The sequence below is a fragment of the Schistocerca gregaria genome, chromosome 3 (assembly GCF_023897955.1).
Source record: "Schistocerca gregaria isolate iqSchGreg1 chromosome 3, iqSchGreg1.2, whole genome shotgun sequence".
Classification (NCBI taxonomy): domain Eukaryota; kingdom Metazoa; phylum Arthropoda; class Insecta; order Orthoptera; family Acrididae; genus Schistocerca; species Schistocerca gregaria.
Window position 1 is genome coordinate 643,194,377 of NC_064922.1, and position 288,358 is coordinate 643,482,734.

General features: G+C 40.0%; 1 protein-coding gene across 2 annotated transcripts; it reads left to right on the plus strand.

Moving 5' to 3' along the window:
- The first annotated feature begins 8,863 nt into the window (after window positions 1-8,863).
- LOC126355071 (uncharacterized) lies at window positions 8,864-199,461 on the plus strand. 2 transcript variants are annotated; one of them, XM_050005242.1, is made up of 2 exons: window positions 8,864-9,152; window positions 196,325-199,461. In XM_050005242.1, the coding sequence occupies exon 2, from the start codon at window positions 196,824-196,826 to the stop codon at window positions 198,936-198,938; it is 2,115 nt and encodes a 704-aa protein (XP_049861199.1). In that variant the 5' UTR covers window positions 8,864-9,152; window positions 196,325-196,823; the 3' UTR covers window positions 198,939-199,461. The 2 variants fall into 2 exon arrangements, with proteins under 2 accessions (XP_049861199.1, XP_049861200.1); XM_050005243.1 differs by having other exon boundaries at window positions 8,965-9,194; window positions 196,325-199,074.
- Window positions 199,462-288,358: the final 88,897 nt, after the last annotated feature.

Below are 288,358 nucleotides of genomic sequence, written 5' to 3' on the forward strand. Positions count from 1 at the left end.
TACTGTGCGGCTGGTACCCACGTCTAGCCTCAGATACACGCTCCACAAACGTTTACAAAACGTTCTCACACTTGCACATGAGAGTTACTCTAGATGCAGACAGATCAGGTACACGGAGTCCGTCGTGTGAGGGGGATGGGGAGCGTATGGGACTGATGATCATAAGCTCACCGGACAAACAATTGAAAAATCATTACAAGCATCATTTAGTACCGTGTAATTCTACCTCTGGATTCGATAACAACCTGTATTTAGTTAGGTACATCCGAGCCATGTTAAGCAACTCGCTAAAGATCTGATCGCACTGTTTCACCAAATTGCGGCGTTGCTGACGTCGGTGTTTTACTCGCTGTTCTGATATCCCCACGAATTTACTGAGGGGTTCAAGACAGGTGATGTTGCAGGCTAGCCGAGATGTACAAGTAATAGGGTGGGGAAATGTTCAGACAAGCAGTTACATACTATTTGATTCACAAGCAGTGAAACGCGTCTCCGGCCCCGTCAGTCAGGAGTCTTTTTCTGAGTACAATTCTGACGTCGTGTTACGTTGCCACGTGTGTTACACCACCGCCTGTAGACACGGTGAACAGTCCGCGCCAACCAAATACAAATGCAGCAACTTACACAACGTCTGACCATAACCACGGCCAAACACGATTGCCCGTTTTTGCCGAACTGTCAGGTCCTTACATTTACCCGTGTTATCGCCGAATATTCGCTTGAAACATAAATGTCTGAATTATCGCTACTGTCTTAGGCTAAGCGAAACTGAGACACGTACACACAGTTCGCACGCGCCGGTTGGAGAAGCTCGGGCTGACAGAAACGTAGCGAGCGCACACTCTAATCTTTCTCAAACGATTGTACAGAGACTTCTCCGTAAAGATATTTCATTTTTACCTTTCTTGAAGCGTTATATGACAGCATAGTGATAAATGCCCATCATCTCGCGAATGGTCATACTTATTGTGGTACACATGTTTTAGAAAGACGCTACTCATAATTCGAAAAGTTTGCAGTGAAAAATAGTGGTCGCTATGATATTGAGCTTGGTGCGTATTACACCCTCTGTTGCTGCGTAGAAGATTTTGTTAACTTGTTGAATTTTTCTTTAGCCTAGGAAGGAGGTCTCTGTCTGCCTCCAATCTCGAGAAAATACACTCCTGGAAATGGAAAAAAGAACACATTGACACCGGTGTGTCAGACCCACCATACTTGCTCCGGACACTGCGAGAGGGCTGTACAAGCAATGATCACACGCACGGCACAGCGGACACACCAGGAACCGCGGTGTTGGCCGTCCAATGGCGCTAGCTGCGCAGCATTTGTGCACCGCCGCCGTCAGTGTCAGCCAGTTTGCCGTGGCATACGGAGCTCCATCGCAGTCTTTAACACTGGTAGCATGCCGCGACAGCGTGGACGTGAACCGTATGTGCAGTTGACGGACTTTGAGCGAGGGCGTATAGTGGGCATGCGGGAGGCCGGGTGGACGTACCACCAAATTGCTCAACACGTGGGGCGTGAGGTCTCCACAGTACATCGATGTTGTCGCCAGTGGTCGGCGGAAGGTGCACGTGCCCGTCGACCTGGGACCGGACTGCAGTGACACACGGATGCACGCCAAGACCGTAGGATCCTACGCAGTGCCGTAGGGGACCGCACCGCCACTTCCCAGCAAATTAGGGACACTGTTGCTCCTGGGGTATCGGCGAGGACCATTCGCAACCGTCTCCATCAAGCTGGGCTACGGTCCCGCACACCGTTAGGCCGTCTTCCGCTCACGCCCCAACATCGCGCAGTGGTGTCGCGACAGGCGTGAATGGAGGGACGAATGGAGACGCATCGTCTTCAGCGATGAGAGTCGCTTCTGCCTTGGTGCCAGTGATGGTCGTATGCGTGTTTGGCGCCGTGCAGGTGAGCGCCACAATCAGGACTGCATACGACCGAGGCACACAGGGCCAACACCCGGCATCATGGTGTGGGGAGCGATCTCCTCACTGGCCGTACACCTCTGGTGATCGTCGAGGGGACACTGAATAGTGCACGGTACATCCAAATCGTCATCGAACCCATCGTTCTACCATTCCTAGACCGGCAAGGGAACTTGCTGTTCCAACAGGACAATGCACGTCCGCATGTATCCCGTGCCACCCAACGTGCTCTAGAAGGTGTAAGTCAACTACCCTGGCCAGCAAGATCTCCGGATCTGTCCCCCGTTGAGCATGTTTGGGACTGGATGAAGCGTCGTCTCACGCGGTCTGCACGTCCAGCACGAACGCTGGTCCTTCTGAGGCGCCAGGTGGAAATGGCATGGCAAGCCGTTCCACAGGACTACATCCAGCATCTCTACGATCGTCTCCATGGGAGAATAGCAGCCTGCATTGCTGCGAAAGGTGGATATACACTGTACTAGTGCCGACATTGTGCATGCTCTGTTGCCTGTGTCTATGTGCCTGTGGTTCTGTCAGTGTGATCATGTGATGTATCTGACCCCAGGAATGTGTCAATAAAGTTTCCCTTTCCTGGGACAATGAATTCACGGTGTTCTTATTTCAATTTCCAGGAGTGTAGATCCTATGTGGCGCGTTCATTCCCCATCTCTCTCCCGCGGGAATGAAATATTCACAACATCCCTCATATCTCCTAACCCCCGCTCGAGATATTGAAACGTGATTTTGGCGAATGGTAGCACACAAGGTGGAGAGTATTTTTCCAGTTCGTAATAGGCGATATAGCAGTAGTTATACTCCTTTTTTTTTAATTTTTCACTCCAGTGACTAAGTTTTTAAGAGTTATTGACAGCTAGTGAAACAAGAGTCTCCTGGTATGAAAATAAATATGAAATTTCTTCACTTATGTTACTGCAAACCGACACTATGTTTTTTTTAAGCTATAGAGCTATCTGATTGCCAGTTACCTGTTTAATGAGTCACCCTGTGTCAGAATTCTGTCGCAATGGCTGCTCTGAGATGAGTTTGTGCAAATTACACTATGTTTTGGCAAATTAATTATAGTTAAACATGTCAACAAGAGGAACGTGGCCGTTACTCATAAAAGGTTATGCTTCTTCGAATGAGGAAAGGTTAATAAGTCACCCAAAAATAAATTTAAAGTTCTGTTGGAATTTTGGTTGACTCCCCATAACCCATCGTATTTTTAACATGGAACGAGTGGAATGGAAACTTACCAAAGGATTTTATCCCTTCTCTTGATCTGAGCAGTATTAAAATAATGACCAGCGTTCCCTTCAGGTGGAATGATAGGCACAAGCCAGATGCTGGTTACTCAGCTACGGCTTGCCAAACTGACAATGTGTGATTCGCGAATAAAATAATTGTTATTGAGGAAAAAAAACAATTGATCTGTCGCACAACACAATGGTCAGTGTAATGTCAGCAGCTGAGAACAATGCGCGACAGGAGTGCGAAAGCTAGCCATGTGTGCCTTGTCAGCGGGAGTTCACGGCGTTTGAAAAACACTGTCATGAAAGGAAATCTGTCTTTGTGAGCAATACATTTCAACAAATTAATTATATCTTTCAGGATACTCATACTTTCGTAAAAACACCGACCTTTTTTTTCATTTATGTAGCCTGTTGTATAATTCGTTTATTAATGCGCAACCATTACTACCATTACTACATCGCTCAGGCATCGCCATCGTTCTCCACGACCGGCCTTGGTAATTCCATAACTCTACTGCTCTTCTCGAGCCACAAAACACCACTACTGGACAGCATTGTCCGAACTCCAGGACACAAGTGCTCTCTGCGAGCCATACAGCTCGACAACGGCTCTCTACGAGTGATCTGACCCAACCGCCCGACTGCGAGCTACTATTACTGCTGCTGCTGCCGACACTGCTCTCTGGTCTGCGATTCTATTGTAGCTTACATATCGCAGGCAGCGCGTGAGCAGTCCATCGAAGCTGCATCTGCTCGAGTGCCCTGGCAATAAATTCCTTAGTCATGGACCTATTACAACCTATCACAGGGCCGCTAGGCCGAACCGCATAATCTTCGCGACGCCACAGGATAGCTGTGTAACTGTGAAGCGGCTTGAGGCGAGTTTCCACATCATTAGGCCACTAAGCTGTTTTGTACGTGCCAGGAAACAACGTATCGGTACAACAAATATGCCATCAATCACTGTAAATGCCGTGTGAGTGTAGTACAGTTACGCGCAGCCAGGCAGCACTCTCCGCGATGCCAGGCCACGCAGGTCTCCACCACATTATGGGCCAGCGAGCAGCCGACGCCGGTCTGGGCAGCCATCTCCACCAGACCAACTCGCAATGTTAAGCCTGCGCCCGCGGACTTGGAGCAGTACAACGAATGAGCCGTCTCTAGTTTCTACAGCAGCAGCCAAATTTCTGTCTTGGAGTGCAGCTTTTGGTAGCCAGAGCGATACCACCAGCATCCAAGGGGGAACTTCTCTTACGGTAGCAGTGGACCTGTATAAGAATTTGGGCGACGATAGCGTCGCTGGCGCCTCGTGCTTCCTGCCACGCAGTGCTAACAGGGACAGACGTTGATGAGGGAAGCAAACAGTGCCAGATAAGCAGGACGCGGACGTCACACGTCCAGCACACCACCACGGCCCCAGAGGTACTCCACGGCCTTCCTCAGCTGGTGGTGCAGTCGGCAGACCATGCTGCTGCAGGGGGCCGTGCCCATGGCGTCCTAGTATTTCTGCCATTTTAGCGTAAGATATTTTACCTTGTAGTCGAGTTCTAGCCACCACTGGCCAGCACCACCGCGTCAATTCCCCGCCACTCAATCACCTTTGACCGTATCGGCCGCACTCACCCCGCGGTTGATACACATTAAATGCCACAATAAAGTAATGTTACGAGCTACTTTTCATTTTTCATTGTTGCGTGGTCATCTCCTGCTTTTCATCAATTCAGATAACGAGCACCCTAGTCCTAAACCGGTAGAAATCGACAGAAATCTGAAGACTTCTACCGGAAGATTTTTTGTCAGTAGACAACATTTAACTAGCTGATAGTACTGTGTGCGGTAGTCATTGTTGTTTGCTTTGTTAGTTTGTTGTACTTTGTTTCATACTGTTTCCTTTCCTTGTGATGACTGAATATAATTTTTGCCGTTATGCTGTTGGCTAAACGTGTTAATATATAATACGATACCAGTTTCGATTCCAAACAACATTTCAGCGATATTTACCTCTGTGCGTGACTTCTGCTGTCACAGGCGCGTTAAGCACATCTCCCCACCCTTGGTGGTCAATGTAAGGAGGGGGAGAGGGGTTGACCTGCTTCCTCCGCTCCCAGCAACCCGGTCAGGCTATCGGCCAAATTCAGTTAACACACCGTGTGTACAAAATTTTAAAGCATTTTGCTTTATAAACATTGTTTCATCATACACTGAAGCACCAAAGGAACTGATAGAGGCATGCGTATTCAAATACAGATATATGTAAACAGGTAGAATACGGCGCCGAGTTCGGTAACGCCTATATAAGACAATAAGAGTCTGGCACAGTTGTTAGATCGGTTACTGCTGCTACAATGACAGGTTACGAAGATCTGAGTTTGAACGTGGTGTTATAGCCTGCGCACGAGCGATGGAACACAGCATCCCCGAGGAAGTGATTAAGTGAGAATTTTCCCGTACGAACTTTTCACGAGTGTACCGTGAGTATCAGGAATCCAGTCTCCGACATCGGTGCGCCCGGAAAAAGATCCTGGCAGAAAGGGACCAACGACGACTGAAGAGAATTATTCAACGTGACGGAAGCGCAACCCCTCCGCAAATTGCTTCAGATTTAAATGTTGACCCATCAACAAGTGTCAGGGTGCAAAGCGTTCAACGAAATATCATCGACATGGGCTTCCGGAGCCGAAGACCCATTTCTGTACCCAAGATGACTGCACGAGACTTAGCTTTACTCCTCACCTGGGCCCATCAACATCGACATTGGACTGTTAATGACTGGAAACATGTTGCTTGGTCGGACGAGTCTCGTTTCAAATTGTATCGACTGGATGGACGTGCGCGGGAATGGAGACAACCTCACGGAACCATGGAACGTGCATGTTAACAGGGGACTGTTCAAGTTGGTGGAGGCTCTGTAATGGTGTAGGAGTGTGCAGTTGGAGTGAAATGGGACCCTTGATATGTCTATATACGACTCTGACTGGTGCTGTCTGGTTACCTGCATCCATTCATGTCCATTGTGCATTCCGACGGACTTGGGCAATTCCAGCAGTACAATGCGATACCCCACACGTCCAGAATTGCCACAGAGTGGCTCCAGGAACACTCTGCTGAGTTTAAACACTTCCGCTGGCCACAAAATTCTCCAGACATGAACACACTATTGGGCATATTTGGGATGCCTTGCAACTTGCTGTTCAGAAGACATCTCCACTGTCTCGTACTCTTACAGGTTTATGGACAGCCCTGCATGATTCAAGGTGTTAGTTCCCTCCAGCACTACTTCCAGAGATTAGTCAACTCCATGCCACGTCGTGTTGCAGCACTTTTGCGTGTTCTCGAGGCCCCACACGATATTAGACAGGTGTACCAGTTTCTTTGGCTCTTCAGTGTAATAGCTAGCGTACAAGGAAGTATTGTCACCCATGGTCGTACTGTGCAGAAGATACTAGCAGATATATACTATAAAATGATGAAGACAGGATAGTTCATCTTTCCCGTTCATTGCCTTGAAACGCGGGTTACGACTTGTAACATGCAACAAGAAATTTCGATGTGGTCACGTGACAGAGCCAGTACGGACAATAGTGGTCAAAGCCGCTGTTTGGAGGCTTTGAGTTGCTTAGGAACAGCTCTGTTTTACGGTTCGTCTCGCTTGTAAAGACGGGAGATAACCCATAACTTCCATGAATCAAAAGGAGTCGACAACATATCCTAGAACTGAGAACACCTAAGAGTACAGCAGTGAGCTTATTTCTTTAGTAACGCATTCGCATTCCAGCATCCCTTTAGTTTTTGCGAAACAAGTGGTTTCTCAGAGCAAAAATTCTCAAGCGATCTCTTTGTTTCTAGAAATTTTCTAACTGTCCTTCAGAGATTTGTGTAAGTGAACTTAGATATAAATAGTCTACCGCTATACCTTTTATCAGTCGGTCCATTGACTGAGAATCTGACACTAATATTGGTAATTTTCGGTGCGCGTGAGCCTCTTCCTGGTGCCACCTATACACATTAAGTGTTCCAGGACAGTTTGTCCTCATTTATTTTCCTCCATATATAAAGTATTATATCCAACAAGTCTGAATGATATTGTTCCAGGCCTTCAAGAGATACGAAAAAGTATACGCACAGACATTCCATTCAATCAGCTCGTTGCGAAATAGCGCACCACGTATTATGCGTAATTTCCATGAGAACTTGTGTTAGTGTATGAGCAGCACATCGGCTGAAATCTGACCTTGGTTGACAATATCATTCTAGTCCTTATAGATGACGTGCTCAGCATCGGACCATTTTCAAAATACAGTCACGCAAGACTCGAGTCCGTCAAATTAGTCACTGACCACACGGACACCATTTAGGCAATGAATGACAGATATATTACGTGTTTTTAATACATCTTTCAATATGGCGATGTACTTAGTATTACAAGGTACCGTGCCGGTAAACAGGTCATTGACGTTGCTCGAATTTCTTCAGTAACGGGCAGCAAGCACAAGATGGAAACGAATACAAACGCCACAATCGAGAGCTCTATTCTTGTTTTGGTTGATGGAAACGAATACACTTTCGAAATGTGAAAAGCGAGAGCAAAGAAGCAAGAACTGAGCGCCTAAGCCCGAGACCTGGGAACTGAAAATATAGGACCGGAACACCGAAAACTCGACGTTACCTTAACTTTGAGGCTGTCGGATTTCTTGTCACTAGTCAGACACGTAACATAAAGGTTTGACTTGAGAACGTTTAAGACTCTAGGGTTCGCGGTTACAGAATCGTTGCGGTGCAAACATTAGACCTAGTGATTGTCGAGTACGTTCCCTACGTGATGACTTATAAAGGCTTTCAGTGGTGATAGAAAAGAGCGGGTCTATCAGATTGAGATACGGAAGGCCATAAGGCGAAACGTACTATAGGATAAGTCTACCAGCAGAACAGAAAAACCAACAAATCGTTTCTTATTCGATGTTTCTGTGATAAATTTATCATGTATATAGGCCAAGTTACTAAAATTGCGACTTCGACATAGCCTGCCAACATGTAGGCTTGCTTACATCACGATTCATGAGAGAGAACGTAAAACTTACACAATTCACTGCACTTTTGTCAGAGATTTACTGCAACGTGGTTAAGAAACGGAGGTCTGGGTTCGTGGCCAGCTTGTCCCTCTGATCTTATCCAACTTGACTTCCACCTGTGGGATCATTTGAAAAGTTTTGTATACGAGATAAACGTCGAGAATAAAGATTTCCTGCTAATAATTCTCGCGCTCTGTGATGTTGCTCCAACAGCATACGGGTTGTTTTAAGTATGTGATACGGTTGACTTTATGCGACGATGGCATACCATCGTACAAGTTGTGGGTCGCGGCTTAGAACATACCGCATGTTGTGAATGTAGCAAACTTTGCAAGATATACGCACGAAAAACATAGTGAAGTGTATTCGAATTTTTGTAATCATCAGCATATCAACAACAGTGGTATAGGGTACCGTTAAAACTTTTTAATTTTTAGTACAACTTCGAATCAGCCGTTTCCGGGCCTGGGTTCTTAAACTCAAATTGATACCGTTTCTTTTCTCAATCTTCGCTGAAAAGTTGTGCCATTGCTATGAAATCGCGCTGTACGAGAGAAAAAACCTTTGTTGTACAGATACACTGAACGTCTCTTTTAGCATATGTTCATTGTAGGCACCAACAATACCAACTGCGATCACTGATAGCAAAAGAAAAGCGAAGATACCCAAAGAATTTACACAAGCTATAAAGAAATATCAACACATGAAGTGTTCATTGGCTCGTTTCCGTTGACAGTGAGCTGTCTCGAAAAATTTCAAGTAGATGACTGGCTGCATCAAATAAGTTAGTCGACAAACAGTGCACAACTGGAAAATAAACTATATATGTAAGCAAAGAACTGAATGCTGGTCAACTTCGAAACGATGCGAAAATCTTGCAAATTTATCTCTTCTTAGAGGTAAGTGTCAAACGTAGTTATTGAAAACATTTGCGAGTTCCGGTACCGGTACTGAGCTGGTGTCGGGTACCATTAAAACTTTTTAGTTTTTACAGCTTTAGAAACAGCCGGTTGACACAAAAGTGATTTTGGAAGTTAACTTAGAGCTGGAATCTAAGAAATTGGCTAGTGTGTTAACGCATAATGGATTTGGAAAGTTATAGACACAGAACTGCAAGATAAATCTGACTGGTGTGTGTTAACGGATCTCCCCCGTCTCCCCCCTCTCTAGTCATTGCATTGAAATCATTGTGTTGACAGACGGACTTGGCCTGTATTGCACAGCTGTCCAAAGTCTACCTTCGTGCAATGTTAACTCACTTGGCCAGATTTAACGCACCTTTCATTATGAAAAATTAAAACTACAAAGTAATTTCAGAAAACCGAAATAAGGACAAATATTGTATTTTGATGCGTATTATGTACATAGACCATCTGCAGCCTACGTAAACTATCATAAGGGGAAAAAAAGAACAAACACCGTATGTGTTTACACTAAACTTGTAGGAGTGCTTCAGCTGGATACAGAACAAGTCACATACGGTGCCAATCATGCACCTGTTAGTAACCATTTTCATACATTTGTGAAATTTCTTCTATCTCTAGCAGAAAATTATGACTTTTTGGATTATTTTGAATTCTGAAAAACCAGCTTACATCGACCAAATCTGAAATGTTGTAAATTAGGGGTAATCAGAACGGAAACGGTAGATATAAAATTTTGCTCGTGAGACATTTGGCGCAACATCATTAAAGGTTCTTAGGTCAACAAACAAATTGTGAATGACATCCACACGATTTCCTCAAATATAAGTAGGAAATTTTAGTGTAGAATATAGTCAGTAGCTGCACATCAATAAGCTTCAGGGGCCCTCAATCTGTATGACCTGACAGAAAAACAATAATTAAGTCTCTATAAACAATTATTCAAGGATCAAGAATCTTCTTTAGCCACCGATCATACAAAAAATGATCTGACAGACAGGGTGGGCAGCAACTTGCTGTTGTTTGCAAATGATGCTGTGGTGTTTGGGAAGGTGTCAAAGTTCAGTGATTGTAGGAAGATACAAGATGAGTTAGACAAATTTTCTAGCCAGCATGACAAATGACAGCTAGCTGTAAAGGTAGAAAAATGTAATTTCATGTGGACGAGTAGGAAAAACAAACCTTTACTGTTCAGATACAGCATTAGTAGCGTTCTGCTTGAGACAGTCAGGTCATTCAAATACCTGGAAGTACTTTGCAAAGCAATATGAAATGGAACGAGCATGTGTGGATTGTGGTAGGAAAGGTGAAATGTCGTCTTGGTTTGTTGGTTTTGTTGTTGTTGGCTTCAGTCCAAAGGTTGGTTTGATGCCACTCTCCACCATACTCTATCCCATGCAAGCCATTTCATCTCTGAGTAACTACTGCAACATACATCTTCTGATTCTGGTTACTGTATTCATCTTTTGGCCTCCTGCTGTGATTTTTACCCCCTCTGCTTCCCTCCAGTACTACATTTTTCCTCCCTTGATGCCTCTGAATTTGTCCTACCGACTGATCACTTCCTCTTGTCAGGTTGTGCCACAAATTTCTCTTCTCCCCAATTAGTTATGTGATGTACCTATCTAATCTTGATCATTCTTCTGTAGCACCATGTTTCAAAGGCTTCTGTTCTCTTCTTGTCTAAACTGTTTCTGTCCATGTTTCACTTCAATAAATGGTTTCACCCCGTACAAATACTTTCAAAAAAGACTTCCTGACACTTAAATCTATACTCCATGTCAAATTTCTCTTCTTCAGAAACGCTTTTCTTGCGATTGCCACTTTAAATTTTATATCCTCCCTACTTCAACCATCATAAATTATTTTGCTTCCCAAATAGCAGAACTCTTCTGCTAATTTAAGTGTCTCATTTCCTACTCTAATGCTCTCGACATTACCTGATTTAATTCAACTACATTCAATTATCCTCGTTCTACTTTTTTTATGTTCTTCTTATGTCCTCTTTTCAAGACACTGCCCATTCCGTTCAACTGCTCTTCCATGTCATTTTCTGCCTCTGACAGAATTACAATGTCATCAGCAAACCTCAAAGTTTTTATTTCTTCTCGCTGGACCTTAATTCCTACTCCAAATTTTTCCTGTATTTCCTTTACTTCTAGCTCAACATACAGACTGAATAATATCAGGGATAGCCTACGACCCTGTCTCACTCCTTTCTCAACCACTGCTTGCCTTTCGTGCCCCTCAACTCTCATAATTACCATCTGGTTTGCGTAGAAATTGTAAATAGCCATTTGCTCCCTGTATTTTACCACTGCCACCTTCAGAATTTGGAAGAGATCATTCCAATCAACATTGTCAAAAGCTTTCTCTAAGTCTACAAATTCCATCAATTTTAGGTTGCCTTTCCTTAACCTACGTTCAATAAAAATTTGTAGGGTCAGTATGGCCTCACTTATTTCTACATTTCTCTGGGATCCAAACTGACCTTCCCTGAGGTCAGCTTCTTCCAGTTTTTCCATTCTTCTGTAAAGGATTTGTGTTAGTATTTTGCAACTGTGAGTTATTGAACTGATAGTTCAGAACCTTTCACATGTATCAGCACCATCTTTCTTTGGAACTGAAATTATTATATTCTTCTTGAAGTCTGTGGGAGGGTATTTTGCCTGTGTCATACTTCTTGCTCACCAGATGGATAAGTTTTGTCATGGATGGCCAACCCAAGGCTATCAATGGCTCTAACGGAATGTTGTCTACTCCTGGGGCCTTGTTTTGACTCAAGTCTTTGAGTGCTTTGTCAAATTCTTCACGCAGTATCATATCTCCCTTCTCATCTTCATCTGCGTCTACTTCCATTTCAATAATACTGCCCTCAAGCACATCTTCTTTGTATAGGCCCGCTGTATACTCCTTCCACTTTCCGCTTCCTCTTCATTGCCTAGGACTGGTTTTCCATCTCAGCTCTTGATATTTGTACATGTTGTCGCTCTTTTCTCCAAAGGTCTCTTGAATTTTCCTGTAGGCTTTGTCTTTCTTACCCCTAATGATATATACTTCTACATCCTTACATTTGTCCTCTAGCCATTTCCTGCTTAGCCATTTTGCACTTCCTGCCGATCTCATTTTTTAGACATTTGTATTTCCTTTTGCCTGCCTCATTTTTTGCATTTTTATATTTTCTTGTTTCATTGATTACATTCAATATCTCTTGTTTTACCCAAAGAATTCTACTAGCCCTCCTCTTTTTACCTACTTGATCCTTTGCTGCCATTACATTTCTCAAAACTACTCATTCTTCTCCTACGATATTCTTTTCTCCTGTTCTTGTCAATTGTTTCTAATGCTGCCTCTAAAACACACTAAAATCTCCGGTTCTTTCAGTTTATTACAGTCCATAAAATCCTGCCTTTCTGCAGTTTCTTCAGTTTCAATCTGCAGGTCACAAACATTAAATTATGGTCAGAGTCCGCATCTACCCCTGTAAATGCCTTACAATTTAAAACTTGGTTCCGAAATCTCTTGTCTTATCATTATATAATCAATCTGAAACCTTCCGGTGCCTCCAGGTCTCCTCCACATATACAACCTTCTTTTATATTTCTTAAACCAAGTGTTAGCTATGGCTCTGAGCACTATGGGACTTAACATCCTTGGTCATCATGCCCTAGAACTTAGAACTACTTAAACCTAACTAACCTAAGGACATCACACAACACCCAGTCAACACGAGGCAGAGAAAATCCCTGACCCCGCCGGGTATCGAACCTGGGAACCCAGGCGTGGGAAGCGAGAACGCTACCGCACGACCATGAGCTGCGGACTGTTAGCTATGATTAAATTGTGCTCTGTGGATAATTCTGCATGTTGGCTTCCCCTTTCATTCCTTTCCCCTAGTTCATATTCACCTACTAGTTTTCTTTCTCTTCCTTTTCCTACTATTGAATACCAGTCCCCCCTGACTATTAAATTTTTATCTCCCTTAACTATCTGAATAATTTCTTTTATCTCATCATACATTTCCTCAATCTCCTCCTCATCTTCGGAGCTAGTTGGCATGTAAACTTGTACTACTGTGAAGGGTGTGGACTTCGTATCTACCTTAGCTACAATAATGCTATTCATAATAGCTTATCCATGTTCCCATTTTGTAAATTCATTATTAAACCTACTCCTGTATTACCTCTGTTTGATTTTGTATATATAACCCTGTATTCACCTGACCAGAAGTCCTGTTCTCCTGCCACTGAACTTCACCAATTCTCACTATTTCTAACTTCAACCTATCCATTTCACTTTTCAGATTTTCTAACCCACCTGCCTTATTAAGGGAGCTGACTTTCCATGTTCCAATCCATAGAACACCAGTTTTGTTACTCCTGATAATGAAGTCCACTTGGGTAGTCCACACCCAGAAATTCAAATGGGGGACTATTTTACCTCCAGAATATTTTACCCAAGAGGGTGCCATCATCATTAAACCATACAGTAGAGCTGCTGACCCCTCAGGATAAATCAGAGCTGTAGTTTCCCCTTGCTTTCAGCCATTCAGCACAGCAAGGCTCTTTTGGTCGATGTTACGAGGCCAGATCAATCAATCATCCAGACTGTTGCCCCTGCAACTACTGAAAAAGCTGCTGTCCCTCTTCAGGAACCACAACTTTGTCTGACTTCTCAACATATGCCTCTCCGTTGTGATTGCTATCTGTATCACTGTGGTGTGCAAGGCACCCACCAACTGCAAGGTCCATGATTCATAAAGGCCGGACTTCAGTTTATAGAGAGAATGTTAGGAAAGTGTGGCTCATCTGCAAAGGAGATTGCATACGGATGCTAGTGTGACCTGTTCTTGAGTATTGCTCATGTGTTTGGTATCTGCACCAGGTCAGATAAAAGGAAGGCATTGAAGCAATTCAGAGGTGGGCTGCTAGTTTTGTCACTAGTAGGTTCAAACAATGTGCAGGTGTTTTGGAGATGCTTCAAATGGGAATCCCTGGAGGGAAGGCGAATATCTTTTTAGGGAACACACCAGCTGACTGCAGATCTGTTCTACTGCCACCAACACACATTTTGTGTAAGGACCACATAGATAAGATAAGGGAAATTATTGCTCATATGGAGGCATATAGACAGTCATTTTTCCCTCCCTCCATTTGCGAGTGTAATACAAATGACTAGTAGTCATACAGGGTACCCTTGACCACCAAATGGTGGCTTTCAGAGTATGTATGAAGAGGTAGATGAACAGAAGTAGTTTTACAGTCAATAAATATGGTACATGTGCAGTCTATTAGTAAACACAATATATGTCAAAATTTAAAGTCTGTAAATAGCCATTGTTTTAAATATTGTTAATAAATAAATATAGACTTGTATATGAGGATAACTCCATTTTTTCTACATGTTTGAAAGTTTTAAAGTGTGTAGATACCTTATGCCATCTTGGAACCAGCGGCCGTACACCTGCACGGTAAAATTCTGTACCAACCTGTTGGAGCCACTGTTCGGCAGTGTGCACAAGGGAGTCATCATCTTCAAACCTTGTTCCATGAAGAGAGTCTTTCAGTTTTCCAAAGACATGGTAGTCACATGGAGCCAGGTCAGGATTGCAAGGCGGGTGTTTCAGTGTTGTCCATCTGAGTTTTGTGATCGCTTCCATACATGGGTCTGTACATTGTCATGCAACAGCAAAACATCCTGCTTTTACCGATGTGGTTGAACATAACTCAGTCGAGCTTGTAGTTTCTTCAATGTTGTCACATATGCATCAGAATTTATGGTGGTTCCACTTGGCATGGTGTCCACAAGCAAGAGTCCTTCGGAATCGAAAAACACCATAGCCATAACTTTTCCAGCAGAAGTTGTGGTTTTGAATTTTTTTCCTTGGGTGAATTTGCCTGATGCCACTCCATTGATTGCCTCTTCGTCTCTGGTGAAAAATGATGGAGCCATGTTTCATCACCTGTCACAATTCTTCCAAGAAATTCATCTCCACCATTCTTGTACTGTTCCAAAAGTTCGCTGCATACCATTTTTCTTGTTGCTTTGTGAGCCACTGTCAATATACTGAAAACCTACCTGGCAAAAACCTTTTTTAATGCCAACACTTTCAGTATTCTGCAAACACTTCCTTCCCCTATCCCAACGTCGCATGACAATTCATTCACTGTGATGCGTCTGTCAGCAGTCACCAATTTGTTAACTCTCCGCTCATTATCTGTGTGCAGTACGAGGCCTTCCGCTGCAAAGACAATCCTCAATATTGCTGTGCCTGCTTTCATCACATAACCAGGTTGCCCACCAACTAACTGTAATGTGACCGATAGCACCATCTCCGTACACCTTTTTCAACGTCTTGTGGATGTTTCCAACTGTCTCATTTTCACAACACAGGAATTCTATGACAGCTCGTTGCTTCTGACAAACGTCAAGTGTAGCAGCCATCTTGAAGACATGCTGTGATGGTGCCACTCATGGGAACAGGTTGAACTAAGTTTGAAAATAAGTGGGAAGGATGTATCTACACACTGTAAAACTTTCACTCAAGCAGAATGAAAACTGTATTTTTACAAAAATAGTGTGCATTTCTTTTGGAGTGACCCTCATAGAAGAACAACTAGTAAGACAGTGAATACAGATATAATCTTACAAACTAGTAGCCATGATACCTATGTGTGAAGATTGAGGAAGACTTTGACTATAACTATTGTATTCCAAAATGATATTAGATTTTTTCAGGATGAACTTGATATCAAATTGGTCAGTTCATAGAGTTCTTTTATGTTATGTAATATGTCATCTACTGACGTGACCAGTTATGCTGACTTACTTTACAAACATTTAATGATATGGCTCAATCAGGTAGTAGCAATCATGGTATTTGAGATAATCATTTTGTGCAGTTGTGGCTTCCAGGTGTTCTACTTAGTTGTTTCCATTTTATGCAAAATATTGTTACAACTTACCTAGCTGTCTGATTCAGATGGTGTGTTTTGCTGTTATGTGCAGTTGGTGACTAGACTCTGACCAGACTGTGAACTGTTGTCTGTTGCACAACTATTTATAGATGAGTTCAACTCCTTACACCCATTACACCCTATGGTGGCTTTTTTTTCGGAGCCTGCACTCATATTCCATGAAATACACATTCTTTAAGTGTTTACCATCTCTGATGACTGTGGTGGTCACTGATATCTTAATAAATTGAATTCTGGGCCGCAGGCCCTGTTTAAATTAAAACCTCCATCCCTGCTTATTAGGCTTTCACACATCTTTGTTTCGATAGACTCCTTAATTGTGCTGTCCCAGAAACTTGGCATTTCCACCGCAATACTGGCCTCCTGGTATTTCATTTCATGACTGCATTTGAGGCAGTGCTCAGTGACAGATGATTTGCTTGGTTGTTTTAGTAGTATGTGACACTGATATTCCTTCCATCTCTGCTTGATTCTTCTAATAGTCATCCCCATATAAGACACATCAAATGTGCATGGAATGCAATACACATCCAGTTCATGAAGACCTAGTCACCTTTACCATTCCCATAAGACATTTTATTTTAGTTGAAGGAGTAAAATGAAATGTGTCATTGTCTCTGTGGGAGTCTACCAATATTTCCAGACATTAAGCCAGCATCAGGTAGATAAGTGACTCTTGGCTTTTCTTCTGTTGCCTCACTCTCAATCTGTTTCTTAGGTGTTTTTGAGTTTCACAGCAATGCCTCTGTAATTTGATGATCTGAGTGGGACCTGCCCATTTCTTTGGAATGTTGTTCATAAGCTAGTCTCTTTTAATCTGAAAATGTTCAAGCTCAGTGGTGCAGTGTTTAGCACCAAATTGGTGGCACAGAGGGTAATGGCTTGAGGCATAGAGATACAGGTCATTGTCTGTAGGTATTCTGTATACACTATGACCCAGGGATCCATGTATTTTTTTCCTTAAGGAAAGGTAGCTGAAGTTTCCTCATGTATTTTGTGTTATCATAGATAAAGTGTAAATGTTCCAGGAGACAGTCAAGTTTTTCTGCTTCATGTGGCCACACTACAAATGTGTCATCCTCATAGCAATAGAAGGACATTGGTTTCAGCTTGTAGAATTCTAGTGCCTTTTCTGCAAAGTGTCTCATGTATAGTTTCACCACAACAGAGCATAACAGCCTACCCATCACCACACTATATTCTTCACTGAAGAGAAAATAAGCTAATGTCAGAATGTGCCTCAAAAGCTGTGTAAAATAATTATGGAACTTTTCAACAATAAGTTCCAAGAATTCAGAAAGTAAGACTTTTTGTAAGGAGGGGGGGGGGGGGGGGGGTACATCAGAACTGACCATGGTATCCATAGGCTGGAGCTGCAGTTGACTGAGCAATGTACAAATTCAGTGGAGTTGCAAATGTGTTGCTCACACTTCCTCACACATTCACAGAGAAAATGTTTCAGATATTTTGCTGGCTAGTATGAAGTGCACCAATATTACTATGTTAGAGGAATTCCTTCCTTGTGCACCTTAAAAACACTATGTAATTGTCACAGCACTCCTGTTCACATTGTGAGATGCTTTATGTACCGAGTCTGACTCACTGAGAAGACTAACCATCTTCATCCCAGTTTTATTTGTACGATTGACATTTATATGCTTGAAGGCAACATCTTTCAAAAGATTGAAAATGGTCTTATTGTAGTTCACATATGGCATTAGGACCACAGCATTGCCATTGTTTGCTGTCAGGACTATAAGTATCCTTGTTCTCCCACAGAGTTCTCAATGTTACTTTTTTCTTCTTTGGAGATGTTGGATCTCACTATTGTTGCCTTGGTAAGTGATCTGCAGGTTTCACAGCTAAGCTGCTGCTTCTGATGAGCAGAGGACTCTGCAACATGCTCCACAGAGGTGAGGTAATTGCCATAGGAAGCATTTTTGGATGAAAAATTTAGCCCGTTATCAAGAATCTTTACTGTGTCCTAATTCATATGTTTGCCAGTGAGATTAATTACAGTATGATCCCCTGCATCTTGTCTTGGCTTTTTGTGCAAACAACCAAATTTTATTTTCTCTTGTTTATATGTTTGCAGCTGCATTGATCCCGCTTGTAACCATATCATACTATCAATCCACTTCCAGAAACTGCGGAGAATGTCACTGACAAGTAAAGATGGAGATGAAGAAGCTGTTTTGAAGTGATGTTTAGCACTCATAAGATGTCACAGATTCTCTCTTGTTCTGCTGCCAGGCTTCTGTTATTCATAGCCCTACACGCTGTGGGAGTATTTATGTTATATTTGATTTTTCTGAACATGGGTATAACTTGTTTGTCATGACGTCTTGTTATGAATATCAGACTGAGGCAGAGGAAGAGAAGCAAAGAATGATTTATCTACCTTATGCTCGACCAATATCTGGAAGCATGACATCCAGTGTATTTTGCTCCCTGCAACTAAGATGAAATTTCTTCATTTTAACAGGACAGATGATCTAGGTCTCCATAATCTGGGTGCTTACCAAGTTCCATGTGGCATGTCATACCTTGGGCAAGACTGTCACAGCAGCTGGAGAGAGATACAGGGAACATCAGCGACACACCCGATTAAAACAACCACATAAATCAGCTGTCAAGAGCACAGTCTCAAATATAGTCACAAAATGAAATGTGAGGAGATTACTATCAGGGTAAAAATGCCAAGTTTTTGGGACAGCATGATTAAGAAATGTATTGAAGCAGAGTTCTCAGAAAACCAAATAAATGAGGCTGAAGCTTTCTATCTAAATAAGGTTGTAGGTTCAGCACTGAATTTATTAAGATCTTGTTAAGCATCAAATTCATCAGAGCAAGGAAATGCTGAGAGAGAATGTGTATTTCATGGAATATCAGTGTGGTCTCTGGAAAACAAAAGAACATTAAAGGGGGGTAGTGGGCATCATTAAGTTGAACGTGACTACAAATAGTGGTGCTAGACAAACAATAGTTTACAGTCTGGTTGGAGGGCAGTGAGTGGATGTACATAGCAGCCAAACTCATAGCACCTGAAAAAGACAGAATGGTTGGTTGTTGAAATATTGTGCATAAAATAAAAACAACATTTTAGCAGAAACCCACAATCACTCCAAGATAACCTGAGAAGATCACACTCCGTGCAAGTTCCTAGAGTTTGTGAACCTGTATTTGGAAATATCCTAACTAATCTTTATTCTGGTGTTGTAACCACTTTGTTCTTCCCAGCCCAGTAAGCTTCATGCCACAGCAGTCAGTGATTTTAGCATTTTGTGGTATATTGTTTTTAAAATATCAGTAATATGGGGAATGTGTCCACAAATCGAAAGGCTACATGAGATATGTGATTGGAACAATCCAAAATATATTAGGTTACTCTACGACCGTCACTACTGTTCACAGCTGTAAGCTACCACAGAAGATAGAAGACTTGGGAAATATTTGCTTTAGACATGGCTGATGGATGCTAAAATTAGCTTTATACTTTTTCAGAATTCCACAGTGGTTTGTTTCATTAAAGTCAGTGGAGTGCATATTCACTTCATTCCCACATAACTTTATCCAGACCTGATATTTTTTGCTCTGATAAAAGAAAAGTTGTGTCATCTGTATAGTATATGAGAGTCTGATCTAAGTAATGAGGTACATCATCAATATCAGTAATGGAAAAGTAGGGTGGAACATGAACACTTATTTCTGTTAAGCAATGGTTTTATATTTGACTTAGACAAACTATCTTCCAACATAAAATAGGAAGTAATTTCTACTAATATACTGTTACACACATCATAAAATTCCTCCTTTGCTATTAGAAAGTCAAAGAGAATGCAGCCACATGGATTACTTCAATCACATTACTCACATGGTACACTAGTAATATTCTTGTTCCCAAAGACTGTTAATGTTTGATCAGTGATTTCCTATACAGCACAATGGCATTTCTGCCGTACCAGACTGCAGATTGAATTTTACATAGAAGATTATATGTGTCGAAGTTGTTACATAATAGTGCATTCATAAGTGACGAATACAGGGTGTCCCAAAATAATGTATACACTCTTTGAAATTGAACGTCTCTTCAAAGGAAGGAGTTAGAAATACAATTTTAGTGGTGTTAGGTGTCTCATGGTCTGACTTAAAGTGGTAAATGTTCAAACTGGTGTCCATTCATTGCAACACATAGTCGACAACAACGTACGACTGAGCGACATGCCAACTTTATTGTTTCCAATGGAATGCCGTCACAGGCTTGTTCAATTTGCTTCCTGAGATCATCCAGTGTGTGTGGTCTCGCAGTGTAAACTGTGTTCTTGAGAGTAACCTACAGAAAGAAGTCTAGAGGAGTTAAATCTGCAGATTGAGCGGGATACTCCACACTCTCTCTTCGTCCTATCCATCGGGCAGTGAATGTACGATTGAGAAATGCCCTCACATCCAGATGAAAGTGAGGGTGTGCCCCATCCTATTGAAAGTAATGATCTTCATTTCCAAACACAATGCTAAGACCAAGAGTTATCATTTTCAAGTACCAGTCGCCTGTGACATTGTAGTCAAAGAAATACGGCCCGATTAGCCCTTTAGAAGACAGACCATGCCAGACTGTTACTCCTGGTAGATTAACATGCCTTTGCTCAGTTACATGGGATTCTCCCTGCCTCGTACATGCAATTATGGCAGTTAATTGTTCCATCAAGTTTAAATGTCGCTTCATCTCACCAAAGATTTCGATCTAGGAAACATTGCTCTGCTTCACATCTGTTAATGAACCACTCACAAAATTCACTTCACCTGTCAGGATCACCCTTAAGAGCATGATGAAGTCTTGGAATGTAAGGCTTAAAGTTCTGAGGCTGCAAAATTCTATGAACACTGCTTCTGCAGATCCCAGTCTCACGAGAGCATTGCCTCACAGATTTCTTTGGGGATCTTGTGTATGTCTGGATTACTGCATCAACACTCTCATTGTCTGTTGAACTTATCTTTCATCTGCTACATCCCTTCTTCATATCTTGCACAGTTCCTTTGACTTCAAATTTATCTCTGATTCTTGTGATTGTTACTCTTGTCGGTGGTGGTGCTCCAGATTCAATTCTCCAACGTGAGCATGCCGCACTCACATTCTCTGTTTTCCAGTAACACTTTAGCACCCATTTCCATTGTTCAAATGATAACACCGTGTTTGCTGACAATTCTGAAACAAAGGAAATCGTTATTATATTTTTCACTGCCTATTAAATTATTACCCATAAAAATTGTATTTCTGTCTCCTTTAATGAAAGAGATATTCTGTTTTGAAGAGTGTATACATTATTCTGGGACACCCTGTATATTTAAAAATATTTCAAAAGCTGATACTGGATGATAGCATTGTGATCAATATTTATAATCCTTAAATATTGGAAAAATATTTTGAAATCAAACAATGTAAATTCAGGGATGTAAAAATGACAATATTATGAAAAGAAGAGATAGCTACTCATTATATAGTGGAGATGCTGAGTCACAGACAGGCACATCGAAAAGACTGCTAAACAAGTAAGATTTCTGCCAAAAGCCTTCTTCTGAATTAGGCAACAAACAAACACACACACACTCACACACACAAACACACACACACACACACACACACACACACACACACACACACACACACACACACACACACACACACACAAAATCACATTCATATCACATTCATGCAAACACAACTATCACATCCATGAATTCTGTCTCTGATGTGACATCTGAAATTCTGTCTCTTTCTGCCTGCTGAGGCCAGACCTGACTGAAACTGGGCCAATGGGAATGGGTTTTAACTTATAGCAAATAATGGTAGGTACAAAAAGTAGCAATGACTAAGAAGTACACTGTATGCCCTCAGATTTCTGTTGTTACTAATGTTTACACCTGTGATTTAAGTTGCCCCCGGGGCCATACACAGATGGCATAGTAGTTGAGGTGGCTCCTTCTGATAAGCAGGAAATATGATTTGGTTCCTGGTCTGAGACCAAGTTTCACTTGTCACTAAACATTCATTACATTACAGGTTCAGCATATCTGAACAATGTGCACTGTATCTTCCCCGATTTCACCCCTATCAATCCATTCATTGCATTTGAACATACTTTGTATATACACACAATAGGGTTTACTTGAAATGAATGTATAAAATGAGAGGGCTGATAGAGTGGGTCATAACAAGCATGTTCCACGTAGCAACCCATGTCTGCCATCCCTTAGCGCATGGCACTAGGCATTGCTGAACAGTGTTGTGTGATGCCAAGAGGATAGGTACACAACATGCCATCCAAGTTGTCATGTTAGCAGGTGTGCATGGCAACAATTTCATTATATTTGTGACAGTAAAAGAGACATTGAGTTGAAGTTTTATGACCTTTTCTTTGCAAGCATTCTAATCAACATACTTGCGAGGATTCCATGTGAGATTACATTACAGGATTCCTGCCTCCTACTAGGACGTGAACTTATTGCTTTTGCCTGTGCAAATGCCTGTTTGATTGGTGCTTCATAGAGGGTAGCACCTTTGCACACTGCAGAGCCTGGTTTGTCCTGCATCAGTTTGTTATCAAATGTGGACACTGTTGTGTTTCTTAGTGTGTGGAGCAGGCAACGTGGTGCACTGTTCTTGGGAGTAAAGGGCTGACATGCACTGTCCTTACAGGGCAGCGGATGAAAACCTCATGTTACCCAATGTTTGTATGTTTGGCAGTTTCTGAATCATCGAGTGTCAGATCCAAGCTCATTTACTGCTATCCACAGATCCCTACAAGAGACAGGTTCACTTCAGGTACCTTTTCCACTGGCACATTTTCGTAATGGCACCTGTTTAATTAGGGCTTACTCGGAAACCCAGTTTATTCATTTTGTGTTACAGGTGCGAAGGCTTGACGATGAGGTCATCAATGCATAGTGTGCACACCAGGGCTTGAAGAGGAGGCGTTAGCACTGCTGGAAAACATACCCTCATCAACATCACAATGTGTTGCACAGAGAATGGGTGTAAGACATTCCACAAGTTGGCATATGTGGCGTGAAGGTAATTAGCACCGCTAATGCCTTCAGAAAGTTCATGCCCTTAACCCAGACCATTTTCCATCTCAAATTGAATTCTGCCGGTGGTTTTTGCAAAGGTGTGCCATTCAACCATTTCTATTCTATTCTATTCCATTCTCTGAACCATGTACTTTTTACAGATGAGTCATCCGTTACGTGACATGACATGTTCAACAGCCACAATCAACATGTGTGGACATGGGAAAATCCACTTGGCACTGTTTTTCATGGTCACCAAAATAACTTGGTTGTCAATATTTGAACCTGGTTGGTAGATGATAATTTGGTTGGTCCATATGAGTTTTCCTTGCAACTGAATGCAAACTAATACTTAATCTTTTTATGAGAAACTCTTATGGAGTTTTTGAAACTTTTTCCACTCAACATGTGACAGCAAATGTGGTACCAACAGGGTGGTGCACCTGTGCACTTCCCATGTGCAGTGCCAATGTGTTTGGATGAAACATTTGACGAGAACTGAATAGGGCATGATGAGCCTGTGGCATGGTCTGCACTTTCCCCCGACTTGATACCCATTGATTTTTTTTCTTTTGGGGCCACCTCAAATGTGTTGTCTATGAAACACTCATTGAGACTGGTGAAGAGCTGAAAGTATGCATTATGATAGCCTCCGATGCAATTTCCACTTTGCCTGGTGTGTTTGAAAGAATGCAACAGTCACTCCAGTGTCAATGCACAGTATGCATTCAAGAAAGAGGGTATTATTTTGAGCACTCTTTCTCACTGTTTTGAAATAAAGGTAATAAAACTTCACCCTGACTTTTCTTTTATCTTTATCCCACAAACACAAATACAATGAAAACTTTGCCCTACAGACGTGCTACCATCACAGCTCAGATGGCACGTAGTGTGCCTAACCTCTTGGTAGCGCACGATGCCATTCAATGATGCCTAGCACCATATGCTAAGGGATGTGGACATGGGTTATTATGTGAAATATGCTTGTTATGATTATTCTACCAACGTTCTCATTTTCTACATTAATTTCAGATACACCCTGTACACAGTGTGGGACATTTAAAACCGCTTTGGGAAAAATATATGGAAAATACATATAAAATTTCAAAAAGGGTTGTAATGACAGTTGTTTGTCTTGAATAGTGATATCTAATGACACTACACTCAACCCTCATGCCCCACCTCCAGAGGGTGTGACAGTAGTCAACTTTGAAATCTTCAATAGGAGCACTCAGTTTTTATTGCACATTGGGGTTCTCCAGGAAAAATACATAACTTCTGTGTAGAACAATTTTAACATAGATTGATAGATGCCATTTTAATGAACACAAATCAAAATAGCTTACAATCTGTTAAAACATGACAGTATCTCAGGAAATTATCCAACATATTATGATTGCAGGAGGGCTGAGGAGATGCTGGTGTTTTATAGGAAACCTATGTGATTCTTCAGTTCATAACACATTACAGTGACCACATTATTCATGTAATTACCTTCATGGATGGCACTGAAGTGGAAAGCAGTTGGATCAGGTCATTTGTTTGTTTATCAGTGCAGTAATAACTAGATTTAGCATTACCCAGGAACAACTACACGGATGTAGCAGTGTTTTATTCCCTTCAGGGTTCTTTTTTAATGTGAGTCGCCTTGCTTGGTGCTTGTTTCATATAAGTCCCCTTGTGCCTCACAATAGAGATGCCTGTTTTAGGTGAATCTCCATGCCTCTCACCATTTGGGTGCAAGTGGATCCCCATGCCTCTCACCATCAGGGTGCTTGTTTTGTACGAGTCCTCTTGCCTCTCACCATCGGGCTGCCTGTCTTAAATGTGGCCCAATGCCTTTCACAAACCTTCACTTTTACTGAAGGAAATGCTGAAATGGTGCCTATTTGCTGCAATACACAGTGAAACTCTATTTCTGAAAGACAATTCTGCACCTCTTAGTGTCTCTTTCCTAATGTTTGCACATTCAGCAATAATTCACTGCCGCATATTTGGAGGAATTGTAGAGGGGATGATTTCGAAAATTTTGCTGTGTCAAATGATGCAATGATTACGAACACTTCCACGTAGAATACTGTGAACATGGAAGTCTTCAATATGCACATTTGGGAACTTCACGAGCGAAATTTATTTCATACTAGTAAATAAACATTTTAGCAACAGTCGCACATAAGTAAAGACATACCCAGGAGCAGGTGTAAACTCTGATCACAGACCACTTGTAGTAGTTTTTAAAGTTAGAATGAGGAGAAAGAAAAAGCAGATCTGCAGTTTTAGAAAAATGAGAGACCTAATAGTAACTCGACTTGGAGATTTCCACAGAAGACATTACAAGTAATTATGTTTGTTTAGAATTCATAATATTACAGATTGTTGTACAACAAATAAAAGAAAAGTACACTAAACCAGAGAGAAAGAAGATGAAGTCATGGATGATGGAGGAGATGCTGAATCAAATGGGGGAAAGGAGATTAAATAAGAGAAACCAGAAAGAAAAAAGGAACATAAATAAGGGCATCAGCAGAAAAATAAAGAAGGCAAAAGAAAATGAAAAATTGGAAATCAAGTTTTATCAAAGTAAATATGATAGTTTCACTGTACACAAGAAAGTCAAAGAAACAACAGGGAAACACATGAAGAGAATCAGCAGAAAACAAGTGGCTGAAGCAGGGAGCTTGATGCTGGAATTAGAACAAAGAAAAGTACATGGAAGAAAAAATATAAAAAGTATTTCATGACACTCGATGTGCTTTTAAGTCACGTAAAGAATAAATAAGTGGAGCAGATGTTCTAAAAGTAGAGGTTCAAACAGACATCAATCAGATGAAGGGGGGAAAGGCTGTGGGACCAAATAAACTGGAAACAGAGTTCTTAAAACAGATGGATGAAAATCATGTAAAAAGTTTAACACAAATTTTCAATCAAATTTATGTACACTATGTAATCAAAAGTATCTGTACACCCCCAAAAACATATGTTTTCCATATTAGGTGCATTGTGCTGCCACCTACTACCAGGTACTCCATATCAGTGACCTCAGTAGTCCTTATCATGAGAGAGCAGAATGGGGCACTCCAGGGTACTCATGGATTTCGAACGTGGTCAGGTGACTGGGTGTCATTTGTGTCATACATCTGTACACGAGATTTCCACAGTCCTAAACATCCCTAGGTCCACTGTTTCTGATGTGATAGTGAAGTGAAAACGTGAAGGGACACGTACAGAACAAAAATGTACAGGCCGACCTTGTCGGTTGACAGAGACTGCTGATAGTTAAAGAGCGTCGTAATGTGTAGTAGGCAGACATTTATCCAGACCATCACACAGGAATTCCAAACTTCATCAGGATCCAATGCAAGTAGTATGACAGTTAGGAGGGAGGTGAGAAAACTTGGATTTCATGGTCGAGTGGCTGCTCATGAGCCACACATCATGCCAGTAAATGCCAAACGATGCCTTGCTTAGTGTAAGGAGCGTAAACATTGGATGATTGAACAGTGGAAAAATATTGTGTGGAGTGACTAATCACAGTACACAATGCGGTGATCCAATGGCAGAATGTGAATATGACGAATGCCCAGTGAACATCATCTGCCAGCATGTGTAGAGCCAATAGTGAACTTTGGAGGCAATGGTGTCATGGTGTCATCATGTTTTTCATGGAGGGGGCTTGCACCCCTTGTTGTTTTGCATGGCGCTATCACAGCGCAGGTCTACATTGATGTTTTAAGCATCTCCTCACTTCCCACTGTTGAAGAGCAATTCGGGAATGGTGATTGCATCTTTCAACGCGATCGAGCACCTATTCATAATGCACGGTCTGTGGTGGAGTGGTTACATGAGAATAACGTCTCTGTGATGGACTAGCCTGTGCAGAGTCCTGACCTGAATCTTGTTTAACATCTTTTGGATATTTTGGAACACCGACTTCATGGCAGGGCTCATCAACTGACACTGATACCTCTCCTCAGTGCAGCACTCCCAATAAATCTTCCAGCATCTGATTGAACTTATGCCTGTGAGAGTGGAAACTGTCATCAAGCCTAAGGGTGCGCCAGCACCATATTGAATTCCAGCATTACCAATGGAGGGTGCCACGAACATGGAAGTCATTTTCAGCCACATGTCTGGATACTTTTGATCACATAGTTTATCTGGGAACATTTCATTGGAGGGCTAAAATCAGAGTTCATTACTCTGTCCAGAAAGCCACATGCAAAACATTGTGGTGATTACCATATCAGAAGCTTAATGAGCCATATCTTGAAATTGTTTTTTAGGGAGATACACAGGTGAATATATAAACTATGTGAGGAACAGATAGCCCCTAATGAGTTTTGGTTTGTTAACGCTCTGGGTTTGAGAGAAACATTAGTTTGTGGAATATTGCTTTATTTGTCTCATAAGATACATAATCTAAAGCATTTGATTCAGCTACAGGAGACAAATCAGAATTGCAGTAAAATTTCACAATATACACTGAACAACTGAGATAAGCAAACAGCATCATAATAATAATTCAGTCTTGTTATACATACATACAGTAAAACCTAACACTTAACTACCCTTTGCTCAAATTACCATTTCATACTCTATTAATTCTTCCATTGAGTAGCTGCATTTCTCCCACAGACTCTGCTGCAGCTTTGTTTTTGAAATTTCTAGCTTGATATTACATATGTTTTTGCCCATTAACTTGATATATATGGTCATCCCTGTGTACTGTGGGATCAGTGATCATCATCAATGAAAATAGAGGTTGTTGTTGTTGTTGTCTTCAGTCCTGAGACTGGTTTGATGCAGCTCTCCATGCTACTCTATCCTGTGCAAGCTGCTTCATCTCCCAGTACCTACTGCAACCTACATCCTTCTGAATCTGCTTAGTGTACTCATCTCTCGGTCTCCCTCTACGATTTTTACCCTCCACGCTGCCCTCCAATGCTAAATTGGTGATCCCTTGATGCCTCAAAACATGTCCTACCAACCGATCCCTTCTTCTAGTCAAGTTGTGCCACAAATTTCTCTTCTCCCCAATCCTATTCAATACCTCCTCATTAGTTATGTGATCTATCCACCTTATCTTCAGTATTCTTCTGTAGCACCACATTTCGAAAGCTTCTATTCTCTTCTTGTCCAAATTAGTTATCGTCCATGTTTCACTTCCATACATGGCTACACTCCAAACAAATACTTTCAGAAACGACTTCCTGATACATAAATCTATATTCGATGTTAACAAATTTCTCTTCTTCAGAAACGCTTTCCTTGCCATTGCCAGTCTACATTTTATATCCTCTCTACTTCGACCATCATCAGTTATTTTACTTCCTAAATAGCAAAACTCCTTTATTACTTTAAGTGTCTCATTTCCTAATCTAATTCCCTCAGCATCACCCGATTTAATTTGACTACATTCCATTATCCTCGTTTTGCTTTTGTTAATGTTCATCTTATATCCTCCTTTCAAGACACTGTCCATTCCGTTCAACTGCTCTTCCAATTCCTTTGCCGTCTCTGACAGAATTACAATGTCATCGGCGAACCTCAAAGTTTTTACTTCGTCTCCATGAATTTTAATACCTACTCCAAATTTTTCTTTTGTTTCCTTTACTGCTTGCTCAATATACAGATTGAATAACATCGGGGAGAGGCTACAACCCTGTCTCACTCCTTTCCCAACCACTGCTTCCCTTTCATGCCCCTCGACTCTTATGACTGCCATCTGGTTTCTGTACAAATTTATTTATAATTTTCGCTCCCTGTATTTTACCCCTGCCCCCTTTAGAATTTGAAAAAGAGTATTCCAGTCAACATTGTCAAAAGCTTTCTCTAAGTCTACAAATGCTAGAAACGTAGGTTTGCCTTTTCTTAATCTTTCTTCTAAGATAAGTCGTAAGGTCAGTATTGCCTCACATGTTCCAACATTTCGACGGAATCCAAACTGATCCTCCCCGAGGTCTGCATCTACCAGTTTTTCCATTCGTCTGTAAAGAATTCGCGTTAGTATTTTGCAGCCGTGGCTTATTAAACTGATAGTTCGGTAATTTTCACATCTGTCAGCACCTGCTTTCTTTGGGATTGGAATTATTATATTCTTCTTGAAGTCTGAGGGTATTTCGCCTGTCTCATACATCTTGCTCACCAGCTGGTAGAGTTTTCTCAGGACTGGTTGTCCCAAGGCTGTCAGTAGTTCTAATGGAATGTTGTCTACTCCGGGGGCCTTGTTTCGACTCAGGTCTTTCAGTGCTCTGTCAAACTCTTCACGCAGTATCATATCTCCCATTTCGTCTTCATCTACATCCTCTTCCATTTCCATAATATTGTCCTCAAGTACATCACCCTTGTATAAACCTTCTATATACTCCTTCCACCTTTCTGCCTTCCCTTCTTTGCTTAGAACTGGGCTGCCATCTGAGCTCTTGATATTCATACACTTGGTTCTCTTCTCTCCAAAGGTCTCTTTAATTTTCCTGTAGGCAGTATCTATCTTACCCCTAGTGAGATAAGCTTCTACATCCTTACATTTGTCCTCTAGCCATCCCTGTTTAGCCATTTTGCACTTCCTGTCGATCTCATTTTTGAGACGTTTGTATTCCTTTTTGCCTGCTTCATTTACTGCATTTTTATATTTTCTCCTTTCACCAATTAAATTCAATATTTCTTCTGTTACCCAAGGATTTCTAGCAGCCCTCGTCTTTGTACCTACTTTATCCTCTGCTGCCTTCACTACTACATCCCTCAGAGCTACCCATTCTTCTTCTACTGTATTTCTTTCCCCTATTCCTGTCAATTGTTCCCTTATGCTCTCCCTGAAACTCTGTACAACCTCTGGTTCTTTCAGTTTATCCAGGTCCCATCTCCTTAATTTCCCACATTTTTGCAGTTTCTTCAGTTTTAATCTACAGGTCATAACCAATAGATCGTGGTCAGAGTCCACATCTGCCCCTGGAAATGTCTTACAACTTAAAACCTGGTTCCTAAATCTCTGTCTTACCATTATATAATCTATCTGATACCTTTTAGTATCTCCAGGGTTCTTCCACGTATACAACCTTCTTTCATGATTCTTAAACCAAGTGTTAGCTATGATTAAGTTGTGCTCTGTGCAAAATTCTACTAGGCGGCTTCCTCTTTCATTTCTTAGCCCCAATCCATATTCACCTACTATGTTTCCTTCTCTCCCTTTTCCTACACTCGAATTCCAGTCACCCATTACTATTAAATTTTCGTCTCCCTTCACTATCTGAATAATTTCTTTTATTTCATCGTACATTTCTTCAATTTCTTCATCATCTGCAGAGCTAGTTGGCATATAAACTTGTACTACTGTAGTAGGTGTGGGCTTTGTATCTATCTTGGCCACAATAATGCGTTCACTATGCTGTTTGTAGTAGCTTACCCGCATTCCTATTTTCCTTTCATTATTAAACCTACTCCTGCATTACCCCTATTTGATTGTGTGTTTATAACCCTGTAGTCACCTGACCAGAAGTCTTGTTCCTCCTGCCACCAAACTTCACTAATTCCCACTATATCTAACTTTAACCTATCCATTTCCCTTTTTAAATTTTCTAACCTACCTGCCCGATTAAGGGATCTGACATTCCACGCTCCGATCCGTAGAACGCCAGTTTTCTTTCTCCTGATAACGACATCCTCCTGAGTAGTCCCCGCCTGGAGATCCGAATGGGGGACTATTTTACCTCCGGAATATTTTACCCAAGAGGATGCCATCATCATTTAATCATACAGTAAAGCTGCATGTCCTCGGGAAAAATTACGGCTGTAGTTTCCCCTTGCTTTCAGCCGTTCGCAGTACCAGCACAGCAAGGCTGTTTTGGTTAATGTTGCAAGGCCAGATCAGTCAATCATCCAGACTGTTGCCCCTGCAACTACTGAAAAGACTGCTGCCCCTTTTCAGGAACCACACGTTTGTCTGGCCTCTCAACAGATACCCCTCCGTTGTGGTTGCACCTACGGTACGGCCATCTGTATCGCTGAGGCACGCAAGCCTCCCCACCAACGGCAAGGTCCATGGTTCATGGGGGGGGGGGGGGGGGGAATAGAGGTATTGTCTGCAAACAGAACTGAAGGGGCATTTATATTTACTTATTTAGAATGGGAACAATCCTTGAGGCATGCCTTGTGATACTGTATTCCATTTAGAATAAGTCACTGCATCTGAGGTGATAGTTACCCTTTGTTTTCCTTTGTGTAAGTATGATATGAGGCAAAGTAGAGCATTGGCCTTAATCCTGTATTTGTCTAATATGTAGGTTGATATCCAGATTGGTTACTTATTATATCTTTTTTTTACAATAAAATTATTGATCTCGTTTGCAGCTATTTTCACTAACACTTCTGATAGGACTGGAAGAATAGAAAAAGGGCAACAATTTCTCATGTCTTTCCTCAACCCGATCTTGAACAGAGGTCTGACTTTGGCATACTTCAAAACATCAGGAAAGCATTCCTGTTCAAAAGATTGGTTGCATATCATAGTTCGGGGAGGTGCTATTATGTCACACATGGTTTTAATCATTTGAGTGGGTATCCCATCCCACCCAGCAGAGCTTTTTTTGTTTAACGGTAATATAGCATTTCACACATCCTTTGTTGTGACCTTTTTAAAATGTTTAAGATACTCAGCTTCTTGGTGGAATCCAAAGGATTTACTTTACTCTGACACACTGTGACATCAACATCTGACTTTGGCGCATTTATGAAGACTTCATTTAAACACACTGATATTTTAGTGGGGTTACAATAAAGCTATCATCTACTTTAATCCTAGACATTTCATAACTACTAACACTAACAGTTAAATCTGATTTGGCAATGGACCACACTGCTTTTGTTTTACTTTTATGGTTTACAGTGAACCAATTGTTTGCCATTTGTTTGGCTGCCTTCAAAACTTTTTTTAATATAGCTTTATAATGATGAACACCTGTTTTTATTATATTTTAGTTCACTGTGGAGTTTGGTCATCCAGGTGTTAGAATTTTTTATACCCTGAATTATCCATTTAAATTTATTAATTGTTTTGTTACATGTTGTTCTAAGTAGAAAGGTTTCGCTAAATATTTCAAGAAAGCTACTTAAAAATTGTTACAGTTACTAGTTACTATCTGCAAATCCTCTATGTCTCATACTGGAATCAAACAGCAGTGTTGCGTACTGATGGAGAACAAACACACTGAAGCCATCAAAATACTCCGGGAGTAAAACAGGGATAAATCTTGTCACTCACACTATTTAATGTATACTCAGAATTCTTATTTAGAGAATCCCTGGAAGAATTAGAAGAAGGAATTTTGTTAAATGGAGTAAGATTAAACAAAACCTGATATATTGATGAGACTATTCTCCTTGCTGTCATTATTCAGGCATTACAATTATTAATGGACAGAATTGTAAGAGTTAGCAGTCAGTATGGGCTCAAAATAAACACCACAAAGACAAAACTCATAGTCATAGGTAAGGAAAATATTACAGGAGTAAACTTGGTCATAAACCAAAGAATTATAGAAAGGGTACAACAATATACATACCTTGGGACCATAATAAACAAAATTGCAATAACTCACAAGAAATCAAGATTCACATCGGGAAAGCAAGATCGTGTTTCAAAAAATGAATCCTGTCTTAGTCATAACTTATCTTTAAGAACAAAAACCAGACTTTTGCACTGCTATGAATATTCTGTGCTCCTATATGGAATAGAGACATTGATCTTAAACAAAAATTCAGAGAAGAAACTGGAGGCTCTTGAATTGAGGTTTCACAGGCAGTCCTGAGAATACCTTGGAGTCAGTGTCAAAGGTAGAAGTTTTGACAAGAATGAACACAACACCTAAATCAATCAAGATAGTTAAGTGCCAAAAGCTACAATATCTAGGACATATCATGCGTAATGCAAATAGATAAGATTTACTACAAAAAATACATCAAGAAAAAAATTGACAGTGAAAGAGGTTCTGATAGCAGACGAGTATGTTGGTTTGACAACCTTAGTTGCTGGTTCAATATGTCTTCAACAGAACTACTCCATGTTGCTGTCACCAACATCCAAACTGGATAGGCACTGAAAGAAGAGGAAATGTTTGCAGTGGTTGTTGGTACATCCATGTAACAGTTTTCTTTTAGTATTACCCACAGGAAAAATTTGGAGGGGTCAAATCAGGTAGTGCACAGGTCATTCGTGAGGGCATCCTCATTCAGCCCATTGACCACGATAGCATTGATTCAGAACTTCAAGAGATATCCTTGAATAATGCACTGCACAGATATCATGTTGGGACCACATATCCATTCTTGTCTGAAGTGAGACATCTTCCATCAGTATTGGCAAAGTGTTATTTAAAAAGTCATCATATATTTGTCCATCCACATTACCATCTGTGAAGTATGGGCAAACTGCACTAAACTTTGACACTCCAGAGGCATTAAAAGTCAATTTACTTTAACCAGTGGGGATTTTCCACAGCTGAGCAATGGATTATTATGCTGATCCATGTGACCACTATTTTACTTGTAAATGTTGCTTCATCAGAGAAAAAGTCCGCCTCCGGTAGCTGAGTGGTCAGCGTGACAGAATGTCAATCCTAAGGGCCTGGGTTTGATTCCTGGCTGGGTCAGAGATTTTCTCCGCTCAGGGACTGGATGTTGTGTTGTCCTAATCATCATCATTTCATCCCCATTGACGTGCAAGTTACCGAAGTGGCGTCAAATCGAAAGATTTGCACCCGGCGAACTGTCTACCCAATGGGAGGCCCTAGTCACATGACATTTTATTTATCAGAGAAAAGCACCTATGAATGAAAATCATCATTGGCTGTTATTTTTGTTGTATCCATTTCCAAAAGTTCATGTGGCTTTGAAAGTTGCCTCCTTGCAGGGCTTAATGCAATGATAGGTGATACGCTGGTATTTGTGTTCATGCAGTGACGGTATGGAGCAATTACAGCTAAAACATCCAGTGTGTCATTGTCATTCTTTGCAGGTTGTGGTCAGATTCTTTATATGGATTGAACACTTCCAGTTGGAGTAAACAGTTGAACAATACTGTGAGGTGTCATTGAGGATGGAATGTTCCTCTCAGGGAGTGAGTTCATGTACCACTGTTGAACTTCTCCAACATCCTTGTTGAAGCAAAGTACAAAGCAATGATACCTACCCTCTGAAATCATCAACATCGTTGCACACATAGGAAGAGATGTTTGTAATTCAAATGTTTGCAGTAAAGTGAACTGCAACTGCTTGACACTACCATTTGCTAGTGCATCACTCATAGTAAGGCCACAGCCACGCTCGGCACAGTGGAACATCCTTGCACCTAGAGGTGTTGCATCTACAGCAATTCTTTTGGTTCAAGTTCCAGTGCACACAAGTTTTCACTTGTCATCAGATATTAAATTTCAATGAAGCTCACAACTAGACAAGGACCAGTGGTTCTGAGTTGAAAGAAAGCCACGAACCAAATACTATAAAAGTTCTGTGCCACACTAGGTACTAACTTTGTAAGTTGGTGCCATAGAAAAGAAAACTGTAAGGTCCTTTGTAGGTGCACTATACATCAGAGGTTGTTGCCCAAATAGCTGACTGCGTGGAATTAATGCTAGGGCTTTTTGGATGAAGTGACTCTCCATCCAGTCCCATAATGATAGCTATAGGAGACAATGAAGAATTAGTATAAAGTCCAAAGAAATGCCCCCCACAGACTACATCAAAAACTGCAAGTCGTATTCAACTGCTGAAGCATTTGGAATAAGATCCCATAATTGAAGGCACCCTTAAAAACAGCGGAGATCACATGATACTAAGTGCAGAAAGCTGACAAAAGACCACAATTGCCTGCAGCATGATTTTTGGGGCTTAGCTAAAAATACACTACTGGCCATTAAAATTGCTACACCAAGTTATTGGGAGCTCCAACGTTAGGCGGGTGATGGAGCCCCTTAGGGAAATAGCGGAAAGGTCAGGGAAGAAGGCCAGTGTTCACTCTGTCTGCTTGCTGGGGGGTCTCATCCGAGATGTGGAGGAGGCCCTGCCGGCGGTGATAGAGAGCACTGGGTGCACCCGACTGCAAATTGTTGCTCATGACTCCTGCCGTCTGGGTTCAGAGATCATCCTCAGTTTGTACAGGCGGTTGGCGGAATTGGTGAAGGCAGAAAGCCTCGCTCGTCGGGTGGAATCTGAGCTAACTATTTGCAGTATCGTTCCCAGAACCGATCGCAGTCCTCTGGTTTGGAGCCGAGTAGAAGGCTTAAACCAGAGGCTCAGACGATTCTGCGGAGATCTGGGATGCAAATTTCTTGACCTCCACTATCGGGTGGAGAAATGCAGGGTCCCCCTGAATAGGTCAGGCGTGCACTACACGCCGGAAGCAGTTACAAGGGTAGCGGAGTACGTGTGGAGTGCACATGTGGGTTTTTTACATCTGACAAGACGCCTCCTGAGATGCGGCAAGGTAGGAGTAGGCAAAGTGCAACAGGGAATAACAATATTAATGTGCTAATAGTAAACTGCAGAATCGTCTATAGAAAGGTCCTGGAACTGCTCTCAGTAATAAACGGTCACAACGCCCATATAGTGCTAGGGACAGAAAGTTGGCTGAAACCAGACGTAAACAGTAATGAAATCCTAAACCCAGATTGGAATGTATACCGCAGAGACAGGCTGGACAGTGAAGGGGGAGGCGTGTTTATAGTGATAAGAAGTGCAATAGTATCGAAGGAAATTGACGGAGATCTGAAATGTGAAATAATTTGGGTGAAGGTCATGGTTAAAGCAGGCTCAGACACGGTAATTGGATGTCTCTATAGGCCCCCTGGCTCAGCAGCTGCTGCGGCTGAGCACCTGAAGGATAATTTGGAAAATATTTTGAGTAGATTTCCCCACCATGTTATAGCTCTGGGTGGAGATTTTAATTTGCTGGATATAGACTGGGAGACTCAAACGTTCATAACGGGTGGCAGGGACAAAGAATCCAGTGAAATTTTTTAAAGTGCTTTATCTGAAAACTACCCTTGAGCAGTTAAACAGAGAACTGACTCATGGCGATAACATATTAGACCTTCTGGTGACAAACAGACCCGAACTATTTGAAACAGTTAACGCAGAACAGGGAATCAGCGATCATAAAGCGGTTACGGCATCAATGATTTCAGCCGTAAATAGAAACATTAAAAAAAGGTAGGAAGATTTTTCTGTTTAGCAAAAGTGAAAAAAAGCAGGTTACAGAGTACCTGATGGCTCAACACAAAAGTTTTGTCTCAAGTACAGATAGTGTTGAGGATCAGTGGACAAAGTTCAAAACCATCGTACAATATGCGTTAGATGAGTATGTGCCAAGCAAGATCGTAAGAGATGGAAAAGAGCCACCGTGGTACATCAACCGAGGTAGAAAACTGCTGCAGAAGCAAAGGGAACTTAACAGCAAACATAAACATTGCCAAAGCCTTGCAGACAAACGAAAATTACGCGAAGTGAAATGTAGTGTGATGAGGGCTATGCGAGAGGCGTTCAATGAATTCAAAAGTAAAGTTCTATGTACTGACTTGGCAAAAAATCCTAAGAAATTTTGGTCTTGTCAAAGCGATAGGTGGATCAAAACAAAATGTCCAGACACTCTGTGACCAAAATTGTACTGAAACAGAGGATGACAGACTAATGGCCGAAAAACTAAATGTCTTTTTCCAAAGCTGTTTCACAGAGGAAGACTGCACTGTAGTTCCTTCTCTAGATTGTTGTACAGATGACAAAATGGTAGATATCGAAGTAGACGACAGAGGGATAGAGAAACAATTAAAATCGCTCAAAAGAGGAAAGGCCGCTGGACCTGATGGGATACCAGTTCGATTTTACACAGAGTATGCGAAGGAACTTGCCCCCCTTCTTGCAGCGGTGTACGGTAGGTCTCTAGAAGAGCGTAGCATTCCAAAGGATTGGAAAAGGGCACAGGTCATCCCCGTTTTCAAGAAGGGACGTCGAACAGATGTGCAGTACTATAGACCTATATCTCTAACGTCGATCAGTTGTAGAATTTTGGAACACGTATTATGTTCGAGTATAATGACTTTTCTGGAGACTAGAAATCTAGTCTGTAGGAATCAGCATGGGTTTCGAAAAAGACGGTTGTGTGAAACCCAGCTCATGCTATTCGCCCACGAGACTCAGAGGGCCATAGACACACGGGTTCACAGGTAGATGCTGTGTTTCTTGACTTCCGCAAGGCGTTCAATAAAGTTCCCCACAGTCTTTTAATGAACAAAGTAAGAGCATATGGACTATCAGACCCATTGTGTGATTGGATTGAAGAGTTCCTAGATAACAGAACGCAGCATGTCATTCTCAATGGAGAGAAGTCTTCCGAAGTAGGAGTGATTTCAGGTGTGCCACAGGGGAGTGTCATCGGCCCATTGCTATTTACAATAAACATAAATGACCTTGTAGATGACATCGGAAGTTCAATGAGGCTGTTTGCAGATGATGCTGTGGTGTATCGAGAGGTTGTAACAATGGAAAATTGTACAGAAATGCAGGAGGATCTGCAGCGAATTGACGCATGGTGCAGGGAATGGCAATTGAATCTCAATGTAGACAAGTGTAATGTGCTGTGAATACATAGAAAGATAGGTTCCTATCATTTAGCTACAAAATAGCAGGTCAGCAACTGGAAGCAGTTAATTCCATAAGCTATCTGGGAGTACGCTTTAGGAGTGATTTGAAATGGAATGATCATATAAAGTTGATCGTTGGTAAAGCAGATGCCAGACTGAGATTCATTGGAAGAATCCTATGGAAATGCAATCCGAAAACAAAGGAAGTAGGTTACAGTAGGCTTGTTTGCCCACTGCTTGAATACTGCTCAGCAATGTGGGATCCGCACCAAATAGGGCTGATAGAAGAGATATAGAGAATCCAACGGAGAGCAGTGCGCTTTGTTACAGGATCATTTAGTAATCACAAAAGCGTTACGGAAATGATAGATAAACTCCAGTGGAAGACTCTGCAGGAGAGACGCTCAGTAGCTCGGTACGGGCTTTTGTTAACAATTCAAGAACATACCTTCCCTGAAGAGTCAAGCAGTATATTGCTCGCACCTACGTATATCTTGCGAAGAGACCATGAGGATAAAATCAGAGAGATTAGAGCCCACACAGAGGCATACCGACAATCCTTCTTTCCGTGAATAACACAAAACTGGAATAGAAGGGAGAACCGATAGAGGTACTCAAGGTACCCTCCATCACACACTGCCAGGTGGCTTGCAGAGTATGGATGTAGATGTAGATGTAGAAGAAGAAATGAAGATGATAAACGGGTATTCATTGGGCAAATATATTATACTAGAACTGACATGTGATTACATTTTCACGCAATTTGTGGGCATAGATCCTGAAAAATCAGTACTCAGAACAACCCCTCGGTCCGTAATAATGGCCTTGATACACCTGGGCATTGAGTCAAACAGAGCTTGGACGGCGTGTACAGGTACAGCTGCCCATGCAGCTTCAACACGATACCACAGTTCGTCAAGAGCATATTGTGATGAGCCAGTTGCTCGGCCACCATTGACCAGATGTTTTCTATTGGTGAGAGATCTGGAGAATGTGCTGGCCAGGACAGCAGTCAAACATTTTCTGTACCCAGAAAGGCCCATACAGGACCTGCAACATGCGGTCGTGCGTTATCCTGCTGAAATGTAGGGTTTTGCAGGGATAGAATGAAGGGTAGAGCCACGGGTCGTAAAACGTCTGAAATGTAACGTCCACCATTCAAAGTGCCGTCAATGTGAACAAGAGGTGACCAAGACATGTAACCAATGGCACACCATACCACCACACTGGGTGATACGCCAGTATAGCAATGACAAATACACGCTTTCAATGTGAATTCGCCACAATGTCGCCAAACACAGATGCAACCATCATGATGCTGTAAACAGAACTGGGATTCATCCAAAAAAGTGGAGTTTTGCCATTCGTGCGCCCAGGCTCAACGTTGAGTACACCATCGCTGGCGCTCCTGTCTGTGAGGCAGCGTCAAGGGTAACAGAGCCATGGTCTTCGATCTGATAGTCCATGCTGCTGCAAATGTCATTGAACTGTTCGTGCAGATGGTTGTTGACTTGCAAACGTCCCCATCTGTTGACTCAGGGATGGAGACATGCCTACACGATCCCTTAAAGCCATGCATATAAGATGCCCGTCATCTCGACTGCTAATGATACGAGGCTGCTGGGATCCAGCACGGCGGTCAGTATTACCCTCCTGAACCCACCAATTCCATATGCTGCTAACAGTCATTGGATCTGGACCAACATGAGCAACAATGTCGCATTACGATAAACCGCAATGCGATATGCTACAACCCGACCTTTATCAAGGTTGGAAATGTGATGGTACGCATTTCTCCTCCTTACATCACAACAATGTTTCACCAAGCAATGCCGGTCAACTGCTGTTTGTGTATGAGAAATCGGTTGGAAACTTTCCTCATGTCAGCACGTTGTATGTGTCGCCACCGGCGCCAACTTTGTATGAATGCTCTGAAAAGCTAATCAATTGCATATCACAGCATCTTCTACCTGTCGGTTAAATTTCACATCTGTAGAACATCATCTTTGTAGTGTAGCAATTTTAATGACCAGTAGTGTATATTTAAAGCCTAATATGATACTCAGGTGTTGAATTGATTACATTAGCCAAAAACTTAAGAAGAAACATCAAAATAGATACTTGAACCTACAAGTGATGTCATCTGGGCAAGACTTAATATCAATGATGGACTACAACTTGCAATTGGGTCATTTTACACTGACTGAAAAAAAAGTTACAACACCAAGACAGAGTTGTATGACCCAAACAAAAGTTGGAAGGCATTTTTCTACATCTGAAAGATAATTTCTATTCAAATCTTTCACCAGTTGCATAACAGTGGCACTAGTAGCACCACTACAAAGAAGCAAATAAGATTTGCTTTAAATACATGCTTTAACAGTCATGAGTGTTAGTTTCCTTAGTTTCTTTTGAGACTGGACTTGGTGACTTGACGTCGGTCAGGAATGCCTTTAAGGCAACAAAGACACATTATCAACACTTCACTGAGTTTGAACGTGGTTGTGTAATAGGGTTACAAGAAGTCGGATGTTCCTTCTGCAATACTGCAGAAATACATGAAAGTAATTTAGCCACTGTAAATTGTTGCTGTCAGCAGTGGTCACAGAAATATATGGTTGCAAGAATACTGGCCTCTGGGTGACCACGTGGCTCTACTGATATGGAAAGCCATTGTGTTAGGCGTGTAGCTTGGTGTATTGTACCACATCTGCAGCTGCAATATGAGCACCAGTTGGCACCACAGTGACACAGCGAGCTGTAACATTGTTTGTTCAAGGACAGTTCCGAGCCAGATGCTCTATGAAATGCGTTCTACTGACCTCAAACCGCTGCCATTTGTAACTTCAGTGGTATCAGACAAGAGTTCATTGGAGGGCAAGGTGGAGGTCTGTTGTGTTTCATGATGAAGTATTGGAGGGGGGGGGGGGGGGGTGAGACAGGGAATTAGAAACAGTGAAATTCCTGAGAGAGTGGAGGGGGGGGGGGGGATGGGGGGCATTACTAGAAACAGTGAAATGTAGTTTCTGCTGCTTACTAGTCAAGTGAATTTTTGAATTTTGTGTCACATGCTACATAATGCAAATAGGCAAATTAAAGCTGTTTATTCATTACTATCATGTTATAGTTGGGGGGGGGGGGGGGGATGTTTAAGGGGGACTAAACAGCTAAGGTCATCAGTCCCCATGTTATAGTGCATAACAACAAAATTAATAAAGTAAGCATGAAAAGTACCAGTTGTTATGGTACAGTAAGAAACAATTCCTTTTTTGATGAAAACATAATGACTAGTGTCCAGCCTGATCAACTCGCACATCATTAATTGATGCTGCATACACAACATGTTTGTTCTGTGGATGGTCGACCATGTTTTCTCCTGACATCTTTTCCTCTCTGAAGTAATGCACTGGCTATTTCCAGTCAAAAGGAAAGCAAAGGCTCAGTTTTTCTTTCAGCTGTTGGCATTGTTACTTATAAAGAAGCTAAGCATTGACAACACTTACGTCAGTAAGCTAAAGGGTAATTCTGAGATAATATCTTCTTTCCTTAATATTTATTCTGTACAGTTTAACAAGCATATCCAAAGGCCAACACTCCCTATGAATTTATTGTATTCTCCGACAATAGCTGAACTGCTTATGATGATTTTAGCTTTGTCTTTCACTGACCATCTTTTTACAGTATCTATTGCCGAACATTGGCGGAAGAGGACATTAGGTACAGAGTTTTGTTGTCACACCTCTTGACACAAGTTATTTTGTTCTCTTCATCTGTTTTGACATCACTCGGGCCTCACCCTATTCTCTTAAGATTTCTGTCTTAGCTCGGCATACGCTCTGCCAATCTAGTGGGGGCCTAATTGTGCAGCATGTCCATATACCCCTTTGCCTCATAGCTACTAAAATCCAATGTAAGGAAAACCAATTGTCGAAAGCAAGTTTGTGGTTTTTAGTAATCAGGTATAATCTCTGACAATCTCATGAAAATATCACCACTAATTCCCAGGCTGCTGTCACTAGTGGTGCCTCTTCCTACAAGTCAGAGCAGTCAAGGTCCTCATTTTTCCATGTTACTATAACTGATCTCTTCTTATACTGAATCCTTTTGACTGTTGGAACTTCATTGAAGTCAGCAGTGTCATTAGAAACATTTGGAGTTGCCTCATTCTGCTGTAAATCATTGGACAATATTTCACATACCCCAGCACAGCTATCATAATCAATTACATTGTGTGTCCATGTTTTCAATTCCCTCATTTGAAGATTCTTAAAATACCATGTCATCAGACAGCTAAACATTCAGAAGGTATTCTAGGGTCTCTTTCTCTGATAATTTATACATATAACACTAGATGCGATTAGTAATTTGCTTGTTATTTTTCGTACATAACCTCATTTACCACACTTGTGAACAGCTATCATCTTCTACCAATGTCAAGCAGAACAAACTAATTCACTTTCTTATTGTAACAATGTTTGTTGATATTCCTGTCTCATATGCTTCAATAACATATTTTTTTAAACATCAATTTTGGCAACTTAACACAAAATGAAGGCATATCTTATACGCCGAATAACTGTTGATCATGCATTACACAACCAACTGCAAATAAACTTGGATGGGAACCTGTTTGGTGCTGCCACCTATTGCTGCAGAAAACACACATGAATGTAGCGGTGCCATAAGAAACCAGTTAGAATTCATACAGTGAATGTGGAGTAAACTTTATGGGTCCATTTGGACCATTGGGCTGGATTGGACTAAAAATCTACACATAGGAAGTAGTTATTATTGTGTTGTCATAGTGTTAAATTCAAAGACCGGTTTGATGCAGCACTACACACTAGTCTATCCTCTGCAGATCTCTTCATCTCTGCATTATCACTGCATCCTACATCCACTGGAATCTGCTTGCTGTAGTTAAGGCTTAGTTTGACACCCCTAAAAGTTTTTTGCCCCACTCCCTTCTAAACAAAACCACACACACACACACACACACACACACACACACACACACACACACACACACACACACACAGAGAGAGAGACAGACAGACAGAGAGAGAGAGAGAGAGAGAGAGAGAGAGAGAGAGAGAGAGAATATAACAATACATTTCATTTCAAGCAGCCTCTCTCTCTCTCTCTCTCTCTCTCTCTCTCTCTCTCTCTCTCCCTCCTTTTTTTCTTTTTAGCCTATGTTTCAGATGAAGTGCAACTATGATTATCTTCATTGTGCAAAACTAACTCTTTGCATTCATTCCTTTCTGTGTCTGGTCAGCATTTCCATGAAATAGCAGGTGCAATAGCTTTGTCATTTCCAAATGACTCTTTGCATTAATGTCAAATGATAATGTGGTTTTCTCGTCACCAAATTCAGAGCTTGCCAATGTTGACTGGTTGGCCTGAAACTAATTTTTGCACGAGAAAGAAAGTAAACTCATATGAGTAAAAACTAATTTATGCCATAAGAAAAGACAAATGAAGCTTAAACTTTGTCATTACATGTTTTCTTTTTGTGTCAGCAATATAATGTTCCTTTCTTTGATAACATTTTACTTTCATGAATGATTTTAAGCGACTTTTCAACCTTTCTCCATGATTCAGTTGAATACCTCATTACCAGATATCCAATCTATAAGTTGCGTGTGAGTGTGAACATATGTGTGTGTGTTGTCTAATATAGAAGAAGACCTTTTAGTGAAAAGCGTACTTATTGAGCAATATTTTTGTTGTTCCTGTCTTGCGACTCATTTCCGCTATATGTGAATAGCAATCTCTCTTTTTCGTAATATTATCATTATTCCAACCTGTACTATCCATTGTTTGACATTGTCAGTTATTTTTCTAGCCAAATAGCTGTGTTGATCTACTTCATTCAGTCTTTCTTTTTGTAACTTAATTCCCTTATCATTGGCTGGCTGATAGTACACCATTATCCTTGTTGATGTTCATTTTACAACCTCTTTTCGAGACACTGTCCATTCTGTTCAACTGATCTTCCAAGTCCTCTGCTGTCTCTGTCATTAATATCCATCCTGCACTTTGATTCCCTTTCCAAATTTATCTGTGGTTTCCATAATTGCTTGTTCAGTGGATAGGATATATGACAAGGGGGATAGGATACAACTCTGTCACCACTTCATTCTCAACTACAGCCTCTTTTTTCATGATCTTCATTTGTTACTACTGCAGTCTGGTTTCTGTACAAATTGTAGATAACTTTTAGAACCCTGTGATTTACCTTACTAACTGAAGTATTAGAAAGATTATATTCGAGTAGATTAGATTAGATTAATACTTGTTCCATAGATCATGAATATGACACTTCGTGATGATGTGGAACATGTCAGGTTAATGAAAGGTGTCTGTAAAAGATATTACATTACACAAAATATTGCATGACACTAATGTTTAAGTTAGTTTTTTTCCCTCCCTTAATTTATATCTAAAAATTCAGCCAATGAGTAGAAGGAGTTGTCATCTAGAAATTCTTTTAATTTATTTTTAAATGTTGGTTGACTATGTGTCAGGCTTTTGATGCTGTTTGGTGGGTGACCAAAGACTTTTGTGGGAGCATAATTTACCCCTTTCTGTGCCAAAGTCAGATTTAACCCTGCATAGTGAAGATCATCCTTTCTCCTGGTGTTACAGCTATGCACACTGCTATTACTTTTGAACTGGGTTGGATTATTAACAACAAATTTCATCAGTGAATATATATACTGTGAGGTTACTGTGAGGATCCCTAGATCCTTAAATAGATGTCTGCAGGATGACCCTGGGTGGGCTCCAGCAGTTATTCTTATTACACGTTTTTGAGCAATGAATACTTTTCTACTCAACGATGAATTACCCCAGTATATGGTGCCATACGAAAGCAGTGAATGAAAGTAGGCATAGTAAGCTAATTTACTGAGATTCTTATCACCAAAATTTGCAATAACCCTAATAGCATATGTAGCTGAATTCAGACGTTTCAGCACACCATCAATGTGTTGCTTCCAGTTTAACCTCTCATCAATGGACACACCTAAAAATTTTGAAAATTCTACCTTAGTTACAGACTTCTGTTCAAAATCTATATTTATTACTGGAGTTGTGCCATTTGCTGTATGGAACTGAATATACTGTGTTTCATGAAAATTTAAAGAGTCCATTTGCTGAGAACCACTTAATAATTTTGTGAAAAACATCATTTACAATTACGTCGCTTAGTTCTTGGTTTTTGGATGTTATTACTATACTTGTATAATCAGCAAAAAGAACTAACTTTGCATCTTCATCAATATGGAATGGTAAGTCATTAATGTATATTAAGAACAGTAAAGGACCTAAGACCGAACCCTGTGGGACCCTGTACTTGATTATCCCCCCCCCCCCAGTTTGAGGAATCAGCTGTTGTTTTAACATTACATGAACCACTTATTTCAACTTTCTGCATTCTTCCAGTTAAGTATGAATTAAACCATTTGTGCACCGCCCCCCTCAAACCATAATGATCTAAAAGGAATTCCATGATTTACACAATCCAAGGCCTTTGAGAGATCACAAAAAATACCAATGGGTGATGTCCAGTTATTCAGAGCATTTAATATTTGATCAGTGAAAGCGTATATAGCATTTTCTGTTGAAAAGCCTTTCTGAAAACCAAACTGACATTTTGTTAGTACTTTATTTTTGCAAATATGGGAGGCTACTCATGAATACATTACTTTCTCAAAAATCTTTGATAGAGCTGTCAGAAGAGAGATTGGGCGGTAGTTGTTGACATCCGACATATCCCCCTTTTTATGCAATGGTTTTACAATGGCATATTTCAGTCGGTCGGGGAAAACACCCTGCTCCAAAGAACTATTACATACATGGCTGAGAATCCTACTTATCTGTGGGGAACAAGCTTTAAGTACCTTGCTGGAAATGCCATCAATTCCGTAAGAGCTTTTACTTTTCAGTGAGTTTATTATTTTACTGATTTCAGAGGGAGAGGTTGGTGGAAATGCAGTTGTTTCTAACTGCACAGGTATGGCCTCTTCTATTAGTAGCCTTGCCTATTCTAGTGAAGATCTAGATCCTATTTTCTCCACAACATTTAAAAAATGATTATTGAAAATATTTTCAATTTCTGATTGTTTGTTAGTACATTTGTCATTCAGTTTTATGGCACTAAAGTCTTCCTGTGATCTTTGTTGCCCTGTTTACCTTTCAGTAATATTCGAAATTGCTTTAATTTAATTCTCAGAGTTACTGATCTCAGACATGATACACATGCTTCTGGACTTTTTAATAACTTTTCTTAGTACCGCACAATAGTTTTTATAATATTGAACAATTTTGGGGTCAGTACTCCCTCTTGCTGTTAGATACAGTTCTCTTTTACAGTTGCAAGATATTCTTATTCCTTTAGTTAGCCAAGGTTTTTTATATGTTTTCTTGGAATTATGTTTAACTATTTTCTTGGGAAAACAACTTTCAAATACCCTTAAAAATGTATCGTGAAATAAGTTATATTTCAAGTTTGCATCGGGTTCCATATACACTTCATCCCAGTCTAGCTGCTTTAGGCTTTCCATAAAGTTTGTAGTATTTGTGTTGTTAATTGAACGCACTGCTTTGAAATTCTGATTTGGTATACTGCGTGGAGCTATGTCATGTATTGTAACTAGCTGTGCACCATGATCTGTAAAACCATTGTCAACAGGATAAGCATTTATGTCCTTAAACTTATCTTGGTCTATAAAAAAGTTATCTATCAATGTCCTGCTGCTCTTTGTTATCCGAGTAGGAAAATCAATGACGGAGCTCAAATTGAAAGAACTGAGTAATACTACAAGGTCATTCTTCCTATTACACTCTTTCAGGGAATCAACATTGAAATCCCCACAAATGATAATTTGCTTCCTCCTGTCTGACAGATAGCACAACAAAGCATCCAAGTTTTCTAGAAATAGCTGGAAATTCCCTGAGGGGGACCTATACACTGTTGCAATTATGGAAGTGCCATCATTTAGTTTTAGTTCAGTGGCACATGCTTCCATATGTTGCTCTACACAAAAAATTTTTAGTTTCTAAATTTTTGTGCGCTGTGGAAGCTTTTGACATATATGGCAACTCCTCCTCTCATCATATTATCTCTACTTACATGTGCAGCTAATTTGTACCCATTGATGCTAACCTTTTGCATATCAGTGACAATGTGATGCTCAGACAGGCGTAGTACATCTATTACATTCTCAGTTTCTATATCTTCTAAACAAAGCAGAAGATCATCAATTTTATCCTTCAATCCCCCAATATTTTGATGAAATATACTAACATTATTTTTCATTTTACTTTTGTGAGTATCTTGAACTTTTTTTATCGTCTTTAGTACTTGCCTGGCTGAGTTTCCCACTGGACACCGATCTTACACTACAAAACAGTTACCACCATGAGATGTAGTTCCTCCCTCCTTTAAATTTCCTGCTATCAGCCCAGCCAGTTTACCCTTCCCTTTCTTGTTGAGGTGTAGGCCATGTCTAGTATAGTCCCACCTACAGAGTGAATCAACAGGAACCACACCAATGTGTGACCCTGCATCAGATCCAAGTAGCTGTTCCAACTCCAAATTAACTCTCCTGACAGAAGAGCTCAAATGAGGCTGGTCGTGGCGCTCCAGAACCGACACAAACCCAACACTGGTATAACTTGATGCTGATGCAATATTTGTCAGGTCACACTCTGTGCTGTACCCTTGATCTCTGTCAATACTGTTGCCCGGCCCACCCACAATAACCACGGTATCTTCCTTAGTAAAGCCTCTACATAGTGAACCTAAATCCTCTGTAACTTGCCCCAGTCCAGCACAGTTAACATTATGAGAAGCTTTCTTTAAATATACATATTATGTAAACACAATTTTGCCTTTCTTAAGTCAATTGTCTAAGAGAAGTTACACGGTCTGTATAGTTTCTCATGTCCTTATGTTTCTCTAGAACAAAAACTGATCTTATGTGAGGTTAATGTCTACCAACCTTTCCATTCTTTTGTAAATAATATGTGTTAGTATATTGCGATGGTGACATATTAAACTGCTTGTTCTGTGCTATTTACACCTTTCAATACCTACAGTCTGTGAAATTGGGATTATTACATTTATAGAAGTATGAGTTTGTTTTGCCTTTCTCATATATCTTGAATACCAAATTGAATTATTTTGTTTAGGTGGCTTCTCCTAGGTTTTTCAGTAATTATAAGGAAATTGGTTTTAGTCCATTTGAGTTGTTTCAACTTTGATCTTTCAGTGTTATGTTTCCTATCTCTTTGTCATGTACTTCCTCTTCCTATTCTTAAAACTGTTTTCTTTGTATAGCCTTCTACATATTCCTTCTGCCTTTCAGCCAACCTTCTTTACTGAATCCTGGCATGTTACGTGAGCTCTTCATTATCCTACAATTGCTTCTCTCTTTTCTTTTCTTTTTTTTTTTAAAAAAAAAAAGGTTCCCTTAATTAAGTGGAAACAAATTACAGCTCCAGCAGCAATTTTGTTTTTCTAATGCCATGACCAGGTCTAACCTACCAAGGTCATTTTCAAGGCACACATGTTGACACCAGTGAGTGCACTGAACTTTTCCTTAAGGTAAGCAGTTTTAAAAGAACAAAATGTCATATTTAAATGTAAAATTATCATAAATGTAATGAAACTGCATCCTTCCACACATTTTTGGCAATTTTTTTGATTTCTGTAAAGTATAGTTCAGTTTCAGCCTTAAACTGTTGCAGGAGATCCTTTTCTGTTAACCCTGGCACTATCAGTAGGAAGAGTGAAAATAAGTTCACAGAGTTTAATAATTTCCCTGTATGCTGTTTAGAGTCCATTTAACTTAATAAAGTACAACAAATCACCAGCACTTTTATGGCACATTTCCCTGACATGTATATGTAACCAGTAGTTGTAATCTTAAGCAGGAAAAATAAAAAAAAAAAAAGATTCTCAGCAATCTTTTGTTAACAGAACTCCAAATTCAGGGTTAAAACTGCTTATACTGGTCAAAAATATACACATTTAAAACTTCCTAAAACAACATAGTCCAAGTTGCTGAATGTACTTTGTAAATGACTGAACACTGTGGTCAAAATTTCACACCAGATTCTTCTAAAATTAGTTTCTGAACTGACTTTTCTAATACCTGTGACACTGGAATACTTGCACCAGTGCTGTTGTTCCTAAGACTGTACATTAGACAACTTTCAAAGATCGACCAAAATAAGAAAAAATTGTCTATTATAAATAAGCTCTACAATGCACACCTAAAGAGCTTTGAGCACTTGTTCATCTTTGCTATTGCAAAACACATCTCATCCACTGAACAAGTGCCCATAGCTCTTGAAGTATGCTTTTAGTTTTATGTTTATTAAGTAGACAGTTTTTTTTTTTTTTTTTTTTTTTTTTTTTTTTTTTTTTTTTTTTTTTTTTTTTTTTTGTGTGTGTGTGTGTGTGTGTGTGTGTGTGTGTCTGTACTACCACATCTGAAACCTGTCTACTCTTCAATCATAGCCACAACTGTACAGTACATGTATTCCACTGTTAGAGTTATGAGAAACATTTTTGTATATAACTTTTGACTGGGTCATTTTTGGATCAGGATCCCTTACCTCAGTTTGGTACATTTGTAACATAATTACAGAATCATCCTATAAATTATAAATTCAGTGAAATTGAGAAACAACTCAAATGTTTAAAACTGAACAATGCCTAGTGTCCAGTGGATCTGTATAGAATTTGCAACTATGATTCCATTAATTCTTGAGAATGTTTCTCTTTGAGTACATCTGTTATTTTTTAATTATTTAAACAAGAACATAAACAGTCACAATGGCAAGGCACTTCTTCTCTTTTATGAAGTTACCAGTTTTGATCAGTTTTAGACCATCTTCAGACCTCACACCATGATGGCAGATGGTGACTGTGAATGGAGCAGGCACTACAACTCCACAAACACTAACTGTTCTTTCTCACCCAGCTACAAGTGTTGTAGTAGGAGTCACCCACATAATTACTGTTCAGTATCTTTGACATCTATCTGTTGTAAGAGCTTAGAACATATTCGAAGCTCAGACTTAATGAGGTATCTTCAACAGTATGTCAACAAGCATGGATTTTCACAATAACAGGTATGCAAAACTCAACTCTTATTTTTCTCAAGCGACAGTCTAAATGCTGAATGATCAAGGAAAAGTCTTCTCTTCTGGAAAGGTCTTTCATGTAACACCAGTGCATATTATTAAAAGTAGAACATATGGTATTGTTGTTGAATTTTTGTGGTCTGGAGTCCAAAGACTGGTTTGGCGCAGCTCTTCATGCCTTTCTACTCTATGCAAACCTCTTCCTCTCAGCATAACTGCTGTAACCTGCACACATATGAACCTGCTTAATGTATTCAATCCTTGATCTCCCTCTACAGATTTTACCTCCACACTTCCCTCCAATACCAAATCGATGATTTCTTTGTGCCTCAGAATATGTCCTGTTGATTTATTTCTTCTTTTAGCCAAGTTATTCTATAAATTTCTTTTGTCTCTAGTTTGGTTCAGTATGCTCTCATTAGTTACTCTAGCTAATCTTCAGTGAATATTCTGTAGTACTGTATATCAAAAGCTTCTGTTCTCTTCTTGCCTAAACTACTTATCATCCACATTTCATTTCCATACAATTCAAATTCAGATTCTTTATTAGACATTGACCACATGTAGTGGAGTGGGCTGTTTATTGATATACAATTTATTACCAGGTCTTCGTCATTCACCAACTGTGGCTGGACAGACTGTGTCAAAGTTACAATCAAGTGATTTACAATATAATGAATTACAGGCTAACATCTAAACTTTATACAGGTAATGTATATAGACTATGTCATGTTCACTGTGTCCATTTGCTTTCTTCACAGTCAAAGAATTCTTGGACCGGCTATAGTGGGCATTACTTTAGGCCTTCAGCAATTTGTTTCTTGAAGTTGTACAATGGCAGGGTCTGCAACAGGTAGTTTGTTAAACATTCTCATGGCGATCACTAGAAAACTGTCTCTTGTTTTGGACAGTCAGCATGTTGGTAGGTTTATGTCTTCTTTGCTGTGGGTATGGATGTTATGCCTCCTGCTGTAGGTGTCTTGGTTTTCCCTTATGTGGATGAGGAATAATAATACATTGTGGCTATAAACAGTCATTATTCCCAATGTTCTGAATAACAGTCTGGAGTGTTCCTGGCTGCTGCTCGATGTGATAATTCTTATTGCCTTCTTTTGCAGTAGCAGCATATTCTTGCAGCCTGCTGAATGACTCCATAGCTGTAATCCATACAAAATGTGGCTATGGAACAAAGCATAGTAGACAGTTATCAGAAACTGGTCTCTAATCACATTTTTTAAAATCTTTGTAGAGGTATGTTGCATGAGAGAGTTTCTTGCATATGTGCACGGAGTGTCTATTCCATGAGAATTTGTGGTCTATTGTGAAGCCTGACAGTTTCACAGATTCTGTATAGTCAGAGTATATGTTTTTTTCTAAGGCTGCATACCATACACTGTGGTTTTTCTTTGTTTACTTTCATCTTGTTGGCAATGAGCCATTTTTTAGCGTTTTTGAGCTGTACGCAGACTTTATCACTGCTTGGGCAGAATTTTTACCTTCTGGCAACAAGAGTGGTGTCATCCACAAATTGTAGTGTCTCACCAACTTCACTTAGATCATTTACAAAAATGAGGAAGAAGAGTGCGGCTATGGCCGAACCTGGAGGCACACCGTGTTCTACCTTCTGTTCCTGGGATGTTCTTCCTTGGTTTGAAACAATTTGCCTTCTGTTTTCCAAGTAAGACTGAGGTGTAGCTAGGGCTGTAACTTCCACACCATAACATTTTAGTTTTTTGAGCAAGATCTTGTGGGGGGATGCAGTCAAAAACTTCACTTAGATCGCATAGTGCGAGTGCCACAAACTCTCTTTCCTTGAATGCCTGCATTACTTTTCTTAATAAGCCTAATACTGCAGTGGTACAGGCCTTTCCCTTCTGGAACCCGTGTTGTGCATCTTTGAAGAGATTGTTTTCTGCAAAATAAGTTAGGATCTGATCTTCATGATCACTTTTGCTAGTATAGGAATGATTGATATTGACCTAAAACTTGACACATTATCTGGTTTCCTTTTTTGTAAACTGGTACTGTCCTTGCAAGTTTCAAGGAATCTGGGAAAACTCCTGCAGATAGGCAGTTGTTTATAGCTGTTCCTAACTGCTGTGCTATTTCTCCAATAATTTTCTTTAGGACAGTACAGGACATCCCGTAGATATCTTGACTCTCCGAAGCTTTGTAAAATTTTACTATTTTAACTATGTCATTTTCATGTACTTTTTTCCATGTTTCAATTTTACTGTGAGTTTTATTTGATAAGTAAACAGCAGGATCTATAACTGAGTCTGGGATTTGAGCAACAGTGTTTTCTATAACTCTGATAAAGTAATCATTGAAGTCATCAGGGCTGCAGGCATTAGAAGAGGAAGTACACTTCTTCCTATGTTCATTTACTAGAGTCCAGGGTGCTTTACATGGATTATAGGCTTCTCTTATGAATATATCATTCCACCTCCTTCTAGCTACTTCTACTTTTTTCTGTAAAATCTCTTGGCCTCTATTTAATTTCTGTGTAACAATTGCTTACTATGCAGTAGTGATCACTATATTAATTACTGTTCACATTGCATGTACAAATAATGATCCTATCGTTTGACGATGTGACGATGTCAGTGCTTGCGAAAGGTTAAAACTTCACCCCTACTCCTGCTTCACTGCCTTTAACGGATTTCATCAGTTCCATTGAGGAAGCCATTAGACGTCTCCCTGCGGATAATACAGACGAAATTCGACGTGAATCTTGCCAAACGTTGTTGAAATGTGCGCCACAACGGAGTAACATCTCGCCAGCTGAAAGAGCTGCTCTCCGCAGCCCCAGAGAAGATACTAGCACAGTCGTACTGCCTGCGGATAAGGGTAACGCCACAGTTCTTCTGACAAGAGAAGATATATTGTCAGATAAATGATTCCAGTACCGCAGAATTGAAAACGACCCAACAAGCCAAATGTCAAGGAAAACTTCTACCCTTTTGAACGACTGTTCTCTACCTGAACAAATTATCAAGAGACTGAGACCACACAATGCAGTACCACCAAGACTCTACGGTCTTCCCAAGATACACAAGGATGGTGCCCCACTACGATTAATAGTGAGTAATATTGGTGCTGCCACCTATTCTACAGCAAAATATCTGGCCTCACTACTAAAGCCGTATGTGGGTAAGTGTTGCCACCATATACGTAATTCCGAGGATTTTGTCAGTCGCTTGAAGGAAGTTAAGCTTAGGAGCTCGGATTTATTAGTCAGCTTTGATGTGGTCTCACTATTTACCAAAGTGCCTTTAATGGAATCGTTACATCTTATTGGTAACTTATTCAGTGCAGAAATGACGGCCTTGTTTGAACATATACTCTCCTCAACGTACTTTTTATTCAATGACGAATTCTTTGAACAAACAGACGGCGTCGCCATGGGGAGCCCTTTGTCCCCTGTGGTAGTTAATCTCTTTATGGAGGACTTTGAGGAGAAAGCACTTGATTCTGCTGTCTTAAAGCCTACGGTCTTCTGGCGGTACGTAGATGATACTTTTGTTGTATGGCCTCATGGCAGACAGGAACTGGAGAAATTCCTTCATCATTTAAACTCTTTACATGAGAACATCAAATTCACGATGGAGATTGAAAAAGATGGCACTTTACCATTTCTAGACGTGCTAGTATGCTGTAAAAATGATGGGTCATTAGGACATTCTGTGTACAGGAAACCGACTCACACAGATCTGTATCTCCAGGCGTCAAGCTGCCACCACCCAGCACAAACAGCCGGTGTTCTCAGTACCTTAATACATCGAGCGCATGTAATATCGGACGATGAAAACCTCCACGCAGAATTAGAACACTTGGAGAAGGTTTTTAAAGAGAATGGCTACACTTCACGCCAAATAAGAAAGGCCATGCGCAACTGCCATAACAAGAAACAGCGCACTGAGGACGCTGATGACGACTTTAAATCAACTGCGTTTCTTCCATACGCCGGGAATGTGTCGTCGAAAATAGGCCGATTACTGAAGAAGAATAAAATCAAGGTTATCTTCCGTCCACCAGCAAAGAACCGGGCCCTGGTTGGATCCGTTAAAGACGATTTACAACTGAAGAAAGCAGGTGTCTACAAAATTCCCTGTGAATGTGGCTCTGCATATATTGGCCAAACGACAAGAACTGTCCATGAACGATGTACAGAACATGAAAAATACACCCGTCTGCGGCAACTGTCAAAATCGGCAGTAGCAGAGCACTGTATTTCATTGGGACATTCAATGGAATACAATGGAACAAAAATTTTAGCTCCGGTTTCCGGATTTTGGGATTCCGTAATCAAGGAATCAGTGGAAATACGTCTTGCCGATAATCTTATAAATCGTGACAACGGCTTTCAACTGGATAAAAATTGGAATCCTGTTATTAAAATTATACATTCGCAGCGGAATAGACAGCGTCATTCGATACTCAATGACAGATGACGGCTATGCCGCGCATGTCAACACGTGCGCGAGAATCGGTATAAATACCGCGACTGCACCTGGGCTCTTCAGTAGTTGTGTACTCACCTGATGATGGCCGGACGTCTCTGGGCCGAAATATCATGGCAGAAAGTTGACGGGATCCGGCTGCATACCCGGAAATTATTAGAAGAACAAATACGCCGGGAAAATTTCAGAAGTCACTATATTTACTAGTTCTGCAGAATTGTAATCATAATCCTAAAATTCAGTTTCTATGCTATTTATATCCAAGAATTTTTTTTAACTGTTGAATGTATTGTCTATTAACTAGTTATATAACTTACTTTTAGAGTTATTGGAAGGTATATTGATTGCAGAAAGTGGCAAATATTAAAAAATTTCAGGCTGCTCGCTTTGTGAGAGCTGCCTGTTTTTGTCAGCCAATACCTAGGAATGTCAATACTCAATTTGTTTCTAGTGTTGTAACACTATATGTTCTCTCTCATGTCAAATTCTGCTACCACTATTTTTAGCATATATTGCATCAATGATGCAAAGATATACAGATTTATCACTGTCATTTTTTGATGCTAGTGAACAAAGAATGCCAGTGTTCCCTTGGACCAACCTTACACATTATTCATTGCACTATTTCTGAAACAGTAATACATCACTGACATGACATGAGTGACCATATAACAACAGCCTATAAGATATATGAGACGGAAAAAGTCCAAAGTAAGTTGTTCTAAGATCTTCATTTCTCACTATATCAGATAATTTCCATATAAGTTGGGACACCTTTAGTATTCTTCTGCAGACATGATTAATACAGGGTTGCCAGTTTACTTTGGAATCAATATGTCATCCAAGCATTTCTACTGATTTTGCTTGTATATATGTTTAAGCTAGTTGCAGCAGCACATGTTGAGTTTTCTCTGGACTGTGCAGTAGATAATTAGGTGAGAACCAGCTTAGTGTTAAGGAAAGAGTATCCTGTGATTTCTTGTATAACATATATTGACATGTGACAGTTAAAGTTGTGTCATCTGCATAGCAGGTAACTGACTGCAGCCCAGCATATTGTGGAAAATTGTTAATTGCAACAATAAAGAAGAATGGCCCAAGGACAGAGTCCTGAGACACACCAGATGTGACTTTCTTCAGGTAAGAATGTCTACTTTGAATTGACACAAATTGTCTCTTGTTATTTAGATAAGAATTGATGGTTTTTAATTATGTATTATTTATTCCATAATACTATAGTTTGGCTAGCAAGATGTCATATGGGATACAGCCAAATGCCTTTAACTGTATTGCTCATGAGAGACTGTGTTTTCCAAATGCTGCTAATGTTTGATTAACACTTTCAAGAACTGCAGAAATGGCATTTTTTCCTAATGAAAATCATGTTGTCTTCTACAAGAAAGGTTGTGTTTTTCAGAGTAGTTACTATTTATATGTGAAAAACTGCTTCAAATAAAAAAGGTTGTAACAGTAGACACTGCCAAATGGTGTGTAGTTCTTGGGAAGATGCCGTTCCCTATTTTGTATAGGCATAACTTTTGAAATTCTAAGCTGGTCAGGAACAACTCCAAATTCTAGGCGTTTATTCATAACAACAGCAAGTGGTTTGAAAATAAGGTGTTTTGTACTTTTTATTGTGTAGTTAGATATCGAGTAGCACGCAGTGCCTTTTGGGTTACAAAATTTTGAAATGGCATTTACTGTACCCATGGGTGGTAGAAGGTCCCAATGGATTTCATGTCCTGTAGGAAAATGATCAGCAAGTATATCAGTTGCTGATGTGTGTGATGTTAACTTTGTATCTTAATTCGTTTACTGTAATAGTAAAGTATGAACTGGGATCTTCTGGCTCAAACAGAAATTCTTTATTTTGGGTAAAAGTGGATTCTTGTGTTACAATATCCCAGACAGTCTTACATTTCTTCAGAGCCCCTTCTGTGTAATTTTCATATGTAACTTGTTTGGCAAGTTGAAGTTTAGTTTTATAATGGTTTTTACATTTCAGACAAGTTATATAAGAAATCGCACACTGCTCTGCAGTCCGGCTAAGGCTATGGTCCAGACAATTACCTTCTTGAAAAGCTTCCTAACACTTGGATTAATATTCCTTTTTTTTCAAAAATTCCTTTATTGCTGTTGCCACTTTACAATTTATATCTTCTTTGCTTTGACTATAATTGGTTATTTTACTGCCCCAATGGGAAAACTCACCTACTGCTTTTAACGTCTCATTTCCTAACCTAATTCCCTCAACATTGTTGGATGTAGTTAGGCTACATCCCATTACCATTCTTTCGCTGTTGTTAATGTATATCCTGTACCATCCTTTCAAGATGGTGTCTATTCTTTTCAACTACTCTTCCAAGCCATTTGCTGTCTCTGACAAAATTATAGTGTCATCAGCAAACCATAAAGTTTTTATTACTGTTTCCTGAATTCTAATTCCCATTTCAAATTTCTCCCTGATTTTCTTCACTGCTTGCTCAATTTACTGACTGAACAACACTGGTGATAGGCTATGATCCTATCTCACTCCCTTCTCCACTGTGACTTCCTTTTCATGTACTTCAGCTTGGTAGCTTGTACCAGTTGTAGATAACCTTTCGTTCCCTGTATTTCATCTTTGATATGTCCACAATTTCAAAGAGTGTAGTCCAGTCAACTTTGTCAATAGCTGTGTCTAAATCTATAAAATGCTGCAAACATATGTTTTTCTTTTCATCAACCTATCTTCTGTGATAAGTCATAGGATCAGTATTGCCTCACGTGTTCCTTCATTTCTCCTGAGCCCAACCTAATCTTCCCCAAGGTCAGCTTCCAGCAGTTTTCCCATTCATCTGTAAGTAATTTGTGCCAATATTTTGCAATCATGTCTAATGACACTGATTGTACGATAGTATTCACACATTTCAACACCTGTCTTCTTTGGAATCAGAATTATTACATTTCACAAAAAGTCTAAGGGTATTTCTCCTGTTTCATATCTCTTAAGTATCACATGGAATAATTTTCCATGGTTGACTCTCTAAAGGATATCAATAATTCGGAGAGAATAGTGTCTATTCCAGGTGCTTTATTACATATTAGGTCTATCAGTGCCTCGCCAAATTCTACTCGCAGTTTCATATCTCCCATCTCATCTTCACATCATTCCTCTTCTGTTTCTATGATACTGTCCTCAGGTTTGTTTCCCTTACACATACAGGGTACGTTCCGAAAGTAATGCAATTGAATTTCCCGCACCACTTCTAGTAGTCAGAGTGGGAGCGGGCCACATGGAGTAGGTGGGGGGGGGACGCTAAGCTTTGCCGCGAAACCGGTTTCAGTGCTCTCCGAGCTGTGGAAGCGGCAGGACGTCTGTTATTGTAAACCTCTGCGCGCCGACCGTGTCACGGAAAAAATGGAATCGACGATCGAGCAACGTTACGCGATTAAGTTTTGTGCTAAACTGAACAAATCTTTTGAGGAGACTAACAAAATGATTCGTGAGGCTTACGGGGACTCTGCTCTGTCCTACTCACAAGTTTCGAGGTGGTTAAAGGCCTTTAAGGAAGGCCAGGAAGAGGTTCACGACAAACAACGCTCTGGGCGGCCGTCAACCAGCAAAACCGACAACAATGTGGCTCGTGTGCAACAACTGTTCGACTCTGACCGTCGATTGAGTATCAGGATGGTTGCCAATGAACTGAACTTGTCGTCTACTGTTGTTTTTCGCATTGTTACTGAAGATTTAGCGATGAGGAAAGTGTGCGCCAAGCTCGTGCCCAAGGTGTTGTCAGACGACGAAAAGACCAACCGAGCGGAAATTTCAAGTGAACTTTTGCAACGTGTTGAAATTGAACCTGATTATTTGGACAACGTCATCACTGGTGATGAAACCTGGGTTTTTGAATACGACTCAGAAACAAAACGCCAAAGCTCTGAGTGGCACACTGATCAGTCCCCCAAGCCCAAAAAGGCAAGAATGAGCAAATCAAAAGTGAAAACAATGCTCATTGTCTTTTTCGACAGCAAAGGAGTGGTCCATAAGGAGTTTGTTCCTCAAGGGCAGACAGTTAACGCTGCCTACTACGTGGATGTGCTGGAAAGACTCCGCAAAAGGGTCGTCAGGACGAGAAAGGACATCTCCGCTACCTGGCAACTACATCACGACAACGCGCCTTACCACAACGCGCTACGAGTCCGCGAGTTCCTGGCCAAACACCAGGTGCCAACGCTGCCCCACCCCGCCTATAGTCCTGACCTCGCCCCAGCTGACTTCTTTTTGTTTCCTAGGATTAATCAGCCCTGAAAGGAACCCGTTTTTCGTCCATAGACGAGATCCAATCCGCCGTGACGAAGACCTTGCGAGAGGTCCCAGAAGACGCCTTCCAGGGCGCGTACCGGTCATGGCAGAGTCGCTGGAAAAAATGTGTAGAGGCCCAAGGACAGTACTTTGAAGAATTTTAAGTGTTTGTGCAAATCTGTTCAATAAATTACTTTAAAAAAAATAATTGCATTACTTTCGGAATACACCCTGTATACTCCTATCATCTTTCAGCTTTCCTTTCTTTGATTAGTACTGACTCCATCTGTGCTTTTGATATTTATGCAGCTACTTCTCTTTTCTCCAAGTCACTCTTTGAGTTTCCTGTAGGTGGTAGGTATCTTTGCTCTAATTATGCATGGTTCCACAGCTTTGCATTTGTCCTCCAGCTTAAGCATTCAGCACTTTATGGCAGTCGCATTGTTTAGATGTCTGTAGTTGCTTGTGCCTGTATTTTTGTATTTTCTGCTTTTGTCAGTTAGTCAGTATCTCTTCTATTACCTAGGAACTTTCACAATGCCTTTTCACCTACATGATCATCTGCTGGTACATTATTTCATCACTCAAAGCTACCCATTTGTCTTCTATTGTATTCCTTTGCCTTGTTTCAGCCCAACATTACCTGAAGCGGTCTCTGAAATTTTCTTCAACTCTGGTTCCTTCAGGTAATCCAAGACCCATCTGCTCAATATCCTATCTTTTTGCAGTGTCTTCAGCTCCAATCTGCAGTTCATAGCCAATAAATTGTGGCCAGAGTTCACATCTGCCCCTGGAAATGTCTTACAGCTTAAAATCTAGTTTCTAAATCTCTGTCTTACCTTTATACAGTATAATCAGTCTGAAACATTCTTGTGGCCTCAGGTTCTTTTCATGTATACTGTCTTCTTCTGTGATTCTTAAACTGTTGGCAGTGATAAATTGTCTTCAGTGCAAAATTAATTCTACCAGACAGCTTCCTCTTTCTTTTCTTTTGCCCAATCTATATTCTCTAACTATTTTTTCTTCTCTTTCTTTTCCTACTGTTGAATTCCAGTCCCACATCACAGTATAGTTTCTCTTTTCTTTAGCTACTCGAAAAATTGGTTTTATCTCATTATGTATTCTTTCAAGCTTTGTCTCATCTGTGCAGCTAGTTGACAAATGAACTTGTACTACTGTGCTAAATGTTGTCTTTGTATGTATGTTGACTATGATAGTGCTATTCATAGTAGTAACATGCATTCCTGTTTTCTTGTTCATTATCAGTACCAGAAAACTTTCACTTCACTTCTCAGTTAGATATAAGCAAATATATGTTAGATGATGAAGTATCTATTGAAGTACCACCAGAAATACATCCAACATCAGCATAAAACATTTAGAAGATGTTGCAATTTGTAAAGAACATAGATTTCAATATAAAAAATAATTTAAAAAAACTTTGTGCATATCATACAGTCTACACAAGTGAAGCAATGGTCACTAAGCTAGTAAGTTTGTAATTGCGATAGTTATTTTGAGACTACATGATCAACGCAGTCAAATTTAATAATAATGTAAAATGACATGAAACATAATTATTGTAATCAACAAACAGTATTTCTGGATGTCAGAGGTGAACTATTGTATTTCACTAAGTTTACAGGAGAGCACAAAGAAGCTACCACATCAGTTTTGGCTACCTGACAGTAAGCCAAGTACACAATTGTGAGGAGCTTTAATTTTTATATCTGTACCCATTTGTCTTCTGTATATTTTCTCTTTATGAATGCTTTTCTGCAATATTACAGAAGTGGGGATAGCACTTGTGATGATGTTTCACATTTCAGAAATATATTTGGGAACCCATCTATATTTACACTTACAAAATTGTTAAGGTGCTTATCACCAGAAGTTTTGTGTCCATTTCTTTTCCTTTTTATGTTTATGTGTGGTTCATTATACAAAATTATTGTATGATAAGTGAATGGGAATATGAGAATTATTGGTACTGGAATTAAGAAATAAAAGCAGTCAGACATTTTGTATACCAATAGATACCTTAAGAAATACAATGTTTTCATGTAAAAAATGCAGGCACATGCATTATTTGCTGAGCAAAGTGTAAGTAAATAGAACAAAAATAATAGTTTCAGCCACAGTGGCTTGCTTCTATAAATTGAAGTAAGTACAGTTACACTTTAAAATGTTAAAATGACAGACATTTCTGTCCAAGTTCAGCATCATTTGTTTTAAATTTAAAGAGAGCTCAAAGTACAGTATGTAAATATAGTTCACTTGGTGAATTATCTGATAGTATGTTCATTGTGTTCAATTCCTTCTGTGTCCTCTTCACCTTGTGTTTTTATTTTATTTCTGTAGCTGTAGGTCTATTTCGTATACCTGGAAGTTCTTTAGACTGTACTGCCTGTCTTTTTCCCCATTGACCATCAGTCTCTTGAAATGCAACATGAAATGTTGTTATATAAAATGCAGTCTATTCTCTACCCTTACTTTTTGCTGCACAACTTGACCACCCAAAAATTTTTATGATAATAAACATTTGGTTGTCTGCTTAGCTGAAGGTGGCTGAAGGTGATTGTGGTCCTTTGAAAAGACTTCCAAAGTCTTTGAACTACGCCTTTTTTTTTTTTTTTTTTTTTTTTTCGTGCACTTCAGTCAGCTCCATGAGGTGGCAATGGCTAACAGACCGTTGCCAGTCCCAGGGTATGACAAGTATGGTATTTGAGTTCAGTTTGCTTTTGCCTCACTCAGATACAGTACCTGCTTTCTCTTGCCTGTAGTGACTCTCATTTGTGGGGATCATTCTGATGTTCAGTCTATCATGCCGTCTTTCTTTGTTCAACTTACTTGATTTGAAAATTTCACCAGTAGTTTTAAGTCAAAGGTGTCCTAATGTACATTTCTGAAATACCTTGAAGTCTTTGCCCACAAACTTTAAAGAAGAAATATAGTGTCATGTTACACGTGAACTCCCTGTCTTGTACGAGGGCTAGTAGAAATCTTTGGGTAACAGAAGAAATATTGAATGTAATTGATGAAAGGAGAAAATATAAAAATGCAGTAAATGAAGCAGGCAAAAAGGAATACAAATGTCTCAAAAATGAGATCGACAGGAAGTGCAAAATGGCTAAGCAGGCATTGCTAGAGGACAAATGTAAGGATGTAGAGGCTTATCTCACTAGGGGTAAGATAGATACAGCCTACAGGAAAATTAAAGAGTCCTTTGGACAAAAGAGAGCCACTTGTTTGAATATCAAGACCTCAGATGGAAATCCAGTTCTAAGCAAAAAGGGGAAAGCAGAAAGGTGGAAGGAGGATATAGAGGGTCTATACAAGGGCAATGTTCTTGAGGACAATATTATGGAAATGGAAGAGGATGTAGATGAAGATGAATTGGAAGATATGATACTGCGTGAAGAGTTTGACAGAGCACTGAAAGACCTGAGTCAAAACAAGGCCCCCGGGAGTAGACAACATTCCATTAGAAGTGCTGATGGCCTTGGGAGAGCCAGTCCTGACAAAACTCTACCATGTGGTGAACAAGATGTATGAGACAAGCGAAATACCCGCAGACTTCAAGAAGAATAAAATAATTCTAATCCCAAAGAAAGCAGGTGTTGACAGATGTGAAAATTACCGAACTATCAGTTTAATAAGCCACAGCTACAAATTACTAGTGAGAATTATTTACAGACGAATGGAAAAACTGGTAGAAGCCGACCTCGGGGAAGATCAGTTTGGATTCCGTAGAAATGTTGGAACATGTGAGGCAATACTGACCCTACAACTTATCTTAGAAGCTAGATTAAGGAAAGGCAAACCTACGTTTCTAGTTTTGTAGACTTAGAGAAAGCTTTTGAAAATGTAGACTGGAATACTCTTTTTCAAATTCTAAAGGTGGCAGGGGTAAAATACAGGGAGCCAAAGGCTATTTACAATTTGTACAGAAACCATATAGCAGTTATAAGAGTCGAGGGGCATGAAAGGGAAGCAGTGGTTGGGAAGGGAGTGAGACAGGGTAGTAGCCTATCCCCGATGTTATTCAATCAGTATATTGAGCAAGCAGTAAAGGAAACAAAAGAACAGTTTGGAGTAGGTATTAAAATCCAGGGAGAAGAAATAAAAACTTTGAGGTTTGCCGATGTCATTGTAATTCTGTCAGAGACAGCATAGGACTTGGAAGAGCAGTTGAACGGAATGGACAGTGTCTTGAAAGGAGGATATAAGATGAACATCAACAATAGTAAAACGAGGATAATGGAATGTAGCCGAATTAAGTCGGGTGATGCTGAGGGTATTAGATTACGAAATGAGACACTTAAAGTAGTAAATGAGTTTTGCTATTTGGGGAGCAAAATAACTGATGATGGTCGAAACAGAGAGGATATAAAATGTAGACTGGCAATGGGTAGGAAAGCGTTTCTGAAGAAGGTAAATAGAGTCGAGTAAATACGGTATTGAATAGAATTGGGGAGAGGTGGAGCTTGCGGCACAACTTGACGTGAAGAAGGGATCGATGCATAGGACATGTTCTGAAACATTGAGGGTTTACCAATTTACTATTGGAGGGAAGTGTGGAGGGTAAAAATCATAGATGTAGACCAAGAGATGAATACACTAAGCAGATTCAGAAGGATATAGGCTGCAGTAGGTACTGGGAGATGAAGGAGCTTGCACATGGTAGATTAGCATGGAGAGCTGCCTCAAACCAGTCTCAGAACTGAAGACCACAACAACAACAACAACAACATCTAACCGTAGGCCATCCAGTGGCTGTTCTTCATCCAGTCCTCGCTCACAATCATTAGAGATATCCTCTGCTTGCTCTATTCTCAATTCAACAGGTCATTAATGTATCTTTGCCATCTTTCCAGTGTCTGTTTACTCTCACGTATATGTTTCCTTCTTCATCTCTAATCAAGCTGGTTATTGGAGCAAATTGTCTTCTAGCACTGTTTACTTTTATAAAGAACATTCTTGTTTCATTCTTCCTCTTGGACAGTTCCATACATTCTATTTCTGCCTTAGTCCTGTGGGCATTAAAAAAAAAAAATGTGGCCCTGAGCTAGGTACCCTCAGACTCAGAAATGAAATATTAAAAGTTTAGGCTGGTTTTGTTGTCTAGAGGCTGGGATACATAGTTGCTGCATTACAAGCCAAATACTGCTGAGTCTACTGTATAGAATATGAATATACACATGAATCGAATGGTCTAAGGCTCCTATCACTCGGTAATTGCGAATTTTGAAATTTATAAATGAAGATTGTAATTAAATAAAATCTGCAGGTCCTATTTTAACAACTTTAAATGATGAGTACGATAGCGGAAGTACCTTTAAGAATGTCATTCATTACTGTAAAACACTTATTGCTGGTCGATGGTCTAGCAGTTAAATTAAATATAAAATGATTAACAGGGAGACAATAGATCCTACATCACGTAATTAGTTATGAGCAACAACATAGCTCACAAGATAGTCACTTCTAAATTCATACTACATCTTCATTGCAGAAGCCACAGAAGTCTCACAAGTGCATAAGTCGGCACTATAAAATATTTCTATCTCGTGGGACCACATGCAAACTGCTCAATGCTCTCCAAGTATTTCCTATGACCATCTGTCATGCCTTCCTGTCCAGCACTCTCTCGTGTCCTGCGCAACCCAATGTTCCTACCACAGTCTCTCCATTGACTTTGGTAGTCACCTATTGTAGTAACAAGTGCTGTGATTGTCTAGAGCGCTCAGCGCTCCCACCATGTCTCCAAGCCAACACACACTCACAAACATATTAAAACACATTTGACATACTGGATTTACATTTAAAGAACTTGCAATTAAATAAATATTCCTACAGCTGGACCATAAACATGCCTGTAATTCATACCAATTTAGGTTTACACTAACAAATTTCTAAAAACGTGTTGATCGACAAAATTGGATGAACAGTTTAGATTTTGGAAATTCGCTGCTGGGTGTTATTTGTATAATTTTCTGTCATATACTAAACTTTAAACTAATAAAGATATTGAAAATCTGATTACACCATCAGAATTGTCGTGCAAATAATGGTAAAGTACATGTCTCTTTTTAAGTCATCATGTTTTGCCTGGCTATTATTAATTTCTACATGAACTGTGAAATGTTTGCCATTATGGTTTCACAAAGACCACCATCTTTAGCATTCCCAGCATACAAATCTCCTTCATCGACATGAAGCACAGTCCTCAACACAGCTTCAACATGGAATTCCCAGCCATGCAGTTGGCCTGGACCATTCCACACAATTGGAATGACGATTGCTGGCATATGTCCTACATAAACGTCCTACTTCCTGCATACACAGTTCACATGGGTTTCTTGCTGAGTGGTAGCTGGATAAATGGATATGTTGCACATCCTGGTCGCTCATGAACATGTTACAATTGTTTAAAGTAAACTGTGATCCATTGTCACACAACAGCCTTACTGGTTTTACAGTTTTCTTGAAGAAATCCTTCTCCAGTTTGGAAATCAGAGTTTTTGTATTTACTTTCCATATTGGATACAGTTCAATCAATTTAGAGAACGCCTCCACCACAGCAAAGATGTACTTCATGCTGTTGCACTGTGGGTAGTGGGCCAAAATTGTCCACAGCCAGTAAATCACTCACTTTAGTAGGTATAATGCTTTGCATTTCTCCCTGTTGCGCGGTCGTGCAATATTTGATCTGTTGGCGATGGTAGCACACCACCAGCTGCATGTGGACCTGTCTGGCCAGGTTATTTACATGGGTGTACTCGTCGATGATTTCAGTGCACTTTTCAGCCCTGTAATGTATGTGACTTAAATGTATGCACTATATTGACTGTTCTACATACGTATTGGAAAAACAGTCTCCATTTGTCTGCCTCTTCATATTTCCGCGAGAATAACTCTCCCTTGTGTATCTTAAAATATTTTTGTACTTTCTTGTATCCCTTGCTGTTGAAATTCACCGTAATGAGTTTCAGTTCAGGATCATTGTTTTGTGCTCGCCGTGTATCTTTGCACACCGCACAAATTTCTTTCTCCCCCACTTCCCCCTATACAGTAGCTTAAATTCATTTGGCTCCTCTCTTCCATCATCTTCCACCCCCACTGGTAATCTGGACAGAGCATCGGCAACACATTTTTCTGTACCCTTGATGTAGCACATTTCATATTCAAATTGTTGCATGAACATTGCCAATTGCATGAAGTGAAGTGGTCATTCAGTATCCTGCAGTCCTGCAGATAACTCAGCACCTTGTGGTCCAACATCACTGTCACTTTTCGGCCCACTAAATACATGAGGAATTTCTTAAATCTGCGCATGATCACAAGCACTTCCTTCTCCGATATGCTGTATCCCTGTTCATGCTTATTTAGCATGGGACTGGAGAATACCATACTACTGTGTTCAATTTTTCCATTGACTAGCTTTTCCTGAAATAGTTCACAACGTATTCCATAGTCCGAACTGTCTGACACAAAACAGAAAGAGAGATTCATATCTGGGTAGTAGACCATCTAACTATTGCACGATTTATCCTTTTGTTTAACAAGTTGCCTAAATCCAGACTATTCATTCCTCCCTCCCCCAAGAATGTTCTGTAGAAACTGCACAAGCCCAAGCACGACTTCAGTTGTTTCCTACTTTTGGGTCTATTGCATTCGGCAATGGACTTCAATTTTTTGGAACTAGGTAAAATTCCTACCCGTGGTCTGGGGGTAGCGTCTTTGATTCACAATCAAAAACGCCTTCGGTCCCGGGTTCGATCCCTGCCACTGCTTAAATTTTGATAAATAATCAGCATTGGTGGCCGAAGACTTCCGGCATACGAAGTCAGCCTCATTTTGCCAACGGCCTTTTCAAAGAGGGCGGAGGAGCGGATAGAGGTTCAGGGCACTCTCTTGTCCTAGGGGTGGGAAATTGCCCCTAAAGGCGGAAGAATCAGCAATGATCAATGACATGAGGATGCAGAAGGCAATGGAAACCACTGCATTAAAGACACGTAGCGTGTATCCACAGGACATGTGGCCTGTAGTTGAAGAAGTGTCATGATGATCTCCCTATTCCGGAATAGTCCCCCATTCAGATCTCCGGGAGGGGACTGCCAAGGGGGAGGTTACCATGAGAAAAAGACTGAATAATCAACGAAAGGATAATGTTCTATGAGTCAGGGCATGGAATGTCAGAAGCTTGAACATGGTAGGGAAACTAGAAAATCTGAAAAGGGAAATGTAAAGGCTCAATCTAGATATAGTAGGGGTCAGTGAAGTGAAGTGGAAGGAAGACAAGGATTTCTGGTCAGATGAGTGTCGGGTAATATCAACAGCAGCAGAAAATGGTATAACAGGTGTAGGATTCATTACAAATAGGAAGGTAGGGCAGAGGGTGTGTTACTGTGAACAGTTCAGTGACCGGGTTGTTCTAATCAGAATCGACAGCAGACCAACACCGACAACGATAGTACAGGTATATATGCCGACGTCGCAAGCTGAAGATGAACAGATAGAGAAAGTGTATGAGGATACTGAAAGGGTAATGCAGTATGTAAAGGGGGACAAAAATCTAATAGTCATGGGCGACTGGAATGCAGTTGTAGGGGAAGGAGTAGAAGAAAACGTTACAGGAGAATATGGGCTTGGGACAAGGAATGAAAGAGGAGAAAATACTTATTGAGTTCTGTAACAAGTTTCAGCTAGTAATAGCGAATACCCTGTTCAAGAATCACAAGAGGAGGAGGCATACTTGGAAATGGCCGGGAGATACGGGAAGATTTCAATTAGGTTACATCATGGTCAGACAGAGATTCCGAAATCAGATACTGGATTGTAAGGCGTACCCAGGAGCAGATATAGACTCAGATCACAATATAGTAGTGATGAAGAGTAGGCTGAAGTTTAAGACATTAGTCAGGAAGAATCAATATGCAAAGAAGTGGGATACGGAAGTTCTAAGGAATGACGAGATACGTTTGAAGTTCTCTAATGCTATAGATACAGCAATAAGGAATAGCGCAGTAGGCAGCACAGTTGAAGAGGAATGGACATCTCTAAAAAGGGCCATCACAGAAGTTGGGAAGGAAAACATAGGTACAAAGAAGGTAGCTGCGAAGAAACCATGGGTAACAGAAGAAATACTTCAGTTGATTGATGAAAGGAGGAAGTACAAACATGTTCCGGGAAAATCAGGAATACAAAAATACAAGTCGCTGAGGAATGAAATAAATAGGAAGTGCAGGGAAGCTAAGATGAAATGGCTGCAGGAAAAATGTGAAGACATCGAAAAAGATTTGATTGTCGGAAGGACAGACTCAGCATACAGGAAAGTCAAAACAACCTTTTGTGACATTAAAAGCAATGGTGGTAACATTAAAAGTGCAACGGGAATTCCACTGTTAAATACAGAGGAGAGAGCAGATAGGTGGAAAGAATACATTGAAAGCCTTTATGAGGGTGAAGATTTGTCTGATGTGATAGAAGAAGAAACAGGAGTCGATTTAGAAGAGATTGGGGATCCAGTTTTAGAATCGGAATTTAAAAGAGCTTTGCAGGACTTACGGTCAAATAAGGCAGAAGGGATAAATAACATTCCATCAGAATTTCTAAAATCATTAGGGGAAGTGGCAACAAAATGACTATTCACATTGGTGTGTAGAAATATGAGTCTGGCGACATACCTTCTGGCTTTCGGAAAAGCGTCATCCACATAATTCCAAGACGGCAAGAGCTGACAAGTGCGAGAATTATTGCACAATCAGCTTAACAGCTCATGCATCGAAGCTGCTTACAAGAATTATATACAGAAGAATGGAAAAGAAAATTGATAACTTGCTAGGTGACGATCAGTTTGGCTGTAGGAAAAGTAAAGGCACAAGAGAGCCAATTCTGACGTTACAACTAATAATGGAAGCAAGGCTAAAGAATAATCAAGACACGTTCATAGAATTTGTCAACCTGGAAAAAGCGTTCGACAATATAAAATGGTGCAAGCTGTTCGAGATTCTGAAAAAAGTAGGGGTAAGCTATAGCGAGAGACGGGTCATATACAATATGTAAAACAACCAAGAGGGAATAATAAGAGCGGACGACCAAGAACGAAGTGCTCGTATTAAGAAGGGTGTAAGACAAGGCTGTAGCCTTTCACCCCTACTCTTCAATCTGTACATCGAGGAAGCAATGTTGGAAATAATAGAAAGGTTCAAGAGTGGAATTAAAATACAAGGTGAAAGGATATCAATGATACGATTCGCTGATGACATTGCTATCCTGAGTGAAAGTGAAGAAGAATTAAATGATCTGCTAAACGGAATGAACAGTCTAATGAGTACACAGTATGGTTTGAGAGTAAATCGGAGAAAGACGAAGGTAATGAGAAGTAGTAGAAATGAGAACAGCGAGAAACTTAACGTCAGTACGGATGGTCACGGAGTCAATGAAGTTATGGAATTCTGCTACCTAGGCAGTAAAGTAACCAATGACAGACGGAGCAAGGAGGATATCAAAAGCAGACTCACTATGGCAAAAAAGGCATTTCTGGCCAAGAGAAATCTACTAATATCAAATACCGGACTTAATTTGAGGAAGAAATTTCTGAGGATGTACGTCTAGAGTACAGCATTGTATGGTAGTGAAAAATGGACTGTGGGAAAACCAGAACAGAAGAGAATCGAAGCATTTGAGATGTAGTGCTATAGACGAATGTTGAAAATTACGTAGACTGATAAGGTAAGGAATGAGGAGGTTCTACGCAGAATTGGAGAGGAAAGGAATATGTGGGAAACACTGATAAGGAGAAGGGACAGGATGATAGGACATCTGCTAAGACATGAGGGAATGACTTTCATGGTACTAGAGGGAGCTGTAGAGGGCAAAAACTGTAGAGGAAGACAGAGATTGGAATACGTCAAGCAAATAATTGAGGACGTAGGTTGCAAGTGCTACTCTGAGATGAAGAGGTTAGCACAGGAAAGGAATTCGTGGCGGGCCGCATCAAATGAGTCAGTAGACTGATGACCAAAAAAAAAAAAAATTCCTTCCGAAGTAAGGATATGCCCCAGGAATTGAACTTCTGCTCAATCAAACTCACATTTTGCGAGCTTCAAAGTCATTCCACCTCGTCCGAGAGCCATGAGTACCTCCTCCAAAACTCGACAATGCTCATTCCACGCTTCTGTAGTGATCCATAGATATCATCTATGTATATAACGAGTTTGGTCATTAGACTCTCCCCCAGGACATGACTCAATGCTCTTACAAAAACTGCCACGGAAATTGTACATCTGAATAGTACTACCCTAAACTTGTAGCTTCACCCTTCAAAAAGGAAACAAGTGTACCGTCTGCTTTCCTCTCCGTATGGGATCTGCCCAAATCCCGAGGTCAGATCAACACTGGGCATTAAATTGATATTATTATCACTTAGGTGCTGACACCCGTTAAAATATGGGGGTGCACGGCCTGCCCGAAAGTCCGGCGCCCGTAATTTTACGGGCGCGAGTTCTTGCTCTTCCTCTTCCTTCCTTTGTGTATTCTTACGGCTCCCGCTTGTCTGGGAGGCACTGCATGGACTTTAGTTAGAGTATTGGTCACTAGATGGTGCGAGCATGCTGTGGAAGGGTGTGTTTTCCTTTTCATTTGTTGTGTTTTGTAATTTTTTCCCGTGCGGTCTCAGTAGGTTCGACATGGCGAAGCATGGGTTGACGGACGAAGAAATTGCTCGCGAGTTACATCGTGAGTTAGAAGAAAGTGACGTTGATTTGTTAAAGGAAGATATTGTAGATGACTCTGATGATGATGTGGACTATGTTCAAGAAGAAGTATCTGGCAGTTCAGGTAATGAATTCTGACAACAAAACATGTATAATTTTTGTTCGGGTTTTCACTGAATAAACTCTCAGTACGTAATTATGATTTTATTTGCAAATACTACTCTTCTGATAGATTCAAAAGAGGAGAGCAGGTGTCCAGGCACTTCATCAGCAAGTAATCCCGTTGATATTGTGCCTGAAAAATGAGCGAGATTGTCGATGAGGGGGAAGCCGAGACCTGCGCGCGGCACCGATTCTGAGGAAGGTTGGACGACTACTGATTGTGCACCAGACATTGATCTATTCTCAGGACAATCTGGAATATGCAATGTTGTCAGTTTAGACCAGAACAGTGCACCTATAGAATTTTTCTCATATTTCCTCACAGACAGTATGATGAAACATACAAAGGAGCAAACTAATCTGTATGCTCAACAATGCATCAGGAAATTACGAAGCACAAATTCCCTTTCACCCACCTGCTCATTATCAAAGTGGAAAGGAGTTACACTTATGGAAATAAGAAAGTTTCTGGCAATTGTAGTCCATATGTGTGTAAGTGTGAGGCCACGTATACGAGAGCACTGGTCCAAGAACCCTGTTGTGTCGTGTAATTTCTGTCCGAACATCTATTTTGAGAAATTTCCACATTAGTGATAATTCCTTAGCTAAGAGGAAAGGAGAAACTGGCTATGGCCCACTGCACAAGGTGAGACCCCTCCTAGATAATGTGTGTGCTAATTTCCATCGTGCATATACACCATCTCAAAAAATTACAATAGACGAAGGCATGTGTAAATTTCGAGGTTGTGTGTATTTCAAACAGTACATGCCACAAAAACCAAATAAATATGGTATCAAATTGTACATGTTATCCGAATCTGACACAGGTTACATCTGGAATTTCTCTGTTTACACAGGTGAAAGGCCTGACACAGTGACTCTGGTGAAGACATTGCTTGCAAATCTGTCAGAAAAAGGCTACACTTTGTTTACAGGCAGATTCTACACAAGTCCAATACTTGCTTCAGTACTGGAAGCTGCAAAAGCTGCTCTTGTGGGAACAACAAGAAAATCTTGGCAGGGATTGCCTCGTGCTATAAAAGATCCGAACCTTCAGCGAGGTGAACTTATTTTCAGGCGTAAAGGAAATATGTTAGCACTGTGTTGGAAGGACAAAAGAAATGTGCATATGATAAGTACAAGGCACACTGCTGAGATGGTCACTTTCACTGATCAGAGAGGAAGAGCGAAGTCAAAGCCTGCCTGTGTAGTGGACTACAATAAAAACAAGTTTGGCGTTGACTTATCAGATCAGCGATTGTCATACGGCGCATTTGAACATCGAACAGTGAAGTGGTGGACAAAGTTAGCATTCCATGTTATACTAATGGTGATTGTAAATTCATTATATAATAAGGTTACTGGAAAACACCTCACACCATCTCACTTCATGACAGTTATCTGTGCAGATCTTGACAAAGCAAAGATCTTGAACCCGACCTGGTCCTTCTGGACCCTCAAGACTATCAACTGGAAATCATTTACTGGGAAATATTGAGACAGGAGTAGGTAAGAAACAGAAACAAAAACAGTGTGTAGTGTGTTCTCTGAGAGGAAAAAAAGTGACTGGAAAAGTGTGGCAAAAAGACACAAGCTACCAGTGTAGTGACTGAAAAGTAGCATTGTGCAAAATGCCGTGCTTTAAAATGTACCACACACAGAGCAAAATTGCATCCTAAAATAGCTACAGGAAGTTACTGTAGATAAGACATACTGTACCTATCATAATCACAATTTCTGTGTAAAATAAAAAAAAATCCTTCTAGAAAATACAGTTAATATACCTTTGACCAGTTTTTCCTATTTTCAAAAACAATGTTATAATAATAACGCTTGTCAAAAGTATGTATTAATTCAAGAGAAAGATATTATTTATGGTTTCAAACAAGAAAGTCTAGTTCTTTCAATAAAAGGAATTTTATTGCTGGAACTGAAACCTTTCATGAGTTATAGTAGTTTAAAGTATTTTAAAATCAGCCAGGCTTTGTGGTAGACACCCGCGCGCAATGGCTCAGGACCCAAAGTGTTAAAATTCTGCAGCAGTTCCTCCATATTGCCAGGCTGGCCTAATTCCCTTGCAATTACTTTATCTATTTTTCTCACATGTAATACAATTTTGACTTTTTTTTTTTTTTAGTGATAATGATAGGATTGCACTAATCGCTCCCACTTTGTTCGACTATACCCCAATCCAACATCTGTTTCAATTGAACTCTGACAGCATCCTGATCAGCTATAGGTATTACATACAGTTTGCACTTCATGGGATCATGAGATTTCACTTTTATAGAGTACTCGAAATCGGTAACTTTTTCAAGGTTGATCCGAGAATATGTCCTCGTATCGGTACAACCACCCACAAAACTCTTTCTTTTCCCCTTCTGGTATACCCTTGACTGCATCAACCACTTCCTTAATTCAGTTATGCATATAGACTTCCTGACTCCTACCCTCAGTGACTATGGTATGAGCAATTTGATTTACTTGCCCTTTTTCATTCTGAAATTCATTTTCTAGGCATTTCCCTACACAATTTAGTGAAGTATTGTATTTGCACAGGAAGTTAGTTCCTAAAATTACCTCCTTTACTAGACCACTCACTACAAAACATTCTATCTCGAATTTATTTTCTCCACATTTAAATTCTAAAAGTATTTGTCGTCTTATTGGCTTACTCATACCACCAACTGCCATTTTAATCTGAACGCTAGCGACTGGGAGATGGGACTTGGATAAACTGACTAAACCAGAGGTTGTACAGAGTTTCAAGGCGAGCATAAGGGAACACTTGACAGGAATGGGGGAAAGAAATACAGTAGAAGAAGAATGGGTAGCTCTGAGGGATGAAGTAGTGAAGGCAGCAGAGGATCAAGTAGGTAAAAAGAAGAGGGCTAGTAGAAATCCTTGGGTAACAGAGGAAATATTGAATTTAATTGATGAAAGGAGAAAATATAAAAATGCAGTAAATGAAGCAGGCAAAGGGGAATACAAACATCTCAAAAATGAGATCGACAGGAAGTGTAAAATGGCTAAGCAGGCATGGCTAGAGGACAAATGTAAGGATGTAGAGGCTTATCTCACTAGGGGTAAGATAGATACAGCCTACAGGAAAATTAAAGAGACCTTTGGATAAAAGAGAGCCACTTGTTTGAATATCAAGAGCTTAGATGGAAACCCAGTTCTAAGCAAAGAAGGGAAAGCAGAAAGGTGGAGGCAGTGTATAGAGGGTCTATACAAGGGCGATGTACTTGAGAACAATATTATGGAAATGGAAGAGGATGTAGATGATGATGAAATGGGAGATACGATACTGTGTGAAGAGTTTGACAGAGCACTGAAAGACCTGAGTTGAAACAAGGCCTCAGGAGTAGACAACATTCCATTGGAACTACTGACGGCCTTGGGAGAGCCAGTCCTGACAAAACTCTACCATCTAGTGAGCAAGATGTTTGAGACAGGGGAAATAACCTCAGACTTCAAGAAGAATAAAATAATTCTAATCCCAAAGAAAGCAGGTGTTGACAGATTTGAAAATTACTGAACTATCAGTTTAATAAGTCGCAGGTGCAAAATACTAACACGAATTCTTTACAGACGAATGGAAAAAACTGGTTGAAGCCGACCTCGGTGAAGATCAGTTTGGATTCCGCAGAATGTTGGAAGACGTGAGGCAATACTGACCCTACAACTTACCTTAGAAAATAGATTAAGGAAAGGCAAACCTACATTTCCAGCATTTGTAGACTTAGAGAAACTTTTGACAATGTTGACTGGAATACTCTTCTTCAAATTCTAAAGGTGGCAGGGGTAAAATACAAGGAGCGAAAGGCCATTTACAGTTTGTACAGAAACCAAATGGAAGTTATAAGAGTCGAGGGGCATGAAAGGGAAGCAGCGGTTGAGGAGGGAGTGAGACAGGATTGTAGCCTGTCTCAGATGTTATTCAATCTATATATTGAGCAAGCAGTAAAGGAAACAAAAGAAAAATTTGGAGTAGGTATTAAAATCCGTGGAGAAGAAATAAAAACTTTGAGGTTCACCGACGACATTTTAATTCTGTCAGAGACAGCAAAGGACTGGAAGAGCAGTTGAATGGAATGGACAGTGTCTTGAAAGGAGGATATAAGATGAACATCAACAATAGTAAAATGAGGATAATTGAATGTAGTAGAATTAAATCAGGTGATGCTGAGGGAATTAGATTAGGAAATGAGACACTTAAAGTAAAAAAGGAATTTTGCTATTTGGGCAGCAAAATAACTGATGATGGTCGAAGTAAAGACGATATAAAATGTAGACTGGGAATGGCAAGGAAAGCGTTTCTGAAGAAGAGAAATTTGTTAACATCGAATATAGATTTAAGTGTCAGGAAGTCGTTTCTTAAAGTATTTGTATGGAGTGTAGCCATGTATGGAAGTGAAACATGGACAATAAATAGTTAGGACAAGAAGAGAATAGAATCTTACGAGATGTGGTGCTACAGAAGAATGCTGAAGATTAGATGGGTAGATCACATAACTAATGAGGTTGTATTGAATAGAATTGGGGAGAAGAGGAGTTTGTGGCACAACTTGACAAGAAGAAGGGACTGGTTGGTAGGACATGTTCTGAGGCATCAAGGGATCACAAATTTAGCATTGGAGGGCAGCGTGGAGGGTAAAAATCGTAGAGGGAGACCAAGAGATGAATACACTAAGCAGATTCAGAAGGATGTAGGTTGCAGTAGGTACTGGGTGATGAAGAAGCTTGCACAGGATATAGTAGTATGGAGAGCTGCATCAAACTAGTCTCAGGACTGAAGACAACAACAACAACAGTGACTGGGAAGATACTAGATTCCCTATTAGCTTCCATGTTCATAAAACTTTCCAACACCACTGACACATAACTACCTAGATCCAGAAGTGCATCTACTGTTTCCTTGCCAACTTTAATTTCAATAACTGCCTGTATATTTACCATTTCCTTTCATTTTAAATATTTCTCCCTTAATAACTAATTTTCTACATCTCATCCCTTCTCTTCCAATCCTAGCATACACACGTCCTGTTCTATCCATCCCTCAGTCCCGTATTCATCCCAAAATAATTCATAAAATGTTTCCTTCATCCCAAATTCATTCCTTCCCCTTTGTAAAACTCTAACAATTTTAAACTTCTTTCGTTTCCACATATGTGGCAGTAACGCCCATAACGTTCTACCATACCAACGCCAATCAGTCACACTAAAATCTCACTTCTCCTTCATATACCGATTTTTATCAACTTCATCACACAAACGATCCCTATCCACACTATATACTTAAGCCCTCTTTAAATTTTCTGTTAGTTCTTCCACACATTTCACCGATTCACTACCCACGGCATGCACAACTTTACTGTTTTTCTCCTCCAAAATCTCGACACTTGCAGCTTCAACAAAATTACATATCAATTCACTGTTAAACACCTTATCTTCCTGAAATAATACATCGATGTCTAAGCCATCACCACCATAAATATTCCTCTCAGCAACCTTATCTGCTGATACACAAATTCACACCTGAAACCTTACTTTCCTTCGTTGACAAATTAACTGTACGTGAATTGTACACAACTTTACCCTCTGCCGCATAACACAAATTGCTGCTACCTTGTTGTACCATTTTGGGACTTCCAGACTTCCTAAATTCAACTGTAATTGGACAAAAATCAGCACACTCCATTATTTCTACACACTTTTCATCCAGATTAACCTTCGATCCTACTCTACACTACATACGTTCTCACATTCATACTCTGACAAACGTTTCAGATCCACACATTCATCAATAAGTTTTGCTTTGCCTTCATTCATGATTAGAAACACATAAATTCCTTCCTCCGAAGTATAAATACCAGTAGCTTTTAGATCATTACATAAATTACCGTTACTCTGTTCCTTTAAACAGAAATCACCTACCTCCACTGATACATTTGTAACTAATACTGCTGGCGACACCAATGCTAAGCCACCCTTAGTAACATTGACACTTTCTGCCAAAACACAGTCACCCTCACTTGCAGCTGGCAAGACCAAAGCTATGCCGCCTTCATTAACATCGACACTTTTTGCCGACCCACAAATACTTGCTATTACAACACCTTCATTACTGCTATTTGCTAATACTTCTTCAGAACTCTCCACACAATTTGCTTTCACAAAATTCATTTCCTCTTTAACTTCTTTTTGAACCACTGACTCTTTCCATTTATCACCATTCACACACTCATTCACTACTCATTCATAACTTAAATCATTACCCGCAAATTTATTCCCATTACTCTTACTTAAATCTCTCACAAATCTATGCTTCTGCCGTTTGCACCTGCTTTTATTGAAAGAGCCACGTATCTAGCCTTCCTCTTTAACATACTCCATATTACATATTTGTTGCCTTTCTCCAAACCTATCAACATTTTACCATTACCATTATCTCCAGTCCTTTTCATTACCTGTTCAGATCGCCATCCCTGGACCTGAGATGTGGCGAACATCAGTTTCCTGACTGGTTGTTATGTGATTGCACTTCTCACGAATTTCCCCATCAAATTTGTGTTTTTTACTTGGGTCCTGTCAATGTAAGTTATCACTCCCATTTGCATTCGTTCTTTGACCATTCTGCTCATTCCAGCTACAATCTTCCTGAGAACTCCTTTGATTTCTCTCATGATTATTATTTTGGTGATAATTGTTTGGGCTCCCGTTTCAATAACTACCACCCGGTTAACTCTGAGGTTTGAATTTCGAAGCCCCCTCTAATTTTTCTACAAATTCTAGAAATTCGTCTACGGAGTCACATTGACTGTGGACAAGATCCCCTGCAAATTTTCGAGTAATTGCCTTTTTAACGTGGTGATTTCCATTAAAACCCCCAACGGATGTTTCAAATGCAAAGGCTTGCTAAGTTCGCACTTGCAAAAATCTCTCATCGTCCCATTGCCATACCTGAAACTGGGCCTGTTTAAAACTTCATTTTGGATCCACGTCTGTTTTACCTCGCTTCAAAATTTACTCAAATAACACTTTTTGAACTCTTTGTACAATTTACATGAACTACATTTAACATTGGCTAAAAACTGTGGGTCTCCCTCCAAATGCCGTTTAACGTATTTTATTTTCACTTCATCCGACATGCCATGAACGAAAGCGTACCTACACGCAGCCAAGAAATTTACAGGGTGATATCTTGCATAATCTGTGTATCATTTCACAAGGGATATTTATAACCATCATGCCCTGTTGGCAGGCCAACAAATTTAAATCACTTTTTATCTATTGCATTTGTTTTTTAAATTCATTTTCACTTGTGATACTGGACTCTACTTTATCTTTAATTTTGCCCACTTCTTTCTCCCCCTCAAATTCACAATGGGCAATGTCACTATTTGCTAAATTTATATCACTTTTATGAGCATCTTGTGCTTTTATACAGTCACTTACCTTGCCCCCAAGTTCTGTCTGTATCTCATCCATTTTTTCCCCAAGGTCTTTTTCCACTGATTAGATTTTAGATTTTACTATTACAACTTTGTCTGTAATTTTCCCCATATCCACTCGGAAAAATTTTAATTTATCACCAACTGCTTTTTCAAGGTAATTTTTTCAACTTCCTTTTTCATAGCAGAACCTATTTCAGTTCCCATTGTACCCATATCAGTCCAACTTGTATTCATAACTGTTTGCAATGTATTCATATCTGTTCAAATTGTACTGATATTATTTTCCATTGTATTCATATTATTCCCCAATCCCTGGATCATTTGCATTAGCCAAGACATCATATTCCCCCCACATTCATTCCCCTTGCCTGTGTTCCTATTAGTTATGCTTTCACACTCTGATTTCAGACTAACTGGCTGACTTCCATTTTCAGAATTACACATACTAGGTGGCTGTTTTGTATTCACGAGATCTATAAGTGGAGCATGAACTTCAGAGATAAATGCTATCTCACTATTTGCGCAGGCACTTATCTGGGTTCCCTCTGCCATGGTAATGATGCTGTTGGTTGTAGTGGAAGTAGACACTGAACACTGCCCTGGAGTCCTCGAAGACACTGCCATCATACTGCTGTTGAACTGTGTCAGCCACTGGAGAAGTCGCCTGATGTAACTATTGCTGCTGCCAGTTACTGCGTGTTCCAACAGTCTCCGATACCGTTTGTTAAATGCGCTAACCACTACTGTTCCCCAAACTCAAATTATTTAGACTCTGAGCCTCCACACAAACTGCATTTAACGTGATAGATTAGGACCTCTATTGATAGTATGTGTTAGTTGTGAAAATTACTGCGTAATTTCGCTATTTCCAGAAACCTACGTGTGGACAAAAAAAAAAAAAAAAAAAAAAAAAAAAAAAAAAAAAAAAAAAAAAAAAAGCCTCACACTGTGTTTTGTGAGAGATTCACTCTACTAAAATCTCTACTGGTTTTGCAAATGTTTTTACACTTCACATAGTACTCTGAATAACAAAGAGCAAAGGAATTACCACTTTGCAGGACACAAATCCTGGACCAGCCCCCAATTGCGGTTATTCAAAAAAAATATGGGGCCTCAACTACATACCCTCAGATTCAGAGTTGAAATATTAAAAGTTTTTGCTGGTTTTGTTGTCTAGGGGCTGGGATATGTACTTGTAATATTACAAGCCAAGTACTGCTGAGTTACAGTATACAGTGTGAATATACACATGAATTGAATGGTCTAAGGTTCCTATCACTCAGAAATTGCGAATTTTGAATGTAATATAGAAATTTGTAAATGAAAAATTGCAATTAAATAAAATCTGCAGGTACTATTTTAATGACTTTAAATGATGCTTATGATAGCAGAAGTACCTTTAAGAATGCCATTTGTTACTGTAAAACACTTATTGGTGTCGATGGCTCAGCAATTAAATAAAATATAAGTTGAATAACAGGGAGACAATAGATCCTACTTCACGTAATTAGTTATTAGCAACAACATAGTTCATGAGATAGTCGCTTCTAAATGCATACTATGTATTCATTGCAGAAGCCATGGAAATCTCACAAGCACACAAGTCGGCACTATGAAATATTTCTATCTCCCGTGGCCATGCGTAAACTGCTCAACACTCTCCAAGTATTTCCTGCGACGTCCATTGTGCCTTCCCGTCCAGCACTCTCCTGTGTCCTGTGCAACCCGATGCTCCTGCCCCACTTTGGTACAGTCTCTCCATTGACTTTGGAAGTCGCCTACTGTATTAATGAGTGCTGTGACTGTCTAGTGCTCAGTGCTCCCACCATGTCTCCAAGCCAACACACAATCACAAACATATTGAAACACATACAAAATACTGGATTCACATTAAAATAATTTGAAATTAAATAAATATTCCTATGGCTGGACAGTTCTTGTAATTTGCAGATGTGTTTTGTAATTTTTAATGGTGTCTATACAGCTATGGTTGGTGAATGACAAAGACTTGGTAATAAATAGTAATAAAAAATTTAAGGCATTTTTGGTTGTATCATTCAGCCTTCCGAGCATAGCTTGATCATAATGTTGCTTTCTGTCTTCATATGAACCATTATCCTTTATGCTTTCTGCTAACTTCTTATATAGCCAGCCATACTGTGCCATGTGTCTCGGAAACAATTACTCTTCACAAGAAATTTCCCAGGACACAAAAGTCTGCTTCTGTCTCACCTATGTTTAGTTTGCCTTTAAGAGCTTCTGATAAGATCTGCTTTACAGATGCTATACAGATTGTATATATACTAGATGGCTTTTTTCCACTTTATCTTTTGTACTGTATTTTAATATAACTAGAAAACCATATTTAGTTTACACCATGTCAGTGTAGTTACTTCACAATATGTTGTGTGACAGCTTTTGTAATCTAAATGTACTATTTGAAGGAGAAGAGGCTAACTATACAATGTGATGTGAAATGGAAGTAGTAGTTAAAATTTTGAGGAAAATAGTCTCATTTAGAGCTTAGACGTGAAAGACTTAAGGTGGTAGCTGCTTCATAGGTTATGAATGATGTGCCACATTATGTGTATACATGTAACATTCATTACACTCTTGAGTTTTCTGTTTCACTGTCTGTGAAAAGTCCACCAGGTCTCCAGCTTTTTTTGACAATTTCACTGTAGCTTATTAGTTTCATATTCTAATAACTTTTGCTAGGCCATAGAATATCAGCACTGTTTCCTAAGCCTACTCAGCTGATCAAGTTTTCACACAGTACTTTTATATGTCCCCATTGTTTTTATTATTTGCAGTAACTGTTTGAAACAGAGGAAGCTGGAACATTCTGGCTACCATAAATCTACTTCTGTAGAATAATTATTTTTTTTCTATTTTTTGTGTATTTTTAAATATTTTTCTAACCTTGCATTCAGTTAATAATGGCGTCTAGCTTTGTACATCTTGCTGTGCTGTTACTGGCAGTTCATTTGTTAACTCCAATAAATTGTCAATTGTTCACATGTTTCTCCAATTTTTTAGGTTCCTGCGTTTCTTTTTTGTGAAAAGTTGTAGGCCTAACATCTTCTCATCGGCTTCACAACGAAAATTAATTCTCTCTTTTGGACATGTCACAGCAAAAGATTCACTGTTACTGAGGCCGACACAATAATTGTGGAAGGATTTTCCACACCACAATTCACACATCAGATCTATTTCCATGCTTTTAACTGGTTTTTTGCACTTTACTCGTGATTTACTTTGGCCACTTGCTGCCGTTGGTGGGGGTGATAAGAGATGGGATAAGAGGGAGCCTTCAAGGAGGAGGAAACCTAAGATAACATGTACATGATAAGATAATGAGGAAATCTGCAGGACAGTGCATGTAACAAATGAAACATGGCACCAGGGCCAATAACTGAAGAGAACCAGAAAGTCCAAAAAATTGAATCTCATCACTTCTTTGTAAATAATACTTTCAGTTTATATATCTTTGTACAAGAGAATAGAAAGCAAGCAAAAATCATATAATCTAAAAATGAAACTCTCAACAAAGATACCACACATATAGGAAAAAATACACAATTTTTAAAACTTGGTTCTTATTTCTTCCAACTCTGAAGTTAACTGTACTTTACTAGCACATTTGGTGTAATGTACTGGGTGTCATATCATGAACATTATACTATTAATCACAATTTCTAACACTGGGATGTACAGAAATATTCTAGGAGTGACAGGCACATTTTTCATGGTCAAGACATCACTGTTTGAATGTCTGAAATACTGCCACAATGGAAAGGACCATACAAAGATGAGAAGATGTCTCCAGAAGCCACCGTAATGGAACTGTCTGTAGCTAATGTGCCCACAAGAAGTATTTAACAAATCATTATTTGAGGAAATGGTGTAACTGTCTTCTGGTTCTGTTGTAAATGTTGGTTAATCATCCTAAGAATAAACCAAGAGACATTACTGTGTGTATGGAAGCCAGAGCCATATGAAAATGATCCTATGGGCCCAGGCAGAACTGCCACATTTACGACTCTCCCCCCCCCCCTTTCCACCACAAAACATAAACAAGTGTTCAGTATTTTTTCACATAAAATTAACAAACCCTGTGAGTACCTTTATTAAAAATGAAGCATTACTGAACAATATGAACGAACTATACTGATGAGCAATACCACACACAATAAAATCTATTACTTATTTCTTATGGTAGCTACTGTATACTATTTCTAATACAATATATAATAAAAACAAATGTTATTCTCTCATCATAAATTATTAACAAAGCATACATTATTAATTATAAAAAGAAAAAGTGTTATAATCAAGAATTGTGAAAATATTCCATTCAGAAATTTTGTTTTTGCTATAATTCAACTTCACATTTTAATGCTATGGGTGAAGCAGCCAAATTGACTATGACACTGAAGTCAAATTAGTAGCTCTATCTTATTCTCTTGGCGAGACAGCTAAATTTTATAGTCTACTTTTAGTGATACTTGACCTTAAGTTTCTTTTATTACCTTTAATTTGCTGAAACTATCTTCACAAGAGGCTGCAGTCAGTGTAATTGTCAAATGTTTCTTCAAATTTATTTCCTTGTTTGGTTATGCATCTCATAACCCATACAATGAAAAAATGTGGGAAGCTGTGTACATGTTATTCATTGACATTTTCACCTGTAACTTTAAAGTAGTCATGTCAAAACCTAGCTCCACTGCATCAGTGTAGGCTCTCTATATTTGGAACTCAAATCAGTCATACATTTTTCAAGATAAGATACAGACATTTCCTTTAGGCCATTCCCTGGCAGGAAATTAAAGTCAGATGACATGGTGTGGTGCTTGTGAGATCTATATCCCATTTAGTTTATTCTTTTACTGCATACTTCAAAGTCATCTTGCACATCTGTTTCAGCACTACTCTCTAATCTTTGAGATGTCTACTTTACTACAGCAAAATAGAAAAAAACACTCCATCCGTATGGGTCACATCAATATCAGATAGCTTCTACTTGGTCATAACTAATGTGATTCTTGCCTTACTGCTTACTGTGGTCATTTGCTGCAGCTTGTGAATCCAGGATCCACTTAGCATTAGGCTTTCCTCTGTCTTATTGAAAATTTTGTCCTGTTGGGGGATTTCTGTTCCTTCATTGTACGAGTAGCCTCACAGTGTGCATCCCACCATGGCCGATTTCTCCACCTGTCAATCACTGTGGATACAAAGTTATCAACTTCCTCTTTCTTAATGAAACTGTTGTCATGTTGATGGATATATATGTCTTCCTTAAACATTGGAAAATCTAAAGAAGGGCAGCACGTTTTGTATTATTGCGAAATAGCGACAGAATGGTAAGGCAAGTAGGAGTGTCAACCATCAAAACAAAGGTGTTTCTTCTATAACATGATGTTTTCAGGAAATTGCAGTCACCAACTTTCTCCTCTGAATGGGAAAATATTTTAAAGCAGATTTTGAACATTCTGGCATAGCCTGATTTGTGAAGTTTGAGCTTAATGGAGTTATGCATTTATGATATAAACATTTTTATAATTTGGCAAATATTATTTTTTAATATTCCCTGACTTAACCTTCACTATTTCCCATATGAATTTCAACTTATCAGACTCTTTTACTAATCTGTCACTGCTCAGAAAATTTGCCTTGACAATTAATTTTCAATAAGTCCTCTTCCAGTTCCTGACATATTCTGTTAATTGTGGACTTTTCATTTGAGAAATTAGTTTTTTTTTAAAGTTCCAATAGAAATTTTTAATGCCAGCTGTGATCCGGGAATTTGACTTTGCTTTACCATGAGACCTGATTAGACAAGATGTCCGTATCGTACAAAATATGACAGCTGACTCTAATCAATAAAAAGTGCAACTTCTCCAGCCGAGTACTAAAAGAAGTATGTTACATTTTGTTTACATGACAAATCACGCAAGTTTAAAAGTTGTTGATGCAACTAAGTACATAGAGATTACAATCATGAACAACTTAAATTGGAACCATTACATGGAAAATATTGTGGGGAAGGCAAACCAAACATTGCATTATTGGCAGGACACTTAAAAAGATGCCACAAATGCCATGGAACCGTAGTGAAGTAGTCATGGCGATTCAATGAACCCTCGCTCAGCACTCGAACATGAGTAGTACAGTAGTCATGTAGATGTATATGCAGAGATGATCATTGAAATTCTACAAGAGCACTTAAAACAAACTGATGTGTAATTCCAAGAATGAAACTAAAGCAACCTGGCAAGTTGTAAAAAGAGAAATAGGTGCACGGTCAGTTAATCACTGTTACATAGAGCCGATAGAGACCCTAGACAGATAACCAGTGCTTTCAACCATCATTTGTCAAATGTAGCACAGTGGTTAGTAAATACACATTGCAATGTGCAGCCAGACAATGAAGGGGTACAGTAATTTCAAGTAATTCATGCAAATACATTATTCATGTATCTAGCAGCATCTAAGGAACTGTCTATACTAGTAAAAAAATTACCTGATAAAGATTCTGCAGGTGCCAATGAGATACCAGTTGCTATCATTGAAGCTAGTGCAATGTTTATCATTGAGACACTAGAAGCCACAGAAAATTTGACATTTTAAAGTGGTGTATTTCCAAACAGACTGGAACAATAATGGATATTCCTGAATGGAAAAATCACAAGATAAGGGAAAGGCAACTACTTACCTATAGAGGATTGGTGTGTGGTGCACAGGAACACATTATAGAAAACAGTTAACATTAGGTTTTGAGCTCTAAAGCAAGTTTATTATTATTGATTTATTATGGAATTATTGAATGAGTATTCAATAGTCAGTCTTGCCATTATGATGAGCATGCACGTTTGAGTGTCTATGTGGTTTGTTATGTGGGAATGTGTGTACTCCTACTAGAAAAAGAGACAGAGTAGAAAAGATAGTGTTAACTGTTTTCTGTTGTGTGTTTCTGTGTGCCTTGCAAAAGGCCTCTAAAAGCAGACTAAAAACTACAGAAGTGACAACTCTGAATTAGAAGGGTACAAAACAGGAAACTGCTGCTTATGGGCCCAGTTTCAGTATTGTTAGGCTTCATCAATACCATGAAAAAATTATTTCTTAGAATATCAACAGCCTTCTTCAACTGCTGATAAACAACCCACAGCATAGTTTAAAAACTGGAAAATCATACAACTCAGCAATTTTTCCTTTTTAAATGAATGTCTAACACCAATGGGTGAGGATGACATGTATCTGGAGTATTTCTTATGACGGTCTCTTGGATATGTTAAGTAATTGTGGAATTAGAGGCTTGTTCTAAAAGATGGATCCAACCACATGTCAATGATCATCAACAGATTATGGAAAAAAAATATACAGGCAGGGACCAAATAAGATTTCTAGGTTTTTGATTTATCAAATTTGGGCATTAGAGGTAAATATTCATAATTGCAAAAATGAAGAATTCGAGGATTTCATCATATGTGGGATATTTAATTCATACCTTCCTGGGGGTCAACTACTCTATGTGTTTTTGTCACTGAAAAGAAATTCAGCAATGTGCAAGAAGAAGCCAGTGGTAAATAGTGGTAAGTGATCCTGAGCTGAATGTAGTCTTGTTTTGCTTTTCATCATATTGGCTGTTACTGCAGTTTATGTGTCGGTTATATTTCACTTCGATTCTCATAAGCATAGTTTACCACTTTCAAATTATAAACTGCTGTAGGCTTTGATATTGTATTAGTAGCAGAAATAAAAGAATCATGGAATTAGGGCTAAAGTTGGTACGTGTAAGCAAATGTATATTTCAAGTACTTCAAGAACGAATATTTTATCCTAAAATCTTATCCTTCAAACTTCAAGTCAGTATGCGTAACTCTTACAGATTGTAAGATATTATTCATTATAATGCAAAGCAACAAAGCTCTTAATGCACATTCTCTCATTTAGGAGATTAATGATCTAGAAGTTTTAATATCAGTCTGTGGTACTAACATCATCGAAACTCTTCCAGAGAATACAGTAACTACAGAAGCAGCTCTTCCTTCTGACTAAAATGAGTTGCTGGAATATGCAGAAGTGGCATAACTAGAACGTTTGGCATTACGATCAATCAAAGGTACACTTCTAATGGAGTGGGTGTTGTGACCTTACATTATGACAATGTTATTGATGGAATCAGTATGTTGCTAAAAATGAAGAGTCCCATTTGTGTTATCTTCAGTTTTCATTTCAATTGATCTCATGATATAAATTTATGTAAATGTAACTAAACAAACTTACTTTGGACCAAAATATGAATACTGATGAATAATTCTCATATTCCCATTCACTTATCATACAATAATTTTGTATAATTAACAACAGATAAACATAAAAAGGAAAAGAAATGGACACAAAACTTCTGGTGATAAGCACCTTAACAATTTTGCAAGTGTAAATATAGACGGGTTCCCAAATATATTTCTGAAATGTGAAACATCACAAGTGCTATCCCCACTTCTGTAATAATAGAGAAAAGCATTCATAAAGAGAAAATATTCAGAGAGACTAATGGGTACAGATATAAAAATTAAAGCTCCTCACAATTGTGTACTTGGCGTACTGTCAGGTAGCCAAAACTGATGTGGTAGCTTCTTTGTGCTCTCCTGTAAACTTAGTGAAATACAATAGTTCACCTCTGACATCCAGAAATACTGTTTGTTGATTACATAATTATGTTTCATGTCATTTTGCATTATTATTAAATTTGACTGCATTGATCATGTAGTCTCAAAATAACTATCGCAATTACAAACTTACTAGCTTAGTGACCACTGCTTCGCTTGTGTATAGACTGTTTGGTCTACAAAGAGTTTTTTTTCTTTTTTTTCTTTAATTGGATTTATTTGTTGTTCACAAACTACAACTTCTTCTAAATGTCTCATGCTAATGTCAAATGCATTTGTGGTGGTACTTGAACAGATACTTCATCATCTACCATATCTGAAGAATCACAGAAGAAGACTGTATACATGGAAAGAACCTGAGGCCACAGTAATGTTTCAGAATGATTATACTGTATAAAGGCAAGACAGAGATTTAGAAACTAGATTTTAAGCTGCAAGGCATTTCCAGGGGCAGATGTGGACTCAGGCCACAATTTATTGGCTATGAACTGCAGATTGGAGCTGAAGACACTGCAAAAAGATAGGATATTGAGCAGATGGGTCTTGGATTACCTGAAGGAACCAGAGTTGAAGAAAATTTCAGAGACCGCTTCAGGTAATGTTGGGCTGAAACAAGGTAAAGAAATACAATAGAACACAAATGGGTAGCTTTGAGTGATGAAATAATGTACCAGCAGATGATCATGTAGGTGAAAAGGCATTGTGAAAGTTCCTAGGTAATAGAAGAGATACTGACTAACTGACAAAAGCAGAAAATACAAAAATGCAGGCACAAGCAACTACAGACATCTAAACAATGCGACTGCCATAAAGTGCTGAATGCTTAAGCTGGAGGACAAATGCAAAGCTGTGGAACCATGCATAATTAGGGCAAAGATACCTACCACCTACAGGAAACTCAAAGAGTGACTTGGAGAAAAGAGAAGTAGCTGCATAAATATCAAAAGCGCAGATGGAAAGTCAGTACTAATCAAAGAAAGGAAAGCTGAAAGAAATATATGTGGAAAGAAACAAACCTGAGGATGGAAGAGGAAGTATGTGAAGATGAGATGGGAGATTGATACTGTGAGGAGAATTTGGTGAGTCACTGATAGACCTAATTTGTAATAAAGCACCTGGAATAGACACTATTCTCTCCGAATTATTGATATCCTTTAGAGAGTCAACCATGGAAAATTATTCCATGTGATATTTAAGAGATATGAAACAGGAGAAATACCCTTAGACTTTTTGTGAAATGTAATAATTCTGATTCGAAAGAAGACAGGTGTTGAAATGTGTGAATACTATCATACAATCAGTTTCATTAGACATGGTTGAAAAATATTGGCACAAATTACTTACAGATGAATGGGAAAACTGCTGGAAACTGACCTTGGGGAAGATTAGGTTGGGCTCAGGATAAATTTAGGAATACGTGAGGTAATAATGATCCTATGCCTTATCACAGAAGATAGGTTGACAAAAAGAAAAACATGTTTGCACCATTTTATAGATTTAGACACAGCTATTGACAGAGTTGACTGGACTACACTCTTTGAAATTGTGGGCATATCACAGATGAAATACAGGGAATGAAATATTATCTACAACTGGTACAAAAAGCAGACTACTAAGCTGAAGTACATGAAAAGGAAGCGACAGTGGAGAAGGGAGTGAGATAGGATTATAGCCTATCACCAATGTTGTTCAATCAGTAAACTGAGCAGGCAGTGAAGGAAATCAAAGAGAAATTTGAAATGGGAATTAGAGTTCAGCGAACAGCAATAAAAACTTTGTGATCTGCCGATGACACTATAATTTTGTCAGAGACAGCAAATAGCTTGGAAGAGTAGTTGAAAGGAATAGACACCATCTTGAAAGGTTGGTACAGGATACATATCAACAGTAGCAAAGTAATGGTAATGGAATGTAGCCCAATTAAATCTGGCGATGTTGAGGGAATTAGGTTAGGAAATGGGATGTTAAAAGTAGTAGATGAGTTTTTCCATTCAGGCAGTAAATTAAATGATTCTAGTCAAAGCAAAGAAGATATAAATTGTAAAGTGGCAATAGCAATAAAAGAATTTTCAAAAACTGTAATGTCAAATCAAGTGTAAGGAAGCCTTATATGAAGGTCTGGACCATAGCATTAGCTGGACTGCAGCCTTAGTTAAACATGGTGCAGAGCAGTATGCCATTTCTTATAAAGATTGCCTGAAAACTTCTACGCAAACTGAAGAAGTTCTGTTTGAGCCAGAAGAGCCCAGTTCGTACTTTACTATTAAAGTAGATGAATTGAGATATAAAATTAACCACTTGCACACATCAGCAACTGATACACTTGCTGATCATCTGGCTATAGGACATGAAATCCATTGGGAGCTTCTACCATCCATGGACACAGTAAATGCCATTTCAAAATTTTCTATCTGAAAAGGCATGGCATACTACTGGGTACGTAGCTATACAAAAAAAGTACAAAACACCTTATTTTCAAACCACTTGCTGTTGTTGTTGTGTTCTTCAGTCCCGAGACTGGTTTGATGCAACACTCCTTGCTAGTCTATGCTGTGCAAGCTTCTTCAACTCCCAGTACTTACTGCAACCTACATCCTTCTGAATCTGCTTAGTGTATTCATCTCTTGGTCTCCCTCTACGATTTTTACCATCCATACTACACTCCAATGATAAATTTGTGATCCCTTGATGCCTCAGAACATGTCCTACCAACCAATCTCTTCTTTTTGTCAAGTTGTGCCACAAACTCCTCCCCAATTCTATTCAGTACCTCCTCATTAGTTATGTGAACTACCCATCAAATCTTCAGCATTCTTCTGTAGCACCACACTTCGAAAGCTTCTATTCTCTTCTTATCCAAACTATTTATCATCCACGTTTCACATTTTATATCCTCTTTACTTCGACCATCATTGGTTATTTTGCTCCCCAAATAGCAAAACTCCTTTACTACTTTAAGTGTCTCATTTTGTAATCTAATTCCCTCAGCATCACCCGACTTAATTAGACAATATTCCATTATCCTCGTTTTTCTTTTGTTGAAGTTCATCTTATATCCTCCTTTCAAGGCACTGTCCATTCCATTCAACTGCTCTTCCAAGACCTTTGCTGTCTCTGACTTAATTACAATGTCATCAGTGAACCTCAAAGATTATATTTCTTCTCCATGGATTTTAATACCTACTCCAAATTTTTCTTTTGTTTCCTTTACTGCTTGCTCAATATACAGATTGAATAACATTGGGGAGAGGCTACAACCCTGTCTCACTCCCTTCCCAACCACTGCTTCCCTTTCATGTACCTCGACTCCTATAAGTACAATCTGGTTTCTGTACAAAGTGTAAATAGTCTTTCGGTCCTTGTATTTTACCCCTGCCACCTTGAGAATTTGAAAGAGAGTATTGCAGTCAACATTGTCAAAAGCTTTCTCTAAATCTACAAATGCTAAAAACATAGGTTTGCTTTTCCTTAATCTTTCTTCTAAAGATAAGTCGTAGGGTCAGTGCTGCCTCACGGGTTCCAACATGTCTACAGAATTCAAACTGATCTTCCCCGAGGTTGGCTTCAACCAGTTTTTCCATTCGTCTGTAAAGAATTCGTGTTAGTATTTTGCAGCTGTGACTTATTAAACTGATAGTTCAGTAATTTTTTCATCTGTCAACACCTGCTTTCTTTGGGATTGGAATTATTATATTCTTCTTGAAGTCTGAGGGTATTTCGCCTGTCTCATACATCTTGCTCACCAGATGGTAGAGTTTTGTCAGGACTGGCTCTCCCAAGGCTGTCAGTAGTTCCAATGGAATGTTGTCTACTCCCGGGGGCCTTGTTTTGACTTAGGTCTTTCAGTGCTCTGTCAAACTGTTCATGCAGTATCGTATCTTCCATTTCATCGTCATCTACATTCTCTTCCATTTCCATAATATTGTCCTCAAGAACAATGCCCTTGTATAGACCCTCTATATACTCCTTCCACCTTTCTGCTTTCCCTGCTGTGCTTAGTACTGGGTTTCTATCAAACCTCTTGATATTCATGCAAGTGGTTCTCCTTTCTCCAAAGGTCTCTTTAATTTTCCTGTAGGCTGTATCTATCTTACCCCTAGTGAGATAAGCCTCTACATCGTTACATTTGTCCTCTAGTCATGCCTGCTTAGCCATTTTACACTTCCTGTCGATCTCATTTTTTAGATGTTTGTGTTCCCCTTTGCCTGCTTCATTTACTGCATTTTTATATTTGCTCCTTTCATCAATTAAATTCAATATTTCTTCTGTTACCCAAGGATTTCTACTAGCCTTCATCTTTTTACCTACTTGATCCTCTGCTGCGTTCACTATTTCATCCCTCAAAGCTACCCATTCTTCTTCTACTGTATTTCTTTCCCCCATTCCCGTCAAGTGTTCCCTTATGCTCTCCTTGAAACTCTGTACAACCTCTGGTTTTGTCAGTTTATGGAGATCTCATCTCCTTAATTTCCCACCTTTTTGCAGCTTCTTCAGTTTTAATCAACAGTTCATAACCAATATATTATGCTCTGAGTCCACATCTGCCCCTGGAAATGTCGTACAATTTAATACCTGGTTCTAAATTTCTGTCTTACCATTATATAATCTATCTGATACCTTCAAGTACCGCCAGGATTCTTCCATGTATACAACCTTCTTTTATGATTCTTGAACCAAGTGTTAGCTATGATTTAAGTTATGCTCTGTGCAAAATTCTACCAGACGGCTTCCTCTTTCATTTCTTACCCCCAATCCATATTCACCTACTACATTTCCTTCTCTCCCTTTTCCTACTCTCGAATTCCAGTCACCTATGATTATTAAATTTTCGTCTCCCTTCACTACCTGAATAATTTCTTTTATCTCATCATATATTTTATCAATTTCATCATCATCTGCGGAACTAGTTGGCATATAAACTTGTACTACTGTAGTATGCATAGGCTTCGAGTCTATCTTGGCCACAATAATGCGTTCACTATGCTGTTTGTAGTAGCTTACCCACACTCCTATTTTTTTCTTCATTATTAAACCTACTCCTGCATTACTTCTATTTGATTTTGTATTTATAACTCTGTATTCACCTGACCAAAAGTATTGTTCCTCCTGCCACCGAACTTCACTAATTCCCACTATATCTAACTTTAACCTATCCATTTCCCTTTTTAAATTTTCTAACCTACCTGCCCGATTAAGGGATCTGACATTCCAAGCTCCGATCTGTAGGACGCAAGTTTTCTTTCTCCTGATAACGACGTCCTCTTGAGTAGTCCGTGCCCGGAGTTCTGAATGGGGGACTATTTTACCTCCGGAATATTTTACCCAAGAGGACGCCATTGTCATTTAACCATACAGTAATGCTGTATGCCCACGGGAAAAGTTACGGCTGTAGTTTCCCCTTGCTTTCAGCCATTCGCAGTACCAGCTCAGGAAGGCTGTTTTGGTTAGTGTTACAAGGCCAGATCAGTCAATCATCCAGACTGTTGTCCCTGCAACTACTGAAAAGGCTGCTGCCCCTCTTCAGGAACCACACATTTGACTGGCCTCAAAAACAGATATCCCTCCATTGTGGTTGCACCTACCGTACGGCCATCTGTATCACTGAGGCACGCAAGCTTCCCCACCAACGGCAAGGTCCATGGTTCATGGGGCCTGGTCAGGGGCAACTTCAAATTCTAGGCATCTATTCATAGTAACACTTGCTGTTATTATGAATAACTGCCTAGAATTTGGAGTTGTCCCTGACCACCTCAGAATTTCAAAAGTTATACCTATATACAAAACATGGAAAAGCATCTTCCCAAGAACTACACACCATTTGGCAGTGTCTACTGCTAAAATATTTTTTTCCAAATTATTTGAACCAGTTTTTCACATATAGATAGTAACTACTCTGAAAAACATAACCTTTCTTGTAGAAGACAACATGGTTTTCATTAGGAAAAATGCCATTTCTGCAGTTCTTGAAATTGTTAATTAAACATTAGCAACATTTGAAAAACACAGTCTCTCATGAGCACTACAGTTTAAAGGCATTTGGCTGTATCCCATATGACATCTTACTAGTCAAACTATATGATTATGGAATAAATAATACATAATTAAAAACCATTCATTCTTATATAAATAACAAGAGACAATTTGTGTCAATCCAAAGTAGACATTCTTACCTGAAGAAAGTCACATCTGGTGTGTCTCAGTTTCTGTCCTTGGGCCATTCTTCTTTATTTTTGCAATTAATAATTTTCCACATTATGTTAGGCTACAGTCAGTTAACTGCTATGCAGATGACACAACTTTAATCAGCATACATCAATATATATTACATAAGAAATCACAGGGCACTCTCTCCTTGACACTAAACTGGTTCTCACCTAATTAGCTACTGTTAAGTCCAGAGAAAACTCAACACGTGCTGCTGCTATTAGCTAAAGACATACAAGCAAAATCTGTAGAACTGCTTGGATGACATATTGATTCCAATGTAAACCAGCAAACCCCTATTAATCACGTCTGCAGAAGAATACCAAGGGTGTCCAACCTTAGATTGAAATTATCTGATCTAGTGAGAGATGAAGATATTAGAACAACTTCCTTTACACTTTTTCAGTTTCACATATCTTATAGGCTGTTGTTATAGTGTCATGCATGTCATGTCAGTGATGTATTACTGATTCAGAAAAAGTGCTATGAATAATGTGGAAAGTTGCTCCAAGGGAACACTGCCATCTTTTGTTCACTAAGATCAAAAAATGGCAGTGATAAATCTGTGTATCTATGCATCATTGATGCAAGTATGCTAAAAACAGTATAGCAGAATTTGAGTTCACAGAAAACATGTACTGTTACAACACTAGAAACAAAACAAGTATTGACATTCCTAGGCTTAGGCCTTACAAAAACAGAGAACTCTCACAATGCGAACTGCCTGAAATTTTTTTTACAGTAATTTGCCACTTTCTGCAATCAATATACCTTTCAATAATTATAAAAGTAAGTTATATAACTATTTAATAGATCATGCATTCTACAGTTTCAAAACATTCTTGGATACAAGTAGCATAGAAACTGAGTTTTAGGATTATAATTACAGTTCTGTAGAAATAGTAAATATAGGCTAAATTATTTTTACATGCCATGTGAACAGTAATAAATATAGTGATCACTACCTTATATCAATACACAGCCCATTCCACTACTTGTGGTCAATGTGTAATAAAAAATCAGAGTCTGAATTGTATGGAAGTGAAATGTGGATGGATTAATTTGAGTTGATTTGATTTATTTCATGTTCTATAGGTCCAACTGTGTTGGATACACAAGTGCCTGGAACGAGTCAGTTTTTACAAATACAATCTGATAATCTTATAGCGTATACAGAAGTTTGAGTACGTAATTATATAAAAATATATTAAAAACAAAGATTCCAAGACTTACCAAGCGGGAAAGTGCTGGTAGATAGGCACAATAAATAAAACACACACACAGAATTACGAGCTTTCGCAACCTGCGGCTGCTTTGTCAGGAAAGAGGGAAGGAAAAGGAAAGATGAAAGGATGTGGGTTTTAAGGGAGAGGGTAAGGAGTCATTCCAATCCCGGGAGCGGAAAGACTTACCTTAGGGGGGGAAAAAGGATAGGTATACACTCGCGCGCAACCCCCCCCCCCCCCCTCTCTCTCTCTCTCTCTCTCTCTCTCTCTCTCTCTCTCTCTCTCATACATACACAGACACTCTCTCATACATACACAGACACAAGCTCGAAATTCTGTGTGTGTGTGTGTGTGTGTGTGTGTGTGTGTGTGTGTGTGTGTGTGTGTGTGTGTTTTATTTATTGTGCTATCTACTGGCGCTTGGTAAATCCTAATATATTTTTCCCATTTGGAAGTTTCTTTCTATTTTATTTACATAATTATATAAAAATGTATACAGTAAATTCTTTGGGCAGCAGTACAGAAAAAGAAAATACATATTTTCTTAGAATCATTAAAACACCACAGGAAACAGATACAGAACACACGCAGATACAGAGCTCAAGTTAAATAACATTCTTAGTAGCAGTATGTCAACTTGTATTGTATAATATTAAAATATTACAATTTATTTAGTTAGAAATTCATCTAGACTGTAAAAAGGTTTTTCTAGCAGAAATACTTTTAGTGCTTTCTTAAACTTACTCTTGTTATGAATCTCAGTCTTTATTTCAAGAGGAAGAGCATTGAACAGTTTTGCTCCACTGTAGTGACACCCTTTTGCACCAAGCTCAAATTTCTGAGCTCTCTGTGTATGTCATTCTTCCGCCGTGTGCTATGTTCATGACAATTACTGTTTGATTGAAATATCTCTATATTTTTACAAACAAAACACACGAGAGAAAAAATATATTGGCATGTAGTTGTGTATATTTTAAGTTTATGAAAACTATTCCTACACGAGTCTCTTGGGTGCAATCCACATATAATTCTTAAAGCTCGCTTCTGTGCAATGAACACTTTCCTTGCTAATGTCTGGTTCCCCAAAAAATAATTCCGTACTCAATGAGAGAATGAAAACAGCCATAGTATGCCACTTTAGCAGTGTTAGGATCAACACATGTAGTGACAACCGTAAAGCATAGGTAGCAGGGCTAAGCCTCTTACAGAGATCAATAATATGTGAAGACCAGTTCATTTTCTTGTTGATGTGCACTCCAAGAAATTTTGTTGTTTCCATTCTTTCTATTGGTTGATTACCACGTGTCACACTTATCTCTCTCTCTTTTTCTGTTTTTGTACAGAATTGAATAAAGCTGGTCTTACTGGAATTTAATGAGAGACCATTCACCTTGAACCAATTTACCACATCTGAGAATATGTGATTAATGAGTTCCTCAAGATTGTTGTCTGTTCTACTGCTCATAAAAATTGTGGTATCATCAGCAAATAATGTAAATTTACACGGCAGGCTTGTACATGATGATAGATCATTTATAAAAATCAGGAATAATAGTGGCCCAAGAATTGAGCCCTGAGGCAACTCCGTTCAGAATCTGAGGAAGTGTCACATACTCCACCCGAGCTATTCAAGACAACTTTTTGTTTTCTGTCTTGGAGGTACGACTGTAGCCAATTGCCTGCAACACCACTTATTCCTACTAATTTTGCTTTTTGCAAGAGAATCTGGTGATCAACAAAGTGAAACGCTGTGGATAAATCACAGAAGACACCAAGTGGTTTCTAGGATTCATTTGCAAGTGCGTAGATTGCGTCTTCTATTGAACGGCCCTTTTGACAGCCAAATTGGCTCTTGCTGAGAACTCCATTCTTCATGAGATGATCAGTAATTTTTACATGTATTAGCTTTTCTAGAATTTTGGAGAAAGCTTTCAGCAAAGAGATAGGTCAATAGTTAGTTAGTTCAGCTTTATCGCCATTTTTTTACAGAGGCTTCACAATGGCATACTTAAGTCTACTGGGAACAACACCTGTCTGAAGGGAAGCACTGAAAATATGACAGACAATGTCCCTTATCCACACACAAGAATATTTCAATAAATTACTAGATATATTATCAACCCCTGCAGAGTTCGTACTTTTTAGAGACATGATGATTTTTGAATTTATTCTACAGTAATAGGGTTAAGGTGAATTTCTAAAATTGTGTTTGAATATAGTGCTTGACAAAGAGTTACAGCTTGATCAACATTGAGCTTGCAACCAATCTGTTGAGTTACTGATAGGTAGTGTTCATTAAAAATCTCAGCCACCATCTTGGGGTTATCTACTAGGGTTCCTTCATATCTGATTTTATTTACATCTTCTTTGCTTGTTGTATATCTTCCTGTTTCTTTTTTTACAATGCTCCAAATTGTTTTTATTTTATTATTAGAATTATCTATTTTCTTCTCATAGTAAAGGGTTTTGATTTCTGTATTACTTTCTTCAAAATTTTACAGTATAATCTATAGTGTTCCCATTTTTCTACATCTTTACAGAATCTTATTTCAGCATAAGATTCCCTTTTGGTTTTACATGACTGTTTTATACTGTTTGTAATCCAAAGCTTACTTACAGAATTGGAAGCACTGTTTCTGATCCATTTCTTGGGAAAGATTTCTTCAAAAAGAGCACAGAACTCATTTATAAAACAATTAAATTTAGTACCAACATCATCATGGCTATCTAATAAAAACCAATCCATTTGCTACAACCTTTGGTTGAAAGTTCCTTTTGCCTTTTCATTCATTACTCTTATGAATTTTCATTGTGGAAATTCTTTTTTGAAAAGATTAGCTTCATAAAGAGTGAGAATTTGTCCATCATGATCTGAAAGCCCACTTATAACCTGCCTGACAATATAATTCTGATGTCTACTTACATCTAAAAAGATGTTGTCTATCATAGTTTGGCACTCAGATGTAATTCTTGTTGGGAAGTTTATTACTGATGTCAGATTATGTAAGGTCATCACAATCTCAAAGTCAATTTTGTTCTTATTGTCTGTCATAAAGTTTATATTTAAATCACCTAAAACTACTATATCCTTTGCTTTTGAAAGTAACCCTAACAGAAGGAGTTCCATTGAACGCAGAAAAGTTTTTATGTCACCTGAAGGAGCCCTGTAGAAAGCCAACACTATTATTGGGTAGAATTTAATTATTATTTCTGTGGCCAGATGTGAACAGTAGCTTTTGATACACAGTACTATAGAATAACTCTGAAGATTAGATGGGTAGCTAGAGTAAATAATGAGGGCATAATGAACCAAACTGGAGACAAAGGAAATTTTGGCATAACTTGACTAAAAGCAGGAATCAGTTTATAGGACATATTCTGAGGCATCAAGAAATCATCAGTTTGGAATTGGAGGGAAGTGCGGAGGTAAAAATTTTAGAGGGAAATTAGGGATCGAATACAGTAAGCAGTTTCAAGTGGGTGCAGGTTGCAGTAGTTATGCAGAGAAGAAGAGGTTTGCATAGAATAGAATAGCATGAAGAGCTGCAGCAAACTGGTGTTTGGACTTGTGGTTGCACTCGTGTGACACAAAAGACCTTTCCACAAGAGAAGACTTAGTAAATCTGCCATTTCCCTTGGCCCTGCAGCTTTCAACTTGTCACATGAGAGAAATGAGAGTTGAGTTTTGCATATCTGATATTGTCAAAATCTATGCTGATTGAAATGCTGTTTAAGACACCTCATTATGTTTGAACTCCAGATATGTTCTATGCTTTTACAACATATAGATGTCAAACTACTCTACTGAACAGTAATTGTGTGGGTGACTCCTGCTACCCCTCTTGTAGGTGGGTGTGAAAGAACAGTTAGTGTTCGTGGAGCTGTAGTGCCTGCACTGTTCACAACCACCATCTACCATTGTGGTGTGAGGTCTGAAGATGATCTAAAACAGATCGAAACCAGAAACCTCATCAAAAAAGAAGTTCCTTGTGGTTGTGACTGTTTATGTTAAGTAACTAAAAAAGAACTACTGTCCTCCAAGAGAAATGATCTCAAAAATTAGAGGTGACATACTTGCAATTTCTGTACAGCTCCATTGGACCATAGGCCTTGTTCGGTTTTAGTCATTAGAGTTGTTCTTCTACATCTACATACATATTCCGCAATCCACCATATGGTGTGTGGCGGAGGGTACCTCGTACTACAACTAGCATCTTCTCACCCTGTTCAACTCCTAAACAGAACGAGGGAAAAATGACTGCCTATATGCCCCTGTACGAGCCCTAATCTCTCTTATCTTAGTGGTTTTTCTGCGAAATATAAATTGGCAGTAGTACAATTGTACTGCAGTCAGCCTCAAATGCTGGTTCTCTAAATTTCCTCAGTAACGATTCACGAAAAGAATGCCTCCTTTCCTCCAGAGACTCCCACCCAAGTTCCTGAAGCATTTCCGTAACACTTGTGAGATGATGAGACCTACCAGTAATAAATCTAGCAGCCCACCTCTGAATTGCTTGTATGTCCTCCCTCAATCCGACCTGATAGGGATCCCAAACACTCGAGCAGTACTCAAGTATAGGTCGTATTAGTGTTTTATAAGTGGTCTCCTACAGATGAACCACATCTTCCCAAAATTCTACCAATGAACCAAAGATGACTATCCACCTTCCCCACAACTGCCATTACATGCTTGTCCCACTTCATATAGCTCTGCAATGCCATGCCCAAATATTTAATCGACGCGACTGTATCAAGCGCTACACTACTAAAGGAGTATTCAAATATTACGGGATTCTTTTTCCTATTCATCAACCCTTAATTTACATTTATCTATATTTAGAGTTAGCTGCCATTCTTTACTACAATCACAAATCCTGTCCAAGTCATCTTGTATCCTCCTACAGTCACTCAATGATGACACCTTCCCCTACACCACAGCATCATCAGCAAACAGCCACACATTGCTATCCACCCTATCTGAAAGATCATTTATGTAGATAGAAAACAACAGTGGAGCTACCACAATTCCCTGGGGCACTCCAGATGAACACTCACCATAGAGGACAATGTACTGGATTCTATTACTTAAGAAGCCTTCGAGACACTCACATATTAGGGAACCAATCCCATCTGCTCGCACCTTAGTTAGGAGTCTGGAGTGGGGCACCGAGTCAAATGCTTTCTGGAAGTCAAGGAAAATGGCATCTGTCTGATACCCTTCATCCATGGCTCGCAAGATATCATGTGAAAAAAGGGTGCAGGAGTGATGCTTTCTAAAGCCGTGCTGCTGCATGGACATCAACTTCTCTGTCTCAAGGAAATTCATTATATTTGAGCTGAGAATATGTTCAAGAATCCTGCAACAAACCGATGTTAAGGATATTGGTCTGTAATTTTGAGGATCTGTCCTTCTACCCTTCTTATATACAGGTGTCACCTGCGCTTTTTTCCATTTCACTGACTTTATAATTACAGGATGATTCTGTAATTATGTCACAAGTTTTCATGGTTGATACGGAAGGGTAAATGTACCATTTTGAGGTAAGGAACACTGGTCCAGAACCGACCCAGTCAAAAGTTACAAATGAAAATATTTCTGTTACCTCTAACAGTGGAATACGTGTACTGGTACTATTGTTGCTATGATTGTAGTGTAGACAATTTTCACAGGTGGTAGTAGAGAGTCAAAACAATAAAAAAAAGGTCTAGTAAACATGGGCACGAAATGTATACTTTAAGAGCTATGGGCACTTGTTCAGTGGAAGAGATGTGTTTTGCAATAGCAGAGATGAACAAATACTCATACCAGTAGCTCTTAAGTTATGATTTTAGAGACCATTTATACTAGACAATTTTTTCTTATTTGGCCCTTCTCTGAAAGTTGCCTAATGTACAGTTTTTCCTGCTTAAGATTACTGCTAATGGTTGCATATATATTTCAGGAGAAATATCCCATAAACGTGCTGGTGTTTTGTTCTATTTTATTAAGTTAAATGGACTCCAAACAAAATACTGCAAAATTATTAAACTCAGTGAAAGTATTTTGATTATTCCAGTAGCCAGTGCCAGAGTTGAAAGAAGTTTCTCAGCACTAAAATAGATAAAGAACTATGAATGTAGCTCACAAACTGAAGAAAGGCTTACATAAATAGCACTATTGGTCAACTGAAAAGGATCTCGTGCAACAGTTTAAGGCTAAACCTAAGTTTCACTATACGAAGATCAACAAATTTGCTAAAACTGTGGGGGAAGGATGCAATTTCAATACATGTATTGTAATTTCACATTTAAAAATGACATTTTGTTCTTTTGTAACTGCTTACCTTAAGGAGAAGTTCAGTTCTCATCATTGGTGTCTGCATGTGTGCCTTGAAAATGGCCTTGGTGGCTGGAACTGGTCATGGTGTTAGAAAAATAAAATTGCTGTTGGAGCTGTAATTTGTTTCCAGTTAATTAAGGAAACCTTTGGAAAAAGAGAATCAATTGTAGGATAATCATGAGCACATATGATATGCCAGTATTCAGTAAAGAAAGGTGGTTGAAAGGCAGAAGGAATATGTAGGAAACTATACAAAGAAAACAGTTTTATGAATAGGAAGAGGAAGTACATGATACTGAGTTGAGAGACATAACATTGAAACACCCAAGTTGAAACAACTTACATGGACTAAAAATAATTTTCTCATAATTACTGAAAAACCTGGGAGAAGCCACCTCAACAAAATAATTCAATTTAGTATTCACGATATGTATGAGAAAGGCAAAACAAGCTCATACTTCTGTAAATGTAATAATCCCCACTCCACAGAATGTAGGCATTGAAAGGTGTAAATATCAGTTTCATATATCATCTTCGCAAAATACTAACACATATTATTTACAGAAGAATGGTAGGACTGGTAGATATTAACCCCACATAAGCTCAGTTTCTGTTGTAGAGAAATGTAGGGACATGAGAAACTATACTGACCCTATAACTTTTCTTAGGCGACTGAAGAAAGGCAAAATCGTGCTTACAGCATATGTAGAGTTACAGAAAGCTTTTCATGATGTTAATTGGAATATAACCTTTCAAATACTTCAGTTGGTAAGATAAAACGCAGGTTTGTAAATGTCATCTACATCTTGTACAGAAATCAGACTGTAGTGGTAACAGTTGAAAGTCATGGAAAAGAGGCAGTAGTTGAAAATGAAGTGATGACAGAGTTGTTCCTTATCCCCTTGTCATTTATCATATCTACTGAGCGAGCAATAATGGCAAATATGGATAAATTTGGAAAGGGAGTCCAAGTGCAGGATGGACATTAAAGACAGAGACAGCAGAGGGCTTGGAAGATCAGTTGAACAGAATGGATAGTGTCTCAAAAAGGCATAAAATGAACATCAACAAGGGTAATAGAGTACAGTCAACCCGCCAGTGTTATGAAAAGAAACACTGAATGTAGTAGATGAGCACCGTTATTTGTCTAGAAGAATAAGTAACAATGGAAAATCCAGGGTGGAATAATGACAATATTATGAAAAGGGTAGATTGCTACTCAACATATAATTGAAATGAGTCACAGACAGGAACAACAAAAAGACTGCTGAATGAGTAAGCTTTGGGCTAAAAGGCCTTTGTCTGAATTAGACAACATGTGCGCACAAACACAACTCATAGATAGGTTGATTGGATATCTGGTAATGAGGTACTCAACTGAATCATGGAGAAAGGTTGAAAAGTCACTTAAAAATATTCATGAAAGTAAAATTTTATCGAAGAAAGGAACATTACATTGCTGACATAAAAAGAAAATGTAATCACAAAGTATAAGCTTTGATTGTCTCTTCTTATGGCATACAATTAGTTTTTACTGATATGAGTTTCTTTCTTTCTCTTGCAAAAATTCGCTTTAGGCCAACCAGTCATCATTGGAAAGCTCTGTGTTTGCTTATGATAAACCACATTAGCATTAGTCATTAACGTAAAGAGTTGTTGTTGTTGTTGTTGTGGTCTTCAGTCCTGAGACTGGTTTGATGCAGCTCTCCGTGCTACTCTATCCTGTGCAAGCTTCTTCATCTCCCAGTACCTACTGCAGCCTACATCCTTCTGAATCTGCTTAGTGTATTCATCTGTTAGTCTACATTTATGATTTTTACCCTCCAGGCTGCCCTCCAATACTAAATTGGTAAACCCTCGATGTTTCAGAACATGTCCTACGCATCTATCCCTTCTTCTCGTCAAGTTGTGCCACAAGCTCCACCTCTCCTCAATTCTATTCAATACTGTATATACTCGAATCGAAGTCGCACTCGAATCTAAGCCGCACCTGAAAAATGAGACTTGAAATCAAGGAAAAAAAAATTTCACAAATCTAAGCAGCACCTGAAATTTGAGACTCGAAATTCAAGGGGAGAGAAAAGTTTAAGGCCGCACCTCCAAATCGAAACAATGTTGGTCCACTGTAATATGAGAAACAATTTAGGTCGAATGAATGATGATACAGCTACAGTAGTTTGGTTTGAGTCGTAAGCTTAGCAGTTAAGCTTTATCAGGTAGCCACTGCTACGTGTCAGGCGCTCTGTCCATATTTATACGGGCACCCTTCCTTTTTCACGTGCTTGTCTGCTTTGAATTGATTGCTTATTTTTCTTTGATCTGATAAGTGCCGTTATGTTTGTTATAAGTGTTTACGTCACTCTAAGCTGAAAATGCATTACTGCACTGTGTCATGCATTGTTTGTCACATTCTGATAATGAGTCTTTATGAACTGTCGCCGCTTGCCGAATGGCTTGCTTTTGTGTACGGAGAGAGAAAGAGAAAAAAAGAGAGAGAGAGAGAGAGGAATCATTTCATTCGTGAGACAATGGCAAGAGACTGCTATTTGTTGTTACTTACACTGCTGCTTTCTTTGATAATGATCAACAAGAACCAAATGGTAGACTGCGTATGATAGAAGATGTTCTGAACAAGAGTTTAGAGAAAAGTTTTCTTTGTTTGAAAATATTTGCAGATGCCTCTTTAGTACATTACATTCTGCATAGAAAAGAGTCATCTTATATTTACAAAACTAGTCAATTGCCGTGCTTCATTTCTGACCTTATCACTATTAGGCATAAGAATATACGAATCTAAACATGACATAATATGTATATTCGTCTGCGTTTGCTGTTGTCTCACTCTAGTTTTATAGTTTATTAGGCAGACAGGATTTCAATGAGATAGCAGCAAACAAAAAGGAATACATGGCATATTATTCTTATGGTGAAGAGAATACTGTATGTGATTCACAATTCATAAAAGTTCCTATTAGCAACCATCTCTTCTCACAGGTGGGAAAAATTCAGAATGTAGAGTTGGCCATATTGACAAACATCTCAGTCTTGCCAGTCGGATTTTTGTAGTACATTGAAATGCTGCTACATTTGAAGATGGAACAATACGGAATTTGTATTTAATGTATGAAAATGCAGTGGTTGAAACTTGGGGTGGAGAAAAAAACCTCGTCTTCCACCTTTTTATTTATTTACTGACGCAGAGGTTTTGGAGCTAGTATTTATCTTTGTGCCTGCAAAGCATGCCTGTGTAGCGCTACATATATTCGATGGCAGAAGTTAGTTGTGACGGCACCTATCAACATTTTCCGAACTTCCGCTTACTTTCTAAGCCACAGGCAGTTTTTTGGATTACAAAGACCATAAAAAAAGTGCGGCTTAGATTCGAGTAAATACGGGGTACCTCCTGATTAGTTATGTGATCTACCCATCTAATCTTCAGCATCCTTCTGTAGCATCACATTTTGAAAGCTTCTATTCTCTTCTTGTCTAAACTACTTATCGTCCACGTTTCACTTCCATACATGGCTACACTCCATGCCAATACTTTCAGAAACGTGTTCCTGACATTTAAATCTATACTTGATGTTAACAAATTTCTCTTCTTCAGAAATGCTTTCATTTCCATTGCCAGTCTACATTTTATATCCTCTCTAATTCGACCATCAAAAGCTATTTTGCTCTCCAAATAGCAAAACTCCTTTACTACTTTTAAGTGTCTCATTTCCTAACCCATTTCCCTCAGCATCACCCAACTTCATTCGACTACATTCAATTATCCTTGTTTTGCTATTGTTGATGTTCATCTTATACCCCCCTTTCATGACACTGTCTGTTCTGTTCTACTGCTCTTCCATGTCCTTTGCTGTCTTTGACAGAATTACAATCTCATTGGCAAACTTAAAGTTTTTATTTCTTCTCCATGGATTTTAATACCTACTCCAAACTTTTCTTTTGTTTCCTTTACTGCTTGCTCAATATACAGATTGAATAACATCGGGGAGAGGCTACAACCCTGTCTCACACCCTTCCCAACCACTGCTTCCCTTTCTTACCCCTCGACTCTTATAACTGACATCTGCTTTCTGTACAAATTGTAAATAGCCTTTCGCTCCCTGTATTTTACCCCTGCTGCCTTGAGAATTTGAAATAGGGTATTACTGTGAACATTGGCAAAAGCTTTCTCCAAGTCTACAAATGTTGGAAACATAGGTTTGCCTTTCCTTAATCTTTCTTCTAAGATAAGGCATTGGGTCAGTATTGCCTCACATGTTCCAACATGTCAACAGAATTCAAACTGATCTTCTCCAAGCTTGGCTTCTACCAGTTTTTCCATTTGTCTGTAAAGAATTTGTGTTAGTACTTTGCAACTGTGACTTATTAAACTGATAGCTCAGTAATTTTCACATCTGTGAACACCTGCTTTCTTTGGGATTGGAATTATTTTATTCTCCTTGAAGTCTGAGGGTATTTCGCCAGTCTCATACATCTTGTTCACCAGATGGTAGAGTTTTGTCAGGACTGGCTCTCCCAAGGCTGTCAGTAGTTCTAATGGTATGTTGTCCACTCTGGGGGTCGTGTTTCGACTCAGGTCTTTCAGTTCTCTGTCAAACTCTTCATGCAGTATCATATCTCCCATTTCATCTTCATCTACATCCCCTTCAATTTCCATAATATTGTCCTCAAGAACAATGCCCTTGTATAGACCCTCTATATACTCCTTCCACCTTTCTGCTTTCCCTGCTGTGCTTAGTACTGGGTTTCTATCAAACCTCTTGATATTCATGCAAGTGGTTCTCCTTTCTCCAAAGGTCTCTTTAATTTTTCTGTAGGCAGTATCTATCTTACCCCTAGTGAGATAAGCCTCTACATCCTTGCATTTGTGCTCTAGCCATCACTGCTTAGCCATTTTACACTTCCTGTCGATCTCATTTTTGAGACGTTGGTATTCCTTTTTGCCTGCTTCATTTACTGTATTTTTTATTTTCTCCTTTCATCAATTAAATTCAATATTTCTTCTGTTACCCAAGGATTTCTACTAGCCCTCGTCTTTTTATCTACTTGATCCTCTGCTGCCTTGACTACTTCGTCCTTCAAAGCTACCCATTCTTCTTCTACTGTATTTCTTTCCCCCATTCCTGTCAATTGTTCCCTTATTCTCTCCCCGAAACCCTGCACAACCTCTGGTTCTTTCAGTTTTTCCAGGTCCCATCTCCTTAAATTCCCATCTTTTTGCAGGTTCTTCAGTTTTAATCTACCAATAGAGTGTGGCCAGAGTCCACATCTGCCCCGGAAATGTCTTACAATTTAAAACCTGGTTCCTAAATCTGATACCTTTTAGTGTCTCCAGGGCTCTTGCATGTATACAACCTTCTTTCATGATTCTTGAACCAAGTGTTAGCTATGAGTAAGTTATGCTCTATGCAAAATTCTACCAGACGGCTTCCTCTTTCATTTCTTAGCCCCAATCCATATTCACATACTATGTTTCCTTCTCGCCCTATTCCTACTCTCCAATTCCAGGCACCTATGACCATTAAATTTTCATCTCTCTTCACTACCTCGATTATTTCTTTTATCTCATCATACATTTCATCAGTTTCTTCGTCATCACAAAGAATTTTGTGTAATAAAGATAATCGTCATTGGACTTCATTTTTATTATGGGCTGCAGGTTTGATTTTCAAATGTTTAAATGGGAAAACCAAATCACCAAACTGGATACTTCCAACTAATTTACAAGCCAAAAATTATGCAAAATGAACTTCATTAGTACAGGATCCCAGTTTTACACACTAGGCTACCAAAAAAAGGGGGAACAGCATTATAATTTAATTCAGAATGCAAGTTACATGTATTATCCAACTTTGTATCATCGATGGTTTAAGAAGGAGGAGAAGAAGAAGGAAGGAAGGAATATCATGTCTATCAGTTAAAAAGAAAAAGATTGATAATGCTGTGTGTGTGTGTGTGTGTGTGTGTGTGCGTGTGTGAGTGAGTGAGTGAGTGAGAGGGTGAGGTAAAAAATTTTTGGGGGTGACAAACTAAACCTGGGCTACAGCAAGCAGATCCCAGTGGATGTCAGTTGCACTAATATTGCAGAGATGAAGACACTTGTAAAGGATAGACTAGAATGTAGTGTTTGCATCAAATCAGTCTTTGGACATAATGCTGTGACATCAACAATAATAACTGCTACTACAGTCGCTAATATTACTTTATGGGTGTAGATTTTTAACCCTATCCAGCCCAATGGGTCCAAATGGATCCACAAAGTTTACTCCACATTTAGAATATGACCGTGAGTTCCAGCTGGTTCCTTATGACACCACTACGTTCATGTGTGTTTTCTGCAGCAATAGGTAGCAACACCAAACAGGCTTCCATCTGATTTCTTTGGTAGTGTAATGGATGACTGACAGTTGTTCGATGTATAAGATATGTCTTCATGGGGGGACTGGGGGACTGAAATTCGATGGTACAAAAAGGAAGAGAAGCATAAGTAGTATGTGAATATGGATTTGGGGAAAGGAATGAAAGAGGAAGCCAACTGGTAGAATTTTGCACAGAGCGTAATTTAATCATAGCTAACACTTGGTTTAAGAATCATGAAAGAAGGTTGAATATGTGCAGGAGACCTGGAGGCGCCAGAAGGTTTCTTATTGATCACATAATGGTAATCCAGAGATTTCGGAATCAGGTTTTAAATTGTAACACATTTCCAGGGGCAGATGTGGACTCTGACCACAATTTACTAGTTATGACCGGCAGATAAAACCTGAAGAAACTGCAAAAAGTCAGGATTTTATGGAGATGGGACTGTGAGAAGCTGAAAGACCTGGAGGTTATAGTGTGTTTTGACTCAGCATTAAGAAGCAATTGACAAGGATAGGAGAAACAAATACAGTAGGAGAAGAATGAGTAGCTTTGAGAAATGAAATAGTGAAGGGAGCAGAGAATCATGTAGGTGAAAGGACAAGGGCTGGTAGAAATCCTTGGGTGGCACAAGACACATTGGATTTAATCGATGAAAGAAGAAAATATAAAAATCCAATAAATGAAGCAGGTGAAAGGATATACAAATGTCTAAAAAATAAGATCAACAGGACGTGCAAAATGGCTATATGGGAATGGTTAGAGGACAAATGTAAGGATGTAGAAGAATATATCACTAGCGGTAAGGTAGATGTGGCAATACTGACCTTATGACTTATCTTAGAAGAAAGATTAAGGAAAGGCAAACCTATGTTTCTAGCATTTGTAGACTTAGATAAAGCTCTTGCAATGGTGGCTGGAATACTCTCAATCAAATTCTGAAGGTAGCAGGGATAAAATACAGGAGCAAAAGGCTATTCACAATTTGTGCAGAAACCAGATGGCAGTTATAAGAGTTGAGGGGCATGAAAGGGAAGCAGTGGTTGGGAAGGGAGTGAGACATGGTTGTAGCCTCTCACCGATGTTATTCAATCTGTATAATGAGCATGCAGTAAAGGAAACAAAAGAAAAATTAGGAGTAGGTATTAAAATCCATGGAGAAGAAATAAAAACTTTGAGGTTCGCCAATGACATTATAATTCTGTCAGAGACAGCAAAGGACTTGCTAGAGCAGTTGAACGGAATGGACAGTGTCTTGAAAGGAGGATATAAGATGAACATCAACAAAAGCAAAACGAGGATAATGGAATGTAGTCGAATTAAGTCGAGTGATGCTGAGGGAATTAGATTAGAAAATGAGACACTTAAAAGTAGTAAAGGAGTTTTGCTATTTGGGGAGCAAAATAACTGATGATGGTTGAATTAGAGAGGATATAAAATGTAGACTGGCAATGGCAAGGAAAGCATTTCTGAAGAAGGGAAATTTTATAAGTTTGAGTATAGATTTAAGTGTCAGGAAGTCGTTTCTGAAAGCATTTGTATGGAGTGTAGCCATGTATGGAAGTGAAACATGTACAATAAATAGTTTGGACAAGAAGAGAACAGAAGCTTTCGAGATGTGGTGCCACAGAAGAATGCTGAAGATTAGATGGGTAGATCACATAACTAATGAGGAGGCTTTGAATAGAATTGGGGAAAAGAGGAGTTTGTGGCACAACTTGACAAGAAGAAGGGATATGTTCTGAGGCATCAGTGGATCACAAATTTAGCATTGGAGGGCAGCATGGAGGGTAAAAATCGTAGAGGGAGTCCAAGAGAAGAATACACTAAGCAAATTCAGAAGCGTGTAGGTTGCAGTAAGTACTGGTAGATGAAGAAGCTTGCACAGGATAGAGTAGCATGAAGAGCTGTATCAAACCAGTCTCAGGACTGAAGACCACAACAACAACAACATCAACAAGGTAGATGTTGCCTACAGGAAAATTAAAGAGAACTTTGGAGAAAAGAGAACCACATGTATGGATATCAATAGCACAGATGGAAAACCAGTCCTAAGCAAAGAAGGGAATGCAGGAAGGTGAAAGGAGTATATTGAGGTTCTATACAAGGGAGATGTACTTCAGGGGAGCATCATGGAAATGGAAGAGGAAGCAGATGAAGATGAGAAGGGAGATATGATACTGCATGAAGAATTTGGGAAAGCACTGAAAGACTTGAGTCAAAACAAGGACCTGGGAGAAGATAATGTTCTGTTAGAGCTACTGATAGCCTTGGGAGAGCCTGCAACGACAAAACTTTTCCATCTGGTAAGCGAGGCGTATGAGACAAGCGAAATACCCTCAGACTTCAAGAAGAATATAATAATTCCAATTTCAAAGAAAGCAAATGCTGACATATGTGAAAATTACCAAATTTGTGGTTGCAAAATACTAACATGAATCCTTTACAGAAGAATGGAAAAACTGGAAGAAGCTGACCTTGTGGAAGATGCAGCAAAATGTAGGAACATGTGAAGCAATACTGACCCTATGAATTATTATAGAAGTCAGGATAGGGAAAGGCAATGTTTGTAGACCTAGAGAAAGCTTTTGACAATGTTGACTGGAATGCTCTCTTTCAAATTGTAATGGTGGCAGAGGTAAAACACTGAGAGCGAAAGGCTGCTTACAATTTTTATGGAAACCAGATGGTATGAAACTTCCTGGCAGATTAAAACTGTGTGCCGGACCAAGACTCGAACTCGGGACCTTTGCCTTTCACGGGCAAGTGCTCTACCAACTGAGCTACCCAACCACAACTCACGCCCCGTCCTCACAGCTTTACTTCCACCAATACCTCGCCTCCTACCTTCGAAACTTTACAGAAGCTCTCCTGCGAATCTTGCAGAACTAGCACTCCTGAAAGAAACAATATTGTGGAGACATGGCTTAGCCACAGCCTGGGGGACGTTTCTGGAATGAGATTTTGACTCTGCAGCGTAGTGTGTGCTGATATGAAACTTCCTGGCAGATTAAAACTGTGTGCCGGACCGAGACTTGAACTCGGGACCTTAGCCTTTCGCGGGCAAGTGCTAAAGTTTGGAAGGTAGGAGGTGAGGTACTAGTAAAGCTGTGAGGATGGGGCGTGAGTTGTGCTTGGGTAGCTCAGTTGCTAGAGAACTTGCCCGCGAAAGGAAAAGGTCCCGAGTTCGAGTCTCGGTACAGCACACAGTTTTCATCTGCCAGAAGTTTCACATTAGCGCACACACTGCTGCAGAGCCAAAATCTCATTCTGGAAACCAGGCGGTAGTTATAAGAGTTGGGTGGCACCAAAAGGAAGCAGTGGTTGAGAAGGGAGTGAGACAGGGTTTTAGGCTGTCCCCGATGTTATTCAAGCTGTATTTTGAGGTAGCAGTAAAGGAAACAAAGGAAAAAATTGGAGTAGGAATTAAGGTCCAGAAGAAAGAAAAACTTTGAGGTTTGCTGATGACATTGTAATTCTGTCAGAAACAGCAAATGACGTGGAAGAGCACTTGAATGGAATGGACAGTGTCTTGAAAAGAGGATACAAGAAGAGCATCAAAAAAGTAGAACGAGGATAATGGAATGCAGTCGAATTAAATCAGGTGATGCTGAGGTAATTAGATTAGGATATTGAGAGACAAAGTAGTACATGCGTATGCTATTTGGGAAGCAAAATAAATGATGATAGTTGAAGTAGGGAGGAGATAAACTGCAAACTGCAATAGCAAGAAAGGCTTTTTTGAAGAGGAGAAATTCGTTAACATCGAGTACATATTTAAGTGTCAGAAAGTCCTTTCTGAAAGTATTTGTTTGGAGTACAGCGATGTACGGAAGTGAAACATAGACAATAAACAGTAAGTGCAAGAAAAGAATAGAGGCCTTTGAAATGAAGAGATTGGTTGATAGGACACATTCTGAGGCATTAAGGGTTCACCAATTTAGTACTGGAGGGAAGCCTGGGAGTGTAAAAATTATAGAGGGGGGGGGGGGGGGGGCAAGAGATGAGTACAGTAACCAGATTCAGAAGGATGTATGTTGCAAGTGCTTTGCTGTCTGTGACATAATTACAATGTCATCAGCAAACCTCAAAGATTTTATTTCTTCTCCATGGATTTTAATACCTACTCCGAACTTTCCTTTTGTTTCCTTTACTGCTTGCTCAATATACAGATTGAATAGCGTCGGGGAGAGGCTACAACCCTGCCTCACTCCCTTCCCAAACACTGCTTCGCTTTCATGCCCCTCGACGACTCCTATAACTGCCATCTAGTTTCTGTACAACTTGTAAATAGCCTTTTGCTCCCTGTATTTTACCCCTACCAAATTCAGAATTTGATTGAGAGTATTCCAGTCACCATTGTCAAGAGCTTTCTGTAAGTCTACAAATGCTAGAAATGTAGGTTTGCCTTTCCTTAATCTTTCTTCTAAGATAAGTCATAGGGTCAGTATTGCCTCACATATTCCAACATTTCTATGGAATCCAAACTGATCTTCCCCGAGGTCGGCTTCTACCAGTTTTTCCATTCGTCTGTAAAGAATTTGCATTAGCATTTTGCAGCTGTGACTTATTAAACTGATAGTTGTGTAATTTTCACATCTGTCAACACTTGCTTTACTTGAGATTTGAATTATTGTATTCTTCTTGAAGTCTGAGGGAATTTCGCCTGTGTTATACATCTTACTCACCAGATGGTAGAGTTTTATTAGGCCTGGCTCTCCCAAGGCTGTCAGTAGTTCTAATGGAATGTTGTCTACTCCTGGGGACTTGTTTCGAATTAGGTCTTTCAGTGCACTGTCAAACTCTTCACGCAGTATCATATCTCCCATTTCATCTTCATCTACATCCTCTTCCATTTCCGTAATATTGTCCTCAAGACCATCGCCCCTGTATAGACCCTCCATATACTCCTTCCACCTTTCTGCTTTCCCTTCTTTGCTTAGACCTGGGTTTCCATCTGAGCTCTTGATATTCATGCAAGTGGTTCTCTTTTACCCAAAGGTCTCTTTAATTTTCCTGTATGCAGTATCTATCTTACCCTTAGTGAGATAAGCCTCTACATCTTTACATTTGTCCTCTAGCCATCCCTGCTTAGCCATTTCCTACTTCCTGTAGATTTCATTTTTGAAACTATTGTATTCCTTTTGGCCTGCTTCACTTGCTGCATTTTTGTATTTTCTCCTTTCATCAATTAAATTCAATATCTCTTCTGTTACCCATGGATTTCTGCTAGCACTCGTCTTTTTACCTACTTGATTCTCTGCTGCCTTCACTGTTTCATTCCTCAAAGCTACCCATTCTTCTTATACTGTATTTCTCTTTCCCATTCTTGTCAATTGTTCCCTTATGCTCTCCTTGAAACTCTGTACAACCTCTGGTTCTTTCAGTTTATCTAGGTCCCATCTCCTTAAATTCCCACCTTTTTGCAGTTTCTTCAGTTTTAATCTACAGTTCATAACTAATAGATTGTGGTCAGAGTCCACATCTGCCCCTGGAAATGTCTTACAATTTAAAACCTGGTTCCTAAATCTCTGTCTTACCATTATATAATCTATCTGAAACCTTCTAATATCTCCAGCGTTCTTCCATGTATACAGCCTTCTTTCATGATACTCGAACAAAGTGTTAGCTATGATTAAGTTATGCTCTGTGCAAAATTCTACCAGGCGGCTTCCTCTTTCATTTCTTAGCCCCAATACATATTCACCTGCTACGTTTCCTTCTCTTCCTTTTCCTACTGTCGAATTCCAGTCACCCATGACTATTAAATTTTCGTCTCCCTTCACTACCTGAATAATTTCTTTTATCCCATCATACATTTCATCAATTTCTTCATCATCTGCAGAGCTAGTTGGCATATAAACTTGTACTACTGTAGTAAGCGTGGGCTTCATGTCTATCTTGGCCACAATAATGAGTTCACTATGCTGTTTGTAGTAGCTTACCCGCACTCCTATTTTTTTATTCATTATTAAACCTACTCCTGCATTACCCCTATTTGATTTTGTTTTTATAGCCCTGTATTCATGTGACCAAAAGTCTTGTTTCTCCTGCCACCGGACGTCCCTAATTCTCACTGTATCAAACTTTAACCAATCCATTTCCCTTTTTAAGTTTTCGAACCTACCTGCCCAATTATGGGATCTGACATTCCACACTCCAATCTGTAGAATGCCAGTTTTCTTTCTCCTGATAACAACATCCTCCTGAGTAGTCCCCGCCCGGAGATCTGAATAGGGGACTATTTTACCTTTGGAATATTTTACCCAAGAGGATGTCATCATCATTTAAACATACAGTAAAGCTGCATGCCCTCAGGAAAAATTAACAGCTGTAGTTTCCCCTTGCTTTCAGCTGCTCGCAGTACACAACAGCAAGGCCGTTTTGGTTAGTGTTAGAGGGCCAGATCAGTCAGTCATCCAATCATCCAGACTGTTGCCCCTGCAACTACTGAAAAGGCTGCTGCCCCTCTTCAGGAACCACATGTTTGTCTGGCCTCTCAACAGATACCCCTCCATTGTGGTTGCACCTCCGGCAAGGTCCATGGTTCATATGCTACTCAAGCTCTAATCTCAATAACATCAAACACAGTTCAGATCATACCTAAACAGGTCTATATAATTGGTTCATAGTGAGCCGTTTGTCTTAATCTCACAAAGTCTCTTATTACATGATTGCAAACAAGCAATAATGACCTGCCAGCAACAGAAAAATTAAAAACAAAATATATAAAAGAAGATTTGTGTAAAATTTACTGGGTCCAGGTGGTTAACAAGTTAAAATGGAGTCAGAATTCTTCTCAGAATTGGGTATCTAAAGTAAGTAACTGTTTATTTAGTGGAAGTGAGCCAGTGCCGATTTGTGCAATGTACATAACCACACATCCTGCAGAAACCTTTGAAGAATCATCATGGGATTCTTACTCTCACTTTCAGATACATGTTCTCCTTAGTTTTTGTTTCTGAAATTAAATTCAATATCAGCTGAATTGTGATCCATATAATCACAATACAAAAAACAAAAATAATTTTCATGTAGACTTTGTTCAGGGTTCAGAGTGGAATTGGATATTCTGATAGTCAATAAGCTTCGATCTACCACAAAGCTAGAAGATGGGTATACCATCCAATCCAAAATAAAGCTGAAAAATTTTCTCAATAGGAAGTCCTACAAATTATCTGAATATGTAGATTCAGGACTAAAATGCTCTGTTAGCTATAGGACAAGTGGCAGTGCTCATTGTAAAGCTGAATAATAAGCAGCAGTGTTCTGTGAGCAGGTCTCTGCTCTTACAGGCATAATAATCTGTTTACTTTGAAAAATATCAATGAAATCAAGTAAATATTTAATGTCTAGGAGGAGATAAGCAGCAGACATTTAATATAAATGAGAGACCAACAGCTTTTTTTAGGCACCATCCTGCTTTCTAATTTACCATATTGAGCAGAGATTGTATAAATACAGCACACAACATGTCATTATTATTATTATTATTATTATTAATTTATACCTTCACTTATTTCAAATCCTTAAATGTTCTCATTCATGCCAGAATCTAAGGAACATGATGAATAGTTGAATGAATTTAATACTCACAACTACATGATTGGTGTCTGTACTTGGGCCTTCAAAACAAGTGTTTAATATGCTTGGCTGAACAGATATTCTGTTAATGGCATCTTTTTGACAATTTCCCATCCTGCTTTGCATTTAAAAATTGATTTACATATGCAGCTGTCATTTTGTGTCCATTTTGCTGTGTTGTGTTAGGATTTCTATACCAATGATGCTATAATGTGACTTCTCATAATACAGCAAGAACAAAGCACTTCCTTTATTGAGAAATGGAATGAACAGATATTTTAAATCCTGTAGCTCAAATCAGTCATCCTGCTTGCATGAGTTTTAAATTGATTAGGACAGAATGTTACAAAGAGTTCCATTAGTGGAACTAGGAATTCTTTGAATGATTGACAAGTCTTTATGTTACAAGAGATTTATTTACGCCACTTTTTTCAGTTAAGGTAATTTGTTTGTTCAGTTTAGTTTAGTTGCATCAGTCAGTATGATAATGAGGAAAAAATTCTCTTTCCAGATAACAGAAACATTGTAATTGCAGATAAAATGCCACAATTTCTGGTAAAGAAGCAAAATGCAATCTTCAAGGATATTTACATTTAGTTAATATGAAACAAATTGACACTGACCGTAAAAACCATGAATTCAGTTTAAAGATAGAAAATAATGCTTCCATATTAAATTTAGGTGATTATTCCATGGAGTGTGTAACGAACAGCAAACTTTTAGATAAAAATATTGACCGTATGTTGAAATGGAACAAGCAAAGAGAGATAACAGAAAAGAGAATACAGTATCTTTGGTTTAAACAATGCTCAACATTTTTGATAAATTTTATGAAAAACATTTTATAAACCACCATGATGTGCTGTTAAATAATTCATAATCCTGCTGTTGACTATTTTTGACATTGATTTGTCATCACAGAAGCATAAGTTACATTTCCGTGATACACAATCTCAAGTATTAGAGGCATCCAATAAGTAATGCAACACATCTTTTTCCTGAAATCAGGTTGTTTTATTCAGGATTCCAACACACCATACTATACCCCATGCTTTTGCATACAAAGCCCTATTTTTCAACATAATCTCCACTCGATGTTATGGCCTTATGCCACCTTACCGGGTGGGCCTATATGCCCACACGGTGCCACTCTACTGGTCAACATCAGATGCAATGTCTTGCTGTATCAGTAACCTCCCCATTATCCATGTATTGCCTCCCATGGAGTGCATCCTTCATTGTGCCAAACAGAGGGAAATGAGAAAGTGCAATATTCGGGTTATAGGGTGGATGACAAAGAGCAGTCCAAGGAAGTTTTGGGTGCTCCTTCCATGTGTGCAGTCTCGTATGAGGCCTTGCATTGTCATGGTGAAGAAGTTTGTTTTCATTTTGTAGTGACAATCATGCTGAAGTCGTCTTTCAATCTCCTGAAGCATGACAACAAACTTCAGTGCACCATGAGGGAGGACATGAAATAGAATAACCCCTTCAGAGCCCCTGAAGAGCATCACCATGACTTTATCAGTTGAGGGGTGGTTTTTTTTGGAGGAGAGGGCTTGTGCCACCACCCAGTGGATTTTTTAAATGGGGACACTTATCAGGAGTTGTGTGCACCACAACCATCACACCAGTATTAATAACAAAAGGAGTATCAGCACTTGTCATTGAATTAGAAATCTCTATTTCTGTTGAAAATCGATTTCAATGACTGTGCGACCATTGTCAGTGCTAGTATTAAAGCATGGTGGACTTAAAAACACAAGCAGTAAAACTGCAATGTCTGCACATAGCAATGAAGAATACTTGTCAGGCTGAAGGTACCTTTGATCTGACAAGTACTCTTTATTGATATGTGCAGATATTGCAATTTTTCTGCTTGTATATATAAGTCCACAGGGCTTTGTTACTAGCACTGATGAGGGTCACATCGTGATTAAAATCAATTTGTAATAGAAATAAGGATTTCTGTTTCAATGGACTGCCTACCACCACCCATAACAGCCCTGTAACTGGCAAAATATATGGTATCAAAGGGAGAGCCACCTGCGATTGACATGTCATATACCAGCTATTATGTAAACACTGATCGGCCTTCAACATTGGCATGACTACCACCAAATTATCAATTAGGATGAGTGGGCATGGCAGAGTGTATATAGTGGCACCCACAATACCCTGTTGCAGAGCATGCTCTACAACATGACAATTGTGACCTCGGCACTTGTTTTACCGCATATGCTATCTGGATTCTTCCCACAGAAAACAGTTTCTCAGAACCCTGCATGTGGGAACTAGCATTACAATATGTCCTTGGTTCTCAACACCCACTTGGCCTTAATTTACAGTAATTTCTTCTGTCTCAGCATTTCTTCACTTTAACATCTCTTTGCTTCACTCCGTTTTAGTTTTCTACATCTTTCATTGTCTTACCCATCTATTTTTCATCATCTTTCTCCCACCACTGTTACGTACAATGCAATGATGTTTAAGCAGTAATCTCTGTCTGCATATTACCCTGTATTCCACCTTTAAGCTCTCAGGTTTTTAAATTTTGTCTGATGCAGTCGCCAACATTCAGTCTTTCCTTCTCATCTCATACGGTAAGTATCCCCTGACCTGCAGTTCTGAGTGACTTTCCCAAAATCTACCCCTTTTCTTAGACCTCTCCTGTCCTTTTTCTTCACAGCTTTTCCTTCCCCTTCAATGCTTCTGCCTGAAGAAGGAGCCATTGACTCTGAAAGCTTGCCAGTTATAACCATCTTTTACGTGTGTGTTCTGCCACTTCTTGGTGAGTAGATTATTTTACCTAACCAATTAAATAATTTTGTCAATAACTGATTGTTTTTATTGCTATTTCAGCATTTTTCGTAACATACAGCATTTAATTTCCACGTACAGTAGACCGCCAATTATCCACAAACCTGTCAACCAAACAACTGTTAAACTGAGCTGTTATTCAACATGCCCTTCCCCCATTATGAGCATACTTCCCCTGCCTCCCCCCTGCTCCTTCCCCTGATCTCCACACCAAAATGGAGTTTCTGATAATAATAACCATTTAACCATTTGCACTCTGTTATAATATTTCTGTCAACTTTGCCACATAAAGTACTCTTCTGATATAAATGCCTAAACATAAACATGTTGTCCTTTCCATGAGAGCTAAATGTGATATTAACAAAAGGTTAGAGGAAGATGGATCTACAACCAAGTTATCTACTGAGTACAAAGTAATTAAGTTGACAGTTGCAGACATGAAAAATTCAAAAGGTGAACACCACAAATTTAATATCTTAAGCTTGATTGTACTGACAGAGCCACAACTCATAAAACTATGAAGATTGCACTGCACACGGATGTAGATGATGCTGTTTGTAAGTGTTTTTCACAAAAAAGATCAGGAGGAGGACCTATCTCTGGACCCATTGCACTTGAAAAGCCTATTAAATGTAATGGAGATCTTGGAGGGCCTTTGAATTTTAAAGCAATCACAGGCTAGTTAGTACAATTAAGTCAAGACACAACATTCGTGAACTTCAGTTGCAAGGGAAAAAGCTGTCTACCAATTCTTCAGCAGCTGATTCTTTCAAAATCTAACTATGAGACGTATTGACAGAAGAAGATTATAATGTTGAGAATGTTTACAATCCTGACAAAACTGGACACAGTTGGACAGCTTTGCCTAGAAAAAGTCATACTTCACATTGTAAATAAGCAACACCTTATCCTAAAATAAGCACGAACCGCATCACTGCTTTAGCTTGTGCTAATGGTACTGTGAGCCACCGATTGCTAATAGGTAAAAGTAAGAAACCACGTTGTTTCAAACACTTTCATATGTCTGTGTTGCCCATTGTTTGCACCTTACAAAAGTGCACATAGATAGTAGAATTTTCACTGAATGATATATGGAAGTATTTATATCCTAAATCTCATCAGTTAAGGAATGATACAAAGGGAGAAACCGTCACTGCTCATCAACAATGCGCCAACTCATATATCATGAAATACCTTACACAAAAAGGATGAGTTCATAACAGTGATATTTCTTCCACCTACCATAATGTCCTTATTACAGTCCATGGATCAAGGTGTCATTCAGATGTTCAAAGGGTATTAAAGAAAATAATTGTTGCATAAGTTATTGTTAGAAAGAAAATAGAAGGGAGAAGAAAGTTTGTTAAGCAACCATAAAGATATTGATTTGAAAGATACATCTGGACTGGAGCAGCAGGGGATAGTGTAAAGGAATAAAATTTGAAAAATGCCTAGAATAACATTTTGGTTATGACAGAGTTCTCAAAGTCCAACAATGAAGAACAGAATCATATGTCTGAATTGAATTGCTCAATATGCTAAAAGGACTCATCTTGCCATGACTGTGATGAAGGAGATGTTCTAGAATGGACGAATGTTGACATTATAAATCCAGCCACCAAATAATGCAGCATAGAGAAACTATAAACCGCGTCACATACAAAGGTGATGGCGCCAGCATCTCATCAACTAGTTCATCCAGAAAATGAAGATGAAAATATACCAATTGCTTCTGAATCATTAACAAATTTAGCCACTGCCTTGCACTAGTTTGAAGCCAAAAATTAAAGTGACTGTTCTGTTTTCAAAAAGTTCTGTGACTTGGCTGCTTGTAAGCAGGTAGGCTTGATTATGCAGAACAAAATTAAGCATTTTTTAAGCATTATATCTATGGGAACAGGATACGAATAGTGTTATATGGAATAACCTGTCCCCACTATTATTTGCACATACATATATTTCGACAATTATCAAATACGTGCACACAGTACAAGGTATAAAAACAGACTGAGTCCCAAAGATTGATATTGTCTGTGGTTGGTATGACCTATCAAAGCCACACAGCCCCCCCCCCCCTCCCCCCTTGCAGTATGGAGTATAACATGTCAGTCTTGAGGGAAGACCATGTGGACATCAATGCTAGTGGTTGTACGAGCTGGTAGATGCACGACTGCAACCTCCACCCCAACCGGGGCAGGGTGCGAAGGTGGAACGACAGGAGGCAGGTCCATCTCGAAGTCATTGTGCTAGCGAGGATGGGCGATGTGGTGGCCAGCCCGAATGGCAGATGGTGGGGTGTAGGTGTGGCAAGCCCAGGTGCTAATCAAGCTGTCCAATGAGATGAAGGCGCGAACTGTCGTCGGGTTGCACTTACAAGGGAGGGTGAGGCTATGCACAACACTGACATTTAACTGGTAATTGGATGGTGAAGCCATGGTGTCTGTGAGTAGAATGAGAATTCAGTCATTGAGAGTGACGATTGAAACGTTGTCCATGTGGTGTGGGGGTACGTTGCAGAGCAGGGTGACTATGGGAGAGGGTGTCTCTATAGTCAATGAGGTAGCAGCGAAACCCGCACATGGGGTGGAAGGTGACGTGTCTGAAAAACCCGCAAAAGGTGACTGGGAGGTGTCAGGGGAATAAACGGGATGGTGGCCTGAGGAGAAACATTGGCAGGGAGACTGGCGGGAGAGTCATTAGGAGAATCAGACTGAGCCAGCAGAGGGACGTCAGGATCCACGAATACTGGTTTGAGTCGGTGTAACGAAACAGTTTGCGGACTGTCTTTGGTGATGTCGAAAATTGTATCGCCCCGCCGGAGGACTTTAAATGGGCCAAGATAAGGTGGTTGCAGGTGGTTGTCAGACCAAATCATCTCTCAGCATTACATGGATAGCAAGTGTTGAGAGCGGTTGGCATTTAAGTGTCCGGCGGGGCGTGGCTGATAGGTGGGTGAAGGCGCACATGTTTGAAGTGAGTGTGACTTATGAAGCCCAGGGAGGGGGGGGGGGGGGAACTCTTCAGGTACTTCAGGCTGAATGAATTCCCCTGGTAGGATGGGGTTGTTCCTGAAAACGAATTCTGAGATAGTTTCCTGTAAGTCGGGCTTGAAAGTTGAATGGAAGCCAAGCAGTACCCATGGAAGTGCTTCAGACTGGAGACAGAGCGCTGTTTTTAGAGTGTGGTGCCACTGTTCCAGTAACCCATTGCTTTGGGGGTGGTAGGCTGTGGTGTGAGTTTTCTTTATGGCACAGACATTACATAAAATGGCGAACAGGGAAGACTCAAACTGCCAACCCTGGTCAGTGGTGATTATGTTCGGCAACCAAACATAGCAATCCATGAGAAGATAAAACTCGTGGCCAAGGTCTCAGCAGTGATGTTAGTTAAGGGGACTGCGCCCAGTGGGACATGTGGCCAATTGTGGATAAAATGTAACTGTGGCCCTCTGACAGAGGAAGAGGACCGATAACATCGATATGTACATGACGAAATCATCGTGAAGTGATGCTGAACTTGCGCAGGGATTGGGTGGTGTGGCAGCCTATTTTGTTACATTGGCAGGGGACGCAGGTCTGACAGTCCCATTTTATATTTTTCCAAACGAAACACTTGGAGATGAGCCGTGTAGTGGCATGGACAGCAGGATGAGCGAGGTTATGCAGAGCATCGAATGCCTGCTGGCACAGGGGAATGGGAGTAATGGACATAAGGTACCAGTAGAAGAGTCGCACCACACCTCTTCCACAACGCCAGGGGGTTTAGTTTTAGTAAACACAAGAGATGTTTGAGAGTCCATGAGGAGAGCTTGAGATTCCTTGTCAGAGGCTTGTAGGGTGGCCAGGTTGGATAAGTCAAAGATGCATGAAATAGTATTGATCCGCTAAAAAAAATCTACCACGAAATGTTGTCCACGCCTTTGATGTAGTGGATGTTGGTTGTGAATTGGGAGACTAGATCGAAGTGATGGAAATGCTGAGGGGGTTGGTCTTCGGGGGGTGGGGTTTGCAGAAAGCGTCTGCGAGTGGTTTGTATCCATGAGGCTGAAGAACGAGCGACCCTCCATGTCGAGGTGGAAGTGTTTGATGGCCTCGTAGACCGCAAGGAGTTCTCTATCAAAAGCGGAGTATTTCTTGTTAGCTGTTGATACTTTTTTAGAGAAGAAATGAAGAGGGGATACCATATCGACCTTGCGTTGCTGTAATACCACTCCCACTGCAATGTCACTGGCAACCGTAGTGATGAACAACTCGGCCAAGGGGTCGGGGTGGGTGAGTGTCACGGCGTGAGCTAAAGTACTCTTTAATGCATTGAAAGCCTCCAGCATAGGTGCAGTCCAGTGAACGGGTTTGAGTCCTGAAGTCTGTTGACCCGACAGTGAGTCTGTCAGCAGGGCCAGTATGGCGTCAGGTGATGACAGTAGTAATTTATTGTGCCCAGGAAACGTCGGAGTTCTTTGTAAGTAGGCGAGGGCACTAGTGAGGTGATGGCATGCACGTGAGATTTGGGAGGCTGTATTCCATCGGTGGAGACAATTTAACCCAAGAAAGTGATGGAAGGCTGACGCAACTAGAATTTTTCTTTGTTGACCTCAGCGCCATTGGAGTTCAAGGTTGGGAGGACCATGGTTAAATGATTTTCATGTTCCTGAGCTGACTTGCTGAAAATGAGTATGCCGACCAGATATATGAAGCAAAACTCTAACTATTGTAAGACGAAGTCAATGAAACGCTGCCATATTTATGCCATGTTTCTTAGGCCAAATGGCATGAAATTGTATTGGAACAAACCAAGTGGTGAGATAATAGCTGTTTTAAGGATGTCATCCGGTGCTACAGGAATCTGGTGGTAGGCACATTTATGGTCAATAACACTGAAGATTGTAGCGCCCAATAGCATATGAGTGAAATCACTTATGTTAGGCACGGGGTAATTGTCCATGTCAGTATGAGAATTTAAACATCTACAGTCGCCACACATTCAGAAAGAACCGTCATGTTTCAGGATAAGGTGGATTGGTGAAGACCAGTTGCTGTCTGATGGTTGCAGGATACCTGCCTGCTTAAGTTCATTAATTTGCTGCCAGGCTGTGTGCAACTTAATAGGGTTGAGGCCTAATAGGAGGTTAGGTTAGGTTAGTGTTTTAATGTCCCGTTGACAATGAGGTCATTAGAGACAGAGCGCAAGCTCGAGTTAGGGAAGGATGGGGAAGGAAATCGGCCATGCCCTTTCAAAGGAACCTAACGGCAGTGATAACTATCCTGTGTGTTGTTCCGTCAGTGATGGAAGAAACTGAGAACTGCACACGAGACTGATCAGTGTCCTGACACGAAGCTTTTGGAGGGGTAGGATGCAACGAGGCGTGGCCGTTAGTGTGAGTGGGAAAAGGCAGCATGAAAGTGACGGATCTGTGGACTGCAGTTTCTGCAGTGAGGTAAGAGCTGCAATGAGCTCATTGTAGGTGTGTGCTATTCATTGTTTCAGCTCGTCATATTCCCAGCGGAGTTGCACCATCGAACTGTATTCTGACAGTAGATTAGTGATGCAGGTCACAGTCTCACCTCCGAGGGCAGGGTACTCTCATAACAACTCACATGTCAAGAAAGAAACAGAATGTGGAACATAAGTGCAGGAGCACAGTATCTGAGTGTTAGGAGATGGTGTGGCACTGAGCTCTGAACTACGTTCGGAGAGAGTTTTTAATGGAACAAAAAATCCATACCGAGACTTGGTTCCTCAGTGTCGGCAATGTAGAAAGTCCACGAAAAACGCACAGAAGGAGATAATTGCACTGTAACTTTGACAGAGCCTGAGGTTTGTAACATTGATGCATTGACAGCTCATAGAAGTGACTTTGTCAGTGAAAAGATGGGGGGAGCCATCGATGTAGGTATGATAGACACGTCAGCACCATTATCAACTTGGAAAACAAGCAGTGACGAAATGTCAGTCACGTACCAATGCCCGCTCAGCCGGGTTGACAAGTGGACAGAGTGCAATGTATGTGGCACATTGTGAAGTTCCCCACTGGACTCGGTGTCTTTTAGGTCCTACGGTTGGCGTTTGGGTACTGGCAAGGCAATTGACTCTTCTTGGCATTATCACCGAAAATCTTGTGATACCAGCAGTATGGATGAGCCGGATGTGGTGGTGGTGGTGGTGGTGGTGACTGCAGCAATAGAAGAGGCTTGTCCTTGTTGATTTGTTCTGGCACGTATACCAGCACATATGGTGTGTGGGTGATCCTGGAGTGCTTGGACGATGGAGAGAGCGAGCGGATACTACCAGGTGATGTAGAAGGCACGGAGGTGGAGCGAGCCCTGCCTCTTCCAGCAGACGGCAAGTAAGCAGGAGCAGTTGTGCCAACTAGCAGTGACTGGTGAGCTGGTTGGTGTTGTTGTAGCAGTGAACACAGTTGGTCTGAAATGCAGAGACAAGAGCTGATTGACTCGAAGAAAGGCAGTAGCAGGTGGATCTGTAGGTTGGTAGGCAATTTGGCAGACAAGGAACTGAAGGCGGCGCCAGAGTTGTGATGGAGTTTGGTCCCCCAGGTATTCTTTGTACACGATCTTGATGACTGATTCTTGTGGTGAGCAGGTGAGTCATTCCATGATCATTTTCTTCGCGAACTTGTACTTCGGTGGAGGTGGTGACGAGAGGAGCAGATCGCAAATTAAGTCTGAGTGATCATGGGGCTGTGTGATGAGACACAGGAATTTAGAGTTGTCATCGGACATGTGATGCAACTCGAAAAGATGCTCAACAAGTGCAAACCATGATACAGGGATGATTTGTATGAAGATAGCAGCTTTGGCAGACGACCTGGGGGAGGGGGTGAAGGCGGCTTTAGTGTCCCTTGGAAAACCGGCTAGTCTGTGGCAGGAGAGCCTGTACAGCAGGCTGGCACAGTAGGCGAGGGTGCATTACTGGCAGGAACTTCTGTAGTGGGTGAGGTGGCCATGGCGGCATCCACATAACCTGTTGATTTACAACACCCAAAGTTGCGGAAGATGTAGAAACTTCAAGGTCACCAGTATGGGAACAGGATACGAATTGTGGTATAGGGAATGATCTGTCCCCTCTAATATCTGAACATACATATATTTCGACAATTATCATACATGTGCACACAGTACAAGGGATAAGAACAGATTGAATTAACATGGCGGCTCGGATGAGCAACCTGAGTCCCAAAGATTAATGTTGTCTATGGTCGATACGACCTATTGATGCCACAGATCTACACATATGTATAGTACTCTGCATGCAAAATGCTATTTGTTGTTTGCTTTGGTACACTACATGAATTCTCAGTGTACTAGCCTTTGTAATAATACAAAAGATTCGTATATTTGTAAATATACACAATTTTTATTGGTAAATTGATGTGTGTAGTTCAGTTACACTGAAGATCCAGAGAAACTGGAACACTCGCCTAACATCGTGTAGGGCCTCCATGAGCATGCTGAATTGCCACAACACAGTGTGGCATGGGCTTAATTAATATATGAAATAGTGCTGGAGAGAACTGATGCCATGAATCCTGCAGGGCTGTCCATAAGTTCGTAAGAGTACGAGAGGGTGGGGATCACTGCTGAACAGCACGTTGCAAGGCATCCCAGATATGCTCAATAACATTAATGTTTTGTTTGGAGTGGGGAGTTTGGTGGCTAGCATAAATGTTTAAACTCAGAAGAGTGTTCCTGGAGCCAACAGGACATTGCAAGGCATCCCAGACATGCTCAATAACGTCAATGTTTTGTTTGGAGTGGGGAGTTGGTGACCAGCAGGAGTGTTTAAACTCCGAAGAATGTTCCTGGAACCACTCTGTAGCAGTTATGGATATGTGGTGTGTTGCATTCTCCTGCTGCAATTGCCCAAATCTGTCACAATGCACAATGGACAGGAATGGACGCAGGTGATCAGATAGGATGCTTACATGCATGTCACCTGTCAGAGTCATATTTAGACGTATCAGGGGTCCCATACGACTCTAACTGCACACACCCCACACCATTACAGAACCCCCAGCAGCATGAATAGTTCCCTGCTAACGTGCAGGGCCCATGGATTCATGAGATTGTCTCCATATATGTGCATGTCCATCCGCTCAATACAATTTGAAATGACTCATCCAACCATGTAACACGTTTCCAGTCAACAATAGTTGTGTCAGTGTTGATGGGCCTAGACAAGGCATACAGCTGTGTGTTGTGCAGGCATCAAGTGTACATGAGTGGGTCTTCAGCTCCAAAACCCCATATCGATGATGTTTAGTTGAATGGTTCACATGCTGCACTTGTGATGGCCCAGCATTGAAATCTGCAGGAATTTGCAGAAGGGTTGAGCTTCTGTTAAGTTGAATGATTCTCTTCAGTTGTCATTAGTCCCATTCTTGCAGGATCTTTTCCCGGCCACAGCAGTATCAGAGACTGGATGTTTTACTGGATTCTTGGTATTCATGGTACACTAGTGAAATGGTTATATGGGAAAATCTCCATTTCATTGCTACCTCGGAGATGATGTGTCCCATTGTTCATGTGCTGACTATAACACCACATTCCAACTTACTTAAATCTTGTTAACCTTCTATTGTAGCAGCAGTAACTGACCCAACAACTGTGCCAGACACTTGTTGTCTTATGTAGGTGTTGCTGACTACAGTGCCAGATTCTGCCTGTTTATATATCACTGTATTTCAATATGCACGCCTATATCAGTTTCTTTGGTGATTCAGTTTATTTGAATAAACCAGTTTTCTGAACACCCATGTCCTCCATTTAGTTCAGATAATTGATAGTTTACTGTATATGGGATTATTAAAACCTTTACTTTACATTTTTGGTGGAAATAGAGTTTTAGTGTACAGTGAGGTATTCAGAAAAGGTACCGTTAATTGTTACAAAGTAACCTGTCCCTCTCCCAGCTGGACAACACTGTGACATGAAGTTTAAGATACGGAAAATGTGTTACTTTGTTACAAATTTTCCCAGTTTTATGACTTTTGTTTTACCTATAAACAGATAAACATTTGTTTAGTTTCTAATTTTCTTAAAATTCAATTAATTATAGGCCTATCCTCATTGAAAAAAATAATGGAAAAAATAAACAACTTTATGGTACAACATTATACAAAAGTTTTACGCACTTATTTCCTCATTTGTTCAGAAGAATTGTTAAAGGAAAAACCAGTACACAACACTTACATTTAACACAACATGCCCAAAGTCATAGACACTTGCTTATGACTTGGGTAGTACCAGAAAAAAGGAAGTCATGACATTCAGCACAATATTTTTAGAAACAAAGTTATGACATAAAATAAAACTTCGTGTTTTTTACCAAACCAATTAGATATGTACCTTATTTCAGCAATGAGGCTCGGTTCTACAATTTCAGTTTTGACACTTGTTTCTGGAAGTATGTGTGCTTTCTTCAGGGTGTCCCTATAATCCCCAGAAATAAGTTTTTTCACTTTCCAATGGCTGAAGAAAATTTTTGTAAAAATAGTTCTTATACAGTGTGGTCTGCACACCTAGCTTATTTATGTCAGCTCACCTTCAGTAAGTCATCTCTTCGAAATTGTATTCAGTAGCCAAAAGTTTCCAAGAAATCTGCAGTCACGTTTTTCCACCTGGCAACAAAATGACTTTGTGACCAGCACAAGTGCAGTGCATGTAGGTGTACTTCTATCACTAATAGCAGTACTGTTCCAGAACAGATTGCAGCAGAGTCATATGTTGAATATTGACCCAAATTGCAGTATTTAAAAATAGAAACCTGGCGTGTCCTATTGTCACAAAGTAATACCTTAGTAACAAAATTGCCCAGTTTTATGGTAACTTACGATTTTTAAGTAAAATGCTAAAGTTATGTGAAGCCTTGTGTGTTACAGTGGCTTTTAGGCTTATTGGTTACATTTGACTAGCAAATGTTTTTTTATTTTCCAGAGTCATATTGAGTCTCCTGTCAGATAAATTTTTCATCTGAGAAAATGACTTCCCCAAAACCTACGAGAATATGCTGTTTGGGCCATATCTAAAACATTGAACTTCTGTGGAGTTCATTTCTACTGCAATAGAATTGTCATCTTAAAGAGTTTTTGAACTGTTCTGAAGTTTGTCAAGATCACGATTTTTCCAAAAATGGCGATTTCCACTTCTCCCTAAGTAATGAACCCCATTTCTCTGGCACATTTTTCACTCTTTACACTGCATCATCCACAATTTTCACTGACTTTGTCAAAGACTGCCCCATTTCTTGAACCTAGCAGATCACTTGTTGCAGGAATGTGAACTTGGCCAAAATGAAAGTTACATCATTTCTCATTTGCAAAGATTCAAGCAGTTTCTGTGATACTACAGTTGAAGATGCTTCATCCTCCAGAGCAATTGCAATGTTAATTACACTTGTGAAATATGAAGCGTAGTAAACTGCTGCTGAAATCCAGACCCCCTGTCTTGTTATGACAGGCTGAGAGGACAGAGGTACACGTGGTGCAATGTCTTTAAATGCCCAAACCCTTGATGAGGCTTTCACAAAGATCTTGTTAATACTGGAAATCAATTTGTCAACATCCAGAAGGAAGGTTTGTGTCTCTTCTGGTACCCTGTGAAAACCTAGTGGAATGACAGGTCATGTGAAACATGTTTGAAAATAGCACTTATAAAGCTGCTTCAATATTTTTCATGTATAGTGCAGTGTTTGAGGTGAAGAGTAATCATTGTCATATTGAATTTCTCCAGCCCAAAAGTAACTACTGAATTGGTAAATAATTGTGCAATGGTTGAATCAATAACTTTTCTCAGACACACTGTTGTCAGCAGGGATGCTTTTATTGATTTGTCTTCTGAAGGATCTATTGGCCCAACAATACCATTTGCAATAAAACAACCCATAGAATTAGATGACTTGTTAATTGATGTCCAGATCTTTTTATTTTCTGCTTAATCTTTTGAAGATTTTTATGAGGTTTGTATCCTTGGCTGACGGTCTCTCTAGGTATTTGTCTGGATAATTGTGGGCATTGGGTCCATGAGATACAGAAATTCGTGAACTAGGAGTTATTAGCCATGACCACTTTATTTCTCTGAAGACATTTATAACAACTTGAAGATTACACCAACCAGTCATAGCTGTGTCTGAAATCCTACCAGAACAAATATGGGCTTTGCAACACTCCATTGTGAGTCGAAAAAGACATAATTCCATGTTGGAACCACATGTATTGAAAACTGTTCTGCCCATGCAAGTGGCCAGCAATGCAACATGACTGTTGTGTGTTGAGGAGTCCTGAGGCCAGCTTTTAGCAACACCACAGTTCTTCACCATTCCACTATGATGTCAGTTTGCACTTGTATGCACATTTGGCGGCTGTGTCGAAGCCTGTGAATCTTACACCACAACATCCAAAGAAGATAAGCTATCGATTGTGGCTCAAGATGAAAACCTGGGCTTCATGAAACTATTTTGCCAGTTGTGGCAGCAGAAGGCACTGCAACGCTGATCTCATTTGCAGACACAGTAACGATTGGTACTGATGAGCAGCCTTTCCGAGTCACAACTTGGTACATGACATATGGTGTAGACAGAAGAAACATTAACAAAAATATGAGGAACACAAAACTGACAACTAAGCATGGCTTAACATTACTTGAAGATTCAAAAGACTTAATCCTATTTGCTGCTTGAATGAAATTCAACTCATTCTTAGTAGCCATTATACCTTCCTGGATATCCATAATTAAATCACTATCCCTGGGAAAACCCAGGACAGGCAATGACTTACATATGCTAGTAAGTATGATGTGTTATAATAAACTGGTTTCATTAATGGGAACTTTCCAGCTGCACAAGAAGTGGTTGGCAATACAGAAGGCTTATCAAACAAATCATATGAAAAATCACAATGGGTGGCATTTAAAATTAATCCACTGCCACTTAATTTGAGTGTGGAATTGATCCGGCATACCAGAAGTTGTACATCTGAATGTGACATTGAGCATTGAATTGAAAGAGGAAATTATACCTTCAGGACATAGTTTAAGTAATATCTGATGCAAATGCATTAATTTTCTTGGGCAATCCTCTCTCAGTGGATTATTCATAAACAATTCTTTCTCACAGCTACACAGTCTACTCTCTAAAAATCCCACTGATTCTAGACAAAAACTTATGACTACATTTACATACATACAGATCATGGTCATTTAGAGAGAAAAGTACCATCAGTCCTTACTGATCAGTAAATAGTCCATTAGCTGCTATATGCAATGAAGGTTCCCATTTACAATTATTAGACAGATTAATTGAATTCATATGAGACTCTTGTTCAAGGACTACAATTTTGTCTTTAACATCCAATAGATCTCAGCTTAAAGTGTCAAATACAGTACAAAGGACACTTCCTTCAAAATCAAACCAGACATGTTTGTGCCTAATCAAGATTTTGTGTGGCAAAGGGTTTAAGAAACAGTTAATCTCATTTTCATAATTGGCAAATGTAGACTCTACCTACATTTTGGCGGTAATCCATTTGTTATACCAAGATATTCCTGTTTCCAAAACTGCATCATTATTGTTGAATGAACGGCTGAAATCAATTTGCTTCTTAACAGAATTGACTTGTTGTTGAATCTCACTCAAATTGTACTTACATACAAGCTTAGCATAATTTGTTGAAACTCTCACCTCTAAACATGGTTCAAACAAAATACCTGTTGTCTGTGGTACCACTATTACAGTATTAATGGAACAAATTGTCATAGCAAAAATTAGAATTACAGTAAACATGGTAATTATTTCCAAACACTAGATTTAAACAATGAACATAATACAAATATGTCACTTGTGGTAACCTGTGGAGTAAGATTTAGTTACACCTGCACACTTTATTTAACAGCTGCAATCTGTATTTGCACAACACATTCATATATACATATAGCTGAGAAATAAACACATTTTACATACATCTACGAGGATTGTAGGGGTGTCTGTGACTTGATTGCCAGTGTATAGCAATGGCTTGGACTTGAAGTCTGGACTTAGACCTTGTGCTGCTTGTGTCCAAGACCTTGTGCTGGCTTGCGTCCTGGATTTAGGAACAGCTGGTTGGCCCCTAGGTTGGTCCTCATTGTTGTCTCATGATGCTATAGGATGTCTACCCAGAAAAGGCTTCACATGATTGACATGAACAACAATCCAACAAAAAGGCAGTTAAAGCTTAAGAGTGACTGGTGACAACACCTCCAACATCAGATACAGACCCTTCCAAAGCTTCTTAAACTTTTTGACCTGAATCTTCTTTAACACTACGTTGCTCAGATAGACAAGATCTCTGACTCAATTCTGTAGTGCAACTGCTTGGCGGCAATTGTGTTGTTTTCCTTGCTCTGCAGAAAAGATTGATGATTCCACTGTTTCAATCTCTTCCATACCTCCTTTAGCTTCCTTTAAATGTTCATTGCTGATTCCAGCAGTCCATCATACAAAGTCCAAGGGTGAATGCATCCTTCTTCCGTATACAATTTCATACAGATTTAGGCCAGTTGACATGTACATTTTTGCATTTTAAGTGCTCACGTCATATGGAAGACACACATACCAATTGTCATGATACTTTCTACTTACTAGTGGCTAACCATCTTAATGACTGTTCTGTGAACTCACTCAACACATTCATTTCATTCTGGGTGTGCTGGTGTAGTTACCCGCATATCTGTATTAGCTTACAAGTCTGTTTAAGCAATTCACTCATTAAATTTGATCCTTCATCACTTATTATGCTTAATGGTGATCCAAACTTTAGAATCCACTCTTTCACAAAACCTCAGCCACAGTCTTGGCACTTTGATCACGCATGGGAATCATGAGAAGATATATGGAGAAATGATCTAACATGGTCAATATGTATTTATTCCCATCTTTAGTCTTACGCAAAGGTCCAACGACATCAAGTCCTACTCTTTCAGATGGGTCACTAGTCTCTGGCAGTTATTGTAATGTTGCCTTAGCTTTTCTTGAATCATTCTATCTGTTGCAGGAATCACATTGTGAAACAAACTCAGAAATGTCAGCTTTATGTCTTGGTTTTCATTGTACCCTAGCTATTTTAATATTTGTTGTTTTCTTACTGCTATGTTCAGGTAATAAAGAATCATGTTGTTTCATCATGATTTGCTCTCTCATGCTTTCCAGAATAACTAGCGGTTTCTTTTACTAGTGATCTTGTACAGCAATCCATCTATTTCAACAAAACATTGATCATTTTTCCATATCTTGCCTTTTGGATCCTCCTGAGCTGTTTTTAACTCTACCTCCTGCCGTATTGTAACACAAACATAAACCTTTTGGTTCATCGTGTCAGCATTTACATGTTGTTTGCCAGGTAGATGAATAACTTTAAACAAACTCACTCAGTCTGAAAGCCCATCTTGTCAGTCTGGAACTTGGGTCCTTTAAGCTTAATAACCATTTAAGTATGGCACTGTCTGTAATCACTGTGAATTCTCTTGTCATCAAAAAACTTCTGTTATGTGTTATACCAAAAACCAAACCACAAAGTTCCTTTTCTGTTGTGGTATAATTACATTCTGCTCTGTTTAACTGTCTGGAAGCAAATGCTATTGGGTGTTCGTGGCCATCAATTTCTTGAGACAAAATAGGGTCTCCCTTGGCATTTGTCAGGATTATTGTGGCCATTAGTTCCACAGGGCTCAGAAATATATGAACTACAAGGTATTAGCAATCAACAGTTCATTTCTATGAAGACATTTATAATAACATGAACACTACTCCAACCCATCACAACTGTGTCTGACATCCTACCCAAACAAATATGGATTTGTCAGTACTCTATAGTGAGTCGAAAAAGACATAATTCCATATTGGAACCATATGCATTGGAAACTGTTCTGTTTAGGCAGTGGCCATCGATTTGATGTGGCTACTGTTTGTGTGAGGTGCCCATCAACTGGCGTATACTGACACCACAGTTCATCAGGATTCCACAATAATGCCAGCGCACACTCATACCCATGTGTCATGACTGTGTCCAAACCTGTTATCCTTAATGATATTAATTACTTATTAATGATATTCATTACTTCATAGGGCTTTACAAATGTCTGCTTGTGTCCGAGTATGTGTGGATGGATATGTGTGTGTGTGCGCAAGTGTACACCTGTCCTTTTTTCCCCCTAAGGTAAGTCTTTCCGCTCCCGGGATTGAAATGACTCCTTACCCTCTCCCTTAAAACCCACATCCTTTCGTCTTTCCCTCTCCTTCCCTCTTTCCTGAAGAAGCAACCGTCGCTTGCGAAAGCTAGAAATTCTGTGTGTGTGTGTTTGTGTGTTTTATTTATTGTGCCTGTCTACTGGCCTTTTCCCACTTGGTAGTCTTGGAATCTTTGTTTTTAATATATTTTTCCCATGTGGAAGTTTCTTTCTATTTTATTTACTTCATAGTAACATTCACTTACTAACTTTTTTGTGAACTTCAGTCACTGGCTGCAGTGCCATCCATATACTGTCTAAATCTATATACTGTAGTTTCCACAAAAGGTTTCAGGCATCAATGAAAGCTTTAGATACTTCAAATGCACATTGTAATTTTTGACTCAATGTTGAAACTGCCATTGGAAGCAAAGAAATCAACTCCTTTAGTCTTGGCTAGTGCATTTTTGAGTTTGGTTGTGCTGGTGTTGTGAGAAATTGTTTCCTTCCACAGTTCACTGCTTGGTCACATATTTCATGCAGAAGTATCTTACTGTTGGTAGAAAATATACTGCATCCAGAAGTATTAATGTTACTTTGCAGTTTAGTACGTAAAGGAAAACTGACATTTGCCAGTTTACTGGCTACCTTGCACAACAATTTCACAATTAAAACTGAAAGAAAGAGAAATTTAGGACGAAACCACATTTTAGTTCTTAGGCAAAATCAAATGGAAACTCCAGGTTGGAATATCAACAGCATATGGAAAATATCTATATTTGGTAAAGATGACATGCTGAGTTACAGACAGGTGCAACGAAAACACACTGACACATTAGCTTTCAGTTGAACCATTCTTCAGAAACGGAAAAACACATTAATTCACACAAGCGAGCAAGCCTCATCCATACATGACCACCATGACCAGCAGGTTGAACCAGAATGGCTCTCTGTTTCAAGCCACCAGAGATAGCTGTCATGGGTGCGTGAGAGAGAGAGAGAGAGAGAGAGAGAGAGAGAGAGAGAGAGAGAGAGAGAGAGAGAGAGAGAGAGAGAGAGAGAGAGAGAGAGAGAGATATAGATAGATAGATAGATAGATAGATAGATAGATATTCCTTTTCTGAAGAAGTCATCAGCCAAACGCAAATGTGTAAGTGGCTTTCTGTTGTGCCTATCTGCAACTCGGAATGTCATCTTTATGGTGAGTAGCAATCTGTCTTATCCTTATATTGTTCATATTTTAGCTCTGGCATTCATTGTTACTCTTGAAGGAGATATGATCTAATAGAATACCCAATAAACACAAGTGATATTTGAAACACGCACATATTGCTACTTCCTTCTATAGTGAGGTTTACCATTGTTTTTAATAATGAGAAAATAAATAATAATAAAAATGGCAACAAATATGTTTTTTTAGCAATTAGGCATTTATATATTAATGACAGTAAAAAGCAACATAAAACTGCTTTGTTACAATCATAAAAATGTAAACTGTACAGATGTAACACATTTAAGAAGGCATTCTGCTGAAGTTCTGGTCCCTGGTTATCACCAAAATGATTTAACAGTTTTTTAGTATTTGCATTAATGAAAATCAGTGACTCATTGCTTTCAGTAATGTTTATTTCAGACTGCATATGGTGAGTGTTTTATTAACATTTATATTGTGAGTAACAGGGCATGTTTGTGCAGACGAAAATATGTTGTATTTTTTTGATGGGTTGTGACTTGAAAGACAACTGGGCTCACCATCACTAAATACTGGACTTTTGTTAGTGGACTATTACAACTGCTGTGTTTCAGTTGGATTCAGTTGCCTATAAAGTAATGTTATAGATAACAAGAATAGATCATGTAGACAAGTTACTCCTGAGTGACATTGTTGTTTATGATATCTAAAAGTAAAATTTCTTCATTTGGTTGCTTATTGTCACTGTTTTGGATGAAAGTTACCACAGCAGTTTTTGCTAAATTTATGAGCAGAGTAATACTTATGTATCTTTCAGTTGTTAGAGACTGGTCGTCACTTCAATGAAAAAACGTCCAATTTTAATAAAAGTGGAATCCCGAGAAATTTAACTCAAATATGTTGTTTTCATCATTGGACTGCATGACTACGGACAAAAACAATTTCAGATTATTAGACTCCAATTCTGCACATGCCACTGTGGATCTTCAACCTGCAACAAAGTAAATAAACTTACACTTGGTGCTGACCTGTGTGAGAACTAGTTGCATCCTGGCATTAGTAATAAGAATTTATCAAACAATGGAAAATCCAGGATGGAATGTAACAAATGTCCTGTCCCACCCCTCCCACAATGGTATCCTACCGTCCATGGAATCTACACAATATACTCGTCCATTCTTACACAATCCCTGCTCCCAATCCCTTACCTCATGGCTCATACCCTGTAATAGATGTAGATGCAAGATCTGTCTGTCCCATACATCATCCCACTATCACCTACTCCAGTCTGGTCACTAACATCACCTATCCAATCAAAGGTAGGGCTACCTGTGAAACCAGTCACTTGGTCTACAAGCTAAGCTGCAACCACTGTAGTGCATTTTATGTAAGCAAGACAACCAACAAGCTGCCTGTCCGCATGAATGGCCACTGAACAACTGTGGGCAAGAAAGAAGTAAACCACCCTCTTCCTGAACACATTGCCAAACATGATATGCTTCATTTCAATGACTGCTTCACAACCTGTGCCATATGTATCCTTCCCACCATCAACTTTTCTGAATTGCACAGGTGGGAACTTTCCCAGCAGTACATCCTACATTCATGTAACCCTCCTGGCCTCAACCTTCGATAGCCATTGTCCTCACCCATCCAGCCCCTTCCCTGTTCCCATTCCAGCACTACACAGCCATCATTCCACCACCACACCCAATCTTTTTATTTCTCTCCTTTTCTGCTACTTCTCCCCCCCCCCTCCCCAACCCTGCCCCTCCCCACCTCGCCCCTGCACACACTCTAACCTGCAGCAACTCACTGTCTGTCACCCAACCATACTGTCCCTCCCTCTTCCCAATTCAGCCTCCTCCTTACCCTCACCCAGTTGCCACTCCTATCATGCACTGATGCTACTGCTTGCAGTGTGGTTTCAGTTGCCTGAGACTGCAGTCAAGTGTGTGAATTGCATTTGTGTGTGTGTGTGTGTTTTGCCTTCATTGTAGCTTTGTTTTTTTTACAAAGATGTGAACAGCAATATGACTTTTTAAAATGGTACCCTTAATTTTTTATTCTGTAATTCATGTCCTCTCCTGAAGACCTATTCAAAAATGTATCACAGTGTGCCATACACTGACACACAATGTTATTAATTACATAACACGACATTGACTTTGAGCCCGGGATCACAAACTAATCCACTTGCTGGAGGTGTCAGAAAACAAATGAAAACCTAGTACACACATAACACAAAATTGACTGACTCTCCTGTACCATTGCCCAGGAGTAGATCATTCAAAGTTGCTCAAAGTGGTGACCCTGGACACCGATACACTGGTGTACTCGTTGAATGAAAGAATTATTTACTGCTTCCATTGTTGCCTGTTGAAGAGAATTGCAAGCAAGCACTATACATTTCTGCACTTCCTCTGGAGTTGTTGGAATATCGTGATAAACAACGTCTTTAATGCATCCCCAAAGAAAAAACGTCTGTAGTATTTAAATCAGGAGACCTAGCAGGCCAAGTAACTGTTCCTCCTCAAGCAATCCATCTGGCAGGGCACCTTTGGTTCAGAACACGACGTGCACGCAAGTATTATGTGCTGGACATCCATCTTGTTGATACCACATAAGCATTCTGGTTCTTAGCAGCACCTCATCCATAAGAGGAAGAAGAATTCATCTGAGGCAGTTGGCATACACTGTGCCATCTAAACTACCACTGATGAAATAAGTGCCAGTAATTGTAGTACCCAGCATCTCATGCCAGACGTTAATTCTCCTTCGGTGCTGATGTTCCACCTGTCTAAGCCATCGTGGGTCGTCACTGGCCCCATAATGCAAGTTCCTTGTATTTACATGTCCTTTGTTGGAGAAGGAACGTTTATTGGTAAATTGAACATTGGAGAAGAAGTTAGGGTTGGCGAGGATTTGCTCGTATGCCCACTGACAGATCTGTACACGATTCTGGAAATCATTCCCATGCAGTTCTTGGTGTAGGTGTACATGGTAAGGATGGAACCAGTGACGTGTAAGAATACAATGTACACTGGTTTTAGGAATGCCAATCTCGTGTTCAAGCTGTCGTGTGCTCGCATCTGGATTCATAGCCACAGAAGTGAGAACAGTAACTTAAGCAGCTTCGTCTGTGCAAGCGATATGATGATTGCGTTGTCGTGGTTTGAAAATTCCCGTTTCCTGAAGCATCACAACAAGATGAGAAGACATCCATCGGGCAGTTGGGTTCTTGTCAGGATATCACTTTCTGTATAGTTCCGCTGCCTGTGTAGCATTTTGCCTACTTTCAACAACAACAACAACAACAACAACAACATTAAAAGAAATGTTATGTTGATGTAGTTTGTAGGAAGGACAGCCTTTACTGTATGCCTACTCTTCACAGCAATATTAGAAGGACTAAACTACTGTACTAAATGTACCTGTACATAAGAAAACAATATTGCAATTACTATTTTGCTAACTTACATTCCCCATAGATGAGTAACATTTCTACCTTCTCTTCATTGGTGTACATTCAACTCACACAACTCTTCAACTGACGATGGTTGACAGAAAGAAAGGTATGCATTCTACTTACGTTTACATTAGTCCTCTGTCAATGCCAGCACGTGGATGTGTTCCATTAGACCGAGTACCTGCACTAGCGCTGGGGGCTTCAATGTCAGTGTTGTGTTATGTAATTAATAATGTTATGTTTCAGTGAATGGTGCACTGTAATACATTTTTGAATAGGTCTTTAGGAGAGGAAATGAATTATGGAATAAAAAATACAGGGTTCCATTTAATAAAGTCATATCACTGTTCTTATCTTTGTAAAAAACAAAGCTACAACGAAGGCAATCTCACTGATTGATGTCCCCCTTGACAGCTAAAGAACATTTGCTTGAAACATTTTGTAATTTGCGTCTGGACAAACAATTATTTAGGTTGGTCAAGATAAATGAGACACTCTGTATAATATGAATTTATGATTGATAAATTTGGAACACAGCAGTAGCAAACAGTTAATGTACAGCGACAATGACTGTGAGATACTGAACTAGAAATTCAGCTGAAAATATTAAAGAGAAGCAACTATTCTCATTTGAAAAAATGAACAGAGTACCAATAAAAGAGACAGAATGAGTTACGATGCTGCACAGGTAACAATGCAGAGATGGTGCCAGAGTGAGGGTCAACCACTGGAAAATTATTAAGGCCACCACCATTTTTCGCAAACATGATCAGCCAGTAGGATGATGAAGAAAACTGATGCTATCTTCCAGGGGTTTCAGCCTATGAGGAGACTGCTTGGAATCCAGATGTAAACATGTTGGCGTGACTTGGAACAGTGAATGAATTGATGGGAGTGATGATAACACCAACTAACAAGGAAGAAAAATCTAAGTTAAAGTGTTTTTGTTATCAGATGTTGTCTTCTATCTTTATAACATGAGTGATAAGAGAGTGCTAGACAGCATGACTAATGCTGATGTGCAGGGAATAGAAATGAATGGAAAAAGTTACTGTTTAAGAGTGAGCCTTACAAACAGAGTGTGTTTGAGGGTAGGGAACAAAAATGAGAATTTGGTGCAGTACTTAAAAGTGGAAATGATAGAGTAAAATTATATTAACCAGCTTTTTATGGTAAAGTGACTGTAATCAGATTATTGATGAAATGGCTAGGGCATCACAAATGGAACTTTGGAATGCGAGAGGTAAGGAAAGTGATTTTAAAGTAAGGAGTCAGAGTAGTTTAAATTTACGGATGTAAATGATGGAAAAGAGGAGTTATTTTGTTTATTTATTTGTAAAGTGCTGCTCCATTACAGTATTTGCAATACCACATGTATGTACTGGGTGTGTGCTGTGTGTGTGTGGGGGGGAGGGGGGGGGGGGGAGGGGAGGGGGGAGTGGAATGGAGTGGAGTGGAGTATAATGTTTCTGTTGTATGATGATGATGAGAGAAGGGAGAGGATGAAACACAATGTCAGCACATAGCCTACACTATAGCCGACTCCTCACAGATAGCACTAAAGGGGCTGCCAAGCTTCAAGTACCCATACAACGGGCTGATCATCATCAACAGTGTCGCATGTCCACACTTCATGAGACACTGCAGAGAGGTTTGGTACTTAAACCTGGACAATGGTGCAAAATCTGGTGATCAAGAACTTTACAGCACCACATCTCCTCCCCCTGCCAGCCAAATGCTGCCAGGGAAAACTTTTTCCACTACCAGGATTTGGACCAGCTTACTTCCAGATTGAGTACCACCACACAAGTGTGCATTATTGACCTCAACCACAGAGACGGGTAGAAAAAAATGAGTAAATAAATGTTTACTTTAAACTTTAAAAAAATCAAACAACAGGAAAAGAACGTGTAATAAAAAAGAACATTAGTAGTTTAAAGTAAAAAATAGTAGGAAGTAAGTAAAGAATTGAACATAAAAATAAATAATGTAAGGAAAGGTTGTGAAGCTTAGAAGGCAAATTTGCTGACCATTGTGAGAAAGGGGGTGGAAGCTGTTGCTAGTCCCAGGCAGAAAAACACGGTAGTATTAAAGAAAATGTGTACCAAAAACATGTATGAGATAGAAAAAAAATAGTAACATTAGGAAAGAAAGTAGAGAATAAATGTTTATTTACAAATGACAAGAGAACTGAAGAGCTTAATGAGACTGTAGAATCTTATGTGAAATTGAAGACAAGGTTAGTAGACTAAGAAACAAGAATCATAGTGCATGTTCTGTATCAAATGAAGTTAACTTTGTTATGTAAGAAATTTAACAGTTTTCATCTACATGGTAATGATTATAAAAGTGATCGTAGTGAAAACTTACGGAAAAGAAGATACTAGTGGATAGGTGGTTGAAGTTGCAGGCTCTTGTAATTCTTGGGAGAAATTTAAAAAAAAATATTTTTGGAGAAAAATTGGTGTGAGCATGAAAAGTAAGAAGCCATAAGTGAATTTTGTGGTGGAGAGAGTGAGTCCAGAAGAAGGTCTCTAATAGAATTCTGTCAGTATTGGATAAATAAACTTAAGTATGTAGATACAGAATTAATGGTTGGAACTATGATAATGGGATTTGAAAACAAATTACCTCAAAGAAACAGGAAATTACTCTTGCTAGTCCCTTGAAATAATATCAACCACATTTTGAATTATATGGGAAAGTGGAAATGGTTAGCCTAACTGTAAATGAGAATGTGATAAAGCCTGATGTAAGGTTTCCACCCAGAAGGGATTAGCAAGTTAATGGAATGAGCAGGACAAGTTCTGGAAGGACTAATTGAAATTCAAGGACAAGGTGGGTGACCAATGATACTGATGAAAATATAACCAATCAGAAGGACACTAGTGACAGAGATAATGGGAGAAATACTTACAGGGAGTTATATAACTATCTTAGAAAATAACTTTCCATGACTTATCTGAAGTACTCCTACATGATACTGACAATGAGGAGATTGAGGTAATAACTAAACCACTAAGGGCTAAAGACACTCATCAATATGATGGAATGTCTAGCAGAATACTAAAGTATAGTTCTGTAACAATATTATTAAAAGGATAGCTGCTACTCACCATACAGCAGAGAAGCTGAGTCACAGATAGGCACAACAAAAGTAGTCAGAAAGTGAGCTTTCAGCTAACAAGGTCTTTATCAGAAATAGACAACGTACACACATACACTCACACAAATTCAACTGACTTACACATGGCCACAGTCTCTGAATGCTGAAGCCAGATGGCAAATAGCAGCAATTGATGGAGGTGGAGGCTGTGGCAGGGAGGGGTAGGGAAAGCAGGGTAGGGATGGGCAAAGTGAAGTATTGCTTGTGGGAGCATATTCGCGTGAGATGGAGAGAGTGTAGGGCAGCTAGGTACAATCAGGAGGTTAGATGGAGGGTAGGGGAGTGGGGGTAGAGGAAAAGGAAAGACGTAAGAAGTCTGTGGGTGCATTAGTGGGATAGAGGGCTGTGTAGTGTTGGAATGGGAACAGGAAAGTGGCTATATGGTTAAGGACAATGACTAATGAAGGTTGAGGCCAGGAAGGTTATGGGAATATAGGATATATTGCATTTCAGAAAAGCTGGTGTTCATGGGAAGGATCCAGACAGCACAGACTGTAAAGCAGTCATCAAAATTAAGAATGTTGTGCTGGGTGGAGTCCACAGCTGTTTCTTGACCATTCATGCAGAAAGACAGCTTGTTGGTTGCTACACCCATGTAGAATGCAGCACAGTGGTTGAAACTTAGCTTGTAGATCACATGATTGGTTTCACAGATAGCCCTGCCTTTGATGGGATAGGTGATGCTTGTGACTAGACTGGAGTAGGTGGTGGTGGTGGTGGGAGGATGTATAGGACAGATCTTGCATCTATGTCTTATTACAGGGATATGAGGCAAGGGGCTGGGAGCAGGAATTGTTTAGGGATGGATGAGGATAATGTGTATGTCTAGTGGGTGGTGGAATACCACTGTGGGAGAGGTGGGAAGAATAGTGGGTAGGACACTCCTCGTTTCAAGGCACTCTTCTGGGTATGTTAGCCCAGTACTTAGTCATATTGGGAACTTTTCTTGGTGTTTGCTACAGTTATTGAAAATACTGTATGTACAAGGGTAATTGATCATTTCAACTTACATAATTTGCTGTCAAATGTACAGTTTGGTTTTAGAAGTGGTTTAGCAACTGCAAATGATACACTCCCTTTTCTCTGTAGGGGTTTAACTGGATTAAATAAAAGGTTGCGAGTGCTAGGTGTCTTCTTTGATTTAACTGGGTTGTTTGACTGTATTGATCACAAAATATAACTGCAGAAGTTGGACCATTGTGGAATGAGGGGATTATCTCACATTTGGCTCACCTCTGTGGTACTGAAAATGGCTGTGACATGCAGTCCCAATGATGCATAGTTAAGCAGGAGGTGCCCCAGGGGTTGGTGCTGGGGTAACTATTGTTTTTTATTCATGTAAATGATATGTCTTTTAGTATTACAAGTGATTTTAAAATATTTCTGTTTGCTGCTGATGCCAGCTTGGTGGTGAAGGATGTTGTGAGCAATATTGGAACAGTATCAAATAATGCAGGTCAAGACCTAAGTTTATGGTCTGCAGAAAATAAAATGATGCTAAATCACAGTAACACTCAGTTTTTGCAGTTTATAACACACAATTTAACAAAAACTGTCATTTTGACTACACAGAATTGGCATATGGTTAGTGAGACTGAACAGTTCAAGTTCCTGGTTGTTCTAATAGAGAGTAAGCTGTCATGGACAGCCAATGTTCATGATATTGTTCAAAGACTAAATATTTCTCTGTTTACCATTAGAACAGTATCAGAAATAAGTGGTAGTTCAACACAGAGTACTCTAGTTTGCTTATTTTTTGGGGTAACACTTTTGATTCAAAAAGTATATTTTTGGCTCAGAAGTGGGTGATTCAAGCAATATGTTGTGTAGTTTCTTGAACCTTCTGTCAAAATCTTTTCGATATTCTGGGAATTCTGATATTCACTTCCCAATAAATATTTTTTTAAATATCATTAGTTGTTAATTGGCTTCTCAATAAATATTTTACTTAACGTCATTTGTTGTCAGCAATATCATCATCTTCCCATAATACCAGGCAGAAATCCAATCTACATTTGCAACAGATATCATTAAATCCTGTGTAGAAAGGCACAGTATTATGCCACATCAATTTTCCGTACACTGCCACATGAATACAAGAATCTTAGTGGGAATCCACACACTTTCAGGTATAAACTGAAGAGATTCCTCATGGCTCACTCCTTTTCTGTCAAGGCATTCCTGGAAAAAATTAAAGTAATTCCTGTGTTAAATTGTTCATTACGTTTATTTAAACTCATGAATTTAATCTGCATAGGATTCATACATGTTTCTTTTTATCTATTATTACTCTTCTATTATAATTTAATATACTGACTCATTCCATGACCATGGAGATTTGCTCCTCAAATTGGTCCTATATAACATCACAGATAAAATAAAAAAAAGTCAAAATAAAAATATAACCAACCAAGGACACTAGTGTTTGCTCCAGTTGGGGCTCACACTTGGAAAAGGTTCAAAAAACGAGCCACCAGTAAACAAAGCAAATCCAGTGTTGTCAGATGCAATTGTACACACTGATTGTAAAGAATATGAATAACCTAAACCATGTCTAGTACTAAAGAAATCTGTTTCCAGTGCAAACTGAATCAGACCATTTAGCCTTCACCGGTGAAGCACCAGGATACAAGAAAGTCACATATATAGCTTTTCTGTGTGTTCTTGGTATGATTCCTCAATTCTTTGCATGTTCTTGTGTGTTTGCAAAACTTAATTTTTACATTCATTGCACATCTGTACATTGGAGAGGTGCAGTACTCATACCAAGTAATGGTAATGTGTTCACTCGTGTAATCTGTTGCTCATTAGTCATTTGTTTGTTTGTTTGTTTTGGATGCCTCGGACCTAACTGTTGATCATAGCCAGTCAGTCATCAGACTAGCAAGTTACATATTTATCTTTCTCCCTAGTGTTCATAATTCTTTGTGAGTTTTTGTGTGTTTGTAAATTTTAATTTTTAAATTCATTGCATTTTTTTTTATTTGAGAGATACAGTATTGCACATTACTAACAGTAACATGTACATTTGTACAGTTTGTAGTGTGGTAGTCATTTGATTGTTACCAATGACCAGTGACTGCGGATCACAACCAGTCTGTCTTCAGCCATTGTTGACGAAGAACCACAAGACAAGCAAGAGACATTTCTAGCTTTTTCTGTTTATTTTCTCAGTTTAATTAAGTTAGTAGGAGTAGGATGGATAGGGTGTGTGTATGCAGTGTGTGAATGAAAGAAGAGATGGCCACAGTCCACAAACAACTGAAGATGCTTATGGTCATCTGCAGGTTGCTGCCTCATGGTGTGGTGGCAGCAGAGAGATTGGCATGTCACATGGGAGACCTGAGACATCGCTTGTTTCATCCATAGGTTATGCTGTTTTGGCATCTTCTGGTCTACCCAATACAGGGGATCTGCGTTCGTTGCACGGTGTGCGGTAGGTTTAAACGTCTTGGCTGATTGAAACTGTGTGCCAGACAGACTGGAAATTGGGATGTTTGCTTTTGCGGGCAAGTTCTTTACCAGCTCAGCTACCCAAGCGAGACTTACAACCCATCCTCACAGCTTTACTTCTACCAGCACCTCCTCTTATACCTTACAAACTTCACAGTTCTCCTGTGAAACTTGCAAGACTAGCACTCCTGGAAGAAAGAATATTATGTAGACATTGCTTGTCACAGCCTGGGGTATGTTTCCAGAATGAAACTTTCTTTCTGCAGCTGAGTATTGCATTTTCGTGTTATGCGTCAATGGGAACAGGAGTGGCTGGCAGTCGGTGAAAATAAGCTGAGTCTGGTCAAAGCCACCACGCGACCATGGCGCACGTCTTACCAGTCATGCAGGCACCCCCGCGTCAGGCACAGTCCCTTAACGCATGGTTTTTTTTTTTTACTCCAGCCGGAGGACCCCCCCCCCCCCAATCTGCAGTGCTTGTGGTGTCCAGATCACTGTCCGCCACATTTTATTTGACTGTCTTTTGTTCTATGACCAGAGTGCAATGGTTTCCTTGCCACCAGATTTGCACTCTATTTTGCAAGATGACGCAATGACTGTGGTTAAGGTCTTACAGTTTTGTGTCCTGTCCAATTTGTTGCCTCGGAATTTAGGGAGAGGATTTTAATGTGCTGCTAGGTGACTGGCTCACCCAGGTTGTAGGTAAGAGGTCAGCCAGTCACAATTACCTACTTGTTTCACTTCAATTTCTGTTCTTTTTTCCTTGTGTTTCCTTTCCTTTTTTAGTGCATTCCTTCTCTTCTTGTTTTGCCTCTGTATGTGAGGATTTGGAACTGCATCAGGTCTGTGTCTTTTAGCCATTCTCTTTGTTCGCTGTCCGTCTTCGTCCCTTCTCCACATGTGTTCCTGTTTCTATGTGTTTGGGCGCTGATGACCATGCTGTTTAGCACCTGAAAACCTCAAACCAGAGTTTCATATCACACTCACTCGGTTGTCATATCACACTCACTTGGTTGCAGAGTGAAAATTTCATTCTGGAAACATCCCCCAGGCTGTCGCTAAGCCATGTCTTGGCAATATCCTTTCTGTCAGGAGTGCTAGTCTTGCAAGTTTCGCGAGAGTGTGGCCCATCTATAAATGAGATGGCTTATAGAATGCTAGTGTGAACCATTGTTGAGTGGTGCTCGAATGTTTGGGAGTCCCACCAGGCCACATTAAAGCAAGACATTGAAGCAATTCAGACGTGTGCCACTAGATTTGTTACCAGTAGGTTTGATCAGAATGCAAGTATTATGGAGGTGCTTCATGAACTCAAACGAGAATTCCAGCATTTGAGGCCAACTGCAGAAATATTCCATTGTACTACAGTAAATTTTGTGTAAGGACCACAAAGATGAGAAGTGAGAAATTAGGGCTCATATGACTTTTAATTAGTCATTCTTCCCTCACTCTATTTGCGAGTGGAATAGGACAGAAAATGACTAGTAGGTTACGTGGTACATTTTGCTGTGCACTGTATGGTAGTTTGCAGAGAATGTATGATGCAGATACAGATAAGGCAGTAATACACTGCCAAACAGATGAAGTAGAGATATTAACTGCTTTTCAGTGTTAAAAGTCACACAAAAAGGGTTCCAAGGAAGCCATGAAAAAGTGTAAAAAGTTGACAAAAACAAAACATTTACAATGTCTTGCCTTATCTAGTGAAGAAAACAGAACAGCTGATCAGCCAGGAATTAGTTGATTGGATTAGATTTACTTTCATTCCAATTGATCCATAGTGAGGAGGTCCTCCAGGATGTAGAAAATGCAAAAAAACAACAATACATGACAAATATTTACAACTAAAACAAATAAGCTAATGTACCATTCCACAGGTCCCAAGTGGAATGATCATCACATTTTACAAATACCAATGCACTGAATTCAAAATAAAAAAGTTTTTTTTTAAAATTTAGTTATAAGGTAATAAACATATAATAGAGCTACTATAATACGACTAACACATTACTGCACAGAAATGGTGCAGAAGTTAGATTGTACTTTTACACACACACACACACATATATATATATATATATATATATATATATATATATATATATATATATATATATATATATATATATATATATATACAATGAACACATTACTGCACTGAAATTGTGCAGAAGTTATATTAGTTGGTTTTACTGAGGAATTCATCAATGGAGTAGAAGGAGTTGGCCACCAATAAATCCTTTGGGCTTCTCTTAAACTGAATTTCATTGGTTGTTAAGCTTTTTATGGCTACTGGCAAGATATTGAAAATGTGTGTTCCTGAATAATGCACACCTTTTTATACAAGACTAAGTGACTTAAAATCTTTGTGAAGATTATTCTTATTTCTAGTATTGATTCCATGAATTGAGCTGTTGGTTTGAAAAAGTGATATATTTTTAATGACAAATTTCAGTAAGGAATAAATATATTGGGAAGCAGTAGTTAGTATCCCTAGTTCCCTAAACAGGCTTCTGCAGGATGTTCTTGAGTTCACACCACATACATCTCTTACTGCACTTCTTTGTGCCCGGAAAACTGTAGCTTGGCTTGATGAATTACCCCAAAAAATAATCCCATATGATGTTATGGGATGAAAGAAAGCATAGTATGCCAGCTTTTTAATTTTTATATCCCCTATGTCTGACAATTTGCATTGCAAATGTGATTTGTTAAGACACTTCATCAGTTCTGTGGTGTGCTCCTCCCAGTTGAATTTATTATCAAGCTGTAATCCCAAGAATTTAACACTTTCCACTTCTTCGATCTGTTTGTCATCGTATGCTAGGCATATACTCATGGGACACCCCTTACAAGTTCTGAACTAAATGTAGTGTGTTTTTTCAAAGTTTAGTGACCAAGAATTGGCAAGGAACCAGTGATTAATGTCCACTAATGTTTTATGAGCCGATCTTTCTAAGATTGCACTTGATTTGCTATTTATTGCAATTTTTTTATCATCAGCAAACAAAACAAACTTGACATATGGTAATGTTACTGATGAAAGGTTAGTGATATACATAAGAAAAAGTAAGAGCCCTAAAGTGGAACCTTGTGAAACCCCACATGTAATTAGTTCCCAGTTGGATGATGCCTGATTGCTTGATACATGTCTCTTTCCTAATAACACCCTTTGTTTCCTGCCAGAGATCTGAACCATTTTGCAACATTTCCTGTTACACTATAATATTCTAATTTATTTAAAAGGATATTGTGATTTTCACAGTCAAATGCCTTTGACAGATCACAAAATATACCAGTTGATCACAAAATATACCAGTTGATCACAAAATATACCAGTTGATCACAAAATATACCAGTTGATCACAAAATATACCAGTTGATCACAAAATATACCAGTTGATCACAAAATATACCAGTTGATCACAAAATATACCAGTTGATCACAAAATATACCAGTTGATCACAAAATATACCAGTTGATCACAAAATATACCAGTTGATCACAAAATATACCAGTTGATCACAAAATATACCAGTTGATCACAAAATATACCAGTTGATCACAAAATATACCAGTTGATCACAAAATATACCAGTTGATCACAAAATATACCAGTTGATCACAAAATATACCAGTTGATCACAAAATATACCAGTTGATCACAAAATATACCAGTTGATCACAAAATATACCAGTTGATCACAAAATATACCAGTTGATCACAAAATATACCAGTTGATCACAAAATATACCAGTTGATCACAAAATATACCAGTTGATCACAAAATATACCAGTTGATCACAAAATATACCAGTTGCCTGCAATTTTTGTCTAATGAATTAAGCACATTTTGACTGTAAATGAAGATACCCTTCCCAATATCAGAACCCTTTAGAAATCCAAACTGTGACTTTGACAGTATGTTATTTGAGATAATATGGTTATAAAGCCGATTGTACATTACTTTTTCTAAAATTTTTGAGTATGCTGGCAACAGTGAAATTGGACAGAAATTTGATGCTGTTTCTTTATCTCCCTCCTTAAACAGCGGCTTAACTTCAGCATATTTCAACCATTCAGGAAATATTCCACTGATAAACAACTGGTTACACAGATAGCTTAATATGTTACTTAGCTCAGAATCACATTCTTTAATTAACTTTGTTGATATTTCGTTATATCCACTAGATGTTTTTGATTTTAAAGATTTAATGATGGACACTGACAGTGGAAGTGCTATGAGTAGTAAACATTGTAGCGATGAGACTATTGAAACTGTAACAGTGAATATGATGAAGAAATGTTTGAATTTATTAGAAAGGATAGAGAAGGTGTAAAAAATCAGGATCATAATTACAAGGAATTAAAGAAGAGTGAAGAACTGAATAGGGGAGGAGTTTGTGGTGTTTCTCACTTAACTGAGAAAGAATAAAGTAAATTTGGCAATATAGATTATCATTTTTTCAGGGTAAATATTAATGACAGGGTTGTCACAGTTTTTGGATATCAGGGAATTTGAAATGTGTCATGGAAATATCAGGAAAAACGAAAGAAATCTCCATTTTGTCTCAGTAGATGAAATGGTTTGCTCATTGAGGTATCATGCATTGTCACTGGCTGGGCACAGCTTTCCCTACTCCCTTGTTCCTACTGATTCCTCTTTCCTACCACACCCTTCAGCTTGCAGTCAGTGCTGCCACCATTTCTTGCTACTAGTCTAGCAGCTGCCAATGAGAGGCAGGGAGGCATGAGAAGTGGTTTGTATGGATCCGATTCTCAGAGACTGTAGATGCAATGGTGGAGATTGCGATCATGTGTGCATGAGATGTGTCTGAGTGATTGTGTGAATATCCGAGTGATCTCATTTTCTGATAAAGGCCATGGCTGAAAACTTAGTTATGAGATTGTGACTGTCTTTTCTATGAGCCTGTCTGCAGCTCAGGAATCATCTTTATGGTGAGTTGTACACTATGAACTCCTATATCTCTTGAAAGAAAAATCATATAACATCTGTAGAATAATTGACATGACACAGTGGATAATAACCAACAGTAAGGAATATACTAGAACAAACATTTTATTGGCCTATAGTGTTGGTTTACACAATTCATAAAGGAATTAGTTACAAAATGTGTGACACAAACTGATACCAAAAAGTATTTCAAGCCATGTATCTTAAAACATTTATTATCCATGCCCATCAGTTGTGAAGGAGCCTCACAAACATTTAGTGGATGAACCTCTTTCTTCACAGTCTTTCAAGGTATGTGTCGTTACCCACATCACTGCTTCAGTCTGTCAGGACCAACTGAGCTTTCAAAATTCTATTGCAGTTCTATACGAAAACATAGCTTTGTGTCCTGGCCTCACAGACACTTCTAATGTGTCAGGAGGGTATGCGATAACTGATAATCATCTGTGGAAAGAAAGATGTATTCTGAAGAATAGGTTTTGATGTCATCTCTGCTGCAATATTTGTCCTCAGCCCATCATGTGAAAAATGACTTGTTTCGCTTGAGACCCAACATAAAAATGAGGTTGTAGTAAATCAATATGATACACAGATGAAATGCCATTTTCAGTGATGTGTTAGAAGGATGTATACTGTAGTCATGATGTGAGTTATTGTTAAGAATTCTTAATTTCTTCCTTAACAATTTTTCAGATACATTGTGTATGACAGGCATGTAAACAATCAGTATTTACTGAGAGTTGACTTTAAAGTGCAAATTTTAAACTTCCTATACCTGCACCTAATAAAATATGTGATAAATCTTGTATACAAAGAATGAAGATATGTACTGCTATTATTTTTGTGTGTATGTATTGTTATATTACTTATCACATATATATAGTTGTTCTATTTGCTTAGTTCTCCAGTCCCAGATGGTAGGTATTGGGGATGCCGGTAATTATGGGACCCCAGCTATATAAAAACACACACTCTATTGTTTAAGACTGAATATAAGGCCTAAATCCTTTGACTGCTCGTTTTATACATGCTTTGTGTTTTCTCAAAACTTAGCACTTTTTTTAAATTTTACATGAAGGGATGAAAGTGTCACCTAATTTGCTAAAAATTACTGGATTTTCACATGTTTTAACACCTAATGAAAAGACAAAACTTCTGTTTAATTTTCATTTAATCAAAAGATTGGCAGTGCTTTAGGTATAAAATCAGTTTTGACAAACTTCATATTTGTTATTGATTTTGTGGCGGCTATGAGGTCGACACCAGTATCATCTGTGAACTAAGCTAAGATTATCTTTGGGTGAAACCACCATGTTAGTTCTTTGTAAGCCTTGCTTGTGTAAAGAGTTGAATAAATGAACTATTGAAAAATTGGAATATTGTTTGGTGTAACCGACCTGAACTTCTCCCTCACTAGTGACCCCAACGTGGTATAACGTCTTCTGTTTTCAATGTTTTACTGTGTGCGCAGCCTCCTCGTTATTTATATTCACATGTATTACTTCGACACAGCATTCGAACAATGACTTTGGCCCAATGTCTAACGCCGGATTTTGTGATCGACAAGCATCGTGTTGCGGGCGATGTACACCCACCAGGACTGCAACACGATGCTTCTCACTCGCCGATTTCGCCAGACGTTTTCGAGCCTGCAACAATAAGTTAGGTTAGCAGTGTGCATGGCTCCGGCTATCTGACACCTTTGTTCTCACCACATGTGCTCTCCCTCATCGACAGTGTAGTTATCTCTTATGGATCTCCATGCAGTGCGGGATCAATGCCGATTTCTACAAATGCTTCGTTGGACAACCTACCACCGCCAGGACAATGATTTGCCATGCCACAATCTGTGCAGTACCAGGTGGATTCCTGCCACATGGCCAGAACTGCTTTGTTCACAGGTTAACCTCCTCAGCATCCAATCACGCCTGCGCCTGCCTCGGTTAAGCATCAGTACATGCCGTCCTGCTTCGATACTTCGGCCTGCAACAGAAACAATAACTTGTTATCTGTGCCTGACCTCCATCTCCATCCCACTGCTACACCTCAGTGTTTTGTGCCAAGGCATTCACCTTATCGGCACACTGTTTTGCGTGGAGTGGCTGTGAACAGTGAACATTCACACATTGCGTCCAATGTTCGGCATCATTCCACACTGTGCTTCCGGACAGCCGGCACCAGCCGATTCCGGACAGCCGGCACCAGCCGAGCTTCCGCTACCATTCTCGGCACATCCCGGTGCCTCATCCGTGTCGGTCTTCCACGACACATTAATCCGAACACAACCGCAACATGTTGAGCTTCTGTAACCACAGTCGACACATTTCAGAGTCTCACCCGCGTCAGCCTTCCGTGTTATGACGGATCGCGCTCAACCACAACGCGTCACCTTCATGCTACCACCCGACCAGCCATCGTCGCCACATCCCCCGGAGGCACACTCTCCTGGAATACTACAGCAATAACAGCTTGTTTCAGGCAGTGCCCCGACGAATTCAACTCAACCTGTTCTTCCGAACATTCTACAATGCTTACCGACACTGCTGCCATTTAATCCTGACAGAGCAACAACCTGGTTCAAAATTGTGGATGAAGTATTCAACCATTACTAACTGGATGAGTCAGGCAGGTTTCTGTGCCTCATCAGCCACCTGCACGACCAGGAGGACTTGATTGCTGACCTGGTTGATGCCCCGGACTCATCTACTCGGTACACTCTAGCCAAAGAGACAGTTCTATGTCGGCTTGCACGCTCAACTGAGGCAGCAATATGGCAAGTGCTCCACGTCAAGCAACTAGGCAACGACAAACTTGTTCAACTCTGGAGGCAGCTACGTACCCTGGTTAGCACCGATCTACTCTCTGACACAGCTCTCCTCGCCATCTGGTCAGATAAAGTATCTCTGGCTCATAGGCCTCCCAAACTTGTCGAGCAAACAGTGACAATTGCTGACAAGCTACACTATGCATCACTGCTCTATTTCGCCAGCCACTGCCTACCTGACAAGTCTCAGGTTCAGGCTCATCGTCCTGCGGCCAGACACGGCCGGGGCCGCACTGTCCTGACCATTTTGCTCGCTTCGGAAAGCAGTAAACAAGCTACTGGGACGTCACTGGCTCTGCCTACGGTCACGCACCCTCCTACAACTGAGCCTGCTGTGACTACCGAACCTCGACCATGCCTGGGACACTTTGCCGCCTTGGCTTCCTTTGGATCCGCCGAGTGGCTCCGAGCACCAGGACCACATCTCACCTGCCCTGCCTGACACACATTGTAAACAAACCGCCTCCCGTGCCACCGGCAACATTTCCATCATCACCAGTGGCACGGTTCACAAGCTTCGCCTCACGCCAGGCTCCTCGATCTCCAGTAAACCACGTTGACTTTGTCCCGAGCGCCTCTCCGACTTTAAAAAACAGATTTCCGATCTACTAAGCTCAAGCGTCATTGAACCCTCTGCCACTATCTGGTCTACACCCATACATATGACACCCAAGAAAGACGGGTCGTGGCACATGTACAGAGACTACTGTCGACTAAACGCACCCCATACCCAACATTGCCGACTTTACCAGTTCACTGGCAGGTGTGACCACATTCTCTGTCATTGATTGCAAACGGGCCTACCACCAGATCCCCATGGCACCTGAAGACATTGTCATTCAAAGAGCTCCTGCGCTTTCTGGGGACGGTTAATTATTATCGCCGACATCTACCTCGGGCTGCGGAGATTCAGGCTCCACTGACGGACTCCTTGGCAGGCAACCACACTTCTGGATCTCGGCCCGTTCCATGGACCCCTGCTATGACTGCCACTTTCACTGCCCTCAAAAATCTTCTTGCCAAATCATCATGCATCCTCGTCCCAATGCGCAGCTTTTCATCACCACAGATGCGAGCAATACTGCCATCGGCGCTGTGCTTAGCCAGACAGTAGATGGCCAAACTTCGCCTCTGCAATTATTCTCGTGCAATCTCAGCATTTCACAACAGAAATATTCTATGTTTGACAGGGAGTTGCTTGCATTCTATGAAGCGATCAAGCATTTTAAGACTGACATTGAGGGATGCCCTTTCTATGTTTTAACAGACCACAAACCCCTGGCTGCGGCCATAACAAACCTGCCAGTTGACCCCCCTCCTTGCCGCTTCAGATACATGGACTTCATATCTCCGTTCACCACCGATGTCAGACACAAAGGGTGCTGACAATATAGTTGCTGATTTCCTTTCACTAGTCGATGCCGTTCATTCACTGTTAGACCTCTCTGAACTGTAACCTCCAACCAGCTAACAAGGACACGCAAAACCTGATTTCAGACTACCTCTTCACTACACTTCGTCCGCACCACCTTACCTGGCATTTCTGGTGAGATCTGGTGCAACAACAGTACAGGCACATTACGCCCCCTCATCCCAACCATTCTCTGTCGAGCTGTCTTCAATGCACTGCATAATTTAGCCCACCCCAGTGTGTGCGTCGGACCGCCTTGTATGGGAGCGCTTGGTGTGGAGAAATGTCAACAAGGACTGCCAGCAATGGGCACGTTCCTACATCGCTTGCCAACACTGCAAAGTACACAAGCACACTTCAACCCCCCCCCCCCTCCCCCCTCGGTGCCTTTTTGATCCCTCCTGGGCAATTCCAGCATATTCATATTGACATTGTCGGCCCTCTCCCCTCCTCTAACAGCTTTCGTTATGTTCTCTCATCTATCAACTCGTTGAGTCATGGGTATCGTGTTTTGGATGTCCAGCTATCATCACGACCGACCAGGGCAGACATTTGAGTCGGCCCTGTTCAACGAGATTTGTTAACATTTGTGGCACCCGGCGCATCCATACCACAGCACATCACCCTCAAAGTAATGGGCTAGTTGAACACTGGCACCACACTTTCAATGGAAGGAGGCCCTTCCCCTTGTGCTAATTGTCATTCATGTGCTCTATAAGGAAGACCGCCAAGGCACAATAGCCGAGTTTGTATACAACCAGAACATTGTTCTCCCTGGCGAACTTGTGAGCCCTTCCGCTTCCCTCCCTCAGTCTGACTTACCTTCCTTCGTGGACCGCGTCAAACGCCACTTCATCAACGTCCACATCCCTCCGCCCGCCAACCACTCCCACCCTAAGGTTCACATCCTGATATCTCTGTACAATTGCGAATACATCATGCTCCGAGATGACACTGTCCGTGTTCCCCTCCAACCTCCATATACCGGCCCGTACCGAGTTCTCCAGCGCTCAGCCAACACCTATGACATCCAGATAAAAGATTAAGCTGTTACAGTCTCTCTCAACGGACTTAAGCCTGCCCATGTCGAGCCCCCTTGAGGCCACGACCATGCCACTTACTGTCGTGGCTCATGATGCTCATGACCACTCCCTCCACATCGAACTTAAACATTTAGTTGAGTGACTTCCAGCTCCGATTGTCAAGCTCTTCTCCGACCTTGCCCTCTACTCTGGTCTCACGCACTCTGTCAAGTGATCACATGCTCCCCTGATCACGCCCTCACCGCCAGGCCCTTCGCCACTCTCTTCGATCTCTCCCCCATCGCCTGCCTCTCCCTGTCAAGGTTTCTCATGCAACCCTATCTTGAACGTGCCCTTGCTCGAGTGTTTGTGCCTCTCCCCCCGGACATAATCCATGACATCTCTATAATACTACGTGATGACCACTGTTTGTCAATTGTTTCCCTTCATCCGGTGCTCATGACACAACCTCTACCATTCCCTGCCACCTGGTGAAATGTGTTCCCTCTTGCCCAGCGTCGACCCAGACATGCTTTGTGTGTTCGCCATGCCCACCAGAGGCATCGTCGTCATCGCTCCATTCCACCAGCAAACTGCTGACCTTCATGTCACCGCATGACCAGCATGTCCAGTAAGATGCCTGGCGCACTTCAATGACTCCAGGTTCGGTGGTTGAACCTTCCTTCACGACATCTACCAACACAGCTCCCTGACGACGCTGTCGAACTGACCGTGGTCCGGCTCCCGTGGACCACCCCTGCCGTCATCAGTCACCCCTCCCCTCCCCATGTCATCTTAAGAGTACTCTGTACCGCGGGGGGAGGGGGGGGGGGGGGGTCTTTGTGGCACCGATCTGAGTATCGTCTGTGAACTAAACTAAGATTATCTTTGGGCAAAACCACCATGTTACTTCTTTGTAAGCCTTGCTTGTGTATAGATGTGAATGAATGAACTATTGCAAAATGTGAGTATTGTTTGGTGTAACTGACCCAAACTTCTCCCTCAGTTTTAATCTGATGAACAGTTTTCTATTCATATTAAATTCTTGCACTGTGATTTCAAAAAAATTTATCATGATTTGATGCTGTCACATATGTTTGAAATATTTGTTTCCACGGAAAATATGTTTTTTCATTAAAAGCATTGATGGCATCTATCACATGGTCTTAATGTAAACACCTTAAAGTCAAAGTAATCCACATGGTGCGTGAGATTTTGAAGTGATAAATTGCAATTAAATATTTTCTTGTGACAATTTTTTTTTAAATTGTGGTTTCATAATATGTCATGGCCACAGCTACTAGATGACAATTTTAGTCAAGTAAAATTTTCTGTACACACTTTCTTTGCTTTGATGAATTGGTGTTTTTATGGGTACATTATAGGAATGCAGATGTGTGTCGATATTTGTTCTGCATTTGAAGAAGATTGATATTTTTGTAGTGTGTAGTGTGAATGTTTTACAACATAAATGTTCACCACCTGTGTATTTAAAAATTGAATAAAACTACTAAAAAGTAAGCTAATAGTAACAGAAGAAAAGTTCTTGAATAAAACATTTTTGTTTCAATTTTTGTGATTCGGTGTGAGCAGTTATGGGATTGCTGTTAACTCAAATTTGTGTTAACTCATTAATGAAAACAGGAGCTCTTCATCTAAAAAGGATGTTCATTTACACAACTTACCTGTTTGCTCACTCTTCAGATCATAAATCCTGTAAAAGAAGCAAGTTGAGGTCCATTTAAAACCAGAGTGTTTAATAACACGTTTAAAAGTACAGAAGAGCTTACGTTTTTCTTTTTTTCATGAAGTTATTTCTTTACTTACCCTTGAGGTCTCAAAATGCATCAGGGAATTTGTCTGAAAATCAGGGAAATAACAATGAATTTCACTAGGAGAAACTTGTGGCAACCCTGAATGAGGATTTATTGCAAGGGGGAAGGGCCAATACTAAGGAAGTATAATACCCTGTGACTTTGGTAAAAGTACAAGGAATACCTGTTACTGAACAATAGAAGTGATTTAAATGACATGTCAAAAATATGCCTTTAATCATTTCAGCACAGAGATAGTGTTGTAGTAATGCACGTATCGAAAATAAGATTGGTAGGGGCCACTGGAATGGTATCCAGGACCATTAAGCAAGAAGTTGTGTTGACTGCTGAAATAGTGTATCAACAACTACAATGTAAATATTTAATAATTCCTGACTTGAGTGTAGAAGTGATTTTAGGAATAGAATTGTTGTTTCAGTGGAGTGTCAAGACAGACTTTGCTGCAGGAAATTTTAATTGTGTGTGTAATGAATATTTATTGGAGTGACCATTCCTGGAATAATGAGAACAGAGGAACATGATGGATTTGATTTACTGTTGAGGCACTTAGCCAAAGACAGTGAAGTAAACAAGCATGAAGAAGGCAGAATATAGGTAGATGAAAGAGAATATTAATAATATTGAAGGCATCTCATCCACGCAAAGGGAGGAACGGACGGAAGCAATGTTACAAAACAGTATTGTATTTTTGGATAAAAGAGAATTAGTGAAGGTTTTTGAATATAAACTAAAGTTAGAAGAACACGAACCTTTTTTTTCTGTTTAACCCTAAGCTATTAATTTACAAAGAAAAACGCTTTGTGAAAAGAGATTGATAAAATGCTTGAATGAGGAGTGATTGAGAGGACTAACAACAGATGAGACAATCTGTTAACAGTAGTTGGGAAATAAAATGGTAGTGCCAGAGTCATTTTTGATGCTAGAAAATTAAATGAAGTAATTCTAAGGAAAAGTTGTCAGAGCACTCAACATTGATGACATCCTCCAAAAATTCCATACTTCTGGATTTATTACTTCCTATAATATGACCTGCAGTTATTATAACATTAACTTTTTTTGCAGGAACATGTTATCAGTATTGTGCAGCATCATTTAGTTTAAATTTGTGTGTTTAGCAGACTATTGACAAAATCTTGGACAATGAATTGCTTAATAAAGTAACAGTGCCTTTAGATAATATCTCAATTGCAGCTTTAATTGGAAATGAACAGCTACACTCTGCAGACCACCATGAGGTGCATGGTGCAGGGTACATCCCACTGCACCAGTTATGAGGGTTTCATCCCAATCCATTCACATATGGAGATGGGAAGAATGATTGTTTCAATGCCTCTGTGCATGTAGTAATTAGTCTAATCTTATCCTTGTGATCCCTATATGTGTTTTATGTGGGGGATTGTAATATATCCTAGAATTATCATTAAAAACCAGTTCTTGAAACTTTGTTAATAATCTTTCTGGGAATAGTTTACTTCTGTCTTCAACAGTCTTCCAGTTCAATTCCTTCAGTATATCTGTGACTCTTACCACAGATCACACAAACTTGTGACATTTGTATTGATCTTTTCTGTATATGTTCAATATCCTTGGTTTGTCCATTTGGTAAGGGCACCACACACTTGAGCAATATTCTAGAACCAGTCACATGAGTTATTTGGAAAAGGTCTCCTTTGTAGACAGTTTACACTTCCCCATTATTCTACTAATAAATCGAAGATTGACACCTGCTGTACCCATGACTGAACCTATGTGATGATTCAATTTCATGTCCCTACAAACTGTTACACCCAGGTATTTGTATGAGTTGGCTTATTCGAACAATGACTCATTGATATTATAGTCATAAGATATTCCATTTTTTTTCGTCAACAGTTTTACATTTCTGAACATTTAAAACAAGTTACCAATCTTTGCACCTCTTTGAAATCTTATCTAGTTTTGACTGAATACTTATGAGCTTCTTTCTGGCAGTACTTCATTTTATGCAAAAAGTCAGAGGTTACTATTAATATTATCTCCAAGGTCATTAACATATAACATTAACAGCAGTGGTCTGAATGCACGTCCATGGGGCACACCTGAAGTTGATTCTACATCTGACGAAGAGTCTCCATCCAGACAATTTTTTATGACCTCCCTATCAAAAAGTCCTCAATCTGGTCACAAATTTCACTTGATACCCCATGTAAGCATACTTCTGACAATAAGCAAAGGTATGGTACTGAGCCAAATGCTTTTCAGAAATCAAGATATGCTGTATCTACCTGACTGCCTTGATCCAAAGCTTCCAGTATGTCATGTGAGAAAAGTGCAAATTGGGTCTACATGATCATTGTTTACAGAATTGATGCTGGTTGGCACTGAGGAGGTCATTCTGTTGAAGATATCTCATTGTGTTTGGGCTCAGAGAATGTTCTAAGATTCTACAAGAAATCAATGTCAAGGGTATTGGACAGTTGTCTTGTGGGTCACTTCTACATCCCTCAGGCAGTGTCCACTTGGCACGCAGCAAGCTCTCACTTGTCAGTTTTTGGAGCCAGCCAACCCACTGTGGTGTACTTTTTTTCCAAGAACTGGGTGTGGTTTTTGTTCAAGGGATCTACTGCAGAAAATAGAAGAGGGGCTAACTTAGCAGCAAATTCAGTATGGAATCTGACTGGGATTATGTTGAGGCCTGGAGCTTTGTTGAGTTTTAACTATGCCAGCTGCTTCTCAACACCACTGAGACTAATACTTATATCATTCATCTTTTCAGTGGTATGTGGATTAAACTGGGGCAATTCTCCTGGGTTTTCCTTTGTAAAGAAACAATTGAAAAGGGAGTTAAGGATTTCAGCATTTGCTTTGCTGTTCTCAGTTTCATTTCTGTCTCATTATTGACTAGAGGCTAATAGCCTTTACACATGACAATAAATTTTTAGGGTTTTGTGAAATATCATTTGGCAATATTCTGATATAGTCGTCATTGAAGGCATCACGCATCACTTTCTTGGTAGCCAAACACATTTCATTCAGCATCTCTGTTTAGAGCCATACACATTGTTATACACCTATTATGCAGTAGTTTCTGTTTCTAAGAAATTTCTTCACAGTGACTGTATACCACTTAGGCTCGATCCCATCATGAACTGTTCTACTGGGTACATATCTGTCTGAAGTGTGGTCAACTGTCCCTGTCCTCTACATGCTCCTTTCCTGTGCTGAAAGTTTCAAGTTCCTCTTTGAGATATGTGACACTACTGACTTTTTTATCGAATTTACTGAACATATTCCTGCTTGTTTTATTTGACCTTCGTGCTTTGGTGATCGTTGTTGCCACAACTGTGTCATGGTCACCGATACCATTCTTGATGTGGACATCAGTGAGGTATGGTGTAATTGTTGCCATTAGACCCAATATATTTCCATCATAAGTGGGGTTTCTAACTATCTGTTCCAGGCAGTTTTCAGTGAAGGCAATTAGTAATATTTCAAAGAATGTCTCAATGCCGCCGCCCCCCCCCCCCCCCCCCACTAACAAAACAGTAATTTTATCAATTAATTATTGAATGATTAAAGTCCCCAACAGTGATTACAGTGTGATTGGGGAACTTTAACCTGCCACTACACAAACCCTAACCTGCTGTGACACAAGCTAAGGTTACCCCCTGAGAGGATTCGGGAAATTTTGACTGCATGTTTGCCTAATGAATGAAGTTATTGGACAGTAATTTTGAATATAGCACAATTTATAGAAAAACTAAACAGGCTTTAACTTTGGGGTTAATTAAAGTAGTAAAACTCATATACGAATGAAAAAAATGAATGGTCACCAGCCCAATTACGCTCATTAATTTGAAAATATGTGTTTAAGAGAAGTGAATGTTACTTGAATAGCACACAGGATACAAATGTACATGGAGCAATCTAAGCTGTGGGTAGTAATAGTTACCAATAACGCATAAACCAGTAATCAAAGAAAGCAAAATTGTACCTAACTCATAGCAATAACAGCTACAATCATGATCATTACATGACTCGGTACTGAGATGTTACTGCACGAAGCACCGAACTAAGGTTGGACATGGAGGGGCTTCTATCTTAACTGACATGTAGTCCAGTAGTAAAAATTTTTTTTAAAAAAGAAAGAAATAATATCACAATTACACGGTTCTATTTAAAGAAATATATGAGACTTCTTTAGTATAAATAATATTCCAGCTATCTTTCTAATATGGGAAGAATATAGTTGGGACCCATAAACTGGTATAGTATCAATATTCAAGCTCTGATTACTTCAGTAGCAAAATTTAATTCAACTAAAGTAATTCTTAGCTTCACTTGGAATAGTTTGTTTTTACTTTTCAAGGCAAATTGTTCAACACTGAGCTCAATTAACTTCAAATAAATCATTCATGATATTAATCATGGCTAAATTATGTTTCAGATAAGTTGAACCTATGTGCCTTTTCATCACCTGTGAAGGACTTATTTTAGACAGCAACATTTACAAAGTCTGGCAGTGAATTTTTGCAAAACGATACTTTGCAATAAATTGACAGTACTTTAGCAAAATTCTAACTCACTTCAACTTTTGCTGATCCTTGCACATTTGACAAACATGAATAAATTCCTAATTCATTTGAAACATGATACTTGGTTTTATAAGCACTTAGAACAGGACCCTGCATAGGTTCATGATCAGGATGAAAGATATGGTTTTAAACACAGGTTTATAGCACTTGGATTATTATTAAAATCACTCACACAAATTAACTGGTCCATGCTCTGATACATATCTGTATGCATGAATTTGGTGGAGCAATGACAAAGTTGTGGTGGGAAACAACATTGCAGTTAACTGTACTCACGGCTCTTGATGTTTGAATGCTTGACTGCCCTTAAGATTTCTTCTGAGCAACAGATTTTTAATGTGTTACAGCCATTCCTTATTGCTGAGAGTACCATGCAACAGCCAAATCTGCATCCAAGGCAAAATTCCTTGCAAAGCGGCTTCCAATTGCCTCCCATGGCACTGTCGATGTGTACCATACAACAGCTAGCCACTGCCTGTGTATCGTCCACACCAAGTAGCCATCCAGTTTGACCACCAAAACCACCTTTTACATTGTGCCGAGGCACTCCTGTTCTGGAGGATTTCCCCATGTCTTTTACACATTACAAACGCCCAAAGCATGAACCAGCTTCTAATACACGAAGTTTTTCTTCCAAATATACACATATCACATAATTTCATTATTTTAAACATCATTTAGCTTTTAACATATGTACATTACATTACTTTAAATTTCTTAGCACCAATCAATGACCTCAATCAACAAAAGATGCTCACTTTGTAATTACAGATACACAGTTACATAATATAAACCAACTTGTAATCGATATAAGTGTTACACATGCCCCATGCTTTATTGAGGTTTCCCAACAGGGATACATCGATGAAATATCAATAACCCTTCAAAACAGTGTTGGGCAATAAAAAATTTTCTGCAAATACATGACACAAAAAAACATTACATAACTGTTTGTATAAAACACTGTTTCATCAACTATTAAAACAAAAAATAAAATGAAAATCTGTGGCATTCAGAAAAATAACTATTCGAGATATGAGTCCATCTTTTGTGTGTGTGTGTGTGTGTGTGTGTGTGTGTGTGTGTGTGTGTGTGTGTGTGTGTGTGTGTGTGTGTGTGAATTTACATATTGCTGTCATACACAGTTTCATTGTACATGGTATATCTAAACCTATTTGTCACTGTTTGATCATTAGGAAACTACATTTTGTCTGCTGCTAATGCACATTCTTCCAGTTCATTAAGTAAACACAATATTCAATACACTATATAAACTTTCACCCTTTTTCTGCCTATTAGCAGTCCTCCATTATTTTCAGTATCACCACTTTGTGTGCCGATTGACACTTTTGACAGTCCTTTGTTATTTTCAACATCAACACTATGTATCTATGGATGCGTTTGACAGCCCCATCTGAGCATACTGCAATATTCCATTATTGCAGTCCTATAATTCATATCATGGAGTTTACATGTAATTTGTATATCCTATTATGTTATAACAAATCTGAAACTTAGACATTCATCAGTAGTCTGATAACAGAAAAGTTTTTTTCCAACGTAACAGCACTTGACAATGCAACATCATAAACAAAAACATACAATCTTTGAAGTTAGGACCTGAGCATCTGCTAACAAAGAAAGGTGCATCCGGTGTTAGAGCAACTATACTGACAGATTATTTTAAGCCTGAAATTCACATTGGTTGGACATTATTCCATTATAGTGTGTTTTGCACCCAAAGAAGACAACACATTTGTGAGGAAAGCATTGTTAAGAGTTCACAAGAAAAGACTTGAAGGTTTCATATCTGATGAGACAATGTTGTTCACATCAAGCAGATTATGTCTAGATTCAAATGCAGTTATGGAGTTGATCTCGTAGAGGAAATTGAATTGAGCCAGAATACAAATTCATATCAAGTTTGTGGGGGAACTTAGCTTTAGGAGATTATCATTACCTCCAGCCAACATTTTAATGCGTAAATACTTGGGATTTCTCAAACTGCAATTAGTGAAACAAAACTATTTTGATGCAGGTACCAGAATAAGTGTCAAGAAGTATAAATTGAAAATTTGGTCCATTTATATTACATCCATTTGACAGCATAATAATACAATTCCCATGAATTCAGAATTTAATTTCAAAGTTGTGTGCTAGGATATGGTTTTCCATATTTACACAGAATTAGGCGAGAAAGAAAGGGATTACCAGGTAGATTATAAGAAAACAGTTGTTGGAGTCATCGTCACGGCACCTTAAAACAATAAAAGATAATTTGATTAAATTCATATACACTTTTCCAATTTGCCCCTTATTACTCATTTCTGTGGATGTAAAGTTTTAAATCTGCAATATTACAAACACCCAATGGTGTCTTTGACTTAGGATAAACAAGATGATAGGCATTAGTGTGTAGAGTTCCTAGTACTTCGAAGGGGCCATTATAAATATATTTGAACTTAATAGAAATATCCTTTTTTATTTTACTAGATTTTTCATGAGTTTTTACAATAACAAAATCAGCAATTTTTAATTTGGTTACCTTAAGGACCTTATCATGTCTTTTACATCTGGCTTCCACTTTTTCTTTCATCCATTTTCTTACTAAGTCTTTTTTCTACTTCAGATCTAGTTCTACATAGGGTGGAAATTGTAACATTTTTTCAATTATTCTTTTGCTATTACAGTGTAGAATTTCGTCAGATGCAAATCCTGTAGTTTGATGGTGGAGGGCATTCATTACACTTTCAAAGTCTACAATAAACCTGCCCCAGGCCTTATGATTGTGGTGGCAGTAAGTTGTTATTTACTGACCAATCACCTATGTCTGGTAGCTTCTTCGGCTTCCTGATTTCTGCATATCATCTGGTGGCTCTTTTGGTTTTCTGATTTTGAAGTCTTTCATGACTCTAATCCAATCTTGCCCTGGTATCGTATTGTCAAATGGCTCTTTCTTTTTTCAGTGCGGTGTTTACTGCCAGATTTTGTTTGGAAAAGACTTCATTCTGCTTTTCAGATACATCTTTCATTATACTTGGTTCTTATTCCTCTATTTCTACGTTTTCTTTGTCTGAACTATCACTCATTTCACATTCACTGTCTGATTCTAGCATGAATGCTACTCTAAGACAATGAACCAGCCCTTCTTTTGACCTTTAGTTAGTTTCATTATTTTCAATTTTCCAGTCCTTTCCTAAAATTTCTGTTTCATTTTCAGTCACAGGTATTTGTTCAATATCACTTTGGATGACATCAACTAACTTCATATTTCGTATAATCATCTTGGATTTCAGTGGTTCACATATATTCATCTGAACCTAAAATCTAATGATTATCAACAATACTTACGTGTACGAGTTTTTTGTCAGCCAGGATTACCTCATCCACACTATTGAGGATTTCATCCTCCTCGAAATTCCTATTTATACTGACCATTTTTCTATTTTTATCACTAATTTCCCTAACATCGGCAGCTCGCGTGCTTTGCGTGGCGCCTTCCTTTGTCTTACCAACCACTTCCTCTAAAACTGCTACTCATCCACTTTGCACATCGCTAACTTCATCCACCTCCTTATTTTTGGACAATGTCCTCTTTCCAGTGTTTCCACTTTCGTTTCTCTCTCTTATTAAATCTCTGGTCATATCACTCTTTTCAAAGTTTTCCCACTCATATTGCTTTATACTGTAAAACAAATCATCATGCCCTTCTGCGATTTCTGAAGACTCCCTTCCACACAAACTGTCTTTTTACTTTTACTTAATATTATGTCTGATTCTCTTTTCATTTTGGTGATATTCCCCACTGAAACAGGTCCACTGAATTCCCTTGTGATGTCATCTCTTCCTACTGCTGCTACTACAGCCACATGGACACTGATAGCTCCACCAAGCTCAATGCACAGGGTGGCTTAGTTTGCATGCTACTGCCTGCCACATATTCTCCTGTATGCGACTCATATATGGCAGCATTGTCATTCTGTGCACACCGCCCTGTGATGCAGCTTTGCCATTTGCTCATATCTTAAATTTGTTTTGATTTATCCAGTATGGTTTCCTTAGTTTGGGATCGTAAGACTTGTTTGCATGTATCTGGCCTGTAAAACATGAGGGCCTTAGTTTTCTTTGTCACTTCAGTTTTAATAATTTCATGGTACAAACCCTCTGCTGCAATATGACATGTTACCGAGGCATTTGCCTCTATCTCTTTGCATCATATTTACGTCGTAACTTTTGTTCTCAGTTTGTTCATTATGCTCGTGATTTTCCTTCATCCAGTTATTACTGTTTTGACGAAAATCGTGATTCCCTCTCCAGTGATCCTCATCTTCTACTCTTTCCAAAAATTATGAGAAGCTTTTTTGATTTTCCCACATAATGTTTCGAATTCTCTGGCAGCTTTTTCTATAGTTCCCACACTATTTTGGATTCTGTTCGTCTGTTTCTCAAATGTGTCAATTTTTGATACACATTTTGCAAAACTCTTTCATTGAATTTCTGCCTCTTTTGTCATACAACCTAGCCATGATAAACTCTCACCATAGGCAGTCCTTTTTTTGTTCTGATAAGTATTCCTCTATAAATTGTTGTTTAAATTCTCCAAATGAAATTTGTTCTGTATCCAAATTCAGTCTCCATCTTTTCGCATCGCCAGCTAAGGTGCTAATGACCACATTGATCTTTTCCTGATCTGTTACGTAATCAGAAAAATTCCACAGTATTTCAAAAAATACTATGGGTGCCATACATTATGCTTTTTAGCTGGATCAAATCGTTCTTCGCCCTCCAGCAATTTGCTACAAATTATTCTGCCAGTGGCATAATTCAGTTTTTCTCTTATTTTGTGCTCAAGATCACTCACTTTACCTTGAATCTGTGAAGTGTTCTGTTCACACTTCTTCTCTTGTTTACTCAGTTCTTTTTTGGAATCATTCACTGTTTGTCTCAATTGAGACAAACGGTGTTTATTAATTTGGTTTTGAGGGTGAAAACTTTTTCATTGACTTTTGTTATCACCAAAGGTTCTAGAGTATCTTGAATTTTCATTATTTCCACATCAAACCTGTCGCTGTTGTCATTTATCTGTCGATGAATATTGTCAGCATTTTTATTGTAAGTGTCTATCTCAATTTTTAAGTCCCTGCTCATATTGCTCACAACACCTATGTTTGAGTTTATTTCTTCGATTCATTTACTGATTTTAACCCCTTGCATTTCAGTTTGATGATCCTGTGCTTTAATTTGGGTGTTAATGTCACTACTCTGTGCTGCAATTTGTGCTTTAATTTGGTGGTTAATATTGCTACTGTGTGCTGTGATTTGTCTTAATTTGGTTGTTAATATTGCTATTGTGTCCTGCAATTTGTGCAGACAACATTTTTAACAAATCGTTCATGCACAGTTGTTTTTCTCTTTCTTTTTCTAATGTGTCCTCATATTCACATTCTACTTCTCGTGTCTTGCTCAGTTCACTTTTGACTTTTGATGAATTGAACATATCCATCGAGTCAATATCATAACCACTGTCTTCGGTCATGTCATTTTTTCTGACTTGTTTTATATGTGACGAGCTCATCACTGAATTTGATCGTTGACGTGCATATGGTGCTCCACATATGCCTGTTGCTGTCCCATGGCATCATCTGTGTTTTTGCCTAGTGAACTACTGGCATCTACTAAGTACTTTTTTGTCTCACTCGTTCTGACCTACTGTCATCTTTGTATCCATTTTCATTTCGTTAATACTTTATATTTTACCTTTTAAAGACCTGTGAAGCTTTCTATTAATTATTTTGCCTGATCTATTGCAAGTTCACGTTCCTGGACATTCTGTACTCCTCTTATAATTGTTTTAGGCTCATGCATCGCTCTTGCATCAGCCCTCTACACACACTTCCATTACTGCTGTTCTGTTATTTATCCTCCAATAAAATCTGCTTGAGACGTGATCCAAAAATATGTACATAGATCTACATACTACCTCCATAAAAAATAAATTAGGCACTATCCATCATTACATAATATTCTTATCAATACAATAATTTTTATTTGAGAAAGGAGCAATAAGAAATTTAAGTGTTATGAAATGGAATCATGCATAATTTTTTCCTGACCATACATATACAGAATATTCAGCAATAAACAGGCAAGCTCATAGGTACACTACAGTTTATGAAATCAGTAACACGGAAAAGGGAATATACAACATTCTGAGTCAGTATGTGAAAGCAGACAGATCACTGCACTACCACTGTGGATGGAGCTATGGCTCTGCATGCTCAGGCAGTGTCCACTTGGCACGCAGCAAGTTCTCACTTGTCAGTTTTTGGAGCCAGCCAACCCACTGTGGTGTACCTAGTCTACCCACGGACAATGAGATGGACTACGAGAAAGTGCAAAAACAGCATAACGTAGGAGCCATCAAGGCATCAACCAGAACTGACAGACTCCATCTACATTAACAGTAGCTAACAGACTACTGCCAAATGCCATTGCTTCAGCCAACAGGGTACTACGGATGCCATTGCTTCTGCAGCTGCAGTAACACCTGCTGTAGAAAAAGCAGTAATGTCAGTCTTAGAGGTCGTGGAAACAGAGGCTATCAGTTGCAAGAGATGCATGCCATTGGCTGAAAAAGGAGACTAATGAGATGGAAGAAGAAGCCACTCTAAAAAACCATAATGGTTAAAAAGTAGTTTGGTGTGGTAGACAGGCATCAAAATATGTTCCAAGTGCAGATATACCCACAAGAAACTTCTTAGATGACATCTCAGACACTGACTCAGCAGGTGAAAATGGGATCTAAGAGAACGATGGTGGCTATGGATGATTGGTGAAAAACCATTGAAGCAGTACTACAGTCACATTCTCATCGCAACAGTGTAAAGAAGGACATCATTCAGTAACATTTATTCAGCCTCTGCTGGAGCCTAAACCTCCACAGACTGTTTTTCACTATTCAAGAATACACACTGGACCTATTTAAACACCTGGCTGCCATTGTTGATGAGGAATCACACCTGGAAGTTAGCCTTGCTGAAATTACATCTATAAGAACATGGAACAGACTCTCAAAGACTATGATGTAACATTAAACCAAGTTAAAAACTGCAACTTCGAGATATTATACCTATGCTCATCCTAATAAGCATGCAAAGAAGATGGTGATCAATAAGGTCCCAATACACATTGATACTAATTATCTGAAAGTGACTCTGGAGAGACATTATCTTATCATCTACACCATTCTGCAAAGGAAAATCATGCCATTGTATCTCATTATTGTCCTGAACACTGTTGAGAACAGGAGACTCCCTGGCATCAAGAGGATATGGGCTACAGGTATCATCATTGAGAAACTTAAATTCAGAGAATGACCTGCAGTGTTTTAAATGTCAGGAACACAGACTTGTGTAATTACATTGCAGTACGCTCACAAATTGTGTGAAATATGCTGGCAACCACAACAACAGTGCAGAAGCAAAATGTTTCAACTGTAGTGAAAACCATGTTGCTCGTTTGAACAACTGAGTTGTGGAAGTCAGCACTCTCTACCCAGCGAAATCAGCACAAGAAATCAGTGTTGTGAAAAACAGGAGTCAGCTACAGAACGGCTGTTTCAGATGAACAAAATCCCAACAAACTACTACACTGAAGGACAAGAGAGAACTCAAAAACCAATCCTCATTCCAGTCAGTAGGTCTCCAGAGCTTCTTCCAAAGAAAGTAACACTCCTAAAGCAACAGATCTTCGATGCCAAACTCTGACCAAGATGTTGAAGTTTATAAAGGACCTCGTATGCAACATTCCACATCATGAAGCAGCCGCCATTCATACTAATGTGGCCGAGGCCTCTGTCAGCTCTGGTAACATTAACATTCGACGTTATGTACTGTATGTTTATTATAGTTTTATAGAGGGCAAACACTATTCTCAAATCCCTGTAAGACGGGATGATGTAGAGCCTTGGCTTAGCCACAGCCTGAGGTACGTTTCCAGATTGAAATTTTCAATGTGCAGCAGTGTGTCCACTGATATGAAACTTCCTGTCAGAATAAAACTGTATGCTTGACTGAGGCTCCAACTTAGGGCATTTGCCATTCACCAGCAAGTGCTCTACTGACTGAGCTACTGAAGCTGGACTTGCGAGCCATCTCACAGCTTTATTTCCACCAAAACTTTGTCTTCAACTTTTCAAACGTCACAGGAACTCTCCTGGAAGAAAGAACACCACAGAGACTGGCCCACCCACAGTCCAGGGGATGTTTTCAGATCGACATCTTCACTCTGCAATGGGATGTGTGCTGCAGTGAAAATTCCTGGCTTATTAAAACTTCCTTCTAGGAGTGCTAGTCTTGCAAGTCTCACAGGAGAACTTCGAGTTTCAGTCAGGCATACAGTTTTAATGTGCCATGCCAGGAAGTTTCATACCAGCACACGTTCTGCTACAGAGTGGAAATTTCAATCTATGGCTAGTGAGTCATATCGTACAACAAATAATTCAAAAAGTCAGCCATTTATTATCAAAAACAAATCTGGTACAGAATTACCCTGAAACTGCAGCAGAGGGAGTGATTTATTTTCACCTGTCGTGGACACCTTTTTTCTTTCTCTTATTGCCATGTTGAAATAACATCGGCTTCTTGCTAGAATATTTCAGTTGAAACCGTTCAGCCATCTTAAGGTGAATGTTTTGCTCTGGGGATTGCTAGTTCACATTGCTACTTTTGCACAAAAAATTAGTGTGAAGACCAAGGGCAAATGCTACAATAGTGTCTTCTGTGAAGTTACATGCCCTGTTAGAATATTGCTCCATCTGTGGCACACAGATGCATGCGACATCCAGAAATGGTAGACTCCCATTCTTCTCCACTTCCATCATAAATCTGAACTGTCATGCTTTTTGTAGCATCTGAATTATGTCCACAAGAATCAGGTCTTCTCTTATCAGATAAGACTTGCACATTTCTCAGAAAATTGAAAAGTATGTTAGCATGCAATAGTTTCTGTACCACTGAGAACAACATCAATTACAAGCACTGAAATGTCCTCCATAATTTGTCAAATTGTGTGCAGACTGTATTACAATCATGAAAGAAGAGGTAAGTGCTTGTGTTTGTGTGTAGTTGAGCAATGAAAATGTATTTCATACTATAATTTTACTTTACAAAAATTTGAATCAGCTGAATATAGCATGAGATTAGTGGTGCCATATTTAATAAAGTCTTAGTTCTAGGAAATTTATTATTGCCCAAACATTTTGTCGTTTGCATAAGAAGACTGAAAGTACTATCCATAATTTATCCTGCAACAATTGCTGCTATTTATCGAAAAATATCAAATTATGATTAAGACAGTCTTCCCAACATTAACAAGACACACACAAACCAACAAAACCAAAAAAAAGAGGTTTTTCATACTTATACAGGCTGAAATAAACTAGAATCTATTAGAGAACTTTTGCTTCTAAAGACAATTTCCATCATCTTTCAGAATTTTGATCCTTCATATTGATGTTACCTACAACAGCAACTGTATCTAGAGAGATGACAAATGACTGGACAGCTTTAAGGATTATAGTGGTAATGTAATGCACACTGTTCTTTTACGTCACCTATGAGCTTGGCTGTTTAAAGCTGAATATTCTCTGTGTGTTCAGGAAAAAATTATGTTCCATTCCATTTCATAACACTTAATTTTTCTTATTACCCCTTTCTCAAATGAAAATAATTATTTTGGTAAAAACATTATGGTTAGTGTCTCAGTAGCATGATTAGCCTCATTTATTTTTTATGGAGGTAGTGTATGTAGATCTACGTATGTGTGGAGAGAGGTGTATGTACTGTGAATAGCTTTTTTTAGAAACTATCAAGTTGATACAGCAAAGTTGATAGAGCACAAGGGGAATTAAATTTTGTGGATAACATCTCAAGCAGGTTTTATTGGACGATAAACAACAGAGCAGCAGGAATGGAAGTGTGTGTAGAGGGCTGATACAAGAAAATGAGAGGAGGTGAACATGATTTTTTTCTTTCTTTACAAATTCAGATTTACTTAGCTTCAGTTTCATACCACCTCTCTACATAGCTTCCAGTACTTTATCTAAATCCTACAATAGTTCAGGGGTGCATTACACATCAGAGGCTGCTATACAGGTAGCTGACTGTGTGTAGGTTGCACACAGGAATTTTTTAGATTAGGCAACTTCTATCCAATCCAGATAACAATAGCTGTAGTAAACCAAGAAATGTAAGTATAAGACCAAAAGAAATGCCTCTCACAGGTGATAGTATTAAAATTTGAATGCCTAACTGCTAAAGCATTTACAATGAAGTGCCAGAGTTTCAAGTGCACATGAAAAGCAGAGAAGCTGACATAAAGCTAAGTAGAGAAAGCTGGTTGAAACCTTAAATTGATAGCACTGAAATTTTTTGGGAAAATTTAAGTATATATCAACAGGATGGACAAATGGGAAATGGAGGTGGTGTATGTGTCACTGTGGACAAGACACTAAAATGCATTGAAACGGAAATTGAAGCTTCATGTGAGATTGCTTGGGCAAGACTCAGTATCAAAGGTGGGCATAAAATGAAAATTGGATCTTTCTATTGCCTACCACACTAATCTCCTGCTGCAGCCTGAAACTGTAGAGAAAATCTCATCTGACTGATATGTAAGGTCTGCAAACATACTGTAATCATTCTAGGAGACTTTAATCATCCAACAATTAATTGATAAATTACAGTTTTGTTAGTGATGGGCATTAAGACATCCTTTGAAACATTACTAAATGCCTTCTCTGAAACTGCCTAAAACAGATAGAAACCCCACTTACAATGGAAATATATTGGATCTAATGGCAACAATTACACCATACTTCACTGACAATGCCCACATCAAGAATGGTATTGGTAACCATGACACAGTTGTGGCAACAATGATCACAAAAGCACAAAGGTCAAATAAAACAAGCAGGAAGAAGTTCATTAAATTAGACTACAAAAAATCAGTAGTGTCATATTTCGAAAACGAACTTGAAACTTCCAGCACAGGACAGGAGCATGTGTAGGAACTATGGCTCAAGTTTAAAGGGATAGTTGACCAACACATTTGATAGATAAGTACCCAGTAGAACAGTTCATAATGAGGCAGAACGTACATGGTACAAAGCCAGTGTAAATAAACTTCTAAGAAACAGAGACTGAAGCGTAACAGGTGTATAACAAAGTGTAGGGCTATAGACAGAGAGATGCTGAATGAAACATGTTAAGCTGCCAAGAAAGCAATGCGTGATGTCTACAATAACTACCATATCACAATATTGCCAAATGATATTTCCCAAAACCCCAAAAATTTATTGTCATATGTAAAGGCTATTAGTCTCTAGTCTGTAGTGCTAGAGGCAGGAAATGAAACTGAGGACAGCAGTGCAAAATCTCTTTACCAAGGACAACATAGGAGAATTTCCCCAGTTTAATCCTCATACCAATGAAAAGGTGAATGAAATAAATCTCAGTGGTGTTGAGAAACAGCTGGCATAGTTAAAACTTGAAGCTCCAGGCCTCAACATAATCCCAGTCAGATTCCATACTGATTTGCTGCTAAGTTAGCCCCTCTTCTAACTATATTCTGCAGTAGATCTCTTGAACAAAAACCACACCCAATTCTTGGGAAAAAAGTGACGGTCACACCAGTTAAAAAAGGGATGCAGAAGTACCCACAACACAACTGTCCAATACCCTTGACGTCAAACGAAACTCCCTGCAGATTAAAACTGTGTGCTGGGCTGAGACTTGTGTGCTGGGCTGAGACTTGAACTTGGGACCATTGGCTTTTGCGGGTCAAGTGCTCTACCATCTGAGCTACCCAAGCACGACTCACACCCTGTCCTCACAGCTTTACTTCTGCCAGTACCACGTCACCTACCTTCAAAACTTTACAGAAGCTCAGATGATTATCAGTTATCACATACCCTCTTGACACACTAGAAGTGTGTGTGGCCAGGACACAAACCTACATTCTTGTATTGAACTGCAATTGAATTTTGAAAGCTCAGATAGGTCCTGACAGACTGAAGCAGTGATGTGGGTAATGACACATACCTTTAAAGACTGAAGAAAGAGGTTCATCCACTAAACAGTTGTGAGGCTCCTTCACAACTGATGGGCATGGGTAATAAATGTTTTAAGATACATGGCTTGAAATACTTTTTGGTATCAGTTTGTCTCACACATTTTGTAACTAATTCCTTCATGAATTTTCTTCTCTTTGTGTGCAGTATGCATCTGCCACAAACTTTCTGGTCATTATTTCCCTGAATTAGCATGGCTTGTTATGGGCTGTCTGCTATGACCAAGATTCTGGCACTAAATACTACAAGGGCGTTTGGAAAAAAATGGTCACAAACTAGAGTGTACAAAACACTTAGGCCTATTCATATCCTGACAAACCTGGCAAACTGAATATTAAAATGTAGAAAGACGTCTTTTAGTCACATTTTTCATTAGGTTTCATTCTTTGGTAACACCTTCATCCTACCAGATAGGATTCATGAAATTTACCAGGTGAGATAATGCACCAGAGCAGACAAACATAAAAGAAATATGTTGTATAATATAACAATAAAGTTTAAAATACAAGAACAGCACTGGGTTATGTTAAGTGACTTTTCTTTGCCAAATAATTGTACTCTGCATTTTGTCAAACAAACAATTCAAATCAATGACTGCAAACCAGTCGAAACTCCTTTGTGAGAGAAACAATCTCTTCAACAGTTCCACTCAGTATAGTGGATATTTCAGCCAGTATTCAAGACCTTCTGGCCTCCAGTTCTGTAACATGCTGATTGATGGATCTGTTCTATCCAGTTCTCTAGTCTTATTCATCTCCTTCAAGCTGTTTCTGCTTTAAAGCCTCAGCATACCAACTTGAAACATTGTGAGTCATCATTTTCTTGTAAATGTCAGTCTTGAAGACACCAGTAGCTGATTTCACTATTAATTAAAGGAAAAACTTTTCTCTACAAAGGCTTGACCAAGGATCAGAATAAGAACCTTTTGAAGAAAGCTATACAAATGATAACAGGTGGTATCACCATCCAATGTGTCTCTAAAAAGGGACTGACTCTCATATCAGTCCTCCTGTAGTTTGCACCGAGATCGAAAAATACACCCTTACCAAGAAGTTACATGACTTATTTCTCACCTTTAGCACAGTCCTTAGCACATACCCAATTCTGTGAAGAGAATTTCTGCTTGGTATTCAAGATTCTAGTCAGGCTAGTTCTAGTCTGCTATTTATCACAAGATGATCACAAAAGCTAATGCATCTACAAATGCTGTAGTTCAAATGTGACTTTAGAGGGTGGTTTGAGCACATTTCAATTAAGAAGTACTTGCTCTCAGTCCTGAAAGTTAAAATATCTTTGGCGGGCACCTTTACTTTTGTGATCTCAGACCATACAGCATGACCTATGTTTATGTCTACTGCAGGAATAAGACCAGCCTTATTCTCAAGTTTTTATCACACACTGATTGCATGGCAGATAAAACTTCAGCCTCAACAACTAAGGATATCACATCAGCAAGTAGTGGTAATAAAGCATTGTACAGGAAAGGTGTCATGGAGGCCACACACTGGAATTCCCTCACCAAAAGAAAGCTAAAAAAATATATTTTAGAAAGTAGCAAAGGTATTATAACGCTGATTGCCAGCTGGAAGTATCTATTTAAATCTTGTGCTACTTTACTCTGTCCACATAAGTCTTTAGATAGGGTATGACTTTTACATCTTGTTTGCCCTCAATCTCATTTTCCAGCCAGCACACAAAGCAAAATTTTGTAGGGAAAGTTGGAATTCTGGGTTTATTAAATCCTTTATAATCAGCCATTCTTGCGGGTACATTCTTTAACATTATAAATCCATCTCAGAAAAAGGCAACACCCCAGTTACTCCTTAAGGCTGCATACTTGAAACTTTCATGAACTGTATGAAGACCACAAAATCTCACATAAGTAAATGTTGATGCTCTGTCTCCATCAATACTCTTCAGAGCAAGACGAAATCCTTAAACAATGCCCATCTGTTATAGCTGAAACATGTTGGTAAGGTTCAGATCAAAAGTCTATCTTAAACTTATCCAACATATCGGCAGCTGTGATGTGGCTTAAAAATGCTAATTGACACTAGCGCATTTCAAGTTGTTAACTTTGTGCTATTGTCTGAGAGTTACATGCCATTGCTACTACTCAGCCATCTTGTTAAGGCTCTCATCAAATAAAATAACAAAAGGAATATCCCCTTCTAGATCTTCGAGTATATATTTCCTAAAGTGTGGAGCTAACCCATAAACAATACTGTATGATGTCTTGGTCCACCCAAGCTGCATCTTACTAGTTACATTTTCGTTAGTGAATATGACTGGAAACAAAGCAGTCTGCTTACTTGTCGCAGAAAAAGACACACAATCTGTGTCATTGGTGGAGGTGATGCCAGGATGCAGTAGCCTTGGGAGGTAGTCACCCTGATCATCAACTGTGAGCTTCTCGAATTACTAGTCACTGCAATCTTATGAAGCATCAACACATCATCTTCATTACCCCCAATTATCTCGCCAGAAGACAGGGAGCATGGTCCGGAAGTACAAGTACCCTGAAAACAATCAAATATCCAAATAAGAGAATGACATGACCCTAGGGATACAACATACCTGCCAACCTTTAAAATCTAAAAATCAGGAGGCAAGAATCATCAAAATTGTGGTCATTTTCAGTATAGTCCCAAGACAACTGATGAGTCTTTTCCTGTTCGCCAGAAAGATATATAATGGCTATAAAAATACAAATAAAAGCACTGGAATTAACCAAAGTGTCAATTCTCCAACTGTTATCTGCAGCTTAGTTCAACTGCAGTATTTCGTTGTGGTGTTTTTGACCATTTATCCTACGATTGTGAGAATTATTGTTCTTGCAGAACTGTATTTTTCACTATATTGCTATTTGGTAACATTTTCCTGCCAGGTCACTCTAATGGTCAGTGTAATTAATTGGCAAACTAAATTTTGTAAATAATTCTCACACCATATTACCTTTTTTTTTAAATTAGTCACAAACTTAACACTTTCACAGTGATTCGAAAAATGGCTTCTTACACCATGTGATACACTAATGTCATGTCAGCGTAGACATGATGTCTGTATGGTGGGAAAAGTGGCAATTGACCTAAATAAAGAAAAGTGCCAGGTCATCCACATGAGTACTAAATGATTTCCATCAAATTTCAGTTAGAAGATGAATTGCACAAATCTCAAGACTGTCACTTCAACTAAATACCTAGGCATTACAGTTACAAACAACTTTAATGTGAGGACCTTACAGATAATGTGTAGGAAAGGTGACAAAGTGTGCTTTGTTGACAGAACACTTAGAACATGCAGCAAATCCATTACACTTGTCCACCCTCTGCTAGGGTACTGCTGCACAGTGTGGGATCGTTACTAGACAGGAGTGATAGCGATCACTGAAGAAGTCCTAAGAAGGGCTGCTCATTTTGTATTACTGCGATGCAGGTGAGGATGTGTCATGGAAATGTTACACAAGTTGGGGTGGCATTCATTAAAACAAAGGCGTTGTTTTGTTTAGACGAGAACTATTTATGAAATTTCAGTCACCGACTTTCTCCTCCAAATGGAGAAATATTTTGTTGACCCCCATCTACACAGGGAGAAAGTATCATTGCAATAAAATAAGTCAGAGCATGAACAGGAAGATTTGGGTTTTCGTTTTTCCTGCGCGCTACTCAAGGGTGCAAACGGTAAAGAAATAATCTGAAAATGACACGATGAACCCTCTGCCAAGAATTTAAGTCTGATTTACAGGCTAGTTAGTTAGATAAAGATCATAAAATGCCAACAGTGGATCTTTCCTTGACATAATAATGCTTCAAAATTGTTACAATATTGTCCCATGAAAGCAGAACGGGAATGTTTGAGGTTGGCTTATTTCCAGAATGTTGAAATGATCACATGCTGTCACCGACATATTGTCACAAATTTTACACAAAGTAGAGTGTTAGTACATGTTTTATAACTGCAGTATGCTTTGTTGTATGTATATGAAGTTTTCTGGCAACAGCATTGTCTGAATTTACTCATATACAACTCTCTTAAGTGATCACCCGATATGATTTCACAATGGCAAAAAATGCAAGGAAACCCTCAGCTTAATTCACATCTGAAGATCCTTTCATTGTTTGCAAAGGTATTTTTATCTTGGATACTGCAGCTGTCTTGTGTGTTTTCGCGCTACTATGGCATGTATGTCAGCCTAAGATGCTGACAAAGTAGTACTACAGAATATGCAAGATGCTCTTGTGTCATTGCTGAAAATTCTTTCTAACCAGTTTGCATATTTCCTATTGTGTAGCCGTTCAGCTCGACACTACTGGGCATACTGTGTATTTACTTTAGTCATGCTCACCGCTAAAGCAATATCCAGCAATGTAAAAAAAAACACTACATTAACACCAGCACTTTATGTAAGCAGGTGCAGTATGTTAATACTACAATGTATAACAATACATCAATGATGACAAAATACCGTGTTTTGGGTGATATAAAATCAAGAGCTAGTAGATGTTAATAAATTAAATAGTGCTATTTTCTGTACGTTGAATGGCTGAAGTGATTCTTAAAATTAATTGTACAATAAATCCACCGTACTATGTTCAAAAACTGCCATAATTCCCAGTAGCTAACCACTAGACAGGTACTCCAAAGTACCAGATTTAGTTGGAAAATTACTAACTTCACAGTACTGGTACAGTTACAGCACACAAACGGAAGTCCAAACAGACCACAAAACTGAGCAGTACTAGTATATATTCTAGAAAATGCACAGGAAAGAGGAAAAGTACAACCTGTAACATGTCAAGTACGACTTCCTGATTTCTACATATTCTGAGGTGTGCATAGATTAAAAAACAAATAATAGAAGGACTTTCCACAAAACCGAAATGAATTGTTTTCAAAACAACCATCTTAAGTTTAACGATAATTAGCTAAAATCGCGAGAAATAATGTAAGAATCGAAGGCGGGAGAAAAGGCTGAAAAGCGGGAGTCCTCCACCTAAATCAGGAGAGTTGGCAGATTTGTACTATCAGGGAAGAACTGTACCGCCAATGGATTGATATGTTTCAGAACGCAAGAGGGATAAGAAGGGATTAATGAAATCAATGCCAGGGTAACAAAATTAAGGCGTTATTGAAAATAATATTCCATTAACGCCATTGAGAAATCATGCAGATATTAAGAGTTTGTGCACCACTTAACAAGCACTCTTGAAAGAGACAAATTTTCGCTGTCTTTTTGACTGCCGTGACTGCCTTGTAGTGCTTGGCTCCTTTTCACAAGGCAGATTTCGGCCATCTTCCCCATGTTGCTGAGAGTGAAAGACTTGTTGAATACTGTGCAATACTCCTGAAATTCTGACGTCTTGTGCACCGTGATGCCCTCAAACATCCAGTCATTCAGGCAGTCAGCACTGAAGTTCACCTTGCTTGGTTTCACCATCAGGTACTACTTAAACACTGCGAGAGTTGCCACATGACTGAAGGTGGAAAGTTGTTTGTTGACACCACTCCTGCAACAATCAAAAGCTGGTGCGTCTTTGAAGCCGAGATGGCATACAAGAAACGGATTTTCCTGACGAGCAGATGATTGCGCTGGAATGTTTGATACCTGCAGCTCCTGCCAGTGTATTTGTGGAAGCCCGACCTTGAGACTGTACCTGCAGAAAGCGAGAATAAAGTATTCATACTGTATATCTCATAAATGGTCCATGTTATCGAAACGAGATTTTGGCTAGTGATAGCATGGAAATTTGAGTATTTTGCTACGTGATCAGAATGCGGAATTTTCTTATCTACCGCATTATATGAGTAACTGTAAATTTACAGTGGAATGATATAATTTTTTTTAAGTCTTCGATAGCAGTTGAAATGAGAAAAAGTGCGGCTGACGACAAGATAAGGTAAGAAATTACATGTTTGTTTTGTACCGAAACTGTTTTTTTTCTTAAACTTTTCACCTGAATTGACCACATTTCCTCACTTAATAAACCATTGTTTCAGGATTGTGTCACAAATGAAAGCGCAGTAGGATGTTAGCGAGGGGACTGTGGCCAAATTCTCCTTTCTTTTACCAGAGAAAGTAAATTTTAACAAGGAAACGAGAAATGTAGCTGTTACTTGATATTCGCCTTTTCTGAGTGAGTAGTTTTCAAGAGGCTCCGGGTGTTAGATGCTATAACTGTAATGAAGGATCTGGACCGATGACCGTATTGAAAAACATGCAATTGTACCGTGAAACACCTTGTTTATGAAAACTGACGCATGAAAATTACACCAACAAGAACGTAAGAAATAGGGCATACTGAAATGGTTTGAAATATTTTTAGGCAGTATTCCAACCTTGGACCACAGTGTTGATATAAAAACTAAGTTACAAAATTTGAAATGTACTCTTAGTTTCAGAAAGAATTCGTCATTTTGGTGACCATATTGTCCGTAGCTGCATTATAATAATTGAAGGTATTTTAAATCTGTCTTTGCAGAAATGTTAGAAGAAACAATGCTACCAACAGAGGAAATACTTAAAAGAACTAGGAAGCGGACGCTTCCTGATGAGAGCAAAAATCTTAAGTAAAAACATAGACACCTTTTGTAACGAGCTGTTTTTAGATGGAGAAAGCATGCCAAATGCTGTATGTGTTTTATTAAGACCATTGATGTTATTTTATTCCCATAAAACAAAACACATTTGGTGACAAAATTATGCATTTCCTTGGCGTCACAAGATAGATTGAAAATACTTTCACTGATTTCAGAAATATCCTCAGAAAAAGGTAGGCCTCTTGGAAGAAGTAAAACGCGTGGGACGGGGTGAGGTGGGCGTGGGGGGGAGGGAGGGGGAGTTGTGTGAACCAACACTATACGCCAATAAAATGTTGGTTCTAGTATGTTTCTTATTGTCAGTTGTTACCCACTGTGTTGTATGATTTTTCTTTCGAGAAATATATGAGTAGGCCCTACATAGCGTACAAATCGCCAGATGGTGCTACAATTTTCTTCTTCTTACTGTGCATACTTTCTAATATATAAACTGCATCCGAAGTGCCAAAATGTACTAGAAGTAGTAAAAAGCCCATAAAATGCCGCTGCTGTGAGACAGTTGGAATTCATGAAAATGCCCGTGGTCTCTAGCCTATCAAGGTGCACTGCAGTCTTGATGTCGCATTACACTACACACAAACAGACCTGGCTTGCAGGCAGATCAGTGAGAATAGATCCGACGGACAAGTCCTGCACATTAGGGGGAAACTACGGGCTTAATAAGATCGGCGGCCCGATCCATTAGAGGTTCACGCGGTAATGGCCTGTGGTTGGGCTTGTTGCAGAAATCCACTCCTGTGGACAGCTGTTCACGAGTCGCAGACATCTTGATGAAATGAGTCTGCGGTGATCAATCCAAGCAACAGATAACTTGTGCAAATACTTCAGAGAACCAATAATGAGGATAGGTAGCAACTTACCGTAAAGATGATCGCTGAACCGCAGACAGGCTCATAGAAAAGACAATCACAATCTCACAACTAAATCTTCGGCCACAACTACGTTTTCGGCCATGATCGCTGAGCCGCAGACAGGCTCATAGAAAAGACAATCACAATCCCACAACTAAATTTTCGTCCATGGTCTTTGTCTGAAAATGAGATCACTCACACAGTAACTCGGACACAACTCATGCACACATCTCCGGCCACTGCATCTACAGTCTCTGAGAATCAGATCCAAACAAACCACTCCTCACGCCACCCTGCCTCTCATTAGTAGCTGCTAGGCCTGTAGGACCAGACCTGTCTGTGGATCAATCGGAAAACTTACGTTTCCACATTGACGTGGAACGGAGACAAGCCTCGAACAGTTTCCTTGTTACAGTTGGAAGAAACGCTGCAGGTACGCACTGTGACCCAATCTTGTAGTGAGCCATGTACCATGTGCTTCATGGGTGCCCACATACCTTTTAATGAACACCAATCCAAAATTGTAGGTCTGGGCTCGCCTGTCACACGGTGTCAGTCAACAATGTCCTTGACTCTGAGGCAGGCAGTCACCATGCCCTCATCCTAATCATCGTGAAGCCCAGCGTTTTACTACTCCATCATGTGCACTGGGGAAAGTCAAAGCTGAAAGCCCTAATACTGTGACATGCTTGCTGGCCAGAGGTAAATAAAGTTGTGGAATCCATGGTGCACAGCTGTTATCCTTGCGCCCAGCATCAGGCTGCTGCACATCTATCTTTTAATTCCTGGCCCACTCCCCATAGTCCCTGGGATTGCATTCATTTGGACGTTGCCTGCCCCTCTATGTGGCTCATAGCTGTGGACAATTCCTCTAACTGCCCATATGTAGTCAGTATGGCATCCATCACAACACAGTACAATTAACGTGCTCATCCAGATTCTCGTAATTGAAGGACTTCCTCAACCCATCATGTTGGACAAATGGCCGCAGTCATGGCGACAGCTTTCAAACATATCTTTGTATTAAACAGCATAAGCTACGTTTTTAGTCTGCGATTTCACCATTCCTCCAATGATGAAGCAGAGCTACAAATATTAAAAGTAGTGGAAACAGCAACCACAGCAGCCCTTACATTGTTCCTGAGCTTATAAAAAAAACTATTCCCGTTGACGACTGTAGCTTAGTAAAGCTTCTCATGGAAGACAATTGTGAACTCTTCTCCATCTCTAGGTCCTACAGCCCTTGGAACGCATATCCTGGCACAGTGAGCAATATCCCACATACACAGCACGTGGGCTTGCTAGTACAAGAAGAAAGTCACATGGACGCCAGTTATGGCAGTAACCACCCAGGGCAGAGGCCTTATGGCAGTTGACACTCTTAGAGGTTTGGAGTGCTATCACACCAATCAACTGATCCATATGTACAGACTGCACTCCTGCCGGAGTGCCACCCTATCCAGCAAAGCTCACTTGTGCCTATGTAACTCACCTTCCAGAACACCAGCATTGATTTCTGTTGCCACGAGTGTGGAGGTAAAGGTCTCCATGCAGTCTCTGCAAACATGGCCAGTAATGTTCACCTCGCCACATCCCAGCATGATGGCAGATCCTTCTGGGTCCTCGTACCTACTGGTTCACTTCTGTGCTGGCACAGCTGGCATACAGTCTGTTCACCCGTCAAACATCAATCTGAACTCTTCTGCCCACATGTGCCCATTTCAAAAAGGAGGGATCTGTTATCTCGGTTCGGTGACTTTAAAAGCTTACTGCTGCAGTGCACACCTCTCTCGTTGGCCATTTGGAACTTGCTGTAGTACCATATGTTGCACTGCACCATGGTCGTGCCTCCAGTGGCGTATTGGCCCCACAATTTCTTAGTCAGCTGAAACGCAATGGTTCTGTGCTTTCTGTTTCGTTAAATCTTGGTTTCCGTCTTAGATTGCTCGCTGGAATTGTTCGTTTGTAGTGGCGTCTTTAATGTCCAATTTCCTCAAAAATGGCTCTGAGCACTATGGGACTTAGCTTCTGAGGTCATCAGTCCCCTAGAACGTAGAACATCTTAAACCTAACTAATCTAAGGACATCACACACATCCATGCCCGAGGCAGGATTCGAACCTGCGACCGTAGTGGCCGCGCGGTTCCAGACTAACGCCTAGAACCGCTCGGCCATTTCGGCCGGCCCAATTTCCTCGTTATTTTCTTCTGTATGTACTGAGTGAACCACCGTTGACAGCTCGAAGCCGGTTGGCCAGCTTAAGCTGGTCTCTTGAGTCGTTCCCGATATTTGTCAAATCCAAGTCACAATAATATGTATCCAGGTTTGCAGTTCATCTGAAAAAATTTTGAAGGCAGAATGTACTACGGTAGCAGATAAAAACGTAGTATTTGAACAAACAAACAACATTTAAATGAAGTTTCTGAATTATTGCATACTGTAGCCAAGAATATAGTAAACTTCATGCCAATTTGATGTTTATAGGTGGTCATTTTCATGATGCTGCAATTTTTATGGCCCGCAGTGTTGTAATCATCATTATGTTGTTCATAGGCAACCGTTTGACATACTCTGCCTGATAAAGGCGTCCTCTACACCAAGGTCGGACACAGCGTATCAAATTGAACACGAGCTCTGACTAGCCTGTTTTGGCTTTGCTCCTTTCTTCTCGGAAGCACCGGCACAGCACGACACTTCATTTAGTATTGCGGTGCAGTATTTTCCGGTCGGCAGGATTCTCTTCAGTTCAGCAGAATCCTGATGCCATCGCTTTTTACCCTTCGCTGTTTGTTCGTAGTATGAAGGACATTAACAGATTCAGTGACAAAAAAAACAACCAAGTAGTCTAGCCATGTAGCTTCACAAGCCTTTAAAAATGAAGGGAAATGACAGAAGAGAGGTGTGACAATTCTCTATACCTATTATGCAATCTCCTCAGCAACAGCAAATTTGCTGTGAAACGACTTTCGAGCCACTATCAATTTTCGCTCCCACATAAACGCAACAGGTTTTGAATGTGCTTGGTCTGCCAAGTTTCGTCATGTTTTTAAAACTTTTTGGCTGATATGAACGGAGTGGCTGTTTCTACGGTGAAGAATTAGTAGAAATTATAGGAGAAGATACAGAGATTGCGTTGTCTAAATCAGAAACTGTTGTGCTGTCCAAATCAGGAACTGTAACAGCAGATTTCCAGGCGCCGTATGTAACTGGGCCAGCAAATCTACTTCAGATCTTAACATGCAAACACGACAGCGAAAAGCGGTTTTTGAAATTCTGTTTTCGTCTTTCGGAAGATGTGTCGCATGTAAACCTAGTAAATATTTCGTGTTATACTCCGTACGGCGAGAAAAGAGCTCCGACATTTGAAGTCTTGGCGATACGAGGACAAAAAGAGCAATAACGCGTCCTCCCGAGAATGCGACTCTCAACTTCAACATCTGTGACTTGAAAGGCCTGACCAATCGTTCAGCGTCACCGTTTGACTGTGGCGAAAACGGCGCGGACGTCAGATGTTTAATACCATTGGCCTTGCAGAATGACAAATTCTGCAGACATGAATTGTGGGCCATTGTCGGAAACAATTGTCTGTGGAAGACCTTCAATGCAGAAGATAGCGGGTAACGCTTGGATGGTGGCAGATGACGTCGTGGAAGACATCCGCACAACAAAAGGAAAATTACTGAATGAATCTACCACAAACAACCATCGAGCATTCCAGAAGGGACCAGCAAAATCTGTGTGTAAGCGTTGCCAAGGGGAAGTGGCTTTTGGCCATGCAAAGAATTTCCGCGGTGGTGCCGATTATTGTTCGGCACACACCAAGCAAGAAGAGCACATATTCGTAATCGCGGCATCGATTCCGAACCAAGTACAGTGCTGACGAGCAAGTTGTTTCGTTCTCACTATACCCCAATGTCCTTGGTGGAGAAGCTGTAAGACAGAGGACTGTAACGAACGTGGTACCACGACCCTGGACTGATTATCAGAACGCAACAGCAAAACACCAAGTCGTACAAAAAGTCGTACAAAAAGTCTCTCCTTTTGAGCAAAAAATCGGCGAACCAACGGGTCCCCGATCCGTGACTATGACAAGGGCCATTGCGTAGCAACAAAACGCAAAACGGTAGCAAGGACAGGGTCGGCAGCTGTGGCTGTAGCTACACGACGAAAATCAATCGGAAATGATTCGACCACGTCATCAGTTTCCGCATCAATGAACATGCAAGCAAGTTCGGAGGAATCGAATGCCCTATCCTCAGCAACAGGCAAGCGCGACAACGCATCGGCGTTTCCATGTTTAGCAGTCGACCGATACAAGATATCGTAGCGGTACTGCGAGAGGAAAATAGACCAGCGAATGAATTTCTGCGCTGCACGTGGAGGTACAGGCTTGGTCGGATGAAAAAGCGATGTCAAAGGTTTGTGGTATGTGATTATGGTAAAGTGACGACCATACAAGAAATCATGAAACTTTGTAACACCAAATACGAGAGCCAATGCTTCTTTCTCGATCTGTGAATAATTTCTTTGCGCAGGCGAAAGCAATTTGGACGCAAAGGCTATAGGGCGATCGAGCGATCCATCTTTGTGCGCAACCACAGCACCGATCACGAAATCCGATGCATCCACCATCAACAAAAGGGGCTTCCGGGGATCGAATGGCGTAAGGCAAGTATTGGAAAGCAACGCCGATTTCAACTGGCGTAAGCGATGAAGCCGAGCTGAAATGGAAGAGGCATGCGGAAGATATTTAAGATAATAGCTGATTTTTCCCAGCACTCTGTAGCTGCTTCATATTCTGCGGCGAAGGCAAGTCTTGTATGGCACGAAGGTGTGTGGGACTGGGATGTATGCATTGGGCATTTAGTACGTGGCCCAAGTATGGCTAGTCCCGAGCAGAAAGCACACATTTGTCCTTCTGCAAGCGAAGACCATTTTGTCGCTAGACCTGAAATAATGTTCTGAGATTGGCCAAATGTTCTTCTTCCGTCTTTCCGGAGATAACAGTATCGTCCAGATAATTTGCTGCAGTAGGGACTGACGCACAAACAGTTAGTAGATATTGCTGTAACAATGCAGGGGCGAATGCACACCCGAATGGCAGTCGTTTGAATTGATACAACCCAAGATGCGTGTTAACCACCAAAACACGCTGGGATTCTTCGTCCACCGGTATTTGCAAGCACACATCTACTAGGTCCAACTTCGAGAAATATTTATACGGGCACAGTTTGTCAAAAAGATCTTCCGGGCGGGGTAAAGGAAAAGTTGCGATCATTAGTTGTGGATTCACTGTTGCCTTGAAGTCCACACAAAGTCTCAACTTTCCGGAAGGTTTTGGAAAATTTACTAAGGGTGATGCCCAGAGAGAATCCTGCACACGTTCAATTACACCGCGTGATTCCAATTCGCATAATGTTTTTGCGACCTCGTCACGCAATACGTGGGGAACATTGTGCGCTCTGAGAAATTTCGGTTGCGCGTATACTTTCAGTTCCTAATGTGCTTCATAGTTATTAGCGCAACCGAGGCCCGGTGCAAAAATGTCTGCAAATTCTTCACATAGACGAGAAACACTGTCTGAAGGCCCCGTCTGGTTCACTGATAGGACCTGATTTACTATAGACAAGTTAAACAACTGAAATAAATCTAAACCAACCAAGTTCACTGCAGAAGAAAGAAATACGTAAAATGACAAGTTTTGTTTGTCCTTTGTGTGTTGCAAGAAGGCTGCACTGTCCTAACACAGGGATACGTTGACCGGAATAACTACTTAAATTAACATTTGCGGCACGCAACGGAGGTGTGCCCAGCAGTTTGTAAGTGTCTTGATTGGTCAGTGAAACTGCAGCTCCGGTATCGAGCTGGAAAGGTATCACTTTGCCGTTAATGACCAAGTCTACACAAAGTTTATTGTCCTGCTGACAAGAGCGACTGTCTCGTGCAACGTGAACTGACACTGGTACATAATCACTTGCGACTTGACGGGAGTTCCGGCGATGTCGACGCGCACTATTTTTGGGAAGGACAGAGTCACTTTTAGAGATAGTGGCTCTGGGTGGAGTGGAATGAACTACATGAATTTCCATGGGCGAAGTTTCGCGAGCCTGAGTATCCTTGGTTCGATTCCGATTCCGGCGCGAAGCAAAGGGCCTGGAACGGGTTTGAGCTTCTGATCGAAGCTTTTTCTGGCAAACACTCTGAACATGTCCTTTTTTATTACAATAAAAGCAAACAGCTTGGCGTGACAGGCGATTCTCACGCGAATGTTTAGTAGCACACCGCGGGCATGATTTGATCACTGCATTTGCTTGCCGGCGCGACTCACGTGGCTGAGAGCCTGGCGGCAGCGGCGCGGCCGGGCGCGAGGGTTGTTTACTGCTCCGTGCAGCTCGCCGGGCGGTCCAGTTAACCTGACACACTGCTGGCGAAGTTTCAAATGATTCCTGAGCAAAGTCAAGTGTGTCCTGCAGATCCAATATGTCCAACACTTGTTGAAGGGAGGGATTTACTAGTTTCAAAATCTGTTCCCTTATACGAACATCAGAAACGTTCTGTGCAATTGCATCACGTACCATAGTATCTGAATAAGGGAGTCCACATTGACAATCAAAAGCACAATCCTTAGTAAGGCCTTGCAAGGTTGCAACCCACTCCCGATTTGTCTGACCTGCGTACGTTTTGTACGAAAGAAACTATACCTTTTCGCAACTACATTGACTGATTCCTTGAAATATGCATCTAATGCAGACAAAATTTCTTCGTAGGACAGAGTTGCTACGTCGCGTCGGGGAAATAATTTGACTATCACACGGTACGTTTGTACCCCGACGGAGGAAAGGAGGAAAGGCTGCCGCTCGTTACCTTGAATTCTGTAGGCGGCGAGATGGAATCCAAATTGGCGGGACCACAACGTCCAGCTTTCCACTGCAGCATCAAAAGGTCGAAAAGGCGGTGCAACAGCGTGTTGTGGCTGCGTTAGCTGTGAAGCGGGTGCTGCTGCATCGTTTTGCACCGCACGTTGACCCAGGACGAGTTGTCCAAGGGCATCCAGTAAGGCCTGCGTCTGCTGATTCTGTAAGCGATAAAATTCGGACTGTACATCTGGATATTGTGGTGAAGCCATGACACAAATAAATCAGGGCAATTTAGATAAGAACGCCGTTGTGCCTCTTCGCCAATGTTGTGGTTGGCAGGAGAGCCAACCGTATTGCTAAAGGAGGCCGAAATGCATGCGTCTCAGCTCAAGCAGGCTGGCGTGAGGTCTGAAACATGACTAGGGAATTAGAATTGAGAAAAACGGACGTAGCTGGTGGAATACTTAACTTTAATCCATTAATGGAGAACGTCGCTCTTTATGGTACATGATTCACAATATCAATAGTACAGATAATGGCGCCTTGCTAGGTCGTAGCAAATGACGTAGCTGAAGGCTATGCTAACTATCGTCTCGGCAAATGAGAGCGTAGAAGTCAGTGAACCATCGCTAGCAAAGTCGGCTGTACAACGAGGGCGAGTGGTAGGAAGTCTCTCTAGACCTGCCGTGTGGCGGCGCTCGGTCTGCAATCATTGATAGTGGCGACACGCGGGCCCGACGTATACTACCGGACCGCGGCCGATTTAAAGGCTACCACCTAGCAAGTGTGGTGTCTGGCGGTGACACCACAGAGATCATCCAGAGAATGCCACGAAAACACTCCCCATTGAAATTACTGTTAACATTGTCTATCAAATTGTTAACATGCAACTTGAACAAGAAGTGTTTTACCTCAATACATGTTGTTGAAATGTATGATGAGATAAAAGAAATTATTCAGGTAGTGAAGGGAGACGAAAATTTAATAGTCATGGATGACTGGATTTCGAAGGTAGGAAAAGAAAGAGAAGGAAACGTAGTAGGTGAATATGGAAATGAAAGAGGAAGCCGCCTGGTAGAACTCGGTTCAAGAATCATGAAAGAAGGTTGTATACATGGGAGAACACTGGAGATACAAAAAGTTTCAGATATATAATGGTAAGACAGAGATTTAGGAACCAGATTATTGGTTATGAACTGTAGATTAAAACTGAAGAAAGTGCAAAAAGGTGGGAATTTAAGGCGATGGGACCTGGATAAACTGAAAGAACCAGAGGTTGTACGGAGTTTAAGGGAGAGCATAAGGGAACAATTGACAGGACTGGGGGAGAGAAATACAATAGAAGAAGAATGGGTAGCTTTGAGGAATGAAATTGTGAAGGCAGCAGAGGATCAAGTAGGTAAAAAGACGAGGGCTAGTAGAAATCCTTGCGTAACAGAAGAGATACTGAATTTAATTGATGAAGGGAGCAAAGCAGGAAAAAAGGAATACAAACGACTAAAAAATGAGGTCGACAGGAAGTGCAAAATGGCTTAACAGGGATGGCTAGAGGACAAATGTAAGGATGTAGAGGCTTATCGCACGAGGGGTAAGATAGATACTGCCTACAGGAAAATTAAAGAGACCTTTGGATAAAAGAGAACCACTTGCATGAATATCAAGAGCTCAGATGGAAACCCAGTTCTAAGCAAAGAAGGGAAAGCAGAAAGGTGGAAGGAGTATATGGAGGGTCTATACAGGGGCGATGGTCTTCAGGACAATATTACGGAAATGGATGAGGATGTAGATGAAGATGAAATGGGAGATATGATACTGCGTGAAGAGTTTGACAGAGCACTGAAAGACCTAATTCGAAACAATGCCCCGGGAGTAGACAACATTCCATTAGAACTACTGACAGCCTTGGGAGAGCCAGGCCTAATAAAACTCTACCATCTGGTGAGTAAGATGTATAATACAGGCGAAATTCCCTCAGACTTCAAGAAGAATATAGTAATTCCAATCCCAAAGAAAGCAGGTGTTGACAGATGTGAAAATTACCGAACTATCAATAACGCGAATTGTTTACAGACGAATGGAAAAGCTGGTAGAAGCTGACCTCGGGGAAGATCAATTTGGATTCCATAGAAATGTTGGAACACGTGAAGCAATACTGAGCCTACGACTTAACGTAGAAGCTAGATTAAGGAAAGGCAAACCTACGTTTCTAGCATTTGTAGACTTAGATAAAGCTTTTGACAATGTTGACTGGAATACTCTCTTTCAAATTCTGAAGGTGGCAGGGGTAAAATACAGGGAGCGAAAGGCTATTTACAATTTTTACAGAAACCAGATGGCTGTTACAAGAGTCGAGGGACATGAAAGGGAAGCAGTGGTTGGGAAGGGAGTGAGACAGGGTTGTAGCCTATCACCGATGCTATTCAATCTGTATATTGAGCAAGCAGTAAAGCAAACAAAAGAAAAGTTCGAAGTAGGTATTAAAACCCATGGAGAAGAAATAAAAGCTATGAGGTTTGCCGATGACATTGTAATTCTGTCAGAGAAGCAAAGGATTTGGAAGAGCAGTTGAACGGAATTGATAGTGTCTTGAAAGGAGGATATAAGATGAAAATCAACAAAAGAAAAACGAAGATAATGGAATGTAGTCGAATTAAGTCGGGTGATGCTGAGGGAATTAGATTAGGAAATGAGACACTTAAAGTAGTAAAGGAGTTTCGCTATTTGAGGAGCAAAATAACTGATGATGGTCGAAGGAGAGAGGATATAAAATGTAGACTGCCAATGGCAAGGAAAGCGTTTCTGAACAAGAGAAATTTACTTATTGATTTAAGTGTCAGGAAATCGTTTCTGAAAGTATTTGTATGGAGTGTAGCCATGTATGGAAGTGAAACATGGACGATAAATAGTTTAGTCAAGAAGAGAATAGAAGCTTTTGAAATGTGGTGCTACAGAAGAATGCTGAAGATTAGGTGGGTAGATCACATAACTAATGAGGAGGTACTGAATAGAATTGGGGAGAAGAGAAGTTTGTGGCACAACTTGACTAGAAGAAGCGTTCGGGTGGTAGGACGCGTTCTGAGGCATCAAGGGATCACCAATTTAGTATTGGAGGGCAGCGTGGAGGGTAAAAATCGTAGAGGGAGACCAAGAGATGAATACATTAAGCAGATTCAGAAGGATGTAGGTTGCAGTAGGTACTGGGAGATGAAGAAGCTTGCACAGGATAGAGTAGCATGGAGAGCTGCATGAAACCATTGTCAGGACTGAAGACCACAACAACAACAACAACAACTATAACGCTCCCTCCTCCGGCCTGCATCCTTCCAACGATTGTTGCAGGACCATACAAGCCAACGACGATCCGTCCGATGGAGCATAAAACGTGATTTGTTTCAAAAGGCCACCTGTCACCACTCAGTGAATGTTGCGACATTGGCGTGCAATTGCAGGTTTCGCCGTCAATGAACAGCAGTCAGCGTGGGTGCATGACCAGGCCCTGCTGCAAAGACACACAGGCAGCAACGTTCGCTGAACAGTCAATGAGGAGTCAGTGTTGGTAGCTTCTTGTTTCATCTGGGCCATGAGGTGCACAGCATTTGGACGTCTGTTCACCAGTACAATCTCTGGAGCTGCAGTTCACCCCTACCATCTATGGTGTCTGGTGCACAACAATTGCTATAATATGGTGCTATAACATACGACTGGGAGCGACTCCTAGGGGTGAGGTTCATGCAGGTAGAAGCATTTATACATTGATCAGCCAGAACCTTATGACTACCTACCCAATAGCGGTATGTCCAGCTTTGACAGAGATAACAGCTGCGATGCATCGTGGCATGGAAGCAATGAGGTCTTCGTCACATCTGCACACAGCTCACATAATTCTCGTAAATTCCATAAGGGGTGGGGGGTGGGCATGAGCTCTGGCGTCACGTTCAATCACATCCAAGATATGTTCGGTGGATTCGTATCTGACGAGTTTTGGGGCCAGCGCACCAACTGATTCTCGCCACTGTGTTCCTCAAACCACTCCATCACACTCCTGGCTTTGTGACATGGCGCATTCTCTTGTTGAGAAGTGCCACTGCTGTCAGTGAACATGATTGTCGTGAAGGGGTGTACATGGTCTGCAACCAGTGTAAGATGCTCTTTAGCCATCATCGTGCCTTGCACGAGCTCCACTGAACACACTGATGCCCAAGTGGATGTTCCCCATAGCATAATGGAGCTGCCGACAACTTGTCTCTGTCCCATAGTGCAGGTGTCAGGAAGCTGATCTGATGGAAGACGACGGATTGGCAGCCTCCCATCGGAATGACGAAGAAGGCATCGGGTTTCATCAGACCATACAACCCTCGGCCAGTGCGCCATAGTCCAGCCTTGATGATCTTTTGCCAATTCAGCCATAGTTGCTGATGTTGTGCTGTTAACACTGGCATTTGCATGGGTCTTCAGCTGCAGAGACCCAGTGTTAGGAGTGCTCTGTGCACTTTGTGTTGAGACACACTTGCATTAAAGCCTGATGTTAGTTCCGCCACCATTCGCCGCCTGTCCGTTTTTACCAGAATTCCCAACCTATGACGTTTGATATTTGTAGTGAGGGGTCGCCGCCAACCCCACGACGTCTGGACGTGCTTTCACCTTGGTTTCGTCACGTGTTGAAGACACTCACCACAGCACTCCTTGAACACCCAATAGGTCGTGCAGTTTCCGAAATACTCGTGCCTCTGGACCATCACGATCTGCCCACAGTCAAATTCAGACAGATTGCACGCCTTCCCCATTCTACACACGGTCAGCACTCTCACTGATACTACACGCACCTTGCGTGAGTCTAAGTAGTTGTCATTCCGCGGCAGGTGTCGGTGCTATCGCCTGGACGGGTTTATATTTATAGTATATCGGTGGTCATAACGTTCCGGTTGAAAAGCATATGTTTTACATACCTCAGTTTCCAAATGTTACTGCTAACTTTCGGAGATTAAAGTAGCATTACAACTAATAGTCTCGAAGATGCAAGAAATTCTAGAACTCTCAAGCTATTCTTAACATAAGATTTTTTCAATTGTTTCTGAGTGGCCTGCTCACGTGAATGGGCTTGGCTTGCCTGGCCGCTAACAATCCAGCGCACGTTCGCAGGCTGGCTATTCCTGCTGTCAATAACAACACGCTTCTTCCACAGGTAAAACGGGCAAACCGCTGAAAGTTGTGTAGGGCAAGACAGAAGGGGAGACTACTGAAAGAAACAACACTCCCCCATTTACACACTATCAAAGCCATAGTTTCCAGACCAGTGCTCAGAATTGTAGCGCTTAGCGAAATAGTACAAGTTATTGTAGTGCAAGCTGCGATTTTGAATTGTACAAATAAAGACGTTATCGAAATGATGAAAGCATTAAAGTTCTTAGATTAATTGCATTACATAAATGATTTTCAAGTCTTCGGACATATGCTGCAGTTTCCTAGAAGTTATGTCAAGCAATGTACTATTCAACGACGTAAACAAATTACTTTTGTCGTTATTAGTACTGAAATAAAAGAGCAGTTGTTGTTGTTATGGTCTTCAGCCCGAAGACTGATGTGATGCAGCTGTCCGTGCAACTCTATCCTGTGCGAGCCTCTTTATCTCCGAATAACTACTGCAGCCTACATCGTTCTCACCGAGCGAGATAGCACAGTGGTTAGCACACGGGAGACTCGCATTCGGTCATCCTGATAAGGTTTTCCGTTATTTTCCTAAATCGCTTCAGGCAATTGCCGGAATGGTTTCTTTGAAAGGGTACGGACGGCTTCCTTCCTTCATCCTGCTCTAATCCGACGGGTCCGATGACCTTGCTGTTTGGTCCCCTCCCCCAAATAAACCAAGCTTCATCCTTCCGAATCTAGTTGCTGTATTCATTTCTTGGTCACCGTCTACGACTTTAACCCCTGACACCTTCCTCCTATACTAAACGTTGATCTCTTGATGTCTCAGAATGTGTCCTGTCAACCGTTCCCTTCATTTAGTCAAGTTGTGCCACCAATTCCTTGCCTCCTCAGTTCCGTTCAGTACCTCCTCATTAATTACCTGATCTACCCATCTAATCTTGAACATGCTTCTGTAGCACCACATTTCAAAAGCGTCTATTCTCTTTTTGTCCAAACTGTTTATAGTCCATGTTTCACTTCCATACATGGCTACATTCCAGAAAAATATCTTCAGGAAAGACTTCCTAATACTTAAGTCTACATTCAATGTCAACAATTTTCTCTTCTTCAGATATTTTCTTCTTGCCATTGCCAGTCAACGTTTTACATCCTCTCAGCTTCGGCCATCATTAGTTGTTTTGCTGCCCATGTGGCAAAACTCATTTACTACTTTAAGTGTCTCGCTTTCAATTTAATTCCCGCAGCCTCGCCTGATTTAATTAGCCTACATTCCATTATCCTTGTTTTGCTTTTGTTTATGTTCATTTTATATCCCCCTTTCAAGACACTATCCTTTCCATTCAACTACTCTTCCAAGTCCTTTGCTGTCTCTGACAGAATACAATGTCATCGGCAAACCTCAAAGTTTTTATTTCTTCTCCCTGACCTTTAATTCTTACTCCAAATTTTTCTTTGCTTTCCTTTACTGCTTGCTCAACGCACAGATTCTCAGCCGCTGCTTCCTTTTCATGCCGCTCGACTTTTAAAACTGCCGTCTGCTTTCTGTACAAGTTATTAAAAGTCTTTCGCTCACTGTATTTTACCCCTACTGTCTTCAGAATTCCAGAGAGTATTCCACTCAACACTGTCAAAAATTGTGACTAAATCTACAAATTCTATAACAGAGGTTTGCCTTTCCTTAAGCTTTCTTCTAAGATTAATCTTAGGGTCAGTATTTCCTCACATGTTCCCACATTTCTCCGAAATACAATCTAATCTTCCCCAAGGTTGGCTTCAATTAGTTCCTCCATTTTTCTGTAAAGGATTAGTGTTAGTACTTTGCAACCATGTGTTATAAAACTGACAATTTCGTAAATTTCGCACCTGTCAGCAATTCATTTCTTTCGAACTGGAATTATTACTTTCTTCTCGAAGGTTGAGATGTCGTCTGTGTCATACATTGTACGCATCAGATGGAAGAATTTCGTCATAGCTGGCTCTTTCAAGGCTATCAGTAGTTCTGACGGAATTTCGGCTACTCCTGGGCCTTGTTTCGACTAAGGTCTTTCAGTGCTCTGTCAAACTCTTCTCGCAATATCACTTCTTTTAACTTATCTTCGTCTATTCCCTCTTTCATTTCTACAACGTTGCCTTCAAGTTGGTACTCCTTTGACAGACCCCCTCTACACTCCTTCCAACTGCCAGCTTTCTCTGCTTTGCTTAGGACTGGTTTTCCGCCGGAGGTCTTGACATTAATACAGCTGCTTCTCTTTTCTCCAAAAGCCTCTTTAATTTTCCTGGAGGCGGTATCGATCCTTTGCCTCGTGGTACATGCTTCTAAAGCCTTACATTTGTCCTCTAGCTATTCCTGTTAGGCGTTTTGCACTTCTAGTCAAGCTCACGTTTTAGACGGTTGTATTTCCTTTCGCCTGATTCATTTACTGCATTTTTATATTTCCTCCTTTCATCGGTTATATTCAGTACCTTCTGTGTTATCCATAGATTTCCACCAGGCCTTGTCTATTTACCTATTTGATTCTCTGTTGCCTTCATTGTTTAATCTCTTAAAGCTACCCATTCGTCTTCTGTTGTGTTCCTTTTCCCTCCTCTAGTCAGCTGTTGCAACTTATCCAGATGCCAGATCTTTAATTTTCCATCTTTTTCAGTTTCTTCAGTTTTAATCTACAATTCATAACCAATAAATTGTGGTCAGAAAACTCATCTGCCCCTGAGAAGTCTTACAATTTAAAATCTGATTCTGAAACCTCTGTCTTATCATTACATAATCAATCTGCAAACTTCCGGTTTCCCGAGGCGTCTTCCAGGTATTCAGCCTTCTTTCACGATTCTTAAACCAAATGTTAGCGATGATTAAATTATGCTCTGTGCAATATTCTACCAAGCGTATTCCTCTTTCATTCCTTTGCCCCAGTCTATATTCAACTACTATTTTTCCTTTCTTCCTTTTCCTACTATCGAATTCCAGTATCTCGCCCCAATTAGGTTTTCGTCTCACTTGACTATCTGAGTAATAATTTTTTTTATCTGGTCGTACATTTCTTCAGTCTCTTCGTTATCTTCGGAGCAGCTGCCATATAAACTTCTACTATTGTGACAGACGTGTGCTTCGCTGCTATGTTGGCTGCAATAATGCGTTCGCTATGTTGTTCATAGTCGCTTACCCATATTCCTATCTTCTTATTCATTATTAAACGCACCTCTATTTGACTTTGTATTTATAACTCTGTATTCACCTGAACGGATGTCTTGCTCCCTCCGCCACCGAACTTCACTGATTCCCACTGTATTTAACTTCAAATTACCCACTTTCCTTTTTAAATTTTCTAATGTACCTGCCAGGTTTAGGTATCTAACATTCTAAGCTCCGACCCGTAGGACATTAGTTGTGTTTCGTCTGATGTCGGCATCGTCCTGAGCAGTCCCCGCCCCGAAATCCAAGTGGTAGGCTAATTTACCTTCGGAATATTTCACCCAAAAGAATGACATCACATGTAACCATACGATACAGCTACATGCCCTCGGGAAAAATTACGACCGTAGTTCCTCTTTGCTTTCAGTCATTCGCAGTACCAACACGGCAAGGCGGTGTTGGTTGATGTACAAGACCAGATCAGTTAAACATCCAGAGTGCGGCCCCTGTAACTACTGAAAAGATTGCTGCCCCTCTTCAGGAACCACACGTTCATCTGGTCTCTCAACAGATACCCCTCTGTTGTGGTTGCACCTACGGTACGACTGTCATTTTATGGTTATTAAGCAATTTATTAGTGTTATATTCAAACATTTTATATATTTTATTGTTTTTATTAAATTAGTACATATCTATGGCACTTTAAAAGTGGACTGTGACTTCCCCCCGGTAGGACACAACCCAGGATCCGTGACTGCATCATATGACAATAGTTTCTTTGTGTTTTGTGAGAGATCTTTCGATAAGATGCCGCCACGGTACGAAGGCGTCACGCAGTGCTCTTTCGACAATCAAACGCGTTTCATTTAGCATCTCTCTATCTATGGCTATACTCTTTGTATTTTACATGCTGTGCTATAATCACTGTTTCCTTATAGCTTTCTTTAGAGAGACTGTAGACTCCATGGTATCTCCTGTTATGCTTCTGTTCACTGAACATTTCAGATGCTCTTTGTGTGTTATCGTGCTCTTTACTGAAAATAATTTTGCTATCATGTGCGCTCTGAGTTATGGATTGTTTCTCTTTTGTGGTTGGTTGTATGTGAGTGTGCATGTGTTAGTGTGTGAAACCAATGGCGAGTTGATACTGTACTTGGAACAACGATTCATATTTTCTTTTCACAGATCCAGGTTGTACGATTACACTACTGAAGAAAGTGCCTGCTTCTAACGCCTCTGCGTTGCCCTGCGTCTCTGTATGGTGGATGTAAAGACGTTTACGACTTCCATATTCAAATAATATGATCAGAACTAACGTATCACCAAGTCATTCGAGAGTACTTTAACGAACGAATGGATCACCTACAATCGATGCCGCTGCATGAGTATATCTTACGTAACAAAGTTACCTCGAAAAACTCTGATTTTTTTTTTTTTTTGTAATTTCAAGCTGTTCTCTGCTGTGTCACACTGATAATAGGGAGTGAAAGCCAACGGAAAGATTACAGATACTAAAGTTGTGTGATTTTTCTTGATCCTAGATTTCGTGAAAATGTTTTTGGAGAACAGTTGTGGCAGTGTGAGAACTGATATACACCTTCCGGCGATTCGATAAAATTTAGTCCTCCCGTAGGAAGTGTGCAAACTACGAGCTATTGCTGCAACCGAGAAAAGCGAATCGATTATGGCTTCTTGGCAATGTGTTATAAATGACAGAGACATTGAAATGCCTCTGCTACCCCATGAAGCAGATGATTTAAGTGGTGTAAGAAAGGAAGCGATAACGATATTTTATTCAGGTGTCGAAGAGGTAAATAACATCGAAAATATAATAAAGAATGGCTGTAAAATTATGGTATTAATGCGTGGTCTCCCAGGGAGCGGTAAGTCAACACTTGCACGCTATCTAATGGAAATATCGACAGACACGAGTACAGTCAAAGAAAAGCACGTATTCTCTGCTGATGACTACTTCATTGATCCTAAAAGTAAAGCATATATATTTAATCGTAAGTTTCTTCCACAAGCACATTCTTGGAATGTCGAGGGAGTCTTGGGAGCAGCACAGACAAATGTAACTCCAATAATAGTTGACAACACCAACTTAACAGTGTGTGAAATGTGGCCTTACGCGTGTATAGCTGCAAAATATGATTACATAGTTAGATATTTGGAACCTAGCACACATTGGCGTTATAATATACACGAATGTGCCAAACGTAATTCGCATGGTGTTTCAGAAAAACATGTAGCAACGATGATGGGACGCTTTGATAGATCAGTTTCTGAATCTGAACTACTCGATTTAGTGTCATCCCAAAACAGCTTTCAAAATTATTGTGATAGACACAGTAATTGTAGGGAAGCCGTCATCAGATACAGTCAACAGAAACATTATCGTTGTATGGCCCAGTTACGTTCTGTCAGCATATACAACGAGAAAATCTCCGAACGATCCTGCATACATTTGGATACTGGTTCTTTCAAGCTGCCGAAGCTATTATTAGACCCAAAGAATATATTAAGAGCACTGAGAACACCAAGGCACCCAGTAACACAACAATTTGTTCTCACTTCCTTGCCTAGTAGCTCTGCATCCATTAAGTTTCTATTTTCTGGAGGAATTTTAGCAATTCATACTATCTGCGATATTAGTGGGCAGCATCAGACCTGTAAAGCTATATCATTTCGGAATAATGTACTTCATTTTTACGACCAGATTCTTAAATTAAAGTCATTCTTACATTTGTTTGTTTCTGTACGGAATGTCGGGGTATGTGCTGCTCAATTCATGTCCAAGAATGAAATGCGTTACAGCAGACTGAATGTAGAGAAATGCATTCCTCTCGCGACGGATGATAGCCTTGGCAGACATGGGTGCATTTCAAGGGCTAATACGCTGAAAATGATGCTGACTGTAGAGCACGGCGTGCAGCCATCCGTAAATATCAACAACGTCAAAACAGTGGTTTTCCCTACTAACACAAGGCCTTTGTTCCTTCCTGCTCCAAGAAGCATCTGCGGAGGCAACCGAAGTAAAAGAAACAAAGGTAGTAACATTTGTTTCACAGAAACCGCTGCAAAATTTCCATCAGTTGCAAAAATATGTAATGTCGAAGGACGGTCGACAGGTCAAACTCATTCAGAGGATTTTAAAGATGCAAAAATAATTCACCATTCATGGGATGTATGTGACAGCGCTAAGTGTGATTCATCGAGTGTGCGCAACAATTATAACTATGATCCCTGGGAGGTGTGCGAGAGCTGCGGCTGTAATTCATGGGATATCTGCGACAGCGTAAGTTGGGAATTGCCACATAGAACAACAAATGTGTCAGACTGTAAGCCACCCCGTACCAGCCGTAAAACAAGCACTGCGCGATTTTCCAGGAGACAGAACCCCGTTAAGATCGAGCAGAAAAGTAGGCCTGCAATACAGATAACGGAAGAGGCGACGAACTGTTCACTTCCAAAACCGCAGCGCACAAATACAAGACCACGCGTTATGCAGTATTCTTGGGAGGAGTACGTGCCTAAGCTCGATCCGAAGATGACGTTACCACCAGAACTGGAGGCATGGAACACTGTGGAAGATCCTCATTCTTCGTGGGAAAGAAAACAAAACATAGTACATGGGAAGGAGACTGCTTCACGAAAACCACAAAAGTCGCAAAATGCTTCTCGTGTATCAGGGAACATAAACACGAAATATCATACAGTCCTTCCAACATCTACCCAGGAGGAGGAGCAGCTGACTTCAAAACCGCGGAGAGAAAAACATATTAGGAACCGTCAGTAATTTATGTACTTTTATTTCATTTCTTGTCTTATCTTTCATTAATGCCGAATTAAATTAGATTGGTACTGTGTGAAAATATGATGACTTCCACAGCTGAAACTAAAGTTTAAAATAAAAAGCATAGTCTAACTGCATAGAACATTTTTCTTAATAAATGCCATAGGTTAAGAAATCAACAAAATAGCCAGGTTACATATCTCGCAACATAACTTTAAATACACCTTTATTAGAACAGGTTGCAGCAGAGAAATAGCCATGATGAATTGCTTTTAATTTGATACTCTCTCGAATCATGACATAATCTGAAACTGACGTTTGCGGTACCACTACAAAAAACCACTGCTTTTGTAAATATAGCTCAGGAAGAATTCATGGAAACGAAGACATATCACGCAAATAAAGATAAATCAAATTTTTCCTCGAAAGTGACAGAAACGAGGCAAAGTAAGGGTAACGAAATAAGGTACAAACAAAGTAGTAAGAGACAGTTTTAAATAAAGACTTTGCGTTTTAACTTAACAAAGGTTTTAAATACACAGAATCTTTGTGTCAGTACGGAAATGCCATGAAGAAACACAGTGTATAGCAAGCCTTCGGAAAAAAAAGAAGGCTACGGAGAACAATTCAAACCAAACAACGTGGCATACTCTGCTCTGATACGTGTCAAACTTCACTCACACACTGCTATATACATTTCAGAACTCTTTTACAATTTTCAGATGGGACCTGTTCAACTATCTTCCGCGTAGCCCTAATTTGGTTTCCAATGCCTATCACCTCTTCTCCAACACGGAAAAAAGGCAACGTAACAGCCTTCCGACAACGGCGAGAAGCTTCAAGATGCTTTCCATCAATTGTTCAGTTGCTGGTGGTGGAGTTGTGCCACAAGTGTATACAGGTACTTGTTGACCGATACTTCAGGTACATTAATGCCACAGCAAATTGTGTTATGAAGTAGCTCATAATTTTAATGGGTGTAAATTGCCCTGGTGCATCTGTCCTTTTTAAAGTTATGAGGTAAGATTAAGACATTCCTGTGAAACGTTACCAAATGTCTTCTCTGAAAACTACCTAGAACAGATAGTTCGGAACCCCACTGATTATAGAAATATATTGGATCCAAAGGCAACAAGTAGACCTGACTTCCTAGATGATGTCCATATCGTTACTGCTATCAGTGACCATGAGCGATTGTGGCAACAATAGTTATCAAGGTACAAACAAAAAGTAAAACAACGAGAAAGATATACATGTTGGTAAAGTAGATAAAAAATCACTAGTGTCGTATCTCACTGAGGAACGTAAACAGGGCAGGAACACGTAGAGGAACAATGGCTCAAGTTTAAAAGAATAACTGAAAATGCACTTGATAGATATATATTCAGCGGAGCAGTTCATAGTGGGAGTGGCCCTCCATGGTATACAGTCACTGTTAAGAATCGTCTAAAGGAACAAAGATTTCATAGTAGGTGTAAAACAAAGCGTAGTGGTTATAAATAGAGAGATGCTGAATGAAACGCATTTGATTTTCCAAAGAGTAATGTGTGAAGCCTTTAATGACTACCGTACCAGAATAATGTTAAATGATATTTCACAAGACCCAAGGAAATTCTAATTGTATATAAAAGCTGTTAGTGGCACCAAAGTTAGTGTCCCATCCCTAGCGAATGAGACAGGAGCTGAAATTGAGGGTAGTAAAGCAAAAGCTGAAATGTTTAACTCTGTTTTTAGGTTTTCCTTTACAAAGGAAAACCCAGGAAAACTGCTCCAATTTAATTCTCGTACCACTGATAACATGAGTGAAATAAGTACTAGTGTCAGTGGTGCTGAGAAACAGCTGAAATCGTTAAAATTGAACAAAGCTCCAATGCCCGCTGGATTTCCTGTCAGATTCTATACTGAATTTGCAGCTGAGATAGACCTTCTCCTAACTGTAATGAGTCATAGATGTTTGGAACAAAAAACAGTGCCATGGGTTTCGAAAACAGCACAAGTCATATTCGTCTATGAGTAGTAGAAGTGACAGCAAAACTACCGTCCAATATCTTTGACATCGATTTTTAGTAGAATATTAGAACATATTCTGAGCTAAAATATAAAAAAGTATTGTGATTTAACGAGCATTTCGCCCTCATTTAAGTATATGGCCGAAAGAGTCAACCTTCAGGAATTGTGAAACGAACCATGTTGTCCAGGACCTTGTGCCACAAAGAGCGCAGATTCGTCACGAGATGGGGAAATTCACAGGCGTCTATTGTGAATAAGACCTAAGAGCTGTAGTGTCCGAGTGAGGCAGACGAGAACCTACGTCATAGGGAAACCCCGTAGAAGCTGTTTGTGACCAGGGAGACGTAGCAGTGTTAAATATGGCGGACCTAAGATCATCCATAAAAGGTAAAATCTATGAAAACTATTTAATTCTGAAGTAATTCAGGGAATGAAGCCACAGTAATTTTAATCTACCATCCTTCATAAATTTTCATGGTGGTCCCAATAAAACTTTATTTATTTATCAGAAAGCACATTGGTGCTAGGCTACTGGCCGTGACATTCAAAGTTAAGAAGGAAATTTTGTTGGTTTTATGTGAAAGAATTCGTTTGTTATATAATGGATACTATTGTCACTTTACGTAAAACGTGAAAGTGGTCGAGGCTTGATTATTTAAATATGTTAAAAAGTAAAATAATGTAAAACAAGCTCTAGCCAGTCAGATGGACGGCTTCAGGGAAGGGAACTGCATTAGTTAGTCGAGTTATGACGTCCGGTGCGCGGCCGGGGACGGGCAAGGGGACAGTGCGGGTAGAGACGCGAAAGCGGACGGTCGGTCTTTAGGTAGCTAGGGAGTGAAACGACTTGGAAAATTTCGCCTTGTGTGGAACTGCGGGACTTAGTCTCTGAGAGGTGAGCAGCCGCGCGCCTGGAGTGAACTCTAACTTTTCGCGTATTTAACGAGGTGGGGTATTGGACTTCGTAATTCTGAATACGGCCACTTTCGCTATTAGTTTGCTTTCTGAATAAACATTATTCTAACCAAATCGCAACTGTGTGGCCTACATCATTTACGGGCTGTTAATTTAGCTCCTGATATTGTTATTACTGTTGTTATATTGACGCTGTATGTTTCATACAGTTTCGCAAACTTGCATCAGCAAGACAATTTCACCAAAGGGTCACAAGTGTCTAATTTAGGGCGTCTAATGCGAGACGTGCGGTTCAACCGCTAGACGAGTTTGAGCCAAGGCATTTCAACGAAGAGCAACCGCATGTCAGCACGAACATCTTTGGGATGTTAGCTCGCAATTGGGAGCTCTTCCGGGATTGGAATTTGGAAATGATAAGATTCTTGCAAAGTGAACAGGACTGGATTCTGGAAAGTGTTTCTTGCGAAATATAAACTCTGGAAAGTCTTATAATTGGATTTGAATTCTGCAAAGTGTTTCCAAAATTGTTATCTGAACTTGGATAGGAAGGACCTCTCGGAAAAGTTAAAGGCGAGATCGGTTCAGGACTGAATATTTGGTATCTTTAATAGTTGTGAAATTACAATTGTAATTCACACAGTTAACAACATTATCCGATATAGGTCTCAAGTCTGTGGCAATTTAGGCAGTTTGCATGGGCACTCTGAGCTGCGAATTTTGCAACAGTTGTGTGCACCGAGTTTTAGCAGTGGTTAGCAGTGATAAAAAAGTAATGTGGAAGAGGAGGCGACATCGAAAGCACGTGGTTCTAGCCAGCAGCAGCATCTTCAACGGCGATTCACTGGCAGCGGCGGTTGCAGTGCCACAGCAGAGGCTACGAGACCTTCAGTGTCGGCTTCAACATCGACAGCAGTACCATGGCAGAAGAAAACACCACGTCAAAGCTAAGTACTTGCACTGATAGCGAGATTGTGTATGATTCTGAAGTTCAGTCGCCAATAATAGACGTCGCTAATATTAAGCTCTCGGTTAGTTTTAGTAGGCTGCCTAGCCCGAAGTCGGAGCGGGAGAGCGTGATCGGTGGTGAATTTAAAAAGGCAAATAGTCCTAAATAAGACAAGGAAGATGAATTTGGGGGAGACATGATGTCGCAATTAATGCAAATGAGAAGGGGATAGGGATCCAAAATTGATTCTGTTAAAACCGATATGAGTGACGTAAATTTAAAAACTGATTCGGTTCAATCCTCAATAAATTGCTAGTGGAGTCGTGGAATTGATAGACGGAAAATTAAAAACCATTCGGGATGAAATGGGTAAAATTTGTGATGAATTTGGGATACTTGACTCTAAGGCACATCAACCGGAGAAAAGTTTCAGTGGTAAGGTGGAGAAGTTGCAGGCAAATCTGGGAGGCAACATAAGAAGTTGTATGAGAAGGCAACATGCTCTAATGGCTGAGGTGGCAGAGGCTATTAGCAACTTATCCGTTCGAATACATTCAAAATGGTGCAAATGGCTCTGACCACTATGGGACTTAACATCTGAGGTCATCAGCCCCTAAAACTTAGGACTACTTAAACCTAACTAATCTAAGAACATCACACACATCCATGCCCGAGGCATGATTCGAAGCTGCGACTGTAGCGGTCTCTCGGTTCCAGACTGAAGTGCCTAGAACCGCTCGGCCACCGCGATCGACTAGAACAGATATAGAGGAGAAAGAAGTAGCTGAAGTAAAGGAACAAGTAGAATCTGGCATTAAAATTGAAAATGGTGAAGTTAAAAAGCAAATTAATGAAATAAAAAGCGAATTGAATTCTTTAGCCGCACATCAAACTCCCTACAGTGATCAGTGTTCCGTGGATGAACTCAAGAACGGTCAAGTGTTTTGGAGACGACGGGAAATATAACCCAGTAAATTTTCTAGCAGCATGCAGGGATGGTTTTATAAGGGGAATGTCCGACGAGGAGAAGATAAAATTCATAAAAAGACATTTGGAAGGTGAGCAGCAATCGTGGGCAAATATACAAAGTGATACGTTCACTACTTACGACATATTTGAAAGCAGTCTCCGGAAAAAGTTCTGGAGTGAGCTGAAGCAAACGCGACTCCAAAATGAGTTTCTGAACGGGCCAACATTTAGATACGGGAACTGGTCGTTGCGAGAATTTTGTTAACGTGCACTTGCTAGTTTAATGCATGTGAAACATCCATTGGGAGCGCTTACTGAAATTACGACGTTGGAGAGGCTGTCACCGGAAAATTTGCAGTGGGGTCTAGTGCACAGTCCTAGCAACTCAGTACACGAATGTTTGGACTTTGTAGAAAAATTTGGACGGGAGTTGAAATTTAAACAGCAAAGTAAGCAAACAAATAGTTTTCAGAGATTAAATCATAACTACATTCCGAGTAACTATTATGAAAGACATCTGGAACGCAAACAGCAGTTTTGACAAGGGAAACGGTAACAGGAACACATCCTATGATAAATTTCAAAGGGGTAATGGGAACGGATACTTTAGTGATAGGGACCGACACCAAGAAAGTAGATTTGAGGGACTGGCACCTGGCGAAATGAACCAGCATAATGGGAGACCGGATAACTCAGTTTCGCCGCATCTCAGTTTCGGAGATGGCGAAATAAACCGGCGATGAATAGGACGCGAGTAAACGGAAATGTGATAGATGCCAATAAGTCGGCAGAAAGGCGTCAGAATATAGAAATGAAATTAGTAAGAGATGAGAATCAAATAGGTAAAGTTTCAAATCGGATCGTACATAAAAGGTGTAATCCTAAGATAATTAAAGGTGACGATAAAGGCGATGACGACGATTTATGGATAAATGATTTGTTTTAATGTGAGACGAATCAGTGTGTGGAATGTTAATACAATGAAAGATTAGATGTGCCGAAAGGAGACTGAGATGGAGCTGAATTTGATGGAGTTAGATGATATAGAAAATTCTAAAGAGGTACTAACAAGCGGTAACGATTATAGTGATGAAGGTGATGATGTTTCAGGTGGTATTGTGACGACGAAAGTTGTTAAGGAGGTTAAGAAGGGCGGCGTAGCATTAGTCTCGTCAGCTGTTGGTGAATTTATGTGTGTATTGGTGGATATTAGTGAATTATTATTGAAGGAATGTAGTAATGATGTTTTATGTGCTGAAGTTACGAAAGTGCTGATATTGATACTTCAGAGGAAGCAATCTGTGCATATCTTTGTACTAGTGGAGCTGAACCCGAAAGTTTGGATGGATCTGTGGATCTTGAATGTTCGTTTGAAAATGAATGTGGATCTGAATTTCATGTTCGATCTGAAATTAATGTGGCCCAGGAGCATGTAGGAGAGGAAAAGGTATTATGCTCAGATTTAAATCAAAACGCAGCGGAATTTAATGGTACTGTTGACTCTGAATTTGCACGACGCTGTAGCTACAATTTAGGTGATGGTGAAACTATGAACGGTTCTTATATTGGTGATGCGTTGATGGAGGTTGTTGTGACTGGCAATTTGCAATTTTTCACAAACACTAGTTATTGCTAAATCCTAAAGTATAACTTATCCTAGTATATGGTACAATTTTTTTACCTTATACAATACTCTTACATAATTCCTGTTGCGCTGAGGTGCCTCGTTGCTCGCCTCTATTGACGACGATAGTGATGTGCGCGCCGTACGACACGGCCTCCGAGTTCTCACTACGCCTCACTGAAACTCCAGAGACTGGGTTAGGCATGGCTGTACAAGACAATAAATGTATAGTTGCAACTTCGTTTTCTACGTGATTCTGTTTTAGCGATCAAAGGGCACCTTTCCAGAGGCAATGTATTATGACCAAGCCAGGACTGGTTCCTGTTGAGGATTCAGTCGCTCACCGAACGCCAGCTACACAGTATGTCACGAATCTCCAAGTAGAATTCCTTGGTTATTCGTCTGTGACAGTCACAAGCAGCACGCTAAATCCCCAACCAGCACATTGGCACAGTAGGCTTTATGCCCGCATTTCTACCGTCTAGGGCACCATTGGAGTCAAACGCTCACAGGTTCACCCCGACTTGCAAGACCTCTATGCTGGCGCATCTCTGTAAAAACTGTACTGCCCATATTCATCCTCGAAATCACGCAATATACCACAATCTTGTGCACTGACGCGTGCCTGCAAGCATTGGTATGAACGTCTCACGAACTGGTTGTGGCCGCTATGGAGCCTATCACGACTTCCCAGAACGCTTCTAGGAGCACGTTCTTGTATGCGCCCGTTTGTGCGACACCTCCTCACTCATCATTATCTCTCAACATGGATACCAGACAGGAATGGACAAAAACATTGCTCGTGGAATGGTAGTGCCTCGTACTCCATCGACTTTGTAAGTCGCGAACATAAACCAAAAAGGATAGCAGCAGTAAGGACTTAGGCCTGTGTGAGACAACGCAGCGTGTCAATACTTTAACAATCTTAATCAATTAATGCAAAAGATTACTGTTCCCCGAAGAAAGGTCCATATATTTGCCTATTCTACTATATACCCCACTTAAACTACTATTATTCCATGGACTTCTTTGTGTGAGAGATGTAGTGGAGTCCTATGGACTAGCGCCAATCCCTTGTTTGACTCCCCCTCCTCTGACGTGCATTGGGATTTGCTGTTCTAATCTCATCTCCTAGTTCTCCTGTTGTTCTTGATTTCACTCTATCCAATTACGGTCGCTTTGCCGTTCGTTACTCCTCTTGTTCCCGCTTCCTTGTCTAGCATGACAACAGTTCCATGACGTTCTGGCTTCCGTGTCTCTGGTTTCCAAAACCATGGTTAGCGTAATCTTCATTTCCGTAACCCTGGTTTCCTGAATGACCAGTGCGATTATGCCATATGTTGCCGTCCTCACTTGCTGATCGTTCGTATTTGTTACTCTGCCCCTTCTTTCTGTCCTTTGCGTCTTGTTTGTCAAAGACTACTTCGAGTTCTCGCAATAGACTCTTGGATGCTTCTATGTGAGATCCACACTTCCCGACAAGTGTCTGTTGGTACCTAACTCGCAATTTGGAAAAACAAAATTTGATGATTTCTCCCTTGCTATATGGACTACCTAAAAATTGATTCTTCTTGAGTAAATCATCAAAAAATTTGGTTGCGCTCCTTTGCCCGGACACTTCCAGTTCAGGACAAAATATTATTTCCTCTTTAATCCTGTCTTGCGTTTCCTTTGACCAGTAGATCCGCAGGAACGCATCAACAAATTCCGATAAGTCTGACACGTCGCTGCCACACCCCGCATCTTTTCCGCGGCTTCGCCTTCGATGTGTCCACACATGAATTCTAATTTTGCCAGGGTTAGCCATGATGATGGTAATGAATTTGTAAACTGCATCACCCAGCTCTTGGGATGCATCGACCCTCCATTATCTCTGAACTTTTGGAATTTTAGTATCGACAGGAAGTGATTGTGATCAAAATCCTGTTCGATCCTTGCACTGGTGTTGTCACTCGTTCCCGATACTTGCACGTCTGCTGATTGTCCTGATCTATATTGCTGATAACTGTGATGTGCTATCTCTGTATCACAGTGGAACTGGTATTCAGCATTCCCTCTTTTAAGTGGGCTGCAATTATTTGAGTTATTACTCGCTCTTTCTGTGTATGCATTGTTAGTTCCGCACTCTGTCACTGGGCCAGAGCACGGCGCGCTTTTCCTCGGACACACTCTTCTGTGTACTCCATCATTGGTATCCGAACGCGCAGTGTTCGTGTGCCCGTTTCGCTCTAGTTTTGCTATCCGACTCTCTACTTCTTTCATTAGTTTCGTGATGTTCGTAACCGCGATATTACCTTGGGTTTTTGAGAACGCTAGGGATTTTGAGTGGGCTTGTGTCACACGTCATAAGCGCCCTGCGAGTTGAGAAGTTACTTTTGCGGTTTTCATTGCCTCTGTTGCTGCCGTTTTGGCTAGGCCTGCTACTTTTTGTGCTACCATTGATATTTATTTTGCTTCTCTGCATTCTTTCTTCATTGTTTGTAATCCCCCACGAATATCCCCTATATGTGAAATTATTGCCTGAGTGTCATTCTTACGCTGTTCGTCAGCTCCTTCCTTCTCCTTCTTACGCTGTTTCTCATCTTCTTCCTTCTCCTTCTTCCGTTGTTCGTCAGTTTCTTCTTTCATTGATCGTAGGAAGCTCAGTATTGGGTTAATGTCATCTTCTTGATCCTCGTCACTCATGGGTGATGTAACTCTGGACACCTGGGCGCTAGAGCTCCGACGTGACCGGGCTGGCCTCTGTTTGCTCTCGTTCGTTTGGCTATAAACTTCTGCTACCGTCTCGACCTGTGTGCCTGTCTCTGTTTCATCCTCTACCTCACTATCATAATCACGGCCGCGACGTTGCTCTAAGATCGCCTCCAAATCACTTTCCTCATCAATATGCCTATCGTTCTGTCATGCTAAAAATGTGCCCATCTCATCTCTTAACCTATCCCTGTCAGTAACCTGCCCCTTATCCATTATGCTATCCTCTTTTGTTTTAGCTTCCCTCGCAAATAGTCGTGCCTTGCTTCTCGTGATAATTCATGAAAAACAAATTGATCTAAAATGCACTATAAAAATAATCTCCTCCCTATATTTTTAGACATAGACATAAAATTTCAACAACGCCGTTCCAACGCCGTAATTACATGCACGATTTGTTGTGGTACAAAAACCGCACACAAACCTGACAAAGTGTGATTAGTACGGACACCACATCAAAGAAACACAAAGAACAATGAAGTGACAAAAAAATATATACACTGAAAACAAAAACTGTAATCATGCGCCGCTACTTAAAAACCAATCGCGGAACTAAAAGAAAAAGAACTTGGGCATTAATCATTAAAGAAGTAAGAGAAAAAAAATTGAATGTTACTACTGAGAATACTGTTGCTTATCAGTGATTCTCAGGAAGGATCCGAGGCTAAGAGTCGCCATTTTATGCAAGGTGCTGGGGCTAGCAGTGTATTTAACACTAAATTCCTCTAGAATCTTCATATGGAAATGATGCTCTAAGACCCCCCACCCTCCCCTTTCTAACTCCAACTTTTTCTGTTGCACGCGGACTAAGAAGAAACGCGAACTAACTGTAATCGACCCTGCAAGTGGACTAGAAAAGAGTTTGGTACCTCCAAAAATTTAATTTAATATAAATTAATTTGATAAAGGAAAGTTTCATTAACGTAGTCAGAAATGAAAGGATTGCTTTACCGATCCACAGAATGAAAGTTCTATCCAAAATAACAATTTGATTTATTATGAGTAAACTCAAAATAATATACAAAACACGTGAAACATTTACAATACGTCAAATTGGATACTCAAATAAATGTTGTGAAGGTGAAGTTGTCCATAAACTAGGTTGTGACGTTTATGACCAAGTTGTACGTGGAGTCAATTTCCTTCAACTCAAATCTTAAAAGAAGCAACCAGCCAACACAACATTAACTGCTGCTACAGTAGTGAGAACTCAGACAATGAACATCCAAGGCAGAACCACATAAGAAAAGACGGGAACAGGTGTGCTCTGCTGAACTCTGATTATCACAGAGTAAAATTCCCTACACTGCCGGTGCTGCGGACAGACATTACCAAGCTGTCTTCTTAACTGCAAGGACACTATCTGGCGTACCAGATGCCATGGCTGGTTGCTTCGACGTCCCGTCGTGGTGCTGATAATGTCGCGAGTATAGCCCAAAACAAAATATCCTGGTCTGGTTGTTTCAGACTAAAGACTTCCTACCAATACAAATGCGCCTCTGAGGGAGACGAAGAAGGCTCGCTACACAATCACTGACGGTACAGTGACTGATTTTAACAAGCGAAGTCATACAGGAACTCCGATACAGTCAACTTTAGCCAAAACTGCTCAAGACGGACAATATAGGCCACTTGTACGCAGAAAGCTCAATTGCCAACTGAACTGGGAAAGTTACGTTGAAGTCGAAACTTCAGCAACTTCGTCAAACAGTTACAATTAAATGAAAGTATATTAGACAGCCAACGGAAGGCAGGCTGTCCAGAGCAGCGAGAGCTCAGTCTTGTAACGTACCCCAACCGAAAGGCGAGAGACGAATCTCTCAAGAGCACCCGTACAGGCTGAACACAGAACATTCCCGCCACCACGATAGTGGTCGTGGTTAAACGTTCCAATCAGCAACTCGAAAACCGGCGGAAAATTCCCCTCTATTGCTGGCACATTACTATTCCACCAATGGAGATACTTGGCGCCAATTTCTGCGCCGATTTTGCTACGTCACGGAGCTATTCCCTGAGCAAGCCAGTCACAGTTATGATTTTGCAGAAAACCTGGGAATTTGCCCACCAAGACTTCCTGGGAACACAAGTCATTCCCACGCCCCGCTGGTAGCCCGCCAGGAGCTGTTTTCATTAAGTTTCTGTAAAGTAACGGAATCTCTAGCCCAGCCACTCCGTCGGGCCCCTGTGGGCATGTCGCCGCCACTCTTATGACAATGTCGGCGTCTGGAAAGCATCCACTCCACTCCCTCACACCTGTTGGCTTAACCTTTTCAAGATCAGCAGAACCCGCCTGTCACCGGACCACCCGGGTGACGAGAGACGCTGCGTGGGATCCCGCATGTGAAGGAATAGCGACTTTTCACCGCATGCCATTAGAGAGGAAAATCGAATTACCTCAAAGTAAGATATAAATATGAGAGGAGGCTCATGCCACCTCTCACCTGTAGATAGTGTAAAAATTAAAACGGCATGATGGGCAGTCCAATTGATTAAATAAAAAGTAGGAGACAAAGTCCTAGTATGTAAGAAAGAAAAGTGCAGCAAAGTGCATGGAGAAATAAAAAAGGAGTCTGAGCTGTACTATGGGCCATTTGTAGTAGCAGGATGTCCACACCCTAACGCCTACCGACTGAAATACCCTGTTTCAGGGAAACTTCTAGGATTAAGGAATGTGACAGAATTAAGACTGTACACTGAGAAAGGGAAATTAGGTTAAGAATTAAGTGTATCTGTGTTTAGATTATAAGATTATTTGGAGGGGTAATTTTCATTGTTTTATTTCAGAATTTATTGTAGCTTGTTTGTTATTTCGTCGCATAAGGCTTTTGTCTGCGCACTTATAAATAGATAGTTTAGATGCACATTTGGGTGCGAGGAGGTCGGAGAACTCAGTTATTTGGCGAACGGTATCAAGTCAAAAATCAGTGCACAGTATGCATGTAAATTAGGTTTTTGGGGGTATATAAGGTATTTATGTATGTGTATGTATGTGTTAAGACTTGGTTTTATGTCAGTTGTAATTCCCAAATTATAAGTTATGGTCACGCCAGTTTAGGTGCAGGGTCAGAGAAATTTGCAATCTGAAAATTAAGAATGCTTACCTAGGAAGACAGATGTACAGCTTTACTGTATGATTAAACGATGATAGCGTCCTCTTGGGTAAAATATTCCGGAGGTAAAATAGTCCCCCACTCGGATCTCCGGGCGGGGACTACTCAAGAGGACGTCGTTATCAGGAGAAAGAAAACTGTCGTTCTACGGATCGGAGCGTGGAATGTCAGATCCCTTAATCGGGCAGGTAGGTTAGAAAATCTAAAAAGGGAAATGGATAGGTTAAAGTTAGACGTAATGGGAATTAGTGAAGTTCGGTGGCAAGAGGAACAAGACTTTTGGTCAGGGGAATACAGGGTTATAAATACAAACTCTAATAGGGGTAATGCAGGAGTAAGTTTAATAATGAATAGGAAAATAGGAGTGTGGGTAAGCTACTACAAACAGCATAGTAAACGCATTATTGTGGCCAAGATAGACACGAAGCCCATGCCTACTACAGTAGTACAATCTTATATGTCAACTAGCTCTGCAGATAATGAAGAAATTGGTGAAATGTATGATGAGATAAAATAAGTTATTCAGATAGTGAAGGGAGACGAAAATCTAATAGTCATGGGTGACTGGAATTCTAGAATAGGAAAATGGAGGGAAGGAAACGTAGTAGGTGAATATGGATTGGGGTTAAGAAATGAAAGAAGAAGCCGACTGATAGGATTTTGCACAGAGCATAACTTGGTTAAAGAATCATAAAAGAAGGTTGTATACATGGAAGAATCCTGGAGATACAAGAAGGTATCAGATAGATTATACAGGGTGTTACAAAAAGGTGCGACCAAACTTTTAGGAAACATTCCTCACACACAAATAAAGAAAAGATGTTATGTGGACATGTGTACGGAAACGCCTAATTTCCATGTTACAGCTTATTTTAGTTTGTTTTTCCACTTACGCTCAATGGAGCACGTTATGATGATTTCATACGGGATACTCTACCTGTGCTGCTAGAACATGTGCCTTTACAAGTACGAGACAACATGTTTGGACGATGGAACTCCTGCACATTTCAGTCGAAGTGTTCGTACGCTTCTCAACAAAATATTCGGTGACCGATGGATTGGTAGAGGCAGACCAATTTCGTGGCCTCCACGTTCTCCTGACCTCAACCTTCTTGATTTTCATTTATGGGGGCATTTGAAAGCTCTTGTCCACGCAACTCCGGTACCAAATGTAGAGATTCTTCGTGCTCGTATAGTGGATGGCTGTGATACAATACGCCATTCTCCAGGGCTGCTGCAGCTCATCAGGGATTCCGTGCGACGGAGGGTGGATGCATGTATCCTCGCTAATGGAGGACATTTTGAACTTTTACATCTACATCTACATGACTACTCTGCAATTCACATTTAAGTACTTGGCAGAGGGTTCATCGAACCACAATCATACTATCTCTCTACTATTCCACTCCCGAACAGCGAGCGGGAAAAACGAACACCTAAACCTTTCTGTTCGAGCTCTGATTTCTCTTATTTTATTTTGATGATCATTCCTACCTATGTAGGTTGGGCTCAACAAAATATTTTCGCATTCGGAAGAGAAAGTTGGTGACTGAAATTTCGTAAAAAGGTCTCGCCGCGACGAAAAACGTCTATGCTTTAATGACTTCCATCCCAACTCGTGTATCATATCTGCCACACTCTCTCCCCTATAACGTGATAATACAAAACGAGCTGCCCTTTTTTGCATCCTTTCAATGTCCTCCGTCAATCCCACCTGGTAAGGATCCCACACCGCGCAGCAATATTCTAACAGAGGACGAACGAGTGTAGTGTAAGCTGTCTCTTTAGTGGACTTGTTGCATCTTCTAAGTGTAACTGTAACTGTAACAATGTGTTGGAAGTCACGCTGGTACTTTCTGTTGCTGTGTGTTTCCATTGCATGATTAATGTGATTTGAAGAGAAGTAATAAAATGAGCTCTAACATGGAAAGTAAGCGCTTCCGGACACATGTCCACATAACATGTTTTCTTTCTTTCTGTGTGAGGAATGTTTCCTGAAAGTTTGGCCGTTCCTTTTTGTAACACCCTGTAAAATGGTAAGATAGAGATTTAGGAACCAGGTTTTAAATTGAAAGACATTCCCAGGAGCAGATGTGGACTCTAACCACAATCTATTGGTTATGAATTGTAGATTAAAACTGAAGAAACTGCAAAAAGGTGGGCATTTAAGGAGACGGGACCTGGATAAACTGACTAATCCAGAGGTTGTACAGAGTTTCAGGGAGAGCATAAGGAACAATTGACAGGAATGGGGGAAAGAAATACAGTAGAAGAGGGATGAAGTAGTGAAGGAAGCAGAGGATCAAGTAAGCAAAAAGACGAGGGCTAGTAGAATTCCTTCGGTAATAGAAGAAATATAGAATTTAATTGGTGAAAGTAGAATATATAAAAATGCAGTAAATGAAGCAGGCAAAAAGGAATACAAACGTCTCAAAAACGAGTTCGTCAGGAAGTGCAAAATGGCTAAGCATGGATGGCTCGGGGACAAATGTAAGGATGTAGAGGCTTTTCTCACAAGGGGCAAGTTAGACACTGCCCACAGAAAAATTAAAGAGACCTTTGGAGAAAAGAGAACCACTTGCATGAATATCAAGAGCTCAGATGGAAACCCAGTTCTAAGCAAAGAAGGGGAAGCAGAAAGGTGGAAGGAGTATATGGAGGGTCTATACAGGGGCGATGGTCTTGAGGACAATATTGCGGAAATGGAAGAGGATGTAGATGAAGATGAAATGGGAGATATGATACTGCGTGAAGAGTTTGACAGAGCACTGAAAGACCTAATTCGAAACAAGGCTCCGGGAGTAGACAACATTCCATTAGAACTACTGACAGCCTTGGGAGAGCCAGGCCTAATAAAACGCTACCATCTGGTGAGTAAGATGTATAACACAGGCGAAATTTCCTCAGACTTCAAGAAGAATATAGTAATTCCAATCCCAAAGAAAGCAGGTGTTGACAGATGTGAAAGTTACCGAACTATCAGTTTAATAAGTCGCGGATGCAAAATACTAACGCGAATTCTTTACAGACGAATGGAAAAACTAGTAGAAGCCGACCTCGGGGAAGATCAGTTTGGATTCCGTAAAAATGTCCCAACAGGTGAGGCAATACTAACCCTACGACTTATCTTAGAAGCTAGATTAAGGAAAGGCAAACCTACGTTTCTAGCATTTGTAGAATTAAAGAAAGCTTTTGAAAATGTTGACTGGAATACTCTCTTTCAAACTCTGAAGGTGGCAGGGGTAAAATACAGGGAGCGAAAAGCTATTTACAATTTGTACAGAAACCAGATGGCAGCTATAAGAGTCGAGGGATTTAAAAGGGAAGAAGTGGTTGGGAAGGGAGTGAGACAGGGTTGTAGCCTCTCCCCGATGTTATTCAATCTATATTGAGCGAGCAGTGAAGGAACCAAAAGAAAAATTCGGGGTAGGAATTATAATCCATGGAGAAGAAATAAAAACTTTGAGGTTTGCCGATGACATTGTAATTCTGTCAGAGACAGCAAAGGACTTGGAAGAGCAGTTGTACGGAATGGATAGTGTCTTGAAAGGAGGATATAAGATGAAAATCAAAAAAAGCAAAACGAAGATAATGGAATGTAGCCGAATTAAGTCGGGTGACGCTGAGGGAATTAGATTAGGAAATGAGACAAAGTAGTAAAGGAGTTTTGCTATTTGGGGAGCAAAATAACTGATGATGGTCGAAGTAGAGAGGATATAAAATGTAGAGTGGCAATGGCAAGGAAAGCGTTTCTGAAGAGGAGAAATTTGTTAACATTGAATATAGATTTAAGTGTCAGGAAATCGTTTGTGAAGGTATTTGTATTTAGTGTAGCCATGTATGGAAGTGAAACATGGACAATAAATAGTTTGGACAAGAAGAGAATAGAAGTTTTCGAAATGTGGTGCTACAGAAGAATGCTGAAAATTAGATGGGTAGATCACATAACTAATGAGGAGGTATTGAAGAGAATTGGGGAGAAGAGGAGTTTGTGGCGCTACTTGACAAGAAGAAAGGACCGGTTGGTAGGACATGTTCTGAGCCATCAGGGGATCACAAATTTAGGATTGGAGGGCAGCGTGGAGGGTAAAAATCGTAGAGGGAGACCAAGAGATGAATACACTAAGCAGATTCAGAAGGATGTAGGTTGTAGTAAGTACTGGGAGATGGAGAATCTTGCACAGGATCGAGTAGCATGTAGAGCTGCATCAAACCATTCTCAGGACTGAAGACCACCACAACAACAACAATGTTAGATATAGATGCAAGTGATTATAAATTACGGCTGAGGACCGCGGGACCGCACGAATATTTGATGGATACTATATGCGACCTGCGGGCCGCAGTTTGACGAGCACCGCTCTATATTTTCAACAACACACAACCATCGCAGCGATAATCATTCACAAGCTCTCAGTCACTCATTGAATTAGGGTTTCTCGGTGTAGCCTGACGAATTTACTTTTTAAATGCCCTATTTATATTCCACTTCACACATCAATCACTCTACATGTTCCTTTACAAGGCTTGCATCAACAGTGTACTTGATGTTACCTGAAACAAGGAGACGAGATCAACTAACCTAAATTATTTCCAGATGTTTGTGTCTTGTCTCTGATTTTCATCGTATGGTGTCGTTCGCTGTACCGAATGCGATCGGCATTCATGAGATACTTTAAATATAAGCCCTTTATTTAATGTTGATAATCATTCCTGCCTTGAGTTTGTATGTATGCGTGTCAGTGTTTAACAAGGCATAGCAATTTCTCATGAAATACACAATTGTGAAATAGTCTTATAAGGAGTCAGCAATCACTATATTTCTCTATATTTATTTATGTTGGAATGTCGTATACGTATGTTTATGTGATATCCACTTCTACGGATTCGGTAACTTTTTTGTTTGTTTTTGAAGCCCTCGGATAGGTGGAAGTTAGAAATGATGGAAATTAGTAAAGTGGTATGAAGAATATAATTTTTGTCGTGGTAAGTACAGGGTTACCAACATAAAATGAAATATTGATGATGCGGGAGTAGGTCCAAGAATGCGCAAGAAAATAAGAATATGGGTAATGTGATATCAACAGCATAATGAATGCATCATCGTCGCCATGCTAGACACAAAAACAAGATCCAGCACAGTACTAAAAGTATATGCGATTACTAGCTCCGTAAATAAAGAAGAGGTTAAAAGAATGTATGATGAGATAAAAAATTGTTCATATAGTTGAGAGAGAGGAAAATTTAACTGTGATGAAGGGATGATATTCGACTGTAGGAAAAGTAAGAGAAGAAGAAATGACTTTGAGGAACCGGTCGACAATGTAAAATGGTGAAAGATTTTCGAAATACTGAGAAAAACTGGAGTAAGCAATAGCGAAAGATGACTAATATGCGATATACACAAGGACTTGAAGGGAACTATGAGAATGGAAGTCCATAAAAAACGTGGTCGGTTTAAAAAGTGTTTACAACGGGAATGTCATTCACCCCTACTGTTCTATTTGTACACCTATGAAGCTATGATGAAAAAAGAAAGGTTGAAAAATAGAATTAGATTTCAGGATGAAAGGATTCCACTGATAAGTTTAGCTAATGACATCGTTATATTCATATATTCAGAGAAATTGAAAAAAAAGATTACGGAAATTTTGAATACAATGAACAGTGTAATGAATGCAGAATATAGACTGAAAATAAACCTAAGAAAGATGAAAATAATGAGAAGTACCACAAATGAGAGAAGCAAAAAACATAACACCAAAATTGGCGACCACGAAGTGGTGAAGTTAAGGAATTCAGCTTCGCTGGAAGCAAAATGACACGTGAAGCATGAAGCAATAATGATGTACAAAGCAGCCTAGCACAAGCAAAGAGGACGTTACTGATCAAAGGAAGTGTGCTTGTATCAAACGTCAAAATTAATTCGAGGAACAAATTTTCGAAAATGTACGTTTGGAGCACAGCATTGTATGATAGTGAATTATGGACTGGGGAAACCAAAAAGGAAGAGATCAAATTATTTGAGATGTGGTGCAATAAAAGTATTTTGAAAATTAGATGGACTGATGAGTGAGGAGGAGTTCTCCGAAGAACACGTGAAGACAGGAATATATCGAAATCTTTGATGAGGAGAATGGAGAGGATGGTAGGAAACTTATTAATACTTCCGCGAATAATTTTCATGGTGCTAGGCGGTCTGTATAAGGTGAAAACTGTAGGCAAGGACAGGGGTTAGAATACATTTAAAAAATCGATACGTAGGGTGAAAGTGCTGTTCTGGTATGAAGAGGCTGACGCAGAATAGGAATTCGTGACGGGTCTCATCAAATCAGTCGGAAAACCTATGACTCAGAGCCAAAAATTCAGTTTTTTTTTCTTGTCAGCAACTTGTTTTTGTGAGCCGTTAAACAGATTGTGCGATGTTCTAATAATTATCTGCCTTAGCTATCTTCCGAAGTGCGTAGACCATATTTTTCCAGATGTCTGATGGTATGTCTGGTGTCGTTGATTCTATACTTTTACTTGAGTAGTTGTCGTTTGGTTACCATTTTCCCCAGAAGATTTTAGAAATTCCGAAGAAATGTTAACTTCCCTCTTGCTTTATTTGATCACAAGTCTTTCGAAGCACCGTTGAGCTCTGACTCTAATACTGGTTCCCCTATGTCTTCCATATGGACTCCCACTTCTTCTTGTATCACATTATTAGACAAGTCCTCCCTCTCGGAAGGTCCTTCCGCCTCGTAAGGTCTTCATTGTACTCTTTTACCTATCCTCACTCTCCTCTGTGTTTATGAGTGAAATTCTTATCGCAATGTTAAAGATGAAACATTTGCTTTTAACTTCACCGAAGATTGTTCTGACGTATATCCTGAATCAGCCCTCCCTACATTCGTTTCATTCCGATTTCTTCACATTTTTCCAGCAGCTTCCTGGTTTCCCTAAACTTCCGATTTATTTCGCTTCTAAGTGACTTACACAGCTAATTCTTGTCTTTTGCTGAAAATTTTTGTTTGTATTTTGTTTCAAGAAATTGAAATGTTTTTTTTTTTTTCTGTTGCCCAAGGTTTCTTCGAAGTTACCTTTCTTGTACCTATGTTTGTCTTTTTGTAATTCCCCTCTTCAGAGATGTCCAGCCCGTATCAGCCGATCTCCCTACTGTGGTATTCCTTATCCACATCTACAGACATACCCTTTAAGCTATGTACCTATGTTTGTCTTTTTGTAATTCCCCTCTTCAGAGATGTCCAGCCCATATCAGCCGATCTCCCTACTGTGGTATTCCTTATCCACATCTACAGACATACCCTGCAAGCTACCAAACGGTGATCCCTCCATGGATTCTCATTTGAGTTCCCGAAGCATCTCCTAATTTATGCGTGGTGTTCGAACCAACTGGTAACAAATTTAGCCTCTAGCCTCAGAATTACTTCGATGTCTTCCTTTAAACTGACTCTTTCACAGATGAACCACTCTTTCCCAAAATTCCCTGTCGCGTTATTGAAGTTCTACAGCCTCAGGGAACTTCAAACGCATCTCATCATTTCTTACTTCTTCAGTATCCCGCTTCTTTTCACATTGATTCTTCAAATTCATAAACTGTGATCCGAGATTACGTCTGCTGCTTTGGTTACGCCTTATAGTCTGATATTTGGTTTCAGGATCTCTGTTGACCATGACGTAATTCAGCTGGAATATTCCCGTGTATCCGAGTCTTTTCCACGTACACCTCCTCCTCTTCTGATATTTGTTCTTTTTTTTTACAGCATGTTCGTTGTTAGCTGTTTGAAGTTTACTGCAGAATTCTATTTGTCTTTCTCCTATTTCATTCCCACTGGCAAGCATATATTGTTCTTTAACTTTGTCTTCTAAATCTTTCCGTTCCACTGCGTTCCAAATCCTTGCGATTATCAGCTTATCACCTTCATTTACATACAGAATTATCCTTTCAATATCTTCTTGTTTATGTATGTCTTCATTTTCTGGTTGTGATATCAGTATGTATACCTGTATTATTATTGTTTACTGTCGTTTTTAATGAGAACAACCCTCAAGATTTGGTACGTAGGACATCCGCAACTGAGAGGTATGACAATTAATTTAGAGTCATCTACTTATATTGTACTACCTACCAGGCGGCTACCCGGCGGCGTGCAGTTTCCGCCAACATGCAGTTATTGGAGCTCTTGCGCTCATTGGCTCGACCGTATGCCATGTATTACGAAATACAATAATTTTATACACCTGAAGATGGGATTTTAAAATCGTGAAGCCGGTCGTGGTTTGAATAAGTAATTACAGCTGAAGAGGATCTCTCTAAATTGGTTATCATGAGAACAACTCTGTTACTGAACCGCCCACAGTAATTCTGCCTCAGCTCTACCTTGCTATTCACGATAAATCCTACCTTGTTATATTATTATCTGTTCCTGCTGTTATTACCCTATTCTTAGCTCTACAATATCATACTTTTTACCAATAATTCTTCAGGGCGATTCTCTAAAGCTTCAGTCTGCCGTTCATAATTACTAAATTTGCGACCAGAAACCTTTATCTTGATTCCATTTTACTTCACGGACCCTCTAGATTGAGACTTTGCATTTCTTTACACATTTTCTATCTTCTCAGCCACATTCAAATTTCTGCCTTTCGACGCTCAGTCTCCTGCAGAATGCTATCCTTTTAGTTGGCCTTTCCTCGTTTTTCTCGTAGCTGCGTCTCCTCCCCTCCCACATCCACTTCTGCTGGACTTACGCCGATTTTTTGCCAGAGAGAGTTCATCATGATACTTTTCCCAGTACCGGCCACATGGTATGTGCATGCTCACTGTGTGTCTTTAACGCACTGGTTTCCATTGCCTTCTGCATCCTCATGACGCTAACCGTTGTCAGTTCTTCCGCATTTTTGGGGCAATTTCCAACACTCCGCTCCTCCACCGTTTCGACAACGCTGTTGGCAGAACATGGGTGACTATTTGTAACGGATGTCTTCGGCTACCATCACTGATGGTTTTTATTCGAACTTTAAACACTGGATGAGACAGAACCCGTGGCCCAGTCGTTTTGATTAATTGGTAAAGACTCTTTTCCTAGACCACGTAAATGAAGGGGTACGGAATCGATGAAGTAAAAGAGCTTTATGGCACAACGGCTGTAAAAAGACTGGTTGGCAGGACAAATTCTCAGGCATCAGACAGTAGTTAATTTGGTAATGGTAGCAGGTTCGTCCGTGGCTTGGGAGGGGGCAGGGTCCAAGCACTGACTGAAGTAAGTTTCAAGTTTTTACAGTATTCATGGAGAGACAATACAATCTTATGTGCAGAGATGAATCAGATTAATCTTCAGAATGAAGACCACAACAGCTTGGGCCGAGTGTGGATGAAGTGCATGGCTAATGGTGCATGTGCAGTTTACTTTCCCAGACGTTTTCAAAATTTGTGACATGGTGGCAGTGGCGGCTACAGAAAAACCTCAAGGAGGGGACACTAAAAATATCTTGACTTACCCTTACTTGTACCGTTATAAAAAATAATCAACTCACATCCAAAGTTCAAGAAGGTTTTATTTAAACTGATTATACAAACATGCAAAACAATGCCATCTTATTATATAAAAAGTTACAGTTGTGATTCTCTTCCTTAAATGGTGAATTCTATGCTCCTGTTCTTCCTGGCAAATTAGATCATTACAGTGTCATTAGGACAATCGATGTCAGGGTGAGTGTTCAAAAGAGCTAAGCCATAAGTCGATCCTCCTTCATTGTCGACCTCGGCCACGTTTTTGCATGCCGCAATGTTGATAAACAGGCAGATAAGCAGATATTTTGTACAGCGTGTGCAAGTTAGTATAGTCACTTCTAGGACAAACAGACAACGACTGCATCACAATCATTAAGGATGTTTATGCTCGTTTACTTGTATTGAAGAATCTTTTGCATTGTACTGTTTTTCCTGGGTGGACTTAGGTTTTAAAAAATGTTAACTAAATATTACGATAAATTTTATAAATAATCGGCAAGTACGCCAAAGAAGAAGAGATAGAATTTCAATGGACATGTTATTCCATGGACTCTTGCGCTTATATGCATAAACTATCTTTCCTTTGTCTTTCCCTTGTCTTATCTGATGGATTCGGACCGAAGTGGACGTTCTTGTGTAAAGCTCACCTTGCTGTACAAGCTGATAATGTAAGTTGCACTTAAAACCCGAAAAAGATAATGGTTATTTTGTTAAAAGAATTTTGTGTATGTGGTCAATATATTGTTAGTCTGATAACTGGACAGCCTTAAGTAGATATGGGCCTTAACAAAAAATTTTAATTTTTAGGCACCATCTTAGAAAAATCTTTAAAATTTGTTTTTACCTCAACTACGAGACGTGCTGTCGGTTAGGACAATTAACTTTATTTCAGATCCCACGAGACCGGAGGCAGTTACTAATAATTTAACAATTTTATTTTCAGATTTTCTTTGTATAACGTGATAGCATCCCAGGCAGAAAAGACCTGGTCACAGGATTCCCATTCCACTCTTGTTATATTATATTGGGGAATCGAGACGAAACCACGATGTTAAGTTACGTATTGCAGTAGTGTACATCGAGCAGACTTTGCAAATATTCTCTGATGCAATAAGCATACGACTTCTCACGAGCCTGTAGTGTTGGGTTAATAAGAAAAAGACAATTAATTATCGACGATTACTTATCTACCCTGAGAACTGAGCTAGCTTACTGAGTGCTCATACACATCGGGCTAAATTAAACAAAAAATTACACTGTTAATAATATTCGTACATTAGTTATTTCTCTTTTATGCTGAGCCATTGCATTAACGTGTGTTTCTTTTTTGTATGAGTCACGACTCATGTTCATTCTATTACATTACACTGATAACAAAGAAAAAGTCACAAATAATTTTTATTTTATTACTTTACACCTTTCGTCTCTTTTTAATCACAAAGAGTGATTCTTCTTCAAAGAACGGTAGTTCAGTTAAGCACTCATTCAATTTATGTGCCAGATCGTTACCGTCATGTTTCAGTAGTTGTGAGGTCAAAAGTATGTTGAATTTTAAATGATAAGTATTTTCTTCAGTAAAACGTTCTCTCCTGTTAGTCGTAATATGGTCCATTGTTGGAATAAAAACAGTTCTTTTCAATATGTCATAGCATCACCATTACGATCGCAGTTTTCGCCAGACAGTTGTGGTTTTTTTTGTAAGGATAAAGGAAAGAAAATAATTTATTTAATTTCTATAATAATGAGTGAGATCACTCACAAGTTTAATTTTTTTTACGGTTCTCAACAACTTTCACCAAATTCAGATTCATTAATTTTTCTATGATTCCTGGTCCTGAGAACCAAGGACATCGACGAAATGTTATACTTTTATCCATATTTCTATTATAGACCTCTGTGATCTGAAATGTCCGATAAGCAATGACGTCCCGGTTATTAAAACTTTCTAGCCCTGCATCTTAATCGACTTTCGGTCCACGTACCACCAACCGAAAGTCGATAAAGTTGCAGGGCTAGAAAATCTTAATAGCCGTGACGTCATTTCTTATCGGACATTTCAGATCGCAGGGTTCTGCAATAGAGATATGGGTAAATCGTATTTCATGCCGTCGACACCCTTGGTTCTCAGGACCCCCATATGTATTCACCACTGCATGTTGGTGTAAATTTTTGGAATAAATTTAAAGGCTGTGGCATTAATACTTCAGACTGTTAAATTTTGTGAGAATTTCATTTAGACACTGACAAAGGTTTCCTTTTAGACTATTACTTCCAATGTTTGCTGGTAATTCTGTGATTCTTGGGCTTAGTGTGTTTTGTTGGTAATGTTACTTAAACATCGATAGTTAGCACATCCAATATTATCGATAATATTTTGAAATGCCATCGATGTATTCGTTAACTATCGATTCTTTTGGGGTGGTATTTCAAATGAAAAAGAATTTTTATTGCTTAAAATACAATAAAGCAAAATACGCAAATTTTGTTTTAAAAAAGTAAGGTATTTAAATTCTTGTCCTTTAGTCTGTTGTTTAAAATACAACATTAACAGACACACGTAAGATGTTAAATTATTTCCTTTAGTCTGTTGTGTTTTTAAGTAATTATTTATACTGCCACGGAGGAAACCCTCTCTGCAGGAAATGAAGTCGCTGGACACCATGAAAATTAAATGGCCATTACACATAACATACTGTTAGATTTTGCACAATATTCTAATACACAATCACGTTTGTCTATTACAGGTTTTTCAAAATACTGATTAGGTCAATTATGGAATCACTGACTGGTGTTGCGACATCGAAATTACGCTGTTGCTAATTCTACAAAAGAAGTAGCTCATCCGATTTCAAACTGTTGGGTATATTAGCATTGCTCATGGATGCTTCTGCTTCAGGTATTATTTACGCAATTGATGCGATGATAGCAGCATACTCTTTCTGAAGTACTTGGGGAGCGTTATCTGCCTCCTGAAATGTCCTAAAACAACTTTTTTAAAACTAGGATCTAATAATGTCAGAAGAATATAACAGTCAATGTATAAATAGTTTCACTGTTTCATTGACCGATTTAATCAAGGAATCCAGAACACTTCATCTTTCATTAGTTGTTAAGGTGCTTTATGGGTCTGAAAACTTTGCAGCACTAACTCGTATAAGAGGTATAACTAAGGAAGCAGTGATGTATGACTCCCCTATGGTGGTTGTTGTTGCTCCTTCAAAAGGTTCATGAAGATCTATTATCTCTTGTATACCTAAGTAATTTTCTGCTTTGAGAATAGTCAGTGCTTTTAAACTTTCATTGATCGAAATCTCAAGCTCACTTCGTGCTTCCAAAATTCTGTTGAGAGTGTGGAATGAGCTGCTACATCGAGTCGGCAGCTTTTGTATCAGTCTCCGTTCTTTTTTGTTTGCTCTTTTTTGAACATTGCGCAATTTGTCACTGACTAAAGTAGACTTATGAAAGAAAGTCACTATAGCCTTTGTTTTCAACAAAACTTGGGAAATGTTTATGCGTTGAAGCAATCTTGTGCCGTTAATTTATTGCAGTTTGCAAAACAGGATGAATGTCGAATCCTTAAGATTTACACAGGTTCTTCGTAACTGCAGTGTTTTCTGTTATTGTATTCTAGTAAGATTTGATTGATGACCTGAAAACTATGCAATGTTAAAGTAACCTGCCAGTATGTCCGAAATTTTGCATAGTATTGTCAAAAACGTTCTTTTTTCAACGTCCTGTTATCTGAAAAATTACTTTCACGTATAAAAAGATAATTTTCATACAAATTGGGCCAATATATTAGTTGTCGATATTGCACTGATCTTCAGCGTCTTAGAAGCACGGGAAAAGCAGGAAGAGGAAGTGGAGGAAGAAGAAGAAGAAGAGGAAGGTCACCATAAGGAAGAGGGATGCTGCCTACCTTAGTTGTCCATGTTTGCTGATGAACTGCAGCAGATACGGTATGAACTGCACATGGGAATATCAAGATTGAAAATGCAATGAATAAATCAAGGTTAGCTTTCTCAATCATTATGTTTTCTCTCAGATGAGTTGACACCCAGTACGAAACAAAAGGGCCGTAACACTATTGCATTGATGCAGCTGCTGCATCGCTGAGACCGGCAGCACTTGCATTGTAGTGCAGTCGACATAAAGTGTGTGGCTTGTAGAAGGTTTGTAGGTTTGTTGGGTGTTTCTCCTATCGTCGGGAAACGCGCACGGAGTGGTATGAAGAGCACAATGCGGTAATGGTGAAGGATAAGGAGAGATGCGGTGAGAGACAGCAGTGCTTGCACTTTCACCGACGTATTCTTATAATATACCCGCGCCGCTCAAAGTTTGCACTTGACAGAACCTGATAGATAGCGTTTCGTCGGCTGCACTGTAGCGGCGATACATTAGCTTTCATTACACAATAGCTGAGAGTTTCACATTATCACTGGACACTTCCGATTCTTTAAGTAAGGCGTATATTTACAATTTGCTATGGTTAGCCTCTTTTAGCAAATATATGATATAATGTTGACTCTGTTTATAAGCACCGAAAGTTTTAATTCTGTTCCGATACGCTATCACAATGGAAGCTCTCCACATAATTCATTGCAAAAGCAAATTGTTTACATACTCGGAAGACAGTAACACAGTAATGTAATTGTAACGCCACTACCAGCTGATTTTGCTATGCTGTATAAATTTTGGTTCAGACGTTGTTGGGGTTTGAGTACGTTACTCACCTGCTAGTCTGCTATCGCACAAACTCTCAGGTGAAACCTTAGGGCGCGGAAGTAACAATATTTTGAGAAAGCACATTATAGAAACATCTATGTTCAAATGTGTTGCTTATTTGTAGTAATGAATAAGAAAACATATTAAGCCTGTTGTAATGCAATTATTCAACGATTTGTTACGGTTGGCAGTGTCCGTAAACAGCACACAAAAGACACGATGGCTTCAGATTTCTACCGACAAGAGGGGCGAGGGGGGGTGTCGGAGGGAAGGAGTGAACTGCCAAGAAATACCTTACAATTTACGACGACGTGACTCACACCGACATGTACCGATCACAAGAATGAAATGAAACTCAGCATGGCATTGACGAGTTAAAGAAAGAAACATTTTAAAATACATTATTTACGTGTGCATAGATTCTGCATTGTGATGACGTGCAGTTCTGTCACTTTTAATATAGGTGAAACTAATTTTTCGTCTATAATAAAGTGGCAAGTCAATGGCAGTACGCCTTCATTCGCGTTGCATTTCCCCATGTCCGTTGTAACAACATTTTCTAAGAGCTTTCTCTACTTTATTTTTTCTCTCTTCCTATAGTTTTTAGATCAGTGAACATTAAGTGTGGTTTTATCTGGCAACCCATATCTGCTCTCTAAGGCATAAACAATTTTTTTTTCAGACTTTCATAGTAGGAAGTTCTGGACAGCAGCATATCAGTAGCAATCATTTGTGCATAAAGAGAATCAAGGTCGCTTTTTACTTTTGAACTGCCAGCGTACAACTGACTTCTGTTAAAATAATTTTTATAGAGCTTCTAGATGCTTTTGATTGCACCTCTTACATTTGTTCTAGCTCACAGGTTGATTCCTCACCTTTCAAGTCTATTACTAATTCGTGGTTCCTAGCTTATCATGCTTTCTTTTTGGTGGTCTATTAAATTACTCGTATTCCATGACCATTTTTATAATCTTTAATGCTGATGGTACACTTCACAAACTGACTACTATTCCACACTTTCTTGAAAAAATTCCACACAGATGACTGGTTTTTACGGTTCATTTTCAAAACAATAACAAAAAACTCTTTTTAAGTACCTCTTGCATAAACAAAATAATCTTGGAAGCGCGGAATATCTACAGCTAGCCGACTGTCGGTGGCGTGCGTGAAGTACTGATCGTTTCATGTCGGCACCATTCGGAACACTTCTTCGCTACTGTGCTCTTTGTCCCACCGCTGCCAACGACAGCGATTCAACAGTTGCGGCACTAAATTTGTGTGATGAAGAATAATAGTGTCGTTGTGTGGCGTTTAAATAACGAAGTGAGTGACGAAGAAGCTATTGTTGGCACATTAAGGTCACCTCCTACAGTACTCCGTAGAGCTTTAGAGGCAGAATTCTTCCTCTTGACGTTCGAAAAATTATTTATCAGGGTGCAGAAGGATGTAAACTCGAAAAACTGAAAAAAAAAAAAAAAAATAATAGTGAGCTTATTCACCCGCTGCTGCAGTTTCAAACAAGGGGTTTCAGCATTAACGGATAAGAGCTGAAGAAATATCTACAGGATTTGGAGTTTTGCAAAAACGTTCCTGGACATTCTCAGTCAACACTTAGCAAGAAGAGATTAGTTTTGTCTCACATCCACTGAAACATTAACATTTCGCCCGAATTAGTTATGAATATGCATTGCAATGCTGTGAAAGCAGACAGCATGTAAATACAGCTGTCTGTTTTAATGATAAGTTCCAGTCACCATACAAATAAAAAAGCTTGACACTCGACGGGTTGTGTTTTTACTATATTCACTTTTGCCGGAGGTGGTGAGTCCTTGAAGGAACAAGCTCCTCTAATCGACCACGATATGGGCAACCAACATATGAATGATATTTGTGCTTGTGCAAAAGCAGAAGTGACGCAGGCGCATTAGGATTGGGTTAGTGTTTTGTGTTTTCGAATCGCTTTACACATTAACATGTACGACTAAAAACACTTGTAAGTACAATGAGGACTCAGAAACGGAAGAGGACAGTAGCAGGTACATTTAATTAATAACGACCAGAATTGTATTTATTTTAATATGTATTATAAAATTCAATCAGAAACACATCAGATCTATAAAATACCGTTTTTTCCTCTACTAACTGCCGTGTATTACAACAGCCTTATTTATATTTGTATCGCTTGCTACAAGTAAGCAAACTCTCAATTTGAATATGAAAATCAGTATAATGCGCATTCACGAAGCCATGTTATTAACGTGTGTAGTTTTTACCATTAGCATCTAATCGACACGAGATGCGCACGACCGTGAGTTGTCATCACTGGAAGACAAACAAGTAAATTCCCACTTTCATGACCCCTCCCCCACAGCGAGCAATCTATTAAAAACCTAGTTTATATACAACTTAGACTGGCTAAGGCACCACCATATTTGTTGTTGATTTAATACCCCCATACAATCTACTTTCCCTCTGCACTCCAAACGCCATGGGAACCGATAACTTTTCAGGGTCCAGTTCAAAAATAATTACATTATAAACGATAGGACCATAGATAGTTAAACTAGGCTACCGATAGTGACGACAGAGCAGATACGCCCGATTAATCGATAGTTTATCGATGTTTAAGTAACACTATCTGTTGGCTATTTCGCACAGCAGTTCACCGTGATCCTGAGTGTGAGCCTCTCTGTTCGTACTCTTCGGTCTTAACAAATATTTTATTTGTATGGACTAGAGTTTCTCTGGCTGCTATTCTATATTTGAGCAGCTGTATTAATCCTACTCTATTCTTCTCTTTGTTAACATTTTTGAGGTGTGGTGCGTCTGGTAGAACCGGTCCCAACGAAAACCCTAGTTATTCCATCCCCAAAGGTTTTCTTGTTGCTTTAAAGTGCATTTGGAATACTGTGTCACAGGCTAAACCCCTGTGCTCTGGACTCTGGAAGAACTCATTAATATGATCCAGCTCAGATACTGTAGCAATGAGACGTGCCTTCATACTAGTTCTTATTTAAGGAGATGTCAGCAGTGTATAAACTGTAGCGTGGAGACCTGTGGAAGTCCACTTTTAGTACAAAGTTAAATTGATAAATAGGTGTTAACAGCTGGTCTTGTCTACCAGTCATCGAATATAGATTTAATATGCTAACTCGTATGTGCTTTGATGACGACCTTTATGAGCTTGTAACGTAGGTCTGAATGCCATACCCTGTCGATAGCACATTCAGTGTCTAGATTCAAGACTGAGCTGCGGAAGATTAGTTTAACTGCTCTTAATACGTGAGTGGTGGTGTCAATTACCAGGAGAAATGTGGCAGGTTTTTTCTCAACCCTGTTCGAAATTTTTATATTAACGCTTCCTGGTCAGCATAGTTTTGAAGCTATTAGTTACTGAGACATTCGAATTTATTTGACTATAGCTGATGTAACATAAGCACAAGGCACCAGCCTTCTGCTAAAGACAAACATTAATTTGCAAGTGTCGCCAGGGCCCTTGCTGGTCAGAGGAATAGTCGAGGAAGGTGACCAGACTCAATTCGTAACGCCGCTGGCGGCTCACACTCTCGGTATGTCATTTTCGGAACAGTCAATTCCCCTCGGTCGTGTCTTAATGTATCCACATGGAGTTAGAAGTAAACATTACTGTGCGACGTGTAGACATCGATGAAATGGCGCCTGCAGAATCCATTACACCGTTGCTGGGGACCCTGGGAAGGAATGCTAATTTTGAAGTACATGGAATGTGAGACGATCCGACGGTATGTTTGAGACGAAAGTTGGCTATCACGTGTCGATAGTACGCCACGGCGCTCCAGGGTTGATAAAGCAGCAACACGTTTCCGTCTGATGCCGATAAGGGTCGCGCGGGATTTGGTAGAGCCGATGGTGTGCGTCGGCTGTGCCACACTTCCGGCAGCTTTGTCTTACTAGCGCCACTGCCGCCGCAATACAGGACGGCCGGAGGCAGCCGCTCAGCCACTTGCACTTGGAGCCTCATCGCGGTGACACCATCATTCTTGCTAGTACAACGGGTCTCTTTCCTGTTGATGCTGTGATAGGTGAACTCCGTTTCTTGCTGCTTATTTGTAATGAGTCTTCATATGCTTGAAGAAATACGACAGCAACTTTATCACAAACATGCATATGCTCTTACAGTAAAACACAAAGCATGAAAGGGCAAACATCGTACATCACACAATAAGTGGAACAACAGCTGAAGAATAAAATTGCAAATAACATCATGTAACAGTGTGAGAAGTGTAGTATACAGACCGACGAATCTAAAATAAATGAATCAAAATCACAAACACAATACATCCAACGGGATGTACGATAGTGCCAGTAGAACAGTAACACAAAATGCGCGAGAGAGCAATAATGAAAATTTAATGTACAAATAGAAGTCTTTACGCAAATTAAAACAAAAATTATGCATCCAGTCATGAACCGGGCTGATGCCATGTGAAAATGTAGACCTCGGAAAATCATAAATTTGGATGCCAGTGACTTTCAAATAGTACGTGAGCAAGTCATATCTATCAAGACGGTGGAGTAAAATTCGAACAATGGTGGGTAGGGGTAACCTCTCGCAACCAATTTCTGGGTCAAGTGTTATTGTTGCAGTCGTTTGGTTGGAACATGCCAATATGAATGGGTAAGATCCACTACTGGCTTTGTGTGCTTACTGCAGAGTCCCGACGTCATAATCTTCAACCGATACAGGGGTAACACCAATGTCGCACCTTGATGCAAATGATGGAACTCCCAGACATGCCATTCTCAATTCCAAGTGTGATAAGCAGCTTTCCATATCGTCGACGTGAGATCCGTATAAGGAATCGGCGTTGGACATAACTGGCCTTCTGTAATATTCCTCTTGGCAAAGTGGTCAACAGTTTCATTATAAAGAATGCCTTGAGTCCTTTCACACAGAGCAATTGAATGGCAATTTCCAACGTCTGCGCGTCTCTTATGGCCCCCAAGACGGCTTTTGGTCTGTTTATCAAACGCGGGATGGTGCAATTTCTGAAGCATACTTTGAGATTCCGTAAGTATCAGGACAAACTTGAATTTGTGGATACTTTAATGAATAGCTTCCCCGATGGTCAGTAGCTCCGCGGTGTAGATAGAAGATTCAGGTGGAAGAGCAAACATTTAGGAGACGCCTCCGCCCCCCCCCCCTCTAGAAGGGTAAAAGAAGGCATATCTCAGACCCGCGTCTGATACAGAACCGTCCTTGTAGATGTGACAATACTGCAGGCATTGTATGCTGAGAAAAGGCTCCAGGTCGCGAGTGATGCTGCTCTCCATTCCGAAATCGGACAGCAGGTATGCCACTGGAGCTGGAGCAAAGAATAGACTAAACCAACGAAAACAGAACGAAAGGAAAGAGGTAGCACCATTTCTCATAGCTACGAACTAGTAAAGGAGTTCTGGTCATTCGTTGTCCATAGGGCGCCTCTGCGAGTCTCCATATATATTTTGTTTACCACGTTAACTTGCTCGCTAATCATTTCTGCTCCTGTTAACCTTTCCTATGATGACAGGCACCGCATCACTCTGTAGCCCACCTCTCCTTACTGTTTTGTACGCAGTCGAACACAAAACTAAGAAAAAATTAATAAAAGAGATAGGAGAGAGAGAGACGCTGTTGGCACAACGGCAAGGATTGGCGGGAAGAAATCAATCGTGATGATGCTAGCCAAAGCACTGATCTTATGGGAGGAAACGATGGGGAAATGAAGTTTTTCTATGGGCATGGAAATTAAGACTGAAGGGCATTCTATGGTAAGTCGTGGACTGGAGGAGTCTCTTACCTGAGGCCAAGTGAAGTGCCTCGGAGCAGAGACCCGTGTGTCATGTGACAGCCACCTCCGGTACGTAATTGCCTCACGGCAGAGGCCGGCAACCCAGCTCGGCCTAGTGCAGGTATAATGTTTGCATACTGGGCTGGAACTGAAAAATCGCAGTAGATATCTCCGCATCAGTAACATTCCTCAAGCTTGCTATACAACGTAATGCACTCCCCTTATTCCGCTCTAGTTCAAGTGATCCTAAAACAATGACCACTTTTATACATTTGCGTAATTAACTGTTTATAAATTTATACAGAATAAGTGTTATCTCTTTTATGTATCAGGTAACATTTTATGCAAAACTCCACCCAAACCCCTAACGAAAACATCAGTGTAGCGTCAAATGTAGGTTTGGCACTCATGGCAGCAGGTGAAACGATATGACAGAGCGTTTATCGTAAGCGTAAGGCACTCTCAAGTTCAATATTATTCTTTCCAGGTAACAACTATCACTACTCTGATAACTGTCTGATCGCTGTGTGATCGGTCTATATGATAATTTTTTGTTCGGCTGTCCGTGTTTCAGTAGGATAGTTGCTCGAGCTGACTTCTATTGTGTTACGATTTGCCTGAGTCGAAGCGCTCCATTGAGAAGTGTCATTAGTACGCCGACTGTTTCCCTTTTGGGACATTTCTTAGATGTAATTCGAAAATTGCGTCAAATCTGAAGCACTGTTTTAGCTGCTGTCAAATTCTTTTATAGCAGTTATAGTTTTGACACACGTTGTATTCTCAAGTATTACTGATTGTTGCTTATTGAAGTCGTCTGGTGACTGTAATATCGCATTAATGGATTCTTAAAGTATGTGTTTATATGTCGAAAGGTGGATTTTATGATATTTTGAATATATCCCTCTGAACTGAACTGAAAACTTGTGCCCTTTTTGGTTATCCTTTATAGTGGTGTTCAGTCATTGCGCTCATGTCTGCCATGTTGCTGCATTTTATCCAAAATTTCGTTGATTGTTAGTGGTCCAGAGTTGTTCAAAGTCATTCTAATTTTTTAATTCGGTATTTTACTGATTCTCTGTGAAGGTATTTTTACATTTGCCAGTAGTTTCTGTTCGTTGGCCTTGTGCTTGTTTGGGATGTCTATATATTTTAAATTTTTTTATGTTCGATAGTATGTAATGTAGGATCCTTTCGAGTCCTATTCGATAACTCGGAGCAGCTTCTACGGTGACTACTTTTTTTACATGTTTCATTCCATACCCATGACAGCAGGAAAGAATGTTGTGGAGTTTAGGTCTCTGAACCGAATTTCTTTAAGCTGGTAGGAGAGCCAAGGTGTGCCCAATTGAGATTATTTGAGAAAGGATTTCCAAACCTCGTAATTGTCCAAAATCCAAGTGAAATCTTGGTGGGAAATACAGGGGATTTACACTTGATTTAATTTGTTTCTGGGACAATATTTTTTTATGTAAATACGTTTGCGTTAATGAGTGCGAGTGTACGTCTTCTTTTAGTTTTGCTTCTTCCGCATTTTTATATTTTTTTCACTGAGCAAATGTGGGGCAGGCTGTTTGACAATCAGCCCATGGTATAGTTCAATCTCTTGCAAACAAATATCAGAAGAGGTGATGCCGTCGTCCGCATTTCTTTAAAAAAAAGAGTGCTATCACTATATCCGTCCTCGAAAAAAATAATTTTTGCATTGTGATAATCTTCATCCTAAAGTATCACTCGTGCACAGTTTTTTTGCAAGGTTGTTCGAAACAAATATGTTTGTTTGTACCCCTATCTTGCACGTTGTCATTAAGCGCATTATGTATTACGGTCATATTACTTGAAACAGCTCAAAATAGTTAAAATGGGACTTAACATCTGAGATCATCAGTCCCCTAGAACTTAGAACTACTTAAACCTAACTAACCTAAGGACATCACATGCATCCATGCCCGAGGCAGGATTCTAACCTGCGACCGTAGCGGTCGCCCGGTTCCAGACTGAAGCGCCTAGAACCGCTCGGCCACAACGGCCGGCCTTGAAACAACCGTCTTAATGTAAAAACTGTACAAGTATACATGAAAACCAAAATCTGGGGAACATCACTGTGCTAGTGTACTTATTTTATGTACATAGAGTTCCTGTTGCTCAGAACCAACACATCAAGAATTATACCTTTATGAAGAGGCTTTCTCAACAGTTTTATTTGTACATTTACTTTTGCTACTGCCTCTCGGTATTGTTTGATGTCGTACCGAAGATCGAAACGGTTTTCATGATAGTAAACGGGTAGTAATCAGCTGTTACTGCACGGAGGTTATTTTTTAGTGTTTAGCTATCAAAACATGTGCTCATGTTACAAATAAATTTGTATCTCTAAGTTCCATCCTAACTTAGAGCAGTGGTTTGAGAATATTACCTGCTGTCATCGCATGTCTGAGTCTCGCTATTATGACATTCACCTTCAGACAAATCATTTGTTGCTACTGCAGTGACATCAATCCCTTTCTGTAAATGCGAAGGTCAATCGACTAGTATCTTAGAATTCTGTGATCTACGGACACCTATGTATATTCGATAAGCATTTGCTAATTGTTTGGTTCAGCTGTTGATACATTACAGTCTCTCATTAGACAAAAATAATGAATTACGGCTCTTGTTACAACAAACACTTTTGGTATGTCCTTCACATGCAACTTGTTACAGTTTTGTCGTTCAACTAATGCTAAATTTGCTTACGTTGACATATACAGAATGTCAGATCAATTTTCGATTTGTTTGGTCATGACTGGCACATCACTTTCCTTTGGTCATGTAGAAATTACAGAATACATAATTATTTTGGTCACAGGTAAATAATTTCTTACGGTTGGAGAGCTTTCATTTGGCATATGGGGATTTCCTGCTTCAGCCATTAATATGTTTTGTTATTATTCACTTCTGCAACGATCTGAGTAACTATAAGAATATGGGCACTCTTCTGAACTGAATTTTGTCCTTTGAATATAACAGTTGTACTTTGTTAATTCAGCTCTCATTTGTCCTTTTCTCTTAGGCGTCAGTGGATTCTACTAATCATGTATTTATCGTTACAAGTTTATAAATTCTTCCCAACGCCACATAAATACTTGTTCAATGCTTCTGAATTTTTTCCATAAGGCATATCACTTTTTCAAATGCCGGCTCTATCTCGTTTTATGTATTTGTGTATCTTTAATAGACAAGACCTTAGCAACGAGCTAGCAGTAGTCGTCCTCTGCATGCAACGAGTAACCTGACAAACGCGGTTTCTATTTTTTTTTATAGGGACATCGTTCTGAAGAACGTTGGGTCTAGCAGATATATTCGATGCACAGTGTGCGAGTTTTCGACGGACCATTACCCGTTAGTCTGCCTATTCACGAGGCAGGAATGGTGCAACCAGCCGCTGTCTTGGAGTACAGTGCCGGCCGAGGTAGACTACAATAATTCTGTTGAGCAACCACTTGAAACAGTTAATCCTCTTTTCTTAAACATCTGGAAGAAGCGCCACAACGCATGGAACATAGTAAGATGTGATATTTAGGGATTTGATCAGAATGACAAGATGCAACTTTAACATCTGTTTCTTGTGAAATCTGACTGATAGTTTTTTTTCTGGTTGACAGCAATTTTCAGCAAAATATTTGCAATCTCTTCTGGAGTTTGAACTGAAGGCTTACGGTTACACTTGGAATCAAAGACATAGTCACTGGTTCGGCGTTTTGTTGTCAACTTCTGAACCATATCTTTTACAGGAAACTGTAGTTTGGGAATTGCCCTTTAAAATTCAAGAGTCTTCCGAAACGAAACAGTATGGATATGAGCTTCACGTATACCTACACTTTCATTCACAAAATACGACATACCTTTATTTGAACACATTATAAAATGACTAAAATATCCTCACAGCTTTTTCAAGCAACAACTGAAGGTGTGGAAATGAACCATTGCTGCCACATGATCGGAAGATCAGAAGAACAGGATCAGTAAAATTACAATATTTGCTTATGGAGCGGCGCCGCTTTCACCTTTGATAGGAAGATAAATGATTATGAAATGCTAGTTACATGCATCATAGAACGGAGCTATGACTGTTTTTCTAAATGTAAAATATTTAGTTCCACAAAATATATTTATAAAATAAAAACATTTCACACCACAAATGATTACAGTTATCGTCTTATATTTCAAGAGATATTTAGGAGGTGTGGTAGTCGGTGGCATTTCTCATTAGCTGTGATGAAGACGTACTTCAAGATTTGAAGTATTCTTTTGTACATTAGTGCTGAATAACAAAAATTAGGTGGAAGTGATGTCGATAGAGTTAACACCCGTCGTGAGATTCCAGGCAGGACGAAGGTGACGAAAAATAGCTATGGAACGATATAAAGCATGCTAAATGGTGAAATCATTTCGGGAAGAAACCAGAACTCACTAGGCAAAATCTATTATTCACTGGAGGGAAAGGCTACACGAGCCAAAAGCTTCAAAGAATGTTCTAATTGCAGCCCGATGTTCCTCACCTTTTGCTAAGGACAAAAATAAACCAATTTTTAATAATATGTAAATGGAAAGTGAGGCTCGGATTCGGATTATCCCTACACAGCATCGACGAAAGTGAGAACAAAAAACGAAATTCGAACAAGGAGCTTAAAGACCTTCATATTACAAACGAATGAACACTTTGTTTTGATACAGGCTACATGGCGACTCAGGAATGCACAGACCGATACCCTGATGCATTCACAGACTTTTCTTAAGAAAATCGGGCGTGTAAACCGTAAAGAAACTCGCCTTGGGCTGAAAGGCTGCTGCAGCTACTTTATGAAGCCTGAGGCCAACTGTGAGAAACGTGTGTGCTTCCATACAATACGCCAGTCACTGTTTATGGGAAGCATGACCACCTCGAAGGGGAATCAAGGGATATATTGAAGTGGGATTGAAAAAGTTGGCGCCCAGTAACAAAACTGGCAGGTTGGAGGTATCCACTGTGAATCGTTCTTTGAGGAGCTAAGCACTTAGAACCTATAAACGACAAGACGATGTGATAGGATAATCAATAATCAGTTCCTTGTAGCACTTTCTCGGGGGAGGGGGGGGGGGGGGCAAATCGAGAAGACGATATGATGGGATAATCAATGCCATTTGCCATGTAGCATCACAGTAGGGGAACGAGATCAAAACTCCTGAGCAGGAGTATCGGGGGTCATTCTGATTCCGACCCTGATTCTCATTCTTCTACTACTTTACGACAGTGATGCTTCACGTTATTCTTGATGCTGCACTCTGCATGAGTATCCTCATTCTGTCTTACCATTCTGGAAACGAATCAGTATATTTCTTACTCGGTTTCCAGAATTGGAGTATCATTTATATATTCAAGCTGATTTATGTTGTCGTATCATAACGGCCTCAGTTTCCATTCCATTTCGTATGGTTTTCTTTTCGTTCCAATCTTTGGGTCCATGATCATTCGATTGTGTTGCCACTATTTCATCTCAACTTCAATGCAGTTTGGATGCCACCTCTTCAGACCAATTACTTCAGGTATGATATCCCGCATGAACATAAGGAGATCTCAACCCTGCAGTCCAGGGCGCCTCCGTAAATTCTAAATTATTTATTTGTGTTGGAACCCAATCAGATTGGATCCGCGCCTTTGTATTCATAACTTATCACCACCCAAATGAATAAGCATAATTATTATTTTTTCCCCATTCTTGTTTCAATTGAGTTCCATTTGCTGACTCCATTAGTACATTGTGGCGGCCAACATGGGATGATTTCATTTAATTTGAATTCCATTACTATAGTGCATATCACAAAATAAAGTAGTAAGGTTTGAATACTTAGGAAAAGGAATCAGTTATTTTTCACATTTACTCTTTACAGTGAAGCCACGAAAATGTATTACTGTCGCCAGAGGCCATCAGAGGTTTTCATTTGTACAACATCGAAAGAGTTTGTTGTATATACGTTTCAGATATGTTAGATATTACCACACATCATAATCTGGGAAATGTGTGTTAAACTTTGCTTTGTGAGAATGTTGCTGCCATTATGATTGTAGTAGGCGTCAATTTTCGGTGACATGCCCTTCATGTTGGTGAGATGTATAGGTAGGTTAGAGAGTCCTTTTCACCGTAATTCTATTCGACTCCCCGCCCGCAGTAAGTGTGTTGTTCGTTTTAACCCTAGCTAATGTTAAGACGCAGGTCAATGAGTTTCTTTTAATCTTCGGTGGTATCATTACTAGAATGATGACAAAGTCACATTCTGCAACTAAGATTTCTTCTACAAAACGTCAAATGAAAAAACTTTTAGCTTTCTATATTTCAAATTTTATTATACTTATGGGACCAGTTCTCCCCACCAACCATGGACCTTGCCGTTGGTGGGAAGGCATGTGTGCCTCAGCGATACAGTTAGCCGTACCGTAGGTGCAGCCACAAAGGGGGGGTGGCGGTATCTGTTGAGAGGCCAGACAAACGTGTGGTTCCTGAAGAGGGGCAGCAGCCTTTTCAGTAGTTGCAGGGACAACAGTCTGGATGTTTGACTGATCTGGCCTTGTAACATCAACCAAAACGACCTTGCTGTGCTGGTACTGCGAATGGCTGAATGCATGGGAAGCTACAGCAATAATTTCTCTCTAAGGCATGCAGCTTTACTGTATGGTTTAATGGTGATGGCGTCTTCTTGGATAAAATATTCCGGAGGAGAAATAGTCCCTCATTCGGGTCTCCGGGCGGGGACTATTCAGCAGGACGTGGTTATCAGGAGAAATAAAACTGGCGCCCTACGGATCGCAGTGTGGATTGTCAGATCCCTTAATAAAGCAGGAAGGTTAGAAAATTCAAAAAGGGAAATGGATAGGTTAAAAATAGATACAGTGGGGATTATTGAAGTTCGGTGGCAGGAGGAACAACACTTCTGGTCAGGTGCACAGAGGGTTATAAACACAAAATCAAATAACGGTAATGCAGGAGCAGGTTTAATAATGAATAAAAAAATAAGAATGCGGATAAGCTACTACGAACAGCATAGTGAACGCATTATTGTAGCCAAGACAGACACGAAGCTCACGCTTACCACAGTAGTACAAGTTTGTATGCCAACTAGCTCCGCAGATGATGAAGAGACTGAAGAAATGTATGATGCGATTAAAGAAATTATTCAGATAGTTAAGGAAGAAGCAAATGTAATAGTCATAAGGACTGGAATTCGATTCTAGGAAAAGGAAGAGAAAGAAAAGTAGTAGGTGAATATGCACTAGAGGTAAGGAATGAAAGCCGCGCGGGGTAGCCGGGCGGTCTTCGGCGCCTTGTCACCGTCCATGCTGCTCCACCCGTCAGAGGTTCGAGTCCTTCCTCGGGCATGGGTGTGTATGTTATCCATAGCATATGTTAGTTTAAGTTAGATTAAGTAGTGTGTAGGCTTAGGGACCGATGACCGCTGCAGTTTGGTCGTATAAGACCTTACCACAAGTTTCCAAAAAAGGAATGAATTTTTCACAGAGCATAATCATAGCTAACAGTTGGTTTAAGAATCATGAAAGAAGGTTGTATACGTGGAAGATGCATGGAGACACTGGAATTTTTCAGATAGGTTATATAATGGTGAGAGAGAGATTTAGGTAGTAAGTTTCAAATTGTAAGATATTTCAAGGGGCGGATGTGGACCCGGACCACAACTTATTAGTTATGAACTCTAGATTAAAACTGAATAAACTACAGAGAGGTGTAAATTCAAGGAGGTGGGACCTGGATGAACTTACAGAACCAGAGTTTTTAGAGAAATTCAAAGAGAGCATTAGGGAACGGTTAACAAGAACAGAGGAAAGGAATACAGTAGAAGAAGAATGGATAGCTCTTTGAGAGATGGAATAGTGAAGGCAGCAGAGGATCAAGTAGGTAAAAAGACGAGGGGTAGTAAAAATCCTTGGGTAACAGAAGAGATATTGAATTTAATTGATGGGAGACGAAAATATAAAAATGCAATAAATGACGCGTCCAAAAAGGAATACAAACGTCTCAAAAATGAGATCGACAGGAAGAGCAAAATGGCTAAGTGGTGATGGATAGAGGACAAATGTAAGGATGTGGAAGCATACATCGCCGGGGAGAAAATAGACACTGCCTACAGAAAAATTAAAGAGACCCTTGGAGAGAAGAGAACCACTTGTATGAATATCAAGAGCTCAGATGGAACACCAGTCCTAAGCAAAGAAGGGAAAGCAGAAGGATGGAAGGAGTATGTAGGAGGTCTATACAAGGGCGGTGTATTGGAGGGCAGTATTATGGAAGTAGAAGAGGACGTATGTGAAGATGAGAAGGGAGATATGATACTGTTTGAAAAATCTGACAAAGTTGTGAAAGACTTAAGTCAAAACAAGGCCCCCTGAGTAGACAACGTTCTGTTAGAGCTAGTGATAGCCTTGGGAGAGCCAGCCATGACAAACCTTTTCCATCTGGTGAGCAAGATGTATGAAACAGGCGAAATATCTTCAGACTTCAAGAAAAATATAATAATTCTAATTCCGAAGAAAGCAGGTGCTGACATATGTGAAAATTACCTAACTGCCAGTTGAATAACTCACAGTTTCAAAATACTAACACGAAACCTTTACAGAAGAATGGAAAACCTGGAAGCAACTGACCTCGGGGAAGATCAGTTTGGATTCTGATGAAACGTAGGAACATGTGAGGCAATACTGACTTTATAAATTCTTACATAAGATAGGTTAAGGAAAACAATGGTTCAAATGGCTCTGCGTACTGCGGGACTTAACTTCTAAGGTCATCAGTCCCCTAGAACTTAGAACTACTTAAACCTATCCTAAGTACATCACACACATCCATTCCAGACTGTAGCCCCTAGAACCGCTCTGCCGGTTAAGGAAAGGCACCCCACAGAGCATTTATAGACTTAGAGGAAGCTTTTGACAATATTGACAAGAATGTTCTCTTTCAAATTTTATAGGTGGCAGAGGTAAAATACAGAGAGGGAAAGGGTATTTATAATTTGTACAGATGGCAGTTATAAAAGATGAGGGGCACGAAAAGGAAGCAGTGGTTGACAAGGGAATGCGATAGCGTTGTAAGCTGTCCCCGATGTTATTCAATCTGTATATTTAGGTAGTAGTAAAGGAAACAAAGGAAAAATTTGGAGTAGGACTTGAAGTCCAAGGAGAAGAAATAAAAACTTGCGGTTTGTTGATGACACTGTAATTCTGTCAGAGACAGCAAATGACTTGGAACAGCAGTTTTACGGAATGAACAATTTCATGAAGAAACGGTATAAGAAAAAGTCTTTTCTGAAAGTATTTGTAAGGATTGTAGCCATGTATGGAAATGAAATATGAATAATACACAATATACAAACATCAAAAGAAATTTTGCATCACATTGGTTCCGGGAGTTCCAGAATCTGTACAGAAATCTGGAACAGAGAGCAGCATAAACATAATTTCCGCCCTTTTTATTGATCATGAAAACCACACATTGCATGTTGTACCACCATATAGCGAGATCTTCAGAGGTGGTGGTCCAGATTTCAGTACACATCGTTACCTCTAACACCCAATAGGACGTCCTCTTGAATTGATGCATGCCTGTATTCGTCGTGATAGACTATCCACAAGTTCATCAAGGCATGTTGGTCCAGATTGTCCCAAGCCTCAATGGCAATTCGGTGTAGGTCCCTCAGAGTGGTTGGTGGGTCACGTCGTCCATAAGCAGCCCTTCATTTTATCCCAGGCATGTTCGATAGGGTTCTTGTCTGGAGAACATGCTGGTCACTCTAGTCGAGCGATGTCGTTATACTGAAGGAAGTCATTCACAAGATGTGGACGATGGGAGTGCTAATTGTCTTCCACGAAGACGAATGCCTCACCAATATGTTACTGATATGGTTGAACTATCGGTCGGAGGATGACATACACAAATCCTACAGCCGTTAAGACGCCTTCTATGACCACCAGCGGCGTACGTCGGCCCCACATAATGCCACCTCAAAACATCAGGGAACCTCCACCTTGCTGAACTCGCTAGACAGTGTGTCTTGGCTTTTAGCGTGAACAGGTTGCCTCCAAACAGATCTCCGACGATTGTCTGGTTGAAGGCATATGCGACACTCATCGGTGAAGCGAACGTGTTGCCAATTCTGTGCGGTCCATTTGGCTTGTTGTTGGGCTCATCTGTACCACGCTGAATGGTGCTGTGGTGGCCAAGATAGACCTCGCCTTGGACGTCGGGAGTGAAGTTGCGCATCATGCAGCCTATTGCACACAGCTTGCGTCGTAACACGGCGTCCTGTGGCGGCACCAAAAACATTATTCAACATGGTGGCGTTACTGTCAGGGTTCCTCCGAGCCATAATCCGTGGGTAGCGGTCATTTACTGCAGTAGTAGCCCTTGGTCGGCCAGAGCGAGCCATGTTATCGACAGTTCCTGTCTCTCTGTATCTCCTCCATGTTCGAACAACATCGCTGTGGTTCACTCCGAGACGCCAGGGCACTTCCCTTGTTGAGAGCCCTTCCTGGCACAAAGTAACAATGTGGACGCTATCGAACCGCGGTATCGAGCGTCTACGCATGGTTTAATTACAGATAACACTAGCCGTGCACCTCCTTCCTGGTGGAAAGACTGGAACTGATCGACTGTCGGACTCCCTCCGTCTAATAGACGCTGCTCATGCGTGGTTGTTAACAACTTTGGGCGGGTTTAGTGACATATCTGAACAGTCAAAGGGACTGTGTCTGTGATACAGTATCCACAGTCAACGTCTATCTTCAGGAGTTCTGGGAACCGGAGTGATGCAAAACTTTACTGATGTGTGTAGACAAGGAAAGAATAGAAGCCTTCAAATGGGATGCTACAGAAGAATGTTGAAGATTAGATGAGTAGATCACATAACTAATTAGGAGGTACTGAACAGTATTGGAGATAACAGGAATTTGTGGCACAATTTGATTAGAAAAGGGGATCGGTCCATAGGACACGTTCGTGGCATCAATGGATCTCCACTTCAATATTGGAGAGAAATGTGGAGCGTAAAAATCGTGGTGGGAAGCCAAGAGATGAATACACTAAGCAGATTCAGAAGGATGTAGGTTGCAGTAATTCTTCGGGGATGAAGAGGCTTGTACAGGATAGAGTAGCATGTAGAGTTGCATCAAACCAGTTTCTGGACTGAAGACCACAACAACAACATGCGACCAGTCTGGGCGTTTCACTACGTCATCGTCAGACTCTCTAACCGACGTGTAGGAAGGACTCCAGATCATGTGCCTATTGGTTTCTTCCTACACATTGGTCAGGAGGTCTAAGGACGGCATAGTGAAACGCCGAAACTGGTCACGTAAGTGAAATAAAAATTTAAATATAGACAGCTGAAGGTGTTTTTGATTTAACGTTTTCTAATGAACAGCTAAAGTCCTTCAACCATCCTGCGTAAAGATGGAAGTACAGAAAGATATCTTTTCGATGTGAATGGGATCTGGATACCTTTCTACCATCACTAGCAGGGACTCTTATGGAATCCTGAAGACAATGAGAAGTACACATATGCGAACAGTATGAAATTCTCTGTAATTTTCTGCGTGCATTCGCTAACTGTAGCGATTTCACTTACGTTTGATGTGGTGGATTAACACTGAAAAATGATGGAGGGGAGGTAATAATAGGTAATGGAACAGTTGAGCTTTTCTTAGTACCTGTAACTTATACAAGGTGAAGGTTCCTTAAAACATGAAGTGTTAAGATTGTCCCTATTATGCAGAGTGTAATGGTTATACCACTTATGGAAATATGATTGAATGTTGGCATTGCTGTGTTAGCGGAAGGTCTTTTGCCCAGCGGAAGTGTGGACAGAGAGTTTACCTCTGGCAGGCGGTGTGTGTATGGCCACTGGGTTGGTTGGTTAGTTGATTGGGGAGGTAAGGGACCAAATAGCATTGTCATCAGTCCCAGCTGCCAGGGAAAGACAGTTGCTTCTGGATGGTCAGTTAGGGATGACGGCGGATGGTCATTATTATGGAGGGGGATGTTGAATCTCTAACGTGGCCAGTATAGTGAGGCCTGAACGTTCGCTCTTTGCAGTATTTGTTTACGGCTTCTTTAGGATGTTGAAAGGCGCATCAGAGTCCGCGCTGCTCTGTGTGGAATCCAGGGCGCTTATAACCACAGGTGCTTTCCAGGAACAATCGGAACAATCCACAGTACTGTTTGAATGTATAGTCAAGGAAGGTGAACTGTCGGACTGAAATACAAACAGCAGTTGGGAGAAAGCTTCTCGGCTACTAGACGAGGAAAAAGAAAAGAAGAGGCGGCATTATGCCTGTTAAGTTGCCAAGATGTTTAATAATCGTTCTAGATTAACGTTATTTGTAACTGTTAACGCATTCTCGGTGGCAAGGAGTTGTGTTGTGTGTATTCTTACCTGAGCTAGGAAGTGCTGCCTGTTAACGGACAGAAGAAAAAGTCGTTAAACTGTCTACACCGAAGGAAAAAATCGCTACATCAAAAATAGTTAATGTAGGGTAATAAAATTTCGGGAATGCATTTGCCTAGGTAACGCATTTAAGTGATTAATATTGTAAGATCACAGGTTAATGTGAGCGCGAGATAAGCCATTGCAAATGTTACATGCTGGTACATTAATAACCAGTATAACCGGCAGAATGTTGACTGCAAGCATTCGAATGTGCATGCGTTGTGTTGTATGGATGCCGATGTCAGGTTGGGAGATGGCGTTCCATACCTGTTGCACTTGGTCAGTCAATATAGGAACGGTTACTGCTATTTGTGGATGACGCTGGAGTTGTCATCCGATGATGTGCATACGTACTCGACTGGAGACAGATATGGTGAGTGAACAGGCCAAGGCAAAAGGTGGGCAACAACAGCGTTCTGTGGGCGAGCGTTATACAGTTGGGGAACACTCCCTATCACGCTGTTCATGAATGGCAGATTGACGTACAGATTTGCTGTCAGAGTGCGTGGGATAACCACTAGAGTGCTCCTGCTATCATATTAAATCGCACTACAGACCATAACTCCCGGTGTAGATCCAATCCCTGAGAGGTTGGTTGCAGCCCCTCAACTGGCTCCCTCCTAATTTAGTATACTTTACTGCTCAAAGGAAGAATTTGATGTTTTTCAAGCTTCTAATATTAAACTCGTTGTTATTGAACCAGTGTATGTACTGTCTCTGTATGTCTGTGAAGTACAATATTCCGTGCGGCGTCGACGACCCCCCACAACGTACGTAATTTCGTACACGTAGATAAGTTACTTTCGTGGTGGAGAAGCAGCTGCCGACACCGACGTTTAACTGTAAAATTCTTGAAATGTAAGAGGAAGAAAACTTCTTATATGATATTCTCCAAATGGAAAATTGCCATTCGCATCTGGTCATTCCATGATAGTCTGCGAGTGAAATGAGTTCCTTTTAGCACAGAAAACTTACCCTATCCTTTTGAATGTGTTATTGAATCAAGTCCAACAGAAAACATCGACCACCAAATGTTCGAAGTCCTATGCAAGCTTGTATTACATAATAGTTCATGACAGAATCCTTTGATCAAAATTAAATAAACGCAATTACCGTTGAAAAGCAACAGACTGTATCATGGCCATTACTAAATTACACATTAACATTATATATCGCCTGTGAATCTCAAAGAACACAAATTATACAATATGGCGCCTAACAAAGACTGTTTCTTTGCACACACTTCCTATACGTCCTCTCGCTATCCTGTCTCGTAACAAAGTCCCGTCACATTCCAAATTTCTTACTTTTCTTCGCTCGCCATGGAGCAACGCAAAATCAAAGAATAACAGTCTCGCTCGCGCTGGCCAACCACACCACCTCACAATATATATCAACTTTAGACGAATAGCACACGAAGATCGTTGAACCTATCAGCCAATCGATCCACGACTTCCATCAATGCCAAGGGGCAATACACCAACCAACACACAGCTATTGCTGGCACCGAGGCAGAACCAGACTTCATCAGAAAACCCAACAGCCCCCACCCTGTCCCCCACCGAGCCACTGCCTGACACCACTGAAGCCGCTAATGGCAGTGGCTTGGGGTCAGTGGGATAAACGATACAGGGCACGCGGTTCGGAGCTGTTCTTGAAGCAACCGACCTCTAACAGTGAAGTCGCAAATGGTGGTGGCTTGGAATCAGTGGGATATAAGCTACAGGGCGCCCGATTTGGAGCTGGCCTTGAAGTAACCGACCTCTAACAGTGAAGTCGCAAATGGTGGTGGCTTGGTATCAGTGGGATATACGCTACAGGGCGCCCGATTCGGAGCTGTCCTTGAAGCAACCGACCCCTAACAGTAAAGTCGCAAATGGCGGTAGCTTGGGGTCAGTGGGATACACACTACAGGGCGCCCGATTTGGAGCTGGCCTTGAAGTAACCAATCTTTAACAGGGAAGTCGCAAATGGTGGTGGCTTAGGGGCAGTGAGATACACGCTACAGGTTGCCTGATTCGGATTTGGCCTTGAAGTAATCGACCTCTAACAGTGAAGTCGCAAATGGCGGTAGCTTGGGGTCAGTTGGATACAAGCTACAGGGCGCCCGATTCGGAGCTGGCCTTGAAGTAACTGACCTATAACAGTGAAGTCGCAAATGGCGGTGGCTTGGAATCAATGGGATATACCCTACAGGGCGCCCGATTCGGAGCTGTCCTTGAAGCAACCGAACCCTAACAGTGAAGTCGCAAATGGCGGTGGCTTGGGGTCTGTGGGATACACGCTACAGGACGCCCAATTCAGGGCTGTCCTTGAAGGAACCGAACTCTAACAGTGAAGTCACAAATGGCATTGGCTTGGGGCCAGTGGGATATACGCTACAGGGCGCCCGATTTGGAGCTGTTCTTGAAGCAACCAAGCTCTAACAGTGAAGTCGCAAATGGCGGTGGCTTGCGGTCAGTTGGATACACGCTACAGGTTGCCTGATTCGGAGCTGGCCTTGAAGTAACCGACTTGTAACAGTGAAGTCGCAAAAGGCGGTGCCTTTGGGTCAGTGGGATACATGCTACAGGTCGCTCTATTTGGAGCTGGCCTTGAAGTAACCGACTTGTTACAGTGAAGTCACAGATGGCAGTGGTTTGGGGTCAGTTAGATATACGCTACAGGGCGCCCAATTCGGAGCTGTACTTGAAGGAACCAACTTGTAACAGCTCTTTGGGTCTCCATGATGTCAACTGCTGCTCATACTGCTGCTGCAGATGGAGTACGATTCGACAGAGCCAAGCCTCAAATACGATAGTCTTCCCTCTCGGCAGTGCCATGCAGCCGTCTGGAGCCCAGTCTTCCTACCACCGTAGAATTTCGTGACGATAGCTGTCACCAACGATGTACAGTGGCAGCATTTCTGCCAAGTCTCTCTGCAGTCTCGCAGAAGGATCATCAAGCTTCTCGTAGCCCTAATACACAACCTCGTTCATACTCAGTCAAGTACTGATACTGGCTTTCTTGTCGCCTTAAGGGCATTCTTGAGTAAGATCAACTCACCACGTCCAGTCTCAAAGGTAACTAACGCTCACGTCTGTTACAGCGTGTGTTTAAAGCAAGCTCGATTTGCATCCTCGTAGTGGCCCCACTAACGCCACTCTTATGCGACTGACTCGAAATTGGAATAGAAATCATCTTTCAGGTGTAGGAACACTCCTACTAACTTTCGTTCATGTTGCACAACTCCTTCTTGGTGTTGAGATTTTTTTTCTGTCTGTGAGTTATTTGGAATTTTAAAATTTTTTCAGGTTAAAGAACTGGTTGTCGTTTTTGCTGAGCCGGATAGTGGCCGATCTCAGTTAAAAAAGTAATTGTCAGATATATTATTACCTTTTTTACGAAAGCTATTACAGTAGTTTCGTTTAAGTATTTGGTTTTAAGAAGCGAAAATATTGTCTTAATGTAGGTGTTTGTTAATTTAAGTGCTCAAAATAAATTGTTAAATAGTTTATTTATACATTTTCTGCTCCATTTAACCCGCAACATCAGGGAAAATTTGCAGTATCGCACACGATGAGCTTCAGTCTTTGCCACATAACGTGTTTCAGTAAGAAATGCTATCAGATATAATCACACGCAGTACATAGTATTTTCATATTTGATGTTTCAGTGCCACTTTTCAATTCTCATTACCCTTGGCAGATGAGGATATCAACTGTAATGCAACGTCAAATGTGACGAACCGTTTGTCAGGAAGCTGTCACGTAAAAGCATCTGTATATGACAGGCATGCGAAAATCGAGGGCTCCAGGGGCGATTAAATACGATGGCTATTGCCGATCTGTGCCACTGTATTCATTTCACCTCCGCTGTTAAAGAGTGGAGAATTCAGCGATGCTCCGTTGGACAGCAAGCGAACCGATCCGGGGGTGGGGCAGGCAAGTTATTGTCGTTGTGAGCGGGTGGGGGTGACGGTCGCCGAGCACCGGCAATTACATCCTATTTGGCGGCATCCGGCGACAGCGCGCACCGATGCCGACTAATTACTGGCGGGGAATGCCGGATATCACATCAGCCGGCCTGCCCTCTGCAGACTTCCCACTGTCAGCTAGACCCGTCCCCGTCGACGCAGGGCTGTGGCTCCAAAACGAAGGTCCGTGGTGTGAAGGCAGATTTTGTACAGCAGGAGAGAACTCGGCGACTGGTATGCCGATTTCCCACTAACAGGGAGAGGTTGGCAGCGGTGGGATCGACTTAAGAAACCATCTATTTGACGATATAGGTAAAGATCCCAGTCATCAAATACTGCAGCCATTCACCCTGGTGGGCTCTCGTTTGCGAGTAACCGACGGAAAAAAAAATTTTCAGAAGTTCACGTGACGATGAGCTTTAAAAAGTAACGTTGCACCAAGTTGTTGCGCAGTTTAATTTGAAAGAAGAAAATGTAGTGGTTAGCTTATAATACAAAATAAAAAAAGAGTGTAATGGTTATGTTAAAGGTTGTGAGTTCGAGTGTCCTCAGGTCATTCCAAAATTTTTATTTTTAAATCCTTATCGAAATAACGTTTATCATTATTTTCTCAATTAATTGGTTTAAACGTTTTTTTTATTTCTGTTCCTTTGTCACATAAGTTCTGACACCATTTTATCTCTTTCAGTTGCTTCGTTTTCTTCCTATCATTTTTTTCCACTTGGAATCTTTGTTCATGTGAATTTAATTATCCTTGTGTATTGGCTTCTACTTTATTTCTTCCGTTTCATCGTCCTATATTTTTGTCCATGTTATTGCACTCATTGTTTCTATTCCCCGTTTTTCTTGAATTTCATTTTTTAATGACACTCGTCTTTCGCTTAAATCTTCACCTGCGTTATTTTGTCCATAGTGTAATAAGAATTTATGTTTTAAATTACCATCCAGAAATATGTCCATCTTATAAAAAAAGCAAGTTTTAATAGCGTTGCACAATTAATGTATAAAGAGATTTTTGTTTTTCAACTGATAGAGCGGTATATGAAGTGTTTCAGTGTTATGACAGATGTACAAAAGTAATTAAATTCACAAACACATAGATTCCAAGTGTAAAAAAATGATAGCGAGGAAAATGAAATCAACCAAAAAATAATGCAGTCACTAAAACGACAATGTGACAAAGGAATACAAATAAAAAATTAATCAAGTCAGTTTGATGAAGCTTCGAAAAAGAAAAATTTGATAGTATCTGAGAAGATTCGAATCCACAACTTTTGGTATGGGAGGAATCTGTCTTAATCTTTACGCTACGTAACTACTCCGCACTACATTACTTTTTTAAAGCTGTAGAGCATCGCACAAATTTCCGAATTTTTTGTTTTCTTCGATTACTTGTAAACGAGGGTCCACCAGGGTGACAGGTAGCAGAGTGGGATACCTGGGCTCCTAACCGACACAATCGTAAAGGTGGTCTCGAGAAATCGACCCCAGCTCTGGAGACCTCTCCTAGATATTTTCTGTTTCCACAAACAATTAACTGCATACAACATGAAAAAGTTTCTCCGTGGAAACTTCTGCCAATTTGTAGAGGAATTCACGTATTGTGATGCGTAAAAGTTGGTGGGTAGAAGTCATGAACACAGATCTGTATTTTTTTCTTTCTGTTTTCTTCTTCTTCTTCTTCTTCTCTCTAAAAAAAAAAGAAGAAAAACTTGTAAGTGGTCACCATGTAGCTATATGTACACATTAATGTGTAATGCGAATTTAAAATGAACCGTTCCACATCATTTTATTACGACTTATTATACAAATGATCCATTGAACATGAAACTAACTAAGAAACTAGCTAACTGACTGAATGAAAGAACATTATTGTTAAGACTCTGGTGTTGCAGTCGAAAGATGGATTTAAGCTGTTCCCACGTCTCGCTAAAGCACTCGTTAACCTGATTTTGGCAAATGGTAGCATAGTGTTTCGATAAGGTCTCGACGACTCTTCTTTCTCAGTCGGCCTTCAGTTAGTTCTACATCGAGGAGCTATTAAAGTGTCTTTAGCGACTAATTCGAATGCAGCCCGCCTAGTCAGGAGAACGATGCTTCACTTGGTGCCCACTCGTCACCGGCCTCTGTAGGTAAACGATTTCTGTCCAAATAAAGAACCACTATGTCCAGCAAATGCTCCAGCTGTATATATAGTATGCGAAGATCGGGTGCAAAGACTCTATCCAAAATTTTCAGAACACTTGTGATACTATAAAGTTTTGGTCTTTGCGAGCCTCCATTATCTTGCTATAATTTTTAGAAGATACTCGATCCGCATGAAGAGACAGGAATGACAGTAAATGGCATCTGTATGGATAATTTCAGGTTTGCCTTGAATCCTGTCCTATTGAAGAAATGAAGAAAGATATAATGAACATTATTATACAATAATTAGCACGTGTGATAAACTTTAGCAAACATTACTGTTAATAACAAAGGTGCGGAGAGTGTTACGTTAATGTTTTCTTTCACCTTTGGATCCTCTCAAGGTTAACACTCGCAAAGCAAGGTTTCCATGTGTCGGTCACATTCATGAGAAACGAGACGTGGATAAACCTGAATAACAGTTTATATTCCTAGTATTGTTGCATACTATGATCCAAGTATTTTGAGCGCAGGTCTTAAAGAACATAACATAACAACACGAAATGACAAAAGAATCACCATGAACTGAAGTCTACAACTACACTGAAGAACCAAAGAAAATGATATACCCCGCGCGCACGCGGAAGTGCCGCAGATACCTTCGAAACACCTCGTTGCAAGGCATCTCAGATGTGCTTAGTAATGTTCATGTCTGAGACGTTTGGTGGCCAGAGGAGGTGTTTCAACTCAGAAGAGTATTCGTGGAGCCACTCTGTAGCAATTCTGGAGGAGGAGGAGATTAGTGTTTAACGTCCCGTCGACAACGAGGTCATTAGAAACGGAGCGCAAGCTCGGGTGAGGGAAGGATGGAGAAGGAAATCGGCCGTGCCCCTTCAAAGGAACCACCCCTGCATTTGCCTGAAGCGATTTAGGGAAATCACGGAAAACCTAAATCAGGATGGCCGGAGACGGGATTGAACCGTCGTCCTCCCGAATGCGAGTCCAGTGTGCTAACCACTGCGCCACCTCGCTCGGTAGCAATTCTGGACGCGTGGGGTGTCGCATTGTCCTGCTGGAATTGCCCAAGTCCGTCGGAATGCACAATGGACATGAATGGATGCAGATGACCAGACAGGATGCATCCGTACGTGTCACATGTCAGAGTCGTATCAGGTATCCCATATCAGTCCAACTGCACAGGCCCCACACTATTACAGAGCCTCCATCAGCCTGCTGACATGCAGGGTCCATGGATTCGTGAGGTTGTCTCCACTCCTGTACACGTCCATCCGTTCAATACAATTTGAAACAGACTTGTCTGACCAAGCAAAAATGTTTCCAGCCATCAACAGTCCAATGTCGGTGTTGACGGGCCCAGGCGAGGCGCCCAGGCGAGGCGTGTCGTGCAGTCTTCAAATGTGCACGAGTGAGCCATTGGCTCTAAAAACCCATATCGATGATGTTCCAATGAATGGTTTACACGCTGACACTTGTTGATGGTCCAGCACTGAAATGTATAGCAGTTTGCTGAAGGGCTGCCCTTCCGTCACTGTGTACGACTCTCTTCAGTCGTCATTGGTCCTGTTCTTGCAGGATCTTTTTCCGGCCACAGCGGTGTCGGAGATTTGATGTTTTACCGGATTCCTGATATTCACGGTACACTTGTGAAATGATCTAACGGGAAAGTCCCCACTTCATCGCTACCTCGGATGTGCTGTGCCTACTATAACACCATGTTCAAACTCACTTAAATCTTTATCACCTGTCTTTGTAACATCAGTCGCCAATCTAAGAACTGCGCCAGACATTTGCTGTTTTATAGAGGCGTTGCCGACTGGAGCGCCATGTTCTGGCGGTTTACATATCTCCGTATTTCAGTAAGCATGCCTATGGGACTCTCTTTTTAGCTGCTTATGTTCTTAATTTCAGACAAAGCAAATATTCATCCTGGAATATGTCTCTTAGGGGTTTATTGGCAGTTCCCTTTTCTCCAGCAGTGATAAGGCAGTTATGTGGGCAGAAGAGCTTCTGTGATGTTTCAGAAGCCGTTCTATCCAAAGTCCTTGGCATCAGCTCCCCAAAAACTGCTTGGCGCCAAGGCGCCAACCACCCACCCACACACACACACACACACACACACACATATATATATATATATATATATATATATATATATATATATATATATATATATATGTTAAGCTCAGCCGGAGCAGGCCATGAAGTCCCAACGATACCCACAAGCCGCCGTGTCATCCTCAGCGCACAGGTGGCACTCAATGCGGATATGGAGGGACTTGTGGTCAGCACACTGCTCTGTCAGTTTACAAGACCGGCGCCGCTATTTCTCAATCAAGTAGATCTTCAGTTTGCCTCACAAAGGCCGAGTGCACTTTGCTTGCCAGCAACGCTCGGCAGACGGATTTTCACCCGTCCAAGTGCTAGTCTACCCTGACAACTCTTCACTGCGGTGATCTTACGGGAAACTGTGTTACCACTGCGGCAAGGCCGTTGGCATATATGTATATGTTATGGATCAAGTTACCGTGCACTATTTGCAGAACTGAATGCCATGTTACATATAAGAAAAATTAAAGTTCTTTCTTCCTCTAAAGAGTTAACACTTATGCCTACTTATCCTTATCAAACACTGAAATAAACACACCACAGTGAGCTTTTTTTTCTCCTCGTTTGTTTTTTGTCTCCCTTCTTCATTACTAATTTTCAATCACGTACCAAGATTTTTGTTTCACTCCCTCCTTCGTCTCTATCTTTTTGTTTGTCCACACAGACCCGCAGATTAAATCTGCCCACCTGTAAATTATCTTTATTACTGTACTCTTACCCAACAAAAATAAATTTTGTATTGTCTGCTGTAGCTACAAGTGTTTTTGTTACTAACTTCACTATAATTTCTAAGTGCTAGGTTCCATTCGAAGTACTTCATCCATTGTAAGACAAGTATTATAACGGATGTAATGGTAAAATATGAAGAATGGCATGGTATTTGTGTGAGAGAGAGTTAGTCCTAGTCTCGCCAGGATACATAAGTCAGTATAAGAAAGCAGAGCACGTTTTGGAGAAGACAGGATGGAGAGTGTATAAAAGTATCTACGTCTACATCTACATAAATATCTGCAAAACATTATTTTACGGTGTGTCGCGGAGGGGACCCTGTGCCACTAGTTGACATTTTCTTTCCTGTCCCACTCGCAAATAGAGCGACCGAAAAACGACTGTCTCTATGCGTTCGTACGAGCCCGAATGTCTCATATCTTATCTTTGTGGCCCTCACGCGCAGTGTATGTTGGCAGCAGCAGAACAGTTTGGCAGTCAGCTTCAAATGTTGGTTCCCTATATTTTCTCAATGGTGTTTGTCGAAAATAACATAGCTTTCCCTCCAGGGATTCCCATTTGAGTTCCAGAAGCATTTTCGTAACAGTTAAGTGTTGTTCAGACCTACCGGTAACAAATGTAGCACCCCGCCTCTCAACTGCTTCAATGTCTTTCTTCAATTCGACATGGTACGGATCCCAAACACTCGGACAGTACTCAACAACAGGTCGCACCAGCGTCCTGTACACAGTTTCCTTTACAGGTGAATCACTCTTTCGGAAAATTCTCTCAATAAAAGGAATTCGACTATTCGCCTTCGCTACCACAGTTCTCACATGCTCGTTCCATCTCATATTGCTTTGTAACCTTACGTGCAGGTATTTAAACGTCCGCAGCTCGTGGTCGTGCGGTAGCGTTCTCGCTTCCCACGCCCGGGTTCGATTCCCGGCGGGGTCAGGGATTTTCTCTGCCTCGTGATGACTGGGTGTTGTGTGATGTCCTTAGTTTAGTTAGGGTTAAGTAGTTCTAAGTTCTAGGAGAGGTTAACTCCCATAGTGCTCAGAGCCATTTGAACCATTTGAATGTATTTAAACGACTTTACTGCGTCAATCAGGACACTGCTATACTCTATTCGAACATTACAAGTTTGATCTTCTTACTCATCCTCATTAAATTACATTTTTCCACATTTAGGGCTAGCTGCCATTCATCACACCAACTGGAAATTTTGTCTATATCGCCTAGTATCTCCCCACAGTCACTCAACTTCGCCATCTTACCATACACGACGGCATCACCAGGAAACAACCGCAGATTGCTGCTAACCCTGCCCGCCAAATCATTTATGTATGTAGAGAACAACAGCGGTCGTCTCACACTTCCCTGGGGCACGATACCCATGTGTTCTGATGAACACTCACCGTCGAGGTCAACGTACTGGGCTCTATTATTTGAGAAGTCCTCTAGCTACTGACATATCTGTGAACGTATACCATATGCTCGTACCTTCGTTAAGAGCCTGCAATGGGGCACCGTGTCAAGTACTTCTAGGAAATATAGATATTTGGAAGCTGCCTGTTGCTGTTCATCCGTAGTTCGCTGTATATGACTTGAGAAAAACGGCAAGCCAGTTTTCTAAAATCATGCTGATTCGTGCACATATGCTTCTCAGTCTCAAGAAAGTTTATTATATTCGAAGTGAGAATATGTTGAAAGATTCTGCAGCAAATAGAAGTTAGGGATATTGGTCTGTAATTTCGCGGCTCCGTTCTTTTACCCTTCTTATATACCAGAGTCACCTGCGCCTTTTTCCTGTCGCTTGGGACTTGGTCTTGGGCGAGAAATTTACTATAAATGCTAGCTAGGTAAGAGGTCAGTGCCGTAGAGTACTCTTTGTAAAATCGAACTGGGATTCCATTTGGACCTGGTGATTTATTTACTTTCAAACTTTCAGTAGTTTCTCTACGTCAGGGATGCTTATTACTATGTCGTCCAAATGGGAATCTGTTCGATGGTCAAATGACGGTTTGTTTGTATGATTCTCCTGTGCGAACGATTTCCTGAACGTGAAATAGAAAACTTCGGCTTTCGCTTTGCTTTCTTCAACTGCCACACCAAACTGGTCAACAAGTGACTGAATGGAAGCCTTAGACCGCTTTAGAGATTTTATATAACAGCAGAATTTCCTCAGGTTCTCTGTCAGGTCTTATGCTAAGCTGTGACGGTGGTAGTTGTCGTATGCTTCGCGCATAGCTCTTTCCACAGATCTCTACTAACCTTCACTTATCTTCATTTGTGGGTTCCCTTTTGAACCGGAAGTGCAACAGCCTCTGCTTCCTCAGTATCCTCCGAATTTTGTTATTAAACTGTGGTGGATCTTTCTCAGGCTTTATCTATTTAACTAGGCTCATAACTCTCCAGACCATGGTTTAAAATCTGCTTAAACTTTGCCCATAATTCTTCCCCATCCATCGTACTGGAATAAAGTGATGCCAATTCACTGTGTAAGTGAGATGCTAATAATTGCTTATCTGCTGTATGTAGCAGAAACACTCTCTTGGTCTCTTGACTGATCTATTAATTTTCGTAGTCAGCATCCTGATTACTAATCCCCATTTCTATTCCGGCATTGTCGATAAGGCCTGGTTGTAGCTACAAGATTTAAGATATTTCCACTGCATATGGGCTGCCGAGCTAACTACTCAAGACTGTTTTCAGAAAACATGTTCAAAAATATTTGGTATGACTGTCTGTCTTTACCCCTCGCAATGAATCCGTAGACATCCCAGTCTATACTCGGTAAGATAAAGTTGCCTATAATTAGTACTACATGATCTGAGGCTTCGCTCACTGTGTGATTGTACGTTAGATTTACCAACATTGTGTCATGAAACAAGAAGGTGAATGATAACAAAAAAGTGAAGGACCAGAACATTAAAATATTAAAAATAGCAATAATATAAAAAACAGTGACAATCCGAGCAAATCTAATTCATCTGTATACACCTGCTTATTAGAATGTGCTAAGTTCGTTATTTGTTTGAGGAGTGTAATCAGTGCCAATGATTTCTATATGTCATTATCTCTACCAGGCCTCATAACTGAAAATTCAATGTCTTTTACTTCAGTGGATTTGTTTGTCATTTAGAAATGCCCCTCATTATTATTAAATTATTCTTGTAAGGTCTTTATATGTGGTTTTCACATCACTAAGGTGGATTTTATAAAACTTGTGGTAATGCAGGTTGAAATCTTAGTTCATGTTTATCATTTCCGTTAGATGGGTATTTCTCTTCTTTTCACAGATTCCCATTTGTTATTTATCCCTTGTCCCTAATTCTGTTTAATTTTATCCTCGTTTGCTTTAAGAAAAAAGATGACCGTATTGCAGAAGCATTAATGTTTTTTAGAACGTGTAAAATTTTCAACACAGCCTACGTCGTATGATCAGGTAAATGCGTTGCTAGAAAATATATAGCTTAAGAGAATTCATTACACATTTCTTTCATAAGGATCTCTACTGGTAGGCCGTAGTGGCCGAGCGGTTCTAGGCGCTACAGTCTGGAACCTCGCGACAGTTACGGTCGCAGGTTCGAATCCTGCCTCGAGCATGGATGTGTGTGATGTCCTTAGGTTGGTTAGGTTTAAGTCGTTTTAAGTTCTAGGGGAGTGATGACCTGAGAAGTTAAGTCCCATAGTGCTCAGGTCCATTTGAACCATTTTTGATCTCTACTGTTTAACAAAAATCTGGAGCTTAACAGTACCACTGGCGTTTTTGGAATTAGCTCGTTGTAACTAGTGCACACAGTTCTTTCACATTGGACGTCAGTTTGATGTAGACGTTCTACAATTGATAATCTTCACAAATTTAGTGTACGTGTGAGTATAATCACTGCTGAACACTCAGTTAAGACTTGGTGAGAGGTACATTCTAAGGCAAAAAAATTACATAGCATGAAGGAATTATTCGAATGCGACAGAAACTGGTAGGTGTGAAGCACACGTACAGACAAACGGATTACAATTTCAGAAAAACTGGATGATTCATTCGAGAGAAAGATATTCACAAATTGACCAAGTTAATAACGCATTGGTCCCTCTGTGGTCCTTATGAAGCTTATGGAGGCAGTTATTCAGCGCAGAATTCATTGATAGAGCTGTTGGATGTCCCCCTGAGGGATATCGTCCCACGTTCTGTCCAGCTATCGCGTTATATCGTCAATATCCCGAGATGGGTGGAGGATCTTGCTAATAAAGCTCCTAACGTTCTCAGCTGGGGACAGACCCTTGTTGGCCAGGGTAGGATTTGACAAGCACGAAGAAAAGCAGTAGAAACTCTCGCTGTGTGGAAGCGGGAGTTATCTTGCTGAAATGTAAGCTCCAGATGGCTTCCTAAGAAGGGCAACAAAATGGGGCTTAGGATGTCGTCATGTGCCGCTGTGCTGTACGGGTACCACGGATGACAACCGAAGTGGTCCTGCTATGAAAGGAAATGGCCACCCGGACCATGACTTCTGGTTGTCAGTCCATATGGCGTTTGGCGGTCAGGTTCGTGTCACATCGCTGTATGAGGCTTCTCCAAACACGTCTTCGCTGGTCGTCGGGGCTCAGTTCGAAGCGGGACTCATCATTGAAGAAAATTCTACTGCAAATAAATCAAATTTTGGGCCGAATACTTCTCTGGAGACCCTCTGGACAGCGGTGAGATACCAACCTGACAATCACCCGCTGCCGGAAATGATGGTGTGGGATGCCACTTCTTTTCATAGCAGTACGCCTCTTTTTGTTATCAGCGGTCCCCTTAAACTACAGCGGTAAGCTGACAATATTCTGCGCCCAGTTTCGTTGCCCTTCATGACAGGCCATCCTCAGCTTACATTTCAGGAAGGTAATGCCCGCCCACACACGGCGAATGTTTCTGCTGCTTGTTTTCGTGCTTGCCACATCCTACCATGGTCAGCAAAGATCTCTCTCCAATTGAGAACGTACAGAGGATTATGGGCAGGGCCCTCCAACCATCCTGGGATTTTGACAATCCTACACAGTATGTGAACACAATTTGTCACGATAGCCCTCAGGAGGACATCCAACAACGTTGTCAATCAATGCCCTCCCCGATAACTGCTTGCGTAAGGGCCAGATGTGTGTCAACGCATTATTGACTTGCATAATTTGTGAAACTCTTTCTCTTGAATGAATCATCCATTTTTTCTGAAATTATAATCATTTGTTTGCCCCTTTCGGATACTCCTTCCTGATGCGTCTTTTTTTTTTATTTTTTGCTTTTGTCTTCAAATATATTCTCGGGTATATTTCGCAGAAGTGATGGAATATAAATGTTAATGCAGGAAAAATATTAGAATTTGAAATAAAACTATTAGTCAGTGTTGCATGAAATCAATTTGTTAAAAAGATATGTCATATTTATTGTCTGCTTACTTCAAATGATGAACTGCATTTGTCGCTCTTATCCCTTTATGGGTCTAAAAATACTAAACGAAAAAGTGCGAACAGGAAATTAATCTGCTTGCGTCATCAGCGGTTCTTTTATTTTTACAGCGTGCTTTGTAATTGGCGCCAGGAAATAATTTCGCACATACATGACATTCTGGTATCAGACAGAAAAGCAATTACAAGATTAGTAATTAAGTACCGTGAATTATGCAAACATGTTGCCAGTTAAATTGAATCTGATATTTTGATGTCGACAGAGGTTTGAAAAGCAGCTGAGAAATGTAGATCTGTATCGTGCACTGCGAAAAATTCCATTCAGTGTCATCGCATCGGATACGCCGTCCAAAGTGTTGTGACGGTTGGCTACTCTGTAGGATGCAGTACAAGTCATGGGTTCGAGTCCTTCCCTTTTACCATTATTTGTAATGTAATATTCATAACTGGCTTCTCTTAAAAATTGTCAGAGCACGTCATACGACTATATTGGTATCCCTAGTGGAAATGGTGTCAGGGTATATGCCCAGTGCCTATAATGGTAACTTCGACACTACAGAGTCTGCGACGAGCTCTTCAAATCTTAGCAGACTCCTACTAAACGACACCATACCATGCAATACTGGGGATGTGCCCGTTAGACATTAAAACTAGGAAAAGAGTTGCTACTTGTTGGCTAAAAATGACTGTCAAACGCAAGTACATTGGATTATTGAATCTGAGACCAGTGGGGAAAAGTAGAATATCACATTTTACAAACATAGAAAAAATGACAAGGACACTTCCAAAAGACTTATATATGGATATGGTGTTTGTTATTTCGGTCACCACAGAAGGCCTGCAGCCGTCTGGAATGAACTTAGAATTATATATTAATACCTTCAGCTGCTGACGGAGTTGGTATATATCAATGGGGACAGATGAAAATGTGTGCCCTGACCGGGACTCAAGCCCGCGATCTTCTGCTTACATGGCAGACTCTTTACCCATCTTTTGTTCTTTTCTTCTTCTTCTTTTTTTATTTTATTTCTTTTTACTCTTTGTCATTTTTTTTATAAGAGTGTTCAGTTATGAGTAGGTGGAGACAAAGCGGGCAGGGGTCGGAAACCGAGGCCTGGCAGCGATGTCTGCCCCTCTAGTCCCTGAATCACTCCCTCAAAGTAGCTTTTTGATTAATTTTTTTAATTTAATTTTATTATTTTTTTCACCAGGTACAGGGTAAATGAACAAAAGATCTTTATTAGTACAAATGTAAATACAACAGAAATGCCATCCTTCAGGCGAAAATAACACGACACATTATACTCGTACAAGGCAAGCAATTTTTTTTATGAACAAGGTGTAGGAAAAATAATAATAATACTGATGTAAGCTAAGAGGTGTGAAGAAACATACAGTGGAGCGGGAAAAACGAGTGTTTTCTGCTATAGTGCATAAAAGAAAGGAGGCGCATGTCCATGCACCTACTCCACTGTGGGTTACAATGTAGGAAGTAGCGTGTGGGGGTCACAAATGTCAGCAGGGGGGCGGGAGTGCTGTCGGCGTGTGGCACCATCCAGCTGAGCGGGGGTGACGTAAAGATCGCATGTAGGTAATTGGCGAAGAAGGCGCGGTAGCGTGGTTGGTGTTCTACTTTAATGTGGGCGGTTTGTAAGTACTGCCAGAAATCAAGGCGTGATTTTCCGCCATCATTATACATGTAGGTGATCGTCCATCCCTTGACCCATACAATCGCATGATTCTTGGTGGCGGGGAAATAAGTATTCTCAGGATGGATAAAAGTCCTTGGGTCAATCGAGTCCGGCGGAACGCGGAGGTAACAGGCAACGAACTGTCGGGCAAGTTTCCAGACGTCACTGGTGGCAGCACAAGTCAGTTGGTGGACATCGTCATCCACGAGGTGGCAAATGGAACAAAGTGGAGAGTCTTTTAGTCCGATGGCGTGAAGACGATGATTTGTGGCGAATTTTTCATTTGCGACTTGGTACCATGTTGCCCGGACGTTGGAGGGAAGAAAAGGCTGGTGGATGTGACGCCAAACCGTTGGCCACCGCGTGGACGGATGTCTCAGTTCGATATTGTTGCTGTATGTGGAACGAAGGAGTGGGGTGTAAAAATCTTTATGACGAGGAGAACGCGTGGTCGGTAAGTGTGTGTGAGCATAACTGATGTCGATGATGAAATCGGAAATGTGCGAAAGATGGTGCTTGATGTGTCCGACTGGTACTGGTGGTGTTATGGTCGAGGGCACAAGAATTTCCAGCAAGCTGCGCGTAAGGGAGGTGCCCCCGTGCCACTGCTTGTGCATGGTAGACATGTACAAGGACGCCGCGCGGAGTCGCACATTAACAAGGCCGAGGCCCCATGCTCGCGAGGGAAGGGTGAGCGTGTCGTAGCGTACCTTAAAGAGCGTACCGGCCGTAAGGAAGTATCCGAAGGCAGCCTGGAAGCTGCGTCCAATAGTTGATGGCAGCGGGAGGACTTCTGCGATGTGGACCATTCTGGACGCCACATGTTGGTTCAGGTATTGGATACGTTGTAAAGAATCGAGTCGTCGGAGAAGATTTTGTCGCACCGTCGTGCGGATAGTTTGGAGTGCATGCCGAAAATTGACGGCAGCGGAGCGGCGCACGGTGGAGGTGAAAATGATACCAAGGTATCGTAGTTTTTGTACACACGGGAGATGTGCTAAGTCGTCGTGTGAGAGGCCGCGTCCAATGGGCATCGCCGCGGATTTAGCCACATACATGTTACTGCCAGCTGCAGTGCAGTACGTTGATATCAAATCAAGTGCAGTGTGTGTTTCACTCCGTGAGCGGATCAAGAGGAGGAGGTCGTCCGCATACGTACGACATCGAAAACTGTGCTGTCGCAGAGTGAGACCAGAAAGGTGGCTCGTCAGACTCCCGGTGAGTGGCTCCAGGCTTATGGCATAGAGTAGGGTCGAAAGTGGGCAGCCTTGCCGTACGGAACGTCGGATCGCCACTGGTCCCGCCACACGGCCATTAACCTGAATCAGCGATTCGGCGGTGCCGCACAGGCGCCGGATTACGTCGATAAAGGCTGGTGGAAAACCCATGCGGTTCATCAATGAGAACAGAAAAAGATGCCGCACTTTGTCGAATGCGCTGTCAAAATCAATGGCAACCACTGCGGCGCGGAGTCTGCACGCCGCTGCCAGTGCAATTAAATCGCGACATTCTCCTGTGGCCGTTTGTATATTAACTGAGCCGCCAGGAGTTGTCTGTTCCGGGTATAGAATGCTGGGCAGGACCTTGCGGCATCGTGTTGCCAGTAGGCGTGTAAAAATTGTACAGTCTGCGTTAAGCAGAGTCAGGGGACGGTAATGTGCTGTCGTCATTCCTGGTGTCGGTTTGTGGATGGGTATAATAATTCCCGTGACGGAGGACGGCGGTACGGCGTTTCCCATCGTCAGCAGTTTATGAAACATCCTTGTCCACCGTGACGTCATCAGTGTGAAGAAAGCGCGATAAAATTCTATCGGCAATCCGTCGACACCTGGTGACTTATTCAGAGCTCCTTTTTTGATTGCATCGTGGATTTCGTCACGCGTAATCGGCTCCATCAGCTCGTCCGCTTCGTCGCTGGTGAGGGTGCGAGTTACGTGTGGTAACACAGACTCCTCAGCGTGGTTGCTGGTAGTCTCCTCCTGGTACATTGTGCGGTAGTGGTCGACACAGGCACTGACGATTTCGGCCTGCCAAGTGACGTGCTGTCCGCGACAGGTGGTGATCTCGGTGATGAGTTGTTGTCGTCGATGTTTCCTATCGGAGGCGATATGATGCATGGTCGGATGTTCTTGTTTCGCTGAATCTTGACATCGGGTTCGTACCATAGCCCCCTGCAGTCTACGGCGTGTCAAAGTTACAATTTGCGCCTTAATCCCGCTGCGTTCCCTCTGGGTGTCGGAGGTGGGCGGTTGAGCGTCCAGGTCGCGGAGAACGGCGTAGAAATAGTCGGTAGTGTGTCGGCGCCACATAGCAACTTCCTTTCCATACTGAATCAAAGTACGTCGAATGGCAAGTTTGGCGCATTCCAGCCACCAGGTCAAGGTCGTGCAGTATTTAGGTAAGCGACGTTCACATGTGGCCTATGTCTCGGTAACACGTTGAAGACATTCGGGATTATGAAGATGGGAGGTGTTTAGCTTCCACGGTGCACGACTACGCCAGACCACTTGCTTGGGGAAAAGAATGTTGCAGATGTAGGCACAGTGGTCCGAAAAGGCCAGGGGCCAAAGTTCTGCACCTTGGACTGCAGGTGTGAGTTCCCGAGAGACGTAAATTCTATCAAGGCGGCTCGCGGAGTGACTCGTCTGGTAAGCATGTCCAGGCGCGTCGCCGTGCTGAACTTCCCAAGTGTCGCGGAGCAACAGATCTCGGACGACAAGACGCAGTTCTTAACAGGTGCTGTAGTGGGGCACTTGATCTTTAGGGTGCAAGACACAATTAAAATCACCCACAATCAAGTAATGGTCGCATCGTGCAAGAAACAAAGGAGCGATTTCTTCTGAATAGAAGAGGGCCCTGTCGCGTCTGCGGGTGGAGTCTGACGGAGCGTAAATGTTGACGATACGCGACCCCATGACGGTGACGGCCATGCCTCTGGCAGATGGAAGGTATGTGATATCGGCCACTGGAATGCCTTCTCTGGCGTAGATGGCTACGCCGCGTCCCAGGTGGTCACCAGGGGAAGGATAAATGTTATATCCCGCGACGTCTGGAAGTGGGGCCAAGTGTACTTCCTGTAGTAGTGCGATATCGACGTCCGACGCCCATATCATCTCTCGCAGCAGTTGAAGTTTCACTAGTGAGCTAATGGTGTTAGTGTTGATCGTCGCTATTCGGTAGGTTTGGAGCCGTACCCCGCCGTGGAGGGGAACTCCACCGGCGGAGGATGAAGAGGGGCGAGCAACGGCGAGTCGTGCCGTACGCCACCTGACGGCGCTATCAGCGGCGTAACGATGCTTCCGTCTGGGGTAACTCTGTCCCCAGCTTGTGGTTCGGGTCCTCATCGACGTCCTCACTCCACACCATTGAAGGCTCTGTCGTTGTGATGGTCGTATGTTCCACTTCGGTAGTAGGGGCGCATGACGTCTAGGCGGCAGTCGCAACGGTCTAGTCGGTTGGTTCAGGAGCTCCTGAACGAGCCAGTAGAGTAGGCATCGACACAGCCACAGTCGGCGTCATGTTGTCGTCATTCGTATCGTCGTGTAGGTTCTCCGAGGCCTCGTCGGGTCGGACGGCCTCTGTAGCATCAGCGGGAGGTGATTCGTCTCGTTCCGGGACCGTACGGCGCCTCCTCTTGCGCCTCTTAGGTCGCGGGAACATCAAATGAAGGGGCGTCCACATGTTCAGGCGAGTGGGTGTCGGAACTCGTCGCTGTTGGCAGTGGCGCCGGAGTAGCATCAGGCTTTGAGCGCGACGTGTCGGCCGCGGCGGTATCAGTAGCAGCTGGAAGGGTCACCGGTACGTGGTCCGATGGGCGGCGGCCGGTGGGAGGAGGAGAGAGCACCGATGCGTAGATGATCGGTAAAACCGTCATCGGAACCGGAGGTGCCACGGTAGCGGCTGGCAATTGGGTGATTCGTCGCTGAAGACACTCAGATCTGAGGTGGCCTTCTTTGCCGCACCCGGAAAAGGTCTTGAGTTGCCGTCGTATATGACAACCGCGCGGCACCCGCTAATTTGCAGGTAAGATGGCACGTGGCGATGGAGGTCGATGGTGATCTGCCGTACACCGTTAAGAACGGGGTACATTTGGAATTGCGCCCACCGTTCGGCAGTGTGCCATGTACAGTGCCATAGGGGCGGAAAGCCGCGATAACGTTTTCCGCCGGAAGCTCGAACGGGAGTTCAAAAACTGGTGTAGTGCGCATTCCTAAGCCGGCATGGTCGACAGTGACCGCTCCGACATTGCCGTCGGCGTGGCAAAAGCGTAATCCATGGTTGGTGTCACGAAGTATTCTTTCACACACCGCGTCATTGACGACTTTCACGTACACAGTACTGCTTAATATGGACAAATGGATGCCCAAGATGTCGGAAGCTGGGATCTTAGCAACGTCGCGTAGGAAGCGTTCCACTTCCAAGGCCTTTGGTCGTGCGTATTCGTTGCAGAAAGTGAATCGTAATGTTGATTGTCGAAAACGGTTGGCCATGGTTCTAGTGCACGTAAGCGACACGGCCGCTGAAATGTAAACAACAGCGAACGCGCGCGCTCCGCAGGTTGAAACAACAACACGTCCGCACTGCACGGCGGCGAAAGCCGGACTGTAGTCGCATGGTATAACACACTAAATTCCGCCAAGGGGGTTGGGTTTTTTCGGGGAAGGAGACCTGACAGCGAGGTCATCGGTCTCGTCGGATTAGGGAAGGAAGTCGGCCGTGCCCTTTGAAAGGAACCATCCCGGCATTTGCCTGGAGCGATTTAGGGAAATCACAGGAAACCTAAATCAGGATGACCGGACGCGGGATTGAACCGTCGTCCTCCCGAATGCGAGGCTAGTGTTTAACCACTGCTCCACCTCGCTAGGTGTGAGCCACCGAGGGCACAGAGAATAGTGCGACTGCAGGAACTATCTCGTGCATGCCTCCCGCGAGACGCACATTTTCCCAAAAGTATGGAGGACCTTACCGAATATCAGCGGTAATACATCCCAAAGCCTTGCTTTTAGTAGATCCTATAACAGGAAAAGAGAAAGGAAAATACATTGTAATAGACATAAAGTTGTGTATCTCCCAGGGACGTTAACATTCTGTATTAATGGGCGGAGTGATGACCGTCGGATACCATTTGTTTTCGGTGTTTCTTCTGTACTAATTTTCCTGCACAAAATTCCCTTCAAATCATAAACTATTCTGTTATCTATTAATGAATTCTTAAGCTATCCTATAATTCTAGCGTATAGAAAACCGGATATGACAGAAAAATAATAGACTCAAGAGGATCACGGATAAGCAGTGATCTCGAGACATGAAATGAAATGAATATAATATAGTATTAATGGAAAATTAATATCATGGGACTGTTCAAACAGAGTGATATCGAGATGACATAAACAGTACACAGTAAATGTATGTATAAAATATAGTTTAAATGGATTAACTAAACGTCTATTTGATCGTAGTGTATAATTGTATATTTTTATAGAATATTTTACACCTTTTATGAGATGTGTTGTAAAAGGGAGGTGAACCGTGATTTATTTTCAAAGAATATTCTTAAGAATTTATTTTATTTACTAGCGATTCATCAAGAATATTAACACATGGAATCACACTATGTAAGCATGGAAGTAGTTGCCAGGGAGTGACTGATGAAATCATAACCAAATTCCTTTTAACAAATGGAAATTTTATTCACTTTCATAGTGCATAAAAGCATTTTTTAAAAGAAACATTTAAAATTTTAATCAGAAAGCACCCTCTAAATATCAAAGTTACAATTTATTCAGAGGCAGAACGAAACAAGTTTTGACTGTATGAGCTTTTGGGCAGAGAACCTTGCCGCTCCCTTTCGACACGGCTGTGGATTCGACCGCTCACAACAGCCTCTGAAAGGCTACACTGGTGCAAATCTGCAACACACCAGATAACTTTAAACTAAGGGTTTTAACAATTTACACAAGCACACAAACTATGCACACCCCGTAGGAGGGATGGAAATGGTACAAAACACTAACAATTAAAATATTAACCTTGCCTTCGAAGGTGCAACTTGATTTTAACTTCTAAGAAAAGTCTTACAGTGAATGGTTGGCAACTTTATGTAGTAAAATGATCATTTAAATAAAAGCCCAAGAAATGCAATCTTACATAAAATTCTACAAGGCTAGCCAAACAATAGTTAAGATGCTATACAGTACACAGATACCGCCTCTCAAGATCATAGGCAATATTATCAAAGTTTCTGCAGATCAAAATATATTTCAGGTATTAGGCCGTTACACTCCAAGCAATAAATTAGTTAACACACCAAATCCGACAAACATGACAGAGGCAGATACTAACATACGGTAGATGGATAGGGAGATTACCGAACAACCTGAACCGCAGGTTGCTCTAACCTGCCCCTACTATACAAGGGAAAAACGGACCACCCAGTTTATAAACAACGACTTTCTTGCGGGTGGGCAAACTGAGAAGAATGGTGGGACGACACCAAAGCAAAACGGCTGGTGACCTCACCAAGAAAACAAGTAGAATTTAACAAGAGTAAATCAAACAATATATCACCAATCACTTAACTTCTAGTAAACTTCGATTTCTCGAGAAGACCTGACGCAGCACCTCCAGATCGCTCTTCCGAACCGTCCGCTGCCAGCCGCTTCGGACGCAGGAAGGCTCGCCTATCTCCCGTCTCATGGCGTCGCAGCTCGTACCAACCAGACTGATGTCATGGGTTGACTCCTGCCGCTCTTGTGTCGACCACGAAGTGACTACCCCTCGCTATACGCCGCGACCCACTGGACTCAAGTGGCGACCTCACATGCGCCGACGCTCAAGATGGACAAGTTATCTTGTGTCACAGTGCGCGACTTACCTACCGATCGATCCAACCGCCAATGACCATTGCCTGAGCAAACTCGAGCAGACTGGCGGCCTAACACGCAGACTTAGACGCAGAAACTAAGCCCCCACCCGGCGACCACTCACTGAGTTCTCTTACTTACAGAGTGGAAAGACTCTCATTTTACCAGCTTTAAAGGTTGATCTGAACGACAGACATACTAGCACTCCGAACGACAGACAGACACTTCCTCAGACTAGCAAGCTGGGGACGAGAGACTGACCCAGACTGACCCACTGGCGAGCTCATAGCGCCCCTTAAAAGCACGTTAACAGGCAATCTTTCTCCTTTCCCAACAGAAGGAGACACCAAAGCTCCGATTGCCACAGCGGCGCCACCGCCTGAAACGGAGGGCGACTGCTTCACACTATGCGCTGCGACGCGCGCTTCAAAACCGTAATTTTTAGCACAGCTCAGGAGGGTTTATATTAGTTTTTGAAGGGATGGCAGTGTAAGTACAAAAGTGGCTAACAGAACACACACCACACCTTCCAAAAGGCACTTGCAAACAAGTGTGACTGATTCTTCGCCATTTGCCTTTCCATAGGGGTTGTTAATATTTTTCTTCCTGGACATCAAGGGTGAAGGTGAGAATGTCCGTTCTGTAGGAGACGATTAACACCATACCTCCTCTGGCTTCTCACTCAAGTACTGGCTAGGTAGGGCTCTTGATTAAGGGGGATGGGAAGGGTTTCCTGTCTTTAGGGCTATCTTCTTTCTCTTCTTCCATCTTAGCAACCATTTCTACTTTTTCCTTTCTTACTTCTCATCTGAGTACCGATATATCTTTTCCTCTTTCCACATTCATATACTTCTATCGCTGAAGTCCTTCTTATTTTCCGTGGTTTCCATCAACCTACAACTTCCTTTATATATGTAGACTGAAGAATCAGGCTACACAGACACACTTACGCATACACACAAAAAATACGATTACACAAACAATGATCTTACACATCAAAAGGGGAGCACCGTCAAGTGTTGTAGGCGGAAAGGAATGTGTACCACGGGAAAGGATGCACACATTGTCGTTTATTGTGACGGTTCTGCATTGTATGTACGCAAACTGTCGTTTATTGTGAAGGTTCTGTATTGCACATACATACATTGTTGTTTATTGTGAAGAATCTGCATTGTACGTATATAGGGGAAAATATATACACCTATAAGAACTATGAAGATTCAATATCACACATATATAAGTATGAGAACTGTAATACTTTCCGAGTATACACAAGAAGGAGGCATTAATAAGAAAAAAGAACATAAGCCAGAGAGAAATCAATTGGGGTAATCGTTAAGGAATGTCAGTCTAACAAATATTCTGGTGATTTGTAGGATAGTGGGACTCTTATAACCTAAACACATTATATATTGAATGGTGAATAGAGACACAGTATATACCAAGTATGTATAAGTTGAAAAGAAGAGGAGGACTCTGGGGACTAAATGAAGTATCAAGAAGTGGAGTTGAGGTATAAAATAGATTTTCAACTTTACTCGAAAACATTTGATTATAGTGTACATTAAGATGAATACAAGGGAAATGAGCTATGAGGCCTGCTCATAAAGGATAAAAGGCAGATAGGCAGACCTAAGAAAGGCTGACCTGTACTGTGAGGACAGGGGCCCCAAGAAGGGGATTGCCATGCACCATAGAAAACTAGGAATCAAGATGGGCATACCTACCAAAACGGAAGGAGGGAGTGCCCTCAAAGGGTCAACCCATATGTAAGGTATAGCTACTGTTCCAAAAGAGGAAATGGACAGCATCGTGACAGAAGTCACACGTTTTATAGGGGTTATTCTGGTAAGTTTGAATTCTACATACCACACGCATTATTATGTTTTATAAATGTTGGAAAGAACACGTTCATTTTTCTCTGAATCCCTCCAGATTGTAAACGGCTATAAATAATACTAGTTAGTACTGAGGAAGAAAAGCACAAAAAATTAGAATAAAGGATGAAATATTTAAGTGTCCATGACACCTGGAATTTACGATTGGAGCTGAAGAGTCCTCACCATTCATAAGTAACAGTAATGTGGAATGAAATAATAAATAGACGCTTATGTTCTGAAAACAAAGTAGAGTAAAGAATTAGTGTAAAGTCGACAATCGGAAGCCTGCTCTAAAGAGTACAAGGATTTATGAAAAAAAGGAAACTGTGTATATAAATTTATGCAGTAAGTGATTACTTTTGAAAAGGTGCGATATTAATGTACATAATGGTTATGGATAAAATAACGCATGTTCGATCTGAGGAGGAGTATATGTAGTGCTTTTAGAATTTAGACGTAAGTTCTCGAACCACTCGACCTTCTGCCGCCTACAACACGCGATATTTTAAAGATAAGTGTGAGAGAGAGCCTATTCGCTATGCAACACATGTCTGTGTGTGCAGAATAGACTTTGGTCCCAGGATGACAGGAGCTGCATCAGACGAGCGACTCTGACAAGTGTTTGCCACTCACGCCATAGAAGCTGTATGTGATTTACAAGGAGCAAGCATGTGTTATTCTTTGACAGTGTAATGATTGTAATTGTTATGAACAATTGAAACGTGTTTTGAATAGAGACTCTTTCTAAATCTTGGTGTTAGACTTGCAAGAAGCGAGACCTGTTTTTGAATTTCTGGTAGTTATGAAACTCACCACAATGTAATTATATTTAATAGTATCTAACAGGTATCGTCGTAGTTGAGTTGGAAGAATTTGGATGTTTATGTGAAACCTGTGGAGACAAAAATGTACCTGAACTTAACTGAAAGTATAAGGGTACCGAGTTATTTCTTGTGAGAGAGTGTTTGTTATTTTCTCTAACCAGCATTATTGTTTTGGAGAAGAAGTTGTGGAGATCGACGCAACCACATATTAAGAGAAGAAGATTGGCTAAACATTTCAAGTAAGTCAACTGTAGTAAGAGAAGTGTGAAGTTCGCAATCGAGTTTTGCCCAGCTTCTCTTGTCGCCGAAACCATTAAAAGTTGTTTCTCCTTGTTTAAATTTGGTTGGTGAATTCTGATTATTAAATCGAATTATGTCTTTATCTTCTTTTAGACTTTTTTAAGAGTCTTAATTTTTTTACAGCCATTTATACTTTAGAAAGTGTTTCTATAGGAGTGTGGAAAAATCTAACAGTACATAGAGAATGCTCCACTGAACAATATGAGGTATTGAATCTAGCGTCAGAAAGACAGCTTGCAAATAAATTGGTCTATCGCTTTGTGTAGCATTAGTGTTTTCCAGCTTATTTACAACTACACATATGATGCTGTTTACAGGAAACAAGGACGAGCCTCATTATTAACAAGTCATGATGCAGGTTTTGTTTACTTTGCTTGTTCATAAGGTGGTTTTTTTGTACCGTATTTACATTGTCTTATGGCAGAAAGTGCAGTGAATCAATGACAGACCCATTCGTTACTCAGTGCTATTCAGACATGTACAGTAGAATACGATGGGGCAGTACTGGTGCAGTTTCAGAGAACTCGTATACCTGCTCTTTGTGTGTGGGTAAGTATGCTGCAGTGCTGTCGCTGCTGAAAGGCAGCACAGGGAACGATTTCCTAACAACCTTCTTCCCTCAAGATGAATGTTTATTTCTCCCGATCGATGAATGCTGAGGCTGATTCAATGGAATGAAAAAACGAGAGAAATGGTAACACAAGGAGCAGTCGCAAATCCGACTTTGAAGAGGAGGTGCTGAAACGTGTTGCAGCAGACCCTACTACAAGTACCCACGATGAGTGCATGCAATGCTGCTTGTGACTCTTTTTGCCCAGAGGGTCACGTTGTGTCAGTGGTTGCTCCGACATTGGACTGATTGACCAGATTTCCTCCAAATCCTGTTGTTTACTGATGAGGCCTCATTTGATGATGATGATATTGTGAACAGCAGAGACAACCGTGTGTGGCATGAGGGAAACCATCAGCTATACCAGAGTCACATCAGCAGCTGCTTATTTCTGTGAATATTGGGGCTGGCGTTGCTGGCGACGGTCTCGGTGGGTCATATCTTCTATCTGGCTGTCTGAATGGCTGCCTGTATTTAAGGTTAACGCAAAGAGCTCTACCTGAGTTGTTGGAGAACGTACCCTTCACTGTTTACGAGAGGGTGTGAATATAACATGACAGTACACTACCTCACTTCAGTGTGAATGTCCACAGTCATCTTAGTGCTCTATTTCCTGGTCACTTTTTATTGGAAGGATAGGTCCTATTCCATGGTCTGCGATATCACCTGACCTGCATCTCCTTGATTATTTACTATGGGGATATCTAAATTCACTTGAGTGTGAATCTCCAGTGGATACACAGATGGAATTACTTGCCAGTAGTGATTCAAAACACATCAGGGATATTTGTCAGGATGAGAAGAATCTTTTTCGCTGATATTACGCTTGTACTGCCATTGATGGCCTTCAGTTTCAGCACTTTTGTAAGATACAGTACAAATGGTATGTTCATTGTGTTAATGATGGTATTTACAATTAACTGTAACTAATGTAAGAAAAATGTACGCAGTGCTGTGATTTTATTCTCCTTGTCTACTTAAGCTTCCTTCTCCAACTCCAGGTTCCCTACATTAAATTCTGCATTGGGGTATCCTCTATGTCACGTCAGATTTAGCCAGCCGGTGTGGCTGTGTGGCTCTAGGAGATTCAGTCTGGAACCGCGTGACCGCTATGGTCACAGGTTCGACTCCTGCCTCGGGTATGGATGTGTGTGATGTCCTTAGATTAGTTAGGTTTAAGTTGTACGAAGTTCTAGGGGACTGATGACCGCAGATGTTAAGTCCCATAGTGCTCAGAGCCATTTGAACCATTTGTTAAATTTAAGCATGCTGTTACAGATTCACTCTGTATATAAATTTTTATTCTCAACATGGTTGTTATTATTTTGGTGTCTATGCTCGTTCTCTCTGCTTTCTTTGTATCATATTTTGGTTTTAGTTTTACACTGATTGCCTTTGCATATTCTTTGTTTGACGTACGAGTATTTGGTTATTTAAATTTGCTTCAGTATTTCAATTAAGAATATTATTATCTGGAATAAATTTTATGAAATTTTTCATCTTTGGCCTTGTATTTATTTTCTGTCTCTTCATTAAGCTCTCATTTTATATTTGTCTGGATGTACAACGAGAGTTTTTGTTGAATGGGAAGTTTTACTTTAAGTGGTTCTATGGTTGTAATAACTTTGATTTTAGATTGAATATCTCTTCTGTCTCTATATCTTTTGTTTTGTATATTTCTTCATTGGTGATTAAATATCTGGCGACAAAATATGAATCTTTTGTTATTATTATTATTGTGGTGTTTATTCTTCCTATAGGGTTTTCAATTTTTAGTCAAATTCTGATTAGATTTTTATTAGATTAAGTTGATTAGTGTCTTCTTTCTTATTATTTAGTTAGTTATAATCAAAATGTAGTCTTATAGTGCGAGTGTGTTGACTGCTTTACCTAATCGGACTGGTGATGTTGCTTTTTGCTATCAGTTGCTTGAATGCCAAGTTATGTGGGATGGACTTATATTCGTTATTATGAAATTGTCTAGAATCCTTTTAGGATAAAGCTTATTACTGTATGAATTGATTTAATAGCTGTTACTAAAAACCCGCAGATTCCTTTTTCTTCTTGATACCTGCAGCTATGGATGCTCCGCCTTGTTTCTACATTCATTCATTCCTCTACTCTTTTTTACTTCTGGAGTATTTTTATTAATTTGTTTTAACCCGATATTGGATACTTGTAACAGTGAAATTTCAATGAAATCCAGGCCTTAAGCTGCTTACAAGCGTTGATAAATAGCCACAGGGGCAGTTGAAAATGTGTGCCCCGACTGGGGCTCGGACTTATGATATCCTGCTTACATGGCAAACACTCTATCTGACTGAGCCATCGACAACACAGAAGATAAGGCGACTGCAGGGACTTATCTGTGGCACACTCCCTGTGAGATACATTTCGAACTTACTGTCCAGAAACTACATTTGCTGTGCCCCTGAGGATTATACTCATTACTCGTGGCAGTCAGTCTACCAATTACCATAGGATTTTGAGCAGTGTGAATCCATCCAGGGTGAAGAAGATCTTTGGCTAGTGCGCCTTATCTATCTTCAGACATATTTTATGTGAATCGGTAGATTAACTGCCGTGAGTAATGATTATAGTTGGGCAGGCGCACTACAAACGTAGTGTGTGCACAGTAAGTTGAAAAGGTGGGTCTTATGGGGTGTGTACCATAGATAAGTCCCAGAAGTCGCACTATCCTCTGTGTCCTCTATGGCTCAGGCGGATAGAGCGTCTGCCATGTAGGCAGGAGATCCTGAGTTCGAGTCCCAGTTGGGACACCCATTTTCAACCATCCTTGTGACATTTATCAACACCTGTAAGTAGCTAAAGTCCTGGATTTCATTGTAATTTCATTCTTCAAGAGCTGCAAGATCACCAATGGTATGTGTTCTTTCAAACATGTCTGAAAGAACAGATACCATATTCATATAATTATAATTGTGATTGATTTTTGTTAAGTTGACTGGTGGATAATGGCTGGTTTGGGGGATGAATTTGAGTCTGATTTGAAGAAGATTACTGCTCTTTCTACTTTAATGCAGCTAGGGTTAATACTAAGAATTTTGGTTATAGATTATCCAAAGTATTTTTCTTTTCATTGGTTGACTCTTGTATTATTTCAGGGATTGTTATTTATATGTGCAGGTTCAATAATTCATAATTTAAAGGATTTGTATCATGGATTCTGTTGTATATTTGATGCCTTTAACTTCTGTTTGTTTTAATGTTTCTGATTTGTCTGTAAGTGCTTAGTCTTTTTGGGCTGGAATATATTGAAGGGATTTAATTGCTGAGATGATTTGTTTAAGATGGATCAATTGTTTAATTTTCTCCTTAACTTGTTTATACTGGTTTAACAACTTCTTATTGTCTTGTTAATTCTCTTATTTAACATCTGGCGGTAATCATTTTTATTCAAGGTATTCTTTTGGTAATAAGGGTTATTAAACCTCTTTTCGGATAATTGTTTGTTGTTCATTGCTGTTTGTGTCAGTACACTTTTATCTTAACTGGTTTTTCCTATTCCTAATATAACTGTCCTACCTTATTATTTGAAGTTTTTAACAATTACAGTTGCCCACAAAATAAAGAAGTAAAAGTATTAAACATAAACTTAATTTTAACACTTAAAAATAAATCTTTGGTCTTGCAAGTCAGAAATAAGTCTGGCCATATTTTAAAACTATCAGGGGAAGGAAAAGTTTCTTATCCTCAGTCCTCAACACCGATATTTTAGTACAGTAACCAATGAAATGAGTAAAATGATAAATATATTACCTTATATGTAACAAATATTAATTTCATTAAATTCAAATTGCCATTATCAATAATACTTCTTATTATTTTACAAGCTTTCCCTAAAAGCTCCATAAAAGGAACAATAATACAAAGTTATTGACTCTCATATAGCTTATTTTTAACAATTATTGGTGATATATTAGTTTTATTTATTTATATCGCCAGAATTACATCAAATTAAGTATTTCAACTGGATTAAATAACTATAATCCTTACTTTAACAATATGAATTATCATTATATTTACATGGATCGTTTCTCATATAATAATATTCATGTATGTGTTTAAAATACTATATACTGAATAATTCAATTAGTTATGAAAACATTAAAATACCTTTATAAAAATTATATAACAACCCAACATTAATTTTTACAACAATAACAATAATATTTTATTTGCTTCTAGGATTATTGGCAATAGTAAAAATTACTAACATTGATCAAGGACCTATTTATAAAATAAGATCACTAGAATAATGAATAACCCCTATGATTAAGAAACCTGTAATTAAAATGATTAAAAACTGTTTAATTGCATTACCATCACCACAAATATTTCATTTTTGTGTAGCTAAGGATCTCTGTTAAGCTTAAGCTTTGTAATCCAAGTCCTCGCCCGATTATTTTTAGCTCACACTATATCCCAAATATCGAAAGAGCATTCAGTAGTGCAGTACATATATGTCAACATGTAAATAATGATGACTTGTTCAAACATTATACACAAATGGTGCCTCTGTGTGTATGATGAAGAATTTGCACATATGAATAACTGCAAGAGTAATCTTACTTTTAGTTACAGCATTTGCATTTACAGGATATATTCTATCATGAGGTCAAATGTTATCTGGAGGTGCAACAGTTACTACAAATCAATTCCATATTTTGATATCAGTTGCAGGTTGTTGTGGTTTGTTATGTTTCATAGTTGTACACTTCAGATAACGAAACAATAATTTCCCAAAGAGTCATAAAGAATTTCCTAATTGATTTGCTGTTCTGGTTGTTGATAATCATTATGGTTTCTTTGAAGTTGTAAACTAATAGTTTGAGCAAAGTTTTTTGAACTAAATTATTTTGGCTGTAGAAAGATAATTCGTCATGGAGAAAAGGACAATCATTCATTATAGTAGTGTAATACATTACTATTTCAAGACAGTTTCATTCTTTTGCAGGAAAATTACATAATATCTTTTATGGCTGTGAAAATCTATATTATTGTAGGAAGGCAAATGTTTGACACCATGGAAATCTTCATAAAAAAAGCATAAAAATCAATTGTATTCAACACATTTTTCTCTTCAAATAACCGAATCGAAATATCTTCAAACAAGTGACAGCCTGAACATTTTGCTGATAGTTGTCCTTCTGAACAACCTTCAATATATTCAAGGTATCTGATATACTTAGAATTTTGTACATTTACAGAAAGTCATTTGTAGTAGGAAAATATATTTTTTAATATATTCATTGTCTAAAACTAATGGATTATTGTATTTTATCTCAATATGATCTAGATTATAATTATTTAAATATTTAATAAAATTTGAAAATGTATGCCCTTGCATTATTGGTTAATCTATAATGAATAAAAGATAAAATATAATTTGTAATCAACTCACTTTTCTTAAAATAAAGGAAAATAATGTCTCTAAAGCAACCAGAGCTAAATCAGTCTTTAAATTGCATTAAAGTACTTAAATTTAGGTGATCGTTGTTATTCTGGATAACATTACAGATGATTCAGTATTGGATACGCCCTGATGCTGTCTGAAGTAGTGCTGGAGGGAATAGACACCTGAATCTTCCTATACTGTCCATAAATCTGTAAGAGTACAACAGGGTGGAGATCTCTTCTTAACAGCATGTCGCCAGATATGCTCAATAATGATCATGTCTTGGGAGTCTGCTGGCCAGCAGAAGTGTTTAAACTCAGAAGAGTGTTCCTGCAGCCACTGTGAAGCAATTATGGACGTGCAGGGTGTCGCATTGTCCTGCTGGAATTGCTCAGATTCGTCAGAGTGCATAATAGACATGAATAAATGCAGGTGATCAGGTAGGATGCTTATGTACATGTCACCTTTCAGAGTCGTATCTAGATGTATCAGGGGTCCCATTCCTGCTGCACACTCCTTACACCATTACAGAGCCTCCAAAAACTTGAACAGCCCCCAACTGATATGCAGGGTCCACAGATTCGAGAGGTTGTCTCAATACCAGTACACATCCATGTGCTCACTACAATTTGAAATGAGACTCGTCCAACCAGGCAACATGTTTCCAGTCATCAGTAGTCCAACGTCGATGTTGATGGGCCCAGGTGAGGCGTGCAATCATCAAGGGTAAATGAGTGGGCCTTCAGCTTGAAAAGCCCATATTGATGATTTTTCGTTGATGGTTCACATGCTGACACTTGTTGATGGCCTAGCATTGAAATCTGAAGCAATTTACAGAACAGTTGTACTTCTGTCATGCGATCCTCTTCAGTCGTCATTGGTCCCATTCTTGAAGAATTTTTTCCTAGCTGCAGCAATATCTTAGATTTGAAGTGTTATAGGGATTCCTGATATTCACAATTCTCTCTTGAAATGGTCATACAGGACAGTCCTCACTTCAACACCATCTTGAACAGGCTGTGTCCCATTGTTTGCGTGCCAACTGTGCCATTGTGGCAGCAGTAACTGATTCAACAATTGCTCCAGACCCTCTTATATAGACATATCTGACTGCAGCAGTGTGTCAGCCTGTTTACATATCTGGTATTTAAATATGCATTCTCATACTAGTCTTTTTGCGCTTCAGTGCATATCAAAGAAACAAAAATTATTTGAAGATCTTATGATTGGATACATGTATCACTGAATCAGAGATTATCTGACGTTGATATAAGCGAGTTTGAAGATAAAGTTAGTTGGGGTAGTATATCTTATCGACAAGAGGTGTACGAAAAATTCGTAAGGGACAAATTAAACAGCCTATACACTTCACATCATCAAAAATTATCAGAAGATATTATCAGCGCATTTGACGACAAAACAGATTGGAGTCAGACATGAGATGGACAAAAATTGTCTGAAGACAATATTAGAGAATTCCTAGCAAATGAAATTGGGAGGATGTATCAATCGATCAGAGTTTATCTAATGTCTTTAAGAGAGAATTTCAAGACAAATTAAATTGATGTGACATATCAGCTGAACGAAAAATGACTGAAGATTTTATAATGAAATTTAAAGGTTATGTTAACTGGGAAAATATTTTAAACTGTCAAAATATATCTGAATCACTCACCCAAAAAATAAGAGAGCCTCACGAAATTTTAATTACTACTGAAAAAATAGTTCTATATATTTAATTATCAATATCATCAATATGTAAAAATGAAATGTAATAATGTATATCACAAAGAATGTGTTGATATTGGTGGTGTATAATTCTCAATGTGCAGTGTCTAGAAGTGTCGAAAAAAATTTGCAGGATGAGAAATTGTTACATCTGATGTAACAACTGCTAAAGCTGTCCAAGACTGTGTCAAAGATTTTTGTTTCATTCATGTCCACCTGCTTAGCTGGGTGGCAACATGTTCGCTTCCCATGCATGTGGACTCGGATGCCATTCCTGGCCAGGCTGGAGGTTTTCTCTGCTCATGTGTTGTCCTCCTCATCATTTCACCCTCATCACTGGCGCTCAAGTCTCCCAAAGTGGTGTCGAATGAAAGAAGACTTGAACCTAGTGTCCAAATTTCCCCACTTATGGGGTCCTGGCAAACAATACCATACCCATTTTCAAATCATTCATTAGTTGTTCTTGTGTTTAGTCATTCAAAACTATTGAAATAGTCGTGCCGTGCAACTGATCCTTAAGTTTCTTTCATTCTTCTGTATTTACTGAATTACGATTATAGCACAATTTCGATGTCTACCTTCGATTCTGTGTAACTTCCTTTGTATACTTTTCTTTGTGCTCTAATAACATAGTAATTATTTTCACATTTATTATCAAATAATTTTTAATATAAGGAATGTTGATTATAAATTATAGCTGTCAGTTTGTAGTACACGTGCTAAAATTCTTTCTGGTTCTCTATTCTTTTGATGTATTATTCCCACAGCTTTATCGACTATGCCTTGCAAGTTTTGTGTGTGAAAACGAATTTTGTCTAAATTTTCCAAGTGATTCATTTGACCTTGATACCTCGCTTTCAAATCTTTCACTATTAACTTTTTAACCTCATATTCTCTGTGTTCTCTAATCGATGATTAAACTTGTTCAAGAAACCAATCTTGGAAAACACCTTCAAAAGTTATCTTGGATCTCATGACTGAAGAATATAGAAGAGGCTCACTGATAAATTTGGTAGCTTTTCATTTACATTTAGGCAGTGTCATTTTAACACTACTGAAATTTTCATGTTTTACAACACTTTTCTTTAACACAGAGTTTTATAGCATCTCAAGAACAAGCATACACTGAAAAATCAGGAACTTGACCGGCATAAATCCATGGTTTATTCTTTTTATCAATAATTATTATCACTTGCTTATTATTATACGTATTTTCTTTGTTGACAGAACTATTACTTACTCCTATTAGTAGAATTAATTTCATTAGAAATATTTTTTTAGATTATTAGTAAATATAATCGATTTTTCACATTCTTTCAGTACCTTTAGTCTTGATCTTCATCTTTTTATATATTTCATTAAGAACTTAATAAGTATTTAAATCTTTTGTATCTGGATTAAATCTAATGAATTCACATGATAATGTACCCTTAATGAATCTTTCCTTGTCTCTTTCTTTGGAAGGTTCTCTATCCCTAGGAATGACTTCATCACATCCTATTGCTAATTATGTTCAAGAGAATATAAACCTATCCTTCATTTACAATATTAACTGTGTCTTTATGGTTACATCTTCAGAGCAATTCTTCATAATGCTAATGTATTCTTGTTCTTTACTCGTAATTACTAGTTTTAAATTGAGATCAAAATCTTTGATTAATCTATCTATAGTATCCTTTCTTGTTATTTTTGCAGTTTTTGTATAAGAGAAATAATCCGTTTTAGTTGATAAATACTGTATATGTTTGTATATTTAAAAATATTTCGTTTATGTTAAAATCATTGTATCTTTTCTTATTATAATCATCAAAATGTTTGAAGCCATAAGCTATTTTTTACATTCTATAAGTTTATTCAAATATTTAACTTTGAAACAAGGATTATTCCATTTCTCAGTTATTACAAATGTTTGCTAACTGTTATATGCAAACATATTGCTACTGATGTCTAGGAATGAGTCCATTTAATAGAAAAGTTTCACATAGATTCAGCCCATCTAGCAATAGTTAAGTAATCGTGAAAATGGTAGTTGGAGGCAATATGATTAACTTTGTAAAATATGTAAATAATTACAGGTTATTTGAATATTCCAATAACAGGGGGAAAACTCAATTGAATGACGTTGTATTAAAAATACAATGAATTAACTGGAACATATAACTTTTGAATTTCTAAAACAATTTTTTTCTTTGTGAATGGAAGCCATAAATTCTAAAAAGTGTAAATACTGTGGAGTTTAAAAATCATCTGATAATTTTACTTCAAAAAAGTCATTGAGGTGGAAACCTTTGGAAACAATTACCTGATTCTAAAACCGAAAATGATGATTTTTTTCAAAATAATGAAAGTAAACCAGTGAGAGAAATATCTCCTTTCTGTGCTGACGTATTTCAGAACCTAAGAAACACAAGACATATTAGAGATTATGTAGCTGATAAACCATTTGCAAACAGATTAAAAACTTGCTTGACCAAAATTTCTTCTTGAATGGGTCAATACAAAAAATGATGAAAATTGCGGAATATTACCTAAGAATATATCATTGGTCGAAATCAAATTTTCAACTTTTTTGTGAGTTTAGAATGTAGACAAATGGAAATACTATGGAATTTAGATTTGAAATGTAAATCTATAGAATAAACACAGATAAAGGGATATAGTTAGTTGAAAACTGGTAAACAAAATATTTTATCACTAATGTCAAATTGTCAAACATGAGGGCCAGATTCGTTATTAAATGGAATTGTTCACTTGCAATTAGGATTTAATAGTTATATTCCTTTAAGATGTTTATCTTATACTGAGGTGCCAGAAACATAAAAAAAATGAGATAAGCTTGTGTTGACAAAGAAATAATGATCAAAAATACATTCTCTGGTTTATAAAATCAACATTATATCCAAAAATAAAAATACAGATGGAGTCAACGAAATATGAAAATGTTTGTCTTGATATAGACCAAAACTCAGAAATTTTGTATTTTGAGTTGCAGTTGATAATATACAAAATCCTGAGAAAAGATGTAGTGTATGTATTAATGTTTACTTATTTGTTGAAAAATATCATGTGTGTCCATTGAAAAGGACAAAATTTGAAAGAGAAATACATGTGAATTTGTTTAGTTGAAAAATGGTGAAAATTGTAACTACTGTTACAAAAAAATTATCTAGGCATGTTTTGTGTCAAATGACGAAACATGAAGAAGTAAAATTTATTTGTGATATATGTTTAGTCCACTCTAACAGTAATGAAAAATTAGATAATTACATAACAAATTCTTAATTAACAAACCATTTAAGTTAGAATTACCAGAGAGATGTTCATATTTAAGTTTTATAAATTATCAATATACACATAACGTTCCATTTGTTATTTATGCTGATTTACATTTTTTGTTAAAGATGGGTAATTGTCAACCAAATTCAGAAAACTTGTGAACAGTGAAATATCAGACACAGGAACCAAATCATTTCTGTTATTATATCAAGTATATCAATGAACTCTATAAATATCCTGTTATACACAGAGGACCAAATTATTATAAAAATATATCTAATGTATGAAAAAAGAGGTTGAATAAACTGAAGGAAATTTATTCTGAAACTGAATAAATGTTACCATTAATATATGAAGAACAAGGAAGACCGACAACATTCACAGTGTGTAGAAGTCATTATGCCAAAAACAATAACTTAATTTGTCAGTATGAGCATTTGATTGGAAGATGTATAAATCCTTTAAGTAATAATTGTGATCTAAAACCGAAAACTCCAAACTCTGTACCAGTTTATTTTTATAATCTCTCAGGATATGATTAGCATATGTTTCTAAAAGAACTTTGTTGTGATAGAAACAATATAGATTTAGTCACAAATAATGAAGACAGATTTATTAGTTTTTGAAAGAAGACAGAAAATTTGAAGACGAGGTTTATTGACAATTTTCAGTTAATGTGTTCATCCCCTGACAAATTTTCATCTATGTTGAAAAAGGATTTTAATCAACAATATGAAAGAGATTTTTACAGACAATCTATTCAACCTAGTAGTCACCAAATGTGTTATAAGATCAGGTAGTAGAAATTTGAGGAAACTCAGATTCCATCAAGAGAAGAATTTTGCAAGTGACTGAATGACAGTGAAATAAGTGATGAGAGCTATAAACATGCAAAATCATTTGGGAAAAATTTGTTATCAAAAATCTTGGTGAATATCACAATCTAATACTAATGTTTTGTTACTGTCTGATGTATTTGAAAATGTTTCGAGGAATATGTATAAAAGCAAATGATTTAGATCCATTTTAGTATTACAAAGCTGGTGGTTTATCTTTTGAATGTGAAAATGGCTGACAACCACTTAAATTATTTCATTATTATGAATCGATTTTAATGGTTGAAATAGGTATAAGAGGTGAACATATCACTGTTGGAAATGATATTTTCTGCAAGTAATAAATATATGAAAGATAATGATTTAAAAGATATCAAGTTATTTAGCACATTAGGAACAAATAATTTACATGGTTATACCATGAGTCAATGTTCACCATAGAGTGGATTGTAATGAGATGAACAAAGTAATTTAAATTTTACAGAAATATGTTAGATTTTGAATACTTCTAAAATGTAATACATATTAGAAGTACAAAAAGAACTGGCTGATTTACATGAAGATTTACCACTTGCTCCTGAAAACACTATTGTATCAGGAACTAAAGAAAGTAAGTTATTTACCACACAGGAAGTCAAGTGCAGCTATGTAATTCACTATAGAAATCTTAAGCAGGATCTGTCTCCAGGAAGGAAGATAAGAAAAATATATAGAGTTTTAAAATTTACACTGTCTGATTGGTTACATAAAAACAAAGATATGGATGCAGAAATGAGGATGAAAGTGAAGAATGAGTTTAAAAAGATTTCTGTAAGTTAATGAATAATACTGGACTTGATAATTCAATGGAGAAATTAAGAAGTAGAGCAAATATAAAATTAGTTTCAGATAGAGAAAAATGTGAGAAACTTATAGTGAAGGCAAATATCAAAGGAAAAACAACATTTAAGAAAAAACGTGTTGCTATCTATTCGAAAAGAAACCAAAATTGTTTTTTTAGCAATTTTATGTTGAAATAAGTATACTTGGTTTGTCTAAAGAGGTAATACACGATTTCGCGCTATGATGTTATGAATCCAAAATATGTAGAAAATATTGAGCTTTATTATCAAGATACAGAGAGCTACAATATAAGGACTGGGATTTTTGTGAAGACATCAAATCAGTGATTGGCAAATTTGATACTAGTGACTATCCAGCATATAATATTCTGGCATTCCACAAGTAAACAAGGAAGTTTTACGAAAAATGAAGGTGAATATAAGGAAAAAATAATGAAAAAATTTTGTGGTTTGAGACCAAAAATGTGTCACACAAGGTTGGTGACAAAATAGAGTATAAGTCTGAAGGTGTTATGAAATGAGTTGTTTACAAGTGAAATATGTTTAGAAATTATAAAGAGAGGTGTGAATTTAATTCAAAGCATTAGACATGAAATTTATTCACTCAAAGTAAATATAAAGGCACTTACCCCACATGATAATAAAAGATATGTTTTAGAAAATAAAATAGATGCACCTTCATATGAATATCATCTGATGAAATAAATTGTTTACTACATAATTGGAGACTTTACTAAAAATGTTCAAAAACACTAACAACTCTAATTTGTTAAAAAAGCTTAATGTGCTAGAAGTACATAACTTGTATTACACTACTGGCTGTGAGTATTTGAATACTAGACATGATGGAAAAATCTGTATGGAGTTTGATAATAAATTTAAGATTCTTTTACCAGAGATATACTTGAAATTTAGTAGTACTTGGGATTTTCAGTTTTTAAAAAATGGAAATAGTAATCCAAGACATACAGCAATGAAAAATTTAGAAATAATGTTAGTCAATTTCTTGACCTAGAATATCTGGTTTGAATTTTTTTTTCCTCTATGAAAATGTTCAAGAGTTTCATGTATGGTAAAGATGGATATAATAACTGCATCTTTTTACCATGGGGGAACAACAGGTCATAATACTCTTGATGGTGTTCATAAAAATATAACAAATGGAATCTGTTTCCCTTATTTTCATAAACTAGATTTTTTCTTTGTGAGGGAACTTAAGGAAAAAATTTTCCTTATTTCTTTTCTCTTAATTTTATAGATTTGTATAATAGAATTTATATTTTTTGCACAACAAAAACGATCCATAAATTTAAATTTGTGATTGCAGAAGGAAATCGTAGGTTAATATAAATTTTTTAGAAGTAACATCAGTCTTCGATTGAGCCTACTTAGTTTAAAAATATGAGAATGAACATACAATTTCCTTCCCAGCTATGCCATCCTGAGAATACTACCAGCTCCATTCTTTTAACTGTTTGATCCTGAGTTCTTTTCTTTGTCTAATTGTTTTAGCTACCCATTAATCCTGTAATGCATTTCTTTCCCCCAATTCATTTTATTGTTACCAATGTTCCCTTTGAATACACCAACAACCAGCAGTGCTTTCAACTTATGCAGGCTCAAACTCCATGACTTCCTACCTTTCTACAATTTCTTCAGTTGTAATCTGCATTTGTAAGCAATAAATTATGACCGGAGTCTACATTTGCATATCCAAAATTTTACTGTTCTGAAATCCATCTGAAATCTTCCAGATCTCTTGGCCTCTTCTGCATATACAGCCTTCTTTCATGATTCTTAAATTAAATGTTAGGAACAATTACATTGTGCTCCATGCAAAATTCTACTAGATAGCTTCCCATTTCAGTTCTTTTCTTCAGTCCACTTTATTTCATTGTTTGTCATTCTTCTTTTCCTACTATTCAGTTTCAGTCCCCCTCAAATTATATTTTTGCCTCACTTATCAGATTGAACAAACTGAACAATTTATTTTATATCATCATAGATATTATCAATTCATTCATTACTAAAGACCCAGCTCAGTCTGGCATGCATAGCATTTAGTATTTATGAAATTATAATGCAATCCAGACCTTTACCTGCTTAAAGGTGTTGATAAATATCAACAGAACAGTTAAAAAATGTGTGCTCCGATCGGGACTCTGACCCAGGACCTCCTGCATAAGTAGCAGATGCTCTGTCCAACTGAGCCATAGAGGACACAGAGGACAGTGCGAGTGCATGGACTTATCTGTGGCACGCTCCCCATGAGACCCACACTTCCCAACTTTCTGTCCACACACTACATTTGTAGTGCCCCTGGCCACCATGTTCATTACTCGTGGCAGTCAGTCTACCGATTGCCGTAAGCGTTCACGCAATGTGAGTGCATCGGCCTTGAAGATATTGGCTGGTAAGCCCTACCTATATGAAAATGGTATCTATTCTTTTGGACATGATTTTTAGTTCATAAACATTTTATCAGTAGGAGGGCGTTGACCGCTCTGCCATGTATTCGCTGACATCAGTATTAACATTTCTGGAATCGCTGACATTAGCGTCACCATTCCTGAAATTCCCTCCACCATTTCACAGGACATCCTCCACACCCCCCACCTTTCCCTGAGGCTAATAGCATCACATACACACCTCTAAGTCATCATGCTTGCAGCCAATCACCACGGGGATTCAGAGCACGAATGTTTCATCTGAAAGTATGCAAGTTTACACTCCTACCATGAAAGCGATTTTAATTTTTATAATTCGATTTCGTGAGGGCCATAATTTGTTTGCTATCTGTAATTGCGAATAGGTCCAATTAGTGCAGCTGACGAGATGCTTGCATTGAGCAAAGAAGACTTTAACAAATCTGTTGGTTGTGAATATCTCTCAGAGAAATGAACACAGAGCTTTCTGTGTATCAAGAATAGAAAGGCATGATAATGAAGGACTGTATAACTGCAGACAGGAGGAATACTGTCCAGCAAACAATGGAACTGCAACAAACTGAAAAGAAGACTCATTACATGATTGGATCCGCTGACACGGCGTGTTGTATTTGCTGTAATTGCATACCGTTTTTAAACGTCTGTCCAGTATCCCTCCAAACAAGTAGTGGTTGTGTGCTATCTTTAAAACTAGCAGTATGGTAGGACGCCAATCGGGAAATCGGTCAATTGGCTATAAAACTGGAAGTCTGTTAGGACACCAAATCGAAAAATCGCTTATAAGTTCTTAAAATTTATAGTTTAGTAGCACTTCAAATATGAAAATTGGTAAGATGGCTGTATAATTGGTAACTTGTAGGATGCCTAATCTAGAAAATGGTAAGATTGGTAGTGAAACTGGCAACTTGGCAGAACGTCAAATCTGGAAACTGGTACTTTGGTAGGACACCAGATCTGGAGATTGGTGAGCACTGAGGCAGTTGAATGTTTGTATGTAAACATATTATAGCTGCTCTGACGAGTATAGTTTTGGGATGCGGGAGCTCCTATGGAGTATATACAAATGTGTGGGTCACTCTTTATGCACAATAACAAACACATCACTGCAACATCGTGTGTACATGCTAGGCAAACAGCATTTTCTCACTGACGTGCTTCTTGCTAACAGACACACAGCTGTGCTTTACACCAGATATGAAGCACGAAACCAGCACCATTTCGCATTGCACACAGGCTACCTTCAATACTCAAAACGTGAAATCTGTAACATCAATGGAATACACAATTTTCTATAAAAAAAACCGGCTTAATCACTTGAGCATATACCAGTTTGTCAATTAGGTGACGTATAGAGTCGCTGTTCTAATGCACGAAGGTAACTAAAAACACCGTATCTAGTATTAAATATAATGTTATTATTCATTATACCAAGAACTATACTTTTGCATCTGTTGGTAAACTGTTCAACCAGCCATGTGGGAACTCTCAAATGGTGAACATGTTGGTGTTTAATGTCAAGACAGTTCCTTGTAAGTATCAGTACTAATGATAAATAATAAAATGCTGTTGATAATACACAAAACGATTAACTAATAATTTGTTCTTCTTTTGCCTCACAGACGAGGCGTTAGCGCTGCAGGAGCAATTGCCTAACACGTAAATAATGTCACATAACCTTAGGTAACGAAATGTAGTACTAAGCATGTCAGCGTTGGTGTGAAGTTGAATTCTGAATTCTATCCACTGGTGGCATTCGAAGATTACGATTTAGCGACGCCAAAGTAACTTTATCTCTGAATGAGTGGATTCGTCTACGCGGTGCTTCAGTGTGGCCTTCTGCTTTGTTCCATGGAAATGTACTCTCTCCTTCGGTGGTACGAAGTGAACACACTATCCTTGCAGGGGACTTCCCACAAACTGTTAAACTGATTAACGACAGAGAAAGCACACATCTAGAGCAGTACTCACTTAAAAATCCAATGGTTGCAGCTACACAATACAGCATGATCTACATTGTTGGCTAAGGTGACAACCGTAAGTTTACCGGTTCTCTCAGAAACTGTGGACCAATCTGTTGGAGATGGCAAAAAATGGTTCAAATGGCCCTAAGCACTATGGGACTTAACATCTGAGGTCATCAGTCCCCTAGAACTCAGAACTTCTTAAACCTAACTAATGTAAGGACATCACACACATCCATGCCCGAGGCAGGATTCGAATCTGCGACAGTAGCAGCAGCGCGGTTCCTGACTGAAGCGCCTAGAGCAGCTTGCCCACAGCGGCCGCCTTTGGAGATGGCACGCAAAAGTTGTCGACCATCAGATAAAATCATCGTTTAGTTACGAGATTCATGCTGTGTATTGATACAAGTGGAAATACATCAAGCAACTATGATGATACATGCATAGAACTATGATATTACTTAAGTATTTTATGTACTCTGCTCTGTGTAAGAATTTATAAATAAAAAAGTGTAACAGCTGTATGTGTGTTATTTATTTCTCTGTAAAAGCCTGTATACTGATGTAAGTGAACAGTCATCATGATGACCGAGTGGATGAAAGAATCTTGCCACAAGGGTCTTGGAGTAAGTGACTGATCCTGCAGTGACAGCAAAAACTGAGAGTAGATTGATTGTTGGGCCATCTGGCTGCAGGGAGACTAATCTTGATTTGTGTCTGGTAATGAAATATGGGAGGACTCGCTTCAAATATGTGTGTATATTTTTTAAAAAAATTCTTGAGCCTAGGTATGACTATTACAGAAAATAAAATGAGAAAATGAATGGCAGTCAATATAAACGAAACCACCTGTGAGTTTCTACTCTAAAGGTTTTGTACCAATACACAACTATAACAGTATACTGAAGACTACAGACAATTTCGAACGTGTTTTGCATACTTATTCCATGTGGAGCACTTGCATCTATACGTTGACAGAAAAATCTAGGCAATCAAAGCAAAAGTTATAAAACTGGAGACTTCTATCGTGGTGGTAGCAAGGAAAGGTGATACACTGAATGATAATAATGAAGTCGTTGCAATACTAATGGATACGTTTAATTTTATCGGGGGAATATATCGAAAGATGCATCCCATCATGACCAGTAATCTCAGAGTATATATAAGAGGTATATCATTAAAAAAATTGGATTGGTATACAACAGCTTACAGCCAACAAAATGTAAAGTTTTTGAAGCTCCGCAAACTGTTCGACGAAAAATACGATTGTTAAAATTAGGACAGCTGCAATGAGAACTGTCGCTCTCTGAAGCGGTGAAACTAGCTAAAGAAACTCTGAAACGGCTTTCAAAATCTATGGATGGAGGTAGAAGGGTAGCAGAGGAAAAAGAAGAAGGATTTTCTATCACCAATCACATTAACCATCACAGAGATAGTGAGATCAGTTATCAGCTCTCTGGCTGTAGGGGACAGCAATAGCCCAAACAGTAAACATTG

Coding starts and splice junctions, on each gene's coding strand:
- LOC126355071 (XM_050005242.1), top strand. CDS start 196,824: ATGGCTTCTTGGCAATGTGTTATAAATGACAGAGACATTGAAATGCCT.